General features: G+C 36.9%; 2 protein-coding genes across 5 annotated transcripts; one reads left to right on the plus strand and one right to left on the minus strand.

The window, feature by feature from the left end:
- Nucleotides 1-5,406: 5,406 nt before the first annotated feature.
- LIN28B (lin-28 homolog B) lies at nucleotides 5,407-128,822 on the minus strand. 2 transcript variants are annotated; one of them, XM_060115183.1, is made up of 4 exons: nucleotides 128,789-128,822; nucleotides 120,654-120,841; nucleotides 56,316-56,500; nucleotides 5,407-5,773 (listed from the first exon to the last, which is right to left on the minus strand). In XM_060115183.1, the coding sequence occupies exons 1-4, from the start codon at nucleotides 128,820-128,822 to the stop codon at nucleotides 5,407-5,409; spliced, it is 774 nt and encodes a 257-aa protein (XP_059971166.1). The 2 variants fall into 2 exon arrangements, with proteins under 2 accessions (XP_059971166.1, XP_059971167.1); XM_060115184.1 differs by lacking the exon at nucleotides 128,789-128,822 and adding an exon at nucleotides 121,676-121,685.
- Nucleotides 128,823-184,206: 55,384 nt separating this feature from the next.
- HACE1 (HECT domain and ankyrin repeat containing E3 ubiquitin protein ligase 1) lies at nucleotides 184,207-277,508 on the plus strand. Of its 3 annotated transcripts, XM_060115001.1 has the most exons (24): nucleotides 184,207-184,537; nucleotides 189,811-189,865; nucleotides 190,872-190,961; nucleotides 191,745-191,849; nucleotides 198,160-198,235; nucleotides 203,430-203,561; nucleotides 213,196-213,278; nucleotides 220,900-220,996; nucleotides 221,955-222,056; nucleotides 223,056-223,162; nucleotides 229,123-229,273; nucleotides 235,378-235,712; nucleotides 240,858-240,926; nucleotides 241,173-241,260; nucleotides 247,583-247,694; nucleotides 247,786-247,883; nucleotides 248,063-248,150; nucleotides 252,158-252,307; nucleotides 252,817-253,013; nucleotides 261,823-261,954; nucleotides 268,581-268,679; nucleotides 268,958-269,028; nucleotides 276,098-276,211; nucleotides 276,797-277,508. In XM_060115001.1, exons 1-24 carry the CDS (start codon nucleotides 184,462-184,464, stop codon nucleotides 276,897-276,899), a joined length of 2,730 nt encoding a protein of 909 aa, XP_059970984.1. In that variant the 5' UTR covers nucleotides 184,207-184,461; the 3' UTR covers nucleotides 276,900-277,508. The 3 variants fall into 3 exon arrangements, with proteins under 3 accessions (XP_059970984.1, XP_059970985.1, XP_059970986.1); XM_060115002.1 differs by lacking the exon at nucleotides 191,745-191,849; XM_060115003.1 differs by lacking the exons at nucleotides 184,207-184,537; nucleotides 189,811-189,865; nucleotides 190,872-190,961; ... (1 more) ...; nucleotides 198,160-198,235; nucleotides 213,196-213,278 and having other exon boundaries at nucleotides 203,449-203,561.
- The last annotated feature ends 10,850 nt before the right edge of the window (nucleotides 277,509-288,358 follow it).

Here is a 288,358-nt window from a genome sequence, read left to right on the forward strand (position 1 = left end):
AATTTTCTTTCAAGGGTCTCCATATTCTCTACAGTAAAGTACAGCACTACTTTTACAACAAAAAGCTACTCTTTTAAATAGTAATTATCAATTAAACATGGTTGAAATGTTTACGTAATAAGCTTCTCATGAGCATTCACGATCGAGCCCTTCACATCACCCACTCACTGTTGCACAAGAAAGTGAGTATACTTCACACTACTGTACACTTTAAAACTGGCTAACATGGTAAATGATGTTATATGTTTTTTTTTTTTTTTTCATAGTAGACCACAAGGAAAAAAAAAGTGAATCATCCAGGTATAGAGCAGAAATGAAAATCGGTGTAATTGTGGGACTGGCCAATTTATAGAACTCAGCAGTTTTATCAAGTTGGTTGTATAGTATACCAAGGCTGCATACAAAGTTTGGTAAATCTACATTCACAGTTTAGATATTTGGTACTGGTGCCGCCTGGCCTTGATTGTTCTTTTCAAATACTTGAAAATTCTTAGGGAAAAAATTGTAGGAAAATTCTAAAATGGTTTCTCCAAAAGGGTTTGAACACTTTTGTTTCGGGCTACTCTTCCTGACCCCAAGAAGTATGTGTCCTGATTCACAAGCTTGCACAGTCCACGCTGGCTGACGCAGAATGATTCCTAGTGATAACAGGACACACCTTTCCTTCTTCATTCAGACGGAACTTATTCACCATCTGTACTGTAATAAGTAAGTTTTATATTTATAATCACTGCTATCTGAGGATATGTTAAAACTATTTAATTTATGCTCATATTGGTAATAAATACTGCCCAAGTATTTTACCCATTCATTTAATTTAGCCATCACACAAATCACGAAAAATCTCCAAAACTCATCATAAATGCCAACGTTATATGTTTTATTTTTAATCAAGTAATTTCTTTAAACCTCAAAATATCCATAATTGACAGAATAAGACATTAGGCATGAGATGAGAATATAAAATCCACGGTCTGCAGAAAGGCAAACAGTACTTTCAGTCCATCAGGATGACTGTACATGAGTGAAATGCCATTCCGACCATCTAACTCCTTTTTTGTCCTTTAAAAACATACAGTTCAAGTGTTTTTTATTTTCACTTGTAAACAACATGAGCCAAAATGGACAATGAGGTCATCTAAATACTACACAGGATAATTTTAAAACACTAGATAAAACACCATATTAAAGACATATAGAAATCAGTGTTCACTTTGGTCTCTATTATGGTTAAAGTTGTTAATACCAAGAAGCAACACACACTAATTAAAGCCAGCTGGTGGTGGGTGCCAGTGGTTGGTAGCTGTAATTCAGGAGGTAGTCAACACCATCATTTTCAAGCTGGTAACTCTCACACACGTGAAGCCACAGATGTATTAAATGTCCTAATAGTTTCTCACAGTACAGCACTTTACCGTATCTTTGCAGCTTTGCTCCAAGTAGACAATTTAACAACGATTCAGAGGTCAACCTCTCACTCTAACTGAACAACTATGACACAGATCACACAACCACCACATCTGAAAGAGGCTGCTGACAGCAATGTAAGACAGAATTCGATGCTTTTAACAAGTTGTTCTTCCCTAAAACAAACAAACCTCATTAAGACAGCTGGAAAATTAAAGTCCGTGCAGCTGCACTTGTACATACTTCCCCAAATTTTATAACCAAAGGGGAAATACACATATATATTTTATGATAAACATTTCTTAGAGAAAACAGATAAATTAATTTAAATTAACTTTTTAAGACTTAATGAGATCTCCCATGTCCTGTATAATTCATCTTACAGTGAATGTTACAAAGTCTATTAACACTTATGGGCTTCTATTCACAAACTAAATACAACTAGCAGTAACTTGGGGCCACATTGGTGCAAAATAAAACTGGGCCAGAACATGAAAAAAATACCGGCAATAAAAACACCCTATATTTATTTGTAGATGGACCAATGCTAATAACATGATGTTTCTTGATCTTTCCCCCTACATTGCACGCCAAACTTCCAAGTTATAAGCAGGTAAAAATCTTTCTAAATCTTTCAGTTGTAAAAATACATCCAAAGGCTTCTAGTAAAGACTAGAAATGCAAGTATAAATCTGTTTCTACTATAATCTGCCATGTAGCAATGAATAGCTCACAGGGCTAAGAGACCGGTAGTGCATCTTTCTAAGGAATTACATTTGTGTTGACATGGGGGGTGAGGTCAAGGGGCAACTAATTCACTGACCTCCTGCCCAACCCATTAGCAACTCCTGTAAACTGATGCTTCACACAGACCCTACCCCTCAGTAGCTAGAAATGGCATTGCACATCCACTCTATGTTCACTCCTTGGCAGCCAGTGCTAGTTAATTATGTGCCTGGGCTATAATGCTGCAATACACTTGGCCTCAGGGCAGCACAGACACAAATGAAGGAGATTGGCATCTTTCTCTGATAGTCTTTGCCCAGCACAGAAACACTCGTACAACCAACCTCTCTTCCCAACCTCTTGCCGCTACCGACCGACCTCTGGGCAAAGTAGCTATTTCCAAGATTGCTTGTGTGTTCTGTTTTGCTTCAGTGGAAGAGTCCCTATAAGTCTTTAAACAAAATACATGATAACTTGAAGGAAATGCTCGGAGACTTTGCTAACTAGACGAGATGCTTCATTATTCACAAGTGTTTGTCAGAAACATGCAGCTGTGAACTGCTATCTATACTATAGATAACAAGGTCTGTACCAGAGCATTATCAGCCATTGTAAGGCTGGAGCAGCATAGAGGTGTGCTATGCATCAACTATGAGGTAGCCTTTTGCTGTAAACAGAATAATATTTCACCCATGTAAATGGACACTGTGCTTACGTCAGTGATATTCACATATGCAAGGAGTTGAGGGAGTCTCCTTTAGAGTACTTTTCACATGAGATAAAAATAGGAGAACCGATATCTGATATTCAGAAATTTTGATCTATGTCAAACTCAGAGGTAGTTATTACTAACATCAGTACATAATACTTACATAAAGGTCTAAGTTATTTGGTTTGTTTTGAGTAAGCAGGACTGTAGACTATTCTGTAAAGAAACAAAAATATTATATGGTATGTTCCCTGAGCAAAGTTCTTTGTCCTGAGTGTGTTATGTAATAGTGATAATATTCTTATATAAAAAATAAACCCCAACTTTTAATCATAAGATAGGTTTGGTATGTGCTTAGTTCAGTCTGGTGAGATGCTGAAAAATGATTTCAAGTTGCACCCATAAGGTCCATAGTTATAACAGGTTTCTTTCTGTGTGTCTTTTTTAAAACCATGAACTCAGCTCTGAACTTTTTATATGTAAACAGGGAATGTCCAATTCTCAAGTCCATAATTTCCTATTTCTAATAAGGTCAAGGAACTTTGGTTTGAATTTTCAAAGTGACTTGTTTTGCATTTTTACTGTTAACCTGCTTATTATACCTGCTAAAAATTAAGCAATGCCACTTTGATTTGTCTACATAATTTAAATAAGCTTACGATCCTCACATAAGGCAAGGAAGTACTTCTCTATAGCTATTTATCACATTCAATATCGTCAAAGGTAAGCTTTGCATCACAGCACACTGATATTTCAGTATGTCCCATGGAGATTCTCACAAACACTGTCAACTCAAGCTGAGTTGGGAAGGGCTGGCGGCCCAGCCCGAGGCTCACTCTCCTTCTGCGTGGCTTGCTTGCTGAAACGGCAGCAACTGTACAAGCCTCCCTCGGCAGGACAAGTCGGGGAGGGAGCAGTAACTGTTCAGCAGAATGTGTCTCATTTGAATCATGCTATTTTCTGGTTTTGATTATCTGAGCTTACACCAACAGGCTCTCACACAACTATATTTATTGCCAATGTTAAGCATTACCACTGATTGGTACCTTCTTGGAAATGTTTCCAAAATTGATCCGTAACATCTAGAACCAGGATGACACCAGAATGAATGTTCTTCATGACTGAAACCTGAAGGGACCAATACTATGACTGGCCCCCAGCCAGCTTACTACTGTAACTGAGGACCAAACTGAGAAGCACCTCTGTCCCCATCACTGAATGTTCGTTCTGAATCTCCCACATAGGTCCCTTCAGTAGCAGTCATGAGGGAATTCCCCTAAGATGAACTGTATTGTATAAAATACTCCTAGCTCTCTGGTAGGAGAGGTCTGGGAACCTCCTACCCCAGGCTCATCACTCTAGTTGCCCGCCATCAAACACGGTGCTTTTTAATATTATTCAAGGTCATACGTAATTGGGCAATTGTGAGCATCCACTTAAATGTTCATTCTCAACCCTGGCATTTTACTCACATCTGTGCTGTTTTGTTTGTTTGTTTCAGAAACAAGTTAGGTAACTCTCCAGGGGGAATAAAAACAGCCACCAAAAACATACACCAAACAACTGGAGTTTTCCTCCAAGGTCTTCAGTAGTAAACAAGGAGGCCTCCACTCGAAGCGATGGTTAGAAGGACTGACTTGGTCAAGGGAAGCTGCTGTTGCCACAGTCCCTCAAAAACCTCACAACAGGTAAAAGATTATAACGAGTATCAAAATACCATTGAAAACAATCAAGTCACTACCTTTATACATTGCCCTCCCCTTCATTTCTCTGAATAGGCATCTAATTTACAATCAAAACATATGAATTAAAAACACTGAAATATCGGCACAGAAATTACACATTCATTGTCTTTTCTGGAGTTATGTATCCCAGATTCAAAAAAGCTTATGGCAGTCAGAGGCATATGGAGTTAAGGTACTGCCTTCAAAGGGGGTGGGGTGGGGGACACACTCTACAGATATCAAGAAAAAGAGGCAATCCCAAATTCGGGAGAACTGATGTCTTAAAAACCTTTAGTACCATAGGATTGGCAGCGCTGAGATCTGAAGTATCCTTTGGTTCACATAAAAGGTAACAGTCATGTTTTGTTTTGTTTTCCTAATGTAGTATAAAGGGAATGGTATTTCAAGAAAAACTCCAAGGGTTATTTTCAAAACCATCTAAAATGCTTTACCTGGGTTTTCAATTCTTGGGGATGTCCAATTCTGCGAGGGAGGCTGTGTGCTTACATCTCTATACACACATATATAAAGACAAACCCTCTTTATATATATATGTCTACATTCTATAGAAAACCCTCCTACACACACACACAGGCTCAGGCTCTCTCCCTCTCACACATGCACATACAGATACACAGAGCATCTCATCCTCTGAGTCCCATGACACCCTGCTCAAAGGTAATTTGCTTAGCGTGATTTGTCTGTTTAAAAAAATTCACAGTTCCTCAACAGTAGTTAAAAATCCCAGGTCCGCTGCTGTTTGTGAAACACTGTTCCCCTGTACTGGCATGAGGTAGACTTCCCAACCGGGGAGAGAAAACGATACGTTAAGAAAAAGGGTTATGTCTTTTTCCGTTTTTGAACGGAAGGCCCCTTTTTGCTTTGATCTTCTGGTGCTGCAGGTGACTTTGTGGAGGACGCTTCTGCAGGTGACGTGCCTGGCCGCTCTGAGACCTCGGACCTCGCCTCCTGAGGCAGCGGTGGTGACGGATAGCCGCGGCCACCCCCCACCTCTCGAGGGAACGCGGTGCACGGCTGGGGCCCTGCCTCCTGTCTTCCCTGAGGACCGGCGGGCGGCTGCACCACCGTTTTGTGAGGGCAGTTCGCCACCATGTGCGTGATGCTCTGACAGCAATGGCACTTCTTTGGCTGAGGAGGTAGACTACATTCCTTCGCGTGATGGTCAAGGCCACCACAGTTGTAGCATCTGCAACGAGAGAGACGGAGAGACCGTAAGAAGGAGCGTGTCTCACAAGATAGGTCAGAAGTCGAAAAGACCCTAAAATACGCAGACCCTCAAAGGGATCAGCTGAGTTTAATACGCCTTCTTAACAACAAACGTGTTGTATTAAACACACAAGTCAATGAAAAACGGGAGTCCGAAAGCATGGAAGACTCATCAATTCCCTAGGTAAACGACTGCTTTCGATTGGACAGTTAGGTTATTGTAAAGGAAACTTAGTCCACTAGAGGGCAGCCACACTCAACAAAAAACAACCAGCTGGCTGGGAAGAGGCAGTTAAAAAACACAGCGGTGGACTGAAATGCAACTCCAACTCAACCAGCAACTGGGAAGATGATAGACCAAATTACGTGTTATGAGTTTACCATTTCTTTGGGTGTTCATTATTTGGCTCTGGAAACCTGTTGAACGGGAAGAATTCTTTCCCATCGCACAAATTAGTGCAGTGAAATTTGATAAATAAGTCAGACATCTATTCTGAATGGTATTTGGGGAATTACCAAGGAATATTAGAACAAGATAGAAAGTGTCTGAATCAGAAGAATGCTGTAAAAGAAAGCTTCTTGATACCTAGATCAGATTAATAAAGGTTGATGCTAGTTCAGGGGTGGGAAAAATTTTCTTTTCTTTCTGTAAGAAGTTAGTTTCCCTTCAGGGTAAATTCTTCTAAATTGAAATAAATATAAATCCATCTTTAATTAATACCTGAATGCACACTGGGGGCACAGCTTGTACTATATGTTTGAAATTCTGACAGCTTCTAAAAGCTGAGAAATTATTAGGAAGCTACATTGCTCAATTTCAGTCACATTTTCTTTCTTCTAAAATTTTATATTAAAAACAATAAAACACCATCAACTGGAGAGAATAAAATTTTCTACTTATGAAGGTTTTTAACCTACTTGTTGAGTACAAAATTTGCTTACTGATTTGTCTCCAAATGAAATGTTTTATGGGCTTTCTATTTTAAATTTATTTTCCAAATACATTTATGACTCCATAATTCTCACTATGAAATTTACACAATAGGTCACATTTTTAAAAAATGAGAGCAAAATAGGTGGTAACTGTGAGAATCAGCTTAAGATCATAATGACAAAATAGTTAATTATAATTAATTAGATTTGTGTGTGTGTGAGAGACTAGCAAGCTTAATAACTCATATTACCATATACTTCTAAGACAAACTATTATTAACCTACTGGGAAGTATATGTAGGATACTTATGGTTATGTATTTTATCTTCTGAGATAAGTTATAGAGTGAATTTTTTTTTACTTGGCAAAAACCAGGATAACTAACAGCCTGCTTCTCCAGTTATCAATATTACCTTGCAAATTTTAGAATAATGGATTCACAAGATGGGCCTTTATTCTTTGCAGTAATTAACAAGTATTTATGTCAGGAAAAAAGAAAGCATCATATTTTCAAGTTAACGGGAAAAACTAAGAAATCACTTTTTATGATTAAATTATTTATTGTGTAATTACATACCTTAGTAAGTTAATGAAACTATTACAATGCAGATTCAATGCTTTTTTAGCCACGTGTTCTGAGATAATTCAAAATTAAAGAATAAAAATTACTAATGCTTGAAATTCAGGTCCCCAAAATACACTCAAAAATGGCATCTTTGAGAAGTATAAGCATATTACTTATAATAATGTTTTTCCACATAGTTCTATAATGGAAAAGTGAATTCTTAAACTAAGTTTGCCCATCTATAAAACAGCTTCTTTTGAATTAAATTCACTTCCTTGAGGATAACATCCACTCAGGAGCTCATTTTTGAAGAGAGAGAAAATAGGTTAAAGGACTGAGTAATAGAGCCAGCCGCTCTCCCACGGACACATCAATTTCATCAGTCACTGTGGTATGTGCACTGCTACCCAATTCAGGGAACCATTTGCCCACTCATTCACCAAGGGGCTGATGTCAGAATTCCATTTTTTCAAATGGGGTCTTCCATCATATTCTGTATGTGTATTTACCATTACATCTGGGTTTTAGAAGTTACTTTTAAGGATACTACAGAATTTTGGCTTCTTTGCAGTTTGATCTGCATTGTTAATTCACTCCCTTAGCTTTTCAGATTCATGCTATCATTAGGCCAGACTGCCTTCCACACTGAAAAGATTTGCATTCAGTGTATTTGTGCTTTGCCTTAAAGGGGAGAAATGATATGTATTCTCCTCTTCTATTTAAACATTCAATGCCAATCACGCTTACTAGAAGTGCAGGTCACACCCCATTATGAAACTCCTTCCTTCCCAAGGGACCGACAGGAAAATGGAACAGCTCACAAATAATATCACACCACATTCTCCATACAAAGCTCTGAACGATACTAGACTCCTTTGTTCACTCTCCACACCTCTCCAAATCAGCTTGCTTTTGTTAATTTGCATGAATTTTATGTTGTGACACGAGCATTAAAACAGGTCCCAGAAGTGATCAAATAAAATGAGAGGTGACACTACATAAAGAGAGAAATTCAGCTTTGCTTGTCGAAAAGTGTAACAGAAAAAAATATAACGTAGGCACTTCTAAGTCTTTTAAAGTGTTAACTTAATAAGAATATATATGGAGGGCCTCCCTGGTGGCGCAAGTGGTTGAGAGTCCGCCTGCCGATGCAGGGGATACGGGTTCGTGCCCCGGTCTGGGAGGATCCCATATGCCGCGGAGCGGCTGGGCCCGTGAGCCATGGCCGCTGAGCCTGCGCGTCCGGAGCCTGCGCGTCCGGAGCCTGTGCTCCGCAACGGGGGAGGCCACAACAGTGAGAGGCCCGCATACCACAAAAAAAAAAAAAAAAAAAAAGAATATATATGGAAACTCAGATCCATATTCTGGGGGGTTAGAGGGAGGCATTAAGGATAAGGATACAGTGATGTATAAACTTCTAAAGAGGAAGGGAATGCTGAAAGAACAGTAAGTAAAGCAGTATCAGTGAGCGAGAACAGAGTGGGAAAAGTGCAAGCGATGGGGCAGGAAGGAGGGATGAATATAGAAAGGAGTATAATAAAATCCCTGGAAAAGAGAGATGAGAGAAAGGATCAGTAAAGTTTCAAACGGGAGGCCAGAGGGGTAAAGAAAAGTCACAGATCAGAAAGAGTTTCAGAAACTAATCTGGAGAAATGATAACCAACTCTTTGAAGAGATTATCGTTGTTAACTCCGATACAGTCCAACTAAAATCCAGAAATGATACTAATGACATTCATCAAGGCTACAGTTTTCGATTTTACTCTGTCTGAACACTTGTTATCTAATTCAACTGTGTGTCATTCAGCCCAAGACCTGGGAGTGCTGGATCCCAGTCTGAACGTGGGAGGGAGGGGGATGGGCAGAAATGCCATCACAGACCCCAAGAGAGCAGGAGAGCAAAGGATCCAGAGTGGCGGAAGCAATATGCCCACCCTGTACCTCCTCAGGGTAAGAGAGACAGATTCTTAGGCCAACCTTCCAGAAGGCCTCATTTTATTCTGAAAGCTTCCAATCTAAATTCACAACTGGGTATATAGCTTATTCACTCCATAGGATCTGCCCCAAAATACCAAGAGGAGAGTTGGAAAATGCTGATGAACCACAGAGCTAGAAACAGTTAACAGTGCACACATTTTCTGACCTCTATCAAAGCAACCTATTCTTTATGCAGATTTGTTTCTTTTATTATTCTTATATCCAAATTCCTAAGACTGTAAGCCAATTAAACAATAAAAACATTTTAATAATGTTAACTTTTATATATTTTTCCTAAGTACAATGGAAAAAATATTGAGTTTTCAAAAATATTGGTTAATAGTGATTTATGTTTATTAAAAAGGGTTCTTATGGAACAAATACATATTTAACACCAGAAAAAATTTTTTAACACCAGAAAATCTTTCATGTGTATCTTCTGAAATACAAAAGCCAGTATCCCTCCTCGATTACCTTAACTCATGCTAAAAATAAAATAATCTATCCACAGCAGGGCTGAACACACTGTTAACAGAATTAAAATGATAATAATAGGAATAATACTGAGGTTCAATTTATTAAGAGTTTACCATATTCCAGACATTGTGCAAAAGGTTTTTTTTAAATTTTATTTTAATTTATTTATTTTTATTTTTTGGCTGCGTTGGGTCTTTGTTGTGGCACGTGGGATCTTCGTTGAGGTATGTGGGTTTTCTCTCTCTTGTTGAGGCACGCGAGCTCTGTAGTTGTGGTATGCGGGCTTAGTTGCCCCACGGCATGTGGGATCTTAGTTCCCTGACCCAGGGATCGTCCGCTGCATTGGAAGGAGGGTTCTTTAGCACTGGACCACCAGGGAAGTCCCTAAAGGTTTCTAATATGTAATATAAAATTGACTCCTCCCCCAAATCCTATGAAGTAGGTACTAAATATCAATGTTGTGTTGATGAGAAAATTAAGACTCAAGAGAGTATACAGAGAAGGAAATTTGAATTGAAAGTAATAAATTTCACTTGCATTTTCATTATATAAAAACATTATACCCAATGATACTGATGTAAATTTTATTATGTAGAAGTCTAAAAACATATAAGGGTCCTGAATTTAAAACACCAACAAACACACAGATTTGAAGTAGATTTTTCTTGAGACTTGGGTTACTATTCTGTCATTATGGTGTGGGGAAGTGAGCTTCTCTCTTTGAGCTGTTCCATCTAAAGGCTGTAACTAGTCCAGGTCAGACTTTTCACTGCCAAAGCCCAGTTTTTTTCCCCTACCCTTCTTGTACTTTCTATGTTGAAAGTTTTTGTCTAAAAAAAAAAACAAAAAAAAATCAGTAAATAATTTTTCCATTTTCCTTAATCATATGTTTAAGACCATAAATTGGAACTTCAGGTTGATATGCTATAAAACTATCAAACTGACTCAATGAAATTCCAGCCAAAATAAAGAAAATAAATTCCAGTCATTGTGATTATTAGCCCATGAAGCCACACTGTGATGTGAACAATTTATTGAGGCCTCGAAATAAATACTGCAGTGAGATTCTATTGGCTGGAGCAAATGTAAATTGCTCTTGGAGGGAAATTTGACAGCACATTTCAAAATATTAATATGCATACTCTCTGAGCCAGCAACTCTAACGCTAGGAATTTGCCTTACAGGAATATTCATTGATAAGCACAATGATTTGGGTACTAAAATATTAACTAGAGTATTGTCCACATTGGTAAAAAATAGAAAAACTAAATGGTAATAATACCACCAACAATAATAAATACTTATAGTCAAAACCAGGTAGTCTGGCTACAGAGTTTTTGCTCTTTACCATTGAGCTACAAATATGTGAAAATGAAAAAGGAAATCAAAGCCCACATATACTGAGAAACACTCTACAGATATTGAAAGGAATGAAGTAAAAGAATATTTTTTAAAATGAGGTAGATCTATATGTATTGACATGGAAAGATCTCCAAGCCAAATTAAGTGAAAAAAGCAAACCACAGAATAATAAACAAAAGATGGTGTAATCTCATTTATGTTTCAAAAACCCTATATAAGTAAATATGCATTTTTAAATGCATGGAAAACCACTGGAAGGATAAACAGTACATTAACTAACAGTGGTTACATATGGAGAGAATACAGGTAAAGGTGAAGGTGAACTTTCATTTTTACTCCATAAATTCTTGCATAGTTTCTTTTTTAAATAACCAGAAAATTTATAGATTATTTATGTAATTGAAAAAGGAAAAAGAGCAATTATAAAGCTGCATTTCCATTTTATAATTTGACCTTCATTATTATTGTCAGTCATCTAACAGTTAACCTGTACATCAGCAATTCTAGAATCATCTTGGAAGCTTTTCAAAAAATACTTATGCCTGGGCCCTACTCCAGACCATTAAATCAGAATCTTTGAAGGCAGACCCCCAGGTATCAGTACTTCTTAAAAAGCTTCCCAGATGATAGTGAGCAGCTACTTGAGGACCACAGCTGTCTGCAGACCTGAGTTTACTGCCGACAACCTTGACCAAGAGAGAGCGCTCTGTAATCCCAACCACAAGGAATGTGGTTCAAAACAGAACACTGAATACTCCCCAAACACTGTTTCAACAGTTCACCGATGCCTTGAAAGGAAGGAGGAAGGAAAGAAGAAGGAAGGAAGGAAGGAAGGGAGGGAGGGAGGAAAAAGGTGTGTATAGATCTTGTTTCTTTACTGCAAACTAAAATGATTCCCTGAAACTTATAGCTGTAAGCACAAAAGCTCACAACTTTTTACCATCACTGATTCCTGCTTATTTTGGAAGGAAAACACTGGAAAAATCTACTGAGTTTAGCTTCACAAGTAGTTTCTCTGTTTCTGAGGTTATTACTCAGTTCTTAGTTCATCAAGCAAGGATGGGTTCAATGGGGAGGCACCCATGTCATCAAAACGGGTGATAATTTACAGCTCTTGAATCAATTGCTCCATTCTCTAAACTTCACCATCATTACCAATTAACATTTATTGATTTCTCATAATAACTCTTTTAATTCTCCATCTTCTGTTGCCTCCATCTACAGTAATTCTCAAAACCATATAAACTTATTTCCTATAGAGATACTCCTGCAAACATTTCTAATGGCCAAATTCTTCTGGCTATTACATACAAATGAATATAAACATAATAAAAAGATCTCTGCTTTTTATAAAATCTGTTAGCCATGGAATTTTTAAAACCTCTAATATTTAAACTACATTTCAGCTAAAACAGCACCATTGATAAAGTTACTACTGCCCACTCTTCTTTAAACTAAGAGAAAAATAAAGTGCATAATGGATGGTTTAAAATCTGCTTATTAGTTAGACCACCCTAAGGATTGGTTTTCAATATTATTTTTAAAAAGCAAAATTTAGTCAGTATAACTGCCATTCAGTTCTTTCTGGTGAACAACTGCTAGATGTTTGGATGGCTCTCTATGGCCTAGTGTTAGTCATAGTAAGCAAGGGTCAGTCTGGTGTGGATGGAACTAATGTGAACTCAGAACTCTAAGCTGCTGGCAGAGGAGATGAATACTCTGCCTCCTCCAAACCTCAGTGCTCAGACCATTTACTAAACTGATACGGGGTTTGCACTGAGTTCAAAGGGTATTTTTTACTTACCAACTACTAACCTCTTTTACCATCCGGTTCTATGATGTGCAATTACCTAGATACCTTGCCTATCAGTGGGGATTCAACTGCTTATAATACCCATGCAATCATTTTCATAAACTCAAATGAAAAACAAAAAAACACTTAAGAATATCTACAGTGAGTACAACTTTGTACTAGATACTAATAAAATGTATGTGCATAGTTGGCTGGACGGTAATATATACATACATATGTGTATATATATGTATATAAAATCTTGTTTGATGTCTTTGCCTGACTGCTTTTTGGATTGTCTTATGTTTATTAGTTTTTGGACACTCTCTCTGATTAATGCCACGGTCTGTCGTCTGTATCATAACACCAGCTAAAAATGCCCCACAGTATCTTGACAACCAGCTAAAATATAGTAATAGTTCTATTCACAAACCTTTCATCATCTTATAAAAACAAGAAGATAAGATGGAAAAATGTGGGGGACAGATGTGATGAATGGTGGTGCAGGGTCAAAAGAAGCAGGGATGGAACATATAATAGTTTTTAAAGAGTAGAGGACATGAAAGGGAGAGAAATCACTGGAGGAACTGGGGAAAAGGGAGCCTTTTTCATGTAAGGGCCCTTCCACCACACGGAAGGCATCAGGCATTTTTGTATTTCATTCCATTATGTTTAAAAATAGAGTCAGAAAGTAAATTGGGAGATGCCAGGGACCTGGGAGTTGGGGGTGGGGAGGGGAACGGGGAGTTAGTGTTTAAAAGGGATAGAGTTTCAGTTTAGGAAGGTGAAACATTTGGGAGATGGATGATGGTGAGAGTTGCACAACAATGTGAATGTACTTAGTGCCACTGAACTGTATAGTTAAATATGGTTAGAAAAATATGTTTCATATTATGTGACTTTTACCACAATAAAAAAACATAAAAAAAATTACTTGTAGGTTATTCGGCAATTCCACAGAACAATAATCGTTTGTTGAGAATTTGCTACTTTGCACCACAACTTGAGAAGGAGTATAATAATGAATTCTAGGTCATAAATTAAATCTGTATTTGAAATAGAAATGTTATCTCTCTTTTAGGTGACAAAGGACATCCCACCACACAGGTAATCCCTTCTGGCTAATGGAAAAGTTGAAAAAACAAGGAGAAAAACGGACTCAAATACAGATAACTTAATGCTTTCCAATTTCTTGGGAGTAAAAGCAGTCTGTTATAAAATAGGACCCAATCTTACATGCAGTGGGCACTCTGCCAGCACGGCTTGCATGATCCCAACACAGCTAGGGAGGAGTGTCCAGGTCAGGACAACACACACACACACACACACACACACACACACACACACACACACACACACAAAAGCCACATGTATTTTTGAAATGGCAGTGTTACAACTATCCAAACTGCTGGTTTCTTGCTGGAACCAAGGTCAATGTATCTACCATATTTGATCACATTGACCTTTAAGGTATAGTGTTTTTAGAAGGTTAGTGCAGGTATTAAATAGGAAGGAAAGACATTCAAAATTTAACTTATCTTGAGATGGTTGAAATTAGGTATTTACTTAGATGGAAGAATCAGATTATAATAATCTGATTACAGCAATCTGGAAACGTTGGTTCATTTATCTGTCACAGCAGCCTTGCGTGAAAACATAAAACCCCAGGGCTGCTTGGTTTCTACTACACCATTTCACATTCACCAGTGTCACAGGTGTAACATCTGCTGTAAATAAGCACTGGTTTGGCCTGAAGAAGGACAATTCCACTACTGCTTTTGTGTCAACTTTTATAAATGTTTTTTCCTGCTCATCACATGATTTCTTTTAGGCTCTGGCTCAGGAAACCAGCCTTATTTTTATGGTTGACATTATTTCACAAATCATTCTAAAGTGATCTTTATATTGTACATTGACTATTTTCATTATTAAACATTTGGTCAGAGGCACAAGAAATTTTAAAAGACAAATTTCATTATGATTACTTGATAGGTGAAACAGTAATTTGTAATCTAGAGAAGTAGATGTAAACATCAAAACAATATATGAGAAAATTTAAACACATAGTAAAAATACTTAAGGGTTAAAAAACCTTAGGTATTCAGATGAGGACTGCAAAATTAAAAAGTGACTCGCTCATATTTTGTTACACACACCTCCTCCATTAAAGCATAGAAGGAAGAGACAGCATGAGAAATTTCAAAGGGAAGAATGATGTATAGAGGTCAAGAATCAATTTTAGTGCCATGACTGATGAACTGCACAGAGGAAGGTTAGATAACAGTTCCAGATTTATGCTGGTTATTTGCAAGCTGGAAGCAAAAAGAGGGCTGGATTAAAAGATGCAATCCTGGAGCTTCCCTGGTGGTGCAGTGGTTAAGAATCTGCCTCCCAATGCAGGGGACATGGGTTAGAGCCCTGGTCCGGGAAGATCCTACGTGCTGCAGAGCAACTAAGCCCATGCACCACAACTACTGAGCCTATGCTCTAGAGCCCGCGAGCCACAACTACTGAGCCCTCGTGCCACAACTACTGAAGCTCACACTCCTAGAGCCCGTGCTCTGCAACAAGAGAAGCCACCGCAATGAGAAGCCCACGCACAACAATGAAGAGAAGCCCCCACTCGCTGCAACTAGAGAAAGCCAGTGCGTGGCAACGAAGACCCAATGCAGCCAAAAAAAAAAAAAAAAAAAGATACAATCCTAGTTTTAGCCAAATGAGTTATTGTTGTTGTTGTTATTTAGCCAAATTGGTTATTTAAAGCTTTGACATTACCATGGCTTAATTACCTCTGATGCCAGTAATAATGATGGTAGCATTTGAGTTTCTATGAAGATAGTGTTAAAACAACACCCTATTGTTGTATTAGTGAATTAATATTTTTACTATTAACACTGAATTGTTGCTATATTCCTGAATTAAGAAGAACTATGTGTAAACTTTCCACTTTGACAATGTTTATATGAGTAGCATTAAAATATATTTATAGAGGACCTGTCGTCCTAGAGCACGTTGCTTGGTGTGATCTACCCAAAACGTACCCTCAGGATTAATTCACGTGCAAGATGCAAAAGAAGACTGTGCCAAACCATCTCTATCTCTACAGCTACTCAGGAATCAGAAGGAGTTAAAACTATTCTGCTGAAATCACCAAGGAAAGGCTTCGAACAATCGATAAATTTGATCTCCCATTCCAGCACCAGCTACTGCTGAGGAAAATGATGAAGTACAGATGAGATGTAAATGACCTCTGTTCACTTCCCCCTCTAGCCCAATGGGTGTTCCTGTGACTGGCTATATATTGCTCTTTGCCAAGAATCAGCAGTTCTTAAATTGTTTACCATGTACATACATAGGTAGGTAGGTGAAAGCTGAACAAGGAAAATTGCTACTATGTTCAGATAACCTCTATAAACTGTGATATTATCTCCTCTCTGTAGAGGTCTCATCTTGAAAATTAAAGCCATGTCAGGGATTCTTGGCCTCATGGCTACTTCTTTTTTTCCCTCCTTACTGGTTGCAGTTGCCCTCCACATCATCCCAGCTTTTCATATGACTAAAGATTGATGGTCAAGCTGCTAAGGCATCCTTGCAGATCTTTCCTCTCATCACTGATTCCTTAAGGAATTTTGTTTCCCTACGTGAACATTTTAAAGCTGTGACTCTGTGAACACACAGCCACTAGTATCAAAACAGACAGCTGTGGAGCCAAGGATGGAGGTAAAAACTGAAGGTAGGTATGAGAAGAGCAGGTAGGTCCTTGGACGGAGCCAAGCCATGCCCAAATACTCTTAATAAGTGCAAACCATTAGGACTAGATTCTACACAGTAACAAATTTATGTGTGCATATTCTATAAGCCAAACTATGGCTTGTCTTGAATACAATTCCTTTAGCACTTGAACAATGGAGTTTTCATCTCCTTTGGTCATCCTTTCAATTTGGCTGGTAAAGTTTACATGAAGAATTTGGTTTTCTCTCAGTGGGACAAAAGAAACAAAGCCACTAAAGAATTTTTCTGTGTTTCTCTAACAAAAAAAAAAAAAAATTTTTTTTTTTTTGGCTGTGCTGCACAGCCTTGCAGGCTCTCAGTTCCCCAGCCAGGGATTGAACCCAGGCCACAGCAGTGAAAGCCCAGAATCCTAACCACTAGGCCACCAGGGAACTCCCTAACAAAAAAATTCTTGACAAATATACTGGTAGGTGTGCTGAAAGGAGGTAAGCTTCTTTGGATGATACTTGATCTTGAAACTCTAAAAATGTATGTATTTCAGAAAACAAAGAAACATTTAAAATTATGAGACCTACAAGTGGCAAAGTGTTATTTATCACACTGAGTGTGAAGTTCTCTTTATGTTTTATGTTTATCATTTAATTGAACACAACATATGTGTAAGGAAAAAGTTGTGCTTCCCTGGAAAACTGTGCATTGCCTAGACCTAGCATTCACAATTATGGATTATCTGATTCTGACTGTATGGGAGTTATCTTACAGCTCTTTAAATCGCCGATAATTGCAAAGTTATTCTTGCCCGTGGAGTAGCAAATTCTGCCCTGTCAGGTTCAATTTACTTCCCTTTCCCATGTGGAAAAAGCTAGTGTTGCTTCCATTTGCATAATTTCAATATTCCTCAACTACAAATGTGTCTGTTCTTTGGATTCTCCTTTGAAAAGGTTATAACATCTGCCTGTTTCCCTCATTTGAGTTAAATATAATCTTTAACACTTGCTCATTTTGTATCTGTATGAGAGTCATGATGTTACCTTTTTTGAAAACTGTCCTATAATTTTTATACAATAAATCTATCCCAGATAAGCCACTGCATGAGATGCAAAGATCATTATGACATAATGATGACCTTGTTCTCTAAGCACATAAAATCTAGAAAAGAGATCAGATAAATGCACAACTAACTTTAAGTCTCAGGGTTATTGGACCCAATTTACGTTTTTGTGTTTCTTCTCAGTGATCTTATTTTTCCTATACCTTGAAACACTTTGCTCTTTCATAATCCTGGGAATTACATCCAACTATGTATGATAAGGAGCTGAAAATAGTATGAAAATTTAATTTTTTCCACAGAAGACATACAAATGGCCAACAGATACATGAAAAGGTGCTAATCACTAATCATCAGGGAAATGTAAATCAAAACCACAATGAGATATCACCTTACACCTATTAGAATGGCTGTCATCAAAAAGACAAGGGATAACAAGTATTGATGAGGACGTGAAGAAAAGAGAACCCTCGTGCACTACTGGTGGGAATGTACATTGGTGCAGCCACAGTGGAAAACAGTACGAAGAGTCTTCAAAAAATTAAAAATAGAACTACCATAGGATCCAGCAATTCCACTTTTGGGTATAGACCCAAGGGAAATGAAATCCTTATCTTGAAAAGATATCTGCACCCCCATGTTCACTGTAACATTATTTAAAATAGCCAAGACATAGAAACAACCTAAGTGTTCATCGATGGATGAATGGATAAAGAAAATGTGGCATTTTTGTATATACAATGGAATATTATTCAACCATAAGAAAGAATGGAATCCTGCCATTTGCAACAACATGGGTGAACCTCAGAGGCATTATGCTGAGTGTAATAAGTCAGACACTGAAAGACAAATACTTATATGTTGAATCTAAAAAAAAAGTCGACCTCATAGAAAGAGAGAATAGAAAAGTGGTTGCCAGGGGTTGGAGGGTGGGAGAAATAGGGAGAGGTTGGAAAAAGTATACAAACTCTCAAGCTGTAAGATGCATAAGGTCTGAGGATCTAATGTATAACATGGTGACTACAGATGATAATATTGTACTGTATAATTGAAATTTGCCAAGAGAGTAGAACTTAAATATTCTTACAAAAGAAAAGATAAAGATGTGAGGTGGGCTTCCCTGGTGGCGCAGTGGTTGAGAGTCCGCCTGTTGATGCAGGGGACACGGGTTCGTGCCCCGGTCCGGGAGGATCCCACATGCCACAGAGCGGCTGGGCCCGTGAGCCATGGCTGCTGAGCCTGCGCGTCCGGGGCCTGTGCTCCGCAACGGGAGAGGCCGCAACGGTGAGAAGTCCACATACCGCAAAAAAAAAAAAAAAAAAAAAAGAGACGTGAGGTGATGGACGTGTTAATTAACTAGATGGGAGGAACTCTTTTGCTGTGTATACATATATCAAATCATCACAATGTACACTTTAAAAATCTTACAATTTTACCTGTTGACTATACTTCAATAAAGCTGGGGTGGGGAGGGGGCTTAGAATATGTCTCTTACAGAACTTCAGGCCACCTTAATGGTTTTTCTCTTCTCTCATATTTTATGTAACTTTCCTACTTCCCAATTCACTATGATGGAAACTCGTTGAAACAAAGGTCAGGAAACTTCAGCACTTGTTTTTAGCTCTACTGCTAACTAACTCTCCATCTCACTTGCAAGATGGTGCTAAGATTTGAATTCTCTTGATTGTCTCCCAATTTAAACTGTCTATGATCTTGGTATCTCTCTACACTCACAACTCACAACTCAGCCTGATTTTATGACTTTATCTGAGAAATATTTGCCAGCCCCATAGTGGGCAATGGGAGGTAGAAGAGACCCAAATTTATCTAGAGTTGGGGTTGGAAAGGTGGATGGTGGGGAGGGACAAAAGGATGAGGAGGACAAGTTTTCTCATAAAAGCTTTATTGAAATGAGTTGGTCCAAGCTGGGAGGAGAGGCACCTGAGACCAGAAGCAACTCAGAAAAAGAAAAAACAAGGGGGGGTGATTTAAAATACCTAGATGCAATAGTCTAGATCTTCTCTAATTTTATAACCCTAAGTATCAGTTATGCTACATGTTCATTTGGAATTGAGATTATATAAGTCATTACTCAATTGCCCCATGCAATCCTGGTGTTCAAAAACTGTTTGCAGAGAACCTAACCTGCTTAACATTATTTTGATCTGCCTCCAGAGAAATCTTTTAATTATACAATTAAATAATTTTCTGACAACTGGCAAATATAACCATATTGAATTTAAGGCTTTCACAGAAAAAAAAGAGAAAATTTAAAAATGATGTGATCATCTAGAGGGATGATAAAATAGTGAAATAAATCATCGCTATTTCAACATCCTTGTTATTGCATTGCCCAAAGTTTCATCTGATCTTTCCAGAAGGTATAAAAGACATCAGGAGACAGGACTTCTGTTGTCTTTTTCTTTTTAACTCTTTATTGAACACAGTTGAGAATTCAGAAATTTTCATTTTCTGTCCATAACAGCAAAGAGAAGAAAATGATAGAAGATATTTCACAATTGTTATTGTTAGATGAAAAAGAACACAAATACAAAAAGACAGACAGTAATACTCCAGACTCTAATGATGATGATGAAATTAATCATATAAGCTGAATCTCCGATTATGAGTCTTCACATAATATATCCTAGAAATATATTTTATCAAACTCAAGAATCAATGAGTGAACAATATATTTTTATGGACAAAAAGGAAAACTGTTATTCAGTTAGTCCTTCAAGGAGAATGTCATCATGCAGTATTTTTTTTGACAAGATATGTTTACTAAAAAGGACATGTAACAGGACGCTTTCACCTTTTATCAAGCTTGTGCTAGGGAATTTACTTGATATGATTCATAAGTAGATAAATGCTGAAGGCACTGACTGAAAGGAGATAAACAGCACAGAAATGAAAAAGCTCATTGAATTGATCATTCTAATCAATATCTAAAATGAAAATATTTTGTTGATACTGATGAGGAAAATGACCACCCTCTCTTCAACAAAATTACGAGCCATAAAAGTTTTCAAAGCACTGTATTTTGATGATAGAAGTGCAAGAAAAACCAGAGGTAATAAAAAGCTGGACTCTTAGAAATATATTTGAAATCTAGATCATTATTTATAAGATAGCTATGTTCCTGGCTCAGCTATGAGCAATTACTTTCGTTCAAAGGATACTGCCAATTTTGGATGTGTATATCTTTTTTTTTTTTAACAAGGATTTTTATTTTTGCCAGTCTGACAGGTAAAAAAGAATACTTTTTTTTGGATGTGTATATCTTCACACCAGAAAAATATGGAATAAAATTTGGGTCTGTTACATTTAAATTCTTATTAATTTCGAATCCAGTTGTTTTTCACAACATCCTTTTATTTTTATATCTGTAAACTACCTGTAAAATGATTTTTAAAATATGTTTTACAAGAGTCCACTAAACTCAGATAGTAACTGGTGATGACTATTCTTCCTGGTATATTGGCAGCTAATAAAACATAGAGTTTGACAAATGGTGTAAGAGAAAGAAAGTGTTAACATCTTTTCAAGAGGAGACATGGTCACAATTATTGGGAGCAATAGGAATGGCTTTGTAAAGGAGTTGACCTGGCTACAACAAGCTAGTTAAAGGCTATTTAAAATGAGTAAGGTTTGTTTAGATAGAAGAGAAAACATGCCATTTGAATATATGGCATGAATAAGAAAACAGAAGTGGAAACCTGGAGGATATGTCTAGGAAGGCAATTAATTGGCTAGCTTGCAGAAGCAAATGGAGGGTATCCCTGGTGGCACAGTGGTAGTGGTTAAGAGTCCGCCTGCCAGTGTAGGGGACACAGGTTCGAGCCCTGGTCCAGGAGGATCCCACATGCCACAGAGCAACTGAGCCAGTGCGTCAGAGCCCGTGAGCCACAACTACTGAGCCCATGTGCTACAACTACTGAGGCCCGCATGCCTAGAGCCCGTGCTCCGCAACAACAGAAGCCACCGCAATGAGAAGCCCATGAACTGCAGCGAAGAATAGCCCCTGCTCGCTGCAACTAGAGAAAGCCCACGCGCAGCAATGAAGACCCAATGCAGCCAAAAATAAATAAATAAAATAAATAAACTTATTTAAAAAAAGCAAATGGAAACCAAGATTATGAAGCAGAATATTAAATATATTTTATAGTTTAATATTTTTTTAATCTTTCATCTTAGAGATGAAAAAATTGAGTTTCAAAGCTGACACATGCATTGCTCATGACCACAAACCTAATAATGGATAGCCCAGGATTTCACCTTATAACTCCAGTGATGCACGATAAATCACTTAATCTCTCTGGGTTTCCTCATCCATAAATAAGTTTCATCATTCAGGAATCCTTTTTAAAGATGATAATGATTCTCACTTACTTCACAGGGTTGCCGTCGGTCTCAAGTGAAATAAATATTTTAAAATGCTTTACAAACTACAAAGCTCTTTATAAATGGTAGGTACAATTTCTTTCCCTACCCCAATCTTAGATATTATATTCCTGAAGCACTTCCACTCCACTGGTGGTGAGATAAGTAATGGTAGAAGAACTGAAGTTCTCATGAATTACAGTGGGAGAAAACAAAAACAAATAACAGGAAAAGCTTAAAATATCTTTCCATTTTCAAGAATAGTAAAGAGAACAAACTAAATAGCCTAATAATGATATATTGCTTATCTTATGAATGCTCTATAATTAATTTGCATTTACCATTCCTTGTCCACTGGGATTTTCTTTACCATCTCCTACTCTGCATTTTGATGAGTAAACTAATTTGATTTGTTGCAGATGCCAAGCATTTTTTCTTATATGTAGGTAACTGTTGAAATGTTCAGTATTTTTCTGATTTATAACTTGGAGTCCCTAAAAATCAAATCTAGAGTAACTTTGTTTTAATAAATTCTATCAGAAAATTTTGTAGATGAAGAAAATTATAAAGACACTAATCTGTATATAATACAGCTTTATGTATGGGAAATTTGCTCACTATTCCTATATTCTATAAACTACTCTTTCATCTAGCTCTTAGGACACTCTTTATATTGCTTTTCTTTCTACCTTTCTGACATTATTTTCCTATCTTATTCTCAGTATCTTCCTGGATTCACCAAAATCTAAACATAAGCTTATCTATCATCTCTCCTTTGAAAAACTCATCCATTTCCTTAAACAAACTATTTTATTTATGCTGATCACTCACAAATTATTCCCACTTTGATATTTTTCTGTAATCTCAAACTCAATTCATCTCTTCAAGGCCATTTTGACCCCTTGTTTCCAGATGTCTTCCAATACCGATTAATTTTCCTGTAAGTTCCATCATTCATCATTGCGTTCATAGCGTCTACTGTTATATTACTTGGATGCCTCAAAGAAAAGGAAAAGTACTATGAAAATCTTCACTATTTTTTTGTCTTTTTTTTTTTTTTTTTTTGTGGTACGCAGGCCTCTCACTGTTGTGGCCTCTCCCGCTGCGGAGCACAGGCTCCGGACGCGCAGGCTCAGCGGCCATGGCTCACGGGCCCAGCCGCTCCGCGGCATGTGGGATCTTCCTGGACCGGGGCACGAACCCGTGTCCCCTGCATCGGCAGGCGGACTCTCAACCACTGTGCCACCAGGGAAGCCCTATTTGTTTTGTCTTTTAAAAGCAAAATGGAAACATAAAGCTTACTCTTGGGTCAACTTTCTTAAACCTATAAACAGTTTTCTCAGTATCTTGTCCACTTGGGGATAGTTTCCTGGTCTCTGTCTTGATGCCATGCCAAAGATAGGTCATTCTTATACTCCAGGTACATCTAACAACCCACTTGGTCCACTCAATTACCAACCAGTGATGACCATGTTAGGATTATCTTAGATAATATAAATGAAACAAAAATTTATTAAATTAGTCACCATGTATTACTTTTTAATAGTGTAATAAAAAATAAAAACAGTGAAAAGGAAAATTACTATGAGCTGCTGGAACCTGAAGGTGGAAAAGAGAGAATTCAGTACCAAAAGGGCATCATCATGAAAGTGGGTGAGGTACAGAGTAACTAATGCCAAAAAGAAATAAAGGCATGCCTTCCCACCTACCATACTTTTTGTACTGACATTACTGTCCTCTATTCTAGACAATATTGCAGATTAACAGGCACCCACTAGGCCATCATACAACCCTATGGCAACAGCCTCATCTCCTGGGCAAAAACTACCAAATTCAGCTCAATTTCCCTTTATCTAGTCACCTTTTGACAAGTCTTTCGGACTTTTGACTAAGCTTCAGTATTCACTATATAAGGAGTTTTCAAAGATGTAATGGGAGAACTAAAAGTTAACTGTATGTTGATGTGCATCCTTGGAGATACTGCTAGTTTGAAAGTTGAGGAGATGCTAAGGTTGAAGTCACAGATTTGGGAGATATTGAAAGGACAGATAGTAGTTAAAGCCATGGGACAAAGGTCAACCAGCAAAATGTGAAGAGTGAGAAGAGACCTGCAAAGTTTTCAGAAATACTTCTCTTTAATAATTTTCAGGTGGAAGAACCAGTGAGGTGTCTAAGAAGGAACAGTCAGAGGGGTAGTAGTGTCGACTGAAACAACATTCATCGCACAACCTAAAAGTTGAGAGTTATGTGCAATTTTTTTCAGTCGACAGTAGGAAGGCAAAAAAGAGGGGCTTCCCCAGTTTCCTCAGATATTGGGTTGATTAGATTCAAATTGTAAAAGAATATACAGTTTTGTAGTGGAGAAAGTGGCTAATAAGATGAAGTATTAAAATAGGTTGATGGATTTAGCAAGCAAGCAGTAGTAAGAAGCCTCAGATAGAACATACAATGAATACAAAAGGATTAAGGAGCTAAAATTGAACTGCAGTGCCAGTATCAGACTTAACTTCCTCAGAGTTTAACACGCATATCTTAGGAAAAAGGAGTCCCTCAGAGAGCAGAGAATAAGCCCCTTCCAAAGCTGTATAATATACATTTTTTTGAAATCACCAGAGACAAATAGAAAAACAAAGAAGATACGAACAGGAAATTCACAAAAAGAGAAAGAAAAATGACACAAATACTTTTTAAATACTCACACTAGCAAAAAATAAAAAAAAATTTGAGTCAACCATACAAAAAAAAAAAAATTATATTGCCTTCAAAGTAGCATATAAAAATACTCTGACCATACCACTGAAAATGACTAAAAATACTGGACAAAATATTTTTAAAACATCTTTTGAAATGCATTACTGATCAGGCAAGAAAGTAAGGAATGCTTAGAAGTCAAAAAGGAAGTGAAAGCAGGAAACCAGGGCAGTAAGTGGAGCATTGAAACAGACTCTCACCCTGGAGGCATCCATATAACACTGCCAACCTTAAGCTTTGACCTTGTAACGGGGATGATGAAGCAGAAGGGGCAGGAAACAAAGTCTAGGATCTGCCCAGAAGTTGGGGGTGTCATAGGAGATCCTGTCCCATAGAGCCGAAACCCCCCCAAAACTGCACCCACAATGTAAAGATAAATGAAAAACAAATTTGCCCTGAAGAAGAGTATGGCATGGAAACTTTCCCACCCCCAGAATGGTGCTGGGAGAAGAGAAAACAAGTCTCCCCTGAGAAGTGATAACCACAACCCAGGCTGCAGCTCACGTGGACATGTGGCATAAGCTGAGCATTTCTCATAAAATGGTTCCCACTTGGTACAAATGTCTCCAGGCAAATACAAAAATATCCCTGGAAAAAAATGTATTTTTCAAGCCAGGAGTCAAAGAATTTCTACAGGTAAAAGTCCAAGAAATATGACTGGTTAAAAAAAATCATAGGGCTTCCCTGGTGGCACAGTGGTTAAGAGTCTGCCTGCCGATGCAGGGGACATGGGTTCGTGCCCCGGTCCGGGAAGATCCCACATGCCGCAGAGCGGCTGGGCCCGTGAGCCATGGCCGCTGAGCCTGTGCGTCCGGAGCCTGTGCTCCGCAACAGGAGAGGCCACGACAGTGAGAGGCCCACGTACCGAAAAAAAAAAAAAAAAAAATCATAAAAAAGAAAAGAAAAATAGGGTAGCATGAACTACAGAGAGTAGAATCAGAACCAAAGACCTCCGATATTGGGTTGATTAGATTCAAATTGTAAAATAAATACATTTTGATATGTTTAAGGCAATGGTTCTTAACATTATCAGGCCCATGTCTACTTTGTAAAAAATAGTTTTGTAATACCCCTATTCTTATCGTGACAGAAATTTAAAATAATCTAGTCTGCATAAACACATTATATATGCATATATTTATATATATATCCCTTAAGTATAAAATATAGGAGAAAAGGGCCTCCCTGGTGGCGCAGTGGTTGAGAGTCCGCCTGCCGATGCAGGGGATACGGGTTCGTGCCCCGGTCTGGGAGGATCCCATATGCCGCGGAGCGGCTGGGCCTGTGAGCCATGGCCGCTGGGCCTGCGCATCCGGAGCCTGTGCTCCGCAACGGGAGAGGCCACAACAGTGAGAGGCCCGCATACCGCAAAAAGAAAAAAAAAAAAAAAAAAAAGGAGAAAAAGTAATAGTAAAATAATGCATATTTCAATAAAAAATGCAGTAACAAAACCACACTAGAAGACATAATGAAGTTGTCCGTGCTTGGTACTTGTCTATGATAAATAAATCTGGACTTAAGAGAAGCCATTCCATACAAGCACAGGAAAATAAAAAAGAAGAGGTACAGGGGAATACTAGAATAAAAATTAGTGCGAATGTATATATAAAACGAGAAAGGGAATGACCTTAATTGAAGTAGCATAATATGTCAAGGCAAATGTAACAACAATCAATATATAAAATATGAGAAAATACAACACTCTTCAAGTGAGCTAGACCTTATTTATAAGTGCAGTACCCAATTTCCCATGTTGTAACATAGTGGACAATAGTGATGAAGTACAGCAGAAAACTTACCATGTATCTTTTAACTGTACCTCATGTTGAGACATAAATTCAGTGTCAAGTATATAAAAAGACCTTGGAAACCATACCCTTTAATAGGTGACAAGGAATAGATGATGGATTGGAAAACAAAACAATAATACAAGAGCTTATAGAAAAATTGTTTCTGGAGACAGTATTTCAGTAGGTCTGAAAAGCAAACTGCAAACCTAAAATACTTTCTACATGCAATTTTTAAATCTTAATTTGTTGCAGACAAATTAAGAATACATAGGTTCAGTAGGCTTCTGACCATGACAGACTCACTGTTACTAGACTTCTTCTTCAGTAAGCAACTAAACAACTGGAAAAGATATGTGAGGTAACTGTTTACAGGCACTGGATGGGACAACGGGCAGTGAAAAACTGAGGCTTTATGGAAGGAAAACATTCAAAATAAGCAGCATGTGTGATCTGGCTTCCTGAGTAGACTTTGGGACTAAGGGTCAAAGAGAAAGAACCCAGGCACAGCACAGTGATGTTAATAAGCAGAATGAAAGATGTGAGCTAAAGGTTTATGAAGCAGTTGAAATTATGGAACAGACTACTGCATAGAAGAAATGTGTGCAAAAGAGAACCCTCTACCCCCATATACAGAATGAGACTTGCTAAGCACAGCAGAAAGAGGGTGCTGTTGTTTGGTGCAGAGATAACCAGATACCAGATACCCAAGGTCACAAAGTGCTGTCAGATACAGGAGTTCTAGCCAGACAGGGTGGTAAGACCACACTGGATTCTTAATCCAGCACCTTGGGTATTCAGTTGAGATCCCAGTAACTCATACCTTAGGAATAAGGACCGTACCCCAGAGGAAAGGCTGCATCCTAGGACTAAACACAAAACCAAAATAGATCTACACTAACTTAGAATAAAAACAGGGCTGGCAGAATAAAAAACTAACAGTAATTCAATTGCCTACCAGAATAAAACTCAACACCTGTAAAAAAGATGAAAGCCTAGATTCCCTACAACTACTAGCAGCAACATTCTGCACACACACACAAAATTACTAGACATATGAAGAAGCAGGAAAAAACAAACAAGAGAAAAGACCTTGAAAAGACCCAAAAGTTGGAAATAAAAGACCTCAGAACAGCTATGATAAATACATTCAACAATGAAAAGGAAAAGAAGGACTTGCTTAATTTAAAAAAAAAAGGGGGAATTGTGGCAGGGAAAAAAAGAAAACAAACAAAATAAACCAACTGGAAATTCTAGAACTGAAAGCTATATCTAAAATGAAAAGTTCACTAACTGGAAATTGCAGAAAAAAGTCAGTGAACTTAAAGATGGACTACAAAAGAAATAATATGAACTAATTTCAGATACAATAAAGGACTGAAAAATACGAACAGAGTGTCTGTGACATGTGGGTTAATACAAAATAGTGTGTTATATGTGTAATTAGTCCCAGAAAAAAAGGAGAGAATGGAGCAGAAAGAGAAAAAAAACGTGAAGAAATAATGGCTAAAAATTTCCTAAATTTTATGAAAAACATCTTGGATCAACAGATCAAAAATGCTCAGAGAATACCAAACATGATAAATGCAAAGAAAACACACCTTGGCACATGAATGATACTTACTACTGAAAACCCAAATAAAGGAGCAAGGGGAGAAAAGGGATACATTTCACACCATGGAACAAAGAAATGAATGACATTTAATGTCTTCTCAGAACTAATGGAGGCCAGATAACAAACATCATCAAAACAGTAAAAGAAAAAATACTTTTAATTGACTATTCTGAATCTATTAAAATATCCTTCATAAATGAGGATATAATAAAGATACCTGAGAGAACTTGTGGCCAGCAGACTTCCACAAGAAGAAATGCTAAAAAAAAAAAAGGAAAAAAAATTTTTTCAGGCTCATGGGAAATGCTACCACATGAAAACTTCAATCTATACAAAGAAATGAAAAGAACTGGAAATTGGCAACGTGTACATAAACATAAAATGCTATTTATTTTCTACTCTTATTTACTTCTAAGATAAATATTAATCTAAAGCAAAAGCAATTACACTGAATTGTGGAATTTACAAGTTATGTCAAAGTAAATAAATATGACACAATAAATAGCACAAAGGATGACACAGGGGTGAATGAAATTATCCGTTTGTAAGTGCTTTACATTTTACAGCACATGAAACAATATTAATCAGAAAGAAAACTGGGAATGAATAGAAAGAAAAGTGAGAAAAATAGCAAACAAATAGCAAAGTTGTAGACTTATATCTAACTATGTTAATAATTAAATACAAATAGTCTCAATTCTCCAATTAAAAAGCAGAGATTGTCGGGTTTGATAAAAACCAGGTTTTTAAAATTAGTTTTTGATTTAAAAAATCTGGTCTGTTTCCCTGGAGATCTCTGACTATTTATTTACACCTTCTATCTATTAAAGAAATTGAATTTGTAATAAAAAAAATTTCCACAAAGAAAGCTCCAAGTCCAGATGGTTTTACTAGTGAATTCTATGTTAAATAAACTATACAATATTACAAAATAGTTTTCATTATAAGGAGGGAAATTGTTTATAAGATCTAAATAACCCTAATACCAAAACCTGACAAATACATTATAAGAAAATAAAACTATATACCCATATCCTTCATGAACACACAAATCATTAGCTAAATATTAGCAAAAAGAGTCCAGCAATATATAAAAAAGATTATGTATCATGAGCAACTGGAGTTTATCCCAGAAATACATATCTATTGGTACTATCATTGAAAAGTCAATTAACTGACTTAAAAGTCGTATTAATAAAGGAGATAAAAACACCTGATCAGTACATTCACAGAAAAGCATTTGAGAAAATCCAACATTCATTCATGAATAAAATTTTTCAGAAATTAGAAACAGGAGAAAACTTCCTCAACCTGACAAAGTACTATCACAAAATAATTAATACTGACATACTGAACACTTTCCTCCAACGAAAGAGGATGTCCATCACTTCTAATTAAAATTTTACTCAAGTACCTAGCCAGTGCATAAGGAGAAAAAAAAAAACACAAAAACAAAACAAAAAAAGGAAAGAAATAAAAGTCATAAAGATGGAAAAGGAGTTATCTTCATTTGCAGACAACATGATTATTAACACATAAAATCCTAAGGAGTCTACAAAAGATAACAGAATTAATAGATAAATGCAGTACTCAAGAAATCAACTGTATTATTATATACTAGCAGCAAACAGTAAACAAAATTTAAGGAAATTATATATAAGAGCATCCAAACACATAAAATACTCAAGAGTAAGTTCAACAAAAGATATGCAAGGCTTTTAATACTAAAAACTGCAAAACGTTACTGAGAGAAATAAAAGAAAACTTAAATACATGGTTATATATCAGGTTAATGAATCCAAAGACTCAAAACAGTTAAGATGTAAATTCTCGCCAAACTAATCTATAGATTAAATGCAATCCCAATCAAATTTCCAGTTTACAAACTCATTTGTAATTTCTATAAAAATGCAAAGGACCCTGAATATCCAAGGCAATTTTGAAAAAGATTAACAAGGTTGGAGGACTGATACTACCTTATTTCAAGAGTTACTGTAAAGATACAGTAGGGTTCTTCAATCTCGGCACAATGACATCAGGCCAGATAATTCTTGTGGGGGCTGTCCTATGTACCGAAAGATTTTTTATCAGTATCCCTAGCATCTAACAACTAGATGCCAGCAGCAACCCCGCTCCTTAATTGTAACAACCGAAGATGTCTCCAGGCATTGCCAAATGTCCCCTCAGGGAAAAATCAACCCCAACTATCATACAATAAACTAGATGGGGTGGTACTGGCATGAGGATGGACAGATAGGTTAATATAAGAGAATCCATAAACATGCTACTTTTGTGCAGCCAGTTGATTTTCAACAAAAATTAAAGTTGAAATTAAATCAATGAAACAACGAAAGTCTTTATCAAAAAGGTAAGGTATGGGGCTTCCCTGGTGGCGCAGTGGTTGGGAGTCCGCCTGCCGACGCAGGGGACACGGGTTCGTGCCCTGGTCCGGGAAGATCCCACATGCCACAGAGCGGCTGGGCCCGTGAGCCATGGCCGCTGAGCCTGCGCGTCCGGAGCCTGTGCTCCGCAACGGGAGAGGCCACAACAGTGAGAGGCCCGCGTACCGCAAAAAAAAAAAAAAGGTAAGGCACTAGTAAGCCACATAGCACATGGAGATCAGCTTGGTGCTCTGTGACCGCCTAGAGGGCCGGGATAGGGAGGGTGGGAGGGAGATGCAAGAGGGAGGGGATATGGGGATATATGTATACATATAGCTGATTCACTTTGTTATACAGCAGAAACTAACACAACAATGTAAAGCAATTATACTCCAATAAAGATGTTAAAAAAAAAGACATTAGTAAAATGTAGAGAGGCCAATGTGTGTGTCCTTTGAGACTGTCTCATACACTGAAATCATCTAACATTCCTACACAACCGTTCCCGTTATTGACTGAAGTGGAGGAAATGATCAAAATACCCTTTCCCATCACTGACTACCATTTGTAGGGAAAATAACCAAAATCTCCTCCACAAATTTCCAAACACCTTCTGTGTGATAGGACCATGCTCACTGAGAACCATTAATCTAAAGAAATAACCAGGGATTGAGACTATGGTCAGGAGCAAAAGACAAGCAGATTTGAAAAAAATAAACAGAACACTCAGAAATTTTTTAAAAAAGTGTAATTGGAACTAAAAACTCAATGGATGTCTTAAAAAGTAGATCAGAAATAGCTGAAGAGAACATTAAGAACTTCTGCTTCCAGCATTGTGACCAACCAATTCTCAAAAAAATGCATGGAAAAAACACACATTTGCATGCATTGCTGGGCTTGCAGAAAGCTGGGCTTGCAGAAAATAAAGGTAAGAGCCTCCCCAAATAACCCTAAAGGTAAAGTTAGAGCAAGGAGCAGTAAGCTATAAGCAAACAGGAAAGGCAGGGCTTCCCTGAGGATGGATAATAATATTAGTGCTGTAACAGGTGACTAGACTGAGTCACAGGGCCAGCAGCATCTTAACTCTCTTCCACACCAAGGGATTTTTGAAATTAGTTATAATGATGAGGGCTATGGAAACCCATAGTTCCAGGCAGAAGCAAACACAGTTACTTCCAGAGGAAAGTTTTCTCAATTTAAGCCTGTACTATTTCCATAGATATAATCAAACATGTATGACCTCATAATCAAAGATAATGAGACACCAAGAAATAAACCAACATGAGGTAAGGGTCAGCAGAAACAACAAACTACCAAGTTAGACTTCTAAGAACTTTATCGGCATTGTCAAAAACAACCTATAGGGCCTCCCTGGTGGCGCAAGTGGTTGAGAGTCCGCCTGCCGATGCAGGGGATACGGGTTCGTGCCCCGGTCTGGGAGGATCCCATATGCCGCGGAGCGGCTGGGCCCGTGAGCCATGGCCGCTGAGCCTGCGCGTCCGGAGCCTGTGCTCCGCAACGGGGGAGGCCACAACAGTGAGAGGCCCGCATACCGCAAAAAAAAAAAAAAAAACAACCTATAAAATAGTTAGAGACAGAGTTTTTAAAGAAATAGAAAGAAAAAGACGAAGTTACAAAAATGAACAACCAACAAGAGACTAGCAAAAATAACCAGGCATATTTGAAGGACTATTAGGTATCGAATCAATACTGCTGACCTCTCAAACTCAGTGGAATTATTAAACAGCACTTAGACACAGATAAAGGTTAGACTAATAAACTAGAAAGTAAATATCAAGAAATTACATAGAACACAGCATAGAAAGATAAGATAAAAATGTAAAAGAGGGACTTTCCTGGTGGTGCAGTGGTTTAGAATCCGCCTGCCAATGCAGGGGACATGGGTTCAATCCCTGGTCCAGGAAGATCCCATGTGCCACGGAGCAACTAAGCCTGTGCGCCACAACTACTGCGCTCTAGAGCCTGCAATCCACAACTACTGAAGCCTGCACGCTCTAGGGCCTGTGTGCCGCAACTATTGAGCCCACAAGCTGCAACAACTAAAGCCCGCGCACCTAGAGCCCGCGCTCCGCAACAAGAAAAGCCACCGCAATGGGAAGCCTGCGCACTGCAATGAAGAGTAGCCCCCATTCACCACAATTAGAGAAAGCCCGCGCGTAGCCATGAAGACCCAACACAGACAAAAATAACAAAAATTTTTAAAAATTAAAAAGAAAAGAAAGAAGGAGAAAGGAGAACAATAACAGAAAGAAAGGAAAAAAGTAGGAAAAAATCCAGTCTGAATAGATAGCACAAAACCTGTAATAGGGCTTCCCTGGTGGCGCAGTGGTTGAGAGTCCGCCTGCTGATGCAGGGGACACGGGTTTGTGCCCCGGTCTGGGAAGATCCCACATGCTGCGGAGCAGCTGGGCCTGTGAGCCATGGCCGCTAAGCCTACACGTCCGGAGCCTGTGCTCCGCAACGGGAGAGGCCACAACAGTGAGAGGCCCGCGTACCGCCAAAAAAAAAAAAAAAAAAAAAAAATACCTGTAATAAAAATATATCAATAATGGCATTAAATGTGTACAGACTAAATGTACCAGTTTAAATACAGACTGTCAGATTAGATTTAAAAATATAAAAATCAGATATATGTTGTCTATAAAGGACATATAAAACAAAATAATATGAATAGCTTGAAAAAAAAAGAGAGGAAAGAAACTATATTAGATCTTATGTAGCCCCCCACACAAATTCATATGCTGAAGCCCTAATCATCAATGTACTTGGGGAGAGAGCCTTTAAAGAGGTAATCAAGGTTAAATGAAGACTTCAGGGTGAGGCCTTAACCCAAAATGACTAGTGTACCCTTATAAGAAGAGGAAGAGACACCAGGGGTGTGTGTGCATCCAGGTGAGGACAAAGTGGGAAGGCACCATCTGCAAACCAAGGAGAGAGGCCTCGGGAGAAACCAAACTTGCCAACACCTTGATCTTGGACTTTTAGCCTCTAGAACTGTGAGATATAAATTATTGTTTAAGCCACCTAGTCTGTGGTATTTGGTTACGGCAACCTTAGCAGACTAGAACGTCAGACAAATATTAACCAAAAGAAAGCTGGTTTTATTTATACATATATATATATATATATATATATATATATACACACACATATAGTGTGTGTGTGGGGGGTACACGGGCCTCTCACTGTTGTGGCCTCGTGTGTGTGTGTGTGTGTGTGTGGTACACGGGCCTCTCACTGTTGTGGCCTCTCCCGTTGCGGAGCACAGGCTCCGGACGCGCAGGCTCAGCGGCCATGGCTCACGGGTCCAGCCGCTCCGCGGCACGTGGGATCTTCCCGGACCGGGGCACGAACCCGCGTCCCCTGCATCGGCAGGTGGACTCTCAACCACTGCGCCACCAGGGAAGCCCTGGTTTTATTAATATTAACAGAAAAAATATACTTTGAGGCAAAAATATATTCCTAGGAATAGAAAAGGATGCTACATGATGAAAAATAATTGAATTTATAATTTAAATATTTATATACATACATACAAAAATGGACAGATCTAGAAGGAGAAACTGACAAATTCACCACTTTAGATACTGATTATGAGCCAGCTGAAGAGGACATTTTACAATTATTTGGAGGAAATTTGAATATGTTATGGGTTTTAGATAAGATGAAACTGTATAACAGTAGAAAAGAGATTACTGGCTAAAAACTTACCAGGTTATGAAAGAGCCATATATTTAGGCAAATATTGATACATACATATGTAGACAAACACACAAACACACATACACACACAGAGACATTGGGAATATTTACCAACAACTAATTCTATACCACACAGGTGCTTGAAGCTAGATATACAATGATAAATAAGGAAGATCAGATCCTATCCTCATGGATTTTATATGTCAAAGCAACTCAGATTGTAGGTCTCATGGACTTCCGCTCTTTCTATGACACACACTTCTTTGAAACTTTAAAAAAGTCCTTTGAGACAACTAAACACAAAGCTAGAACTCGACATTCCTTAGTAATTCAATTACAACTAGGTGTTCCCTGGTTGTCTATTTCTTTTATTCATTAAAAATGGCATTTTTTCTTCTTTTAAAAATTGTTATTATTGACATACAACATTACAATAGTTTCAGGTGTGTAGCATGATGATTCAATATTTTACATATTGTGAAATGATCACCCCAATAAGTCTAGTTAACATCCATCACACAGTTAAAAACATTTGTTGTCTTGTGATGAGAACTTTTTTAAACATTTACCCTCTTAGCAACTTCCCAATATAAGTGCATTTTTTTTTCTTTTAGGTATAGCTACTTAACCTAGAGAGTCCTATACACCTTTTACATCATTTGTAAAACAGTCTTACATTTTATACCATGTACTGAATCTCCTAAGGAAACAAAAGTGGCTAAATCAACATTTCTCCAATATTTTGGTGATCTATGTCTGACTTAAGAAAAAAATTTTAAGAAAGTTAATGAGGCCTATAATTGACCTGATAATATAAAAACAGTGATTTTAAAACATTACAAAGCCATTTAGTATTAATTAAAATTACTAACTATAAAAAATGCCATTTCAGAAAATAGACAGAAAACAGTACATGAAAGAAAGAATATCTAAGCTTCAGATTTTTTTTTTTTTTTTGCGGTACACGGGCCTCTCACTGTTGGCCTCTCCCATTGTGGAGCACAGGCTCCGGACGTGCAGGCTCAGCGGCCATGGCTCACGGGCCTAGCCGCTCTGCAGCATGTGGGATCTTCCCGGATCGGGGTGTGAACCCGTGTCCCCTGCACCGGCAGGCGGATTCTCAACCACTGCGCCACCAGGGAAGCCCCGAAGCTTCAGATTTTTTAAAAAGTAGTATTAGATAGCAAGCACATCGTATATTGATCATTTGGAGAGGCATGTGGTCAAGTTTACAGATCTGAGTTCTGGCCAGGTATTGCTCAGCATCCCACCAACTGGACTTTGAAAAGCAGCCTGGTCATGCATTACGAGACATCAGACTTCCTTCCTGAGCCAAAAAAGGAGTGATTTTTTTTTTTTTTTTAGCATGGCTCAAGTGTTTGCAGACATGATAGCTTTTTAATTTTTTAAGAAAATATAATTTAAAATGAGTAGATAAAGGGTCACCCAGAATTTAATTAAACAGGCATACCTACATAAAATATACCTAGAAGAGACAACGCCTTCAAGTACTTCTATAATTTTCAGTCTGTGATGGGATTATTTATCTGCTTTTTCTATTTCTACTTTTAACAGTTTAACTGCTAGACTATTCATAATACATATATCTATAGCATTATTTTCCCTTCTATCTTTAACAATACCTTTCTAATATATCATAGATCCAAATTTCACTTATTATACAATTGTAGATATTAAACATCAGAGGTAAATTATTTTTAATAAATATGAAGATATTAAACTATTGCTATTAAAGTAATATCCAATGACTGTATTAATTCAATTCTTAGAGCATGAAAAAAATAGACCAAAGTATATGAAGTGATAGTTTACAGTTATGATTAGATTTATGGCTTTACTATAGAAATTTAAATTTCTATTTATATCAATAATATTGTTCCTCAGATTTATCAACTGTAAGGATTCCTGTACCTCAGGAATTTCATGAATAAAATAACTTGAATTCCTATCAAAATACCAGTGGGATTCTCTTGGTAGTGACAAAGACTTGACAAAGTGATATTAAAGTTTATCCAGGGTTGACATGTACACACTGCTATATTTAAAAAGGATAACCAACATGGACCTATTTTATAGCACAGGGAACTCTGCTCAATGTTATGTGGCAGCCTGGATGGGAGGGGAGTCTGGGGGAGAATGGATACATGTATATGTATGGCTGAGTCACTTTGTTGTGCACCTGAAACTATCACAACATTGTTAATCGGCTATGCTCCAATATAAAATAAAAAGTTTAAAAAAAAATAAAGTTCATCCAGGAGCCACAAGAATATTTTAGAACAGTAATAAAGGGAGATTTGCTTTCTAGGTACTAAAAGGTATTACAAATACAGAGAAATAAAGACACTTGGTGGAAGAAAAATCAAGACAAACAATACAAAATTAGAGTCCTGAAACACACATCTTAGAAATAACATATAGAAGAAATCATTATGTAACAGAAGAGGCTTCAAGTTAATGGAAAGAGTTCAAACATGAGATACGGAGTATGGGGAAATTTAGAATAAAGCTTTATTTTATGTAAAGGTATAAATTAAATTTTAGATGGATTTAAGAGTTAAAAGAAATAAACCATAAACCAGAAAAAATATAGATCACTATTTATCTGATCTATAAGAAACAAAGGCAGAAACAAAATGCAAGAACTCACCAAATGAAAGAGCAATGAAATTGGATGTGCGAAAGATGATCTCAGATGAGGCAAAATTATTATTTGTAGGTGAAAATATTTCATACCTTGCAAACCATAAATACATTGAAAAATTATTAAAATCAATAAAAAGAAGTTAATAAGGTGGCTGGTTACAAAAATGTTATACAAGATCAATTCCATTTAGAAAAAAAGATTATAAAAATAAAAGAAGGAAAAAAATGTCAATTTTAATAGTACAGAAACACATACACACACAATGATAATATACCCCAGGACAGATTGTAGACATCTGTTTAGATTACTTAACTCTTCTTTTATGTTAACAAAGTATAGTTTTCATTTTCACTATTTAGGTCCTGCATATCTCTTATTAAACTTTATTCCTAAGTGTTTTCAGTTTTTGTTCCTTTGGTAAATTAAATATATTCTTCAGTGAGCAGAGGAAGATAACAGAGCTTCTCTCCACTGTCCTCCATCCTCCTATCTCCCTTAGCAAAAGGGTCATGGTTTGCTAATTTGTTTACTGACGGCTCAGAAGAGCAGAAACTATACCTTCAACAGCTCAGAGATTTGCCTCTGCTCAAAAAATGCTAAAGGCCAGCTCTATACTCTTGTTTAGGGAAGAAAAACCATGACTGGAGAAATAAACAGCAGGAAAAAAAAACACAGGGACAATGTAATCTGATGAAGATGCACCTTTAGAAAATGCTCCCACTGAAATTCTCTGAAGAAAATTTTAACCTAAACCAGTTAGTTTAGAACAGAGAAAAAAAAGGCTGTCTGGAATTGAAAACATGATTTGAAATTTTAAAATTAAATAGGAAGAACAGTGAAAGGAGAGAGTCACACCTGAGAACTCAATATGCTGGAAGTTCAAGAGGAACAATCTTACAACAAAAAGTAAGACAGATGGAAATACTAAGAAAAAAAATAATAAGAAACTTTAAAGACCAATTTTGGCACTAACAGTTGAATAAGAGGGGTTCTAAAAGGAGAAAAGGAGACAAGTAAAGGAATATGTAAACAAATTACAGAAGAAAATTTCTGAACACATGAAAAAATGAATATTTAGTACAGGTGACCCTGTTTTTGTACTAAGACTTTCTCAAGTGAAGGAAGTAGCATGTTTTACATTATGGCACAAGTTCCTAGTGTTGTTGAAGAACGGAAACAGTTTGCAGAATGGCTACTTTGAATAGCACTGTTTTATGGATAATAGTTGTTTTTGCCTAACTCATCCAACATCTCTTTTCATAACAGCACCTTGGTTTGCTTTTGGAGAGTCCTCCTTTCCCTAATTTAAACCCTTGTGGTTTAGATGGGGCTCACCTCACTCCTCAGCTCAAGGGGTGGGCAAATGACTGCTGTCTAGCAAACCAGAGCGCCGCATTACAGGTTAGAGCAATCCTGGGCTTTTGCTAGAAATGCTGGTAATTCTATCCCTCTTGGCATGTGGATTGAGCACTCAAATCCAGATATCTCTGAAACTACTCTAGTTCCTGGAATTATAAATTATGCAAGTCAATACATTTCCTTTTTTCCTCCTTAAGCCAGTGGTTCTCAAATTTCAGAGCACATCAAAATTACCTAGAGGGTTTGTTTTTTTAAAAAGAAATAATAACAGAACAAAACAAAAGACAGATTGCTGAGGTCCATATCCTGGTGGGTAAGTCTCGATGAGGCCTGAGAATCTGCATTTCTAACAAGAGTCCTTGTGATGCTGATGCTGGTCCAGGGACCACAACTGTGAATGATTGTCTTAAGCCATTATGAGTTGGTTCATATTACTTACACCTGAAAGATTAGTGACCGATGTATCTCCAAACAGATGAAAAAAAATGAAATAACCCTTGAAGCAAAGTGAAAATTAAAATTTTTAATTATCCAGAAAATAATGAAAATAATAAATTCATACCAAAACCTATGCAACACAATGAAGCTTTTCTTAAAGGAATACTTATCGTCTGGAATCCTTATTGTTAATAAAAATAAAGACTAAAACTAAGTATTCAACTTCAGAAAGTAGAAAAAATAAACAAAATTAATAAAACAAAATTAACAAAAGTTGAAGACTTTTTAACTGTAAGATCTGAAAGTAAAGAAACAGAGAAAACCAACAAAAGCAGCAGAAAATATAGATAAGACAAAAACTAATTATTTAGAAACATAAATCCACAAGAAGCCTAAATAGGAAGAAACAGACAAAATAAAAATGTAAAGTGCTAGAGATATTAAAATCCAATTGCACATGGGAGAGACTAAAAGAATAAGAGAATCTTACTGCCACTTTATGGCAATGTATCAGAAAATATAAAGGAAGTAAATAATTCCCCAGCAAAATATACCAAATTTGACCAATCAGAAGTAGAAAAACCTAATAGATAAGACTGTGAGAACATAATTTTTTAAACTACAAAAGGCAAAGAAAGGGCTTAGATGTTTTGTAGCTCAGTTCTATCACCTTTTAAGCTGTGCGTTCCAAATCATTTTGATCACACACTTATCAGTAAAATATTTTTGAATATCCATCCCAATATATGTATATTTGTTTGTATTTATAAAGTAGATGCATACTTTATAAAGTAAATGTATACATTATTAAACAAAATAAATAAATAAATAAATATAAACACAAGTCATGATATTTTTTTCCATGTATGAATAAAATGAATCTATTATCTTGTCTATCTATTGGAGATAGATTTTCCACTTTGGAGACTAGTACTTTAATTCTTATGTATATTAAATTACCCCACAACATAGAAATAGACAGAAAACTACCTAAACATGAAATAAAATAGCCTTAGTAATAAAACATGATGAGGAAAACACATTAAAAAGTCCAAGTTCATGAAGACCAATAAATATTATGAAACGGAATATATCAGCATATCATGACTAAGAAGGGTTTTTTCCCACAGGAAATTAAGAATTATTCAACTTCATAGAATCTATAGATGTAATTCATTTTATCAATAACTTGAAGTCAAAAATTACATAATTATGTCAATAGATGCTGAAAAGTTTTTTGAGATAATCTGACAGGTATTCATAATAAAAAGAGAAGGGAAGCAATTAAACATGATGATTATTAACTGAAAATAACATTTAAATTTGAAATATTAAAGCCATTTTCATTAAATCAGAAGATAGGATGCCTGCTGTCAGCAGCATTTTCAACACTGTTTAGGAAATTCTAGTCTATTCCATAAAAAAAGAAAATTAAATAATAGGTATGACTATTGGAGAAGACAAAACTATTGCCCAAACTCATAGTTTTTCTCTACAATAGCAATGGCCAGTTAAAAGGAAAAAAAATTATTCACAATAGCATCAAAAATACCTAAGAATAATCATCACAAGAAATCTATATAAGTAACTTATTAAAGGTCACAGGGACTTCCCTGGTGGTCCAGTGGTTAAGAATCCGCCTGCCAATGCAGGGGACATGGGTTCGATCCCTGATCCGAGAAGATCCTGCATGCCGTTGGTCAACTAAGACCATGTGCCACAGCTACTGAGCCCACACTCCAGAGCCAGCGAGCCACAACTACTGAAGCCTGTGCACTCTAGAGCCTGCATGCTGCAACTACTGAAGCCTGCGCACCCTGGGGCCCGTGTACTGCAACTATTGAGCCTGCGTGCTGCAACTACTGAAGCCCACACACCTAGAGCCCATGCTCCGCAACAAGAGAAGCCACTGCAATGAGAAGCCCATGCACAGCAACAGAGTAGCCCCCGCTCGCCCCAACTAGAGAAAAAAGCCCATGCACAGCAATGGAAGACCCAGCACAGCCAAAAAATAAATAAGTAAAAATAAAGGACACAAAAATAACTTGAAAAAAATGGGTCAACATAACCTATATGCTCCTCCAATCCTATTCTCTTCTTGGGCATCAGAGTAGCATTATCATGAACTCAGTGTTCATCATGTTTCATATTTTTACCACAAATGTAAGTATTCACAGACATGCATAATATTACTTGATGGTTTTAAAAAATTAATAAAGATGAATAATATTGCATCGATCATTCTGCTGCTTGCTTTATTAATTAACATTATAGCGGGATTTTTAAAAAAGTAATCCAGACTGATAACGGTAGCTGTAATCTGTTCATTTTAACTCAATTTCATTTTGAGAATATATTATAATTTAATCATCCTCTTGGTAACAGACATTTAGGTTGTTTCTAAGGTTTTTTTTTTCTATTACAAGCAATGCTGCAATAAACATTTTTTTTGCACAATTCTTTGTGTACTTGACCATAACCCACAGAGAAAACATTTTGTGTCACGATTCAGTACTCACACACACACAAACACCCAGCATAACCCAAAAGTATATGAAACAATAGTTACTCTTACTACATGCACTGCACTCTGATGATTTTTATTCTGTTCTATTTCATTAAAAAATAGCACTAATACTTTCCATAATCTACCAAATTAATATCAAAAGGCACTAGTGGGTCCCAGCCCACTTTTTGAAAAATGTGGTAAATTTTTCTGGTAAATCCACCTAGAAGTGGAATCAAAATATATGAAAAATTTTGATTCCACCAGATATTGCCACATTGCTCTCTCAAGTGGATTCATCGATTATGAGTCCCATCAGGACTGTGTGACATTCTTCACACTTAGTATGGTCAGACCTTAAAATTTCTGCTACTTCTATGGGAGTGAACTTGTATCTCATTTAAATCAGTATCTTTTTATTTGTTTATTGAATATTTATTTTTTTCTTTTATAAATTACTGTTTATTTGCTCATTTTTCTGTTGGGCTTTTACTTCCTTTTGATTTGTAGTCCTTTATATATTATGGATATTAATTCTTTATCAACTACATGCAATGCAAATATCTTTTCCCACTCTATATTGTATTTTCTAACTTTGTTTATACTGTTGGTGCTGGACTATTTTATGTCAGTTAGGTTATGCCTGGTAACTATGTTTCCCAGAGTCTTTTTTCTGGATGGTTCTGGGTTACAGTCAGCCAAAAGAGAAACTCATATACTACAAGACATGGAAAGCAAAAACAAAGCAGAAGCCATTATCATGGTCAGCCACGGTAGCACACACAGATCTGCCCAGCACGTCCTGGCTTGTCCTCTCTGGTGCTCTGTGCCCACCTTGTCTTCCCAATGTTGGTCCCACTGACCAGCAGCCTGACACCATCCCTTGTCTGCAAATCCAGAGAGGTTGTCACAACACAGAGGCAGCAGTTTCCATAGCTCTCCCCAGGGGCTCCCTCTCCCCAGTTCCTCTGCAATACCAGATATGCTTGGCTTTCTGGATTTCCCTGCATGCTCTTATTTGTCTATCTAGTCCAGGGCTTCTGAAGACTGGTTAGTGAATATTTCTCTAATGTATTGTATGTACTGACTCTTCCCTTGTCCAGCAACCCTGTTTGTGTAAGTTCTTTTTTTAAAAAAATTAATTATTTTTAAATTTATTTTTATTTTTGGCTACGTTGGGTCTTCGTTGCTGCACATGGGCTTTCTCTAGCTGTGGTGAGTGGGGACTACTCTACGTTGCGGTGCATGGGCTTCTCATTACGGTGGCTTCTCTTGTTGCGGAGCACGGGCTCTAGGCGCGCAGGCTTCAGTAATTGTGGCACATGGGCTCAGTAGTTGTGGCTCGCGGGCTCTAGAGCACACACAGGCTTCAGTAATTGTGGCACACGAGCTTACTTGCTCTGCGGCATGTGGGATCTTCCCTGACCAGGGCTCAAACCCATGTCCCCTGCATTGGCAGGCAGATTCTTAACCACTGCGCCACCAGGGGAAGTCCCTTGTGTAAGTTCTGAATCTTCAATTTTCATAACACTTAAAGTGGTTCTATCTTCCTGACTGAAACCTTTGCCAGGTAGAAATTATAAATTCTGAAGTAGTCAATTTAATCTAACTGCTTATAGTTTGTGTTTTTTGTGTCTTGTTTAAAAAAAAAAAATCCTTCCCAAACTTAACAGCTGTAAAGACTTGCTTTACACCTTTAGATCTTTAGATATGTTATGAGGTCGGGGTCCAATTTTACTCTTTCTCTATAGTCAGATATACTCCCAGGACCATTTATAATCTTTGCATTATTTTCCAAGATCTGAAAGGCACCTCTGCCATATATTAAGAGTTGTATATATTCTCATTGCCAATGGTCTATTCATCTTTCACTGGGCCATCACCTCACTTATTTACATATACTTACATAGTTGTATAATAAATATAGATATCTGGTAGGGAGAGCCTTCAAACTTCGATTTTCATCTACAAAATTGTGAAGTTATTATTGGTCTTATTAACTTCCAAGTCAATTTAAAATCAACCTTATTGGAATTCTGAATGAAATTACATTGAATCTGTAGATTAATTTATAGGAAATTATGCTCTTTAAAATATTGAGTCTTGCCATTTATTAACAAAATACCTTTCTCCATTTATTTAGGTTTGCTTTTATATATCTCAATATAAGTTTATCATTTCTCCATAAAAGTCTTTCATAGTTTTGTTAGATTTATTCCTAGGTATAGTATATTACAGTTTATGTTCCAATTGTGAAACAAACCCTTTTTATTTTATTTTTAATTTTTTAGATGTTTTTAAGAATTTAATTGTGCCATGACACCTAATGATTGCACTTTTTTCTTTTTTTTGGCTGTGTCAGGTCTTCTTTGCTGCATGGGCTTTCTCTAGTTGTGGCGAGTGGGGGTTACTCTTCATTGCAGTGCACGGGCTTCTCACTGCTGTGGTTTCTCTTGTTGCAGAGCATAGGCTCCAGGCATGTGGGCTTCAGTACTTGTAGCATGCGGGCTCAGTAGTTGTGGCTCATGGGCTCTAGAGCGCAGGCTCAGTAGTCGTGGCGCACAGGCTTAGTTGCTCCACGGCATGTGGGATCTTCCCAGAACAGGGCCTGAACCCATGTCTCCTGCATTGGCAGGTGGATTCTTAACCACTGTGCCACCAGGGAAGTCTCAGCAAACCCTTTTTAAAATACCAGTTTCTTTTTTTTTTTTTTTTTTTTTTTCTTTTTGTGGTATGCGGGCCTTTCACTGTTGTGGCCTCTCCCGTTGCGGAGCACAGACTCCGGACGCGCAGGCCCAGCGGCCATGGCTCACGGGCCCAGCCGCTCCGCGGCATATGGGATCCTCCCAGACCGGGGCACGAACCCGTATCCCCTGCATCGGCAGGCGGACTCCCAACCACTGCGCCACCAGGGAGGCCCTAAAATACCAGTTTCTAATTGTGAATTCCTAGGATGTAGAACTGTCCTTACATTCCAGATATTCATTTGTTCTTAGTTTGACTTTTGTGTATTGAATTTATAACTAGCAATCTTGTTAAATTTTTAAATTTCTTCTAATTATTCCAATAATTTATCTATGGATAACCATGGACATAAAATCATACTGATGTGAATAACAAAGCATTTGCTTTCTTCTTTTCCAATCCTTCGATCTTTTATTTAGTTTTCTTCTCTTATTGCATTGGTAGCACCTCCAGTAGTATCAATAACAAACCCAAGAGGGGACTCTAGATGGGCTATTAAAACTGAGAGGACTAAAAGCAACTGCTTAAATCAGAGAACAGAATCTCAAGTCAGCCAAGTAGGAAAAAGAAAGAATTGACTTAATAGCAGTTCCATACAATGATCCTATATAAAAAAAAAAATCACTGTCCCCAGAGGCTTTTATTTGTGACAGTATAGAAGTGAGGAAGCAGGCTAAGTATAAAGAGCTCTGGTTCAAATTTAGCACAGGCAACTGAGCTCCTCTAACCATGATCATATACTGCTTTCCCAGTTAATGAGGATATCTATGAAATTCAGTTGTCCTTAGTAGAAGAGTCTTGAAAAACTGAGTTTTAAAAATAATTTCAGGGCTTCCCTGGTGGCACAGTTGTTGAGAGTCCGCCTGCCGATGCAGGGGACACGAGTTCGTGCCCTGGTCCAGGAAGATCCCACATGCCGCGGAGCGGCTGGGCCCGTGAGCCACGGTAGCTGAGCCTGCGCGTCCAGGGCCTGTGCTCCGCAGCGGGAGAGGCCACAACAGTGAGAGGCCCGCGTAACACACACACACACACACACACACAAAAAAAAACTATAGATAATATTAACTCTCTATCCCAAAAGGAAAGGAAACATTTGACTTTGATCCTTATTAGCCCATATATTTAAAATAATTATGCAACAGACAAGACTTAAAGAAAAATTTTAAACTTAAAGAAAAGTTTTAGAGGTAAAAATTCTTGACTTCTTGCTTGACTTGTTCTAGATTTTCTTTTAAGAGAACATTTTCCCCTTTACAAAAACATTTTCTAAATTTAATATTTGTTCTCTGCTTATATCCAAAGTATCTATACTTTACAGGTAGTTCTTCATTATATGAAAATGCATATGTTAAAATTTTTACTTTATATGGTAATTTATTATGAATCCGATTTTACAGAAGTGGAAACTGTCTTACTAAATTACTACTTCTTATTGATAAGTGCAAGCATATTAAAATCTATTTATTAAAATTTGGTGATCCTATCTACACCAACAAAAAGAACCATCTCTTTATCATATGAGAATAATTCAAGTAGTAGCTCTTAATATGTTTATTTTAACCAAATTTCAAAATACAAAAATTCCAGTGTAAATTTACAAGGAGCTTTGCAAAAGGCTCTTCAAGTTCATAAGAACTGAATTTGACTTGTACTTCCCTATTAATGGAGAATAAAGAAAGGCTAGCTGAAGGCTGCTAACAACTTTGTAATTCTCTGAAAGTGGCACTTGGGCTTGGGACACAGGACTAGTATTTCAGTGGAGGGATTTGGCAGTATAAAGTATAGACATTTTCTGTTGATAAGTCTTCATCTTAATCAGCCCTTATTGTTCAAACAGGAACAGACTGGATCTCCTAGCAGATATAAGCATGAGGATTTATGTTTTTTAAAGTTTAAAAGTAACAACAATGTTGCATGTTCATTAAAAATACACATACTTAGTATTAAAGGCTAAATTAATTTCCTTTTTTGAAAGGATCTCCAAGTTTAAAAGTATTAGCCATTTTTCATAATCCCTTGTATTAAAACCATACAATAAATAATCTTATTTTCACCAAGACCAGTCTAAAGTAAGGAAGCTATGTAAAGTTACTTCTTAAACCCACAATTTCTACTTGTTATAAGTTTCTTCTGGACCATTTCTTTTCTATAGGCATGATTTTACTATTTATTTTGCTTAGAATAAAACGGCAATCAGAGAATCAACCTAAAATTATGATTATTTGCCACTTGGCTTCTGACCATTCTCATCAGGCAACTTGGGAGACCTATGCAGCGCCAAATGAAGCTCTGCCCACACAATATCTTGTGGTGGGTGATGAGAATGGCACATTGTCTGCCCAGTCTGAACAGAGGTCACAGCAGGGAGAGCATCTGCTAAGATAATGTGAATGAAGGAAACAACCATAATTGCCTCATTAAGAGATCTCTGGCCAAATAATCACAAGAAGAAAGGAAACCACCCTAAAATTAGGTATCTAATAAGGAAAATTTGGGGTAGAATTAAAAAATGCAGAATTAAGGAGACTTGGGTACTCCACTGGTTTTGCTAATTTTCTTAGTCACTGTATGAATGAATGGAAACGTGGATGCAACAGTTCAGTTATTCAACTCCAGCCCTTGCCAGTCATTAGTAAGAGGCAGAAGATGCAGATTCACAGCTGTCCAGGATACAAACAAATGTAAAATATAGGGTGGTGGGGAATTGCTTACAAGGGACCAAAACTTAGGAACTAAGATTTAAAGTCTATTTTGAAATTACAATGAAGAGCATACAATTAAAGACATAAGAGGGAAAGAGGTAAAATATAAAAGAGCAAAGTCTAAGAAGGGGAGGGAAAAAAGGAAAGGGAAAAAAGGAAATGGTCTCTGCTTAACCAATTTACTTTCTTCTGTTTTCTATCTCTGTTTTAAAAACAGATTTTTCTTATGTCAATGGTATATAATTACAACTAAATCCTCAGTCACTTTAAATTATATATAATTGAATATATATTTCATTCAACTGCTGATAAAATTATTTCATAGTAAAAGCTAAGGTAAATATTTTCCCAATTTCGATTTAAATTAAGCATGTAAACTGAATGAAAAACTAAAATGTATTGAAACTGTGACAAATTATTTTTGCATTTCCTGATATTTTGAGATCAAGCTTTATTAACTTAATTTGTATTATACAGTTAACATTGTATAAATAGAATCTTGTAGTGAATTATGATTAATAAATTTTTCTGATTCCAACAAACACAGTAAAATTAGCTTGTTACAACCACAAGCCAGGTTTAAAATAAGCAAACTATTTGATGACTTTGATGTTTTGCACCCAAAATGTGCTGGCTAATTTTTCCATTCCATTTACCATTCCGGTCTTTAAACTGCCTTAATCTCCTGCCCTCAGATGTTGACCTTGTAAGAATAGGGGTCATAGGTCAGAATAGACAGACCTCAAAGGATCTGGACTATCAATTCATGCCTGAGAGATTTCTCTTCCACAATAGGAACCTACTAAACAGCAAATTCCTAAATCTAATCACACAAGTATCAGGGTGAAACAGTTATTTATTGGAATTCGTTGATTTACATTTTCAAACATCTCCCGCACCTAAAGAGCACTTTTCTTTTTCTTTTGGGAGCAGGTTCTGGGACATAATAAATATGAAAATAAAATCATTGAAAGAACTTTTAATATAAAACAGATATCCTTAATAAAATGGCACCATAAACCTGAGTACAGCTTTATTGTTTCCAGGAATGCTATGTGGATTTCAAAAATATAGAACTAGAATTCCTAACTATAAAGTACCTGGGAAACTTCAAACTATACCACAGAGATAATGAGTGGAAGAGATTATATTGCCATAGAGGTGGATGGGGAGGGGGTGGAGGAGGGTTACCACTAGTTAGTTTTGAGCTCACTTGCTCTAAAGGTGAATGAGGGCATTAAATAAGTATTTTTTCTTTTTAATAAATAGGTGAAAATATACAGTCCTTCAGTGAGGACAGACAAAAGCAAAATTCTTATGGCTTCCAAATTTTCTTGCAAATTAAAAATCACAAAACTATGACCCTGTAAAAATAACTCTTCTATCATAAATCTTTAATTTTTTTAAAAAAGGCAAGTTAGCTCTTCTGAGCTGAGAATAATTTAGACATATATAATGAGTTTCTATTTACATTCACTTTGGTCTTTCTGGCCATAAATGGTAAATATAACATAATGTACCATTCTAACACCATTTTAATACTGGACTATAAGGAATGTCAAATTTCATAATCAGTTTTTAAGTCTAAATGAAGAGCATCTTAAAAATGATAAATTAACAAGTCTTTCTAACATGAACAAATGAATTTCCTACACTTCCATGCCAAAAGCAGTAACACTGAACATCGTAACAATTAACCTTCTTTCTAAACAAAATACATTAAAAGTTCAACTCATGTAGAAAATCAAGAAGCTTACTCATGTGCTAATGCAGTGATGCAAACGTATTATCGCCTGAAATGGAATGAAAGCAATAGAACGTTGGTATTATTTTCTAAGTTATTTAAAAAATCTCAAGTCAACATTGTTGAAAGGGAACTTGCATTATTATGAATAGCACTTCTTGCACTGTGCGGTTGGGTCAAAAGATGTGGAAGGTTGAGAACAAAGAAGACAGTCACTATGCTAGAAAAAAATTACAATAAAAAAGGAGGTTAAAAAAACCATAAATAAAAACCCACAAAATTATATGTATATACCCAATATATTTATACCTATCATGCATATATGCATTTCAAATATTTTTTTAAATTACACATATTTTTATTGTTTAATTATTAAGGATTAAAATAATTTAATCTACATAGAAACATTTCCAGACCATTTGTTTCAGTCCACATCATTTTTACTAATATAACACATAAGTTAATACGAACTGAAATGTTATTATATAAAATATTTAATTCTATATTACAAGTTGACATAATTATTTCATATAAATAAGATAGTGACAAATAAATAAAATCCTCATTCTACTATCTTCCCCCACAATTTCATTCTGTTAGAAGTTACTTCTTTTTCCTCATAGTAAATTGTAGCTCTTTAAAGAATAAAAAGATACCAAAATCTACGCCAGTTTTTCAGAATAAGAATTAAGTTTTTTAAATCTTTTATTAACAACAACTTTCATGTTAGTATAATTTATAAGGTCATTAAATCTCTTTACTCTTCTGATAATGAACATAAGAAAAAGTAAACAGCAAATATAAAGAAAAAATAATTTCATTTAAAATTTTAAGAAAATATTTTAAACATAAGACAATTTAAAAGTTAACATTTACTGCTATTATGTAGCTGGATGCTAGTAACAGCATACTAAATTCAGCAGAATTAAGACAATAAAAAAATAAACCCACTTTCTTTTGCAAATAGTTTACTTAAAATTAAGATAGAATCTTTAAAATTATTTTTTATTTCTTGCCACAGAAACATAAATCTTCTCAAAAATATGATTCTATATATAGATGTATATATAGAGAGAACAAATAAGTTCTCTTGAATGACGAAACCAAATTTGAATTTGTTAAACACTTTAGAGCTTTAATTTTTTAACCTGAAATGACAGAAATTAAACTTTCTAACTTAACATTTCAAGAGAAAAGACAGTTTTCAACAGATGGTGTTTGAACAATTCATATTATTCACAGGCGGAAAATGAGCCTAGACCTCAACCTCACACCTCACACAGGGGAAAAAAACTCTGTGATTAATCAAATTTGGAGTTAATCAAAGATTTTTTAAACATGACAAAAAACAAAAGATTGATAAATGTCTTTATCAAAATTTAAAACTTTTGCTCTGTGGGAGATACTTAAGAGACTGGAACAATAAACCACAAATTCAGAAAAAATATTTGCAAATCACAAATCTAAGGACTTGTATCCACAATTTATATAAAGAGCTCTCAAAATGCAACAATAAGAAAACAATCCAGTTTTCTGGATTTTACAATAATAACTAATAGTAAGATAGAAACATTATAATATGCTATAATAAAAGTTATATGAATATCTCTTTCTCAAAACATCTTACTATATAAATTTAATGCCTTTCCCATTTTAACTATGCACTTATCATGCACTGTGGCCATAACTTTTGCAGCTTGGGATGCAACAGCAAAAATATCACAAATTTCTTTTTCCTTCTTCACAATTTCACAGGTAGAAGATTCCTTCATATCATATCTTAGCAACCTTAGCACATGATTTTTTTTCCCCTGATTAAGTCAAGACCTTTCTCCTTTTCACTTAGAAGAAGCAATTTGTGGCTGCTCTTTGGCATATCCAAATTGCCAGCATCACTACTCCTGTGCTTTGGAGCCATTATTAAGTAAAAAAAGGGTTATTTGAACACACACACTGCGACATCATGATAGTCAAATTGATATCCAAGATGGCTGCTAACTGACTAATGGACAGTGTATGCTGGACAAAGGGATGATCCAGGTCTGGATGGAACAAAGCAAATGTGCAAGATTTCATCACACTACTCAGAATGCTGCACAGTTTAAAACTTACCAATTGTTTATTTCTAGAATTTTCCATTTAATATTTTTGACAGCTGATGACCATGGATAACTGAAACCTCAGAAAGCAAAATTGTGGATAAGGGGGGAATACTATATTGATACACTCAAAAGTTGGGATGAATTTCAAAGCCATTATGTTGAGTAAAAAAAGCTAATTTCAAAAGGTTACAAATGAACTAAGCCCAAATTAGGAGAAGGAAGAAAACAAAGACCACAGTGGAAATAAATGAAATAGAGACTAAAAAGACAATAGAAAAGATATATGAAACTAAGAACTGATATTTTGGAAAGATACACAAAATAGACAAAGCTTGAGCTAAACTTCAGAGACAGAGATAGAGGAAAAGAGAGAGAACCCAAATAAATAAAATTGGAAATGAAAGAGAAGACATTACACCTGATACAACAGAAATACAAAGGATTATAAAAGACTACCATGAGCAATTATAAACCAACAAATTGAATAAACTAAAAGAAATGGATAAATTTCAAGAAACGTGCAATCTACCAAGCCTAGAACATGAAGAAATAGAAAATCTGAGCATATGAATTACTAGTAAGGAGACTGAATTAGTAATCAAAAACATCTAAAAATCAAAAAAGTCCACGACCACATGGCTGCATTGGTGAATTCTACTAAACATTTAAAGAAGAATTAATATCAATCCTTAAACTTTTCCCAAAAATAGTAGAGGAGGGAATACTTCCAAACTCATCTTATGAGACCAGCATTACCCTGTTACCAAAACCAGACATGAGTACTATGAGAAAAGAAAATGACAGGTCAATATCCTGGATGAACATAGACTCAAAATCCTCAACAAACTCTTAGAAAACCAAAATTCAACAATAGATTAAAAGGGTCCTACATCACTATCAAGTGGGATTTATTCCAGAAATACAAGGATGATTCAACATCTGCAAATCAATCGATGTGATATATACCATGTTAACAAAATGAAGGATAAAAACCATGATTATCTCAGTAGATGCAGAAAAAGCATTTGACAAAATTCAACATCTATTCATGGTAAGAACTTTCAATAAAGTAGGTATAGAGAATGTACCTCAACATAATAAGGGCCATATATGACACAGCTAACATCATACTATGGTGAGAAGCCAAAAGCTTTCCTCTAAGATCAGAAACAACACAAAAACACCCATTCTTGCCACTTGATTCACATAGTACCAGAAGTCCTAGAGAGAGCAGTTACATAAGAAAAAGAAAGAAAAGCATTCCAAATTGGAAAGAAAAAATAAAATTGTCTCTACTTGCAGATAACATGGTATTGTACATAGAAACGTCCAAAGACTACACCAAAACACTGCTAGAACTAAAAAATGAATTAAATAAATTTGCAGGAAAAAAACTCAATATACAAAAATCAGTTAATTTTTATATACTAACAACTAGCTATCAGAAAGGAAAATTAAGAAAACAACCCCATTTACAATTGCATGAAAAAGAATGAAAATCCCTAGGAATAAATGTAACCAAAGAGGTGAAATATCTATACACTAAAAACTACATGACACTGATGAAAGAAAATGAATAATTTAAAAAAATTGAATAAAACACAAATAAATGGAAAGACTTCTGTGCTCACGGATTAGAAGAATTAATACTATTAAAAAGTCCATATCATCCAAAGTGATCTACAGATTCAATGCAATCCTTACTAAAGTTACAATGGAATTTTGCACAGAAATAGTACAAACAACCCTAAAATTTGTATGGAACCACAAAAGACCCAGAATAGTCAAAACAATCTTGAGAAAGTACAAAAATCTGGAGGTGTCACACTCCCTGATTTCAAACTGCAGTACAAAGCAATAGTACTCAAGCATTTGGCATAAAAACAGAAACATATATTATGGAACAAAACAGAGAGCTAAGAAATAAACTCAATTAATTTACAACAAAGGAACCACAAATATACAGTGCAGAAAGGATAGTCTCTTCAATAAATGGTGTTGGGAAAACTGGAGAGCCAAATGCAAAGGACTGAAACTGCACTAATACCTTACACCATACAGGAAAACCAATTCAAAACATTGAAAACTTGAACATAAGACCTGAAATATAAAACTCCTAGTAGGAAATATAAGCCTTAAGCTCTTTGACAATGGTCTTGGCAATGATTTCTTACATTTGACACCAAAAGCAAAGGCAACAAAAGCAAAAACAAAAGCATAAAACAAATGGAACTGTATCAAACTAAAAAGCTTCTGCACAGCAAAGTAAACAATTAACAAAAAAGGCAACCTATAGAATGGGAGAAAATATTTGCAAATCATCTATCTGATAAGGGGTTAATATCCAAAGAATATAAAGGATTCATACCAGTCAAAAGCAAACAAGCAATCCAATTTAAAAATGGGCAGAGGCCATTTACAATCACATCAAAAAGAATAAAGTATCTAAGCATAAATCTAACTAAGGAGGTAAAAGATCTATAATCAGAAAACTATAAGACACTGATGAAAGAAACTGAAGAGGACACAAACAGATAGAAAGATATACCACGTTCATAGATTGGAAGGATTAATATTATTAAAATGACCATAGTACCCAAGACAATCTACAGATTCAATGCAATCTCTATCAAAATGCCAATGGCATTTTTCACAGAACTAGAACACATAATTTTAAAATCTGTATGGAAACACAAAAGACCCTGAATAACCAAAACAATCTTGAGAAAGAAGAATTGAACTAGAGGAATCATGCTCCCTGACTTCAGACTATACTACAAACCTACCATCAAAAGAGCATGGTACTGGCACAATAACAGACACCTAGATCAATGGTACAGGATAGAAAGCCCAGAAATAAACCCACACACGGTCCATTAATCTATGACAAAGGAGGCAAAAATACACAATGGGGGCAAGACAGTCTCTTCAGTAAGAGGTGCTGGGAAAACTGGACAGCAACATGTAAAACAATGAAATCAGAACATTTTCTCACATCATATACAAAAATAAACTCAAAATGCATTAAAGACCTAAATGTAAGACTGGAAGCCATAAAAATCCTAGAAGAAAACATAGGGAGAACACCCTTTGACATTAACTCTAGCAATATTTTTTTGGATCTGTCTCCTAAGGCAAAGGAAACAAAAGCAAAAATAAACAAATGGGATCTAATTAAACTTAAAAGCTTAAGTTTAAACTTAAAAGCACAACAAAGGATACCATTGACAAATGAAAAGACAACCTACTGAATGGGAGAAAATATTTGCAAATGATATGACTGAGAAGGTGTCAATATCCAAAATATATAAATAGCTCATACAACTCAATATCAAAACAAACAAACAACCAAACAATCCCATTAAAAATGAGCAAAATACCTGACTAGACATTTTTCCAAAGAAAACATACAGACTCACCACTGCTAATCATCAGAGATATGCAAATCAAAACCACCATGAGATGTTACCTCACACCTTTGTGGAAACTGTTTAAAGTTTTAAAATATATTACAGATGTATAGCATCTGTATATAGTATTTTACTTAGAGTAATGCCATCAAGGTCCATCCCTGTTGCCACAAATGGCAAGATTCCATTCTTTTTTATGGCTGAGTAATAGTCCATTGTGTGTGTGTGTGTGTGTGTGCGCGCGCACATATATTTCACGAGCTGAAAAACATACTTCCTATATATTTGAGACAAAAGATTACCATGATAAATATACAAAGAGAATGTGAGATAACAGGAAATATATATTGGTCTTTGCCCCTGGTTCCTGGCACAGTGCTCCTAAAACGCTTGTAATTTCCTAAGTGATAAGAACACTAGAAGCAGCTCTTTTTCTAATATCAGTCTTTGACCTCTGTTCCTGTCACAGGGCTCCTGAAACCCTTGTAATTTCCTGGGTGATAGGAGGGCCTTCTGTTCTAATGAGGTGACACTGGGTGGGCTCCTGGATGGCTCCTGAGTGAGGTCTGATCACTGCAAAGACCAAGCTCTGATTAGAAGCTTGGAATTTTCAGCCCCACTCCCAGTTTTCTTGAGAAGGGAAAGGGGTTGAAAATCAAGCCTATGTGGTGAAGCCTCTGTAAAATCCCCAAAGTACAAAATGCAGAGGGCTTCCAGGTTGGCAAACATCCACACTGGGAGGGTGAAGCAGTCCAACCCGCTGGGAACAGAAGCTCCTATGCTCAGGACCCTCAAAAGACCTCACTCTATGTATCTATTTATCTGGCTGTTATCTGTATCCTTTATCTGCTGTTACCATAACCTTGATAAACTGGTAAATGTAAGCATTTCCCTGAGTTCTGCGAGCTGCTCTAGCAAATTAAACAGACCTGAGGAGAGGGTCGTGGAAACCTCTGATTTGTAGCCAACACAGACAGAAGTTGTGGGTAACCTGGGTTACTTGCAACTGGCATCTGAAATGTGGTGGGACAGTCTTTTGGGACTGAGCCCTTAACCTATGGGACCCGACATTATCTCCAGGTAGACAGTGCCAGAATTGAGTTAAATTGTAGGACACCCAGCTGGCATTGTGGAGAATTGCTTGGTGTGGGGAAAAACCTCCACAAATTTGGTGACCATAAGTGAAGTAGTCTGTGTAAAAGTAATGGAGACACACAGGAGAGAAACATGATATGGAAGAATTGAGTTTTTCCCAGCATAGGAAAGAGGAAAACTGAGATTTTTTTCTAAAGAGAGAAGTTAGAAATCAACAATAGCAAATGAACATCTCAGTGGAAAAATAAGCAAAAGACAAGAAACATGCAATTCACAGAAGAAAAAAATAAAAATGAAAATTAACATATAAAAATATATTTAACCTTAGTCAAAGGATGCAAAGAAAAAAAGTAAGCTGCATTTCTTAACCTATGTAATTGGAAAAGATTTAAAAGATGACATTATTCAATGAGCAGTCTCAATTTTAAAGGGGTTGTACATTGGCCCTAACCATTTCTGAAGAGCAGTTTGGAAACAGATATCAAAATATTTAAAGTGCATAGTTTTTGATCCAGATTTTTTCAGTACTAGGTATTTATCCCTTATGATATAATCAGACAATTAAAAAAAAGGTACATATAAGGATTCTTACTATGATGCTATTGATAAATTTAAAATATTAGAAATAGCCTAAATTTAACAATTAAATTAATTTAACATAGCCTTGTTTTAAATTTTGGTACATTCACACAGTGGGAATTTATGCAGGTGCTGAAGACTAACATGGAATGTTCCACCATACACTTCTAAGTGAAAAAAAATGCAAGTTTCAAAAATACTGCATATATATTATGATTCCCACCTGTAGTTAACATTTCCAGTGATTTTTTTATATTTGAATTTTCTGTAGTGATGTATCTTTTCAAAACAGACAAAATAATAAACGTATTTTCATTTGAAAAAACAGGTGAGGTGTTAAGATGTACAGAGGAGCACCTCTGTCTGTTGGGAACTTCAACTTCCCATTTGTGGTCTCTGAACAGTCTGGTGGAAATAATGGTTGGGAGACTGTCTAGTGCGCAATGCTGAAGGCTCAGTTAAGTATATTCTGCAGAGAGTTCAAGTTGCAAGATAGCCTATATTTCTGATAAATTCGATTCAAATGCTCAGTGGTTGCATTTTATTTTATTGTGGCTAGATTTTATAACATAATAAAAATATAAATAAAAATTTTAGAAATCTTTTCCAAATACAATAAACTCACAGGCTAACAAGGTAAAATGATTACCTGTCTCCCTTTGGTTTTCTTTTTTGTAGTGTCTTCCCTTTGGGTCTTCTTTCACTTCCTAAGCAGGGGCTCCCACCAGGTCCTGTTACCCGTATTGATTCAAGGCCTTTGGAAGATTTTTTAAATGTGAACTCCACTGGTTCTCCTTCTTTTAGGCTTCTAAATCCTTCCATGAATAATTTGCTCTGAGAAGAGCAGGGGAGGGAGGGAGAGAGAAAGAGAGATCATGATTATTAATGCTTTATAAATTATCTCTGTGATTTTAAGATTAACACAGCAAGATATCCCCAGTTATTCATTGCTAAGTATAAAATCTTTTTTTTTAAAGTTCAGTGAAAGGCATACCATTTAAAAGTTTCCTGTTGTAATGCTGGTGGCAGTGGAAGAATAAACTAATACCGTTTTTAAAGGAATTTGGCAATACTTACAAAAATTTTAATGTGTATATTTTTTGACCCAGCAATTCCACTTCAAGGACTCTCCTACAGACACACTCACACAAAGGTCCCTCCACCCTCATCACACACAAAACCTATATCAAAATTCACTACAGCACTGCTGCCTGGTAGAAAAATTACAGCTACCCTAAGGTCCATCAATGGGAAACTGATGAAATAAATGATAGTAGAGGTATATAATGTAACAGTATTGAGCCATTAAAAGATCTATATGTATTAATGTGGGGAAGATAAACATGTAATACTGATGAGTAAAAAAAGTAAGGGTAAAGAACAGTGTGTCTACCATAACGCCATCTATGTAAAGAAGTGTTTAAAAGATACATGTTTACTTATGTAGCAATGGGGTCTGGAACAATCGACAGCAAATCATGAACAGTCATTTTTCTCTAGTCCTTTTTTGGGAAAGTGGGGAAGCTTCTGGATACACACATTATTGTGTTGTTTGAGTTTTTTTGTAATTTGAAAGATACTTGGTTTTTACCAAAAAAAAAAAAAAGTTTCCTGATTGGAAAAGTGTAACTTTGGTTACAAATAACTGGCTCTTTCAATCTAACTCTTCATCAAAGTCAATGTGCCAATTCAAACTATATTAAAATGAGTAAATCATTCTAATTTTATTTATTTCTTCAAATCCCTTTGTGTACGTCTTACAGATCTAATTTTGAGTACCATGTAGTTCTTCAAGACTTCTCTGAATTTGGGGGCAAAAGGAAGCAAATCTGAATATAGTAGGTAGGAGACCCTGGTTCAAGTCCAGTTCTTTAAGAAAACAGGCAGCATGCAACTTTGAATGAGTCATTTCTCTCTTTTCTGTTTACTCTGTAAAATTAAGGAATTTGAGTTTCCCCTCATGTGTTCAGAGAAACAATGGTCCTAAAAAAGATTCCATGAAAAAGGATCTGGTGGTCAAATAAGTTTGTGAATTGCTACACCTGGTCTCTTCTTAGTTGGATCATATTAGCATATTAAAGTCTCTGAGATTTCATACCCTCCCCAACCTCCACTGAAATAAAAATCTTGTTTAACTGTGTTTAACTCAGGAATTTCCCGACCTAATTGATCCCAGAGACCTTTCTTTATAACTACAGATGACTAACATACTTAGGGAAATGCTGGACCAGAAAAATCTCCACCCTTCCCAAGTCCATGACTCTAAAGGCAGGTAAATAATTACATATAACCAAATAATTACATGGAAAAGATAAAAACAACACTTCAAATTTCAATGCAAAAGGAGACTTTTCACTATGAAAGTAATACGACACATGAAAACAGGGGTTTTAACCAGTTTCTAGTGCAGGTCGTCTGACGCTGAGAAAGCCTGCAAGTGGAAGTGTAATTTGGCAGCACCTTTTCTGCTCTCTGATGCTGTGTAGGAATTAGAGGGAAAAAAAATCACAACTGCCTACAGGCTGTAAAATTTTTTTAAAATTATTGTTTTTAAAGCTTTGTATAATATTTCCAAATCTTCAATTTTTTCCTCCTAAGCTCTCTCCTCACTAATTATAAACAGTCCTTTGCTTTCATTTCCTTTCTTACTCCCCACTCTAAAAAGCACAGATTATCAAATCAGATGAAGTGGCGCATAGGGTCAACTACTGCAATTAAGAGAAGGGAGGGATAGCAGTTTTAATTAGAGCTATCATATGTTCATGCTTTGTTTCTATAATCAAAATTCTGTCACTTATTTCCTCATAGTTCCTAGTGTATTGGCACACTTAATTTGATTTCATTTTCCATTATTACAATTTTTGATAGGTATCATTTGTAAGTGAACGGCATTTCCGAATCTAAAGTAAAATCCTGCTCTTAACTAACTTCTGGCTATTCTTCACGATATTCTGAAAGAATACTTTTTCCCCCCATTCTGTCATATACTCCCCTCCTTCCCCAAATGAGTACATAAGGCAATTTAGATTCACAATAATTGACAATAATAATAATATCCGTAAGAAACTATAATGGCTTTGCAAGAAAAGGACAAGAATTCACAGAGAATATTCTATCTTTGCTATTACACCAAAATTGCTGCTACGTAAGTGGGAAAGATTTATTAAAGGTGGGGAATTAGGTTATTTTATTTCTTCACAAAAATCAACTTCTCCCCTTGCCTTGGCAATTTTTATTAAAGATGCCTCCATTTTTCCAGTCATACTGGTTTCAATCCTTAGTTTTACCCAACCATTTATTGAATCATGTGCATTCTTACTTTCATCTGCCCCAACCATTTCATTGGATTGCCACTGCCCTACTTCTGGTCCTAACTATCTCCTACCTGGATGAGTGTAATAGTTTCTTCATTGCTATTTCAGCATCAAGTCTCCTCCCTACTCCTTAGCATCTTCCACACCTGCATATCTTCCCTGAATAAATCTTAGCCTGTTGGTCTCCTGTCTCAAAAATCTACAATACTTCCCTTAAATTGTAGGTAAGACCACTCATAATGTTACCTCTAGGTATATCTTCCACTTCCTTTCCCATTACTCTAATAAAGCTGGCTGACTTGTACTTCCCTAAGCACATTTCACGTTTTCTCATCTCTGTACTCCAACTTAGGCTGGTGGGGATGCATTATTCTCTTAGTCATTAGCTGTCTGTCAAAATCTTACTCAAGATTCAAGGCGTAATTCATATGATCCTTTTTGCAATCATCCTCAATTGCCCAAGTTGGAAATTCCCTCCTCTTTCACTTAATTGATTATTCTATATAGTTTTTATAATACACTGCTGTGTAATGCAGATATTTGTGTATGCCTTACTTTTATTTGCTCTCTTGGATTTCTCTTCTCCTGAAGGTCAGGGACTGTGATATATATCTTAGTATTTCCCAAAGGACTTAGCCTAATGCCTGCAAACAACTATCATTCAATAAGTACTTAAAAGAATCATAGATTTAGCATCAGTAAGATCATTAATCATTATTTAGTCCAACTCTCACTTGAAAAAAATTAGGTGGACTGAACTCTAAGGGGTTAAGTGAATTGCGCATGCCAAGTCAAATTCCCCAGCTCCTACTTCTGCTACATAAAATAACTTCTACTTTTAGTGTCAAGGTGACACTGTGCATGATACCTTTGGAATAAAATGCTGATAGGATTATAATGGTTCATGGTAATAATGTTCTTCTCTGACTCCATTCAGAAGTTAATATGGATCTATTTTTCTTGTTCTTCCTTCTTCCAATATTCTCTAATCACTCTCATTGATATGCCTCACAATTCATGATGCTCTGCCTATGAGAACCAAGAACGTAGATTTATGTAGATTTTTGCTCAATCTACGTGTAAGACTTTCATAAGGAGAGACATTTGGTGTTTGGGCTTACATTGTCATCTTCAACATTTGTTTGGACAAAATAGACGTTTATCTTCTACAGGAAAGAATCGCAGTTACTGAATGAATAAATGAACAAAGGAATGACCAAATGATTGTAGAAGCATTTAGAAGCTGCTGACATGCCTGCTAAGATATCAGGCACTTACAAAGGGGACAGGCCAATTTTGAATGTGCACATATTAACTCATCTAACACCTTTAATTTGTGTTCCTCTTCCTCCAACCAATAAGGTTCCCCTTTCTCCCACTTCCTTTTACTCCAAAATTTAAAATTCATTTTGGAAAATATTTATTTCAGAATTATAAAAATACTGACTCTCAATTTCCTTGCTATATTCCTTTTCCTCCTCCCAATCTTCTTCTTTTTTTTTTTTTTTTGCGGTACGCAGGCCTCTCACTGCTGTGGCCTCTCCCGTTGCGGAGCGCAGGCTCTGGACGCGCAGGCCCAGCGGCCATGGCTCACTGGGCCCAGCCGCTCCGGGGCATGTGGGATCCTCCCGGACCGGGGCACCACGAACCTGCGTCCCCTGCATCGGCAGGAGGACTCTCAGCACTGCGCCACCAGGGAAGCCCCCCCAGTCATTTTTTTAAAGAGGAGAACCTTGTTCTCATAAATCCTCCATCATTCATTCATTCATCATTCATTCATTCATTCATTCATTCATTTATTTATTTATTTATTTATTTATTTATTATTTTGGCTGCACCATGCAGAATGTGGGATCTTAGTTCCCCGTCCAGGGATCGAACCTGCGCTCCCTGCAGTGGGAACTCAGAGTCTTATCCACTGGAATGCCAGGGAAGTCCCACCTCCCAATCATTTTTAAATGACTTTCAAAGAATGACGTGAACATGGAGTCAAACGACAGTGGTCCAAATACTAAACTTTATTTGCCAAGTATTCTACCCAAGGTTCCAATTAGTAATGAGATTACTTATCTCTTTTGGCACATGTGTTTTTCTCTACAACTAGATTAGGAAAGCAATAAAGTGTTGCTACAGTTTTATACTTGATTCTCCTTAGAAGTAAGAGTATATTTTCTTCTCTAGGAAACATAAGCTGACTTCCAATTTAAGATGGCAGGCTGAATAAACATGTCTCATGTTACTCTTTCAAAGGCATCAAAACTACAATAAAATAATAAAAAGAAATAAATTCACAATAAGGAAGAGAATAAGGGGGGGTGCCATCAAGAGAAAGCAGACTTGAAGAAATTTCTGGAAGTTAGAAAGACTGATGACTGGTCAATTGAGTTGAAGGAGCCATACCCTAGGAAAACTAAAAAAGAGGAGCTGCAGAAGTAGGAACCAGCATTCCTAACAGAACTCAGAGAGACTGTGCTGAGACACTACATGTACAACGAAAACAGAAGGACTAATGGAAAGTTTGTATATGGACTAGATGCCCGTGTCATTTTCCCACCCCTATTACCACCTACACATGTGAAAACAGGCAAACAATACCCCAATGCAAATAATGTGAGGCCCTTCTCTTAAGAGACTGAAGGAAGTATCTAGACAACTTGTGAAAAACTGGATCCTACACACAAACCTCTATTCATTCTGACAATTAGGAAGCCACAGGTGCAAGAGCTGTCTCCCTACCCACTCAACCTTAAGTCATTCCTATCCCTCATTCTTATACCTGAAGGGTCAACCAAGAATCACAAAACAAGTAGCATAATGAAAAAAAGCCAAGATAAATGAGGGAACAAAAGAAATTTTATCCACCCCCTAATTAATATCTCTACAGATACTTGAGACAATATAATATCAATAAAACAAGAACAGAAACAATCAGAGAATTTTAACAATACTCTCAGACAATTTAAAAAAAATTGAGTTGGAAATAAAAGTTCAGAAGATCTCTTGGCACATAGGAGAAACGGATCCCCTCAAATGAAATATACCCAAACCTTGGATTAGAGGTCCTGGGAAAGAAAATACAGAAGATGGAGGAGATAAATTATTAAATGAATAGTGTGAGAAAATTTCCCAGAGCTAAAGGGAATGCCAAGGAGAGGCCTATCCTGGGTGAAGCATACTTTATGGAATACATATTACGGAAGCTTTTACACATGAGGTACATTTCTCCTTGCATGAAGAGAGAGTGAGATTTCAATGGAGAGTGAAAACAGTAATCCAAACTGAGCTAATGGTTTAACCTTATGCTTGTACAGCAGGATACTTAGCAGATATTTGGGGAAGGGAAGAAGCTTACTTTAAGTATATTAGTGTGAAAAGGGTGACCATAAATGAGGCTGGAAAATGCAAGTTAGAGCCAGAAAATGGAAATTATTTATTGACATCCTAAGCATTTTATTCTGTATGAAATAAACACCTACTGATACGTTTTGCTTTCATAAGTTGTAAGATCAAATCTGTGTTTTCAAAAAATATCACTTTTTTGGCAATACCATGGATGTGAGGAGACATGAGGATTGTATGTCTGTTACAGGGGATGCCTGTTACAAGGTAACTGTCATAGTCTTAGCAAGAGATGGTTACAAATAAACTAAAAATGAAAGGAGGAACTGGTTTTGCAAAATACATTCTGAGCCATACATATCACCTGCTGTAAATTATTACTTGCCCCATGGAAAAATTTATTGGTAAATGGATAGTGATGTTGTACAAACATCTTTGCAAGACTGCTCCAAGTGCTTCATCACAGAAAAGATTATCTAACACTGTCGGCTGGAAGACAACAACTCTAAAAATCAAAAGCTGGCACTTTTTTTAACCACCACTCCTTGAACAGGCCAATTGATACCTTTTTTTTTTTTTAACATCTTTATAGGAGTATAATTACTTTACAACGGTGTGTTAGTTTCTGCTTTATAACAAAGTGAATCAGCTATACATATACATATATCCCCATATCTCCTCCCTCTTGCGTCTCCCTCCCACCCTCCCTATCCCATCCCTCTAGGTGGTCACAAAGCACCAAGCTGATCTCCCTGTGCTATGCAGCTGCTTCCCACTAGCTATCTATTTTACATTTGGTAGTGTATATATGTCTATGCCACTCTCTCACTTCGTCCCAGCTGACCCTTCCCCCTCCCCATGTCCTCAAGTCCATTCTCTACGTCTGCATCTTTATTCCTGTCCTACCCCTAGGTTCTTCAGAACCTTTTTCTTTTTTAGATTCCATATGTATGTGTTAGCATACGGTATTTGTTTTTTTCTTTCTGACTTACTTCACTCTGTATGACATTCTCTAGGTCCATCCACCTCACTACAAATAACTCAATTTTGTTTCTTTTTATGGCTGAGTAACATTTCATTGTATACATGTGCCACATCTTCTTTATCCATTCATCTGTCGATGGACACTTAGGTTGCTTCCATGTCCTGGCTATTGTAAACACTGCTGCAGTGAACACTGTGGTACATGTCTCTTTTTGAATTATGGTTTTCTCAGGGTATATGCCCAGTATTGGGTCGTATGGTAGTTCTATTTTTAGTTTTTTAAGGGAGCTCCATATTGTTCTCCATAGTGGCTGTATCAATTTACATTCCCACCAATGGTGCAAGAGGGTTCCCTTTTCTCCACATTGTTTGTAGATTTTTTGATGATGGCCATTCTGACTGGTGTGAGGTGATACCTCATTGTAGTTTTGATTTGCATTTCTCTAATGATTAGTGATGTTGAGCATCCTTTAATGTGTTTGTTGGCAATCTGTATATCTTCTTTGGAGAAATGTTTTTTTAGGTCTTCTGCCCATTTTTGGATTGGGTTGTTTGTTTTTTTGATATTGAGCTGCATGAGCTGCTTGTATATTTTGGAGATTAATCCTTTGTCAGTTGCTTCGTTTGCAAATATTTTCTCCCATTCTGAGTGTTGTCATTTTGTCTTGTTTATGGTTTCCTTTGCTATGCAAAAGCTTTTAAGTTTCATTAGGTCCCATTTGTTTATTTTTGTTTGATACCTTCTTGATAGTTGACTTACTCTAACGATAAGAAAAGCCTTAAGTGATTCACTTCACTGTTGGGCAGAATAATAAGAATATAATTAAAATTAAGTTGTAGGAGAATTTCAGTCCAATAAAGCTGGGTGATACAGATATGTTAGAAAAAAAAATTCTGGAATATCAGATAACATTAGGAGGCTAAAGAGCTGAAAATTCAAGTATATTCTGCTTCTTTTCAATATTTTAATATATTTTTCTGAAGCAAAGACTATTTTTTTCTAAGGTATCAGTGGAAAAATATACAATGAGTGAAGGGCAGTTAATTATTACACAATTTGCAGCAGAGATATTACATAATATGCATGAATATTGGTTAAGACTCTTAAGGACTATATGCTTTTTTAAAAAAAATAAATTTGTTTGTTTGTTTATTTATTTATGGCTGTGTTGGGTCTTCGTTGCTGCACACGGGCTTTCTCTAGTTGTAGCGAGCAGGGGCTACTCTGCGTTGAGGCTCGCGGGCTTCTCATTGCGGTGGCTTCTCTTGTTGCGGAGCACGGGCTCTAGGCACGCACGCTTTAGTAGTTGTGGCACGCAGGCTCAGTAGTTGTGGCTCGTGGGCTCTAGAGCACAGGCTCAGTAATTGTGGCACACAGGCTTAGTTGCTCCACAGCATGTGGGATCTTCCCGGACCAGGGCTCGAACCCGTGTCCCCTGCATTGACAGGTGGATTCTTAACCAATGCGCCACCAGGGAAGTCCCCAAGGACTATATGCTTTTGATCTACATGTCAAGATACCCCAGGAACCATTAAGCCTGAGGTACGTACAAGAACACAACAAAAATATCACTGGACTAAGTATTAGGAGGTCTGGGACTCAGTCTTGGCTCCAACAACTAATGTGTTACACAATGATAGACAAATTGCTTACAGTTGGGGGGGGTCTCCTTCTTTTCTTTCTGTTATAGAACACAAGTCTCTATCCTTTCTTAAAATATGTATTTTTAATTCTATGACTTCACTCTGTCTATGTAGACAGAGATTGAAATGAACAAGTAACTATTTTTTAGTCAATGCTGAAATTTCCCTTTACGGGTTCTCGAGATTTTAGTTCTTACTTAACTCAAATCCCTTAAGAAAATAGAAGCTAAAAGAAATATGGTGGCCTGGTAGAAGTCAATGTTTACTGAGCTTTATGTAAATAGATAAAATCCAGTTTAGCCCCAGTCAAATTACTAAATTTCACATAAATAGGATTAAAAATAATGAGATTTTTATACTTTTCTTGATATTGAAGTAAATCCTAACTAAGTCCCTTCATCTGGACTGTACTTCAAAACTGAGAAGGGTACACTAAAACTGGCAAAACTGCTGGAATGGTATTTAAAGTGACATAATGGAAAGCAGGCAGGGATTAAAGTTGGATTTGAATACTGGTTTGAATCCTAACCCTACTACTTACAACCTCAAACTGCATGACCATAGACATGTTAAAAAACCCTGTGCTCCAGTTTCCTTATCTATCTACTGGGGATAATAATATCTTCAAGGAATAAAAAATGTCTACTACAGTTATTGCTAGATTCTAAATAATTAATATAAAATGCCTAGAACAGTGCTTAGCAGACTGAATAGCAGCTCAATAAATGGTTTATACTATATTTGTAAGTATCCAGGTCTGCGTATGGGAGAGAGGTAAGAGAAAACAAACAGGTTCAAGAACCTATTAAAAACAGGCACTGTCTGCACTACAGTAAAACAGCATGGTACTGGCACAAAAACAGACATATGGATCAATGGAACAGAATAGAGAACCCAGAAATAAACCCACATACCTATGGTCAATTAATCTTCAACAAAGGAGGCAAGAATATACAATGGAGAAAAGACAGTCTCTCCAGCAACTGGTGTTGGGAGAGCTGGACAGCCAACGTAAATCAATGAAGTTAGAACGCCCCCTCACACCATACACAAAAATAAACTCAAAATGGCTTAAAGGCTTAAATATAAGACACGACACCATAAAACTCCTAGAAGAGGACGTGGGCAAAACATTCTCTGACATAAATCATACCAATGTTTTCTTAGGTCAGTCTCCCAAGGCAATAAAAATAAAAGCAAAAATAAACAAATGGGATCTAATCAAACTTATTAGCTTTTGCACAGCAAAGGAAACCATAAACAAAATGAAAAGACAACCTACAGACTGGGAAAAAATATGTGCAAACAATGCAACCAACAAGGGCTTAAATTTCCAAAATATACGAATAGCTCATACAATTCTATAACAAAAAAACAAACAACCCAATCAAAAAATGGGCAAAAGACCTAAAGAGACATTTCTCCAAAGAAGACATACAGATGGCCAATAGGCACATGAAAAGATACTCAACATTACTAATTATTAGAGAAGTGCAAATCAAAACTACAATGAGGTACCACCTCACAGCAGTCAGAATGGCCATCATTAAAAAGTCTACAAATAATAAACACTGGAGAGGGTGTGGAGAAAAGAGAACCCTCCTACACTGTTGGTGGGAATGTAAATTGGTGTAGCCACTATGGAAAACAGTATGGAGGTTCCTTAAAAAACTAAAAATAGGGGCTTCCCTGGTGGCGCAATTGTTGAGAGTCCGCCTGCCGATGCAGGGGACACGGGTTCGTGCCCCAGTCCGGGAAGATCCCACATGCTGCGGAGTGGCTGGGCCCGTGAGCCATGGCCACTGAGCCTGCGCGTCCGGAGCCTGTGCTCCTCAATGGGAGAGGCCACAACAGTGAGAGGCCCGCGTACCACAAAAAAACCACTAAAAATAGAGTTGCCATATGACCCAGCAATCCCACTCTTGGTTGTATATCTGGAGAAAACTTTAATTCGAAAAGATACATGCACCTGCTATGTTCATAGCAGCACTATTTATAATAGCCAAGACATGGAAGCAACCTAAATGAATGGATAAATAAGATGTGGTATATATATGGAATACTACTCAACTATAAAAAAGAATGAAATAATGCCATTTGCAGCAACATGGATGGACCTATAGATGAAGAGATTATCATACTAAGTGAAGTATATCAGACAAAGATAAATACCATATATCACTTATACGTGCAATCTAAAATATGACACAAATGAACCTATCTACAAAACAGAAACAGACTCACAGACATAGAAAACAAACTGACGGTTACCAAAGGGGAAAGGGGTTCAGGGAGGGATAAGTTAGGAGTCTGGGATTAGCAGATACAAATATCTATATATAAAATAGATAAACAACAAGGTCTTACTGTACAGCACAGGGAACTATATTCAATATCCTATAATAAACCATAATGGGAAAAAAAAACCACAGGCACTGTCTGCATGCTTTCATTTGATCCAACCTACCCTTACCCCTGACACCCACTTGGCAAATGTCTGCACATTACTGAGTTTCAGTTTAAACACGATCTCATCTTCAAACTCTTTCATGACATTCTTGAGCAAATATAGGTACTTCTTTTTAATTATATATGGCATACTTCACCATTATAACACCTACCATACTGCATTATCATGTGTCTGTTTCCCTATAAGGCTACAAACTTCCTAAAAAGGAATACTGTAATTTTTCATTTACATCCCCACACCTAAAACCATCCCTGAAACACAGCGGGTGCTCAGTATATATTCAAGGCAGAGGAAGAGAATCAGGGTGGTGGGGAGCAGAGGAAGGAGGGCGGGAGGAAGGACAAAGTAGTGTGACTTTGTCTCTTTTAGATGAGGACACTGAGAGGTCAAATCTGATGAATGGTAGAGCCAGGACTCAAAGCCAGGTCATTTGACACCAAAAGCCCTTGTATACCATGATGCCTAGTGTAACATTCTCCAGAGTATTTCAATTGTCCCTCAACACCAAGGTCTCAACATTAGGTTTAGAATCTTGAAGTTATAGGCCTCTGGCAGACCTCCCTACCCAACTCATGCTCATCTTTTACCCCTTGTTTTGCTTAACTCTTATTAAAAATTTTCTGTAAAACTTCTTAGCTGATACATTGAATTGTAAGTATTCGACCCTTTTATTGTTGGACATCTTATTTTTATTGTGTCCCTTTGAAAATTAGAGGTACTTAATACATGATGGCTAAATTAAAAAATTTTTAAATATCCCGATTGAATCTAACCTTCAATGATATTCATATTTCATCAAACTGAAATAATTCTACATTTCTTTTATATATTAATAATTATTATATTATATATTATAGTACATATTTAGATTAAATATATATTATATATTTAGATATAATTATATATACATATAAAAAAACACTTCCTAACAAATGGTGCCGGAGCAACTGGACATTCACATGCCAAAAAAAAAAAAAAAAAAATTCTACACAGTCCTATACCTTTCACAAAAATTAATTCAACGTGAATCATAGACTTAAATTTAAAACACAAAACTATAAAACTCCCAGAAGATACCACAGAAGAAAACCTAATGACCTTAGGAATGATGACTTTTCAAATACAACACCAAAGGCATGACCCATGAAAAGATAACTGATAACCCAGACTTCATTAAAATTAAATACTTCTGCTCTGCAGAAGACAATGTCAATAATATGAGAAGATAAGTCATTGACTGAGAAAAATATGTGCAAAAGGCACATCTGATAAAGGACTGTTATTCAAATATATAAAGAACTCTTAAAACTCAACAATAAGAAAATGAACAACCTGATTAAAAAATGGGCCAACAGGGCTTCCCTGGTGGCGCAGTGGTTGAGGGTCCGCCTGCTGATGCAGGGGACACGGGTTCGTGCCCCGGTCTGGGAGGATCCCACATGCCGCGGAGCGGCTGGTCCCGTGGGCTATGGCGGCTGGGCCTGCGCGTGCGGAGCCTGTGCTCTGCAACGGGAGGGGCCACAGCAGTGAGAGGCCCGCGTATAGCAAAAAAAAAAAATGGGCCAACGATCTAAACAAACATCTCACTAAAAGAAGATACAACGATGGCAAATAAACATATGAAAAGATGCTCCATATCATATGTCATCAGGAAAATGTAAATTAAAATGAAATATGATTATACACCTATTAAAATGGTCAAAATCTGGAACACTGATAACACCAAATGCTGCCAAGGATATTTAGCAACAGGAACTCATTCATTGCTGGTGGGAATGCAAAACTGTGTAATCACTTTGGAAGACAGTTTTGGCAATTACTTAACAATACTAAACATACTCCTACCATACAATCCAGCAATTGCATGTCACTCCTTGGTATTTACTCAGAGAAGTTGAAAACTTATGTCCACACAAAAACCTGCATACAGATGTTTAGAGCGGCTTTACTCATAACTGTCAAAACTTGGAAGCAACCAAGATGTCCTTCAGCAGGTGAATGGATAAATAAACTGAGTTACATCCGGACAACGGAATGTTATTCATCACTGGAAAGAAATGGGCTATCAAGCCATGAAAAGACACGGAGGAACCTTAAATGCATATTATTAAGTGAAAGAAACCAATCTGAAGAGGCTACATACTGTCTGATTCCAATTACATAACACTGTGGAAAAGGTAAAACTATGGAAACAGTAAAAAGATCAGTGTTTTCCAGGGGTCTGGGGAAGGGCGGCCGATGAACAGGTAGAACACAGAGGACTTTTAGAGCAGTGAAAATACTCTGTATGATACTATGTAACAATGATACATATCCTTATTCATTTGACCAAACCCACAGAACATGTAACACCAAGAGTGAATCCTAAGGTAAATTATGGACTTCGGGTGATTATGATGTATCACTGTAGGTTCAACAACTGTAACAAACGTACCACCCTGGCAGAAAACGTTGATAATGGGTGAGGCTATGCATGTGTAGGAGCACCGGGTATATGGAAAATTTCTGTACTTTTATCTCAGTTTTGCTGTGAACCTAAAACTGCTTTAAAAAAATAAAGCAGTCTTAAAGGGCATAACTTAAGATGTCATGGAAATAAAAATGATTTTTTAAAAAACATATCTCTGATTTTACTCACAGTGTGGTAGGATATTAAGTCTATGTATATTATTGAAAGTTTAAGGATGTACACTGTAAACTGAGACAAGTATGTCTCAACCTGTTTTTCATCATCCCCTCATAAGGAGACTTTTTTCTTACTTGCCTCCCCCATGGAACTTTAATAACACTGATATACTGAATATTTACTTATGTACTGTGGCTCTTTACAGGGCCACAAATTACTATAACATCTAGGATGGTTTTTGCCCTTACCTCTAAAACCAATTTTCACATTCTTATGATATCCTCTTTGAGAATGCAAACCTTAGGGCAAGCCCTAAAAATAATACAAAAAGGTATAATTAAAAAGCCAACGGGGGGCCTCCCTGGTGGCGCAAGTGGTTGAGAGTCCGCCTGCCGATGCAGGGGATACGGGTTCGTGCCCCGGTCTGGGAGGATCCCATATGCTGCGGAGCGGCTGGGCCCGTGAGCCATGGCCGCTGAGCCTGCGCGTCCGGAGCCTGCGCGTCCGGAGCCTGTGCTCTGCAACGGGGGAGGCCACAACAGTGAGAGGCCCGCATACCGCAAAAAAAAAAAAAAAAAAAGCCAACGGGGCTTCCCTGGTAGCTCAGTGGTTGAGAGTCCACCTGCCGATGCAGGGGACACGGGTTTGTGCCCGGTCCAGGAAGATCCCACATGCCAAGGAGCGGCTGGGCCCGTGAGCCATGGCCGCTGAGCCTGCACATCCGGAGCCTGCGCGTCCGGATCCTGTGCTCTGCAACGGGAGAGGCCACAACAGTGAGAGGCCCGCGTACCACAAAAAAAAAAAAAAAGAAAAGAAAAAAAAGCCAATGGATGATTTAAAATGGAACTTTAAAAATATCATACTAAGACAGAAGAAGGCAGAAATGGAAGAAAATAGGTACCAAAAAAAAACAAAACCAGCAGGATAAACAAAAAACAGCAAGGTGGTAGATCTAAATCAAAGCATATAAATAAATACATTTTAGTTCTCCAACTAAAACACAAAGATTGATAGAATGGATACAAAGGCAAGATCTGACTATGTGCTGTTTACAAAAGAACCACCTTAATATAAAGACACTTAAAAAAAACTACAGGATGGAAAAGACATAACATGAAAACAATAGGGCCTCCCTGGTGGCGCAGTGGTTGAGAGTCCGCCTGCCGATGCAGGGGATACGGGTTCGTGCCCCGGTCTGGGGGGATCCCATATGCCGCGGAGCGGCTGGGCCCGTGAGCCATGGCCGCTGAGCCTGCGCGTCCGGAGCCTGCGCGTCCGGAGCCTGTGCTCCGCAACGGGAGAGGGCACAACAGTGAGAGGCCCGCATACCGGAAAAAAAAAAAAAAAAAAAAAAAAAAAAAGAAAACAATAAGCAATAAGAAGGCTACAGCTTTGTTAATAATAGTAAAAGTGACTTTAAGACAGAGTACTACCAGAAATAAAGAAGGACATTTCAAAATGAAATAAAATACAACAATCATAAATATCTATGTACCTGGTAACAGAGCTCTGAAATGCATAAATCGAACACTGACAGAATTAGAAAGAGAAACAGACAAAATCTAATCATAGTTGGAGGTTTTTTAATATGCTACTCCCAGCAGTTGATAAAACTAGAAAAAAAAATCACTCAGGACAAAAAGAAAATCTTAAAACACACAATTAACCACTTTGCCCTAATAGACATAGATATAGGTATGGATATACAGCTATAAATAGATATAGATCTCACGCACACATATATAAACTACACCCATCAACTGCAAGATACAATTCTTTGCAATTCCACATGGCCCACTCACCAAAATAGACCATAAGGAGGGCCATAAAAAAACAGTCTCAATACATTTTAGATGATCTTACAGAGTACAGTCTCAGGTCAAAACAGAATTAAAATAGAAAACAATACTGATTAAGAAATAGAAAGGTAGGGGCTTCCCTGGTGGCACAGTGGTTGAGAGTCCGCCTGCCGATGCAGGGGACGCAGGTTCGTGCCCCGGTCCGGGAAGATCCCACATGCTGCAGAGCAACTAAGCCCGTGTGCCATGGCCACTGAGCCTGCGCGTCCGGAGCCTGTGCTCCGCAACGGGAGAGGCCACAACAGTGAGAGGCCCGCATACCGCAAAAGAAAAAAAAAAAAAAAGAGAGTGAAGGCAAACCACACAGTGGGAAAAGAAATATGCAGTACATACATTCAACAAAGGACTCGTATTCAGAATATATATAAAGAATCCCACAAATCAATAAGAAAAATGAAAAAAAAAGAAATAGAAAGGTAAATAAATGTAAATATTTGCAAGTAAACAAGACCCTTTTGATTAACTTGATAAATTAAAGAAATCACAAAAAATTTGAAAAATGTTTTATATGCATGATAATGAAAAATACAACATATCAAAATTTGTGGAATGTGGTTAAAACCAACCATAAAGAAAAACCTACGGATGTAAATGCTTATATTATAAATAAAAGAGAGGTCGCAAATCAGTGTCATAGGGTTTCACCTTAATAAGTGAGAAAAAAGAAAATCCAAAGTTAGTAAATGGAAAAAATAATAAGAGCATAATTCAATAAAATAGGGAAAAACAGAAAAAACTAAGAAACTCAAAAGTCAGGGCTTTCAACAAAACTGATAAGCCCCTAGGTAGACTAATAAGAAAAATAAGAACACAAATTACCCAGGAACCAAAGCAGGAACCAAAGAGGGTCTAGCAATCTTACGTGGAAAGGCTAATAAGGGAATATTATGAACAAATATTGCCAATAAAATTGATGACCTAGGAGAAATGGACAATTCTTTGAAAAACAGGACTTAACAATCAAAAGAGAAAATAATAACTGAAAATAAAATTCAGCAAAAACTCTCAACAAACTAGGAACAGAAGGAAACATCCCAATCTACTAAATGACATGTATGGAAAAGCTAAAGCCAGGGACTTCCCTGGCAGTCCAGTAGTTAAGACTCTGTGCTGCCAGTGCCAGGGGTGTGGGTTTGATCCCTGTTTGGGGAACTAAGATCCCACATGCCACATGGCACAGCCAAAAAATAAAAATAAGTAAAGTGACTGTTAGTTTAAAAGAAAAAACAAAACAAACAAAAAAATCCTAAAGCTAAATCAAACTCAATAATGAAGTATTAAACACTTTCCTCCTCAGATTGGGAATAAGCAAGGATGCTCATTCTCATCATCTCTGTTCAACATTGTGCTGGAGGTTCTAGCCATTGCAGTTAGGGGGTGGGGGATGGGAGGCAGAAATATATTTGGTCTTCATCCCAGTTTCTGACACAGAGCTCCTAAAACCCTTGGAATTTCCTTAAGGTGTCTTTTGTTATATTGATAAGGTGGACTTTGGTATAGCATCCCTAGAGGGAGGCTGGTTGCCAGGGAAACCAACCTTGTGATTAGAGGGTTGGAACTTTCACTCCCCACCCCTCTCATCAACCTCTGGGGATGGCAGAAGGGCTAGAGGTTGAGTTCAATTGCCAATGGCCAATGGTTTAATCAGTCATGCCTTTGTACTGAGCCTCCAAAAAACCAAAAGGTTGGGTTCTGATAGTTTCTGGTTTGGTGAACATGTGGAGGTGCTAGAAGAGTGGTGTGCCTAAAGAAGGCAGGGAAGATCTGTCCCTCTTCCCACATACCTTGCCCTATGAGTCTCTTCCATCTACTTGTTCCTTAGTGATATCCTTTTATATTAAAACAGTAATTTAGTAAGTAAAATACTTCTCTGAGCTCTGTGAGCTGCTCTAGCAAATCAAGCAAAACCGGGTGGGGGGGTCATAGGAGCATCTAATCTTTTTTTTTTTTTTTAATTTATTTTTGTTTGCGTTGGGTCTTCGTTGCCGTGTGCAGGCTTTCTCTAGTTGCGGCGAGTGGGGGCTCCTCTTTGTTGCAGTACACAGGCTTCTCATTGCGGTGGCTTCTCACTGCAGTGGCTTCTCTTGTTGCAGAGCACATGATCTTGGCATGCAGGCTTCAGTAGTTGCAGGTCGTGGGCTCTAGAGTGCAGACTCAGTAGTTGTGGCGCATAGGCTTAGTTGCTCCGCAGCATGTGGGCTCTTCCTGGACCAGGGCTCGAACCTGTGTCCCCTGCACTGGCAGGTGGATTCTTAACCACTGTGCCACCAGGGAAGTCCAGGAGCCTCTAATCTAACAGCCATTCAGTCAGAAGCACAGGTGACAAGGTGGAACTGGCATCTGAAGGAGGGGTGCAGTCTTGTGGGGCTGAGCCTTTAACCTGCCTTTTACCTGGGATATGACGCTACCTCCAGGTAGACAGTGTCAAAATTGAGTTGAATGTAGTACACCTAGCTGGTGTCACAGAACTGCTTGGTGGTATGGTCAAAAAAATCCACAGATTTGAACTGGAGTCAAAATCTTATGGAAGAGTTAGAACTCTCATAAATTGTTGGTAGGAGTATAAAATGGCAGATCTACTTTGGAAAAAGTTCTGCAATTTCTAATAGACTTAAATGTATACCTGTCGTATGGCCCAGTATTTCACTCTTAGGTATTTACCCAAGAGAAATGAAAACAGATGTCTACCCAAAGACTTGTATGCAAATCTTTACAAGACTTTGGATAACAGGTTTATCCATTAACAGCTAAAACCCAGGAACAGGGTAGATATCCTTCAATAAAAGAACAAGTAAATAAATAGTGCTATGTACATATAACAGACAATACTGAAAAATAAAAAGGAATGAATTGCTGGTATATATATCACAATACCTGTCAAGAACTGTAAAGGGTCTTTTATCTTACCTCAAATGCAAGCTAAAAAATGAGCCTGCTAAAATTTCAAAGATGCTGGTAGAAGGCACAGTACTACAGATTCTGAGACAAAGGACAGTTTACCATTCAGAGCAATAGTAGTGACCAGAGTATCAGCTTCTTTATGCTGGTTCTACAAGCCCCAATTCCCACAGGGTGATGTGAAGAAGGTCAAATAAAACTTACACACAGTAGGTTGCATTATAAGAGAGGAACACTGACCTTAGGGAACCTGCATTTTTATAATGGGCAGTAAGCATTGCCCTTTACACTGGAAGGAAACACTGTCTCTATGTTCCAAAGCTGTTTGCTATATAAATATCCTTGAAAATATAGCCTAGAACAAAGGAGAGTCAATGCCTCATGCATAAAACACGCAGCAGGGCTTCCCTGGTGGCGCAGTGGTTGGGAGTCTGCCTGCCGATGCAGGGGACGCAGGTTCGTGCCCCAGTCCGGGAGGATCCCGTGTGCCGTGGAGCGGTTGGGCCGGAGAGCCATGGCCGCTGGGCCTGCGCGTCCGGAGCGGGAGAGGCCACAGCAGTGAGAGGCCCGCGTAACGCAAAAACAAACAAACAAACAAACAAAAAAAACACGCAGCAATCTGGGAGACCCAGGGAAAATTGTCTCCCAACAGTACTGAGTGAAAGCAGCTCTATACAAAAAGAGTACAAAATTGACTAGGAAGGACATAAGGTATCCTTCTGGAGTAATGATAATGTTCAGTGTTTTAAGAGTGGCTAAGGCAGGTTACAAAAGTGTAGCCATTTGTCAAAGTCATTGAACGGTGCACTTACAGTTCATGCATTTCACTGTATATCAATTTTACCTCAAAAAAGATACTGAACTCTAGTTAATGATATGCATGCTGAAGGATTTAGGGGGGAGTGCACTGATGTCTGCAACTTCTTTTGAAATGCATTAAAAAGACAGATTAATGGATCTACATTAAAAGATATAGAGTTAGGTGAAAAACAAGTACAGGAAAATGTTAACTATACAATCTAGATGTTGCATATAATAATGGTTTACTGTTAAAATTATTTCAACTTCTTTATGTTTCACATTTTTCACTTAAAAATATTATTAAAAATACACCTTTGATAAAGAGATACTTTGAGTGAGAGATATATTGCCATACTTAAAAAAAATTTAAGTATTAAGTTGAAATTAAAGTTATCATTATTAGGGCTTCCCTGGTGGTGCAGTGGCTGAGAGTCCACCTGCCGATGCAGGGAACACGGGTTTGTGCCCCGGTCCGGAAAGATCCCACATGCCGCGGAGCGGCTGGGCCCGTGAGCCATGGCCGCTGAGCCTGTGCTCCGCAACGAGAGAGGCCACAACAGTGAGAGGCCCGCGTACCGCAAAAAAAACCCCAAAAAACTCCAAACTTACGTTTTTGGGTTTATCCAATGCAGAAAAAAATCAGTAACTCAGCTTTCTACAACTCCCTCGCTCACACCCATCTGAGGCCCTTTGAAAGAATGACTCTTATACCTTGCTACTTAAAAAACTCTGGAGTTCTGAGAAATGCTTCAGTGATTCTACAATAACTGATCTGAATTCCTATTTTTAAATATGCTTTTAAGTCCCTTAAGATCTATAACATACAACGATCATATTAGACACAAAATTAAGTCAGTAGAATGCCTAACATGTTACTCAGTACCACCAGGTTTACACATTTTTTTGGGGGGGGTTCACATTTCGGAAGTTTCAACTGGTATCTTTCAGTGCATATATTAAAACTTGTGCTTTTAATTTAAAATAGTACAGCCCTCCATTGCTCTTTCATTAAAGCTTCTGGCTTGTTCAAGGCCACTCAAAAAAATCAAACAAGTGCAGTCACTACTAGAGCACATGTGATATACACAAATGTGGCAAGACCCAGGCATACAATACAACTGTCAGCTGTTTATTAACAAGTGAACACATAAAATGCTTTGTTATGATATCTTAAGAGTTCCTCTTCAGCTGAATGTGTGTGTAATGTGAAAATAACTACTTTTAAAGCTAAAAAGAATTCTCTACTTCTTGCCTAAAAGTAGGATATTTAAAAATAAATGTGTTGAAAAAGAATATATATGTAATATATCTAAATCACTCTGCTGTACACCTGAAACTAACTTAACACTGTAAATCAACTATACTTGAATAAAAAATAATAATTAAAAAAATGTGTAGAGTCTTTAGACTTAAGGCAAAACAAGTTCCATTATGCTAATAACAAATTGTTCTACTGTTTCCACTATGTGAAGAGTGCCCAAAACTTTCATATAAAATCATCATTCAAAGGCAAGCAAATATTATAACATTACTTGGTGCTGGGGTACTCCTTTTTGAAAATAAAACTTGTTTATACATGTATTTCAAATAATGAAATTGAGCAAAGTGTTTGTATGGTCACTGTCAAGATACAATGTCATTTTCAAATACAGAATGAAAATAAAGCTATTAATTTATTTTTAGAGTAAAATGAACAACTTAGTGGTTTGGAAAACAAAATTATATTATTTAAAAAAACTACTAAATTGAATATTTGGGGAAAACAGTCATGGACAGAGAAAAAGCTTACTGATTTAGCAATGTGGTGTTACAATGTCACTGGGCTTACAAACATCAGCAAAAAAATTTAAAACAAAGTTTGAAATAAAGCGTAAAATAAAATAAATGCGAGTGAAATTTTATCTGGCTGAAGGGTATTAAGATACTTGAGGTATTTTTTTATATGACAACATACAGTAACTTATAATTTTTAAGAAGATATATTTTAAAATATACATGTTTATTTTCAACCAAGAAAGACCATTTAAGTTAACTGAGGAATCGTGGTTGTTTAAAAATTTAAAACCTCCCCATTGGACATTTATAATTCAAGAATCAAAGCAGTTACTAAATATCGCCAGTGATTCAAGACAGAAACAAAAATGTCCTACAATTCTGTCAAGCTTCTGAATCTGTTTCTTTTTTGAAAGAAATAAACTGCTACTGAGGAAAATAGCTCCCATCTTTGACAGAATATTAGTGGTTTTATTTTTACTACATTTATTGAACACAGTAATTTTTAAGAAGTTGTCAGGGGTGAATGGCAGTTCTTAACTCATATACCCATAGACTTTGAAGCTGGAAAAGAACTTAGACATCTATCTCACTCTTTGAAAGATACATCTGTTGCAAAATCCATTAAAATAGCAAGAGCATAAAGAAATTACAGAATATGCATAAGTGGAGTACGATTGTGGTAGCTATTACAGCTGTTACAAACATTCTGGTTGTTCACTCCCTCAGGGCAAATGGTAGGCTCGCACTTCACCACTTTTTAAATTAGGCATGGCCATATGACCTGCTTTGGTCAGTGAAATGTGAGTAGAAGTGGCTTACATACCTCTGGATTGAAGTTATAAGAGCTAGTGCCCAATCTGCTGTTATTACCTATAACTGCTTCAGCAATCAGAGAAGGAGGTTTCATGATAGAGTCTCCATTAGCCTGAGTCCTAAAGTGAGGACCGTGAGTACAGGGTCCTGTAGATCACATTGTACATGTGAGAGAGATAAAACTTTAATCGTGTATACCACTGAAAATTTGAGGTTGTTTGTTACCAAAACACAATTTAGACTCTCCTGCATGGTACAGAAAAAGGAATCTAGAAGTGAGTTGTGGCCATACCCAAAACCTAAAATATCTGCCATTATCTTATGGGCTGGCAAGCGGGAGACTAAATTATACTAGGAAGGCAATCCATGCTATGTGGTGTCAAAGCATTTAGTAAAATTGTCCCATAACAAAACATCTTGGTCACTCTTAAGAATGGAGAGCCAAGAATCACCTTTCTTTCAACATGGGAAAAGGAGCCAACATAAGCAAATAGAAAAAAAAAAGTCTGGAGTAAATAGGACAAGTAGGGAGAATAAAGCTTAAAAAATTGCAATTAACATCCTCAGATAGATAAAAGATTATATATTATAAATGGAACAAGTCAGGGTTCTCCTGAAAACAAGAAAGAGCTCTTGGAAATTGAATATACGATTAGAGATGCTGAAAATTCAACAGAAGTGTCAGAAAATTGATTGAATACTCCAAAAGGGCACAAAGACAAAAATGAACAATAAGAGTGACAAGTTTAAAATACAGCATCCTCCCATAGGAGTTACAAAAAGAAAAAACAAGGAGGCAAGGACTTTGAGAATAGTTCCAATAACAGAAAGACATGAGTTTTCATACTGAAAGGATCAAGTCATGTAAAAAATTAATTAAAAAACCTGGCACATCACTGTGAAACCTCAGAACAACCCAGGTTGGTGGGAGGGGAGTGACTTAAAAGCTTCTAGGGAGAAAGAAAAGCAAGGTGGAGTCTTATAAAAAGGAGTGAGAATCAGAATGGCATCTGACTTTTCAATAGCAACAACAGACACTAGAAGATGAGAGAAAAATATTTTCAAATGTGAGGGGAAAATATTTCCATATAAATTCTATACCTAGCCAAACTAACAGACACATGGAGTCTTGAAAACGTACTTCCTTAGTACTTTTCTTAGGAAGAAGTTTATGGATGTGTTCCATCCAAACATGGAATAAAAACCAAGAAATATGAAGACATGAGATCCAGAAATAGCAAAGAGGCAAAAAAGTTCCCAGAATGAGAGTTAAAAAAAAGCATGGGACAAGAGCTATTCAGCAGGCCTGAACAGAACAACAGGGTTTAGACTGGAGCAAGAGTGTGGTAAACTCCAGGAGGGATGCTCCAAGAAAGAAGAAATGAAATTGGCAGACGATCTGAGATATTTGAAGCTATGGAGTAGCTTTCCAGTTCCGTTGAATACTTTGGAGACATAGTAATGATACATATATAATAAATTAAGAAAAAGCAAAAAGCAATTATTAACTCTAAAAATTGTTTTTAAAACAGGAAAAATCACAGTACACTGTGATTCCTCTGTTAACAACTTTTATGTTGCTACAATAAAGTAATACTAAATATTTCTTTAATCAAAAATGGTGCTATACCAAATGTAAAATAGCTAGCTAATGGGAAGCTGCTGCATAGCACAGGGAGATCAGCTCGATGCTTTGTGACAACCTAGAGGGGTGGGATAGGGACGGTGGGAGGGAGGCTCAAGAGGGAGGGGAGAAAAAAAAATTGTCCTAAACTTTTTTTTTTTTTTTAAGAATGGGGGAGGTAAAGGTAATCATATTCTGCAGTAGGAAGTCTATAGATAATATCTAAGGAGCAAAAGAAACAGCAGTATGAAACAGGGCAGTAAATTCCAGAAGAAACAGCTGGACAATTTTATTTTGGTTTCCTCTATAAAAAAGGAAGTGGGGTGGGGAGGAATGGAGCACAGGATTGCTTTTCCTTTTTTCCTTCTAAGCCTTATAGAACTATTTGATTTTTTTAAACTATTACTTTGATAAAATTAATTTTTAAAAAAATCAGTGAAAGAAAGGGGGAGAAAGAGAGATTGAAACTCAACATCTCCATTGCCTCCTCATCCATTCATTCCTCAGGCCTTGGTAAAGTGACCTCTGCCCTAAACTCCACAAAAACGCTCTCACCGTGGGGCTTCCCTGGTGTCACAGTGGTTAAGAATCCGCCTGTCAATGCAGAGGACACGGGCTGGAACCCTGGTCCAGGAAGATCCCACATGCCGCGGAGCAACTAAGCCCGTACGCCACAACTACTGAGCCTGCACTCTAGAGCCCACAAGCCACAACTACTGAGCCCATGTACCACAACTACTGAAGCCCACACACCTAGAGCCTGTGCTCTGCAACAAGAGAAGGCACCTTAATGAGAGGCCTGCGCACTGCAACAAAGAGTAGCCCCCGCTTGCTGCAACTAAAAAGAAAGCCTGCACGCAGCAACGAAGACCCAACACAGCCAAAAATAAATAAATAAATAAACAGATTTATTAAAAAAAAAAAAAGGCTCTCACTGCGAATCCAGTGGACTCTTCAATCTTTAATCTTTATCTTGTCAGCTTTACAGCATTTGACATTAATCACTCCCTCACTGCCCTTAGTATCCAGGATCCTAAGGACTAATTTTCTTCCTATGCCTCTTGTCACCCCCCCTCATTGACACCCATAAGCCCGTCTTCCTTGACTTCTAAATTATCGTTGTTCCCTGGAACTCCACCTTGGCCTTCTACTCACTGTATCTGCTTCCCCTGGGATAGTTTCTATATTCCCTTAATTTCAACTACTACTTACATAATAACTCCCATTATAGTATTCCCAGCACAGACTGTTCTACTGAGCTCTATCCAGCCTCATATATCCAACTGCTTACTACATATAGGTACATGACTCTCCTTTATTATGTCTAAAACTTAACTAAGGCATATCCTCCAGGAATAATAACAGCAAACACATATAATGCTTACTTGTCAGGAACTATTCTAAGCATTTTAACACATTAATGTATGTGTAAGTGAATCTGATGAAGGAAATTAAGGCAGGGCCACAAAGCTAATAAATGGCAAAGCTAGGATTTCAGATGTAAAATCCAAGGTCTGGCTCTGAGGTATAGCCTCTGAGACACACACTACGTTAACTCACCAGTCACGTCACTGTTTTCCTTACCCAGTGAAAAGTGACCATCATCCATCTAGTTGCTTGACACAGAGACCTCCATCTCCCTTAACCCCACACATCAACCAGTCACCACGTTCAACTCATAATGATTTTACTTAGCACCTGTAGCATCTGCTCGCTTTCTCCCATCTTCCTAATACAAGTCTTCATCATATCTCACTTTAACTGGATTAACAGCTTCCTACTGGTCTCTTTGCTTTTAACCCATTCTCCACGTTGCTTCTAGAGTGAATATCCTGAGGCACAGGTATGCGCCTTCTCTACCCAGACCTTCACGCTACCCTGCTCATATACCCAGGCTTAAAACTTTCAGTTATCCCCACAGTGTTCGGCATGAAGTTCAAACTTCTTAGTCCTTTAATTTCTAGCCTCTGCTTAAATTCCTAGGCTTAACTCTTATCATACTCTTCTATTCCTTCTCAGTGTTCTACCTGTTTACCTCTCATACCGGTGTCCATGCTCATGCCACTCTGCCTGGAATACCTTCTACTGCTCTCTTCTCTACCTTGGCCTGGTCTCAGGTAGACAACCTTCCTTTCTGTTTTTATAAATACCTGGTACACATCTATAACAGACTTTTCCATCTATTATTGTAGTAATGTGTCCTTCCCTCTGAATTGACCGTAAGCCCCAAGAGATATCACTTCATTTCATTCATCCAACAGGAAATGAAGACAGGTAGGTTACGTAACTTGCTCAGTCATCAGGGGAAATGCTGTCTAAATCCAAACCCATGCTGCGTGAGTCCAAAGCTAAAGAAGGTTTTTAGGCAGAAGGAGTGAACACAATGAAAACAACAGTATTTTCGGATAAGCTGCTATAATCTAAGACCAACAGTCCTTCTCATATTCCTGAGCAGCGGTTTAGTGGTTTCTATAGCTAACTACGCTATCTTAAAATGATAGTGAATAAGGGCAGGGTTCTCTTGGCAGTTTTCATCAACACCTCCTCTTTCTCTTTGTATTACTTCTCCTATTCAAAACAGTAGGTCTTTGATAAAAGTTATATCTGAGGGAACAAAGGGCCCAGAATTAAATATTGTAACAAAAGAGATGTTAAAAAATATTGTACTTAAACCTACAATTTAGAGATAAAGAAATTAAATCCCAAATTAACTTTGGAAAATGAAATGACCAAAGTCTTATAACTAGTGGCAAAGCTGGGACAAGATCACATTTACTTTCTTCGAAGTTAGTGTTCTTTTTCACTAACTACATAATGCTGTTTCCCACAAGCCTAACTTTATAGTATTTTACAGCTTAACACAGTAATCTCCATTACTGATTAACTTGAATGAAACTCCCCTCATAGTAAAGTTAGCTAACTCACAAATCTACTGTGTCATTGTAATATACCATCAAGGTACAAGAACGTCTGCCCAACTTGAAAAAACACCATGGTTTCTCATCAATAAACCTATGCTTTAAAAGCTATGGATAAGGCAAAATCAATGACTGCCTCAAAAGATATATCCTCTAGAGGAGTGCTGACCAATAGAATTTTATGCAATGACAGAAATGCTCTGTATTTGAGCTGTCCAAGATGGTAGCTGCCAACTAGCCACATGTGGGTAGTGAGCACTTGAAATACTGCTAGTGCAACCGGGGAACCAAATATTTTATATTTTTTATTAATTTAAATTTAAATAGCCACTCGGGCTAGTGACTGCCATCTTGAACAGTGTGGTTTTAGAGTTATGTCAGAGATCTGAGAGGTATTTTGCAAAGGAGGTTTGAAAATAGATCACTATACAGTTTGGGGTTTTTTTTGTTTGTTTTTGTTTGTTTTGTTTTTGTTTTTGGCTGTACCGCGAGACTTGTGGGATCTTAGTTCCTTGACCAGGGATTGAACCCTGGCCCTCAGCAGTGAGAGCACTGAGTAATAACCACTGGACTGCCAGAGAATTCTCTAGATCACTATACTGTTCAGTCCTATTAATGTAAAAGAGTTAACATAGGTAATGACCATGAGATCCATGATTTTGAATTTTTTTTATTAACTGCATGACCACCTTCATTTTCCGATCTATGTATCAGAGAGCAGGATATTATGTGTCATGGGAGAAAATCTTTATGGCTGGTGCAAGGTTGGGCAAAAAAAGTGAACAAACCCTCCTCCTCTAAAAAAATCAGAGGATCTCTTCAAGTGCCCAGCCTGCTCCAATGATCACAGAAGGGTCACAAAGCCCCAGGGGATCTTCCCAGGCATGAAACAAGTTCCACAACTCTGCTCTAATTCTTTCACTGGATAAATCACTGGATACATGTAAGGCAATGTCCCAGCTATGCCACATTACAATTTCTACATTACTACAAATTACTCCAAATAATCAGACAGAAGAGAAAAAGATGTAATTTTAAGCAAGGGCTTCATTAATTTATGACTGTGCTATGTATTTTATCCTTCCTCCCTTATCTCTATCGTTTAAATACCTGCTAGAAAAAATTAACTTCCAGCTAGTAATATGTTTTTTTTTTAATATCCAGAAAATCTTGGAGCAGGGCTTGTATATCCCTTATACTCATAGGAATATAATATTGCTTTAATTAGCTTATCATCTTTCAGTAATATTGTTTCAATTTCCATGATAGTTTCACTAGCATGTTTATCCAATACTTATATTCTCCTGTCTTCTCTATCCAACTGTTCTGAATACTTCATTGCCCTAGTTAATAATTCTTCCTTTCTCTTATACATGTCCCATTTTCCCTTAGAATCCTGACAATTTTTTTTTCTGACACTTATCAAACCTAAACAACATTTTGGAAATGAACTATCTCCTCTTGGAAAAAAGCATATTAATAGAAATGATTGGTGTCTAAATGCACTCAGACCTCTCCCAGATTTTTTACCTAGCTCTGTGAAGGCCCACAGGATCACAGATAAGAGAGTACGTGGATGGCTCAAGACAATCAGTTACTACCATAAATAAGTCAAGCATAAATCATGCTGACAGTGCGAAGTCTGGACCAGGAAATAATACCAAAAGAAATGCCATCTTCAAGTATAAAAAACTGTGATTTGTGTACGTTCCGAGGGCAAATGATTTATATATGTTCCAGAGGCAAAGCATGTAAAAACTGTACATTTCCATATAAGTGTGGTGCTCAGCTTACATTAAAGCAAACATAGTTACTCAGGGCCAAAGCTACCAAAGATAGGCTTCTAAAGTGTTTTCATAAGAATGAGTATCTGTGGGTTTCCCTGGTGGTGCAGTGGTTAAGAATCCGCCTGCCAATGCAGGGGACACAGCTTTGAGCTCTGGTCTGGGAAGATCCCACATGTCACGGAGCAACTAAGCCCGTGCGCCACAGCTACTGAGCCTGCACTCTAGAGCACACGAGCCACAACTACTGAGCCTGCATACAACTACCGAAGCCCACGCACCTAGAGCCCATGCTCCGCCGCAAGAGAAGCCACCACAAAGAGAAAGCCCACACACCACAACGAAGAGTAGCCCCCACTCGCTGCAACTAGAGATAGCCCGCATGCAGCAATGAAGTTCCAACGTGGCCAAAAATAAATAAATAAATTTATTTTTTTTAAAAAAAGGGCATTGCATCGACTTAGAAGATCCTCTTGTTTCCTTTCTGCATAAGATGGTGGCAATAAGTGAAGCAAGAGCAGCAGCAGGTCAAAGGCTTCTAACAGGATGAGATAAAAAACTGAAAATCTATGGGCCTCCCTGGTGGCGCAAGTGGTTGAGAGTCCGCCTGCCGATGCAGGGGATGCGGGTTCGTGCCCCGGTCTGGGAGGATCCCATATGCCGCGGAGCGGCTGGGCCCGTGAGCCATGGCCGCTGGGCCTGCGCGTCCGGAGCCTGCGCGTCCGGAGCCTGTGCTCCGCAACGGGGGAGGCCACAACAGTGAGAGGCCCGCATAACGCAAAAAAAAAAAAAAAAAAAAAAAAAAAAAAAACTGAAAATCTAAATGAAATGTAAAATATATACAAACATGTCAACATATTTATATGTTTCACATCTACCATCTGCGAACTATTCCTGAAATTTAAGGCAATTAGTAATATGAACTGGGATTCAAGGAATTGGAATTCTTTGAAAACAAGAGGAGATATATCCAGGTAGTCTGAATGTGACCTTGGTCATATTACTTAAGCTCTCTGTATATAATAACAGTACCTAAATTGGGTTGTTATAAGAATTAGATGAGTTAATATACATCAACCACTTAGAACAGTACCTGGCATGTAGTAAATTCTATGGTTAATTGTTATTGTTTCTAGGATAAAGAAGCATTTTCTATTTTTTTTAATTTAATAAATATTTTTAATCCAAGTTCTGCTTATTTTCTTTACATATTCTTTAAACTTAAGCCATTTTACCCATTAAAAATAGTAGTACAAGAGAAACTCAGTTACAACATACCTTCTATTATATAAATAAAGGTCTTGTGAATAGTTAGCCAATAAGGCCAAAACTAGTTCTGACCACATATGCATTAAAAGGGAACTTTGTATGTACATTTGATAACATTTTTAAAGTATTTGTAAGTTATCACTATTGCCTTTTTTTTCTTATCACAATTAGTACCTGTTAATTTTATAGTTATAAAACATTTAATTAAATATAAAATTAATTTTATAAAATTATAAAACATAAAACCTACAGATAAGAAAAAGAGTAAAAATCACATGAAATTCCATCATACCACTGTTACCATTTTTTTCAATCACTTTAGTACCATTATTACCATTAAACTTCCATTTTTTCATATGCATAGGCAGATGGAGATCTGACTTTTTTCAAACATTGAGATCGTAGTATAACCCAATGTCTTATACTCTACTATCTTTCATTTAGCACAGTAACATGAGCAACTTTCCACTGCACTGAACCTCTTAAAGCTGCAAGTATACTTTCCTACCCTTTCTCCAGGCAGACTCTTATTTGAAACTTCTGTATAAAAAACAAAGAGACTACCATATGATCCAGCGATTCCACTTTTGGGTATGTCTAAAGAAAACAAAAACACTAATTCATAAAGATATATGCACTCCTATATACACTGCAGCATTATTTGTAATAGCCAAGATTTGGAAGCAACCTAAGTGTCCTTCATCAGATGAATAAAGAAAATGTGGTACACACACACACACACACACACACACACACACACACACACACTGGAATATTACTCAACCCTAATAAAGTGTGATATCTTTCCATCTGTGACAACATAGATGGACCCAGAGAGTATTATGCTAAGTGAAGTAAGTCAGGCACTTGAAAGACAGATACAGTACCATCTCACTTACATGTGGAATCTAAAAAACAAAACAAACAAAGATAACAAAACAGAAACAGACTCACAGATACAGAGAACAAACTGATGGTTGCCAGAGAGGAGAGAGGAGAGGTGATGAGTGAAATAGGTGAGGGAGATTAAGAGGTATATACTTCCAGTTATAAAGTAAACAAGCCATGGGGATATAATGTACAGCAAAGGGGATATAGTGAGCAATATTGTAGTAACTCTGGGGAGATGGTTACTAGACTTGTGGTGATCATTTTGTAGTGTATAAAAATATCGAATCACTATGTTGTACATCTGAAACAAATATAATATTGTAAGTCAATTACACTTTAATAAAAACAAAACCAAAAACAAATAGAGACAAAGCTGCTGTGGCTGAAGCAGAATTAAGTTGTGTTCAGCCTCCCCCATTCCCAGGGTCCTCAAACTTCCTCCAAAGAAATCAAGGGCACTTCTGAATACAGGTTAACAATCTAAGTTTGAAAACATCATTTTAAAAAACTGGCTACACAATATTACATTTTGTAGATGTTCGTAATTTAACTAATTACCTAATGATGAAAATTTAGTTGCTTCCCTTTATAAAAAGTGCTATGAGGGACTTCCCTGAAGGTCCAGTAGTTAAGACTCCGCGCTTCCAGTGCAGGGGGCGCGGGTTGGATCACTGGTCGGGGAACTAAGATCCTGCATGCCACACAGACAAAAAAGAAAAAAAAAGTGCTATGATAAAAACGTTTGTGTACATCCATCCTTACTTACAGGCTTTTGACATGTATTGTCAAATTATACTCTAGAAATTTGTATCAGTATATATCTGCCAGAGGTATATGAGACTGACCATTTCTCTGCAACTTTACTAACATCAGGTATGATCATTAAAATAAATAACTTTGCCAAACTTTAATCCATTAAATGCTGTCTTAAACTTACATTTCTTTCATTTCTATTTATACTTCTACGAATTTCTATGTTCCTGTCCTTTGCCCATTTTCTATGAGGATGCTTGTATTTTCTTACTGTCACAAGACTTCTTTATACTGCAAGGATAGCAACTTTTTGCCTCTGCACTGCAAATAATTTTCTTATTTTGCAATCTGCGTTTTAATTTCCTAACAATTTTCTACAAGCTTTTAAAACCTAATTAAAAATTTAAATAGAGTTAACATGAAAAAGATCCATGGTCAAGCACAATATAAAAAAAACCTGGTTTACCTTATCCTTCAGATATATACATATTAATTTATACATAATTTACTCACTTTACTTGAATGTATGACTCCAATGTGTAACTAAACTGTAGTTTATGAAATTAAACTATATTGGGAATAAAAGATTTCACTCATTAAACAGCCGTCATTACTTTTATAAACAATAGGTCATCTAAATATAAAATTGACTTTAAGTGTCAATGTCAGTGAATGATTAGTGATATTGGATCCTAAGAGGAAATGAAAGAGCAAGAAGAAATTAAATTTTTATACATGCAGCTGTAACATGACACAGCTGGCACATCTGGAGAGAAAAAAAGCAGCTAAATATCAATGGCAAAGGTCCAAAAAGTTTTAAGTCACAAATAACTACTTGGTTATTATTGACTATATTTTAACAATAAATTAAAACTATTATACTAAGAGTAAGATTAGATGAAGTAAATCATCTAATCCTAAACTATTTTAGGGTATATACTTTGTTAAGTATGATCCCTGCTAAAGTTTAACATTGAAAAATCTAAATAAAATGATAAATAATTTTACATCCTTCTTTTTTGAACTTTATGTTTTATGAATGAAATAAATGTAGTCTCAGGACTTGAATTATACAATAAATTGTACTGCAATGAACTTCAACCATTTATAAATTTTTTCCTTATGAATTTTTACAACAGGAAATACTTCTTAAGATTATGAGCCAGGAATTAGGCATGTTAACTTTAATATTCTGTTATAATATGGTTTTATTTGTATTACATTTTTGTATCTAAACCTATTCTATATATGATTAGAACAAATTGGTGGATAACGAAAGTACTTACGTTTTACAGTATAAAAACATTTAAAACAAGCTGAACAATCAGGTTCCAATAATGGAACCTTTCTCTCCTCAGTTTATTACTGTGTATAGATAAGGCAGTTTTTTCGAAGGCATCTAAAGAAGACAACCTTATCAAAAAGGCACCAGGGAATAAATTAAGGATGAAATGCTAGTGCTCCTTCCGATGAATACCAGCAACGCTAATGGGGACGCTAGGCATCGAAACCCGGAAGTGTGAGCCTTCACTAATGCTCTTAGACTAATTTTTATGGGATGTGAATCCAGCCACACGCAGATTACAAATTCTGAGTTCGGTATAAGTATGAACTTCCTACCACTAGCAAACTCTACCACCGTCATTATTTTGTACCACTGTCACCAAATGTCAAATCTTTCAGCCTAAAAACACATTATTATTTTAATAATCAGGCATAACTTGCAACTTTCAGGATATCTTACAGAAACAGCATTGGTGGGTATTACATACTTTTGTTGATACTCTATTATCCAACAAAGAAACTATGTATATAGGTGTAGTTCAATTTTGTCACTGTCAAGGGTTCAGAGTTTTTTATTCTTCTGTTCCTTTACTCTATTTATCAGTAACAGAGGCTCGTTAATTCCTCCTCCAAAATGTTTACCATTTCCTTTATATCACTGCTTTTACTGTCTTTCCCTTTCTGAGAAAACTGATAGCCTCACATACAACTATTGGAATGATCTTCTTCAAACAAGGTAAAGACACAGAATAAAGTGTACAATGGTACACTGAGCAAAAACGTTTTAAAGCTCAGAATATAAAATTATAACTATAACAACGTAAGGAAGTATATGGACAAGTATTTTTAAGAAAAATCGTTATTTTAAGTTATAGGCAAGGTGAAATGTTCATTAAAATCATTTTTAGGTAGTTAATAATTTTAAAAACAGTTGTATCATTCACAAACATTCATTTCATCATACCGTAATCTGGTTTAGGAATCTACCTGAACTATATTCTAAGTTGATCATTTAAAACCATTCACCAATGGTCTTTCCTTACCGTTCCACTCTTCCTAACTGCCCTTACTTACTATCCTCATTGTACTCCAACTATAAACTTAACTAGAGTAATTCCTAACGACACCCAACATTTATCTTTGCCACCACGCCCTTGCTAAATTCTCCTCTTCCCTTATCACTGTTATAGACTGAGAAAGAAAAAAGCAGCCCCTGACAGCTGGGGGCTGGCCTGTCACTCTTGAGTCAGGCGCTGTGATGCTGGCTTGGCACTCACAGCTACACCAGGGTGTGCATAGCAAAACATTTTATTCTCAACACAAACGATTTCAGACAAGGCCACTCTGTGATTCTACCTGAACAGAAACAAAAACAAGAAACAAAAATATTGTCCAAACCCAAAAATGGTCAAACACTTCCCTTTTCTGGATAATCTGTCTGCCTCCTTACCAATTCCAGTCATAGCCCTGCTGTGTTCTTCCTGCCTTCTAGAGAAGTATTATTAAGATACCCAACCACAGAATGATTGCTTTCTTCTCACAGCATCCATTCCAGAGCAAACCCCAGTTTCCTTGACCCTTTCCCCAAATCACCTAACATAAACCCAAATCCTATAAGTCTTTTCTAACACCCCCCTTAACTGAGATGCTCCAAGGTTCCACATGATGTGCCGTGTCCCTTGCTGCCTCAAGTTCATATATACAATTTTTTGTTGTTGTTGTTCAAATGTGTTCCTGATGGCATTTACATATATATAATTATATAATGCTTCTTTGAATCTTTTTTTTTTTTTTTTTTTTTTTTTTTTTTTTTTTTTTTTGCGGTACGCGGGCCTCTCACTGTTGTGGCCTCCCCCGTTGCGGGGCACAGGCTCCGGACGCGCAGGCTCAGCGGCCATGGCTCACGGGCCCAGCCGCTCCGCGGCATATGGGATCCTCCCAGACCGGGGCACGAACCCGTATCCCCTGCATCGGCAGGCGGACTCTCAACCACTTGCGCCACCAGGGAGGCCCTGCTTCTTTGAATCTTGTTCAAATCACCTATTAACTAAAAGTGCCTATTATCTGAAACCAAACTATTTTTAGTTTCAGTATATACTTTTACAGTTCATATTACATATACATTAAGTAAATGTGCTTCCACCACAAGCAAATATACATTTGTTCCTTAATTCCATAAAAAACAGATAAGCTCCTTGTGGATCCAAACATTTATATCTTTATTTCACTACAAAGAAGGAACACACAGATATGTCATTAATCCCTTTTATTTATTGGTACATCCCTCAATTCTGTTCCTGGATCCTTTTCTTGCCAGTCACATTTTCTTCTTGTGTGATGCTATCCACCTCATGTTCACTACCACCTAAATCTGATGACTTCTAAAGTGATAACTACAATCCAGCCTTCTAAGATCCACATGGATCTATCCAACTGGATGGTTACAAGGCTCTTACACTCACATATCTAAAACAAAACTCAGTATCTGGGCCCCAAAAACCTGTGTCTGTCCCATTCACTCACCCAAGTGAGAAATCTAGACTTTCCTCTACAACTAACAGTTTACCAAATCTTGAGTATTTTTAATGTTTTTCATAACATCTCTCATCTTCCTGTTTATACCCAGTATTACTACTTACCACCCTCCCCCTTAAACTATAGTTCTCTTACCTCCCTCACATCCATCTTCAATATAATATGGTACAAAACCATCCAGGCTGAAAACCTGCTCAAATTAGTTCCTTGCTTAAAATCCTTCAATGGCTCCCCAGTGTCATTAAGTTGAAGGCCAAACCTCCCACCTCTTCAACTGACTCTCTTGTACTGTCCCCTCAACCTTCAGCCATATTCAACTATATGAAATGCCCTAAAAATGCTAGGCTTTGGGTATAATGCTCCCACTCTGAGAATCACTTCCCTAGATGTCTGACTGACAAATGCTCTCCTCTTACAAGACTCAGCTTAACAATCACCACAGATAAAATATTTTTAACACCCTGACAAAAATCAAGAATATATTCCCCTTTTGAATTCCAATGTAATTCCTGACAGCATCTACATCACTTTAATGCACTTCTGTATATATAGCTTTTTCTCCTATTCTGAACTGCAAGCTCCTTGAAGACAAAGCCATGACCTGACTTAATTCAGCTTTGTATCCTGAGCATTTAACACCATGCCTGACACAAAACAGAACTTCATAAATAAGTTAAATAATTGATTTGCTAATTCACAGCAAAAGAAATAATTTTTCCATGAATCTTAAGAGTAAGGCTGGGCTTCCCTGGTGGCGCAGTGGTTGAGAGTCCGCCTGCCGATTCAGGGGACACGGGTTCTTGCCCCGGTCTGGGAGGATCCCACATGCCGCGGAGCGGCTGGGCCCATGAGCCATGGCCGCTGAGCCTGTGCGTCCGGAGCCTGTGCTCCGCAACGGGAGAGGCCACAACAGTGAGAGGCCTGCGTACTGCAAAACAAAACAAAACGAAAACAAAAACAAAAACAAAAAGAGTAAGGCTATCACCACAAAGAATGTTCCTGGTGCTACACTGTTTCACATAGTTCTGTATCCTGATTGTGATGGTGGTTACACGAAGCCACACGTGATAAGATTTCATAGAGCTTTACACACATTGTACCAATGCCAATATTTTGATATTGTTTTAATGTTTTGATATTGTACTATAGTTATGTAAGATGTAACCACTTGGGGAGACTGGGTGAAGAGTACACAGGACCTCTCTATACTATTAAAAATTTTTAATTCATAGGAAAAAAAAAAGTAAGGCTAAAAGTTAAAGGATGTTCTATCAAGCACTGGTGTACCTTAATGACATCTTTAGAGATAAATAACTTCTTTGCAAAATGCTAAAAGAAAAAGAAACTTTACAAGATGATCAGTTTAGGACTTTCCGAATTGCTGCTTATACTGATGCTCATAAGAAATAAACAAGATTTAAGATCCTACCTTTTAAATCCTGAAATGAACAAATTAAACACTGGCTACTTATTCAACAATAAAAGTAATCTTAATAATGCTAATCAATATAAACACACAGGGACTTCCCTGGTGGTCCAGTGGTAAAGAATCTACCTTGCAATGCAGGGGACATGGGTTTGATCCCTGGAGTCAGGGAACTAAGATCCCACATGCTGCGGAGCAACTAAGTCCGCGTGCCACAATTATTGAGCTCACACACCTCAACTAGAGAACCCATGTGCCGCAAACTACAGAGCCCACGCACTCTGGAACCCGCACGCCACAACTACAGAGCCCACGTGCCCTGAAGCCTGCACACCACAACTAGAGAGAGCCCGCACGCCACAACTAGAGAGAAGTCCACGTCACAACAAAAGATCCACATGCCTCAACAAAGATCCAGCGTGCTGCAACTGAGATCCGACGCAGCCAACAACAAAATAAATATTAAATAATAAATAAATCTTTAAAAAAATTAAAAAATAAACACATAAAATCAGGGACATAAATGTGAAAGAAAATACTTTCAAGGTTTAAAAACAAAATGAAGGAAAACAACTTTATAATCTCAGAGTAGAAATTGATATAACCACAATTTAGCATTTGAAAACAAGTTAGCTTTTCTTAATCAAGTTGAAAATACACATACCTTATGACTCAAATCTTTTTTTCTAGATATAGTCTAGAAAAATTCTTGCATATGTGTACCTGAAGACTTGTAAGAGAATGTTCAGTATGGTATTGTTTATAATGGCAAAAAATTTAAAAATCAATTGATTAATAATAATGATAATAGAATATGGTATATTCATATAAGAGAATACTATACAATATAATTATGGATATATGAATATCCTTATATGAATATGGATGAACTACAGCTATATATAATAAGTCTTCAAATATTAAGCATAAAAATCAATTCTAAAAGTTTTTTAAAAGCCATTAATAAATGCCTTAATCAATTTCTAATTTTCTTCCAATCCCAAAGAAATATAAATGGGAAAACTATGGTATGACTACCTTTATTAGACAGGTAAAATTTTTTTCAATTGGAAGTTAACCTGACAACTAGAAAACAATTATTTTCAATAAAATAAAAATGAAGAATCTAAGTCAGCACTGTCCAACAGAACTTTCTGTGATGATGGAAAGGTCCTATATTTGTACTGTGCAACACAATAACTACTAGTCATATGCAGCTACTGAGCACTTGAAATGTGGCTATTGCAACAGAGAAACTAAATTTCAAATTTTAATTGAAGTTAAATTTAAAGAGCTGTATTTTATAAGTGATTATCATATTGAACAGCATAGCCCTAAATATTTCCTTCATAGAAACATAACTTAGAAGAATAATTATGCAATGCAAAATCTAAAATACCTAGTTTGGGACTTCCCTGGTGGCGCAGTGGTTAAGAATCCTCCTGCCAATGCAGGGAACACAGGTTTGAGCCCTGGTCCAGAAAGATCCCACATGCCATGGAACAATTAAGCCCGTGCACCACAACTACTGAGCCTGCGCTCTACAGCCCGCGAGCCACAACTACTGAGCCCTTGTGCCACAACTACTGAAGCCTGCGCGCCTACAGCCATGCTCTGCAACAAGAGAAGCCACCACAATGAGAAGCTTGCATGCCGCAACTAGAGAGAGCCCGAGTGCAGCAATGAAGACCCAATGCAGCCAAAAATAAATAAAATTAATTAATTAATTAATTAATTAAACAAATAAAATAAAATACCTAGTTTTAGCGACTTCCCTGGTGGTCCAGTGGGTAAGACTCCATGCTCCCAAGGCAGGGGGCCCAGGTTCAATCCCTGGTTGGGGAACTAGATCCCACATGCCACAACTAAGAAGTCCACATGCCACAACGAAGATCCCAAAGATCCTACATGCCACAACTAAGACCCGGCACAGCCAAAATAAATAAATATTTAAAGAAATAATAATAAAAAAATAAAATACCTAATTTCGGCATCTTAAGTTGATTTTCTTTAATAGTAAGTCTATATGTATATATATATATATATATATATTTTTTTTTTTTTGCGGTACACGGGCCTCTCACTATTGCGGAGCACGGGCTCCGGACGCGCAGGCTCAGCTGTCATGGCTCACGGGCCCAGCCGCTCCGCGGCATGTGGGATCTTCCCAGACCGGGGCACGAACCCATGTCCCCTGCATTGGCAGGCGGACTCTCAACCACTGTGCCACCAGGGAAGCCCAGCAGGCGGATTCTTAACCACTGCGCCACCAGGGAAGCCTGTAAGTCTGTATTAATTTATAACGTTCTTTGCTTTACAACTCTCACCACTAAATCAAACCTCAGGTGTTGGATGGAAAGATGCTTTCGTTATAAAAAAGACATTTTACGTATTTCTCTAGGTCCTTTCACATCTAAAATCTCCACTGAAACGATATAACCACTGAAAGCATACAATTAAATTAAATTTCCATTCTCGTGGGCTTTCCTGGTGGCGCAGTGGTTGAGAGTCCGCCTGCCGATGCAAGGGGCACGGGTTCGTGCCCCGCTCCGGGAATATCCCACATGCCGCGGAGCGGCTGGGCCCGTGAGCCATGGCTGCTGAGCCTGCGCATCCGGAGCCTGTGCTCCGCAACGAGAGAGGCCACAACAGTGAGAGGCCCGCGTACCGCAAAAAAAAAAAAAAAAAAAAAAAAATTTCCATTTTCCCACCGAAAATATAATAGTAAAGGCTCTGTTGTCACAGATGAGAATACTAGCTCTGGCACTTACTAATTCTATGACATCAGTTAAGTTTATTTAACCTGAGCCTCAATCTTCTCAGTTTAAAATGAAATAATATCTAACCCAGATGAATACCAAGATTAAATAAAATGAAACAAATTTGCATTACACAGTGTCTGACCCTTATTAGAAACTTCCTAATTGTAATTTGCCTTTCCCACTTCCTCCCCTTCTCCTTCCCCTTGAATAGAGGGCTTTTGCTCTCTCCAAAATAATCAAACCATGCTATTTTCCTCTCCCTTTTGAGTAAAAAGGCATTTTCCTCTTTTCTTCATTTTTTTCTATTGAGACATTTGTTTTCTGAATAACTTAGAAAAAACATAATATTAAACTCTATGGCATCAGAAAAGTATTCCATGCTATAGATTACACTAAGTTTTAATACACAGCAGCTTACAATACTAAAAAAAAATTGTCAAAATAAATTTATATGTCAAAAGTCACAACAGACATGTAACACAGCTGTTACATGAACTCAGCAATGTTTTATAGATCACCAGAGTGTAAATGCTGGGAGTAGCTAAGAAAGAAAGGTGTACAACCTCTTCCTAATCATGATTAAGAAAAAATAAGGAACAATCAAAATTTATCTTTTTAAAATGCATTTATTTTCTTCAATTTTTTTCTGTGCATATCAGGTAATAGACCTAGAATTGTATTTAATAAATTTAGTTTTATAGCACTTAACACCTCATAATGAACATATTCTAAGTCATTAGTTATTCTTCAAATTATTTTTTGATGGCTAATATATTACTTTATTCAGAACTGAGCAAAGTGTTTGGCACATAGTAGGTATTCAATAAATACTGGATGAATGAATAGGTCCAAGTTTTTCCACTCTATGGACATATCATAATTCAACCATAGGCTGATTTTTGTACATTTTTCTTCATGTCGATATTTGCATTATCAATAATGCAATAAATTTTGCCATAAGCCTTTGGTTAACTATTTCCTTATAAGCCAGGTTTTTCGATAAACAATAATCTTTATTTACTATGAGTTTCAACGTTTTTTCCTCTACCTTAGTGAAACTCCCTCTTCTTGAGTAAGCATATTAGTTGGACTACCTGTTCAGGCACAAGACTCTATATTTTATACAACTGTATTAGGTACTTCATTTTTACATAATGTTTAAATATCTTTGAACTGATTTTCTAAACCAACATTTAGATAACGTTCAAAATAAGTTGTCTCTTCTATTAATGTATTTTAAGTAAATAATTACTACTTAGACTTAAGAATTAAATATAATACAATCTTGTCTTCACTATTTTACTTCACTATTTTTAAATGTTAACTTCGCTTCATTATTTTAAGACACTAAATCAAGAGATTAAATTTTATGTATACTAAAAATTAATTTCTATTCTGAAGGAAATAGCTATGCAGTTCAGATATAATTTTTAGTTTTATCACTATATGGAAAGTTTTAACATAGCCTTCATTATGTTTAAATGAGATATGATGTATTTAGTAGTATTTGTGGTAGACAGAATTCTGTCACTCCCAATTTTCCCTAACCCTCCAATAATTCTCTCCTTTGTGAAGATGATGGGATATCACTCTTGTGATTATGTTACACAGATATAATTACAGTTACTAACCAGTTGACTTTGAGTTAATCAAAAGAGAGATTATGGGGTGTGTTTGGGGCTCTATATAATCACATGAGTTTTTAAAAAGCAGAAAATTTTCTCTGGCTGGTGACAAAAGGGGAAGTCAGAGAGACTGGAAGCAGGCAAGACCCACCACTGCTGACATGAAGATGTTGGGTCCACCAGGCAAGGATGTAAATATGGCCTATAGGAGCTGACAGTGGTGCCTGGCTCATAGCCAGTGAGAAAATGGACACTTCAGTTCTATAATCACAAAGAACTAATTTGTACCAGCAATACAAACAGAAAGAGAGCCCTGAACTAGAGATGAGAACAAGTTGGCTGACACCTTGGTTTCAGCCTTCTGATATTCTGAGCACCCAGCAACAGAGAACCCAGCCACACTGCACCAGACTTCCGACCTATAGACTGTGAACTGATAAATGGGTATTGTTTTAAAGCCACTAAGTTCGTGGTAATAGAAAGCTAATTCAGAATTGAAGTGGGAGGAAGGAAAAGAGGGGGAAGAGAAGTGTAAAAAAATGTATACCTCATAAACTGCAGGAAGTAGTGCACAAAGTAGTGCTCAAGGACTATCCTACAACTCAAAAATAACAACCCTAGCATAATAATAGCTCTTAACAGAGCATCTACCTACCAATGCAATGGGCAAGGTTAAAAAAAATAAAAGCCTATGCAAAATTTTAAGTCTTTGGTGTTTGTTTTCTACATTCTTTCTTATCTGTGAGTGCCTCTCCTCATCCATTCAGATTATGAAATTCTTAAGACTAACAGTAACTCCTATCCCTACCAAAACAGAAAAGTATCTGAGTGATCCCTGGTATGTATTCACTACACTTAAATAAAAATTAGCTTCATTTGAATGCTACTACACTATCCAGGATAGTGGTTCCCATATAGCTGTGTGGGAACTCAGATGATATTTTAAATACTTCATTGCATTAATGTAAAACATAAGAACAATGTCGATGCTTGCAAGTTGTCTTTCTTAGGGCTTTTCCTTTATTCAGAGATGGTATCCACGAACTTACAGTAATTACAAATGTCCTTACATGGCAAAATAAGCAACAGCAATGCAGCAGTGTGCTGGAGCTGGCTTGTACCAGCTGAAGACACCTCATTGTTAAATTTGTATGAATCCCATGAGATGGTTGTTAAATACAGCCACTATTAAATATTAAAGTATAAAGATAAAATTAAATAAATTGTATGGAAAAGTGGTAAAAAAAATACTAAAAAGTTGTTACTCCCTAATTATTTTACTAATTTTACTATTACCTACATTGTGAGGTTATTTACATCTTTTGAATCTGTACAGTGGAACTACTACATAATGGTGTGTCACTGTGCCTTTCTTCCAACTCCACATCACTGACATTACATTGATAGCTTGAAATTGGCCATGATTTTCATACCATGGAAACTGGCAAGTACTACAAATCATGGCATGATATATTGTTTTGCTGATTGTCTAGACACTTAGGAAAGCGATGAAGAAAATGTTAACAATACAGATTAAATATAACAGTGATTCATGTCTATAGCTGTTACATTGTGAACAGCACAAAAGCTGAGGAAATATTTTACAATATTCAAAAACTGTTATCCAAGTCATCAAAAAAAATCACAATAAAGTTCTGACATACATCATTTTTGTCTTACTTTTGTGCTAACTCATTAGTATAAAAATCACTTAATATTCGTGTAAGAACTACACTTGTTCATTAATTGCAAGCAGAGTTTGGCTATAGATACAAGAGTTCAAGAAAAAAAATCAAAGAAGGTATTCTGTGAGGATCAACTGGCCACATGGAATTTATAATAAAGAGTATTATACATGTATTATTTGTAAATTGTATTCTACATCCTTTATATCAGTAAAACTTATAAGACACACTCAATTTTTTTTGGAAAGCCGGTTATTAAACATTTACCAAATCACCCTATTTTTTTTTTTTTAAATGTTTACTGGTCCAGGGACTTCCCTTGTGGTATAGTGGTTAAGAACCCGCCTTCCAATGCAGGGTATGCGGGTTCGATCCCTGGTTGGGGAATTAAGATCCCACATGCCACAGGGCAACTAAACCCACATGCCACAGGGCAACTAATCCACACACCGAAACTAGAGAGAAGCCTGCAATGAAGAGCCCGAATGCAGCAATGAAGACCCAGCACAGCCAAAAAAAAAAAAGTTTACTGGTCCACAAATTGCCAAAATTACAATCTCTGATACAGAAACAACATTTATATTTTTAAATCACCTTTTTCTCTAGTTGTAGAATAAAAGGCTTAGTCCTCAGTAGGAAGAATTTTTGGCAGTTGTAAGTGGTGAGACATTTTCAAGTTGAGAGCAGGGTAGAAGTGGTGATAATCTAGTAACAGTGCTGGTGCAGTCTGAGGATCAGCGCTGGTAAGTAAGCTGTTCATTACTGGACCATGACAAGTGTACAAACTAAGAAAAGCATTTGTACAATGGTATTTGGTCTGCAAGAGATCAGAAGTTAAAAAAAAAAAAAAAGTGTGGTATCACTACTCTAGGATACCAAAGTTTGCCAGGAGAGTACACCTGATATAGTCCTGTTGAATAACTGGGGTAGCTGCCTTCAAGCAAACTCTGCTGCTACTCAAAAAAAAGGAGCCAGCCATAAAAAAGAATGAAATTTTGCCATTTGCAACAACGTGGATGGACTTGGAGGGCACTATGCTAAGTGAAATAAGTCAAATCAGAGAAAGACACATACCGCGTGATATCACATATATGTGGATTTGAAAAAAATAACACAAACTAGTGAATATAACAAAAAGGAAACAGACTCACAGATAGAACAAACCAGTGGTTACCAATGGGGAGAGGGAAGCAGGGAGGGCCAAGATAGGGAAGGAGATTAAGAGGTACAAACTAATATGTCTAAAATAAATAAGCTACAAGGATATTTTATATAACACAAGGAATACAGCCAATATTAATAACTATAAATGGACTACAACCTTTAAAAATTATGAATCACTATGTTGTACACTTGTAACATATAATAATGTACATCAACTATAGCTCAATTTTTAAAAAGTAAAAAAAAAAAAAAATGGGGGAAGCCAGGTGCCCCAGGCCAGAGGCCATTCCCAGAAGCTGCTAGTGAAAGACAAATGTGTACCACTTGTTTCTTTTTATTCCACTTTCCCCGGCCAAATTTCAGCTTTCTTATACCATCACTACCAATAACATTTACCAATCTTGAGCTATCTTCACTCTCCTTTAAATGCCCAGATGCATGGCTAATGTTTTATAAATACTTACGTGATTTTAGTTCATCTATTAGGCTATTTTTATATGATGTACCACCCCCTTCTCCCAGCTTTTCTGGATGTCTTGAATATTATTTATATCTCCGGTTTTGTAAAATAAAAATATATCATTAAAAATGTTTAGAAGATGTTTAGAAGACCTTTAACTTCTTTCAACTTAAGGATAAATTTTGAGCTAAAGAGTAAAGATATTAATATTTATTGATACACAGTATTATTACACAATAATATATGATAATTAACTAATATTAATTAATTCTTGACCATAACCCAAGAATTTCTCAGAGCTTGTTCCCATGGAACTAGGTCCCATGAGATGATTCTTAAAAAAAAAAAAAAAAAAAAAAAGAAGTACCAATGTGCCAGTGTTCAACAAGCATGTAAAAATACCATATTCTACATCTTTAACTTGGAGGCTGATAGCATACTTTAGCATAATAAGGCATTGAAAAGTCATATATTAACTTTGTGTAACCAAGAATTTCCCAAACTTACTGAATAAGTGTTCCCTTCCAGGGAACACTTCCTAAAACACCATAAAACTACTTGTTTGCAAAACACACTTTAGAGCATTAGCCATAGTTCAATCTCACCACTGAGCCTGAGGCCATTCAAATTAACTCCTTCCTATGACAGTCCTATCTATAGCTAATATCACTATGTGCAAACACCTTTATATAGTGCTTCAGGAATAGTCCAAATACATTTTGGTCATTCTGTAAAATTTTTTCATCAGATCTTATAACCTTATTATCAGCCTAACTAGCTGCTCAAACTTGTCCATGACCTAAAGACAAATTCTTGTAACTCTGTATGTAAGTATAATACTACTTGACATGTTTAAAGAAATATCCCTATAAAAAAAAATATAGTAACTCTCCCTGGTTTTTCTAGATCTTATTGCTTTAGCTTCTATGACAGCATGATTCCCTTTTAAGTGCTTTGGAATTGTTTTGCCTTGGTTTTCGTAGGAAAGTCAACAAGAGTTAGGAAAGAAATAACACTCATTTTGATTTGCAGTCATCCCCTTTTGAATAGGAAGCAGCATTATAAATTAAATTGTGCAAGTACTAGAATTAGCTGTAATCGTGGAGGATATACAAATTAAACAAAATTGGCTCTTCACCCTCCAGTTTAAATGAGGTAACTGAAAGCCAAGAATTAAAAGTTTATAATAAAAAGGTAAAGTGACAGATAGGAACAGAAGAAGAGCAGATGCAAGCTAGGCAGCAATGACTGAAATTTCAAGCTAGTTTCCTTTTGTTAAAAGCAACTCCTCCAGTAAAGAAAAATTGATTAATCAGAGAAACTGACAAGGATCACAGGAACCTGGTCAATTTCTCTTAGCAGCCAGCTCCATGTGTTAAAGACTTTGAAGCAGAAAGACACTGATTATCAATTTCCTACAGAAGCTCTTTACACCAGGAAGAGGGAGTGGGGGTGGAAGTTGACCAAGAGGAGAAACACACACAGACACACACAAAGTGGTGAGAGGAGCAAAATGAGTGAAAGGTTTTAAAATAGAAGTGTTTTAGAACAGATGGGAAAATAATAGCACAAAGAAAGCAAAGGCTAAGGTGAATTTATAATGTGGAAGAATATGTCCTGCATCCTTTGTGATGCTTTATTTTTGCTAGCTAAAATACGATGTTCCAGAACCTACTGGGGCATCCAACCTCAATTCTGATAAACATTAGCTTAAGAATGGGCCAAACATCCAGGAGACAAGAGAAAATTTATAGCATGAAATACACAGCAGAAACTGATAGCAGTTTAAATATATGGTAAGAATAAAATTAATAACACAGGATTAGGGTGGGCTGTTCCTTGTGGTTGTGTTGAGAAAATGAGTAGGGTGGCCAAGAATTTAAGTGGGCATGATATGAAAAGGTTAATTCAGTTTGAGTATAGAGGGGGAATCTCAGTGTTTAAAGAAGACTCAGGGGTGACAACTAGTAAATATGTGGATAAGCAGATAATGAATGAACCACTGTTGAGAAAGGAACATTTAAAGAAGGTATAATAAAGCCTGTTTCCTTTCATATTAAATGAAAATTGTTCCTTTAATATAGGTTTTTAATGCCTATAATGCCAGACAGACCTGCAGTATATTTGCCACTTAAAATTAGGTAAGCATATAATCTTCTGAAAGTAAAAAAGGAATATATATCTTTGTGTATCTCTGAAACCAATTTGGGGATTTCAAGTCGAGAAGGGCACCTGGGAACTCCATACGTCATACAAAATTTTCAAACTCAAAAAAAAAAAGACTGCTTTTACCTTTTAATATCTGCATTATTTTCCCTGCCCAGAATGCTTTTTTTACTCCTTGCTCTGTAGCCAAACATCTTCCTTTCTAAAAGAAATAAAAACTCACCTTCTCTCAACTGCAAATAACACTGACAGGTACTAAATACGCTTTGGTTATATATACAGATTCATCAGAACTTGTACAAACTGATAAATTTTAATAACAATTATTTCATGGCATTTTATTAAATTTAAGAAACTAAATTACAGAATTTTAAATAATATATTTTAGAAGTTAAGGTCATCTCTAAATATAGTTAGCAGAACTGAATTCCATTATCAGCTAGGAGAAAAAAATATTAACTTGCCTATAAAACTGAAAACTAGCCAAAGATTAAATAATGACCTTCTAAATTTTTATACAAAATAAATACAACATACCAATCCTTTCTATATTTAGCATGTGAAAATAAAGACATAGTAAGATTCTGTTGTTTTTTCCCTGAATTTTTCCAGATGATAAAATTTTCCAAGTTATAATTTATTTTCCTATTATAATTTGATTAGTATTAAACTTCTCTAATTTATAATTGGCAGTGATTTGAGAAAGAGAATTGAGAGTTATTTTCCCCATTTGCAAAAACAAATGTTAGGCAAACAGCATAAAAAACAAATGATTCAAAAATAGCATTTGGGGACTTCCCTGGTGGCGCAGTAGTTAGGAATCCGCCTGCCAATGCAGGGGACATGGGTTCAATCCCTGGTCCGGGAAGATCCCACACGCCGCGGAACAACCTAGCCCGTGCGCCACAACTACTGAGCCTGCACCCTAGAGCCCGCGAGCCAGAACCACTGAAGCCCACGTGCCACAACTACTGAGCCCACGTGCCACAACTACTGAAGCCCACGCACCTAGAGCCCATGCCCCGCAACAAGAGAAGCCACCATAATGAGAAGCCCTTGGACCACAACGAAAAGAAGCCCCCGCTCACCGCTCACCGTAGAGAAAGCCCACGTACAGCAACAAAGACCCAACGCAGCCAAAATTAAATTAATTAATTAATTTTTAAAAACATACTGTATTTTATATTGAGTATTGTTAGTCTATGTTCCTATTTTTTCACAGAGAAGATAGAATATAAAAAAAGAGGTAGAGGAATGCGAATGCATGAAAAAGGAATTTTCATTTGTCTTCTTCTGCTCATTGCTATATCTCACATATTAGGTGTTCAATAATTATTTGTTGAATGAATTAATGGAGCTAAGTCCTGATGGAGACTGCCTACCACCATGATCCCCTCTGGAAAGTGATCTACCTGCAGAAGCTCACTCCTGGAAGAAAGACTACGGCATCAAATCATATCATATACCTGTCTTTAATTCCAAAGCTGCTTTATCTGATTTGCCTAACTTTCAGGTCTGTGTTCTTTTAGGTAAGGACGCTAGGCAGCTAATCAAGACTGGGCTCTCATCATTAAGATCTCAAGTACAGATGATAGGAAGTTGTGCGACATTTTGAGATGATAAAAACGGCAAGAGCAACAATTGCTGGTTGGACGTGAGGGCTAAAGAAGAGTCATGAGTCAGAAATGACACTAACTTTTCATATCCAAGTAAACCAATTTGATGAAAAGTTTGAGATGGGGATGGGTGAGAGAGGCACATCCTCCAGACTGGAAATCAGTATATATGAAAGGAATTGTCACTGGTGGAAGTTCTACCCAAGGAAAGAAAATAAAGTTCAAGCCTTCTGGACTTAAATAGAGAATTAGACACAAAGGTCCTTCCCCTCCAATAAGCTGCAGACATTTTAGACTTAGCAAACTGTGGTAATAAATACAGCACAGAAGCCACCATCTTTTCTGCTAAGAAAAAAGGGAGGGGAAGAAGCCCCAAAGCACCCTGGGCCCACAAAAGCAGAATGTGTAACTTGAGGCATAATGAACATGTAACAGTGATATTCAAAGGGAACTGAATATAAGTTGAACACTAGGTTTTCTTAAAGAAGAGTTTACATACACTCTCTTGGATAACATTCATATCTTTTTATCCAATGGAAGATAGGAGAAAACGTTCCTAATGTATTATACTTTTTTGAATGTTCAAGAAATGGTTTTGAGTATGAATTATGAAAAGCATGCTCCCATATAGTGCATGAAATACAAAATTTGGTAAGACAATTCAAGAGTTTACAATTTAGTCAGAGACACAAGACAACAAAATGTAACAGAAGACAATCTATGACAAACGGAGGTTTGGAGTTTATAAGTAAGCAAGCAATTCTAGCTAGAAGGATAAGGAAAGGCATCAGGGAAAGAAGGATCTAAATTTGGGGCTGGATTCTGAAAGATGGCAGTGATTTTCAAAAGTGAATGTAGGAAGGAAATTAAGGGAAAGACAGTATTATCTATGCAAAGGGGAAGAGGCAAAGAAGTGTAGGGTACATTGTGACTTGACAAAGCAAACAAATAAGTATGAGAGGAAAGACTGGAAAAGTAGATTCAATCAGGTCATGAAGAGGTAGGATGCTTGGCTAAAAAGTCTAAATTCTATTTGAAAACAAATAGCCAATGAAGCTTTTGGGAGAGGGAGTACTTTAAAGGAGTTCATAAATAGCAATGTTTAGGGTGAGGACCAAAGGATAAACCTGCCTGATCTCAAGCTGGCCCAGCCCTGGCTTGAGTTTCTTCTCCCAGCACTGGTCTACCATGCCCCTTACCTGCTGCTTCCACCCAGCAAGCACCTGGCACCCTACCTACACACTGGCCTTTGGAGGCTCTTTCACCTCTCCTCATCTCCACACAAGGATAACATGAAATGCCCTCTCGGGCTGCCAAGCTCCTAGGTATTTCCAAGGCCAATCTCAAAGGGTCTCTTCTTTTATAAAGCCTTCCTCACTACTAAAAACATGGGCAATTCCTGCCTTATTGCTCTTATGCTAGCACGTATCACTCTGTGGTAACGGCTGGTCACATACACAACACACACAACACACCCACACACGCACACACACACATACACTCTAACTGCAAGCTTCTTAAAGACAGGGCCTGGACATTACTGATCTTTGTAATCCTAACACAGTGTAAAGCTAATGTTCACTTCCCCTCCTGCCTCTGTACATTCCCCCTTTCTCTGCTGGAACATTCTTTTCCTTGTTCTTTGCCTACTCATTTTTCAATACCCATCACAAATTTACTGCCCCAAAGAAGCCTTCCTGATCCTGAAACTAGGTCAGAACCCTCTCGGTTATATACTTACAGCACCATGTACCTTTTCTTCATGGCACTCATCATGGTTTTTATTTTACTTGCATTTACGGGATCTGATTGTCTGTCTCCCCTACTGTTCTTTAAACTCCGTGAAGTCAGAATCAGAATCCCTGTCTGCTTTTGGCTCCTAATTGAATCTCAATCACTTAGCATAAGTTGCGCATATTAATATAAAACTAAAACAGGTAAAACTGTGGCTGGAAACCAGAGATTCAACAGCACTGCTCTGGAGCCACACTGCTGGCTCAACTGTGTGAGGGTAGGCAAGTCACCATATTCTGAGATCATTTTTTCCATCTTAAAAATGAGACAACAGTAACTACCTTTCAGAGGTGTGAAACTTTAATGGATGTAAAACGCTTAGCACAGCACTTGGCACACGCCAACACTCTATCAAACTTACATGATACGATTATCATCACTCTGTTATTGATGTCCTGATCACTATCACTGCTACAGTATTGATTGGCTATGGCTGAAGAGTTCTCTTGTGTTGGCAGAACAGAAGCCTTGTTACAGGGGAGTCATACCAGTGTCTTTGGATGATCCGGAGTTAGGATCAATGACGGCAAACTGGGGTCTATCCCCCGGGGAATGGTAGTAGTGGGAACTTAGCATTAGCAAGAGGCTAAAACAAAACAAATACAAATGTTTGTTGATCTGGAAAGGGGGTAGACTAATAGAAAGGAATATATGATTACATTCTGTCTTTTTCAAGTATTCTATCAAAAGATTGCTTATACTTATCATTTTTATATTACTTTAAATATGTCTGAATTATGTCATATTTTTGTGTTTGTCCTTTTAGTAAATAACATTCAAACATTTCAAAATATCTTTGGTTTATTCCATAAAACATAAGTATTACACAATATTCATTTTTATTATCTTTCAGACATAAATTATAACTTCTAAAATCCTCTTTAAGCTAATTGTGAGATTCCATGACCATTCTGCTTAAGTTTTTCAAACTAGGGTCAGTAAGTATGAGAAACTTAAACCAACACATGTGGAGCTAAGTAAAGGGATTGCCCTTTAAGATGAAGAAATGCTAGCGCATATATCTACAGCACAAAGAAACTTGGGCCCTTCAGCAATCTTACACTACAGTTTATAGTGTTTACCACACTGAATCTGCATTTCCTTACTCATCCTGAAACAAACAAAAGAAGGAATTTATGAACAATCTAAGGAAGTAAATAATTAAAACATTTCTAGATCTATCAGTATCAATTTATTTTCATTGTTAGCCTATTTTATGAGTTAGTTTGTGGTTTAAAAAGACTTCTAGGCAAAAATATGCTAGACACACAAACATTAGATGACAAATGATATTGAGTAAAACATTTCATATAAACTTTCTTTGGAAATTTAGGAAAATATTTCAAATAATCAGTAAGTGTTTAGAAATGTTAAAATTACCTAACCATCCATGGCTTTTTTTTTTTTCAGAACTCACGCTCCTCTTCAAAGTTAGGAAAATTACTGGCAACAGCCTTTAGAAACAGTATAAAAGATTTAGCCAAAGCTAAGTAAAGAGAGAAAAGTGGTGAAGGACTGAATTTGACTTTGTTAATGCCTGAAACAGACAAAGTAGACTTCTTTTTTCTTAACACCACAATATCCAGCTGTACCAAAAATGAATTCTAAATTAAAGCTTGATAAACTCTAATATCTGTTATTAACCTCTTCTCAACTACACTCTTCTCCAAGGGATGATACTTCTGCTAAAGACAGACACTTTCTGCTGAGTGACTGCTTTTTTCTGGTATCTCTAGAGCTAGGGCCCCAGGCTTCCTTCCCGAAGGGGAGTGGGGGAGGGGAAAAGGGGAGGCGGACACTAAAGAGAGAGACCACTTAAGGCCGTAATAATTCCTGGTGGCAGATCAAATGATAATGTTAGGGCAGGAATCATTTGGGGATAACATAATGCTTTAATAATTGGGGTAATTTATTTTTTCAATTTACAGCTAAAAATGGGAACATATACATATGTATCAAAATAATGAATTCTATTCCATAAACTCTTACACTGAAAACATTATCCCATGTCTTATGAGATTTTCCAAAAATCATTTGAATTTTGTAAATTCGAGTAATTGAATACATGTTGAACACTGAATCTCATAGGAAATTCTGGATTACCTCTAGGAATAGTAATGATTTAACAGTGACCAGATACTTTTAAAAGTAAAGGCAGAGAGTAAGGAAAAGTGGTCAATAACTAACTACTTCCCAAACATTACTTATTAAGATTTTTTATATTAGAATATCTTTAAAAAAAATACCCAACCCTAAACTAAAGAGCATGTACTGAAACAAATGTCCATATTTACTTGGCCCTTCAGATATTTCAACAATTTGAAAAATTATTCCCCATTTTTTTATAAAGTTTATTTTAGGGGAAAGAAAATTTAGAAATCAAATCATTCACCTATCATTTATTTACAGTAACCCTCATGAAAACAAGTAGCAATATCCCAAGTGGTATTACTCCCCACAAATGAACCTTGTACTTCTGACTAAACATGAAGACACTTAAAGCCATATAAATTCATTTAACTACTCTTCTCCACACAAGTTAAAGAAAACTTTGCAGGAGAAAAGGAGAGTTATAAAGGGAAAAGCACCCAACTTTTCACTTTCTAATATCATATTTTGTTAGAAAAAAAAAAAGCATGCGGTACACAAAAAATCTGGTAGTAATTTTTAAAAATTAGACTTTGTTTCTTAATCTTTTTATTTTAAACTCAGAGTGACACTAAGATACTAAATGGATTATTTCAACAAAAAATGTCGGTACTAATTCAAATACTTAATAATAGATTGCTGGTGTTTTATGAATACCTTGCTATCCAAATGGTAAGTGAAGAAGTATCACATATTTGAAAGATTTAGTATCCTAAACCTTTCCTCAAAGCAAAATTTTAGTGGCAATTTAAACATTAAATAAAATATCAATAAATATTTAAGTTAATTAATGAAATATACTGAAGTTCAAATAATTGTAAAGCACATGCAAAATAAATTACTTACTATACACTTTAATGTCAATGAAAACATGAAAACATGACAAGCATACTGCAGACTTCACACCAGATCCTGGTTATTGAAAAACTGATAACCCAGTGTTATTAAACTTAAGTAGCTTTTCTGTATATCTCAACAGATTTTTCATATTAAAAAATCTTAACTAACCAAGTTATCTTGGATAACGGCAAAATCATAGGATTAAATATCATTGACTTTCAAGATGTATAAGACTATTGAAAATGTAAGAAACAATGCTTTTTATGTAAGAATTTATTTTATTGAAACACAACATTCTAAATAAAAATGCATAAAGGATTTTAAAACAGTAGGATTTCTCCTTAGAAGTCTTTTAAAAGTACTGACTTGCAGGGAAATATCATGTGTCAAAGAACATTGTATTTTAAAAATCATTGACAGGATTCTTCTTTTAGAACTACTGTTTTTCAAAATATTTTATTTATTATTTGGGGACAGCTATACCGTTACTAAAACAGAATTTAAAGGTTTGGGAAAACAGCTTAAGAACAAATTTAAATAATTTTAAAGATTAAATATTTAATAGTAAATTATAACATCATGACTAAATCCCCAAATTGGGACTAAGCATCAACGTAAATATTCTAGGAGCTGGATAGCATTTTCTCCTAAACAGCGAGCTACACCACTTACTATTATAGAGAGGTGAGAGAGGAGAGGAGCAAAAAGAAATACATCCAGTTAGTTCCTTCTTATATGTACATGCAGTTCTGCAACACATTTTGTTTCCTATCAGCAAATTTTCATGACTAAAATCATCCCAAACACCACTGCCACTTTCTTTACACTGTGAGTTCTGAGAAATAAGCTACAGTTAAAAAACCTCAAGTGATACTACAAGATAACTGAGAGAAAAACAAATACACTAAGAAACTACCATGACATAGATCAGTTTTATTTTTAAAATCTATTTGGTAACCTTTTTTTTGGCTTCCTAAGAAGCTGCATGGATGTAATATAAGGTATAGTTGTTCAAAACAAATATTTTAATGCATAAAACACATGAATTAAATAAGAGGCACATTTCAATAAATATTTCATATAAAGATAACATTTGCTATGTTATGCATTTTGAGATTCACTTCAACCCTATCTGTAACTAACTAAAAAGGAAGTCACATGACTTACACAATGAAAAAGAAAGAACAGTTTTCTTTCCTTTCCTTTCTACAGGAAGAAACAAAAGCTTGGTATTAGCTATCCAAGGCCAACGGGTGGGGCCTGCAAGCCAAAAGGCTGTAATGGATTGAGGTTAATCTTAATGGACGCCCACTTTAACCTTATGGAAGCATCAAAAATATGAAAACTGCAACCAGTGCTTGCATAAAATAACAAACATTTAATGTAAATTAGGTTTTACAACTAGAAAATTCTACAGGGACATAATTCAGCTTATAAACAACGGTGCTGTTTTTGTTGGGGTAAAATCACCTAACTGTGATTCCCTACACAGATACACACACCATCCCCCCACTGGCACACAGATACTTCACAAGCTTCTTGAATAAATAGGAGTATCCAATGTCCAGGGTGATGGGTGGTCCTGAGGTCCTGAACCAGAGCTGTATACTTTTAAGGGATGCTGAGATAAGAACAAAGTGTTTTGTGTTTGTTTAAACCTGGGTCTATATTTAAAGTCTTTACACCATTATTGATACAGTTCATAAACTTGTGCTATAGTTGATTCAGGAAAATTTTAAGTGTCAGCATAAATGCTAGAAAATTAAGCACATCAAAACAAAATACTTTGGGGCTTTTATAGATTGAATTCAAATTAATAAATTCAGTTTACTTAAAAGTAATCACTACATTTCAAAGGTGTAAGTCTCAACCTGAGACAGAATATCATCTCACCAAACTTTCACTACCAACAGGATGCTTTTCTAGTATCGAATGAAATAGCATTATTTAAACAAAATTACATACATCAAGTAAGCTGCAGTGGCATGAAAAACTTCAAAAATAGTGAAATTAACCCATGTGAAGTCACAATCAAGCATCAACTATTATGCCCATTTTTATTCTCCAGGCTTTATTATAAGTCTAATATAAAGAGATTTTTTTGCAGAGCAGAAAGGCAGGATTTACAAGTGGCCCAAGGAAAAGATAAGCAATGAATAGTTCTGACCCCGGCTGCTCTGGCTTGATCAAGTGGGTCTGCAACCTGAGCCAAAGGGCGCAAATTCCTCCCCATTCAAAATTCTTCAATGGCAAGGGGGAGGAAACAGTGAAAGGGGCAAACATGCAAATCCAACTGTCCTTAGATTTAGTATTCAACTAAAAATTTTAATTAGAGAGCTAAAAAAAAAAATGAGGTCAAGACTGTGATTAAATTTCTGACTCATAGTTTAACCAATCCTGAAAAGAGAAGTTTTTTTGTTTTTTCTTGTTAAAACTGAAGAAAATTCATTCATTTATCCTTTTAAATGTATGGCTTACACTGAACTGTGTTAGGTGCGTGTCTCTCGTATCATTTAATCTATTTAAAGGAGTTGCTGAAAAGTGGAATTAGTTTCCAAGCACCAGTGTTTCCATATTGTAAGCAAAATGATGTATTATTAAAATCCTAGCTGGGAAAAAACTTGATAGAATTCATTCATTCCAAGCTTTACAACACATCAATGATCTATTAAGTATTTAAAGTGATAGATATAACCTGTGTTGTCAGACTTCTGTTACAGACTGAACTAAGGAAAAGATAATTCATTTGAATGAAAACACGTTAAGATAAAAGAATTTAGGAACTACTGCATCTAGGAACTTTGTAGCTACTAACAGTAAAGACCTAGGAATTGCTTACAAAGCTTAACAAATGGTCGTGAACAAATCATGGCCAAATTAAAATTAATTTCAAATTTACATAGAGTATTTATATAACATAGAACAATAAAACTGAAAAGAAAAATTTAGAATTATTAGTAAATTAAACTTACAAGATTTTGAAATAGAAGCTAACTTTAAGGTGAACAAAAATAATAAATTTCAGTGAGGTTTGATTTTAAAGAGTGTTTTATAACAAAAAGAGCAGCTGGTAAAAAATAAGCATATTACTAATAGCACAATAAAATAATATGATTCTCAGCAATTGGTAAAGACAGTTTAGTTTCTATGCATGAAATCTGAAGACTATATAAGACTGATGAGAAATCACTGTATTTAGTTCAAAAGTTTAAAAACTAACATTTTTTCATCATAATTATCCCCAAATTATGGGTAGAGAGAGGAGCATAATTAAACTTTGTAAAAAGAAAGTGAGTAGTACATGGGAAAAATGAGCCTTTGCTTCATACCTTGTATGAAAAGAATGAGAATTGGAAAAATCTTATTAAAAAGTTTGCCAAAAGGAAGTAAACAGGAAGAATATATAGCAATCTGGAGAGTAGAATTCTTAAATCTATCACCGAACAATGCTTTATACTTAGTATGTGATCAATTAAAAAAAATAGTTGAATAGATAAATTATTGAACCAGAAGTTTTTCTAGTGTTACCACTTTCTTAAAAGTTAATACTTTTATACAGCAATAAGCCTTCTTGCTGATTTAAACCTCTAAGAATGTTTACACAAAAACTCAGTTGAGACAGAAATTCATTAAATTTCTGACAAGAAATAAGAATAACAATAAGCCTAATTATGCCCTTTAGGTAAGCAGTGAGTTTATGTTGTATGAAAAAGTACCATAAGGGTAAATGAAATTAAGTTTGAAGATTAGTGAAATGTATGCTAAGTAATCTCACTTCCACAAGCACAGAAACTACTGGTGAAAAGGTCATTGTTGAGCAGAAATAACTAAAGAGAAACAAACAAAAAACATGAAAATAAGTGGATTGTATTTCATAAAGGATAATGGGTTGTAGCGTATATCTAAATAGACAAAGTTAAAAGAAACAGGTCAGTTAACCAGTTAATATGACATATCAATATCATATAGGACAACTGTGCCTCTCTTCTTCAAGGGTGACTACTACAAATGGGCATAAGGGAATCTTTGGGGGCTGATGAAATGTTCTGTATGATGACTGTGGTGGTAGTTACACAATTTGTGAAAACTCATCTCACTGTATACTTAAATTTGGTGAACTTTATTCTATATAAATTATACCTCAATTAAGCTGACAAGGCAAAAAAAATAAATGACATGAGCTTACTATCTTTTGAAAAATCTGACAAAGATTTATATGATGAAGGTATTGATAAAAAATATAGTGCTTGAAATGAAGATTAAAACTAAACCTGGATCATTACAATTCTTAAATTATTTTCATGTATGATACCTCAGTTGACCCTTACCCCACCCCTCAAAAATAGGGACGGCAAGATATTATTGCCACATTTTACGCATGAGAATACTGAAGCTCCTTGGAAGCAACTAGCCAAAAGTAAGAAACCCACCCAAGTGGCACAGCCAAACCCAAACTTTCATTTCTGATATTTTCTCCCTCACTCTACCACATGCTATCTCCTTTGGAATAATAATTATGTACAAACATCGCTGAGTCCTTACTATCTGCCAAGCTCTGTGTTAAATGCTTTACATGTGTAATAACATTTAATTCTCAAAATAACCCTATCCAAAGTGGGTTCTTTTTTGTCCCTTCCCTTGTAAGATGCTGAAACACTGACAAGGTAACTTACTTCCCCTACAGACATATAATAAACTGGGATTTGAACACTGATCTATTTGACCAGATTCTATACCACTGTATCATATCTCACAAGTATTAAGTAATTATTAATAGAGCAATAGGTATTAAATTATCACAGCAGGTCTATTTAAGACAATATTTCATATTTTTCCCTTAGCCTATACTGAAGAATACAAACTGAATATGTATACCTGAATACACAGGTAAAAATCTCATGATGAAACAAACTGTTAAAACAAAATCATCTGCATCACAAAATTATGACCAAGTCTCAGTTTATATCCTGATGTGTTAAACAATATTAAACAATACTCTATACTATAAAATTATAATAAAAAGCCTTTTATATAGTTCACTGTAATTAAAATTAAGCTATTAATATTACACAATACATTTTGCCTAATTTTAAAGAGAGCACATAAAAGATACCAATTTCATTTTCAACCACAAATATATACCACTGATAATAACTTATCCCTGATTTTGTTGTGGCAAAAAGACTAGTTTACATTTTAGTTTATTTATTCAACACATACCTGCTAGGCAGTTTATATAATAGTATCTCTACTCTTCACAACCCCTGAAAAGTTAGGTATTATTCCAACTTGCAGCTGATTACAGAAAGAAACATAAGACTAAAGCTATCAATTATCTATAAATCTTATTTGAGACAGCATTTCTAAACTATCACATATTTAGATATGGGAAGGGGGGCAATCATCAGATAATCTTCTAATTTGTTGCTAGACAGAAGATAAAATTAATCCTGATGTATCAAAATGCAGCATAACAAACATTTTTATTATTCAATTAATAGAGTACTCTTTTAAAAGATAATTTCTCAATGTACCCCACTTACCTACAATGTATTTTTTGATATATTACTGTTATCAATTTTTTTTGATATTAGAAAATGTTACCACATTATTTTAGATAAGAATATAAATCATTTAAGTTCCTTATGGGCTGTATATGTTACAAAGCCATAACCTCAGTAACTACATATTGAACAAGCTGAAGTTCCAGTGAGAAATTCAGTGAGAAATATCTCAATATTTAGTTCCAAATCAAGTCTACAAAATATCATATTTAAAGTAATAAATTTCCAGTTGAATCAGAAATATCCTTACTTTACTTGTTTAGGTTATACTTGGTTTAGAAATAAAAATACAGTACACCATATTTTTAACTAGTAACTTTTAAACCCAATACCAATAAAACTTTTCAGTTAAGGTATACAAAACTATCTGCAATAGTTAGGCAATTTCTGAACAGGACGATGAATTCAACCAAATTCAAACCCTTATTAGGGTTCCTTGCTGTCCAAAAGCAACAAAATTTACCTCGAAGGACTTCCATGTTGAGTCCAGGTAACAAAACAAGTTTTTAACTTCTTATGAAACCCAAGAACTCTGAGATGAGTCAAAGACAGGTTAAAGATATTATGCTAAATACTCATAAGTGGCTTGTCACATATTTGTTTAAAAAACAGTTCTTGAATTTATCACCTTCATTTGCTGTGAATGGTCTTTTTAAAAAAGGAGAATCAAAAATAAGTAAGAGGAAAATATTTAAGAGTTACATCAATACTCTTTAAAATGAGGAGTGAAGACGATGTCTTAATTATGTACCCAATTCACATTTCATGTTTGAACTGAACGAGGATATCTTTTTAGAAGTATACAGAAAAGTTCCTGAAAATGGATCAGTATTTGAAAACCAGAAGGAACGTATCCAATATCTTTTAAGACAATTAAAGTCTTATACAGTTTTTATTTAAATGCCTTTAAATGTGATTTTATGATTAAATAGCTTCAAAGCATTTCATTTGGGATTCTTCCAAACTGGTCATGTGGGCAATTCATCTCGAAAATTTGGTAGCTTTAGGAACCATTTTCAAAATATTAAAATGCGTAACTCACTAACAAATGAGGTATAACTGTTTATTATCACATTTTTAAACTTCCAAGATTTCTCTATCTAAATATGTTTTTTTTGATATTGACATTTTCAACAGCCCCAAGAAAAAAAAATAACCATATCTATTCTGAATGTGAAAAATGTTTTCACTCTAAACTATGACAAAAGTAATATGGCTAATAAATTGGTAATTAAATATTATGAAAAGCCCTTAAACATGAGCATATTGGAGTAAATCAGTTTTCATAATTGTGTAGCTAATTAATGTTAAAAACACTGAGACATGAACTCCATGCGACATCAACTGAACGGCGTATAACACTTCAATTTTCATGTATTTAAATATTAGTCATCTCCAAATGTTTTCATAGCCTATACTATTAATAAAAATGTTTTAAACTTATCTCTTATTTCTTCTATTTCCATTACTCTTTGAAATGTTTTCTGAGCAAAGTAATAAAAGGAACATAAAATATATAAAATCTTTGTAATATAGGCATTTGTATTCTCATAAAGATCAAACTATAAATCAGAAATAAGGAGCAAAAGAAGAAAACATCAATACCTGAAAGGTAATTGAAGCCTTAAAAACCAAATTAAATATTTAAGCCAACTGAGTAATAATAGCTAAATTGCAGTCATTTTGAAATTACTCTTTCTCTTTGAAAAAGAATTCTTACATAAACTGTGAAACAAATGAAATACATTTATGTTAAAAATTCTTTGTGGAACTTCCCTGGTGGTGCAGGGGTTAAGAATCCGCCTGCCAATGCAGAGGACACGGGTTCGAGCCCTGGTCCAGGGAGATCCCACATGCCGCGGAGCAACTAAGCCCGTGCTCCAAAACTACTGAGCCTGCGCTCTAGCGCCCGCGAGCCACAACTACTGAGCCCACATGCCACAACTAATGAAGCCCGCGGGCCTAGAGCCCGTGCTCCGCAACAAGAGAAGCCACCGCAATGAGAAGCCTGTGCACCACAATGAAGAACAGCCCCCGCTCGCGGCAACTAGAGAAAGCCCACGTGAAGCAACGAAGACCCAACGCAGACAAAAATAAAAATAAAAAAATTTATTTTAAAAAAATTCTTTGTATCCTATTTGATGGCAAACAATCCCAAATATATAACCCAACAAAAAATATTATTATGCAAATGAGCTGTAGAGAGGGTAATAAGGAGAATGGATTCCAACCCTCCTCCGGACAAAATAAAGTTCCAATGATCATTTTTATCTTATTAGTTGAGATAATGACTTTAAAAATAAATGTCAAAATCTATGTAAAGAAAAACGTACATAACATCAACAGGTAGTTATTGAGTAATACTGACCTTCTCCATAAAAGATCTAGTATTTAATTACCATGTGATTCATTTAAAGTATCATCACATATATAAGTACTATTAAAAGATTATAATATTTCAGGAAGTTGCCAAAGACCTTTCCAGGTAATTTAGATATGTTACCCCACAATCTAACTGTGGAGGCAATTTTTTAAAAACTTAATAACAATAAACTGATAGGAGTATTAATTATTAGCACTTACAAAATAATTGTATTCTAATTGATGAAATCAATTGAGTAAGAACCTAGACTTAAAATCTGTATTAATTGTCTATACTCTTACTACTCAAGTGTTTTGCACTGGATGCTTAAGTAAGAAATTCCTACAAATTTATCCTACTTACAAACTAAATCATCACCAAATATTTTAAATACTAAAAATTTTAAGGAACACCTTAAAAACAGTGGGCTGTGACAAAATTCACAACTGTAACATTTATACATTTTTGTTGTTTTTAAAAATACTGAATGCTATCAAGGTTTCAGTATTAACGTGTCAGAATACATCTACTCATTACAAATCCATAAAAATACGATCATTTAAATCACCAGTTAACATTAGAAAATCCAATGAAGACAGTCATTTTAAACCAATGGTCACATACCATCCTCAAATGGCAGAGTCTCACTACATTTATCAACAAGTCTGAAGATAGAGAAAGGACAGCACCTAAGTATTGGGCATGTTTTTGAGGAGTTGGTGGCATTACAGAAACTAGAAGAAAGTTTGATTGTATTTTTGCCAACAAATTATAAATAGAATTACCTAACCATAAATGTATAGCTCTATTTTAAGAACACACTCATATATTCTCTTCAATTCATAGCAACTGATTGTTTTTGATGTGCAGTTCTTTGCAGTCAGTATTTTTAAAGGAGAAAAAATATCTGGGTGCCTTGGCACGATTTTTTAAATATTATTTTAAAGAAACTAAAATCATTTCTTTTTTATTTCCCCAAACATATACTATTAAAAACATGTTTTAGAATATTTTTTTAAAAATCCAATGACACATGTACTTCCAAAAAGTAAAAAAAAACCGCCACTACTTCATATATTTAAAATAATAATTAGATGTCACTCTAGTTGAACATTTAAAATTCCTAATTATCTATGATGCCTATTCTTTCATAACAAAATAGTATACAGATGTAATGGGGAAAATCTAATTTATAATTATACATAAAATCTAGTATGCTTTCAAAAATGCTCATACAGTAAAAATGGCAGCTAAAAAAATAATTTTTAAAATGTCTTAAAAACTTCTATAAAATGGTCCTCAATTGCAACCTGATTGTGTAAGTGATGCTGCACACATTATTTATGGCCATCAAATTGTTACTTGTAGCTGCTTGGCTAAAATCAGTGGGATTCTGCCTTCTTCAAAACAATTATTCATATGATTTATATGCAATTTATATAAGTTTCAATATAAGACAGAAATCCCTTTACCTAGGCATCAAAGTTAAGAAGCAAAAAAAAAAAAAAAAAAAAAAAACACAAAGAAAAACAAAACAAAAAACCCAGCAACAATAACAACAAAGCAACTGATTCTAAATAGTTTTCCCTAGGAAAAAACTGAGATATATTTCAAACAGCAAATACTTTAACCATCAAAAACTGCCCTAAAATGTCACTTTCTAATTTTAAATTTAAAGATTATTACTGCCCTGTTTTTTTACACCACAAAAATGCTAATACGTGAGTTTTACTGACTTTTTACATACTTCTTCCTAAGAATGTATCCAAATATATTCTTATGAAAAATACAAATATATATTTTTTGAGAGAATTTTTTATCACATACATCATTTTAATACTGTTCTATTAGTAAATACATGATGTGTAACAGAAGATTTAAAGTAAGTCTAATATAAGTAATCAATGTTTGTACTCTAGAAACTATTCACTATGTATATAAAAAAAACTTTTCCAGCAATATAGCATTTCTTAATTCAGTGGATATAGGAATGTTTATCAACATACAACCATTAAATAGTTTAAAATTGGATGTCTCATTGTTCTAAACATTAATATCAGTTAATAAAATGTCTACTATTTGAATACATTAAAAGGTAAACATAGAAAACCAAATTATAACAAGGCGTGATCAGACAAAGAAGAAAAGGGCTATTTTTTTTCATTCATCTATAAAACAAATTTATGAGATTGTAAAGAACAATTTAACAACCTAAAGAAGGTTCAAAGCAGGGAAAGCAGGGGCCTGAGAGAAAATGGATTTGTCAATGATTTCAGTCATTCAGTCTAGGGAGGAGAAAAGCAGAAAATGTGGCTTCATTTTGCCATATAAAGTAGGAGGCATAAAATCCAGTAGCCTGTCTGTGGAGTTCTATTTATGTATTTAAACCCTGTTTCAATTCACAGATTATGCTGATCCTTCCACATGTAAACAGCCAATAATGATAGCCAGGCCTTTAGGAAAGGAAAACACACACCACACAGCAAGGTCAGGAAGCTACCAAGCACACAGGACAACAGATCAAAACAGAATGGTTTCATATGTTTCTATTGTTTATATACTTAATTTGAAGATGATATTCCTTAGGGGGGAAAGGAGGTTGTAAATTATTACTAAGAACATGCAACATAGTATCAAACAAAACAGAAAATTTTTATGCAAATATACTAAATATTTAATTTCTGCATGTATCTATGTCAGTCAACCTGTAGGACTGATATGCATTCATTCGATTATTTTTAACTTAGATGTCAAGCTAAAATAAACTTTAGTCCTAAATCCCTTTACTCCTAAGAATTCATTACAGATAATTTGTATTTCTCTAACTTCTTTCGATGAAATAATCAAGCTTGCAAACTGTAAATACCTTTTTTTTTTTTTTTACTATTAAGAGATTAAGCACAACAGAGGAGTGAAAGGGGGAAAGGTATTAATTTCCTTGTTTCTGCGTAAAATTTCGAAAATAAGAAGCAATGACATTCTATTTGGTATTTAAGCATCTTAAAAAATTACAACACAATATAAGCAACAGTGGAAATTTACCCCAAGTAGCCCACTAGCACATTTTAAACATACAAGCTAGAGCCGCCTCTGGCCACATGTTTTTTTGAGTTCAGTCTCTTAAAGAGACAGTATCCTTGGACCTATGCCCTACACGGAGCACATTTCTAAAATGTTTGATTACCAACAATCCTCCCTTGCATTTCTTCAAATCTATACTAGGCCAACAATGTTCTACTCTATTTTACTGTGAAATCAAATTATTTTAATTTGAATCTACAAAAGACTACTGGACAGACAGATATAAAATAATTGGGGAAGCTACTGTGATTAGAGGTGTCTAAAATAAAGGGACCTACAGATTTCTTATAACAGCAAATTGGCTTAAAAAAACCCAAAACTTAATAAGATCACTGTTTCCTCATTCATTTCCCACTCATTCCCCAGGCACAGGCCACATAACGTATCGTAACCGATAACACCGGAAGCTACACTACGGCAATTTCGCTGTCGAAAGAAGAGGGGAACTTGCTTAATCAAGTCAACCACCACCCAGAAGTGAAATTTCAGAGATTTCATTTTCTGTTCAGGAAAAGACACCCAGGAGGGTGCCCATGCACACACCCTAATAACTGTATTCACTCGTGACTGTAAGGAAGATTTTGAAGGGCACATTATTGTAAGCCCACTGACAAAACTACCGGTCAGCTCCTCCACATGAAAAAGGTGAAGACGAAGAGAAAAAACCAAAACCAAAACCAAACCAAAACAAAACAAAAAAAGTTTGTCTTACTTGGTGTACAAATACATCGACTGGAATATCCAAGGGGCTTCCCTCTCGGCTTATCATGGAGATGAATCCAAATCCCATTCGCACGTTGAACCACTTACAGTGGCCAGTTCCGTGCAAAACCTGGGATTCCTCCTCTGCCTGCTCCGGCAGCTTCCCGGGCTCTTCTCCACCACCTTTGCTTGCCCCGCCTGAGTAGAACAGGACAAAAAAGTCAGTTAGTCAGTATTCCCATACAGTTCAGTGAAAGGAAAAAAAAAAAAAACTGCTTGGGAGTGGGGGTGGAGGGGAGAGGAAATGAAAAAAAAAAGCTATTAAATGGTTGATTCTTTCTTTTATTCGGCAGAAAATATTTTAAATTAAAGGCTTAAAAGGGAAAGCGGGGGAGGGAGGAAGCCACACTGTTCTATCGATCACAACTTCCACGTTTCTGTACATACGTGTACGTTTTCTTTTAACTCTGTTTCTCGGCCACATATTACAGTACAGCATGCGATTATTTTACTTGCATGTTGCTGATTTAACACTGATCCCATTTACAAAGAGAAATTTTCAGCGAAACTAATTCTCTCCGGCGTGCCCGAGGAGGAAAGAGAAATCGTGAAGATGGTTAGAACTAGTTAATGCACATGCGGCAGCAGTGATCCAGGGTTATTTGCAATGTGCATTCCCCTCCCCCCCAATAACTTTCAATTAAAGTTGGGGTGGAATGGGGGAGGGGGCAGGTGTATAAAAGTTTTCTTGGGCTCACTAACTGAAACTGCGCTTAATCACACTCAAACAATTCAAACAATAGCCCCCTGAAAGCTTTTCAAGTTGTGAATCAGTGTGGGCGGTACAAAACATTTTTGGAGATCTATAACAATAGGTTGCAGAAAGCCCCACTGCGCGATGGGGGGTGGGGGGTACTGCTCAGTATTGGGGTAAAAGGGGAAGGGGGGACGGGCAAAGAAGGGTGGGAGAGGGAGAGGGCGGGAGAAAGGAAGAGAGAAAATCACAGTAAAACAATAGAAAAGAAAATTAACCTTCGGCCATGTTGCCCCACGGGCCCTCTGCTCCAAACTCGTGAGATGAAAACTTTCCCTTTGCAACGGAGTGATCTTCTGCATCAATCTAACATCTTGATTTTGTGCGATCACAAATTTAGCTCGCATGGTCTAATGTGCTTTCCCTCTTTTGATTTTTTTCTCTCCTCTCTCCAGTTTCTGGCCCCCTGAGCACACGTGACTTTGTCAATTACATGCTTTCTTGCTACTAATTTCACCTCGGATCCTTAAGGGGCTGGCAAGAGGAAGAGATAACCAATCGCCATTTCATCTATGCTGACATCAAAATAATTTATGAATGAACACGAAAAACTCAAACATGTTATCTTAAAGACAATTTGGGACGCTTCTTTACGATAAATCAGAATGCCGATTTCGTGCTTTTACTTAAACACAATGGAGGGTCCTTGTGAATCGTCGATTTAGAAAAACGGCACAGTCATATATGTGCACACGCGTGCCTTACACACAAGCCTGTCTAAATAATCTCATTTAAGGGGGAAAAAGCCATTTAAATAAAGCAACCGACGTTACGCTTTTTTCCCCCTAAGAATTCAGCTGCTCCGTTAACAGTAAACCTGCTTGGGATGCAAATTTCATATTTAATTCCATTCTTAGAGGAAATATGTAATTTACGAAAGATCTAATTGAACCTAATTACACACCCATGAAACTTTAGATAATGGTAACCTACACCTACAATAAGAGAAATGCACACAATTACCTGACTGTGACCTGAAATTTGTTTCAAATTTAAAATAAAATGCTACCGGAAAAATCGTTATCACCTTCTTGTAGTCAAATTGTGTTTAGGTTTACCATTTCGGAACATTTTGGAGGGGGCTGGTAAGGAATTGTACTTCACAGGTTTCTCCGCCATCTCTTTCCGGGGGAGGAGATGTGATTAATGACTTCCTAAATAACAGCCCAGTTTTCCAGCCTAACATAGAGTGAACCTCAATCAGTGGCGATTGTTCCCCAAGAGCAAGGCGACGTAGGGCAGGGAGGGGGAGGGGAGCGCCAGGCAGGGGAGGTGAAGAGGAGCCGCCAGCACAGGCGGCTGCGGAGCCAGAGAAAGAGGTGGGAGAGAAACAGCGGGCGCGGGCGGGGGGAGGGGGTGAAAAAGGGAGGCAAGTGGGAGAAAAAAGGTAAATTTATATCTTATTGACTGGACCCTGACATTTTAAAAGTCCACTACCAGGGGACAGAAGAGTTGAATAAACGAAAACTTAATAACGGGTTAGGCTCCTACCGTCCCTTCCCCGGCCAGCCCCCGGTTTCAAACTGCTTACCCTTTACCTTTAAAATTGGTTCAAACGATTGTTGATTACTAGATGCTGACACCAATACTGCCTCCCTCATCGACCACTACAGTAAATGTTATAGATCAACTAGAAATGCTGGATTTCCTTTAGAATATAAAATAAAACCCGTCTTTGAAACATTAAAACGCACCACTACTCTTCCCCCACCCCACCCCCATTTTCTTAAACAAGCAGTTTACCGAGAAACTGTACAGATACCACTTCCCTTCGGCAAAGCTACGGAGCTTACCCTCCCCCACTATACCCGCAACCCCCCTCCCCGTCTCTCCAAACACACTCCTAACTCTAACACTGTTTCACACAAACTAAAACGTAGGGATTCTGACCGAATCTAAAAGCTTTTGAAAATCCACATAATGCACCTATTTACACCTCCTCCCCATACTAAACAATGAAATATAAATTTATACTAATTAGTTCAGATCTGAAGTAAATTGATGTATATAAATAAATGTTATTTTCAGCTGTTTGTGGTAAAAGGCTTCAATCGAGACTGATTAACTTGAAAAGATTTTTCGTCTGTTTATTTCTTTTGTTGTTTCTCAAGAAAGGAGGCAAAGCTTTCTCATCTTATTTACTTTGTGTGTATGGGGGGGCGGGATAACCATGTGCCAGCTGGTAGGGAGGAAAGAAAAAGTGTGAAAATGTAAATGATTTTGCAAGAGTCCCAAAAGCTGAAGCTCTCAAAAAAATTATTTACTAACAAAACACTCACTAGGCATTAATAGTAGAAATCAACTGATTACACTGACCTATAATGAAATAACTTTAACGATGGTATTCCAGGTTAAATATTTTGAATAACAGGAAATAGAAAAACTAATTTGAATAAGTTGTGTTTTTAAAAATATTTTAAATGAAAGAACTACTTTTAAAAATCAACATCTGGTAACAGGAATAATGTGAAAAGTATTCATGCAAATTGAGGAAATGCCACTATTTATGTAAAATTATCATAAAATTCAGAGGCAGTATAATTTAGTTTTGTCACTGACACACATTCATGATAAACAATGTTTTATCTGTAAGCTTGTTTTCAATTAAAAAATAGTCTAATCATCATAAAATCAGAAATATGTAGGTGGGTTCTGAATCCCTGTTTGTTAAATTTGATGAAATTCAAACCTATAAATACATAGATGAAAAGGGTGAAATGCCATAAGTGAACCACACTGGATGGTATGGTTATGAGATTCAGTTTTGCCTGATTGGGGGCCTCCAGTATTAGTGGAATTAAGGTAGGGTTCACTGGACTGGTCACTGGTGTCAGAGGTTATCGACTCATTCATTTCCTGAGAGGGACATCGGCCTTTCAAGTCGTGTAGAAAGCTTTTTCCAACTGGGGACTTTGAGAAATCCTCTAACATTCATTCACAAAGAATTTAAGGCAAATGCATTTTACATACCTGGTTGGGGGGGGGGATTGGAGTGGGGTCGGTAAAAGAAAGGGGGAGAGAAGGGAAGAGGAAGGGTAGAGGGAGGAAAAGCAGGGAAGGGAATTGGGAGGGAGGGAAGAGAAGGAAGGAGACAGTGACAGAAAATATCAGTCCCCATTTCAGGGATATGGCACTGTCTTTTAAATAGGCTCATCTTTTCTTGCTCCCCCCTCAGTCTTTTGAGCCTAAGATCCTTTTATGAAACTAACCATCATCTTTTTAAGCTCATAGAGTTCTTCTTTCACCTAAAATGGTCCCATGAATCTCCTAGAACGCTTTCCAATTTGTCACCTTCCTGAAGTCTTCTGGTTTTAATTTTTTTCTCATTTCCTACTTGTTTTTAGTGCCAGAAAGACCTGTGCTTGACTCAAAACGCATGTTTTATACTTGTGGAAGCCAAATGTTTCAGTGGCTTGATTTATCATACTTCTTGCAAAATGTCTTTAAAATGAGTTCAAGTAGCTACAAAGAATCCTCAATGCACTGGGGGTAAAAAAAAAAAATCAAGGAAATAACCTATCATACGCCCGTTGGTTATCACAATCTAAGATTTCTACATTTAAAAAACGTACATATTTTCTTTTTCTTTCTTTCTTTTTTTTTTTTTTTTTAAGAATTCCGACAGTACAATGCAAGGAGCCGAAAGAGGTGCCAGAGCCCACCGTCGTTGTTTTCAACTATAAGCAATGAGTGACTTCTATTACAGCTGAAACAATGCTTCGGTTCTTCTTAAAACTAGGAGGAGGGGCTGCGGCACTGCGACGAGCGGCTCCACCCGTGCTCTGCGTCCCGGCCGACAAGGCCGGGGTCTGCAGCCCCGCGCTGCCCTCGCAGCCGCGGATCTTCACGCGCAGCTCGCGCCCCCAGGGTCGCCGAGACCCCCAGGTCAGCGTATCTGCCCCTTCCCTCCACCGCCCGCCCATACCACTTCCTCTCCCCGTTCTCTCTCCAGTCACCTTTCCCTTTAGTCACCACATCACCACCTCCTCTCGAGAAGTCAAGCCGTTCCAAAGAAGGCTGAGGATTTCTCACTAATTAGGGGACATTCACATTTGTCATTTCGTCCCGACAAGAGGAACACCAAACAAAAGAAACCTTTGCCTTCACCAGGATGGAGGCAACGCTTGACGCACTCTACTACCTTCCCTGCGTTTCCAGACATGTATCATGTATAATCTGATTCCTTCATCTGGGAGATGTCAGTCTCCGCAAACCAAAAAGTGAAGTCAAGGGGGGGAGGGGCCATGGGGACCCGAGAGAATGACCACTCCACCCCCTACTCCCCCACCAGGCCATGCCTAAAATGGAGCTGTCTTCACACAGACCCCTGGCGCCGTCCTTTCGGGAAGCCACGAAAACGTCGCCGTGCGCCTCTGGAGGATCAGGAAAAGCTGTCGGCGGGGAAGGGGGTGGGGGGCGGCCAGGGGCGATTTTAGGGAACCCGCTGTCTGGCCGCGGCTTGAGGTTTCCCGCCCAAAGGCTGCGGACCCGCACGTCGGGCAAACTGTTGCCGATCCCTCCCACTGCGTTTCAGTAAACTACTTTACCCGCAAATAACTTCCTTGAAATTCTTGCAACACGGAGTCAGCTGAAAGGAGTACTGGACTGGGTGCGTTGGTCTTATAGCACAGGCACTTTAGAATATGGGGGCTATTTGTTTTTGTTTCCGAAGAGCAAAATTCCGTTCTCATTTAATTTCCTTATCTGAGAGCAAAATGCTCTGGCTTAACACAATTGTTCCAATTTGGTGATTTTTACACAGCTTGTAAAAATCTATTAAATATTTTCCTTAAATAGGTTAACATATTTCCCCAGGTATAATTAAATAAAATTATGGAAATACGGGAAACGATTAGAATAAATTTTAAGTGTGCCAGATAAAATTGCCTTTATATTTCAAAAAACAAGCATTTGAAAATGTTTCCTTCTTTTTGGTCCCTTACCTTTCAGCCAAGTATTTAGAGCAACAAAATTAATTCAGAAAAGGGGCATTATTTTAACACCATCATTTTGTAGAAAGTTTATTTTTTTTAACTGGAATAGCAAAAAATCATATTCTATTAACATACTTCTTCATTTAAAAGGAAAAATAAAAATTTTATTATTACTCCTCCCAAATATTTTCTGAATTGTGCACAGCAAATACTCTCCTAAATGATTTTAATTAAGACAGCAATAGGTTAGAGAAATCATTTAGTAATAAGCATTACATTACTTTGCCCAGAATAGCACAAAATGAAGGTTCTTCATGTTTTATTTGAAAAATGAGTCCAGATTTTTCACCTCTACTACTTGAACAGGTATGCCTCATAATTTACAGATCTTTTTGCAATAAATATTCTGAGTCTGCAGAAATGACACTAAATAATGTAAACATACAATTTTCCCCTCTCTCTCAAAGCAATGAATGAAAATGTACCCTTTAAAACTTAATCTCATCAAAACAAATAACTGGAATAAGAGTGGACTGTGGCGCAGTGGTTGAAAGTCCGCCTGTCGATGCAGGGGACATGGGTTCGTGTCCCAGTCCGGGAAGATCCCACATGCAGCGGAGCGGCTAGGCACGTGAGCCATGGCCGCTGAGCCTGTGCGTCCGGAGCCTGTGCTCCGCAACGGGAGAGGCCACAACAGTGAGAGGCCCGCGTACCGCAAAAAAACCCCAAAAACAAACCAAAAAAAGAGTGTGGACTGCTTCCTAGGTATTTCTTTTAATATTTCCACTTTAGGTTAATTTGGGGGAAGAGGACAGGTAGGTGGAAATTGGGAAGGGAAAAAATAGTACAAGAGTAAAAGATGAGGCAAATGAGAAGAAATCTTCAGGCTTTAAAGATGCCTGTGCAGGAGGCAAATCTGTGGAGAAAAAGCACCCAGCTAGAAACCGGAGGCCAGAGTTCTGGTCCCATTTAATGACCTTGTGTGTGTCCTTGGATCATTAAGCTTCTCTGGGCCTCAGTTTCCTCACCTGCAAAGTGAGGACACTGGAGCAGTTGATGTTCAAATCTTTGGCTTAAATGCAATCTCTGGCAATAACCTTTCTTTTGGTGAAAGTGCAACCTCTCCCCGGCCAACCCTTTTTAATCACAAGGAAACAGAGACATGAAACTTTATTGCAGTCACTTAACACACTGGTGTTAACATTACTTCCCAGCAGAAGAGAAAAGGGCCTCTGGACTGCCTCCAATTTGCCCCCAGAGGAAAACCACAATCAATAGTAAGGGGGAAAGAGTTGGTAAATTAAAATATTGTAGCAACTTTTCAGCATCTTCTTTTTCATTGTACTCTTTAGAGCATCATCTCTATGTCAAAGGATTCACTCCAGAAAAAAGTAAAGTGCTTGTCAAAAGGCAATGCCTATCAGTGGTTTCCTCATTAAACCTTTTGATCCCTACTGCTTTCCTCTTGCTACCTACAATCCTGTATTTGATAAGCTTAATAATAGAATAACAGCTTTTCACTTGTACTTATAAATGCTCATAAACTCTGTCATCTCATAGCTCTTAAGAGTTTTGAAAGCAGTATTAGTCAGGAGTAGAGCCAAGGCATTAACTGCATGAGAGCGGAAGCCAGAGTAATACATTAAGACAGTAATACAAATAAAACTGTTACTGAAAACAGTATTGTCAGTTTTCAGTTAGTTTCAGTAATGTAAGAGAGTACTTCTCCATTAAAAGCCTAAGTTTACAGTACATCTAAATAAATGAAAAGATATATATATATATATATATATATATATATTTAAGTGTAGGTTTAAGATGTTAGAAGTTCACATGACTCATTTTTGTAGTATAATGAGGAACAAATTTGATACATGCTCATGAAAAGCAAAATAAATGGAGCTTTCCTAGATTAGGAAAATTCTCTAATTCCCTGAAAAACATGGCTAATAGACTGTGCTATTTATGTTATGGTAAATTTTTTGAAAACAGGAGCAAGTCTCTAGCTTTAAATTAATTCAACATATACTTGTGAGTGCCTATTTTGCTACGGGCTTTACAAAAATGAACAAGCCACAAATACTTTTCATTCAGCTCCATTAACATTTAAATATTATCTGTTTTGCCTGAGATACAGAAAAGGGAATCACAAAATCTAATATTGCTAAAATCAGGAGGAAAAGGAGCTAATTAGAAGATTTCATCCATGCAATTCTGGTGGGAGTATCAGTTTATAGATGAAGTGATCTGGAGTACAGTAGGTACAATATGGGTACCATATCCATCTTGCCAAAGTGGAGAATGCCTGAGGGCTGTCATGTTTTCTCATATGCCTCCAATGATCTTTTAAAATAAATATTAGTTAAGTAAAAATTTAATTAAAAAAAAAAGACTAACCTGGGGCTGATGAAACCTGGTTGAATGACCTCATTGTCTTCTGAAGAACCTAAAATCAGAGAGCTCAAGTCAGTACTACATTAATTGCTCATTTAATTGCCTCTTCTTCAGCTTAATGGCTCATTAGAAAGCAATAAAATGCTTAGGTTTTGACTCTGTGAAGTGACTTGTAAACTTTTTGTTTTACAATTTAAGACTCACCTAGCAAAATTAGATAACCAATTGGCATAAACTTGCCTTTCATTCCAATTAAAGGATGGTAGTTTAAAAAACATTCTAAACAAGACCACTAAGATGTAGTCAAAGATTCAGATTTCAGGAACAATGCAGTTTTAAATTTTTTTAATATTTAATTTTACACTGTAATTGAAGAATCCCATTCTTTTTTTTAACCACAGTTAAAAATTAACTTAACCTATAATACTGTGTTCCTTGATGGACTAATTTGACTATTCAGATATCTTTTAGAAGATAAATCATGAGACTCTAATTGTGATACTATACCCCTGATACTGGGTCTATTACATTCAAATACTTTTTGAGAAAAATATTACTTTAAGAGGTAATACATTTAATCATTGAGTATATTTAATTAAAGGTATCTAATATGCATTAACCCAGATTTTATAAGCAAAATCAGTTCTCCTTAAAAAAATATGAGCAAGTACTAATGTTTCTAATATATCCACTGGCAGATGTCACAACACAATAAAACTTGCAATAAAGAGGTCACCCAGTAATGAAGTATAGCGGTTGGAAGAAAAATTCCTGACGACCACTGAATTATCATTTTTATCCTCGAGTCCGAGTTATTAAAGCTTGGAAAACAGATTGGTTTGAACATGCATACACTCACCTGCTACCACCCAGGGCTGTCTTTCCTCCCTTAACTAAGTTTTACACACTGTATCTACTATATCAACTCACAAAAAATAAATCATTATGTGTAAATTCTCTAAGTTGTGATCTAATTTTCTTCTCAAAACGAAATGGAGGCTTTTCCAAATGCAGAGTTCTACTGAATGTTGACCCAAGATTCTTCTTACAAAGGATGACAATCTCACTGAGTAAGATTTGAAAAGAATAGAGGAAGAATGTGAACAAAAGGCACGTGAACCTCTGTGCATTAAGTCCTTTAGTTATCCTGTGTTTACAACCAAAAGACAAACGATAATGACAGCCCCTCATTTGTAGAGACGTGGATGGACCTAGAGACTGTCATACAGAGTGAAGTAAGTCAGAAAGAGAAAAACAAATATCATATATTAACACATACATGTGGAATCTAGAAAAATGGTACAGATGAACCGGTTTGCAAGGCAGAAATAGAGGCACAGACATAGAGAACAAACATATGGACAGCAAGGGGGGATAGCCGGGGTGGGGGTGGTGGTGGTGGTAGTGGTGGGATGAACTGGGCGACTGGGATTGACATGTATACACTAATATGTATAAAATAGATAACTAACTAACAAGAACCTCCTGTATAAAAATAAATAAATTTAAAAAAAGATGAGTCCCTAATGTTAACAAAATTCATTATTAAAACTTACTAGTTTTCCTTTACATTGAGCCTATATTAAATTTTATTTTGCACATTTGGTTTAGTGAGGGGGTATTTAAATACTATAAATAAATTTCAGCAAAACCTAGCTCATGTTTTTCTAATAGCCCACAGCCCAGACTTGATCTTCTCTGCTTATATATTTGCAAAAAAGTTCAAAATAACATATTCTAAAGATGTGAAAGAAACACAGAAAGTGTTTGCAAACATTTTTTTCAAATAAGTCAGATGATAAATTATTATAAATGATAGAATTAGCTAAATAACACTATTTAATTTTAAGAGCTCAAACTATGAGCTTTCTGGGTTTAAAGAAAGCCGGACAATTTGAATGATAAAGATGTTCAGAGTTTTCATCCAAACTTACACATGATGGTTTTGGTTATTGGTAGTTTTAATATTATCAACCTTTTCAAAGGAAAAGGTGGAATTATTTCACAGATATCAATATATTTCACTGATGTTAAATAATGATTTAAAATTTTTCACAAACAAAAGAGTTGGAAGAGAAAATAGAATTAAGTTTAAATATGGATATTAATATCCATCCATATGAACTATGATAGGAATTAGGTTAATGTTATATAAAATATTCACAATATTAAATGTTCATATTCTGACTATAGGTGACTTTTTTGAAAAGAAATAACAATAAAGAATGACAATAATTCTTTAAATGCACGAAATACTCCCAAAACAGCTATTTATAATTTTATACACAGGTATCTCTATTTAACATTATAATGCACTTCTCTGCCCCTTCACTAGGATAATCCCTAATCATCATTTAAACCTCCACTTAGATCTCTTTTTTTTAATTGTTTCATACTGAGTACAATGCCTCTACCATTTAGCACTGTACTGTAATTGACTGTAATAGCCCATGATGTTCTCTCTCCCAACTTGACTCTATGTTCTATGGTGGGAGGAATAGAGTACATTTAGCTCATCATTGTAATCCTAGCATTCTTTAGTGTTCAATACATATTTTTTAATGAATCAAAGACTTAATGGATTTCTGAACCTGGGCTGACTATCTCTAGAATGCCTTTTATGAATTAAATAGACTTATAAACAAATTTTTTCTTTAAAATCTTTTCACCAAGAGAATGTGATAGGGAATTATTCATTTGACTACTGCAAACATAAAATATGTACAAATAAAGTGACTTCAATGATTTTATTTTAAATATACTATAGACTTAATATTATAAAATTGCCTAACTTAACACCATTCATTACAAACACTCCAAGATTTCATATTTCCTCCTAGTAAAATATGTAACAATATTCTTCTCAAGTACATTGCATATTGTTGTTAATCCACTATTGTAACTATTCAATGTAAAGGAAAATGCTTACTACTATGCATTATACACTATAATTTATTTTAAAATTGCCAAGATGCTAAGCCCAGAGAACTGAGTAGTAATAAAATAAAATACTGCTATATAACATATTACTGAGAACTTTATTTAAATTCAATTGACATCATATTAGCTTTTACTTCTAATATTAATAAAAAGCAAAAGTTACTTTAGGTTGGCAAAAAATGATTTAGCAATCAAGAATATTCACCATAATAAAGTAAAAGTATTTCATTATTTATTCTCATCACTACAACTTCTCAACATTTAAAAAAAAGGTTAAATTTTTGTTTCTTACTATATTTTCTAAAATAATGTAAGGGTAAAGCACATTATAGTTTATTAAATATTCACTTCATGGTTTATAACAAAAATTATAGCCTATTTACAATGTGTCTCAGCCATCCCTGAACTAAATACATTCTTTGGAAAGCAAAGTAGGCAATAATGTGACTTTTCTTTCTTAGAAGAATAGTTGGGGGGGAAAAGTTTTTAAATGATTACTTAAAATCATACAGCAAACATACTATAAACACCAGAGTAAAACCTAAAGCACAGTACTTATTTATGTTTACTATAACTTAAATATAACATATATACATACGAAATAAAACATTAGATGTGGAGGTTCAACATTGCAGTGAATGTGTGTGCTTTATGAAAATGTTTTTACACTGTCCTCTAAAGGAATGTTTAATATGCAGTAAAATGTTTCACTGTAATTATTTTTTTGCTGATCAGTCAATAAACTAAATTCAAATGCTATCTAAGCAAAATCAGGGTAAATTATTGTGTAATTTAACTCATCATCCTACTGTAACTCTGGATAAAACTAAAAATGCTGTACCTTCAATTATATACAGATACAGAAAATTTAAAGAAAATACTTAAAACTAAAGTTAAGACAAATATTTACATGTGACTTTATGCAATTGAAAAATCATAGGTATAGATAGGAGTGCTAAAACAAGAAACCTCACATTTACTAAACTATTTTGAACATTATCTTTAGAGAATGGAAAAAATTTATACTACTTTATGAAAAACATTTCAAAATTACTTTTATATTTATGAATGAAAAATTATTTGTAACATATTAAAAACCAGTTAACCTTAAATTAAAGGCTAGTATTTGTCATACTGCTATTGAATCATAGAGATTAATTTAACTTTAACCATTTTACAAATGGAAATTTTATTGATTTCACCTAAGATATGGGCAGCTCTAGCATTCTCTTCAACTGCTGTAGCAAAACATAATTTATTCTAGAAAATAAAAAATTTCAAAGTAATAATTTAAGTCAACTAGCATATTGTCAAAATTGTTTAAAGGTACCAACTATGACACAAATATTAATTGGTAAACACAATTCTTTAGTTTAAATGTGAATGTTGTAAAACAACTGAGCCATGGCACAGTTGGTTTTGCTAATGCAAATAGTCTGTATTTTCTACCATATCAAACAACAGTTTCATATAATAAAGCTCATAACTGAGTCACTGTTGAGGTCATATTGAATAGAAGAAAAAAATAGTGGTTTTAGATTAAAAAGAGTCAAAATAATGGCAAAAGTCGTGTCGTAAAGAAGTTAATCACATATATTTTGAAGGCCCACCATAACTTTAAGATAAAAACTTTAAGGTAGCTTCTTGATATGATAAACAAAAATGATTTTAAGTAAACCTGAACAGTTCTATATAAGTACAATGTTAACAAGGAAATTTTATTTGATAGACATTTTAAGTTTTGATGTACAACATTAATGGTTAAAAATTTATATCACAAGAGATTAACAAATAAATGAGAACTTTTCATGCATTTGAAATAGCTTCAATAAACATTTTAGAAAGATCAAGAGATGTTTTAGAGGCTGCTCACTTTTACATCACTGCCAGTGATCTAATGGTGTAATAAATGTAATATTTTTTTAAAAATCAAGATATTAACTAGCAAAGGAGATTACACCAAGAACCTAACGCAAAAAAGACAAAACATAATTTACACATTTTCTAAAATTTTAAATCTACAAAAAAGTAAAGCCTGTTTTTAACCTATACAGTATAGAATATTTTAGTTGAAATGTTTTTGTAGTGTCTGAAAGAAATGTTACATAAAAGAATTGTTTGCAAAATATAAAAGTAGCATTTTGGCTCTTGCATTCCCAAATAAGAAATACTGATTTGAAAATATCTAAAAAATTTAAAATATGTTTTTCCACCAATAGAACTGGTCATTCAATACTAAGTTCTTTTTCCTATATAATTAAGCTTTTGTTCAGCCATGAAAAAACTAGGAACTGATTGCTTGAAAATGAGCTGCATGCCCTTTGTCCTGGTTTGTCACCTTTGACCCTTAATTTGATGATCCTGCATGTCAACCCATTCTATTTTTAGGAAAATCATGTCATAGTTCTATGCCTAAAATAGTACTTTTTACTGAAATATTAAATATGTTACAACATTCCTTTTCAGGTAATTTCTACAATGGTTTCATACCAGTGTTCATTTCACACAATGTAGAACACAATAACATTGTTAGGAGTGACAGCCTGGTGTTTATCCTGGTTCAAACAATAGAAAATTTCCCCAAAGTGCTAAGTCAAGATTATTATAATTTCAAAATTTATATTTTTCTCCTTATTTAAAAAGTGCTTGTATTATTGTTTCTCAGTATAACTTGCTTCATGAGTGATGTAATTTTATTACTTTTGATAACCACGTTTTGATGTTGGTTTTGATAGTGCCACTTAGACAGTGATATAAACCTGAATCAAAAATTGCAAATATCAAGTTCATACTCAAGCTTACAGTGGTGTCCCCTAAAATTGTACAGTTTTTGAGAGAACTCATTGGTCACTTAACTTGTTTTAAAATCTTGTCTTCATCTGCAAGTGGCAGCTTTCCAAGAAAGAGAAAACCTCTAGCATTGATCCCATTGATTTTACTGACACTACTTAAAATCAATGTTATATTAATATACTTCAGAGATAAAATTTCTCTATCACAATTTTTGGTTGATTTCAATACATCTGGGTACAAAGAAGATATAAAAAAGTACATATGAAATATATGTATATATTTCCTACAATGATGATGCTACTTGAACATCTACACAATTTCTGTGTACAGTTTTCAGTCAGATTTAGCAGTGGCCAACATGGCTGTCTTGGTTCAGCACTATGGTCAGCGACTTCATAGAGAGTCATTGTGTCAGAGAAATCCAGCACAGTGTACATGTACATACTGGGCAAGTTTCTCAAACCAATGTGATTCTATACTTCATATATTCCTAGATATGTTCATATAAATCAGTCTTAAGTTTTGTAATGTAAAGAATTTTCATTGTTATGCTTGGCAAACTAGAAATTCTTTACCATGTGGTTCATCAAAAACCGTACTTATTTATAATGCAAACACAGTCCTTTTAAAAAGCAAGAGAATCAAGTACAGGCTCTAAAGCATTTAAACACCAAAACTTATGGGTATTTATGGGCTACAGAATTTTAAAAGACAATAATATTCTACTAAAAGTTACCAAATAAGAAAACTCTTTAGTTGACCAAAATTTTGTATAGTCCCTTTCATAATCAATAGCTTTAATTACTTCTGAACTGATATATCTCTGAATCTCCATTTTCCTTTTTTTTCAGTCAATTCCACTATGCATTAACATAAATGTTAATGATCATTTCCTGACCTGAGCTTTCTAATACGATCCCCAAATTTGGTAGTTTTGAATAGCACTTCAATTATTTTAAAGAAGCATCAATTCTATACGTGAAGATTGTTATGAAGACTGTTACCTGAAAACATGCATATGTTTTATTTAACAGCTTATTTTTCTCTTAATTGTGGTTTGTAAATTATGATAGCAGTGTGTTACAAATACAAAAAAAAATTATTGTACATGATCAGATACCAAACATTATCAAACTATTAGACAGGTAAGATCTATTTAATCTTCTCTTTGTTCAGAGTAAACAGGAAAAAACCCCTTAAATCCACTATATTTATTAAAATTCTAGTGTTTTCTTTTTTAATTTACATGTATAACACACTTTAAAATAAGTCATTCTGAAGATTAACTTTGAGTACTACCAGATTAAAACTTAATCTGCTTCACTTACAAAGAGGTATAGTTAACTGCATTTTCCCCCATAATACAGTCAATTTTTAATTTAAATCGTGATTAATTTCACAACAAATTTTTCATTGTTTCTGAAAGAAATTTGGCACAGACATGTAATACGACACTATACAATTTGACAAGGATTAATGAGGCTTGCTCGTTGAATCATTTGCTTCCAGATCTATTGAGGATCACCTATAAACAGTTCTAATAACCAATATGCGCCACAAATTGATTCATATCCTTAAATTCTTTTTGACATTTTATTATCAAGCAACGATTAGCTGATCCTATTTGTAAAATGGAAAAGTCAAATAAAGCATTTTATTCATTTGTAGTACCTTCCCCTCCCCAGCAAGCACTAGAAAGAGGCCTATGTCAGTTTAATTCCTAGAGCTCTTTAGGAAATTTGGGCACCTGGATTGTCCTATTTCATACATTCAGAGATAAAGAATATGAGAAGCAAGAATTGTCCCCTAAATGAACACGGGTCTGTTAATTATTAGTCTAAATGGTGTACTATTACAGATTGTGTTAATTTATAATATGACCCCTCTATTACATCTGTGCAAACTCATAACAAAAAAAAAATCCATGGCATAAATTTCATAACAATTAAATTTATATTTTGTAAACCACATAAACTGCCATAAATTCCCAATAATTCAATTTAAAATTTTGTAGTTTTCCCGCAGTCCTTATAAAATTAAATTGCTTCGCAACTTACTGTTGGACTTAAAATTTTGCTTTACGAACAGATGCATTTTAAAAAGCGTTACTGCATTATCACCTAACTAAATATGGTAATAATCTGCACAAAAAATGAAACATGAGGATTTTTTTGATCCGACTAAAAATAATTTTAAGTCATACTTTTCTAAGGATGTTGCTAAATGTTTTAAAATTCATTCTAATACCAGTTGTCATGTGTAATTTTAACTTCCACAATATTTTGACCAAGAAATTCAAAACTACAATAAAACACGAGCATATTTTCCCCCGCATTAACAACTGTAGGTGTAAAAATCCTCAGTGAAGAATTTAGTTCTATGATCAGTAATAATACCTGATAACCTTAATATCTTGTGGATGAAAACAAATCCACAGAGGGAACAGAAAGGAACTCAAGGAAACACAGGAACCTAAGATTTCAGTCTGTTACATGAAACAATTCAAAATGGCGGACTATTACTTACATTTAAGAAATTTCCGCAATGAAGACACTAAATACATACTGTAAGATGTTACTCGAAAACACTCAGTATTTATCAACGTGTAGTTTAAAAAAAAAAAGTTTTTGGAGTACAAATCCTCGTAAGGCGCCCGCATCCAGTGTTCCAGTCAATAGTGAGTTACTGCTCCTGCTAATGTATTGATTCTTCTTTGGTTGTTTTCTTTTCAAAAGCAACCTAAGTCCAAGTGCGTTTTTCTCTCTCTGTTCTCCTCAAATCCTTAATTCTAATTCATGAATTTACATTACCAATCCCGAAGCAAAAAGGATCCCCGACGCCTGCGGCTACAAAGCAGCTCCGCTGCGGAGTGCGCGAAGGGCAGGAGAGGACGCCCCCTGGCGGCGCAGACCCTCGGGCCCGAGGCGCCCACCCCGGCCACGCGGACCGGCTGCCGGGACCCCAGCCCGCGCCTCACCATTGCCCCCGAGTCGCCCGCGCCCCTCCCCACCCGGCCCGCCAGTTCCTGCTGCCGGGCGGCGACGGCCGCGGCGAGACCCGTCGGCCGTGCAGACTACGCCGCGCCGGCACAGAGCGCCGACCCAGCGGCGCGGAGCGAGGAGAGAAAGGTGTGAACCCGGAAGTACATCGCCCGCCCGCATCTCGGTGGGAACACTGGGGCAATAAATCAGGGCCGGCAAAGGCAGGACACCACTCTGGCTCCCAAACGGCAACTTGCTGCGAGACCTGTCACTTTCCCACCTGGCCCCGTCCTTCCCCCCTCCCTGGCGCTCACGCCTCCTTTCTTCCTGCTCCGCCGCACAGAGCTCCACTCGACGTTGCTCACGTGCCAGACCCGGGGCCGCGAGCGGCGTCCGCACCCGCGCGCACACCCGGCCGCACTCGCACTCGCCCGGCCACGGGGCGCGCTGCTTACCTCCGGGGCCTCATGGTCGCGTCGCTCGCCCGGGTAGGGCGGGGAAGAGGGTGTGAGTACGTGTGTGGCGTTTAGTCCGGGGGGACGGGGCGGAGGAAGGGGCCTGGAGTCTGTCACTTCCTGAGGGAGCGCGGCGGCCGGAGACCCGGGATGCGCGCGGCGGGGCCGGGAGGGTCAGCACATTGTGAGCCGGCGAAGGGACGCTGCGCGGAGGGGCCGGAGAGCGAGGGCGGTGCTCGGCTGCCGGAGTGGAAGCCGCTGTTGCCGCCGCTCCGCCGCCACAGCCCGGCGGGGAGGAGGGGGCTGGACTGGGGCGGGTGGGGGGGCGCGGAGCGCGGCGGCGGCGGCGGCGGCGGCGACACTAGGCTGTTCGACTCGAGCCCTGCGTCAGGCGGCGGCACGCGCACACCTGCCCGTCGCCGCTCCCGGCCTCACCATTGGCTGCCCGCTCCGAGCGCGCGAGATTGAACTTTCCATTCATTCTTGGGCCGGGCGGGCGCGGGCGGCGGCGGCGGAGCTTTCCCCGCGGGCTCGCGGGGACGCGCGCCGCCCGCCCCGACCCGAAGGCGCGTCCCCGCGCGGGCTGTGGGCGCGCACGGTCGCCGCCGCCGCCGCCGCCGCAGGCTCTTCTCTTGGCGGCTGCGAGCTTAGGGGCCTGTCACTCGGTCCCGCCGCTCGCTGCACTGGTTCCTGGAGGAGCCTCAGATGGCGATCCCTGGGCCGCGCCTGGAGAGAGGCAGAAGCGAAACTGTAAGAAGGTACCAAATCGTATCCTCAGCCCCGCTGTCTGCTCCTTAAGCAACAAACGCTGTGAAGGTACTAGGAGATAGTGAACTCCTAACTGTGCAGTTCAAAGCAGTAATGAGTAACGTATCTCAGAATCCAGTGAGCATCGTAGATAATGTCAGAAGTTTGAGGAACCTATTATCAGCTCAGTTCTACACTGTATTTCCTAAACAGTAAAATACTCAACCTCGAATTGAATACAGACGTTATCTCACAAAGTGCCAAAAGATCTGTGGCCAAACATACTGTACTATGTGTTTACCTAACTGTGGTATTTTGGTATATCTTCCCAAAATATCACTGCCTTCTCCCGTATTATTTTCGACGTAATGACTTAATAGTTCTTTCTTATCAAAGTTTCTCTTTATTTTCTCAGAACCAAATGCGTGGTCCTGATCAGTCATTGTCTGACCAGCTGCAAAACTGAACACAGCCTTGTGATCTGTGAATGGGTCTGATCAAATATAGACTATTTGGTGGAACTGATTCAAAGGATTAAATATTACAGCAAACTAAAAACCAGATGTATGTATATAATTTCCGTAAATTAAAAGTGGAAAAGTTTGAACATGACTAATAAAGGCCAGTTAGCTGGATAACCTGTGACTAAAAGGCAAGCCTCCAAACCATTCCTGTGTAATGATGATCATTTTTTTCCCTTCCAATTCCTGGATTAGGATTAGGAAACCAGTTCATCTGTCAGGGATAACCACTGTCTAGAGAAAACACTTCTGGCCTGGGGATGAGATAAGTGCAGACAAAGTGATCAAAAGCAAAATCCCATTTGACTCCCCAAGAATTTTCCAGGTCGGCCACCTTTGATACATTTCCTAAAAGGCTGCCCAATTTTCCACTGAACGTGTAGAACAGAACATGACTGACTTTAATTTTTTTTTTTTTTTTTTTTTTTTTTTTGCGGTATGCGGGCCCCTCACTGCTGTGGCCTCCCCCGTTGCGGAGCACAGGCTCCGGACGCGCAGGCTCCGGACGCGCAGGCTCCGGACGCGCAGGCCCAGCGGCCATGGCTCACGGGCCCAGCCGCTCCGCGGCACATGGGATCCTCCCAGACCGGGGCACGAACCCGCATCCCCTGCATCGGCAGGCGGACTCCCAACCACCCGCGCCACCAGGGAGGCCCATGACTGACTTTAAAGTTGCCTTTACACTGGCAAATTCATAAAGTAAATACTTCACATTACTCATTGAGTAGTAGTGAGGATTCTTTTGGATACAATTCTTAGTTTTAACCATTGTATCAATCTATTGCAATAGATTTGATACAATACTACATACTTTATGATTTCAAATATAATTTAGTGGAAAAGGATGCAGACATTGATCAGTAGAAATAAAAACAGCAATTAATTATGTATCACCATCTGAAATATGATATGATTGACTTAAAAGCATTATAGTAATTTTTTTATTTATGAGTAGAGCTTACAAATGATACACTTATAGAATGAACTGGGTTGTTCTTGTTGTCTTTTTTTTTTTTTTGCAATACTCTGTCTTTTAGGTGCTTTGTAAGACTTTAAGTATATTTATGTAATACCTGTTTAAAGTCCTGAGAAGAATTGTAATCAGAAAACAAAATTTAAAACATTAAAACATAACCTAGACTTAGTATTCCAAATAATCACGAGGTCATCTTTCTTTTTGATTTCAAAAAGAAACTAATTATCACCATAGCATCATGGTGCTGGTACAAAAATGAAAAATGGGACATTGTAATATTTAATGTTTTATTTCATATCAGGTTCCAGGAAGGGGAGATAATGAACTTTGATAGACTAAGCACTTACTAAAGAATATCTTAGCGTGATTAGAAGTGGGTGAAAAGCCGCAAGAGAACATTAAAGGCAAATGAATTTATCATTTGGGTGTGGCTCTTGGCAATTACTTACTAAAAATGTATCTTTCTACCTGGGGCCATGGCGCTAATTTGCTTTACTTTAAAAATTATATCTGATAATTACTCCCTGAGAGCACAGGCTTTATCTTACTCTTCTTAATATCCTCAGTGCCTACAACAGTGCCTGACACATAGTGGATATAAAAGAAATGTCATTTTTTAGTTAGTGTATGAGAATGCACCCTGAATACATTTTCGAGCAACTAATTAAGACATTTAGAAAATATAGAATGTGATGTATTATATCTCACCCTCCCCTTTTTTTGATGGCTATAGTATATGAAAGTAAATCCCAGAGATCATGTCATTTTACTTATGAATTACAAGTATTGAGTGTTATGATATTGAAAAACTAGGCTCCTTCTATCTTTATTTTCCTGCTCTAAGACAATTTTTAAACTAGAGTTTAAGAAAAAGGAAAGATTAGATTTTTAAAAAATGAATAAAGAAAGGTTAGTATTGTATTTGCTGGAGCCCACCCAAATAACTTCATCTTAACCTGATCATCTGCAAAGACCCTATTTCCAAATAAAGTCACATTCACCAGTACTGGGGGTTAGGACTTCAACATTTTTTGGAAGGGGCACAATTCATCCCATAACATTATCATTGTTAGAACTAGATGATTTTGCTTCTTCACTGAAAAATGAATATCTTTCTGCAGGGAACTGACTAGATCCACATAGGGTTTTTTCCCCCCATTTATTATGGTAAAAGAAATAACTCCAGTCACAGACGCTTATTTTAGACTTCTATATGCCTATCACAAACATAATTTGTCGTCTTTTCAAAATTAAAGTTTATAAAGCAAGCGCTATCACCCAAATTATAAGGTATCTATTGAACTGTCTCTCACATATAGAGGAGAAAAATGAAAATGGGCAGAAAGTTTAACATTCGTAAAAGTTATGACAAACTTGCACTTGCCTATAGAACTGGCAAAAATCCTAGTTTGACAGCACTGTTGGCAATATTGTGGGTAAACCACTACCTTCATACACTGCTGTGGGAGTGCAGGAGAGGCACGACATTTAGAGAGGGCATTTTGGTGATATCTATTAAAATTATAAATATACTCTGTGACCTAGCAGTCCCTCTTCTGGAAAATTATCCTACAGATATAAGTGCACGCATAACAAATTATGTGTGTACCCGGGTTGAACATTTTTATCATAGCAAAAGAATGGAAATAACCTGTATCCATTGACAGAGGCTGAGTAAATAAAAAGCAATGGTACATTGATACAATGGATGGAAAATCCCTCTGTGTACTTATATGGAAAGGACTCTAGGATACATAGTTAAATATAAAAAGCTGCATGCCAGACACTACATATGCTGCCTTTTGTGTGAGAAAGGGAGGAGATAATATGAGTATACTGCTTATATTTGTCGTTATTTACATATAGAAATGCTAGAAAGATACTTGGAAAATGAAACGTTTGCCTATGGGGGACAGATAGATCAGAATGGATGGAATAGGGGTGGGAGCAAGACTTAAATATATGCCTGTTATATAGTTTTGATATTTGAACCATGTAAGTGTATTACTTATTTGAAAAAGTTTTAGTAAAAGCAATAAAGTATGACGAGGTACTAATGCTAATTCTATGAAAAACACTCTTTAAAACCTTTCTGGGCCTTCCCTGGTGGCGCAGTAGTTGAGAGTCCGCCTGCCGATGCAGGGGACACGGGTTCGTGCCCCGGTCTGGGCAGATCCCACATGCCGCGGAGCGGCTGAGCCTGCGCGTCCGGAGCCTGTGCTCCGCAGCAGGAGAGGCCACAATAGTGAGAGGCCCTCGTACCGAAAACAAACAAACAAAAACAACAACAAAAAAAAAACCTTTCTGTTTTTTGAAAACTCAATTGTTTAAAAAAAAAAGTCTCCAAAAAATGAGAGAGAGTGGATCAATGAAGCAAATATGACAAAACCTTAATTGTTGAATCTTGGTATAGGTATGTGGTAGTTCATCGTACTAGTCTCTCTAATTTTATGTGTTTGAACATCTTCATATTTCCAGTGTTCTCTCAAACATTAGAATTTATAGGGGCCTCCCTGGTGGCGCAAGTGGTTGGGAGTCCGCCTGCCGATGCAGGGGATACGGGTTCGTGCCCCGTTCTGGGAGGATCCCATATGCCGCGGAGCGGCTGGGCCCGTGAGCCATGGCCGCTGGGCCTGCGCATCCAGAGCCTGTGCTCCGCAACGGGAGAGGCCACAACAGTGAGAGGCCCACATACCGCAAAAAGAAAAAAAAAAAAAAAAAGAATTTATAAAACCTCATGAATTGGTAAATTGGATAAATTTTTTAAAAGTTAGAGAAATCAGATATCACTTAAAAATTGTTAATGCCTTAAATGCTTGGCTTTAGAGGAGTCTACCTAATTCAGGGCTTTAAGGCAGTTGGCTAGAAATAACCAGTAAAGCCTCCTTTGAATGGGTAGTCTGGTCATGTAAGCCAACCAGGAGAAAAGGAATGCTTGGCAGAAAGATTATTTATTACTATTGGCCACAGCCTTGCCAATAGTTTGTATCATAGTCATAGAAAGAATTATAGCCCCCAACTTTTTAAAATCAAACTTCCTTATCTAACTCCAACTTCTAAAAAAATCATTATTGTTCATTTAAAAATTTTTATTTTAATTGTATTTTAAATTATTAGAGCCATGGTGTAAAAATGTGTATGTTTTACCTCATCAGTGAACACACATCTCCTCCAATATATGTATATTTATTTATTTATTTATAGATTGTATGCATATACTTGTGTATTAAGACCGTTACACCTTCCCTTCCTGCTCCCCTTTCCCCAGCATATGTAATTAAGTGTTTACATTATTGACTATGGTTAAGAATGTTTACATGATTAAGATTATGCAACATAATCTTATATAAGTGATGTGTTATTCTTACCCCATACTGCATTTTTATTTCCTTGAGTTAATAATTGACTTTGTTTGCATGGGTTTTTATGTACTTATTACTAATTAAACCCAAAACTCTATATTCAGACCAAAAAAATACATTATGTGCACTGTAAAACATGTACAAAGTAGAAATTTAAGATAATGAGATAAAAATAAAATTGTAATTATGTATTTCCCATTTCTCATTGGATTATCTTCTGTGCTCATTCCACTTGGAAACCACTGGATTGGAGCATCCAGGGTGGATGCCAGTGCACAGTCCTCATCCTGCCCTGCTATTGCTTAAGGGCACAATGAAAACAGAAAAGTACAGATTAATAAGAAATTTATCACGATTTCCTTACTTCTGGAAAACTAAGATCCAAGATTTAATGATGGTGCGTCAGTAGCATCATTTTCGTATGTTACAATGTAATAATAATTTAGCCCCACGAGGACAGGTGTGTTTGCTTGCTTTTATTCTTTGGAGTAGGTACACAATAAACAGTTGTAGAATATATTCAATAGGTGAATACTTGCACTAGTTTCATCCAATTCTCCTAAGCCTTTGAGACAGGAAAGGATTTATTACCACTAGCCAAAAGAGGGTCAAAAATTCAGGGTTGTGCAATATTTAAAAAGGCAACTACATTTTTACCTCATACAGTAAAACGCAAGAGTTTGAAAAGCTTTGGCTCATTAAAAATTGATCTTGAAGCAGAAGCCAGAGTAAACAAAAACCTCTAGAAGGATTAAGAATCTAAGTACAAAGATCAAATCAAGGATGTGGCACCCATAAATCTTTTCATTGGGATGAGGTGTTTCACGAAAAAGGGGCTAAAGTGTGGGTCTTTCAAACCATCTATTATTGGAGAAAGAGAGAGAGATGGGAGAACTAATTCAAATCAGAATAAACTATGGATATTGTTCATGGCACATTGAGCCAGTAACTGGCTTGTTATCATATAGAAAAGAAGCCTATATTTTGCTAGAGTTATGCTGTCAAAGGCATTACCAACCTTGTCTAAAATTGTGTGAAACCGTTCTAGACTTTCAACTACTACTTTTTTTTTTTAAGGATTAAATAAATGAGGTGTTCTTTTTTCTAAACTTATGTCTTTACTTCTTAACTTATTATTTAATTTAGAAGTCTCTACTAAAGAGGAAAAGGATACTGGAGATATAAAAGATGGATCCCTCTTGAAGGCAAAAAGAAAGCATAAGAAAAAACATAAAGAGAGGCGTAAAATGGGAGAAGAGGTGGTACCATTACGATTACTATCAAAGTAAGTCAACGGTACAAATTATATTGTTGGTATTTGACACACTCCATCAACTACTCTTAAGCTTCTGAGAATCTGGGCAGGCATAGGGTTGAGAAACATGTACAGCCCCCAACAAAGGGATAGTCTTCAACAACCACTTCAAATGTAGCCAAAGAGGTAGTAGAAAAGGAAGAATCTTCTGGGCATGTTGGGACTGGTAGGGAAGGGGAGCCGAGGCCATGGAGAGCAACAAACAAGCAAGTTCCTTTTAAGGAACAAAATCAGTACCTAATCAAGGAAGGTTTCCCTACAGCTGGGCTGGGCGCCTCACAACATCCACCCAGCAGGATTCCCAGATTGCTTTAGATCAGTGACTACTGTGTGTCTTTCATTCTTCTTCCTTTCAGAATAAGAGTGTTGACTGCAGAACCAGTTCTGCCATTGTGTATTGGGTGTGTTCCAGAAATGGAAGGCTGATATCTTATCTCTTCAGTTCATATATTCTGAAATAAAGGGGAGTCCCACATGGACCCAATGAGGAACCATTGTGAATCACTCAAAGATCTAGTATTTTGAGCTCCATGCCATAACTGAATGTCACTTTTGGATTGTCTCCCTTGGGAAAGAGGTTACTGATTCTGTGTCTGTGAAGAAGAGACATAAGGCTTTGTGGTGGTAAGAAGGGTGGCCTGTAGAAAATACTTCTGATGCTCCCCCACATCCATAGTTTCTCTTCTGGTCACTTTCAGCAGGGCAGAGCCATGTGACTAGTTCTAGCCCATGGGTAAGAGATGGAAATGACACATCTCTATGTGGTTTTCTTTCTTTTTTTTAACTAGAAATGCCCCTCAGGTACTAATAGCCATGAAGATGTCTCTACTGACTTTTAGGTCAAGTTTTAGATTCTAGATTCTCCTCCAACAAAAATTCACAGAGGGGTCAAGGATTAACCATAAGAATAGATCTATTGAGAAAATAAACACATTGGATTTATTTCGTTGCAACATATTTTGAAATGTCAAAGAAGGAAAAGGAAGGATGCATCAAAACTTTGCAGATTTGGGACTTCACTGGTGGAGCAGCGGTTAAGAATCTTCCTGCCGGGGCCTCCCTGGTGGCACAAGTGGTTGAGAGTCCGCCTGCCGATGCAGGGGATACGGGTTCGTGCCCCGGTCTGGGAGGATCCCATATGCCGCGGAGCGGCTGGGCCCGTGAGCCATGGCCGCTGAGCCTGCGCGTCCGGAGCCTGTGCTCCGCAACGGGAGAGGCCACAACAGTGAGAGGCCCGCATACCGCAAAAAAAAAAAAAAAAAAAAAAGAATCTTCCTGCCAACACGGGGGACACGGGTTCGAGCGCTGGGCCGGGAAGATCCCACATGCTGCGGAGCAACTAAGCCCGTGTGCCACAACTACTGAGCCCACGTGCCACAACTACTGAAGCCCACGTGCCTAGAGCCCGTGCTCCGCAACAAGAGAAGCCACCACAATGAGAAGCCCTTGCACTGCAACAAAGAATAGCCCCCGCTCGCGGTAACTAGAGAAAACCCGCGTGCAGCAACAAAGACCCAACACAGCCAAAACAAATTTTTTTTTTTTTTTTTTGCGGTACGCAGGCCTCTCACTGTTGTGGCCTCTCCCGTTGCGGAGCACAGGCTCCGGACGCGCAGGCTCAGCGGCCATGGCTCACGGGCCCAGGCGCTCCACGGCATGTGGGATCTTCCCGGACTGGGGCACGAACCCGTGTCCCCTGCATCGGCAGGCGGACTCTCAACCACTGCGCCACCAGGGAAGCCCCCCCAAAATTTTTTTAATTAAATAAATTAATTAATTTAAAAAAACGTTGTAGATTTGCATACAGTTTGTCTTGTTATTTAGCTTTAGCGTAGATTATATTAAACACTTGACTTTGTAAATCTCTATAGAGCTGATGCACAAAGGGTTCGCAGTTGATCCGCCCGGGTCATTCCATCCAGTAGTCTTCCCATAGTAGCTGAAATTGCTGTGCTTTCAGCCCTACAGATCAAGCTAGAAAGACGGTGCTAAAGTACAAATTGTATTTGCTATTTAAGATAAGCATGAACAAGTTAGCTCAAATTATGGGACAGAATTAAAATATTGTGATAGCCATCTTGATTTCCATTTATTAGAAACACAGTATAATGGAGGTTAACCTGGGGCAGGTGGTAGACTAATGTTAAGCAGTCAGTAAATCTATTCAGAAGTAAATCTAGCTGAAAACCAGAATGTATTTATTGTGATCTGATTGAGTAGGGAGAAATTATATTGTAATTCACCACATTTCCTTTTTTGTATAGTGGAAAATAATCTCTAAAGTTGAAAAGAAGGGGTGCAGTTGAAGAATTAACATGTGTTGAATCCTAAGTGCCAGGCCCTGTTCTAAGCATTTATGTACATTATCTTATTTATATCTCATAAGAAACCTATGAAATAGGCATAGTTGTTTCCCTTTACAGAGGAAGATTCTAAGGCTACTCACTTCATGTTTTCAAAGGATGTTCCACAGATCACCTACACCAAAATCACCTAGCGCTTAACAGAAGTTTGAATTCCTGGACCTCAAATCAATTCCCCTGAATCATAATTTCTGGGACACTTTCAAGAGAACAAAAGAACTAAATTATACAGAAGGCATAAAAATTATGAAGGCTTTTTTGGTGGGTGGGTATTAAAGTCATCAGTTAATCTATCTCTGTTCATGATGAAGTTCCTTAGTGACCAGTATCTGTATCTGTAATTTCATTTCTGTATTATAAATGGTCAATTACTAATTTTTTAATCTGCAAATAAAGTGCCTAATAAAGAGGTAAGAGATCAGCATTCTAGATTTCAGTGTCTACCTAGTCTCTTCCTCAATTGACTCTCAGGAATAGCATCAAAAGCAACTGTTAGTGCCATTCTTATCACTGGTAGTTATTTAAAATATATATCCTTCTTGCCTTTCTGTTTTGCTTTCCTTATTTCAGTCTCTCTTTAATACTTCCTTATTGTACAGGAATTTTTCTTCTTCCTTTACTGTGCCTTGGTTTTGTCACTAGTTTCTGCTGACTTGATGAGGCATTAAATAATACTCCATTCTCCTTTCCCAGTTCTGAACCAACTAAGATATATACAGAGAAGCAAGACAGATGGAGATTAAAACAAAAAAGCTAGATTGAAAACTAGCCAATCAAGCTTCCTAATACTTCTCACCGTCTAGACCTTGGAATGACCCACTTACCTGGAATCACTGCTTCAAATGTCAAGCCCAGAGAGTGGGAACAGAGACAAGTAGTAGCCACCCAGCCATGTTTCTAGAAGACAGTTTTAAGTTGGGTATGGTTATTAGTACATTTGTATTGAGACATATTTAGAATATATATGAGTATATATGGTCACCATGTAGCAGAGACTTCTGCTTTTTTTTTTTGCTGCCATGTAGCAGAGGGTTCTGGTTGGAAGAGTGTGACACAGTCTGTGGCAATGGTGACATTAGGGGTGGCAACAGCAACCATGAAATGGTCAATCAGCTTCAAGTGAAGCCTTCTAAAATGGTATACAGAGAGGAATAAGACTGTCCTGCACTCACAGAATTTATAATTTAGTAAATAAAGGATATGGGAACAACTTATTTTAGTAACAGAAATCAGAAGAGTGACAATAGCCAACATTTATCACATGCTTACTATATTCCAGGTGATCATAACACTCACTTGATCCTTAACAGAGAATCAACTTTTGTAGGTACTAAAATAATTCTTTCTTTATAAACAGATAAACTGAGACTTGGGGTTGGGGGAGGAGTGGGTATTAAATAGTTTGCTCATGGACACAGGAATAGTAGGTCCTTAAGCTAAGATTTAAACTCAGGAAAAATAATGCAAAGTATTATGAATACAAAAACCAGTAGATCAGATCGGAAGAGAGACTTAACTGGGAAGATGCGTGTGTGGTTACTTTTCTCAACAGACCAGCCCCTTGCCTAGAACAGTGTAGCTCCTGTTGAAATTTTTGTGTGAATAACCATGATGAGCTTACCATGAGTTTGGGGGAAGGAAGTGGCAGGAGTCTTATTTTGTGATTTGTGATTTGAGTCCGTGTTTTCCTCTCTTAGGCTCTTGGTTTGAAGAGAGAGACAGGAAGGAGAAGGGTTTAGCAGGCAAGCTTCAGAACAGACGGAAGCTAAATCTGACAGTGAGAGAAGTGCCAAGAAATCAGGTCCCAGAGATTATGGTGGATTCAGACAGATAGGCAGGGCAATTAGAATATGCAAGTAATTAGCCAGAGCTAATTAGTTAACAAGGGACTTCCAGCCTAAGCATTGACAACACAAAGTTGCAAAGCAGTTGAAACAGCTAAAGTAAGGCTTTAGATGTTGAAACTGTTCCCAAAATAAAACATACCAACTGAAGCAGCGAACACAATTGTGAACAGGTCCAAAATACCAGAAGTGGGATATTTCTATTTTTCTTAAAGGTAGCAGAGAAAACTAAAGATCAAGGAGTCATAGATATAAGTTAACATTTACTCTGAAAGGAATGTGACTTGTATCTAAAAAGAGGTATTTCTTTAATATCACTTTCTGTATATTTTTTACTTTGTATAATGAGTAGCTAACTAATTTATAGTATTTGCTTAATAAAAGTTTATATATTGTTTATATATTTACATTAAACATTTACTTCTCCATTTTGCAGAGCTAACTTCTGGAGCTTAAAGGATTGTCATAGATTCCAGCTAGGAGACTGTGCTTCTGAATCCTGGTAGGGCAGCCCAACACTATCTTATATGAGGAAGCATAAGAAATGTCTGATGGATGGGAGATGGAAGGATGCAGAAGGTGACATTGGTTATTAATCTATCCAGTGTGAACCTCAAAGCAGGTTACAGAATTTCCTTTTTTGCTTAGAGGCCCCAGAGCCCTGGGAGAAAGCTTTGCATCTAAGAGCTAGGTCCTTGTGAAAATAAAATTAAGACAAAGGGCAGATGAAACCCCCCCCAACCTCTGTAGAGGATGGGGGTTGGGATTAATGTGTCAGACAGGGAAACAATTCACCACATAGCAAAAGAGAGGTTCTTCTGGATCTCATCAGGAAGAGGATATTCTTTTCAGTCTATTTTTTTTTTTTTCTGTCATTCAGGTCCGGTGAATTTTATTTATCTGTCCTCAAGTTCACTGCTTCTATCCTGTCATCACTCTACAAGTGAGCCCATCCAGTGATTCGTTTATTTTGCTTATTGTGCTTTTCAGTTTTCTATTTTCCATTTGGTTCTTTTTCTTAACTTACATTTCTTTATTGCAATTTTCTGTCTTCTCATTTGTTTCAAGAGAAATCATAAATTACTTGTTGAGGCATTTTTATGGTGCCTCTTTACAATCCATGTCAGATAATTCCAACATCTGATGCATCTTCGTGTTGGTGTTGTTTCATTTTGTCTTTTCTCATTTAGTTGTGATTTTTCCTGTCTCTTAGTATTAGAGGCGATTTTCTGTTGTATCCTGGATATTTGGGCTGTTGTGTTAGGAAATTCGAGGTCCTGTTTAAATCTTTTATTTTAACAGGCAGTCACTCTGCTCAGGTTTAGCATGCAGGACCTGGTGTATTTGTAGCCTGTGGTTTCAATGACAATTTAATATTCAGAGCCTTTGCTGTACTATTTTGGTCTGCTTCTCTCCTCTGGTGCCACTAGGGTTTCCACTGATCCCCGCTGTTGCCACCTGTGGGGCTGAGAGACACTTCCCCAGTGCAAGCCACCTGGCTTCTAGGTGGGAAAAGGAAGTCTTCAGCCCACAGGGATGACAAGTTGTACCCCCGGGCCACTTGTTTTTAGAGGAGCTTCCACTCTGTCCCCCTTGCCAGTGTCACTTGGCCTGTCTGGTGTTGTTGGCAGGACTCTTGTTTGATACAGGGGAGGAATGAGTCTACCTGGGCCATCTCCTGCCACACTAGGTTGGGATTTGGAAGACATGGAGTATGAGTTACCTCTTAGTGCTGGGTGGGGAGGATCATAAGATACCCAGCCACTGTGTTGTTTCTCCAGTCTTGGGTCCCTAGTCTATGGTTGCCTCTTTTGTCATTTCCAGGGTTTATAGTTGTTCTTGGTTAGAAAAGTCTATACCATTTTGTCTGGACCAAAAGCCCACCGGAAAGTCTATTTTAAAAGTCAGTGTTGGGCTTCCCAGGTGGCGCAGTGGTTGAGAGTACGCCTGCCGATGCAGGGGACACGGGTTTGTGCCCCGGTCTGGGAAGATCCCACATGCCGCGGAGCGACTGGGCCCGTGAGCCATGGCCGCTGAGCCTGCGAGTCCGGAGCCTGTGCTCCGCAACAGGAGAGGCCACAACAGTGAGAGGCCCGCGTACCGCAAAAAAAAAAAAAAAAAAAAAAAAAATTCTCTAGCCAATCCTTGAGGGACTTAGAACATTCATTGAACAAATAGTATTGAGTACTTACTATGTGCCAGGAAATGCCCTGGAGATATGGAAATGAACAAGATAGATTTGGTACCTTCCCTCATAGAGGGGACTGTTCAGTAGAGTGAGGAATTATTTCATAGTAAAAGTTATAATTGGAGGCCAAAAGGGTATCATTTATTTATTTTTTAAATAAATTTATTTATTTTATTTTTTGGCTGTGTTGGGTCTTTGTTGCTGTGCACGGGCTTTCTCTAGTTGTGGCAGGCGGGGGCTACTCTTCGTTGTGGTGCGTGGGCTTATTGCAGTGGCTTCTCTTGTTGCGGAGCACCGGCTCTAGACGCATGGGCTTCAGTAGTTGTGGCATGCGGGCTTAGTTGCTCTGCGGCATGTAGGATTTTCCCAGACCAGGGCTCAAACCCGTGTCCCCTGCATTGGCAGGAGGATTCTTAACCACTGTGCCACCAGGGAAGTCCAAAAGGGTATCATTTAGAAAGAACATTTATCACCTCTCTGTGTTCCACTGTGGGGTCAATACAACAAAGACCACATTATGGCTGGAGATGCAAAGAAGTGTGCCAACTTCTGGATGATAGTGAAAATGGTAGCCCAGAAAGCATTGCCAAGGACTAGAATCCTGCAATGTTTGCCAAAGAAGAACATGAGCTACATGGACTAGTCAAAGGAATGGACTTGGGAATCCCAGTCCTGATAGTAGGTAGAGGCTCAAGCCAATTCTCATCACCTCCCAGAACCACATTGGGCAGAGATGTAGAGGATGGTATGGTTATTCCAAGGGTTGTTTGGACAGTAATAGGAAACATGAACAGGAGGGCTGTGTTTCAACTAATAAGACTAATAAGAAGCAGAATTGGGACTCAAATATTATCTATGATATTGATTCATAAAACAGTGTTTTTATCTAACAACTCGCTTTGCTATGGTGATGCTCCTATCTTCACAATAAAGCTGTGGGGCAGTTAGCCATAAAATAAACAGTTGATTCAGAGTGGTGTGGAGATGATCAAATTCTTTAGACTCTCAAATTTCTGCAAGGTTCCCTAAGGGCTTGAAACACAGGCATCCCTACTTAGCTGAACAGGTGACTTGGAAGGGGTTTTAATAATAATTAGTGTATTATGAGGGAATTGTCTGGTTCAAGTTATAATATCTGTGTGTGTGAGAGAGCGTGTAATGTAATCACCATCTCATAGAAACACCTGGGAGGTTGTTTCAAGGGCTTGTGATTGATGCCTGTGGTCTACTAAACTGGAATAGTTTTCATGATAATTGGGAAAATCTGTTAGAGCACATCTATAAATGCGAAAGCAGTTCCAGCATCCTCAAATATTTGAACGTTTCTAAACTCAGTTAATTCAAAAGAGGCTCTAGACCCCGTTTTCTTCAATATTTTCTTCAGATTGATATTTAGATTATATTGAATACAATTTTCGTTGCATTTCAATAAGATTTGTGCCCTTTCTCAGCCTATGTACTTGTTCTAATGTATTTATCTTCATTTGGAAAAATTTTTATTATTGCTGCTTCTTTAATCATTATTCTATCCATGTTTCTACAAAGTATTTTCTTATTATTTACATATAACCATTCTACATGTAAATTTCTAGTACTAAAATTTTATCTGCAATATTAAAGCTGATTAATTTTCTAAACTCTAATCTTAAAGTTACTGAAATGAAACAAGTTTATTGAAAAATTAGAACAGGATAGAGTACATAATGTACCAAGTAGAATCCTCAGAGTAACATTTTGTTATGTACTTTTCCATGGCATCAACAAAGTATTCCTTTACTTGAGATTATTTGTAGTATTATCAGAAGTAAGTCAAGATAAGGTGCCCACTGTACCTCCATTTAAAAAAATTTTTGGCCATGCTGCGTGGCTTGTAGGATCTTAGTTCCCTGACCAGGGATCGAACCTGCACCCTCAGCAGTGAAAACATGGGAGTCCTAACAACTGGACCATCAGGGCATTCCCTGTACCCCCATTTTGAAGATGCAAGACTAAAAGCATGGGAGGCAGTAAGAAAAGCAGAGACTAAGCCGCCTGGAGCCCCCTGCAGATGGTCGGTTGTAATAGACCCTGTGGCCCCTAGCTACCACTTTAAAAATTCTCTAACCTGGCTTCTTAATCAGGGCGAGAGGGCTCTGAAGGGTAAGAGAGAGGGGAGTCGATATTAGAAACCAGATTTGCTCAGAGGAACGAAAATGATTAGATGGAAAAGAATAAGTTGACTTGCTCAAAAAAACAAAAAAAGAAAGAAAGAAAGAAAAAATCATGGAGTATCACACTAACCTGATTTTTAAATCAAATTCTTTGGGGTTATTGTTTTTTGTTTGTTTGTTTTATTGAAGTATAGTTGATTTACAATGTCCTGTTAATTTCAGATGTACAGCACAGTGATTCAGTTATACATATTTATGTACATATATATATGTATGTATTCTTTTTCAGATTCTTTTCCCTTATAGGTTATTACAAAATATTGAGTTTAGTTCCCTGTGCTGTACAGTAGGTCCTTGTTGGCTATCTATTTTATATATAGTAGTGTGCATATTTAATCAAATTCTTTGACCAACACCCAAGGACATTCCACTGAGTAAGAATGATAAAATACTTTTCATACTTTGGCATAACTGGGCAGTGGTAGAGGTTTTTTTTTTTTTTTTTTTTTTTTTGCTGTACGCGGGCCTCTCACTGCTGTGGCCTCTCCCGTTGCGGAGCACAGGCTCCGGACACACAGGCTCCGCGGCCATGGCTCGCGGGCCCAGCCGCTCCGCGGCATGTGGGATCTTCCAGGATCGGGGCACGAACCCGTGTCCCCTGCATCGGCAGGCGGACTCTCAACCACTGCGCCACCAGGGAAGCCCAGTGGTAGAGTTTTTAACATAAAGCCCTAACACTGTGGCTTCCTTCAGCCCATGGGCTTTTAACCACCCACCCACCCACTCTTAGGCAACCAGGGGACTGATTATAGGATAAAAAGCATCAAAATGAAACCTCCACCTCATATTCTAAAATAATGATTCAAAGGGTCCCCAACTGAATAAGGAAAGGCATTAAGATGATTCCACCACACTATTTTTTGGCACACAGCAAGAGACACTCCCATGAAACCTGTACAGAAATGCTAGAAGAAAAACAGAATGGACTAGAGGATGTAAATGATAAAGAGTACACTTCAGAAGAACAAAATTTTACATAATTTCTTTGAGTCTCAAGGAGATTAAAGAAAATAAGGACTCTACAAAACAAGAAAAGAATGTCAACCCTAATTCTATCTCTAAACCTCCATATAATCTTTAATAAAACAAGTAAACAAAAGCAGTTTAAGGGGCTTCGCTGGTGGCGCAGTGGTTGAGAGTCCGTCTGCCGATGCAGGGCACATGGGTTCGTGCCCCGGTCCGGGAGGATCCCACACACCGCGGAGCGGCTGGGCCCGTGGGCTATGGCCGCTGGGCCTGTGCATCCGGAGCCTGTGCTCCGCAACGGGAGAGGCCACAACAGTGAGTGACCCGCATGCCGCAAAAAAAATTAAATTTAAAAAAAAGCAGTTTAAGAATTTTTTTCTTCATCTTTAAAATGTAAATGAAAATATATATTCAAGTTATGTAGGAAAGAACTGTCGATACACATTGAACCCACTTAAACACAATTAAATTCAAATAACTCTGGTAATTATAGTTAGAAAGTGGAATATAAATCTTATAATCACTGAAAGAAAATTTTAGTGTATTATAATAATTTAACTAATAGTCTGGGACAGAATTCTCAGAGCATGCAAACAAAAATGTGAGGCTGGGGAAAATGGAAAGCAATATTAGAGCTTTATTTTACTTCTCTGTCATAAGGCACGCTCAATAGAAATGTTAATTCTGTGGTGTGATTTTTACCTTGTTTTTATTTTTAAATAAGAAAAAAACATTTTCATATTCTTAAAACTAAGTTCAGGTGGTGGAAGAGACAGGGGCTATTTAATTAGCCTCACGTGTTATGGAACCTTACTTATGGAAGAGATCTCTGAGACTACCTATGAAAATATATCTAATGACCTAACAAATTCTATTGTTTCACTGCAGACTCTGAGCAAAATGATGCCAGTCAGCTGAGCCAACTGTGTACATTCCTCACTCAACCCCAGACAGCTTAATAATAGTTCATTAAGCAGCTAATTAGACTTGCAGTACTTCCAGCCACAGACTCACAGACCCCGCCCAGTCGGCACACCTTTGCCATGCTCCTTTCTCCTGACGCATCTCACTTTGTTTTGCTGCTCAGAAGTGGCCCAAGAGGGATTTTTATGTTCTAGGAAAAACAAGCAAACAATTTTTGTATTTTAAGCAGCCTGTCAGTGCACTGACCTTGATTTGTTCTGTTGACTATGCTTCAAAAGAGGTGCACAAGGGAACTTAGTGATTCTATGGCCTAAATCTGAAAGGAGAGGCTGAAAATAGTTGTTGGGCAGGTGCCAAGAAGCAACACAGGCAGCACGTGTGCAGGACCATAGCTAGCGAGGTTCTTTTGTGAAGAACATCTTGCTCTCATGACCTGAAGGAACTCCCAAATACTTAGATTCAAAGTCCAGTTATTTGGTTCTTGAGATGATAGGGTACTGCTTGTAGAGAATCCTTGCACATGGAATTTTGTCCTGGTCCTGTTTTGGCAAAGTGCCAGTTGGTGAACCTCCAGGGCTTGCAAAATGGTCATTTAAAGTTAGATTTTTATTCTTGTTTTAAGAATTGTCACCATAATTGAGTTTATTATTTTCTAAATATGTTATTTTATATATTTCAAGCAAACATTTCATATGTTTTCCAATTATCTTTTCTCATAAATCATAACCTTAAAGAAAAAAATGAAACTGACATCAGAACCATTGGCAGGATTTCAGTTCATAAGTGCTGACATCTAGTGGTTATTGCTATTCTTTGATAAAGTATTATCCAGGGAGTCTTTTCTGCAGCTTCTATCAGAATAAGTGATTTTAAAAGTACTTACTTCAAAATGTAGTTAATTTTATTTATCCTTATAAAACTCTATGCATTTCAAATAGTTTGGTTAAGAAAAATCAGTCTGAAACCTTGAAATTAAACAAACTTTCTTCCCCCTGCAAGTATGCCCTTCACAGGTGCGGTGCTTTCCCATCATAACATCCTGCTCTATGCAGTGATTTTCAGGAGGGGCATGGAGGAGAGGTGGAAAGTCCTAGGGTACAGGTAAGGAGTTTCCTACACCTCTTGAAACTTACTAGTTTTAACTTTGTTTTTAATATCTGCTTATAAATGTGGATAACATTGATGGATGGTCATGATGCTTAAATTCATTGGAATTTCCTGGAAGCTTAGATCTGGTATTATTTTGGTGATCAAAAATACCACTTAGAATGAAGACACACTTATTAGGCATGTGCCCAGACTAGCCCTAGGAATGCAACATGAATTATTGTGAAACTTAACGTTGAGAAATCCTAAGATCAGGAAAAAAAATGTGTCATGAAGTAACTGCAGTTTAGTATGAGAGGCAGAACTTTTGACTGTGGTAAAGATTGAAAAGCACAAAGGAGGAAATTGGAGAGGTGAAGAAAAAACTTCACATAGAAGTGACCTCTAAACCAGGTTTTGAAGATTGTTTGTGAATTATCTAGGTGACAAAAAAGAGGAATTCTAAACAGCCACTTATTCATTAGCCATTCCATAAATATTTGTTGAGTACCTACCATATGGTAGGTGCTGCATGGGGTACAACATGTGCAAAGGCTGGAGATATAAATGGTATTTTAGAGTATGTTATTGCCAAAGCAGAAAATAGCAGAAATTAGGGGAGCAGTAGGAAATGAAGTTGTGTAGTGGAGAAAAACAAATCTGAGTTCAAATCCCATATCCACCACACTTACTTAGTCTATAGACTTAAGCAAGTAACATTAGCTCACTGAATATCAGTTCTCCCATCTGTACAGTGCAAGAAAGACTGTTTCATAGGTTATTGGGAAAGTTAAATGAGCTAATAGATGTGAAAGTTCCTGGCATTGAATAAGGACTAAAATGTTAGTCATTGTATCTATCATCTTTAGCTGTGTAATAAACAACCATGAACATATTTTTGGCCTGCAATAATTAGCATTTATTTTCATGCTCATAGATCTGCAGTTCAACTGCTAATCAGCTGATCTAAGCAGGGGTTGGCTGGGAAGCTCTGCTTCAGGTTGTGGGTCCAGCCCACATATCTCATTCTGGACTCAGGCTGCAGGGACCAAGGGTCTTAGAGTGATGGCAGAAGCACAAGCCCAACCATGCAAGCTCCTTTTAAGCCCCTGTTCATGTCACATTCCTAACATACCATTGGTCAAAGCAATCACATGGGCAAGTTGAAAGTCAAAGGGTGGGAAATCACCCTGTGCCTCCATGGAGCCACGACAAGGATGTGGATGTATATTACTAAGGGGAATAAGATTTGGCAGTGATTTATTTTGTTATATTTCTTTTATTGCAAAGGCCTTGTATATCATCCTAAGGAGTTTGGACTTCATCCTGTAGGCAATGGGAAAACACCTGATCAAACCTGTGACTTTAGAACAGGTTCTCCTGATGCCATGGAGAGTAGAATTGAAGAGAAACACGACTAAAAGCAGAAATACCAGTTGCAATAATTTTTATTCTTTTTAAAAATTTTTTATTTTATTTATTTATTTTTATACAGCAGGTTCTTATTAGTTACCCATATTTATACATATACATGACAATCCCAATCTCCCAATTCATCCCCCCCCCCACTTTCCCCCCTTGGTGTCCATACGTTTGTTCTCTACATCTGCGTCTCAATTTCTGCCTTGCAAACCGGTTCATCTGTACCATTTTTCTAGAGTCCACATTATATGTGTTAATAAACGATATTTGTTTTTCTCTTTCTGACTTATTTCACTCTGTATGACAGTCTCTAGGTCCATCCACATCTCTACAAATGACCCAATTTCATTCCTTTTTATGGCTGAGTAATATTTCATTGTATATATGTACCACATCTTCTTTATCCATTTGTCTGTCAATGGGCATTTAGGTTGCTTTCATGACTTGGCTATTGCAAATAGTGCTGCAGTGAACATTGGAGTGCATGTGTCTTTTTGAATTATGGTTTTCTCTGGGTATATGCCCAAGAGTGGGATTGCTGGGTCATGTGGTAGCTCTATTTTTAGTTTTTTAAGGAACCTCCATACAGTTCTCCATAGTGGCTGTATCAATTTACATTCCCACCAACAGTGCAAGAGGGTTCCCTTTTCTCTGCACCCTCTCCAGCATTTGTTGTTTGTAGATTTTGTGATGATGGCCATTCTGACCACTGTGAGGTGATACCTCACTGAAGTTTTGATTTGCATTTCTCTAATGATTAGTGATGTTGAGCATTTTTTCATGTGTTTGTTGGCCATCTGTATGTCTTTGGAGAAATGTCTATTTAGGTCTACTGACCATGTTTTAATTGGGTTGTTTGGTTTTTTGATATTGAGCTACATGAGCTGTTTGTGTATTTTGGAGATTAATCCTTTGTCCATTGCTTCATTTGCAAATATTTTCTCCCATTCTGAGGGTTGTCTTTTCATCCTGTTTATGGTTTCCTTTGCTGTGCAAAAGCTTGTAAGTTTCATTAGGTCCCATTTGTTTATTTTTGTTTTTATTCTCATTACTCTAGGAGGTGGGTCAAAAAAGATCTTGATGTGATTTATGTCAAAGAGTGTTCTGCCTGTGTTTTCCTCTAAGAGTTTTATAGTGTCTGGCCTTACATTTCGGTCTTTAATCCATTTTGAGTTTATTTTTGTGTATGGTGATAGGGAGTGTTCTAATTTCATTCTTTCACATGTAGCTGTCCAGTTTTCCCAGCACCACTTATTGAAGAGGCTGTCTTTGGTCCATTGTATATTCTGACCTCTTTTGACATTGATTCGGTGACCATAGGTGTGTGGGCTTATCTCTGGGCTTTCTATCCTGTTCCATTGATCTATATTTCTATTTTTGTGCCAGTACCATACAGTCTTTAATTTTTTTTTTTTTTTGCGGTACGCGAACCTCTCACTGTTGTGGCCTCTCCCGTTGCGGAGCACGGGTTCCGGACACACAGGCTCAGTGGCCATGGCTCACAGGCCCAGCCGCTCCACGGCATGTGGGATCTTCCTGGACCAGGGATCAAACCCATGTCCCCTGCATCGGCAGGCAGACTCTCAACCACTGCGCCACCAGGGAAGCCCACCATATGGTCTTGATTACTGTAGCCCTGTAGTATAATCTGAAGCCAGGGAGTCTGATTCCTCCAGCTCTGTTTTTTTTTTTTTTTTCTCAAGATTGCTTTCGCTATTCAAGGTCTTTTGTGTTTCCATACAAACTGTAAAATTTTTTGTTCTAGTTCTGTGAAAAATGCCATTGGTAGTTTGATAGGGATTGCATTGAATCTGTAGATTGCTTTGGGTAGTATAGTCATTTTCACAATATTGATTTTTCTAATCCAAGAACATAGTATATCTCTCCATCTGTTTGTGTCCTCTTTGATTTCTTTCATCAGTATCTTATAGTTTTCTGTGTACAGGCCTTTTGCCTCCTTAGGTAGGTTTATTCCTAGGTATTTTATTCTTTTTGTTGCAGTGGTAAATGGGAGTGTTTCCTTAATTTCTTTCTGATCTTTCCTTGTTAGTGTATAGGAATGCAAGAGATTTCTGTGTATTAATTTTGTATCCTGCAACTTTGCTAAATTCATTGATAAGCTCTAGTAGTTTTCTGGTGGCCTCTGTAGGAATTTCTATATATAGTATCATGACATCTGCAAACAGTGACAGTTTTACTTCTTTTCCAATTTGTATTCCTTTTATTTCTTTTGCTTCTCTGATTCACATGGCTAGAACTTCCAAAACTATGTTGAATAATAGTGGCTAGAGTGGGCATCCTTCTCTTATTCCTGATTTTAGAGGAAATGCTTTCAGTTTTTCTCCATTGAGAGTAAAGTTTGCTGTGCGTCCGTCATATATGGCCTTTATTATGTTGAGGTAGGTTCCCTTTATGCCCACTTTCTGGAGAGTTTTTATCATAAATGGGTGTTGAATTTTGTCAAAAGTTTTTTCTGCATCTATTGAGATGATCATATGGTTTTTATTCTTCAATTTGTTAATATGGTGTATCACGTTGATTGATTTGCATATATTGAAGAATCCTCGCATTCCTGGAATAAACCCCACTTGATCATGGTGTATGATCCTTTTAATGTACTGTTGGATTCTGTTTGCTAGTATTTTGTTGAGGATCAATATTGATCTGTAATTTTCTTTTTTTGTAGTATCTGGTTTCTTTTTGTCTGGTTTTGGTTTCAGGGTGATGGTGGCCTCGTAGAATGAGTTTGAGAGTGTTCCTTCTTCTGCAATTTTTTGGAAGAGTTTGAGAAAGATGGGTGTTAGCTCTTCTCTAATGAAGCCATCTGGTCCTGGACTTTAGTTTGTTGGAAGATTTTTAATCACAGTTTCAATTTCAGTGCTTGTGATTGGTCTGTTCATATTTTCTATTTCTTCCTGGTTCAGTCTTGGTCTTGGAAGGTTGTACTTTTCTAAGAATTTGTCCATTTCTTCCAGGTTGTCCATTTTATTGGCATAGAGTTGCTTGTAGTAGTCTCTTATGATGCTTTATATTTCTGCGGAGTCCGTTGTAACTTCTCCTTTTTCATTTCTAATTTTATTGATTTGAACACTCTCCTTCTTTTTCTTCATTGCGGTGCATCGGCTTCTCATTGCGGTGGCTTCTCTTGTTGTGGAGCATGGGCTGTAGGTGCGTGGGCTTCAGTAGTTGTGGCACGCAGGCTCAGTAGTTGTGGCTTGCAGGTTTAGTTGCTCCGGAGCATGTGGGATCTTCCTGGACCAGGGATCGAACCCATGTCCCCTGCATTGGCAGGCGGATTCTTAACCACTGCACCACCAGGGAAGCCCTGCAATAATTTCTTAATCTAGAGATGACAAAGGCCTGAGCTAGAAATGTGCCTTGGCCTGCATAGAGGCAAGAGACTCCACTGAATAAAGAGAAGAGAGTAATACGGTAAGTTAAATCCTGAGGCTGAATCCTAAAGAATTTATTAATTTTATTTTATTTACTTCATTTTTTAATTAGAATTTTTAAAATTATTGAATAAATCTCACCAGAACAGTTCTTTAGGCCATGGAATTTTAGACTTGATAACTAGAAGTAATCTTAAATTGAATAAGATAATCTCTTTGTCAGATGGATGTAGAAAGTGAGGCTCAGTGGTGTTCTGGCGGCAGCTTATACTGATTTGTGAAAGCCAATTGCTAAATTTTCAGGAACTTTGTGAGCCAGTTGATTTACACAGTCCTTATTAAAAATTAAATTGTATAAACTTATAATGAAATAAATTATACTAAAAATAAAGGTAATTACGCTGCCTCCAGCCAAGATGGAGTAACAGGAAATGACCTGACTTGTCCACCTGAAAAAGATTTTTAACTTAGACAAAATATATGAAACAACAATTTTCTAGACACTGGACATCTGGTAACAAAAGACAGCAATCCCTGAGAGATGAGAAACAAACAAAAAGAAGCCTGCAAGTGGCCCCAGCTTACTGCCTTGAGAAAGGTTCCAGGCAATGGAGCAAAGAGGGAGCACACAGCCAGAGCCTGGACTCGCTGAGTTGAGATAGAGCTGAGGGTCTAGTGAGACCAAGGCAGCTACAGTTCTCAGGACAACTTAGCAGAGGAGAGAGCTGCAGGGAGAGAGCATCTTAGAGCTCTGGACAGGGTCCCTCTGGAATATTCTGCAGAGTACTAACCAGTACCTGCATGTAACGAAATTACTTGATCCTGGCAAAACAACTATCTGAAAGGATTACCAAAAATAGTATTCTATGCTCACACACGATCTGAAATAGTACCTGTTCCAGCCAGCTGGAAAAACTCATAATTTGGATAAAATACTCAGAAAGGTCTTGCCTCAGTAGTGGGGAACATCTAACTCTAGACTAACTACTGCTCTGTCCTCACCTTAAAAACCCTAAAAATTGAGGCTCAAAAGGAACAAACTGTTTTTAAGTAACTTAACTACATCTCAGAAAAACTCAAGAAAATTTAGAGGAGTACAAAAACATGCAGCGCTCAACAAAGTAAAATTCACAATATCTAATGCAAGATTACCAGGATTGCAAAGAAGCAGGAAAAAAGGAGTCATAAAAAGAAAAAGTAATCAATTAAAACCAACTCAGAACAGATGCAGAGGTCACAATTAACAGAAAGACTGTAAAACAATTATTTATTTTAGCTATATCCCATGTGGTCAACATTTAAGTAGAAACACTGAAGATAGAAAAAAAGACCCACATATAATTTCTAGAGATGAAACTACAAGGTTGGAGATGAAAAGATATACTAGAGTGGATTAACAGCTGATTAGACATTGCAGAAAATGGATGAACTTGAATACATAGCTATAGAAGCCATTACAATGAAACTCAAAGAGTAAAAGGAATTTTTTTTTTTTTTGGTTGCGCCACATGGCATGCTGGTGTGGGATCTTAGTTCCCTGAGCAAGGATTGAACCTGTGCCCCCTGCAGTGGAAGCATAGAGTCTTAACCACTGGACCACCAAGGAAATCCCAAGAATTTTTTTAAAAAATGAGTGTCACTAAACTTTGAGATAGAAACAACCCAAACATCCATCAGTAGGTAGATGGATAAACAAATTATCATATATTCATCAATGGAATATGCTCAGCAACTAAAAGGATACATTATTGATATATACAACATGGGTGAATCTCAAAATAATTAGTCTGTGAGAGAAGCAAGATAACAGTAGGGTACACACTGTATGATTCTACTCTTATAGAGTCCTAGAAGATCCAAATTATAGTGACAGAAAGCAGATCAGTGGTTGCCTGGGGAATAGAGTGAGGATGGGAGGGGCAAAAGGGAGGGATTAAAAAAGGGCACAAGGGAAATTTTGGGGGTGGTGGATATTTTATTGATGGTTTCATGGGTGCATACATATACCAAAAATTATCAAATTGTACACTTTAAGTAAGTGCTATTTATTTTATGCCAGTTAGACCTTAATTTTAAAAAAAAGTCTGACCCACAGTAGTAATTCAGTAAAATTCAGCTATTTTGAACACACACACACAGGTAAGAATTACTTAGAACTCATCATTTCCTAATTATTTTTCTACATTCTATTGCCATCTATGTTCTTGCGGTTACTGTTTACATCTATTATGTCTGTATGGTAGCAGTACTATGTGATGTGCCACTTTGCATCTCTTCACAACTCCACGTTCAGTGACATCATGCTGGTAGCTTGAAATAGGTCATGGTGGGAACATAGACGTCACAGAAATTGGCAAATACTACAAATCATGGCCACTCATCTCCCACCATCCCCCATTCCAAGAACCTGTAGTTAGCTAGTTAGAGATACAGGTCTAAAACCAGGTGTCCTATTCCTAAGTCCAGTGATCCTTTCACCCAGCCATGCCACCCATCTTACCAGCATAACTAGAAACTGCTCAGAGACACACTGGGGAGCGGGGAGACTGAAGCAGAGACTGAAAGGACCCTTTCCTTCTGCCTTCCAGCCAGAGGAAGTCTTCAAGGCACAAGACATTTTCTTCATTGTTTCCTCTCATTTTCACTTCTTTGCTACCCCCGTTACTCCTTTTCCACCTTTTTTTCGTCTGATAAAGGAACAGATCTGCTCTCAGAGATCAGTGCTTAAAAAAAGGAATATATTCTTTATGGTGGAATTTCAGCAGTCAATGGAAATGATTTTTTTTTCTAGCAAGGGTTCTTCCCAACACCTCTCTGATTATAACATATGAATATGCCAACTATATTTCTGCCCCCAAATGGGCCATATAACTTGAAGATGAAATTTATGCATTTCCATGGTTTATTTGAAATCTGGATTTTTTACCAGAAAATCCACAAATGCTGAATTCCTCAGTCTTTACCAGCCTGTGGGTACAAATGGCGTTAAATAAGTGATCAATCAAATTTCACATTACCGCCCCCACCTACTATCACTGGACTTCCAGGATCCCTCTGAATCTTAAGGAATGATTCACATCAGCTTAGGAAGCCCTCTCATATGCTCTGGGATTCTGGTCACCCGGTTAATGTGAAGGGAAGCCCCTGAAAGTGGTACCTGGCATTGTTGCCCACTTCCAATATAATATTGAATCTATTGAAGGTGCCATCTTTCATTGCTTTCAGAGCTGCCAAATCTGGAGGTGCTGAAGCCGCCCTGCATTTTCTGAAGCTATTGTTGGTGATGCCAAGTCATGTTGTGCTGTGAGAAGACAGGTGGATAATACCCCTGTTCCTCACTATGTCCAGCTGTGTTCCCTTAGCTCCTAGAGTGCCGTGTAATGTGTTCCTTGGAATTTTTTTTTTTTTGTAACTTCTCTTTCTGGAGGGCTCCAATAGGAATAAATGGAACAGAGCCAGGGGACAAGTATCCAAGACACAGAACATACTGTTTTCTCCATCTGTGGCCTCAGGTATGTGGTTGGCGGGAGTGTGCAGGTGTGGGAGACAGCAGAGGAGAAAAGTAGAAAAACAAAACAAAAGTCTGGTCCAGACATGGCTAAATGCTGATTTTGACTCAGTACAGCCCCGTTACATCCCATAATGTGAATAACCTTCAATTTTTCCTATGGTGGTAAAAACTGGTCTCTTTTAAACTCTCTGACCCAATTCTCGCCATAGAGGTGAGATGTCTGGGCAGCACATACAGAGATGGTCTTTGGTTAACTAAGGAAATTGACGTGTTACATCAGATCATATTGCCCAGTAGCTTAGCTTTTGTTTTTTTTTGTTTTTTTTTGTTTTTTTTTTTTTTTTTGCGGTATGCGGGCCTCTCACTGCTGTGGCCTCCCCCGTTGCGGAGCACAGGCTCCGGACGCGCAGGCTCCGGACGCGCAGGCTCAGCGGCCATGGCTCACGGGCCCAGCCGCTCCGCGGCATATGGGATCCTCCCAGACCGGGGCACGAACCCGCATCCCCTGCATCGGCAGGCGGACTCTCAACCACTTGCGCCACCAGGGAGGCCCAGCTTTTGTTTTTTTAACCAATGATCCTTCTCGTCCTATCACTTAATCTGGTCTGTTTATTTTTGTGGGATAAAAATTGAGAAGGGTACATTTGAAAGGCAGGGAGAAATGCACAATAAAGAACCCTCTCCTGTTCCTTCTTTCAGATAATGTTAGCATTAACTAGGGTATAGATCCTGGTACGTGAAGTCAATTTTATAGAGAAAAATGAGGGACTGAGGTGTTAGATGTCTTAAATTTACAAAGGCCCTTAAGGCAGAAATGAACTGAGAGCCTGTGTCCCTCAACTCCTAGATCAGCTGCCAACCCAATGTGTCGGCAGCTTATCACCATATATTATCTATTCAAATCATAAAGTCCCATCTACTGATAAATGTTATGGAGGAACATCTTTTTGTTATATTTTGATATTTGTTCATGACTGCAGCCCATGCAGTTGCTGAGGATTTTCATGTACAGAGCCTTTATATGATGGGTATTTGGGAAATCATGGAAGCCTTACAGAATGGTAGAGAATCTTTTGACAAATCATAAACCTCTAGGAATGCAGTTTTGTTAGATAGTGTGTTTTTACATCTCCTGTAATTCTCCAGAGGCAGATGACCTGCAAATACATGAAAATCAAAAACTCTGAAGGTTTAAAATCATACTTTAAGTTCTAAAGCTGCAGAAGCAATTGAATGATTTAGTTCAGGCAGGGGGTTTGTAGGGCTTGGTTCTAATATTAGACAAATCAGTTCCCTCATCTCTAGCTGACCTATTTGTTCATCCATCCAAGTCATTACGCTAATCTCTATAGCTCCTGTGTTCTGTACCGTAATTAGCACATATGGGATCCATTTGTAGCAGACAGTGCCACCTCCTTGACAGTAAGTTTAATCTAAATTCATACATTTATGAAAAACTTCCTCCCCTAAGAGGAGTGGCAGATTGATTAATTGAAACAGGTAAGGTGTACCTTGGCAATAGCTGTCAGGCAAATGCAGAACTCTCTTCACTCCAGACGTGAGTACTGCTCTATAATGTGACACTGGAGACCTCTTCGCTACATGAGTGGGTATGTCCAGTACCTTATGGAGGTGGGAGGCAATGATTGCACAAAACTAGTTAACTGAATGGCTGTGCAGTGACCATTCCTACTCATCTGATCATATTCTATTAGCTCCTTTATATATCTTTTGAAATTATATATGAAAGCTGTGTTCTGCAAAAGTAGGAACTGTGAACTAGAGAAAATATGTAAATATGTTTATATAATTATATATACACATTTTATATATTCAGTATCATATATGTATATATATATATAACATATATTTCATCTATTTCCTATATCTAAATACACACACCTATCCACATACAGGTTTTCTCCATATAATATAGAAGGAAAGTTTTCTTCTCTCAAGTTATTGCTTAAACAGTTCTGTCATGAAGAAGAAAATCAAGGAGGGTAGTGATATTCCACTTGAGTTTGTCAGCAGTCTTTCTTATTAATTTACTCCTATAAACATTGCTGCTCATAGGGAATGGACACATCATATCCTTTTCCAAAGGACAAATTAATTTTAGCTGTCAGAAAAACCAAAACATAAATAGCATGGCCGTATCATTCCTTTGAAAAAAAGAATGGCACATCTTCTTTAGAAAGTTATTTATATTTCTCTGGTTTTCATTGATAGACCCTCATCCTACTACTTTCTTTAGACCAATTAACTCTAATCTTCTAACTTTTTTCCTGGCAGGAGTTGGTAAATTATGTCCTATGGATCAAATCTGGCTTGTGGTCTAAGAATTTTTTTTTAACATTTTTGAATTGTTGCTTAAAATTTTTTTAAATGAAGGAGAATATGTGATGGAGAAGAATATGAGGTCTACAAAGGCCTAAAAATATTTACTATCTGGCCCTTTATAGAAACAGTTAGTTGACACCTATTCTAGGAGTTGGCTCTAAGGCCCTAACCATAGCATGTGCAGAATAAAAATCATTATGGTCCAGGCTTGACCCTTGATATTCCCAGTTATTAGACAAGACCTGAATGTCTTAGGCAGTGGTATAGTTTCCTGTATATCTCTGACAAGAAAATGCCTCTCATCTAGAAATTTATCCTGTAACCAACAAAGCACAAATTTGGAAAAAGTACACATGAAGCATTGAAGAATTTTGAGGACATCCATGTAGTCAGTCACATTATACCAAATCCATTGAGGAGGTCAATGAACTTATGTTAATACCACATTACATTTGCATCCATGATAATTATGCTGGTGATGTAGCAAAATAAAGTGGGTATATGGTCTTCTACTACTTCTGCTTGCTTATTTGCCAAACTCTTGAACTTCTAGTTAGAGTTTCTTCCCACTTAGTTGGCCAACACTGTCAGTCTCTGAGAAAAGAGCCTCTGATGTTAACCATCTTACCTCCTGTACTCTTGGTTTGTTTCTTTTAATAAGATTGTCCTTTATTTAAAATATGTAAAAAGAGATTATAAGAATTCTGTTCTTCCATTATGTAAGAGGTGATTTTCTTCTTGAATGGAAAAAACTTTTCTCTATATACTCTGCTTACTTGTCTATTTTTCCCAATTGTGTTGGCACCCCTTTATCTATTTTGGATAAAATCAAGACAAAATGTCTTCTCAACTAATATGCACATATATACACACACACATTTGTGGTTTTCTTCCTAAAGCAGATTCATATAAAGTCATTTTTTGTCTTGACAGAAAAAGTTAAAATGAAATTCCTAAAATAAAGATGAGAATAATCAGTACTCATCATTTTTCCCCCTTCCCCAATTACCTCATTCTTCTTTTCATTCTGTTTTTTTTTTCTTTAATCTTCTCTGGGTTAGAGCAAAATAATTGGTAGTGAGTTAAGGTATTTGCTTCTAAAATGTCAAGACCATGAGGGCTCCAGAGGACCTACGTCACAGTTGTAATCAATCGCCTCCATTTAATGCTGTTCTCGCCTGTGAGCAGCGCGAATCTGTTAGCTGTTATCTGTCCACACAGGATTATTGCTTAAAACCATTGTCTCACTATTATTGGCATGCATTGAGTACTTGTGGACTTGAATCAAATTGAATTGAATTGAATCAGATCAAAGGGCAGGAAGACCTTATTCTCTGTGCACTGTTGTTGGCAGCTGCTTGCCTGCTGCTTCACTTGAAAGTGCTGTTTCTAGTTCTCAAGTCTGAATTCCTTCCCTTTCTATTTTATACAGCTTTAGCTTGTACCCCAATCCTTATTTTTGTTCTCAGATTTGACTTTTCCTTTCCCTGAGTGTGACTCCTGGATAACTGATTTTAAGACCTTTACCATGCCTCTGCCTGGGCTCTGTGGATGCCAGATTGGCCTCTGCAGTTGGCCTCTGAACTGTGCCTGTGCTTTCACTCCAGCCACTACTGCATGATACACAATAAAATATGCTTTTCTATAAAAACAAACTATCCAAAATAGAGGTGGTGCAGTACTATTTACAATAGCCAGGACATGGAAGCAACCTAAGTGACCATCAACAGATGAATGGATAAAGATGTGGCATATATATACAATGGAATATTACTCAGCCATAAAAAGGAACGAAATTGAGTATTTGTAGTGAGGTGGATGGACCTAGAGTCTGTCATACAGAGTGAAGTAAGTCAGAAAGAGAAAAACAAATACTGTATGCTAACACATATACATGGAATCTAAAAGAAATGGTTCTGATGAACCTAGGGGCAGGACAGGAATAAAGACGCAGACGTAGAGAATGGACTTGAGGACACGGGGAGGGGGAAGGGTAAGCTGGGGTGAAGTGAGAGGGTAGCATTGACATATATATACTACCAAATGTAAAATAGATAGCTAGTGGGAAGCAGCCGCATAGCACAGGGAGATCAGTGCTTTGTGACCACTTAGAGGGGTGGGATAGGGAGGGTGGGAGGGAGACGCAAGAGGGAGGGGATATGGTGATATATGTATACATATAGCTGATTCACTTTGTTATACAGCAGAAACTAACACAACATTGTAAAGCAATTATACTCCAATAAAGATGTTAAAAAAATATACTTTTATGATACAGAAAACACAAAACAAAACAGAGGTGGTAAGGGCACGTGCATCACTGTCCATGGTCCTGAATTACCACTGTGCTAAAACACCCCGGTGTTGTCTTCTCTGATCTACCTACACTCCATTTATCTTGCTCTCCAGTCTGGTTCACGGTCTTGGCCTCTGAATTCTGTTCTGCCAAGCATTGGACGTGAACACTATTTTAAGTTGCAAAGCACCTCCAGGAAGATGCCATGTGGAGGCCCTGAAATAGTGAACTTGGCCTGCATCTGCCACCTGAGTTTATTTTCATTTGATCAAAAGATGTTTAAAGCCAAAGACCATGGCTTGAAAGAAAATGTTAAGTGTAGGTACAAATCTTAGAACTTTTTTTCCAAGTTATTTTATTTTCTGATCCCTCTATTTTACTCAACTCTTTAAATATCTGTCAGTGCACACTGATAGGTTTATATACATAATTATCATTGTAGTTCTTTGCACAGGATTTTTATATTTTTTGATATTTCATTTTTGTCACAGGGATAGAGAAAAATCTTAGAGGATCTAGATTTTAAATAAGCTTGCCCAGGTAGTTGTGAAACTCTGATAAATGACCTTGTCATTAATGAAAGATGATTTCAAAGCCTAATTAAAACTGTTGAGAATAGTGAGTAGATCAGAATCCAGATATTTATAAAAATCTCTTCTTGGACTTTCCTGGTGGCACAGTGGTTAAGGATCCACCTGCCAATGCAGGGGACATAGGTTCAAGCCCTGGCCCAGGAAGATCCCACATGCCACGGAGCAACTAAGCCCATGCGCCACAACTACTGAGCCTGCACTCTAGAGCTCACATGCCACAACTACTTAGGCTGTGTGCCACAACTACTGAAGCCTGTGCACCTAGAGCCTGTGCTCCGCAACAAGAGAAGCCACTGCAGTGAGAAGCCCATGCACTGCAAGGAAGATTAGCCCCTGCTCACTGCAACCAGAGAAAGCCCGTGCACAGCAATGAAGACCCAACAGCCAAAAATTTAAAAATAAGATAAAAAATAAATAAATTTATTTAAAAATCTCTTCTTTAGAGAAAGATGATTACAAAGAGGAAGAAGTTATATGAGTAGAGAAAGTAAAGGTTTCATTTTACTTTACATAGTAGCTACTTTAGGCAAACATATTTGGCCTTAAATTGATAATCACTGAAGCTGGATTATGGATACTTGGGGGTTACTTGTGAATATTCCCTCTACTTTTGTTTGTGTTTGGCAAACATAACAAAAAGTTTTAAAAGTTGTTTTAGATAGTTGGGAACAAAATAAGAGACCTATGAATAAAATTATACTACATCTATATAATAAAATACCAAATACATATTAAAATTATTTCTGAATGTTTTATGTAAGTATGCTTATAATATAACTGTGTCATAGTAACAGAGCTATTAGGGGCATGGGAAATTCTATCAAGTCCTTGTCAAATCCTGCTCTACCAGTTCATGTGTTTTTTCTGTTTTGTTTTTTTCAACTGGCAAGATTAATATTTAATACAACTTGGGATTTTTTTGATAAAAACATAAAAAATATAGACATTAAAATAAATGCATAAATTTCTGCACGTGGCCTTAGCTTTACTTCTCTCAATATAATGTCCCTCCTCAGAAGTAACACCTTTATCAGGTTCATGGGTATTACCCTTGAAGATTTTTTTAAAAAATGAATTAATATCAATGTGTAAATTTATAAATATATAGTTCTATTATACATATATGTGTTAACAAATTGTGTAACGTTTTTCTGTCAGTTGAATTTTAAACTTAATTGCATTTGAGAGATAATAATAGTCATTAAAAAGGAATTTAGGGACTTCCCTGGTGGTCCAGTGGTAAAGGATCCACCTTACAATGCAGGGGATGCGTGTTGGATCCCTGGTCAGGGAACTAAGATCCCATATGCCGCGGGGAAACTAAGCCCACGTGCCTCAACTAGAGAGCCCATGCGCCATGGAGCTCACGTGCCACGACTAGAGAGAGAAAATACTCATGCCACAACTAGAGAGAAGCCTGCGTGCCACAACGAAGAGCCCACACCACAATGAAAGATCCCGCATGCCGCAACTAAGACCTGATGTAGCCCAAAAAAGTTTTTTTTTAATAGATTTTTAAAAAAGAATAAAAAATAAAATGAAAAGGAATTTACTCATCTATTTAAAATACCTATTTCATCTTAGAACCGGGTCTGTTGTCTCATTATTCTAACGACAAGCTTCTGAGCCCTCCTGGTATAGAAGAAAAAAAAAAGGATGCAGTTTTAAAGATAAAAGAAAATATTTATCACCTATTATTACCACAGTCCATGTAAGTATGGCTAATTGTTAGCCTGAGCTTATAAAATACCTGGCAGTAATGATTTGGAAATACTTCTCTGGTTTTCCCAGTCATGGTACTGAGCCAAAATTAGACTTCCAATCATGGTGGATTCTGCTCTGGTCCATAACTACAGCCTAACATGCAGAGTCCGACAGCTTTGTTTTGGGTCATCCATGTGCTCATGACTGCCTGTCAGTTGTTCTCCATTACTTTTATTGAGCATACAATTACTGCAATTACAGCATCAAAGTACTGGCAGGGATGTAAACAATTATCTGATTTGCTTAACGGGGGTGATAGCACAAAGCCACCCCTATTTTTGACATGTTAATGTCTTAAAACATTACCTGCTTCCTTAAATCCCAGATATTTTTCCCTCTTGCATTAGCTGTTTTCTGTGTGTGTGTGTGTGTGTGTGTGTGTGTGTTTTCGCAGCTCTATTGAGATGTGATTTTGTAAGTTTAAGGTGCACAGTGTATTGATTTGATACATTTATAAATTGCAAAATGATGACAATCTCCATCCTATCACATTGTTACCATTTATTTTTTTGTGGTGAGAACATTTAAGATCTACTCTCAGCAACATTCAAGTATATGATACAATATTATTACCTATAATCACCATGCTGTATATTACATCCCCAAACTTGTTAATCTTATAACTGGAAGTTTGTACCCTTTAACCAATATCTCCCCTTTTCCCCCACCCCCATCCCCTGATAACCACCACTCTACACTCTGTTTCTCTGAAGTTTGTCTTTTCTAGATTCCACATATAAGTGATATTATACATTATTTGTCTTTCTCAAAATCCAGATTTTTGCTTTCACGTAAGTAACATTACCTCAAACATCACTGAGGCATATCAGCCAAGGGTGTTATAAGACATTGACTTTTAAATACTTTATGATAGAATTTCTGTGTATATGAAATTGATAAAACCTGGGTAACTTTTCCTGAGGCTATGTAGCCTCTTACCAATGAGACTTGCTGCTGGGGTGATATCTTTTAATATTTTCTACTGAAAATCATGTGTCCCTTCCATATGCAGGAGCATATTTCCAGAATCAAATCTGTAGTGAGATTTTCATAAGAGGCAGTATGTCTTGTAGAAGAGTAGCTATTGTAGGGAGGAACAAGGAGAATATAGAGATAGAAAGACCTCAATGAAATCACTCAGTGAGTGAGCCAGACAGTAAAACAACCTAACACATGGTGATTAAAGTGTAATATATGTGTGTAGAATAAACAATGGGATCCTAGAGGGCAGACCCCTAACTCATCTAGGGAGTGTCATGAGCTGAGTCTTGAAGAAAAAGTAGGAATTAAGTAAAGGAGGCTGGAGGAACATTCCAAGGAAAGGTAACAGCACATCATCGATGTGATATGTGAGAAAGCACTATACATTTGGAGAACAAATATTTTGTCATGGTTGGAGTGAGGGGTTCATATAGCAGAATATCAAAAGAAGATGAAGCTGAAAATGGAGATTTAGAAGGGCCTTGCATGCCATTCCACTAGTCTGAACTGTGTTCTAAACGTGATAAAGACCACTTTACAGGGAATTCCAGGGTGGTCCAGTGGTTAAGACTCCCCACTTTCATTGCTGAGGGCCTGGGTTCAATCCCTGGTCAGGGAACTAAGATCCCACAAGCCATGCAGCACGGCCAAAAGAAAAAAGGAAAAAAAAACAAACAAAACACCACTTTACAGACTTTAAGAAGGGGGATGATATGATCAAATATTTGAAAGACATATGTATAATAGAAGTATGGAAGATTGATTGCAGAGGGTGAGGCCTGACTCAAGTGAACCAAGTAGGATACTAGAGCAAAAAATAGTCTGCTGTGCATCAGACTCTTTCTGCAGAGTGATCCTGATTGTAACCTGGCTGCTGTCCAGATTCCCTTGGATTTGCCTGGTTCCTAAGCCTGGCTGTTTTTTTCCTAGTAACTCCTCTTCAGCTTAAATCAGTCATAAGTTTCTGATGCTTGCGATTAAGTTCTTTGATGGATACTAGCAAATTTGGAGGGTAGAATGGTGTAGGGCTGTAGAGAAAATGTATTTATGTGTCTACCTAGCTAGGGCTTTCTGAAAAAATGTTACTGGAACTTGGTTCTACCAAGCCCTTAAAGGTGACTTACGATTAATTAGATAATGAGAGTTCTGTAGAGATTTACCTCAGAGAGGCATGTGTTTAGAGTTGCGGAGGGAGGGGGGAAAGCCAGGACCTTGAAGGCATCCCTGGGTTGTAAAGCTGAAGACAATGGTCTTTTCCACGAGAGGTTTATTTACATGAGAATCCAGGATCCTTTCCATCCTACCTCCAAGGAGACTTTCTGTGGGGAAGGGGACAGCTGCTTGATTCTTTTATATAAATGTCCTGATTCCTTTTTGTTGGTGGTGGGGAACGCTTTCCTGCAATACAACCCCTGTATTTGTAGAGTAATATCTGGCTTTTGTTGTATCAAGCCAGGGGAAAGAATAGGGACTTGGGGAACCACAGGGTGTTTACTTGGTTTAAAGTGAATAATAACGATCTGTCTCTAGTCCAGAATTCTCGTGTGTGTGTGTGTGTGTGTGTGTGTGTGTGTGTGTGTGTGTGTGTGTGTTTGTTCAGTATAATATTAACAAACAAGGAAAGAGAGAGGAAGAAATAGTAATATGTTCATGTATCTTGGAGACATCAGTGGACTGAAGGTAGCAGTTTTCAGGAGGTCACAGAGGAAGGACAAGGGGACTAAATTTGAAATGGTGGCAAAAGATAAGAAATGGATCAAAGTTGCATTAAGAAAAAAGTTGTGATTGTAGAGAACTGATGGAGAGAAACAGGAGGAAAGAACTAAGGACTAAACACCTGGAGAACTCACATCCTCAGGGACAGGGTCTAATCCATTAGCCAGGGAGTTAGAATAGGAATGCTTACCTTCCAGAACCTCATTCATGCCAACAAGTATTTGTGCTCCTACACTTGCCAAGTACTGTGCTAGGTTCTGAGGATATAGCAATGAACAAAAATTATCAAAGGTCCTACCCTCAAGGAGCATAAAGTCCAGTGCAGGGAGACAAACAACTCTATGTGTTGGGTAGAAATAAATATACTGTAATGAGAAAAAATAAAACAAGATGAAGGAGCTAGAAGATGACAGGAGGGGTCAGATGGATATGTTTAAAGATAAGCTGAGGTATATTAAAATTTTTAAGAGTTTATCTGAGCAAAAATCCATTCAGATTGGGCAGCATCCAACCAGAAGTGGTTAGAAGTGCTCCACTAACAGGAGCTGGGGCAAGACTTTTATAGAGGAGACATAGAAGCGAAGCAAGGAAATTAGATGATTGGCTATAGCTTAAGTGGTGGCCTTATTTGGGAAAGCCTAGTTGGCTCTTTGTGATTGGCTGTCCTTAGGCTTGTTTTTTGTTTGTTTGTTTTTGTTTTTTGCGGTACACGGGCCTCTCACTGTTGTGGCCTCTCCCGTTGCGGAGCACAGGCTCCGGACGCGCAGGCTCAGCGACCATGGCTCACGGGCCCAGCCGCTCCGCGGCATGTGGGATCTTCCCAGAATGGGGCACGAACCCGTGTCCCCTGCATTGGCAGGTGGACTCAACCACTGCGCCACCAGGGGAGCCCTTGTCCTTAGGTTTTGAGTTCTTAGAACTGCGGCATTTAAAGGCTTAGTATCTGGTTAGCTTACATAGACTGCCTCAGTCTAATGGCCTCGTTTAATTAATTTAACAGTATTAATTTATATAAGACAGTGGTCAAAAATACCTCTCTGTCATAGAGACAGAAAGTAAAACAGTGGTTGCCAGGTGTAGAGAAAGAGGGGAAGGGGGAATTATTGTTTCATGGGTACAGAGTTTCAGTTTTGTGAGATGAAAAATGTTCTGGAGATGAATGGATGGTGGTGATGGTTGCAAAACAACGTGAATGTACTTAATTCCACTGAATCATTTAAAAATGGTTGTAATGGTAAATTTTATGTACATTTTACTACAATTTAAAAAAATTACCTTGGCATATGTTATTTTGCACATATTCCAGTATATCTACAAGATAAACTCCAAGTTGAATTGCTAGGTCAAAGATACGTGCAAAGGTTTGTATTTTGATAGATATTACCAAACTGTCCTCCAGATGAGTTATACTAATTAACATTACCTCAACGATACAGGAAAGATGTTCAATTTCCCATCAAACCCATTCCAAGCAGGTTATTCCACTGAAACCACACTTGTCAAGGACACAGATGACCTCAAACTGCCAAATTCAATAGTCGATTTTCAGTCTTATTACTCTAACTCTCAAGAGTGCTTTAAACACTTTTTTCACTTGGTTTCTGGTCTACCAAATACCACTGATTGCTCCTTCTTAGCCTGCTGTGCCAGATCTATCTACACTTCCCTATCTGTAAATGTTGGATGGCTTATTACCTCAAATTTCCCTATCTATGGTCATTCCCTAAAGGGTCTCATTCAGTTCCGTTGTTTTATTTTTTTACTTATTTATTTTTAAAATTTATTTATTTTGCTGTGCCGGGTCTTAGTTGCGGCATGTGGGATCTTCGCTGCTGCATGTGGGATCTTCATTGAGGCATGTGGGATCTTTTTAGTTGCAGCATGCAGGCCCTAGTTTCCTGACAAGGGATCAAACCCAGGCCCCCTGCATTGGGAGCGCAGAGTCTTAACCACTGGACCACCAGGTAAGTCCCAGTTCTGTTGTTATACTACAATCTAATGCTGATGAGATATGTAATATGAGAAATGTATTATATCTAATCCTGACCTCTTTCCTCAATGCCAGACTCATAATCCAGCCTTCAACTTGACATTTCCTCTTAGATGTCTCGTAAGCATAAAAGGACTCTTGATTTCTCCCTTCTCCAACCACCTCCTCCTCCAGTGTCCTCCATATCAATACATGGCCCAATAAGGACTTACAGTATAGCACAGAGAACTATACTCAATATTTCGTAGTAATGTATAAGGGAAAAGAATCTGAAATATATATATATATGTATGTATAACTGAATCACTTTGCTGTACACCTGAGACTAACACAACATTGTAAATCAACTACACTTCAATTTTAAAAATTGAGAATGAAAAAAAAATACATGGCAACTCCAGTCACCCAGGAACTCGGGACAAAATCCTGAGGCTCTAAATCTTAGACTCTTGTCTTCCCTCTTTCTCTCAAACTCCTCATTCTATCTACCAGCAAATTCTTGAAAACTATCATATCTCACCACCTTCAGTGAAGTAGTTATCTTAGTTCAAGCCACCACCATCCCTGTACTGAATTGTTCCAATAGCTTCCTAACTGACCGCCTAGTTTGCAATTTTATACTCCTACAGCTTGCTTTCTACTCAGGAGCTAGGGAAATATTTAAAAAATATACATTAGATTACATCACTCCATAGGTTCAGACCATTTGGTGATTCTTCAAACTGTGGTCTCTTACCTCATTTCCTTGCACTTTCTCCCAAGCTCCCTGTATTTTAATTACCCTGGGCTTTGTGCTATTCCTTAAACACCCCAAGCTCTTTCCCATTTCATGACCTTTGTACTTCTGGTTCCTTCTGCTTTTTTCCCCTAGCACTTTTAGATAGCTAATATTATATTATTTATTTTTATTTTCATATATTAAGTTTTCTCTACTTGAATGTTAACCCATGAGGACAGGGATATTGTCTGTTTTACTTACAGCTATGTCCCCAGTACCTAGAACAGTGCCTGGAATGGAATAGATACACAATAAATATGTGTTCAGTGAATTAAAATGTGTGTCTTGGACGTCCCTTGTGGTCCAGTGGATAAGACTCCGTGCTTCCACTGTGGGGGACACGGGTTTGATCCCTGGTCGGGAAATTAAGATCCCACATGCCACACAATGCAGCACGGCCAAAACAAAACAAAAAAACCCGCGTGTCTTAACCTGTTTTCTGCCAAGTATTTTCACCTCTCCCCCATCTCCACCACCAGCTCTCACTTGCTATTTTCTTAAAGACAAGGACAACACCTTATATTTAATCAGTGTATCCTTCAGCATGAAGCACAAGGCTCTGCCCTCTTTCCACCTGTTGAACACAGGATGAAATAGTGATTTGGAGAAATAAAGAGGTGTCAGAAGGATGAAAGGCTTTCTTTTAGCCTTACAGTCTGATGCTATCTTCCAAAAATGTTTAAAGTTATAATCAACTCAATTATAAAAAGCTGTTCAGAAAAGAATAGCTAGTATAGTAGCTATTCTATAACTGTAATAGAATAGCTATAATAGAATAGTGCCAGCCTAGTGGCACTTCTGTGAGCATCATTGTAAGCGGTTCATAGCCATGTGGGTCCCTCAGTGAGAGTCAGACTCCTTCCCACCCTCAGTGCTCCTGAGAACAGCCCCTTCCAGAAATGAGGTGGTCAGAGCCATCTAATTCTCTAACAGGAAGCTGGGTCTGAGCACAGGAGTACAGATGATCCCCCCAACCCCTGGACAGTTTCTTAGACATCAAGTCTAGAGCACCCACTTCCCCTTTCATCTGCCCCAATCCCCACCAAACCTCTCTCCACATGACCCAGGAAGTATAACTGGATCCATTGTGTTGAAATTCAGAGAAAGAAAGAGAAACTAAAGATTCTGTGGAGATTAATCAGGAAGATGAAAAAAAATCATTCCTCACCAACTTAGTGCTCAGCTAAGAAAGTACCATTAAGCATCAAAGATTTGCTACACTCTACTTCTACATCTACATACCTCCATTCCCAGGTATGCACATTTTAGGTAATTGTGAAGAAAAGATAGATCCATCATTTTTATTGTTTTTTGGCATGAATTTCCATATGAAGTGAAGCCCTGCCTTTGTGAATGCTATAGGCATACTAAGTCATAAATGTAATTTGAAGAACCAGTGCCCAAAATGTTGAGATGTAGGGGTTAAACTGGAGCTGTGGGGTTAGGTAGGAAGCAGGTGGGGACACAAAAATCAATGGTTAATAAGGGAGATTTAAGGTTAAATAAGGACTTTGGAGCTGTGGTATGTGTCCAGGTGAGATAAAGCTGTAAGAAAACTGCTCTCTCTCGACAGCATGAAATCCACCACCTCCAAGGCTCAGAGTAAGGAGGCTGACCAAACATTCTCGACCCTGTCCCGAATGGCCAATTTGGGTCAAGAGAGTGGTGAGGAGGCACAGTCTTCCACATGGCTCTTACAGAGGGTAGAGGGGACAGCAAATTCTGCTAGATCAGCTCAGCTTACTTAAAAAAAAAAAGTGATAAGATATTCAATTAATCAAGAATTCCTGGGGTGTGGTAGTGCTAAAACTGAAGAAGGATTCAGGAGACAAATGCAAGGCTGGAAGTACGAACAAAAGAAGCAAAAACTTTACAAGAACATTCTGGAAGAATTGATGTCAAGGATGTGCCAAATAAGGATGCTATTTCCCAGACACAGACTTGTAGGATTGAATAAATAAGTCCACATCCTCTGTATTGGCCAAATTATTTTGCATCTCTCAGCTTCTATCTTTTGGGGAACTACATCTCCCATGTACATGGTTTTTAAGAGAGCAGCCTATTTAAATAGCCTGACCCTGCACCTTGATCCAAGAATGAGCCATCAAGAAAAGCTGTAAGATATGATATCATGTGTCCCTCCATGAAATGAACAATGAAATAAGTGAAATAAGACAGATACTGTAATTACCCCCATTTTGCAAATGATGAAAATGGAGGTTTCCAGAGGCTAAGGAAGTTTTTTCAAGGCACATGGTTAGTACAGATAGAGCCAGGAATTCTAATCGTAGCCTGTTTCCCTCTAAGACAAATCCTGGTTGCAGTAAGCACTCAACAAGTGCAGACAATTATTAAAACAGGACTGGAAAGGTTGTTTGAGAACAGATTGTGTCAGGCTTTGAATAGCATGCTTAGGAGGTTAGACTCTAAATTATGGAGAATGGGGACAGCTGCATAGATTCTGAGGGAGGAAGTGAAATGTTTCCAGTTGTTCTTTAAGAAGATAACTCTGACAAAGAACAGAGAGTTCTAATGGTGCCTCCATCCCTTGGGGGTCCTTCAGCCATCCTCTTGTATTAATAAATTTTTTATTTGACATATGCTAGCTGAAGTCACATTCCTGTCACTTGCAACTGGAAAAGTCCTGATTAATAAATTTCATTTTGCTGATGAGGAAACTTGAAACCAGACAGTTGAAATGAATCACAGTTTTCTGGTTTCAGTGTCAGTACTAGGTCTCCAATCTGTAGCCCTAAACCACCCTACCCTGAGAAATTAGACCTTTTACTTTTTTTACTGCACTATTTGTCTTGAAGAAAAGGTGAACAAAATAGTTCTTCTTCAGGGGCAATTGAAAGTGATTTTTAAATATAATTGAAACCCACACCAATACGGATGTGGAAAACCAGCACTCAGAAAACAGGCATTTATTAAATATATCTAGCATAGGATTATCCCATACTCCAGACTCAGCCTTGATAAGGCTCTTCAGATTCTACAATCTAATGATTTGGAGTTATGCAACAGAATATGCAACTTTTTTTTTTTTGAAGATGTTGGGGATAGGAGTTTATTAATTTATTTTTGCTGTGTTGGGTCAGTTTCTGTGCGAGGGCTTTCTCTAGGTGTGGCAAGCGGGGGCCACTCTTCATCACGGTGCGCAGGCCTCTCACTATCGCGGCCTCTCTTGTTGCGGAGCACAGGCTCCAGACGCGCAGGCTCAGTAGTTGTGGCTCACGGGCCTAGTTGCTCCACGGCATGTGGGATCCTCCCAGATCAGGGCTCGAACCCGTGTCCCCTGCATTAGCACGCAGATTCTCAACCACTGCGCCACCAGGGAAGCCCCCAGGATATGCAACTCTTTTTTTTTTTTTTTTTTGGCGGTACGCGGGCCTCTCACTGTTGTGGCCTCTCCAGTTGCGGAGCACAGGCTCCGGATGCGCAGGCCCAGCGGCCATGGCTCACGGGCCCAGCCGCTCCGCGGCATGTGGGATCTTCCCGGACCGGGGCACGAACCCGTGTCCCCTGCATCGGCAGGTGGACTCTCAACCACTGCGCCACCGGGGAAGCCCAAAAGTCTTTTTCTTTATTGTACTTCCACCTTGCATATAAATACTGGTTTGCTTTGAATTTGGGACCAAGTTACTGATGATGGAGTAAACTCACCAACATTTTTTATTTAATCCAAATTGAATGCTTTAAAAAGGCAGTTATTGAAATGGGGAAAAAACTCAATACAAATAAAAATGGTTTCAAATATACACAAGTTCAGTGATACTGGTTTTCTTAGCACTATTATGTTTTTGGTAGGAGACATTATCTTTCATGTTCTCTCCAGTGATCACTAAGATTGTTAAACTTACTACAAAATTAGGAAAATCCTTTCATAGTAATTTCATGAAATTACTGATTTCATTTCATTTATTACAAAACTCAGATTTCTACAAATGCATTATTAATGGTTTAAAATTTTTAAATTCTCAGTATGTCTCATTTTGGATGTTGTCTATCTCTATGTATATCCTAATACCTCACTTTGGAAGACATAGCACTGCTCTTAATAGTAGCATGAACCATGAAATTTTTGCAACAGGTATATGAAAATTTGAAACATCAAAATTATTTTAGTCATAGCTAAAAGCCCTTCCCTTACACAATCCCAATTTAAATGATTTATGGAAATCCCATACTTTACATCTCTCCCATGAGCTAATACATTTTTAATCCTAAACTTCATGTAGGCTTGCAATAATCTACTCCCGATAAAGTTCTGGTGGCTTGCAATTCATATCCACGAGGAACAGCGGCTGTTGGCATATACTTCCTTCCCATGGTTGATATGCAGGGAGAACTGGTTTCTATAGTGCTTTGAATACATAGAGTTAGATATGGATTTTTAATATATATCCTCAATATTTGTAGTGTGTTATCTCAGGACACAAGAAAATAGAAAAACTGTATTTTACTGCAGTTAGATTTTTCCCGGACTAATTCTTTCTCATTTATTAAGCATATATGTTGTCTGGAAAGGAGAACATTTTCCACCCTATCCACAGTTGACTCTGTTTCTATTTTCTGTGATTATGGCCATGAATATATTTGGATTTATTTCTACCATATTATTTTTGTGTTTTGTTTTTAGAATGGTTGTTCTTTGTTCTTTTCTTTTGTCCCCCCCTGCTCTCTTCGTGCCTTTTATTGTTTTATTTATTTATTTATTTATTTATTGGTCTTTTTTTTTTTTGTGCCTTTTATTGAATTGATTGTTTTCTTCTTTTAAATGGAGAAACTTAAGCTTGGGTATCTCCAATAAAACCAATTTTCAGGGAGAAGAAAATGCAGAAATAGAAAAAAGAAAGTTAAAACTGGGTCACGAGAAATCTGGATTCTTATAAGTGAAAAGCACTATATTTTTGATAATGGAATTTATGATACAAAATGCCCTTTTAAAGCTTTCATTTGATATTCTTGGTGTTGACTTCCACAGGGCAAGTGAGAATTTTCAGTTCTTCAACTATAACCTATGAGGAGCTATTTCACTTTTTTGTTGTTCTCATGGGCAGCTTCCTTCTTGGTGTGATAAACTGCCCTGTCCAATACGGTGGCCACTAGGCACATGTGACTACTTAAATTAATTAATTAGACTAATTACATTTAAATAAATATTAAAAATCTAGTTACACTAGCCACATTTCAAGCACTCAGTAACCCCTTTTGCTTAGTGGCTACTATTCTGGACAGTGCAGACTATAGAACATTTCTGTCATTGTAGAAAGTTCTATTGGACAGGGAGTGATAAGCCTATAGTGGTACCACAGCTTCATACACCTTGGAGCAGAGCTATTTGAGAGAGTGCATCGCATTGCAGGATTAGAACTGACAACCCACAGCAGCATTCTGTAACATTCTTCCAGCTTCTTTTACTCCTTTGGTGAACAGTGACCAGCAATGGGGAGAGATGCCCACCACAGAGGTTATTGGGGACTCCTGCTCTGCACGTAAACTCCAGGCTTGGTGCCCAGAGGACATCGGAAATGATTGATATGGAGCAACAGCTTAAGGGGTGGCAGTGATAGCAGAGGCTGAGATGCTAACTTCTGTATAGCAGTGGGGATCTTGACTTTCTGAATGGTATGGGGAAGCCAAGAAAGGCAGGACCATTTCCAGTTGAAGCTAGGTTGCAAAGGGTTGGACATGGCCTGGCCCATAGAGTTTGGCATTCCTTCAAAGCTCTGATGTCTCCACCTTGTTGTTGGACTGGTTTAGGTCTCATCTGAACCAACTGGTTAGAACGTCTACCCTGAGCCTGTTGCATCACTGGCACAAATAACCGATAGCAGCAGGTTGGAACTGATTCAGGATGGCATTGGCAGGGAACACCCATGCCAGCCACCATCTGCCCCTGCACATCCTGGAAGGGCAGGTGAGATTCTCTTTCTCCTTCTGGGCTAGCTAATATATATCACCAACATACATGTGCCCATTCATTGCAGGAACAGCTTTGCCTCTTTGAGGAAGGAGAAGCTGGGAAAGACCAAGCTCTTTGGTTCTCTCTTAACTCCAACATCATCTTGGCACTGGTTATGTCCAAGAAGACAAAATTCCTCTTTTCATTGTCAGTGGTGTTAGGTAGGCTCATATTCACCTGGATTGGATTAATTCTTTCATGTTTCAGCTGCTTCAAATTTGTTTTTATCCTGGCTTGTGCTCTACTTCTGTGTAGAGCTGACAAATATGATTTTTCCCCACTGATTTCCTTTTAATTAATTTCATCCACACTTGTTGGTATTGTCAACTTTTTTTGCAACTCACGAAATCAGTCTTTGGATTTCCCACTGGGATCTGTCATCATCTTGACACTTCAGCATTGTTCCCAAATAAACTAAAATTTTCTTTTAGGATGTCATCATCCATATCTTTCCCAAAGTTTCAACTTTGTGTCAGGTGCCGTGGTGAGTACGGGAATACAAGGCACAAGATAAAGGGACGGCTTTGCCCTCACGAAATCGCCCAGCAGGGGAGACAAATAATTAAGCTACGGTTACGTTACTTGCAACGAAGGAAAAAGTGTATTCTGCGTTTGCATTTGTTTGACTTTATCATTCTTTAACATATGAAAATGTAATATTTCAACAGTTCATGTATCTGGAAAACAAATGTACCAAAACTGGGATGATTGACGATGGATTTAACGTGCAAATCCCCAATCGGCTATATAGGGGGGAGTGATAGAATTGAAGGGAGCTGCTCTCGTACAGCTTTGCGGTGCAGGAGAAGGGGCTCGTGGGAACACCCAATAAGTCCCTCCGCAAGCTTGCACACAGCTTCCCGCACACACCGCCCTACCCAGGCGTCTGCGTGGCAGGGGCGCGGAGCCAACACGGTCGCACCCAGCGTGGCTCCGCCCCGGGCGCGAGGCTCGGAACTACCGCTCCCAGAAGGCTGTGCGAGGCCGGGAGGGAAGAGGCGGTGGCGGCGGCAGGAAGGGCCCGAGCGCCGTCTCCGGCGACGGGTGTCCACTCGGTGGTCTGTCTGACGGCCCCCGGACGGAGGACGCGGTCCTAAACGGCCCCCGTAGCCCCGGGCGCTAGGCCGGGCGAACCGCCGCCTCCGCCCGCGGGACGGGCGCGGGGCGGGATGTAGGGCGCGGGGCGGGATGTAGGGCGCTGGGCGCGGAGGCCGCGGGCGCGGCAGGGTTAGCGCCTAGGGCGCGCCGAGGATGGAGAGAGCGATGGAGCAGCTCAATCGCCTGACGCGCTCGCTGCGCCGCGCGCGCACCGTAGAGCTGCCGGACGGTGAGCTGGCCGCGGTCTAGGGGCGCCGGGGGCGGGGCTCGGGGCGCGGGGAGGCCCGGCGGGGAAAACTAACCAAAAGCTGAACAAACGCCCACATTTACTTTCCTTGGCAGGGGCCGGGCTGGGACCCGCTGTTACCCCTCGCCCGCCGCTCCCGCCCGGGGCAGGTGGGAGTTTGGGGGAGGGGTCCGGGCTGTGAGGGTCCTGCTGCTAGAAGAAGTAGGACAGACCCAAGTCTCTCCAGACTATCAATTAGGGGTTTTGGCGAAGGAGCAGACATATCACCCGGAGGGAGGAGATCCGGATTCAGAAAACATCACAGTTGTGGGCCATTTTACAGTCGCTGCCTGCTGGGGCTAGAGAGATGCTCCCCAAGTAGTATTGTTTACTTTAAGCTGCTGAGGGGAATTAAACAGTCTTTTCTTTTTCTAAATGTAGAGCACTGTTGTATTTTGACAATAAATAAAAAGGATGTCAAATATCAAATATGTACTTGACGTACTGTGTGTGTTTACATATATACACTTTCCTTTAATATGCATGTCTGCCTTCATTTATTCATCAGACGGAGGGAGCTGGGGCGCTTCTGCAGAGAGGAGTGAGGCATGAGCCCTGTCGTTTAGGAATCTTAGTTCAGTGGGCCAGGATTTCTTCAGAATAGGTAAAACACTAGTAATAAAAGAGATGAGAAAGAAAGCCGTTTTGTTTGCAGCCTCATGAATTCGGATGGTTTAGTGGTAGTGGGAGAGGGCAGTGCTGTCTCTAAGAGGATCGATTCTGTATGTGCCCAACTGAGAGAAAGGGTAGGAGTTAAGTCTGGTGATTTTTTTTTTTAAATGCATTGCATTAGTTTATCTTTTATCTTTTTTTAAAATTTCTTTGAATTGCTGCTGGAGAGGTGATCTGTAAGGTTAGTGAAGGGGAACTTGGGTGAGAGCCATAAAAGAAATGGGGGACTGGAGACCTGGGGATAATTTTTCTGAAAAAAATTTTCCCTAGTCTCTACTTATGATTCAGAACAGGATGATTTGTGGCGACCGTTTCTCAAAAGATAATTTTGTACTTGGTACCTTGCTAGTGTAAAGTAATAGACTGAAAATGATCCTGATTTTAGGAACAAGACTTCTGGCTTCAACGTTTTCTTTCTCTGTTTTCTTTCCACCTTCCACCTTTGAGTCCATTTCTTAAGTGCTGCTCTCACTCATATTCCGCAAATTATTGGTATCCGTTGCTGCGTGTGTAGTAGTTTCATTTACATGGTATTTGTATTGCTCAGTTTAAATCCCATTTTTTTTAACGTAAATGTGACTTAGAAGACTTTGATAATGTTTCCTGTTTTAAAAGTAATGTGTTTTCATTGTGGAAAATTTTGAAAAGAAAGAAAAACAAAATAATCGTCATTTCACACCCAGTGATCAACAATGTTAGTATTTTCTTTATTTCCTTCTATTATTATTTTTTCTTTCTCTACTGAAACTAAGATCATACTGCATATAGTCTTTTATTTTGCTTTTAGAAAACATAGAACATTTTTTATATCTTTAAATATGCTTAATTATTTTGTAGGATTTAATGTAGGTTTATTTGGTAGGTTAATATGTAACAAATATTGAATCTAATTTTTGTTTTTATAATAGATTTTATGAGGAACAGCTTTGTACATTTTTAAATCTCAGTCTGCCTTTATAAATATTTCCTTAGGATTATTACATAGAAGAATATAGATCTAATTATATCAGCATTTTTAAGACTGAGTATCAACCTCTCAACTCTTTGGAAAGGAAAGTTCCACCGACAGTCTGAGAGTCCCTGGAAACTAGAGTTATTAAAAATAAAACTTTTTCCCATGTTGCTTACATTTGTTTTTCTTTGATTATAGTGAGTTTGCTCATCCTGTCCTTTTAATTTATCTTTGTCCCAAAGTTCTGATGAACCTTTTTGAATTCTCTGAGATTGGCCCTTTCAAATGTGTGTGTGTGTATGTGTTACATTCTAATTATAAAAATCTAGATTGTTGTGCTTTCATTTTAAGGGCTGAACAGAAGTTCTGATATCTGTCTAAATTTAGGAAATAATCAGATGTTTATCTTGCCTTGTTAGACTTCAGTGATTAATAAGCACTTGATTGGAGCTAATTATTAAGGTTGGAAAGTTTTTAATCAGCCCTCACTCTAAAATTAACTTTGTTGCATAGGATTAACCTGCAGATATTTTATTTATTGAATTGAATTCTGGGAAGACATATTCATGTTTCCTTGGGATGATGAAAACCTGAGTATTCCCACTAAGTAATGGAGTGCAGGTTGTTGAGTTATCTTAGGCAGGGCTAACAGGAATATTCTTGTGAGAGAGGAAGTGAAGGGAAAACAATTATTTTAGGGTTATAGATTCTCTGTGGACTTTAAAAAGTTGGCTTATATTATTCACTTATGTGGAGAAAGGAATCTTTACTGCATTTACAGTGAATGTAATTTGTTTAATAAAATAATAGAACTGGAGCCCATTTGAGCGTATATTTGAATGATGATTAGGATAATTATCAATTTTTAAAAAAATCTCTCCCATTTTATGGTTTGATGAGACATTGAATATAGCATAGTGAATCTGAGCTTCCTGTTCTTTGAGGTTTTCCTTTTAGTTGCTGAGTTCTTAAATGTCATTAATAAAAATGGCCAACATATCTGATAAAGTGAGAGACTGATTAAACTTTTCTTATCACTCTGAAAACTTTTGTTATATACCTAGTTCTCAAGGTTTCTTCATGAGTGTGGAGAAGGAAGCACCTGACAGCAAATTTTATTCAGTACTTTCTTAGTATGGTATTTCCTGGATAGTTTCCTTCTAGCATCATAGTTGTGGTTATATTTGTGTCTTCATACCTTTTAGCGTATGTGAGCTATTTTTTTTAATAAGATTAGATACTACTTAAAAAACAAGATCTACCTCTAAATTTTATCCAAATGAACACCCTATAAGTAAAACCCATGCGAACCTCATGGTGCTCACTTAAAAGTATGTACTATCTTGATTTATAAGTTTAAATTTACAAATAAGGGTATTTCCTGTTTATGACTTTGTTTATTATGGAGTGACTTAATTGAAGTTGTCATGGTTTGGAAGTTCAGATTTTTATTGGGGCGTGTATTATATGAGAGAGAAAGAATGTTGCCATGCTGAGGGAGGCTTAGTGCAGTGCTTTTCAACTCCTTTTGGTGACTCACTGTTAGATAATGAGAATAATTTAGTGGTTGCAGTCAGCATTTTGAAAAAATTGAGATGGACAAGAATAAAACAAGTTAGACTGTATTGTACATGTTAAGAATAGTATTGTAGACCTTTTGGCTATTTATATAGTGTATACTGGGGGCAGTGGAAGATTTTTCTTGTGGGGGCTTTGGAATCAGCCAGCTTTGAATTCCAGTTTAGCCACTTAATGCCACCATCACATGGCTTATTACTTTACTTAGTGCTTCAGCTTCCTCATTTGTAAAATAGGGATAATACTAGTACCTACTTCATAAAGTGGCTGTGAAGATAAAAGAGATGATGCATATGCACGTGAAGTGTTTAGAACAGTGCCTTTAAGGTAATGGTTTAAAACATGTTGGCTGTGATTAGTAGGATTCTTTGGTTATTATTATTATAGTGAAAGAGTTGTTGCATCTGCATACTGTACTTGTGAATGTTGACTAGGACTAAATTGCTCTTCGTGTATACATTCAAAAATAGTAAAATAATGGGGCTTCCCTGGTGGTGCAGTGGTTGAGAGTCCGCCTGCCGATGCAGGGGACGCGGGTTCGTGCCCCGGTCCGCGAAGATCCCACATGCCGCAGAGCGGCTGGGCCTGTGAGCCATGGCCGCTGAGCCTGCGCATCCGGAGCCTGTGCTCCGCAATGGGAGAGGCCACAACAGTGAGAGGCCCGCGTACCGCAAAAAAAAAAACCCCAAAAAACAAAAAAAAAAACCCCAAAACTAAGGAATTAATATTGGTGTAATACTGTTAGCCACATTCCAGACTTTGATTAGAACTTCATGAGTTTTCCCACTAATGTCTTTTTTCTATTTTAGGATCCAATTTAGGATACCACGTTGTATTTAGTTGTCATGTTTCCTTAACCTCCCCTGAACTGTGATATTTCTTCAATTTTTCCTTGACTTTAATGTTCTTGATTAAGAGGACTGATCAGGTATTTTGTGAAATTCCCCTTAATTTGGGTTTGTCTGATGTTTTCCCATGAGTAGATTAAAGTTACAGATTTTTGGCAAGAATGCTACAAAAGTGATGTGCCCTTCTCAGTGGAAACTCAAGGGCTACAAGATATTGATATGTATTATTTCTGGTGATGTTACCCTTTATTAGATGATTAAGGTGATAATCTGCTGGGTTCTCCACTGTAAATTCACTGTGGGGGAAATACTTTGATACTATGCAAATATCCTTTTTCTCAAACTTTAACTCATAAATTTTAGTATTGCTATTAACTTTTTAAGGGCTAAATGGGACTTGTCAGGGTTACTTCTCTGTAAGTAACTTATTAAAAAACATAAAGCTCTAATATGCATTGATTTGAGGAATGACCATTAGTAATACATAAAAGTAAAGTCAGGGACTTCCCTGGCGGTCCGGTGGTTAAGACCTCGCCTTCCAAAGCAGCGGGTGCGGGTTTGATCCCTGGTGAGGATCCCACATGCCTTGTAGCCAGAAAAACCAAAACATAAAACAGAAGCAATATTGTAACAAATTCAATAAAGACTTTAAAAATGGTCCACATCAAAAAAAAAAAAATTCAAACACTATCTGAAATTTATATAAGTATCACATGAGATCATAGATGTTATTGACTTTTAACTTCTTTTGGATCATATTTCTGTGAATTTATTCTATAAAAGATAATAAATGAAAATGTGAGGTAAGTAATAAGTAAAAATAAGACTTTAATGCTGTTTCATAAAAGCTTCTAAAAATTTCTTGTGTTATTGACAAGGAGCAAATACTATGTATATGTAATGTTTTAAAATAATTTTAGCATATTTATCTTTGATATTCATATATACTTAACATTCCTCCAAAGTACTTGTAATTACGATGAAACATTGTGCATTATTGCAAATCTTGCAATACCTCTGGTGTTTTTCACTATCCGTAATCTTCTTCCACCTCTTCTCCTAGCTTTTTATTTAGAGTTAAGAAAACTCTAAAGTAGTCATAAGTATCGCCCTTTGGAAAAAGTAGGAGATAAATTAATTCCTTTTCTTTTTTTTTTAACACTTAGATAATGAAACTGCTGTTTATACATTAATGCCAATGGTTATGGCTGATCAACACAGGTGAGTGCCTATTTACAAATTTATATATTTTTTTCCACAAATTTATATTTTTTAAGAATATAAATTTACTTAAATGTTGTGTACACACACAAACACACCATAGAGTTTGGACATAGGTTTTGTCCTGCGGCAAGTTATTTAACCTCTATTATAATTTTCTGTCTGTGAAATAAGAAACAAGATTTTCTAAGATGTGTATCAACTGTAAAATTCTATGATAAGAGATTTTCTAAATGCGTAGTCAGAACTTAAAACAAGTATTTGCTTGGTCACTGACAGTGAAAAAAACATTATGATGGTTTCTGTTAGAGGTCACTACTGATCTTTATAGCAAAAAGTTAGGACTGATGGACAAGTTATTCCCTAATATTCTACTACTTTGATGTTCTTTCTGTTGATGTAGTGTTGACACTTTTTTTTGCAGGGCGCACGTGAGGTGTGGTTGTCTGGCTGTGTGATGAGATGTTTATACTTATAATAGACAGCTCTGCTGTGGTTAGCCATTGGGTAGTTTGGTATTATCAGGAGAAAGTAAAGAGACACTGTATTTTCAAACACGTTTAAAATATAAATGATTTTTTTGCTTTGAACTCCTGTCTGATATAATTAAAACATGTTTTTGTCTGATTTTTCTTATTTGACCAAAATTAATATAGATAGGCTCAACTTTCTGCAGGGGGAGCAGCCAGTCCTACTCTCTTTGCTTCTCAAGAATCTAGTGGGAGCTGAAGCCAACTTAGGTGTCCTCAGAGCAGGTGACATAGTCAGAGCGGCAGACGAGGAACCCTTCAGCACCAGTTTATAGGTGAGGGCAGTTGGTTTCTGGATGATGCTGCACTGGCTGCTGCTGTGCTACGCTTAGAGAGTAGTGCCTTGTTTTTTGGCTGATGTGGGACAAAACCTTTTGAATAATTGGTAAGAGTAACACTAAACAGCTATTAACTTGAGTTATTATGTTTCTAAAAACTTTTTTTTTAAACCTTGACTCAATTTTCTTTTGGCATAGGTCTGTTTCTGAACTACTATCAAATTCAAAGTTTGATGTCAATTATGCATTTGGACGTGTGAAAAGAAGCTTGCTTCACATTGCAGCAAAGTAAGACTAAGACATTTTGGATTAAATTTTGGTCTAGAGTAATGATCAGTAAGCTTTGAATCAGTGTGTTCCATAGTAGTTATGGAGAGAGATGAGAACAGACAGCTGAGTGGTTCTTTGTTTTGTCGAGGGCATAGTGTGCTATGCTTACATTCTTTCACTAGATAGATTGTTAATCTTGGGATTGGACTCAAGTCTTATATCTGATGTTTTAGCTTGCTCTAGATCAGATTAGAGGAGGTTAGGCACGGGGATTATCTTTCCTGGATATACTTAAGAGGGTACATTCACCAAAATTTTACTTTTATCCCACCAATATAAGATTTTATATGCTAATTTCATGTGAAGTTGTTGGCTTTATATTTTTTATTTAGCTGTGGGAATGATTTTTATTCATAATTTTCCAGTGTGTAACTAATCAATTTGTTGATATCTCATCACCCTTTAGGATTTAGGTAGAGATTACTCTACCTAAATAAAATTGATTTTTCAATATAAATTTGGATTCTGGAAAGCCAAAAGTTAAGAGTACTATATGGTTTCTTTTATGTGCTAATACTTTATTTTGCTTTATATGAACTTCTCAAATACTTCATAGCTTTTGCAGTAGAATGTACCATCTTGAAAGTAGAGGATATTTACTATTTGTGACAGGAGTTAAATTGTAGGTCAATATGGACCCCCAAAATAATGTGTTTAATAGGGCTTTTTGTTTTTTAATTAAGCTATGTCAACTATGGCTGTTTGTTAAATGTGTCTGAACTGTTTTTAATATTGTTTTAGTTGTGGATCGGTGGAATGCTTGGTTCTGCTTTTAAAGAAAGGAGCAAATCCTAACTATCAAGATATTTCAGGCTGTACACCCCTTCATTTGGCAGCTAGAAATGGGTAAATATTTTTTCTTAAGTAGCTTAAGTGGTATTATCAGTTATGACTAAGAGTAGTCAAGGTACTCTACCTTCATTTGGGAATTTTTTTTTTCTTTTCCCCAATATTTGCCTTGGGAAGAGGGCCTTGGATTATTTTGTTACACTTTTAAATAACTATAATTTTAATAATTTATTAAGTTTACTAATATTTTTCTTCTTGAAGATATATTTGTCAAAGTTTATTTTTACTAGTATTATAATGACATTTTCTGAAAAGCATAATTTTCACCTCTTTGTTTTAGTGTGCTTTTTCCTGGTAGTCTTTTGCCTTGTCGAACTCCATGGCTTATTTTCCACATTGTTTAGTTAATTTCATTAATGCAATTAAAGGCAAAGTAAATACATTATACTTAGTTTTTTTTTTAAAAATAAATTTATTTATTTTTGGCTGTGTTGGGTCTTTGTTGCTGCATGCGGGCTTTCTCTAGTTGTGGCAAGTGGGGGCTACTCTTCGTTGCGGTGCACGGGCTTCTCATTGCGGTGGCTTCTCTTGTTGAAGATCACGGGCTCTAGGCGTGCGGGCTTCAGTAGTTGTGGCTTGCGGGCTCTAGAGCACAGGCTCAGTAGTTGTGGTGCACGGGCTTAGCTGCTCCGTGGCATGTGGGATCTTCCCGGACCAGGGCTGAAACCCATGTCCCCTGCATTGGCAGGCGGATTCTTAACCACCGCGCCACCAGGGAAGTCCCTATACCTAGTTTTTTTGTCAAGAATTTCAGATAGTCACATCTCTGTGTCTGCCTCCACAATATTTTTCTGTTGGACTGAGAAACCAGACTAAAATAGTTGGAATTATGTTTAAAATGAAAATAAGTAGTTTTTGATTCAGGGCTTGAGGAACTTTACATTTATAAATATTTTTTGAATGCTGGAAAACTTTTCTTTGAAAGACTATTCCTATGTGTCGCTTCTTTTGGTTACTCTTGGAAGTATTTTTGTTGACTGTTTGGAACAGGAATTCTAGGTAGTTGAGGTGGCTGCCTAAGTGAGATGGATATGGGGCTAAAATTGTCCACTGCCTCAGTCTGAGGCCAAATTTTTGTAGACAAGGATTAAAGTGGAACCAGAAAGACAAGAACCATAGTGGTGTCTCAGTTGGACAGAGGAGAAGCATAGCCCTTTGACCCTGTCTGGTCTGTCCCATTTCCTGACTTAGCACGTGAACCAGTTTAGTTGTCCACTGTTGCAAGAGGTAACGTGCTGATTAAACAATTGTTTTTCTAATAATTGGCCACATTAGGTATGCTGTAGGGTGTCACGCCCAAGGTCATAGACTAAATCATTCATTCCCTTGTTGAACTGATCTCAGGTCTAGATACATTATCCCAAATGTTGGTAGGATAGTGACAAAGCTCTCTGAAAAAGTTACACATAGAAAAATATCTTAGTACAGTGTCTCAACAACTGTAAATGAAAGGACAGATTGGAGCACAGCAGGGATAAAATGTCTGCTGCTGTTGTATTAGGAGACTTAGTCATTTAGGAGACCATTGCTTTTTTTTTTTTTTCCCAACTTTGTTGAGGTATAATTGGTAAATAAAATTATAATATATTTAAAGTGTGCATCATGATGATTTGATCCATACATTGTGAAAGGATTTCTGTCATCTAGTTAATTAACATATCCATCACCTCACATATTTATCTTCTTTTTTTTTTTGGTGAGACATTGAATTTGGAGACCATTACATTTTAAAGATGAAGAAATATAACAGATATTATTACATAATTCATATGGTAAATCAGTGAAGAGAAAAGGAGTAAGAAGAGTCCATGACCCTAACATAACATCTAACTTGCTGCCTTTCTATTTCTATAAAGATTACTTTTGATATTCCATACTTAACTATTTTGGTTTTTATATATTGAATGAATGCCTTGTACAACTTAGAGGTGCTCAGTAAATGTTTAAGTGACTTGATTACTTGTTGCTTCCTGTAGCTTTTGATGGCTTCAGAAATAGTCTTTGTCTCTAATTTCTCTATAAGTTCAAATTTGTCTAGACTGAAGCAGAAGTCATAGGTGAATTCTACCCCTTTTGCTGGTCTATCTGGTTTATGGGGGTTTTTGTTTTGTCCCCTCATCTATAGTTGTCAGAAGGGTAGCGTATTTCTCTTGGCCTGCTTTAGTGTTTCTGTCTTCAGCCATCAGTGCATTAATACTAAAATGCCCTCCTTTCCAGTGGAAAACCCAGTAAGCTGCCTCCGAGCACGTGGATGACTGGTCCCTGTGTCATTTGGGTTACCATAAACTTCTTATAATTGTTGCAGTATCTGGGCAGGAAAATAGTTGTTTCCTGTACAGTAGGATCCAGCATTGCTCATGCTTGTATGAGAATACAAAAAGGGAAGACTTAAAAATTATTGTATATCCTTACATTGCATATTGGTCAGATTTGAAACATTTTTTCTTTTTTCTTTTTTGAAAATTTTTTTGCCGCACCGCACCAGGATGTGGGATCTTAGTTCTTCAACCAGGGATTGAACCCGCGCCCCCTGCAGTGGAAGTGTGGAGTCTTAACTACTGGACTGCCGGGGAAGTCCCAGGAACATTTTTTCTTTATTTTTTGGGCTAGATTGTGAGCTCATAAAGGGCAGAACTCATGTATGTGTTAGTTAACATTTTAGCTCCATTCTAAGTAAAATTGGTGTGCACTTAGTTGGTCTTTTTGATTTACTCAGGGTTCTGGAAAATAGCAATAATGATTATTAAGTAAGAAAAAGGATATAGTTCTCTCATATTGCCCTGTACCTTTTGCAGTTCATTTTTGGGAGGGAGATAATGGATTGCTGCTTTTCTTCAACAACCTCTACCCTAAACACTTCTTTGGAGCTTTTTCCCTGGTACAGTCCCACCTAAGTGTTTATTTTGACAATATGCCAGTGGTCCACGACAGGCTTCTGAATAGATTTTAGAAATCCAGCAATATGGGTGCAGACACACACACACACAGACACACACAGACACACACATAATTTAAACAATGCAATATTAATTTTAATAAGACTTTCTGGTCTGTTGCCTCACGTTATTGAAGATTTATTTTCTAAGGTTTTCATAACAGTGTGTTCGATGAAGGAACTTTGTAAACTTTTGAACTTAAAAGTTTACTCAGAGCTTTATTTTCTTCCATTTCTTTGATTATAAAGCTAATTTTAAATGACATTTAACCTCATTTTAGATATAAAAAATCAAAGTAAGGAAAGTAATTCATTCTCTTTTAAAAGGTTTATTCAGTTAATAAAAATTTTAGCTATTGATTATAAGATTTAATAATTAGTAATCAGTTAGCTATGCTTAGTACTGAGTTGATTAAAGAAATATGATATAATCCATGGCACGAAGATATTTATTATCTGAGTAAATAGTTATATATACTACATGTATTATGTATATTCTCTGTATGTCATATATATATGTGTGTGTGTGTGTGTGTGTGTGTATAGCATACTTGCAAAGGGTTCCTGGACCCAGTTCCACTGTGTGTGTGTGTGTGTGTGTGTGTGTGTGTGTGTGTGTGTGTGTGTGTACACGCTTCCCCATACCAACAAGCAATTCTCAGGTGCCAGCAGAGTGTCCTAGAAGTCAGCTCAATTCTGACACTATGTACCTTCAGGTAGAAGCAGATTCTGTAGGTAAAGGGCTCAGTCCTATAAGACCACTCTCTACTTCAGATGCCATTTGCAAGCTCAGTCACAAGTGGTGCTTCTGACTGACTACAAATTGGAGGTTCCGACAACCCCCTCCAACTCAGGATTCCAGTCGAAAGTCCAGGTTGTTACCAGTACTTTTGACTGACTGGCTATAAATCAGAGGTTCCCATGATCCCTTTCTTGGGTTCAATTAATTTGCTAGAATGGCTCACAGAACTCAGGAAAATCTGTTTGTTTACTCACTAGATTACTGATTTATTATAAAAGGGTATTAAAGGATACAAATCAATAGCCAAATGAAGAGACAGATACACAGGGTGAGGTCCTGAACAAAGAAGGTCCCGGCATGGTCACATGGAGAAACATTTTGATTCCCATCCGGGAAGCTCTCCCTGAAAGGGACAAAAAGCTCTCCTTTTGGGTCTTTTGCAGGCTTCATTAGTCATGATTGACTTAAATCATTGGCCACTAGCAGTTGATTCAACCTCCAGGTGCTCTCCCCTCCCTGGAAATCGGGGTGGGACTGAAAGTACCCTGTAGTCATGTGGTTGGTTCTCCTGGCAACCAACCCCCACCCTTGGGTGGGACCCAAAATTCACCTTCCCTGAAACGTTTTCAGGAAGTGAGGGCCATTGCCCTTAACTGCTTAGAAAATTCCAAGGGTTTGGGAGCTGTGACCCAAAAAGTGTGGATTAAGACCAAATATATGTTTTTCCTATAAATCACAGTATCTCAATACTCATATTAATGTTATATATACTATATTGTGTAACATACATAATATGTTATTACACATACCCTGTTTTATATTTTTTATGTATATATATGTGTGTGTGTGTGTGTGTATATATATATATATATATATATATATATATATATATAATTAACTAGATCATATACTGTTTCATGCCATGGACTAAATCATATTTCCTTAATTCAATACTGAGCATAGTTAAGCATATACATAAAAAGCATATTTTATTTATATATATATGGTGTGTGTATCACTTTGTTTCCAAAGCATGAATTTTCATTTAATTATTTAATGAAGGGGAAATTGAGATAAATACTGAAGAGTGACTAGGAATGGCTCAGGCTAGGAGGAAATATTGTGAGCAAAATGAAGTGGTACGCAGTTCAAAAGGCGGCAAAGGACTTTTGTAGACATGTCTCCAAATAAGATACGTAGGCCAATAAGAACATGAAAAGATGCTCAATACCCCTAATCAGGGAAATGCAAATTAAAACTACATTGAGATACCAACTCACATTCATTAGTATGGCTATCAGAAAAACAGTGTTGACAGAATGACAAGTGTTGATGAGGATGTGGAGAAATTGGAACCCTTGTGCTCTGTTGGTGGGAAAGGAAAATGGTACAGATGCTCTGAAAACTAGTTTGGTGCTTCCTCAAAAAATAAAAAATAGGATTATCATATGGGAAATTCCTTGGCTGTACGGTGGTTGGGATTCCTCGCTTTCACTGCTGAAGGCCCAGGTTCAATCCCTTGGTCAGGGAGCTAGAATCACACAAGCTGCATGGCATGGCCAAAAAAAAAAAAAAAAAGAATTACCATATGACCCAACAGTCCCACTTCTGGGTATATAACACCCCCAAATTTGTCACAGGGTCTTGCAGAAATATTTGTATACTTGAGCTCATAGCAGTATGATTCATAGTAGCTAAAACAAAAGGAACCTATGTGTCCATTGACAGATGAATGGATAAGCAAAATGTGGTATATACATACAATGGAATATTATTCAGCCTTAAAAAGGAAAGAAATTCTGACATATGCTACAACATGGATGAGCCTTGAGGACATTATACTAAGTGAAATAAGCCAATCACAGAAAGACAAACTGTATGATTCCACTTTTATGAAGTACTTAGATAAGCCCAAATCATAGATACAGAAAGTAGAATAGTGGTTGCCAGGGGCTAGCGGGAGAGGGAATGGGGAGTTATTGTTTAATGGATATAGAATTTCAGCTTTGCAAGCTGAAAAGAGTTCTTGAGATGGATGGTGGTGATGGTTGCACAACAATATGAATATACTTAATATCACTGAACTGTACACTTAAAAATGGTTAAGATGATAAATTTATGTTATGTGTATTTTACCACAGTAAAGTAAATTGAAAAAGAAGTGAAGTAGGTAGGGGGATGAATAGATAGGCATTTTATTAATTTTGTGGTTTTTATAACTCACCTTAGTATTTTAAATATTTTGCAATTGAGAATGTAGGATACAACATTGAGACATCATTTTACGCTGTCCATTCCCCTTCCATTAGACTGATATTGTCTGACATTTCTAATGAAGATTACTATTCCAAATATTCTGTCAACTCTAGGAGTTTCTGAGCATTTTGAATGATGAATTTGTCCCAATGGCATGAAAACCTCATTGTGCCTTTTCTTTATCCTATTATCTTTGAGTCATAGAAAAAATTTTGTGTTTTGTTTCCGATGTTACAGTACTTATTTAAATATTGCAGATGGAAGTTGATATTTGCCATTAATTAATGTTGAGTATAGTTACTGTTTCAGTAAAATACTTGTCATTTGTTTATTTTTCTAGTACCAGTTATCTGTGACTGTCTCTTTCTTTTCAGGCAGAAGAAATGCATGAGTAAATTATTAGAATACAATGCTGATGTCAACATTTGTAATAATGAAGGCCTTACAGCAGTAAGTACTAAGAATTTTTATCTGCGATTTAAAAAATACTTTTTAGAAAATAATATTGAAGGTGATAGTAATGCAAAGTGTAGTACAGGTATTTGTGCAGTTACCTCTTTGTGGTAATTGGGAAGATACAGAATGATTGAGACACAGTTCTCAGCTATGTTTATTTATTTATTTATTTATTTATTTTTTTTCTCTTTTTTTAGCTATGTTTATTAAGAGAAGTTATGGTTCACCATGTTTCCCCTTTCCCCTTATTTTTTACCTTTATGACCTTTCATTTATTTTGAAGTCTTGATCCCCTAGCTTTTGTCACTGACTTTCAAGGGAGTTTGTAGGAGCATCTCCACTAAGGTGTGTTATGAGTTCATTATAGGACAGCTGTTTTTCATTATGTCCTTTTAAATTCTTTTAATATGTACATGGTAGGAAAATTTGGATGGCTATGTTTTTATAACTTATCTTAGTTTTAAAAAGGAAAGGAAAAAAAAAAAAGGAAAGGAAATAAAAGGTAACTAAGGGAATGATCACTCACCTGTACTCCCTGCACTCAGAGATAATCACTGTTAATATTTTAGCCTGTATCCTTTCAGACTTGTTATATCTTACTTAAACTAGTATTTTTATCCTTTTTGCCATGTCACTTTCTTTTCAAAAATATGATATTTTTTTGATCCACATAGATATTATAGGGAGGGTGGTGTGGGATATTTCTGAAGAGATTGTTGAAATCCAAAAATTTTAATCATACTGTCATTTAATGGAGCATATTTGATTTAGAAGTAGAGATAAAATAGAATTATGTGATTACTGAGAAATTGTTTTAATTAACTGGATAGTGGAAATCCTTTCACAATGTATATCAAATCATTGTGATGTATACTTTAAATGTCTTACAGTTTTGTCAATTATACCTCAATAAAGCTGAACTTTTTTTTTTTTTTTAACCTTCCTTTGGTAGTTTTTGTAAATTTTGAATCCTTTAATATGTGAATAAAGAAGAATATTGAGTATTTACATACCATGCTAGTTTTCAAAGCCTTTCTGATTAAATTTTTTTTTTCCAGTGGGCAGGGAGGGAGCTGGGGCATAAAAAAACCAGCTTTCCTAAGATGTGAGTTATTCTGAGAATGACTTGTTAAAGATTAAGTTCAATCATGATTATTATATGGAATTCACAATTCTTGTGATAATCTACATTTTTGTTACATAGTAACAATATAACACCATTTACTCTGTAAAGAAAAACTGTATTCCAAATATCTACAGGATACTATAGTGATATGGTAGGTACCACAGAGGGTTATGGAACTGACATAGCTCTATCCTTAGGACACTCTCTAGTATAGGCAAGATAAGATGCTCAGTACTAACATAGTCTGTTTAATCGCATAAGTTTTTATCTGCTAATTTTCCCCCTTCACTCCTGAACTTTAAGGGAAGTGGAATATAAAATTTTTTAAAATAAAATTTTTATTAAAAAGTTATTCATGCATGTATTTAAAGAGTCAAATGATTCTACAAGGCTTATTATATAAAAATAGTCTCAGCTCTTTTTCTGCCTGGGACCAATCTCAGTGTTCTGTCCTGTGGCCCTGATTGGTGTCATGTGCCTCCTTCTCTTAGAAACAATTCTGGCCACCAAGCATGTTCCTGCCTAGTCCCAGATCACATGATGGAATTAGTTCAACAGCCAGGCACATTGACCCCATCAGCTGAAGGAAGCTAGCTAGGATGGTGGAAATGTGGTGCTGCAGAATTGAATAGTGGCCACCAAGCATGTGGGGCAGTAAAGTCAAGGGCTCCTGAGATGGAAGAACCTTCAGTGGGGAGTCAAGGTCCCCAGGATTTTTCATACAAAAGGAGAGAACTGTTCACGGCATACTCTGTAGGCTGATCACCCTCACAAAGGACTCCTCATGTTTCTTCATTCATTTGTTCTTTGAACAGGATTTTCTTGGATACCTATTATGTGCTAGGCACTTTACTGGTATGGGGTTAGAGCAGTAATTTGACTGATGCAGTCCTTGTCTTCCCCAAACTTCCAAGGAAGTCAGGATAGGCAACAGGCAATGGTGACACACTGTAATGAATGTTAACATAGGTGATGGAGATGCTTTAGAAGTCAGAGCAGGGGACCCATCCTCACCAATGGCATTGGAGGAGGCATCCCAGGGAAGTATCACAAGAGCTGAGGCCAAAGGGACAAACAGAAGTTAGACTGGTGTAAGTGGTGATTGTGAGGTTGGGAGTGGTAGTGGGGTTCTAGCTCTGTGGAATAGGTTGGCAAAGCCTTGGAGATGCAAGAGAGCATGCTACATTGGAGCAGTGACCTTTACTGGTGTTCAGATACCCCTGGGGGTTTATGAAGACTTCCAAAGGTCTGTAGCATGGATAGTTAAGGGAATCACTTTCCAGGTCTTCAGCCTTTATATATGTGCTTCTTTCTTAAGCTGAGCTACTCAAGAACACCTTGCCCTTCCCTCCTTCACCTTCAAAATCACTCTTCTATCACTTTTATGTTTTTATTTATTTTTATTATTTATTTATTTATTTATTTATTGAAGCATAGATGATTTACAGTACTCTTAACTGAGCCTTTTGTAGTACGGAAGTTTTAAATTTTGATGTTCAGTATATCAGTTTTTCCATTTATGGATTGTGTTTTTGGTATCAAGTTTAGGAACTCTTTGCCTAGCTGTACATCCTGAAGATTTTCTCTTATCTGTTTCAAAAAGTTTTATACTTTTACATTTTACATCTAAGCCTGTGATCTATTTTGAGCTAATATTTGTCTGTGATGCTTAAGTCAAGGCTTGTTTTTTTAACCTATGGAGTCTAGTTACTCTAGCACTGTTTGTTGAAAAGGCTTTATACTTCCTGCGTGAAATTGGTTTTGTCTCTCTCTCAAGAATCTTTTGGGCATATTTGTATGGGGTTATTTCTGGGTCCTCAGTTCTGTTCCAGTGATCTGTCTGTCCCTTTGCCAATACCACGCTGTCTTGGTTACTCTAGCTATATAGTAAGTCTTAATATCAGGTAGAGTAATTCCTCTCACTTTATTTTTCTTTGTCAAGATTGTGTTAGCTACTCTGGTTCTTTGCCTATACATGTACATTTTAGAATAAACTTGTCTTTGAGAAAAAACCTTGCTGAGATTTTTTATTGGAATTGCATTAAGCCTGTAGATCATTTTGGGGAGAATTGACATCTTTACTATGTTGAGTCTTCCAATCTATAAACACAGTATGTCTCTCCGTTTATTTAGGTCTTTGATTTCTTTCATCAGAATTTTGTATTATTCAGCTTACAGATCTTGTGCATGTTTTAATTGTATAGCTAGGTATTTTATTTTCTTTGGAGCAATTGTAAGTGACATTGTTTTTATTTTTTAATTTAAAAAAATTATTTATTTATTTATTTTTGGCTGCGTTGGGTCTTCGTTGCTGCGCACAGGCTTTCTCTTGTTGCGGTGAGCGGGTGCTACTCTTTGTTGCAGTGCACGGGCTTCTCATTGCAGTGGCTTCTCGTTGTGGAGCACGGGCTCTAGGCATGCGGGCTTCAGTAGTTGTGACATGCAGGCTCATTAGTTGTGGCACACGGGCTTAGTTGCTCCGTGGCATGTGGGATCTTCCAGCACCAGGGCTCAAACCTGTGTCCCCTGCATTGGCAGGTGGATTCTTAACCACTGCACCACCAGGGAAGTCCCACGACATTGTTTTTAATTTTTATTTCTGCATGTTCATTGATAGTACATGGAAATGCAGTTGCCTTTTATGTGTTGATCATGTAGCCTGTGACCTTGCTGAACTCACTTATTAGTTCTAGGAGTTTTTGGTAGATTCCTTGGGATTTTCTACATAGACAGTCATGTCATCTGCAAATAGAGATAGTTTTATATTTTCCTTTCCAATCTGTATATCTTTTATTTCTGTTTCTTCCTTTATTGAACCTTAACATTTTTTTTGTTTTCTAAATACGTGTTGTTAATTCATTACTAGACTTCCCTGAGCCTTGTAAATATCCTCATAACATGTGTGCAGTACCTTTCAGCTTCTTGAATAGTTTTGAAGGAGTCTGTTATGGAGACTGCTGTTCTCTAAGTGAGATTGGTTGAGTTCTAGGCCTGCTTTACAGCGTTATTTGGAGTATCTCTTCACCATCATCCCGGAGATTCCTTTGCCTTTCTCTTGTTTTATAGGCACACCTCAGAGATACTGCAGGTTCTGTTCCTGACCATGTCAATAAAATGAATACTGAGATAAAGCAAGTCATACAAATATTTTGGTTTCCTAGTGCATATAGAAGTTATATGTAACTTCAAGAAGTGCAGCAGAGTGTTACTACGTATTCTTGAGCCTTTGGGGAGTTCTGTGATTTGAATCTACCTTCTTGGTGCTCTATTACTGGTTTAGGATTCAGCTCTTTGTTCTGACAATTCAGACAAAAGCTTCCAGCTTCCAAAATGTGTTACTTTTGTATTCTCTCCTTTTCTTTTTCTTAATAGGTCTGTCCTTTAAGAAAAAGTACTCTTTACTGTCATTTCAGTGATGTTCGGGGAAGAAGTAGGAGCTGATGCATGGGTTCAGAGTTACCATTTTAAAACAAAAGTTTCATGATATATTTTTTTAATGGAAAAGAAGTCAGATGAAAAATGCATGGACAGCGTAGTCCAAAGTTTTAACATTGATTATCTTTGTGTGGTAGACTTACAGGTGTTTTATATTTTTTTAATCCTCCCCATATATGTTATTTATATATGTTACATGCATTATGTGTAAAATATAGGAAGTAAAGAATATGACACCTACTGTCATATTAATTACTTTTTTAACTTACGTTTGTTTCTGGGGGAGGAAAAATATCCAGTACCTCTTCTCTAGAGATAAGCTACACATACAGTCCATGGTCATCTAAGAAGCAGAGTATTTATTTGGTGATCCTAAGTTTAGGATTTTCAACTACTTTGAAACCATGAAATGCTTGATTTTGAAGTACATGGTGGTGTAACCTACATCCTGATACATATTTTTTCCCCATATAAAAATATAGGAAAAAAGTATATTGGCTTAAAATTTAATTTTAATCTTTAGTGTACACGTCATGCTCACAGTTGAGAAATAATTGCATTATTTATCTGCTGCTTTTATATGAAACACTCTTGCATAAATGTTAAGTAACCTAAATGGCTGCACAGATACACTGGCTGGCTGTGAATGGGCGGACAGAACTACTCCATGACCTTGTACAGCACGTCAGTGACGTTGATGTTGAGGACGCGATGGGGCAGACAGCGCTGCATGTGGCCTGCCAGAACGGTCACAAGACGGTAAATAAAGCCTCGAGGACTTTAAGTTGCATGTGTTTAAACTTTGAATTCATGAAAAGTTTTCCACTGTGTATAATTGGAAACATGAAGCAAAATCTTACAACATTTTCTGTGTCATGTGGTCTTCTGATTAATATATTCTATGTGGATAAAAGGAACAGAAAATAGTGTTTTTAAATATGTTTAATGTATTTGTAATTTGGATTTCAATTTTATTTCTGATTCATAGATTCTAATAGCTGAATATTTTAAATTTTAAATGTATGTTCACATATAATAATTTTAACAGTTTATAATGTTTATTCTGTCCTCAGTTTTATCAAATAACTTTTTCATATTTTTTACCATTTTCATGTTTTTACCCTTAAGCCTCAAGTTTTGGAATTAGTGAAGAAAGTGAGCTCTGACATTGCTTAAATAGTTCAACTTGCATTATCATAGTTTTCTACTCTCTTGGAATATGATTTAAGTGCTAGAGTCACAGCTGTTTCCTTCCTTACTTTTGATTTCTAAAATCATGCATTTGTTTTAGGCAGTACTTTCCTGTTATCCCTATGTATAAACATTTGGCTTTTAAAATTGCCAATAGTTTTCTCTCTCATTAGAAGACTGCTGCCTTATTTAAAGATTGTTAGCTTAAGATTTTAGATTGAACTTCTGCTTTTTGTAATTTCCTATCCTGGTTACTTTCATTTTTCCCCCACATTTAACATTACTGATAATAGAATATTATTTATTTACTAACTAAAAAATGAAAAAAAAATGAAAACCAATTGAAAACGAAAAAACACCACCAGCATCTACAAAGTTTGCTTGTTTATATTTATTTTTTTGTATACACTCTGTGTCTTATCTTTTTGTTGGGAGAATTCCTAGTGGAATCTGGATTTCTGTCTCTGCAAACACTTTTTTCCTAACCTAGGTTCAGGATGTCAGATCCTACGTATTTAGATGCTTTATGTATGACCTCAATTCATAGAATATTGCACTTCTTTTAAGATAGTGAGCTCAAGGTTGACATTGTCTTATGTTTAATAAGCGTTGGATAAAAGGAAGGATATATGCTTTTTTTTTCTTTCCTGGCATTTCTTCTGAACACCAATGTTCGTTTTTATTCTTTTGTCTTTTATCATCTGAAAACTAACCCATTTGTATTGAAGGAGTATTCCTTTTCATTACCTTTTACTTTCTCCATGTCAGTACTACTAAATTTAAGAAGTATTCTGTGTGGAAAAAAAAAATCATCTGAAATGTTCTAATCTTGACTGGCCCCAGTAAGCAACTGCTGCCTGTTAGAGAAGGAGTCCTGCTGGTAGCTCTTACAGGACAGAAAAGCACCCGCTTTAATATAAATACTCTCTGCCGTTATCGAATGAGTGGCGTGTCATTTACTAAGATTGTAAACCTACCTGTTGCCCGAGAACTTGTGTAGTAAAAAACTGGAATTCAGATTAGGAATTACCTACAAAGGCTAATTTTAGCTGCCTTAAGCCAGTGAAAAAACAAGAATTACGCAAAAAACCTTGGTTCAAAACATGTGCATTACAGGGTGCATTAAAAATTTAGAATTGCCTTCTGAAGTTATTGAAGAGTAGTTAGTTTAAGTATAATACACTCCATATGGTTTACCACCTAAAGCAGGCATGGTAAAGTAAGGGAGAATTCCTCATAGTCAAATGCCTTTGAAGAATTGTATTTTCAGAAGATTTATAGGGGGCCTGACTTCACTTGGTGATGGGCTTCACAGGGTGAGATTTTGCAGGTATGGTACAGGAGGAAGAGTACAAAAAGTCATGCTGACTTGTGATTGATTGTATTAGTGAGTGAGAGTCCTTTCTGTCTAGTTGGTCCATTATAGTTATCTGTGAGGATCGTATACAAAGGGAATGTTTAGCACTGTTTTCCAATTCATTGTATGCACCTTTAATCCTTCAATAGGGCAAAAAGGAATCTTGAAAAATTAGGCCATCTCCTAGCCTCCAGGCTGAATTATACCTCTAAAAATCTGTGTTGACAGACCTACTAGATAATGGACTTGAGGATATGGGGAGGGGGAAGGGTAAGCTGTGACAAAGCGAAAGAGTGGCATGGACATATATACACTACCAAACGTAAGGTAGATAGCTAGTGGGAAGCAGCCACATAGCACAGGGAGATCAGCTGGGTGCTTTGTGACCGCCTGGAGAGGTGGGATAGGGAGGGTGGGAGGGAGACGCAAAAGGGAGGGGATATGGGAACATATGTATATGTATAACTGATTAAATTTGTTAATAAAAAAAATCTGTGTTGATAGTTGTGCTATTATTACCTATGTGTCATAATTACTCATGTATTTCTGGGACATGTTCGGATCTCAGTGGATGAGAATATTCTTTTATCTTGAGTTGGATATGATTTAAGAACTCTGAGATATGTTATTACAGGGTAGATATTATTGATTTTGTTTTTAACCGTTTGTATATCTTTCCATAAGTTGAACACTGAGTCTAAAATGCTTTGTCAGATATCAGCAAATGAAAATGGCCTTTTCATTGTCTCAAAGTAGTCAGTTTTTTTTTTTTTTTTTTTTTTTTTTTTTTTTTTTCTGTACGCGGGCCTCTCACTGCTGTGGCCTCTCCCGTTGCGGAGCACAGGCTCTGGACACACAGGCCCCGCGGCCATGGCTCGCGGGCCCAGCCGCTCCGCGGCATGTGGGATCCTCCGGGATCGGGGCACGAACCCGTGTCCCCTGCATCGGCAGGCGGACTCTCAACCACTGCGCCACCAGGGAGGCCCCAAAGTAGTCAGTTTTTGCATAAATTCATTAAAAGGTCTTCAAAACTTGTGTCCGTGTAGACATATACCAGTGCACATAGGTTTCAAGATTTATATATATTGGTTATATATATATTTTATAGAATAAAATGTAAAACTTTAAAGGGAGAAAGAAACTCCCTTAAAAATATTCTCAAAAGCACATCAGCTCATTTCAAATTAAAGAGGATGATATGATAAAGAAATCCTCTGAAATTTACTTTCTAATCTCATTTTAAGGTAAATCTCAAGAATGCCTGGGAGGATTTGGAACAACTGGCTAAGAGCTCTAAAGCTTTGTAGAATTTATAATTGAATACTGTATTCTTGCTTTGATGACAAATAATTTTTAGATTTACATGACTTTTTTACAGATAAAAGATTTGGAAGAAAGATTGATTTTGTCATAACTAAGAAATCAAGTAATTTTTGCCATGATTTCCTATAGATGCATCTGTTTAATTAGAGGTAAACCAAGATAAGGGTCTCTTCATCATCTTGTTGGAAGGAAGTGATTTGGGCAGTTGAAGAGTGCAGCGTGACCATTTTTGTCCTTGTAACATGATAGCACTATGATTTTAAATGACTTCTATTCCTATTTTAAAATGATCAGATGAAAGAAATGATCATAACAACTCCTTAATAATTCAATTTTTTATAAATTTTCTTAGGTCAGCTGTTACTAACTATAAATACCAGAATTATGGTTTGTCTTTGGATATTGATTTAAAATAAAAAATAATTAGAGAATTTGGTTATTTATCTGGCTTATTATATAGTCTTTGGCAACTTTTTCTTCCCCTGCCTTTATCTACCTCTTAAGATATAATCTGCTGATTACACAATTAAGGAAAGTGTGAATATTTTGGAAGATACTTAAGAGTAATGATAGTATTGGTACTGTTACTACCATTACTAATATTGATGATGTGATTCTGTAAGAACAGTACAAAGAGCACTACCTGGACTCTTCATTCATTTGCTCTTATGCAGTAAGCTAGGCCCAATGTGTTGTTTGATTTTTAATCTCATTTTTAGAAAGTGTAGTAAAACCTAATATTATTCTACATAGGTATAATTGACTCCATTTTTTTTTTTTTGGCCATAAATTGAACTTACTTTTTGGTAATTTTTTTCTTTGCCATTAGGTCTTTAAGATTTATTGATGTGTTGAATTGCCACAAATGGTTGATTACTGTTTTCCTGGAATAACTTGGACTTAGAAACTCTAGAGAACTGTCGAACGGTTCAATCTCAGTTTCTATTAAAGTACACAGCAGGATTAGTTTTTGGACTAAGGAAATTTTATTTTTATCACAATAGACTTTATATTGCTAAATTTAGATAACTGAATATAATGGTTCACAAACAATATGAAATGATAGTTGAACCCTGCTTAGAGTTGATAGAACTGACTGCATTTTTTTTTTTTTTTTTTTTTTTTTTTTACTGAAATTGTAGGCTTGTTAAGGAACAGTGCTCATCTACGTTCAGTCAGCTCTCTTGATATCTTTAGCCAGCTTCCAAGCTTTTCATCCAGAGAATTACAGGGCAGCCATGCAAACTTAATTGAAAGCTTTTGCAAAAACATTAACTGGATTCAGCCTTGAAGCACGAAGGTAGATGTACTTAACATTTCAGGATATGTTTTTAGGTTCAGAGTAATTTTATTTATTCTAATGTTAGAATCCTCCTTTCACCACTTCTGAGAAATGTGAACAAATAATAGGAAGTTCTATTACTGTGATTTTTTTTCTAACACAACTGGGTAATATTGATTTTTTGCTAGGTATTATGTAAGGGTTCAAAGTCTTGATAGGCTTAGGTGGACAGGTTTCTAGAGAAAACCTATAAACACCAGTCACTGACTAGTGAGTTGGCCATTTTTCTTAGCACATAAGTTGTTTGTGCATTGCTGTCCTGTCATCAGAATTACTTTTAATAAGAGATGAAAGATGCTTTTTTTGTTGTTTGGCTATCATTGTTTTAGTAAATGAGAATACAACTTATGTTGTATGGTTTAATATTGGTTTTTACTTATGGTTTAATATTGAATATCTATTCCTTTCTACTTCGGTCAGTGTCGTTCAGAGAGTTGACATTGATAAAGTAGAGCTGCCTTGGATTTCTTGCTTTGTAACTTATCAGTGTATTGGGTACAGGTGGTCTTGGTTAGTCACTGCCTTCAATTAAATGACTTTTGAGATTGACCCAAACATTAGCTTTGCACATTAGTTTTCCACTCAGGGTGTTGTTTTATCATTTGAAAGGTCATGACGTCTGTTGAAAGTGTGTGGTTTCTTGAGGGTTTCTTGAAGGCCATGTGAAAATCGCCTTTCAATGCTTTTCTTTCAGTATTCCTTCCCAGCTCTTCCTTACTCTGTAAGGAGGAAGACCCCAATTGTAGATTATCTAGGAATAGGATAATAGTGGGGTTTTTTGTTTTTGTTTCTTAAGGGGGAGTTAGGGTTGGATAGGGAATTTGAAGGTCTGAATTATTTTAAAAACATATTTTGGTGATCTATATTACACACATAAAATGATTTTAGTTCAGTGTACTTCTTTTTTTTTTTTTTGCGGTACGCGGGCCTCTCACTGCTGTGGCCTCTCCCGCCGCGGAGCACAGGCTCCGGACGCGCAGGCCCAGCGGCCATGGCCCACGGGCCCAGCCGCTCCGTGGCATGCGGGATCCTCCCGGACTGGGGCACGAACCCGTGTCCCCTGCGTCGGCAGGCGGACTCTCAACCACTGTGCCACCAGGGAAGCCCCAGTGTACTTCTTAAAATTATGTTATATTAACTTGAAAGATATAGGTAATCAGCTCTCAGTCACAGATATTTGTTTGTATACTTTTACATGTTTACATTTACTAAATTGTAAGCTGCTGAGCTTAATTTTTGCAAGTAAATGAGAAGCCATAAAAGTTTGAAAACGGGAACTTATGACTGTTGTAAATTACAGTGATTTATTTTGGACTTCATGGCTTATAGTCTGTTAAACAGACACAATGCAGTTTTCACAGAAGTACTTGTGTGTAGGGGTTTAGGGGTGAGAAATTTGCTGAAACAAATTGAATCCAAATCTGTCATAAAGAATCCTATCAGTTTTTCTGGACAGCACTAGTCACCATCTAGCAGACTACATATTTTATTTCTCATGTCCCTTTGTTTTCCTTTTCCACTAGAATGTAAGCTTCATGAAGGCAGATGTTTGTCCATTTTGTTCATTGCTATGACTCTAGCATCTAGCACATACTACTAGCACATACCAACATTGAAATTTTTGTTAAAAAATGGAATGGGCTAGTCAAATGCAGTATCATTCCAAGCAGTTTTTTCTACCATTTTCTTTCTGTTTGTAAATGTTTGTAATTTTTTTCTTTTGTACCTTTAAGTGAAGCGTATATTGATAGTGCTGATTCTTATAAAAGATTGTGTCTGGTTTGTTTATTGCTGAAAATTTCTGCTTTTGAGACTCCTTAGGGATTGTAGTGGTTGAATCCAGAATTTATTCTCATTGATTTTGTTTTGCCTTATGCTTCCGTATAATTTAAAATCTTCAAGTAGTAGTGTTTCTTCAAGGGCTTTTGTGTTTTTAATTTAATAAATAGTTTCCTCCACCTGAATTCTCCTAGTTTCAAAGTTATTTTGCCCTTCGTTTACATAGACTGGAAATTTTTTAAAAAATGAAACTTTTAAGTTATGTGACTTTCTTGCTTCTTTTATTATGCTGTTTAATCAATAATTGAATTCTGTGTTATCCTTACTCCTCCTGTTTCAGAGATTTTACAAAAAGAAATCTGCATACATTTTTTTTAAATCACAAAGATTGATGACTTTTCACTCATGTCAGTGCTGCAAGGCAGTTATTTTTACTCTTTACATTCAAATCCCTTTACGTATTTTTTTTCTTCTTACTCTGAGGGAAATGGGTTTTTCTCCCTCTTTGACTTCAGGCAACATTTTATCTACAAGTGAGCTATTGAAAGCTTTTTAAAAATATGTGTTTCTTTTAATAGTTGTATATTTTGAGGATCTTAATTGAGATAATTTTGTTAAAACAGAAAAACAGATTTATGAATGTAAAAGAAAATGCTGGAATGAGCTTTTCTACTTTATTAATCAAGTGTTTTTCTCTGTTAAGAACAGAATTTTTAATGTATTCATAGGATATTTCCAATTCTACATTGGAGGTCATTCACCTTACAATTTTGAGGGCATTTCACCTTTTAAATTTCAGTGTTGCTGTTGAAAAGTTTAATGTCAGTCTGAATTCTGTTTATCTCTGGAATCTTATATCCCCAGTATTATGAAATTTCACTTTGATGTGCCTTGTTGAAGGTCTTTTAATTTATTAGACTGGGCACTGGTGAGCTTTTCAATCTGGCAACTTGTGTCCTTCAGTTCTGGGAAATTTTTTGGTATTATTTCTTGATTACTTCCTTTTGGTCTCCCACCTCCTTCATTTTCTTTATTCTCAATTTCTACAATGACTCCCTGGATTGATCTACTAGTTTTCTCATTTTTCCTGTTTTCTTTGTCTTTTTGTTTCTTGTAGAGTTTTTCACCATTGTATTTCTAACTTCTATTGAATTTTTATTTCTTCCATCACATTTTTGATGTCTCATTCTCTGAATATTTTTCCCCCAGCATCTTGTTATTGTCCCATGGATAGTATTTTTTCTTTTCTCTCTGAGGGTATCAGTTAATTTTTCTAATTTTTGATGCTGTATTTTGGTTCCCTTTATTGTCTTTATTTTTCTTACTTCCTTTTTCTGTTTGTTTTTCAGGTTAGAGGCCTGCTTCAGTTGTGTCTTAAACATTGTCTGTCAATTCATGTATAGTGGTGAGGCACTGAAATGGGGCTGAAAGCATTGTGTATATGAGCTGGGTTTGTTGACTGGTCTCACTGTACATCAAGGTTTTTTAATCTTGGCACTATTGATATTTGGGGCCTGAACATTCTTTGTTGTGGGGTCTGTATGTAGATTGTTGGATGTTTAAACATACCCTGGCCTCTACCCACTAGCTGCCAACTGGACCCTCCCTTCTCCAGTAATGAAAATCAAAAAAGTCTCCCAGCATTGCTGAATGTCCCCTTGTGGCCAACTGGGCTATTTCACTGGTGTCTGTAATGCCAGTATCAGTCAGACTCTTCTCTGTTGCCACTTTCCAGATAGGAAAGCTTCAGTCTCCTTCTGCTTAAGCTTTTAAGCCTGGCTGCTGGATTTCTGGGAGCCTAGTGGAGCATGGGGGCTGGAGGTTTTCACTTAATTAGTTGTTTTCAGCATGGCTGCTCATCCCTGCTCTTCCCTGTATTTCTTGTCTGCCAGTCCAGAGCCTCACTATTCACTTTGTCCAGATAATAAACCTCCCTACTTCCAAGACAGATAGGGAGGGATAGTGGCTAACTGTATGGGATGGGGAGGAAGGGTCCTGGGGGAAGGCCCAGCTATTAGGTTTTCAACTACTTCTCCTGTCTTAACTCAATATAACTATCCCTGTCTTCCAAGATACCTGTTACTTCCAATTCCTGTGTTGTGTGTGTGTGTTCGGTAGTGAGAATTTGGTGGTTTCTTGTTGGAATCTGCATTTTCAGACACTTAGACTTCAGCTTTCTTTGATCTGCTAAGTCAGTTACTCTTCTTTCACTTGCTTGCCATTTCCCTAAAACTTCTGACTTATCTAGTATGTGTTGTATTCTTTGCTGTTCTTCCTTTGAGTTTGTAGTCTTAATATTTTGCTGACATTGTACTAGGTTTTAGAGCAGCAATAAAGATGAACATGGGTGTTCAATCCAGAAGTAATTATTAAACAGTCTAATTCCAAAAACATTTAAGTTTTTACATCTTGTCTTCCTTTTTGCAGGAGAAACTCAAATGAAGATCATAGGACTTAAAACCAGAAAAGATTCTCTTTTTTAAGGTTTTTCAGGCAAGCCTTGCCGTATTCCTAATCATCAGATATTTATTTTTATTTTAATTTTATTTTATTTTATTTTTATTTTTATTTTCTTTTTTTGCGGTACACGGGCCTCTCACTGTTGTGGCCTCTCCCGTTGCGGAGCACAGGCCCCGGACGCACAAGCCCAGCGGCCATGGCTCACGGGCCCAGCCGCTCCACGGCATGTGGGATCTTCCCAGACCGGGGCACGAACCCGTGTCCCCTGCATCGGCAGGCGGACTCCCAACCACTGCGCCACCAGAGATATTTATTTTTAAAATTTTATATTAGCTTATTTTCCCTTAGTACACATCAAATGATTGCAGAAGTAGAGCTTAGCCGACAATCAGAGAAACTGAGTCAGTATTGGCGACTGTCAGTAGCAAAAGGACTTCTTAGCTTTTTAATATTTTGTACTTTAATAATTATGCTCTTTGAATTTTGAGAAAGTTAGAGCTCTGGTACCAACTTTTTGTTTTTAGAGGCAAAAAACTCTGGTTTTTAAATTCAGAAATCTAGAGCAGCACTGTCCAGTGCTGCCACATGTGGCTATTTAAACTTAATTATAATAATATAAAATTTAAAATTCTGTTCCTCAGTTGTACTAGCCACATTTCAAGTCCTTTGGTAACTACTACACATGTCAGTGATTTTCTAGAACCTTCCCAGGTTAACACAATTTACATTACATTGATAATTCCACATATACTGTGTAGTGCCTGAGACTCAGAGCTTACCAAAAAATGGAATTTGTTCAGCCGTCATAATTGGCATGTTCCTACTCTTTCTTCTTTAAAGCTTCAGGTTGTGGTAAGAACTTTCCTTATATGGACTAAAATTGTGATAACTGTGTCTTTGTTTAACTTCTCTGGCTTTACTTTTGTTTCTTTTTCCCCCAGACAGTGCAGTGCTTGCTAGACAGTGGTGCTGATATTAACAGGCCGAATGTATCAGGAGCCACTCCATTGTACTTCGCTTGCAGGTATGATCATTTATATTGCCAGATGCTCTTATTAAAGAATGTTGAATCTGCTGTATTTCCAAACACAAACATTTGTGTGTATTTTCTAAAACTCTCCTCCTCTCCTGGAAATACTATGCTCCCTTTTAAGATGAAGTATATAGCATTATGGTTCTGTTACTTAACTGCATGATGAAAGGTGTTTTATATTGCCAGTGTTTTTATATATTGTAAGTGGGAGTTTTGATTTACTTGATTACTTAGATTTTAGAATTACTTAGTAATAAAAAAGACATACCAATAATCCAGTAACTTTCATAGTTTTCTTTATCAAGTATCAAGTTAGTTCCAGTGGGATAAGCTGTTAAAGTATGCCTTAGTTCAGAGCCATGTCTTTGCTTTCTCTGGATTTGTAACTTTAAAAAATTTCTTGAATCATTCTTGTTAAATATTGAGTTATGCGTTAAGTTGTTTTTACACTCTGTCCTGGTTCATTTTCTTTTTTCTTTTTTTCTGGTTCATTTTCCTGAAGCATATGTTTTGTTCATTGGTTCATTCATGTAATAAGCATTTAGTTAGCATTCACTGTGTGCCATGCATTATTATAGGCATTAGTGATACAGTAATAAATAAATCCCAGTCCTTAAGGAGCTAACAGTGTAATAATTATACACATACCTTCCCCCCCATAATATGTTATGTAAATTTAGTTGCAATTAGGAGCAGTTCACAATACACTTGATTTTTCTTTTTGGTTTAGATTACAGGAATTGTAGTATTTATTTAGGCTCTATTTTAGATATAAAGCTCTCCAGAAAGCTCCTCTTTTCTTATCCTTTTTCCTGTTTTATGTCATTTTACTGGAGGTTTGTTTTATGTTTTATTTTTTATTTTTATTATTTTTTTTAGCCATACCATGTGGCTTGCAGGATTTTAGTTCCCCGACCAGGGGTCAAACCTGGGCCCTGGCATTGAGAAGTGCTGAGTCCTAACCACTGGACCACTGCCAGGGAATTCCCTGGAGCTTTGTTTAAGATGAAAGATCTGCTTTTCTTCTCGTTTAGCTTTTTTTTAGGGTCTCTGATGTTGCTTTGGTCTGACTGATTCAAATCATCATTGAACAGCCTTGAATTAGAATACAAGGACTTATAAAAAGAAACGAAACTGAGCTATTTGTAATGAGGTGGATAGACCTAGAGTCTGTCATACAGAGTGAAGTAAGTCAGAAAGAGAAAGACAAATACCGTATGCTAACACATATATATGGAATATAAGAAAAAAAATGTCATGAAGAACCTAGGGGTAAAAGGGGAATAAAGACACAGACCTACTTGAGAATGGACTTGAGGATATGGGGAGGGGGAAGGGTAAGCTGTGACAAAGCGAAAGAGAGGCATGGACATATATACACTACCAAACGTAGGGTAGATAGATAGTGGGAAGCAGCCGCAGAGCACAGGGAGATCAGCTCGGTGCTTTGTGACTGCCTGGAGGGGAGGGATGGGGAGGGTGGGAGGGAGGGAGATGCATGAGGGAGGGGATGTGGGAACAGATGTATATGTATGACTGATTCACTTTGTTATAAAGCAGAAACTAATAAAAAAATAGGAAAAAAAAAAAGAATACAAGGACTTTTGGACCTCTAGACTTCTCCATCTTACCTGAATCCAGGCTTTTTCTTATGTTATACTTACAATTTGATTCCTTGGCTAGAACACAAATTCCTTCTTTAGTGTCCTGAATTTATGAATAATATTGTTTGATTCCCTGAAATCATATCCTGTCTTGAGGGGTTATCTTTAGATCAGACCTTTCTTTGAAGCTTCAGATTTGAATGTCCATCTACCTGATATACATCATCACTTGCAAGTCTCATAGAATCTCAGATATTAGCATGTCCAAAAGCTTCTGATTTCCTTTTCAAACCTTTCCTCCAGTTTTTCTCATCTCAGTCATTGGAACCCTTATCTTCTCAGTTGTATAAACCAGAAACTAGGTCATTATTTTTTATTTCTGTCTCTCTCTCTGACCCTCAACTTGGAATATATTAGTAAGTTCTGTAAATTCCACTTTCAGAATACATTCTGAATCTCATTACTGCTCTCCACCTCGCTAAACCACCTTAAAGTTGTTACTTCTTGTCTAGAATGCTGCAGCAGTCTCTTAACTGGTCTTCCAGATTCCTCTGTTGTTTCCCTCCCTTCTGTTCTTTCCTCAGAAGCCAAAGTGACCTTCTAAAAAATGAATCGGTTGTTGTCACTTTGTGCTTAAACCTTGTATTTAAACTTTTCAGTGCCTCTTCGTTGCATTTCCAATAAAACTCTGCCTTCTTCCACGTGACCTGCATGGTCTGACCCTGCTTAGCTCACTGTGCTTCAGCCACATTGGTTCTCTTTGAGTTCCCCCAATACATCAGACTCTTCCAGCAGGCTTTTCTATGTGCTGTTTATTTTGCCTGAAACCTTCTTCCATAGGCTTTTTATGTGGCTGACTCCATGTCAGTGCTTCACTGTTACTTTTTAGGAAAGAATTCCTGATCAATCTAGGTAGGCCTCTCCCCATGTTTCCTATCACAGTATCATGATCATTTCTTTCGTAGCACTTTGTATTTTATAGTGTTTATGTACTTGTTTATAATGTGTCTCCCCTGCTAGACTGAAAGTCCAAAGAAAGCAAGAATTTTGTTTTATTCATCACTTTATATTCCATGTGTAGTACAGTGCTTTGTGCTTAGATGCTTAGTAAATGTTTTTGAATGAGTGAGTCACTATAGTTACGTTTTTGAAAAATATATAAAATAATGCCATGTATACTGGTAAAATATAGGTATATATTAGTGCTCACATAACTGTGATATTTGTATAGTTAGTCTGAGCATAGGGTTATGGTAAAAGAATTTTTTAGAAGTACTTTCTGCTAGTATTGTATACCCATCTTCAAGTTTTAATCTAGCAAACATTAGATCTCTTTGAACAAAGATGGCTAAGCAAATATGATTAAAATTGAAACTAGAATATAAATTCTTCATTGTTGCAGGATGATAAATATGGAACATAGAAAATGGTTCATTTTGTAGGCAGACTTCTAATTATATTCATGATATCTAGATATAGGTATACATTAAAAATTATAAATTATTCCCAATGTATTGTCTCTGATAAATGAAAGGGAAAGGAATGTGAGAAATAGAACAAGTTGTTCCTGCAGACAAGTTACAGGGCTCTAAGATAAAAAGCTGAACTTAATGTAAATTTTTATTGTTGAGGGATGTTACTAGATATGTCATATGTCTAATTCAGTGATTAACTGCTAAAACTGTTTTCTTTAAATAGAAAATCTATTGAAATATATAGGAGGCAGGGTTCAAATCCCATCCCCAAAGCTATGCAACTTTAGTCAAGTTTCTTGACCTCTGAAGCTTTGTTTCTTTGTAAAGTGGAAATGCTGATATCTGCCTCGTGGGACTACAGTGATAATTAAATGAGGTGGCTTATATAAAGCATCCTGCAGAGGATTTTATACTTAGTAGTTGGTAGGTGCTCACTAAGCTCTAGTGAACTTTTCCACACCCAGTGAGCACAAAGTTGTATTGTCCTCTTTCAATTTCATTGCAATGCATGGTTTTCTAAGAAATTTGACTCTTATCCCATCATACAGGCAGGCCTTTTCTTTTTTCCTTTGTATTCTATTCTAATTCTGAGCACTATTTAATAAAGTAATGCTTCTGCGAGTGAGGCATTTCAGATTGATTTTGACCTAAAATTATGACAGGAACTATTTCCCAGCCACTTTTCCTCTCTAGGTGTTTTGTACAAGACATTCTAATTCACTAGCTTTCTTTGATGTGGACTATAGGCACACATATATTGACCTACCCCCCCACACACTCTTCAGGTGCCTTTGTTTTCAGGACTTTTATGTGGTATCTGCAAATGCTTCAGGTCCTTAAATGATTAGATTGGTTTTATATTCGTCATAATACTTCCCATTCACTTAACTGGGTTCCTCAAATAAAGGTTTGGATGTATAATGATTTTCAAATATTTTCTGTATCTGCAGATAATTTTTATTCTGTAAAGGAAAGCAAGGTTTAGCTAGGGTTATATAGATACAGTAAATTAGTGAGATTTTTATGGAATTTTGGAGGTCTGTAATAAAGTGAGAAACAGGTAAGATTCTGAACATAGTTTGCAGCTACTGCTAAGCAACTCCTTTCAATTAGGAAACTCACAATCAAAGTAGCCACGTAAAACAGTCCATAGATTCAAAATTGCAAACTTTTAGAGTAGAAAAGGACCATTAGAAAATATGGCCTCTTTGTTTCATAAGCAGTTGCAAAAAATGTTGTTATATATATAGTACATATGCACTGTTAGCCAAGTTTTCAAATTGTATCACTGCAAGAGCCTGAAGTTAGGAGACTTGAAAGTGCTTGAGAAATCAGTTCTAAGTGCTTTAGAAGCACTACAGGTTTCTTATTAGTTACATCTTTGCCAACTTCTTAGTTTCCAGAAAATACACTGACATTTCCTTGAAGGGAGTATTGTCTCAATCAATATAAAAAATATAAGTTCAACTGTAAAGAATAGTTATTCATTGAGCAAATTTTTGCAGTTATTTGAACTGAAAAATCTTTCATGTGACACTTTGAGCAGTCTGTAACAGGATAATCTTTATCTTTTGCAGTATTACACATGGGGCACTTGAGCCCCTAATGAAGTATGCAGATTTTATATATTATTAGCAATCATTTCTTTTAAGTTACTTTTGAAATGAAATGCCACCTGTTCACAGATGAGATTTTAATGTAGTTTTAGAAATTACTCCAGCTTTCTAAAAATGTCATAGTGGTATTTTTTCTTGATATTAATTATTTTTATTGCTATATGTGGTATAAAATTAATCCTAAATAAATTATGATTCAGGTCTTTTTGTTATTTTTGTGTAGCTTAGTACCTTATTTAATGCTTACTTGTCAGATGAATGGTATCTAAAATTAAAGCCCATCATATAACTCAACAAGTATATTGAGTACATGTTATAAGCCATGCTTGGTGTTATAGAACAAGGGTATTGTCAAGAAGTTTATAGTTTAGTTGGAAAGATTAAACACATCTAACACAGATAATGAATAACTGTAAAAGAAATGTCATTAAAGTTGATCAGAATAGCTTTGCAAATCTGGGTTTCTCAGAACCTTGGGTCCTCGCAAAGAAATCACTGACTCCTTTAATAAATTAAGCTCAAGTTAGTTTCTTTTCACTTAGGTATTATACGGAATAGAACAGGGTTAATTATAAAGTAATTCCTATTAGCTGTAATATATAATGTGTTGGCCAGCATGCCCAGCTGACAAATGATAAATGATGCTTGATGAAGATTTTTCTTAATGTAGACAAGAAAAATTAGTTACTGTTGCTTTTGGAGGGATTGCTGACGTACTTGCTTTCTTGATTTTCTGCTTTTTCTGAAGTAAATTAGATATTGTTCTTAAGTTAGTTTTTGTCTATTGATATTTGTATTAAGGAAGGTAATCAGTATTACAGTAAAGTATCAAGAGAGTGATATACCTAATGTCTGCCACCAGCTTCCTAGTATGATCCTATTTTTTTAAATTAAGTCCAATTATACTTTATGCAGCGTCATTTTGTGGAAAAGAAAGAATAGGTTTTTATTTGTTTGTTTTAAGTTTCTGAGGAATCTGTGTAGTCTTTGTGAAATAACATACCTTTTTAGGTAATGGTACTGTGGGAAGAGTATTGGTCTAGAAGACCAGAGATCTGAGTTCTAGTTTCACTTGTGCTTGAATAGTAATTTTTTTCACTACAAAATAAAATTCTTTTTTATAAATTAATTTTTATTGGAGTATATTTGCTTTACAATGTTGTGTTAGTTTCTACTGTACAGCAAAATAAATCAGCTATACGTATACATATATCCCCTCTTTTTTGGATTTCCTTCCCATTTAGGTCACCACAGAGCACTGAGTAGAGTTCCCTGAGCTATACAGTAGGTTCTCATTAGTTATCTGTTTTATACACAGTATCAATAGTGTATTATGTCAGTCCCAATCTCCCAATTCATCCCACCTCCCTGCTTTCCCCCCTTGGTGTCCATACGTTTGTTCTCTATGTCTGTGTCTCTATTTCTGCTTTGCAAATAAGATTATCTATACCATTTTTCTAGATTCCACATACATGCGTTAATATACGATATTTGTTTTTCTTTCTGACTTACTTCACCCTGTATGTCAGTCTCTAGGTCCATCCACGTCTCTACAAATGACCCAATTTCATTCGTTTTTATGGCTGAGTAATATTCCATTGTATATATGTACCACATCTTCTTTATCCATTCTTCTGTTGATGGACATTTAGGTTGCTTCTATGTCCTGGCTATTGTAAATAGTGCTGCAATGAACATTGGGGTGCATGTGTCTTTTTGAATTATGGTTTTCTCTAGGTATATGCCCAGTAGTGGGATTGCTGTGGTAGTTCTATTTTTAGTTTTTTAAGGAACCTCCATACTGTTCTCCATAGTGGCTGTATCAATTTACAAAATAAAATTCTTTGATGAGATACTCTTCCAAACTGTATGACTTCCTTGGGCATTTTGTAAAATTAGCTTTAAACTTTAATGTCCATGCATTATAAATTTATTATTTATTGTCTGTGTCTAGGATCAGATTAGCTCATTTAATAATGAAATGTAGAGTCTAGTGATTATTACCCCCAAAGCAGCTTCCTCCTAGCTTAAAGAGTGGTTGTTACACCTACTTGAAAGAGCAATTAGAGAGAATGGGGCATGTGGATGAGAGTTGTTCATTCTAGGTCAGATTGAATAGCTGTCAGCAGAAGCCAAACTGAGTGGGTTGATAAAATGAAGGTTGGCAGTTAGTTAGTATTTTTGGCTAATGAATCCCCCCCATTTACTCATTTTGATATTTGTCTTTTCTCCTTCCTTTGTTTTTATTTTTTTTACCACATATTAAAGTGTCATAAAATGTACTTTTGTTTTGAGTATTGAGGTTCTTTTGGACTAAGAAGTCTGGAGACTTGGATGTATGTGGTAGGAAGGTGGTCAGGCTAGAGTTGAGAAGGAAAAGATGGGAAGAAAAAAATAAAGCATAAGCCGGAGTACCAGCAACTTATCCCAAGATATTATGATTTATTGTAGGTAATGTGTCCCAAGTTCAATTCTAAGATTCAGTAGGCCAGTTTCTTATCTACATTGTAGAAGTATGACTTAACGTTGGGAAGTTTTTCTAACGGTTGAGGTTGTAGTTCAGATCTTCCTCTCAGTTTTTTTTTTTTTTTTTTTTTTTTTTCTTTTTGCGGTATGTGGGCCTCTCACTGTTGTGGCCTCTTCCGTTGCGGAGCACAGGCTCCGGATGCGCAGGCCCAGCGGCCATGGCTCACGGGCCCAGCCGCTCCGCGGCATATGGGATCCTCCCAGACCGGGGCACGAACCCGTATCCCCTGCATCGGCAGGCGGACTCTCAACCACTGCGCCACCAGGGAGGCCCTTCCTCTCAGTTTTTTAAGATTATTAATCCTCTGTTGATTGATACTAACTGTCCATAATTTATAGAGAAAGACTTAAAATTAAAAAGATTATATGTTTAAACTTTGTTTCTGTACAGTCATGGTCAGAGAGACACAGCACAGATTCTTCTGTTGCGAGGAGCCAAATATCTGCCAGATAAAAATGGAGTAAGCCCTCTGGATTTATGTGTGCAGGTACGCTGTTCATGTATATTCTTAGTCCCTTACTTGGTAAGAGAAACTGACAGACAAGATCACTTTTTTTCCTCAAATGAGAGGATGGGTGCAAAGATTTTTATTCTGTTAAGAATATGATCTTTAAAAGGAACTGTGATAGTATAAGAAAGATATATTGGTCTTTATCCCAGTTCCTAACACAAGAGCTTCTAAGACCCTTGGAATCTCCAGAGTGATAAGTATGTCTTTTTGTATATTAATGAGATGAGCGGTGGCTGAAAGGCCCTAGGTAGCTTCAGGAACAGGGCTGGTTGACAGGTGAGCCAACCATGTAATTAGAAGGCAATTTCCTCCCCCACCCCCGAGGAGGAGTCAGGGGCTAGAGACTGAGTTTAGTCATTCAGGCCTGTGTAATGGAACTTTCATAAAAACCCTAAACATTGTGGTTCTCAGAGAGCTTCTGGGTTGGTGAACACATCAAAGTGCTGGGAGGGTGGCACGCCCAGTGAGGGCATGGAAGCTCTGTGCCCCTTCCCACATACTTTACCTTATGCATCTCTTCCATTTGCCTGTTCTGAGTTGTAGCCTTTATAATAAACAGGTAATGGTAAATAAAGTGTTTCCCTGAGTTCTGTGAGCTGTTCTAGCAAATTATCAAACCTGAGAAGGAGGTCGTGGGAGTTCCTTACTTACAGCTGGTTAGTCAGAAGTATGGGTGACCTGGACTTGTGATTGGCTTTTGAAGTGGGGGGCACTTTTATGGGACTGAACCCTACTGTGTGGTCTGCCCTAACTCTAGGCAGTTAGCATGATAATTGAATTAAATTGTAGGACACCCAGTCGGTATCCACAGAGAATTGGAGAATTGGTTGGTGTGGAAATCCCACATATTTGGTGTCAGACTTATATATAGAAGAAATGTTTTCCTTTAGGAGTTTTGTTTTTAAACCTAGATAATTTTAAATCTTGTTTTTAGGGTGGATATGGAGAGACTTGTGAAGTATTAATTCAGTATCACCCTAGGCTTTTCCAGACAATTATTCAAATGACACAGAATGAAGATCTCCGAGAAAACATGGTAATGTAATTGTGCTGGTAGCTGGTAAATGAATAAGCTTTTTTTTTTAAAATTAATTTATTTATTTTTGGCTGCATTGGGTCTTTGTTGCTGCATGTGGGCTTTCTCTAGTTGTGGCGAGCGGGGGCTACTCTTTGGTGCGGTGCGCAGCCTTCTCATTGCGGTGGCTTCTCTTGTTGCGGACCACAAGCTCTAGGCATGTGGGCTTCAGTAGTTGTGGCATGCGGGCTCAGTAATTGTGGCTCGCGGGCTCTAGAGCTCAGGTTCAGTAATTGCGGCACACAGACTTAGTTGCTCCGTGGCACGTGGGATCTTCACGGACCAGGGCTTGAACCAGTGCCCTTGGCAGGAGGATTCTTAACCACTGCACCACCAGGGAAGCCCCTGAACAAGCTTTGTTCCTGTTTGGTGTATATGGCATCTTACAAATGTGTTTATTGATTTTATTATTATAAATATTTAAGTAATTTGAATTGGCTTATCTGCATTATAGGTTAAGTATGAATTATATAAGAATTAATAAACTTTATGCTAATATTTGGCCCTATGAGTCTTCTGTCCTCTGTGCGTTTGATCGCTCCTTAGATAATTAGAATATTTCCCATAGGTAGAGGAAAAGAATCTAAGGAGGAATATCATGTTATGATTAGTAATCACTAGTTTACTGAGCTCTGTATTTGTTAATAGTTCTACTCTTTGAATAATTACAGAGTTTTTTTCTTGCATTTTTAGAAGTTTGAAATTAATTTTCCATAAATAAACTCGGTGATTTCTGTTCTCTCTATTTATACTTTTTCACTGGGTGATTTTGAACAAACATTGTATGTCGTCTTATCTCTCTATAAGCTTTTGATTTTATGCAAGACCAAATAACTGTAAAGGACTTGGTTTCAGCTAATTGAGCTTTGGGATACTTACTAAACTAATAGGTACTTAATTTCTTGACAAAGTTTAGTGGATTATTATGTAATCACATTTTTTTATTTGTAAAAAATTTAGTTACGGCAAGTTCTGGAGCATTTATCTCAGCAAAGTGAGAACCAGTATTTAAAGATTCTAACAAGCCTTGCTGAAGTTGCCACAACAAATGGTCATAAGTTGCTTAGGTAAGTGTTTCACAGTATAAGCAAATCAGTAGGCAGCAGTATCTGTCAGCTTTGTCACATTTGAGGCTTTTCTGGGAATAGTTTATTCTGTTGGTTATTTTGTTGATGTCTTTTGTCTATGTTAAGATGTTCTAAACATTTGTTGAGTTATCACTGTGTGTTTTGTTTTAAAGGATCAGGGCAATCAGCTATTCCTGAGGAGACTTTAGCTTGTCTAAAGAGACTAAACATAGAGACTTACTTAAGTGGATTTGGGCTTATGTGTCTAGAATTTTAGAAAATGATTGCTTAGACTAGTCATGTAAGTAAAATGTTCATAAAAAAGAATCAAGAACGTAGTTTAGGAATCTTGATCAGTAATTTACAAAACTGGGTATAGGCTACTGTTCAGCCTTGCACTATTACATCCTCATGCTTCTTTATAAAGTTTTCTCCCTGAACTGTCCCTCTCAGTTCAGTTCTTTATTTTTTCCAATTCTGTGGTTTTAATGGCTCATCACTAAGTCCATGAAGTTAATGCCTTTATATATTTTCCTGCACCTCCGCTTGTTTGTATGTGGTTAGTCACCCCAGTTAGGAGTAAACAGCCATTTAAAAATGGTTGATGTGTTATTTCTTAGCTTAAATTTGGCCCACTTCTGTTATGGATGCTTTCTTCCTTTGATTGGGTTTGCCACAAAGTTTGTTTGGATTTTTCTGTAAGCTGGAAAAACCCAAATGAACTTTTTGACTAACCCATTAGTTTTCTTTTCTTGTCAACTTTTAATACATTGACAGTATTAGAATAGGTCGTGGTCTTCTCTCACCTCTGTATGTGGAACTGGACTTTGTTCCTCCCAACTGTATGCTGCTTCTGTAAATCAGCTACATTGTCAAGTCCATTATGTTAGCCCTTTATTCCTGTCTTCCTTCATACTTTTCATATACTTCAGAGCAGAATCACACTCTGTACTGTTTGCTTAGAAGGCCCCTTACACTGCATGGTCCAAGATTACTTTCTTGTGTCTTTTTAGCTGTTAAGTCTTTCTTCAGCAGTCCTACTCAGTATGCCATTTGCTAATTTTTCTATTATTCTCTTTCTATTTTTGAGGCTACTTTAAACTTTGTCTATAAGATTCATTGAATTCCAGCTTTACATAATGCTGTCCTTTTATTAGTCATTTCTGTTAATCCATTTATATGATGAGGACTTTCTAAGACATACTGAGTAAAAGCATGGGCTCTGGAGTCAGCTAGACTCAGATTTAATCCAGACATCACCATTTACTGTGTGACCCCAGCAAGTAACTTTTTGGAGTTTCCTTTCATCATCCACCCATCTATCCAATACATATTTTTGAGTGCCTGCTCTCCACTAGGCCATCTGCTAGATAACAGTGAGTAAAACAGACAAGATCTCACCCTACATTTAATTTACAGTCTAGTCAGGATTTTATTTCCTTGTTGGAAAATGATAGTAAATATCTTAATGAATTGTTGTAAGAATGAAATGATAAGGTTCTGTAAGCATAGTGCCAACCATTGTGTCTGGCGTGTAAGTAGAGATGATGATGATGCTGGTGATCATCATGGTTCTTTTTTAAATTCCTCATAATACCTTTAACCTGTTTTCCTACATTAGAAAACTTGTTTTTTCTACTTAAATCTCTGCCCTATTTTCTGCTCTTCCTAATAATCAGAAAGCATTTATGTTTCTATGTTTTTATTTTAAGTTCACCTTTAATATGTACTTAAGCAGGTTCTAATAAGCTAAAGAACATTCAGATACATTATTTCCTTTAAACCTCACAGTGACTTTGTGATTTAGATATTATCTCCATTTTATATATAAGAAGATTGAAGTTCAGTGATTTGCTAGGCTAGAAGAACCAGGATTTCCATCCTTACTAATTGATAAAGAGCAGATCCTGGGCTCCAATTTAGCTCTTAAAAATGACAGGGATGTTGGTGGAACAGGAGAAACAGGGTAGGAAAGAGGGATCCATGCCAGAACAAGTTTTAAACTTACCTTGCTAGATTTACTGCCTCACCATTTACAATGATACCTGTCAAATGTCTTATAGAGTATGTTATTATGGCCAATTTGGTCTGTAAACATCTCTTTGTTGGGATTGGTAACGAGTATTGGTTATTAGTATTGTGTTAGAATTTACTGTATTGGTACCATCTTGGAAAAACCTAGTCTTCCCGCTGCGTTTCTCCTTTACTCTCACACGACTACCACACCCACAACACTTTGGAAACCAGAGGTGGGAGTTTTTATTCCCCACACCAAGCAATTCTTCGACACCAGCCGGGTGTCCTACAATTTACCTCAATTCTGCCTAGAGATGGCATCAGACCCCACAGGTTAAGGGCTCAGTCCTAGGAGACTGTCCCCCACCACAGATGCCACTTGGAATTAGTGGATCCCCAGATTACCCACAACTTTTGTTACTTGACTACAGATCAGAGGTTTTCATGACCTCCTTCCCTTTGGATTCAGTTATTTCCTAGAGCAGGTCACAGAATTCAGGGAAACACTTATTTTTGTTTACCAGTTTTTTAAAGAATATGATAAAGGATATTGATGAACAACCAGATGAATAGATACATAGGATGAGGTCTGGGAGGGTCCATAGTACAGGAGCTTCTGTCCCCATAGAGTTGGGGAATGTCATTCTCCCAGTTTGTGGATGTGTTCGTCAACTTGGAAGCTCCCTGAACCCCCCATATTTTTTTTTTTTTTTTTTTTTTTTTTTTTTTTTTTGCGGTATGCGGGCCTCTCACTGTTGTGGCCTCCCCCGTTGCGGAGCACAGGCTCCGGACGCGCAGGCTCCGGACGCGCAGGCTCAGCGGCCATGGCTCACGGGCCCAGCCGCTCCGCGGCATATGGGATCCTCCCAGACCGGGGCACGAACCCGTATCCCCTGCATCGGCAGGCGGACTCTCAACCACTTGCGCCACCAGGGAGGCCCCGATATTTTTGTTTTTTATATGGAGGTTTCATCACATGGGTGTGTTAATCATTAACTCCATTTCCAGCCCCTACCCTTCTCTGGATAATGGGGGATAAGGCTGAAAATTCCAAGCCTCTAGTCATTGCTTGGTCTTTCTGGTGACCAGCCCCCATCCAAAAGCCCCCTAAGAGTTGCCTCATTAGAATAAAAGCTACTGCTATCACCCAGGAAATTCCCAGGGATTTAGGAGCTCTGTGTCAGGAACCAAGGTCAAAGACCCAACATGAGAACAGAAGGTGCTCCTAGTGCACTTACCACTTCAGAAATTACAGGGGTTTTAGGAGCTCTGTGCCAGGAAAAGGGGTGGGGGCAGAAAACATATATTTTTTCTGTTATCTCACAGCTACCAAAGTAGATTGTTAAGAGGACCTCAAATACAAATCATTCCCCCCTGCCAATTTAGTTTAATGGTACTTTTGCAGGTTGTCTTTCTTTTGTTCATTTGTCAATCATTTTATGTTTCTTAACCCACAATGTGATGTAATTTTGGCCACTTATTTTAATAGATAATTTTAGTTAAGAAAATAATTCAAATACATATTAATTAGCGACGATTGAGGTGTTATTTAGCATAATTTGGGAAAAATGGATAGCCTTTTGTCTAAGTGATTCTAGGAATATTTGCTGAAGATAATAATATTTACTGAGGGCCCTGTTGCACATAGTGTTGTTTTTCACTAAATAAGTGAGTTATCTTGCTTCCTATATATTTATGATTGAAGGTAAAGATAGTTACCAATGTGCAAATGAAAAGAGAATTTACAGCTATTTGCTAAGTAAGACACTGAATGAAAGTATAATCTTATATTAACAAAGGTAAGTACACTGACAGGGCTTTGAATTAGGAAACTGATTTCTAAAGTTTTATTTTGGGACCTAGTGGCTTGGGAAGAAATTATCATTTTGTGATGAGCTGGAGCAGTTTGTGATGAAGTTTGGATTTTATGATCTTTTCGTATAATATGAAAGAGATATTTCACTGGTTGGAAAGTGAAAAATGACATTTTTTAGATCAGTGACTTAACTTGGAAGAAGTTTAAACTGGGTAAAGTAATATTAATATAGTCTAATAATCTTATATTAGACTATATTAATAATTGATGATGTTCGGACTCCACTGTATAAGAGAATACTTCTTACCTTAAGATAACTCATGAAGTTCCCTAAATCAGATACTTAAAACAAATATTTATATATATGGTAATTTCACAGAGGAAAATTAAATTCACATCTTTCTCATAGAAGAATTTGAGAGTCATTGGAGTTAACTTTTCCAATAGCTGCAACACAATAAAAGAAGGAAATAGTTTCAACCAAACTGCATTTCTCTTTTGTCAGTCTCAACAATCTTATTATATAGAATTAAAAACAACTTTGTAAAGGCAAATATGTAAAAATCAGTGCGAGTTAAACTAATGATTCTATACACATTTGATTCAAAGTTAGTAAAACAAAGAAAAAGTTTTGCTAATGTGTTGTAGCTATCCCAGTCAAATACAGTATGGATAGCAATAGCTATTGTATTTTACTAACACTTGTAACTGATAGCTAATTTTTATGTATTGTTTTTAACAATTTAATAGTTTTTAGAATGAGAAAATAACATGAATGTTGAAGTAAAAATGTCAGGAAATTTTGGTTCAGTTGTCACCAGAATAGAAAATACTCTGATTTTTCATTTATCAAATCCGAATACTTAGAATAGGCATTTGCTGTTTCCACATAACTAATCATTATTGTTTTTCATGTTAGAGGATACCTAAAAATACCATAGAGGAAGATTTTAATGAACTGAGGAAGACAGAGTAAGCTTTGATGATTAAACTTACGCAAAGGCAGTCATATCATTCTGCCCAAATGTCATGCAACTCTTTACTCTGCTTTTGTGTAACCATTGTAATACAAGATAACTGACGTTGGAGGTTTCAAAATAAAACCACCCCTGGAAAACAACAACAAGTTTTTTTTTAAGATCTATCATTAGATTTAATACACATTTACCCTAACTCCTACAGTTTCTCTGTGGAAGAGTAATGATTGATATTCATGATGATGATGAACAATCCCCAGGCACTGGGATTTTTTTTTTTTTTTTTTTTTTTTTTTTGTGGTACGCGGGCCTCTCACTGTTGTGGCCTCCCCCGTTGCGGAGCACAGGCTCCGGACGCGCAGGCTCAGCGGCCACGGCTCACGGGCCCAGCCGCTCCGCGGCATGTGGGATCTTCCCAGACCGGGGCACGAACCCGTTTCCCCTGCATCAGCAGGCGGACTCTCAACCACTGCGCCACCAGGGAAGCCCGGCACTGGGATTTTGAAGGGCTTTTTGATTAGAGAAAGTTTATATTATATTTAATACGGTTTAGTATTAATTGGATCAGTCTTTTTCATAGTAGGATGTATTTCCCTTATTTATATACAGTCATAAGACAACCCATTATATGGAGAACCACCCTGATACAGATAGTAACTTTAAGATTATTCAATTTGTACATGTTCTGTATGTGAACAATTGGTTACTGTTCTGGGATGGGTTAGGGAAAATGGGGTTATGGATAGAATAGTAGAGTTCAACCTCTACAATTCAGTTGTGGGTTGGCCTAAGATCATAATCAACATTCCTACTGTTGGTTCTCAAATGTTCTCAGAGTTCTAAAGAATTAGTTTAATTTATAAATATACTGTCTATACTGGTGATTTTCTTCATATTTTATGCTTTGATCATTGGCTATATTCTAGTTACTTAAAAGTAAATAAATCATTCACATGCAATCCAAATAATGTACATTTGCTAACTTCCTGGTAAACAAAACATTCCATCCCATATCATGACAGGAAAGAAATTTTATTTGTTAAATTATGAAACAGATGGTAAATGTAATGAAAATGTTTTAAAATAAGTATTTTAAGATGTAATTTGTTTTATTCCATCTAATCTGTTCATATTTTAATTTTTATTTTCAGCATATCTAGTAATTATGATGCTCAAATGAAGAGCTTTTTAAGGATTGTGAGGATATTTTGTCATGTCTTTCGAATTGGTCCATCCTCTCCCAGTAATGGAATCGATATGGGCTACAATGGGAATAAAACTCCAAGAAGCCAGGTGTTCAAGGTCAGAAAAATATATGATGTTGTTAGGAAGATAGATGTAAAAGAGATGAATTTGACCAAGCATATATTCATTAATTGGACACCTCATAAACAGGATGTAAATTTGGTTTATACCAGTGATTGACACTTTGTAAACTAAGACCTTTTTCCTTTCATCTCTGTCTAATCAGCAGCAAGTCCCCTTTGGGGAGCTTTCTATGTTTTTCTTACAAGTAAAATTTTAATTTCAGTAGTGTTTTATTCTAAGGGTAAAGGTATTTAATGTTTAAATATAATTAAGTCTACTTTTTAAAATTGGATAATAGGTCCTAAATGCAGCCATCACGATTTTTAAAAAATAGTTCTTCTTCAGAAAGAAAGAAGACATCCAGTTTTTATTTAGGATTTATTATCGTTTGCGTTATGTGTGTGTCTGTGTTTGTTTTTTTAAAAATAAGTTTACTTTCATTTATTGGGTTTATTAACAATTCCTTGGGTAACTTCAAGGAAGAAACATTGAGGTATTTTCTTAATGTATTTTGTATTGCTTCAGCTGCTGCTTCTTTACAAGCACATTTATGAATGGAATCCTTGGAAGAAAGATTTCCAAGGCAGTGTAACCATGTCAAATTACAATTTTGTGAAGTAAGCAAAATGTACATGACTGTAATTGCTATTGTTAATAAATGTACATGACTATAATTGCTGTTAATGCTTTTTTATGGCATTATATTTTCAAATAACTCAGATTTTGGACAAATGTGTAATTTAATAATTGTTTTCATTTTTTTTTAAAAAGGGTAATTTATCTGGAGAGCTTTTCATAGTATAAAATTAGCTTTTGGGTTCATGAAAAATTATAAACAGTCTTTTGGGTATAAATATAGGTTGTCTATCCAAAAGGTGACATAAATGTTTTTATGTGCCACATCCTCAAAAACGAGTTGTGATTGACAGCTTTACTTATCTATAAAATTTGAAGTTATATAAAGTTAAATTAATGATGTATGCTAAATGATTCTATTCTTACATGGAAAGCTTTTGGCAGACACAAATAAATGGTTTGCAAGCATTTTGACACTAGTCAATTCTTTAATACCTGGAATAGGTATGATAACCTTTTAGAATAGGTATGTATCAGTTTCTGTGCATCTGTTCGTCTGCTTCAGGCTCTTTTTTTTTTTTACATTGGTGCAGGAGTGTTCAGCCACACATGTGCATGCTTCTCCCTCCCCCCGCAGTCGTGCGCGCAAGTGTGTGTGTGTGTGTGTGTGTATATGTGTCTTTTTTTTCCTTCTTTTTTTCCCCTATTGTGCCATCTCCTGGAAGAAGGAAGTTATGCATCTTCTTGTAATTCAGATTTTAGCTTTTCAACGTACCACTTCCTTTAATACTAGTTAGAAGTGATAACTTCCTGTTTTTGTAAAATTTGAATTTGAATTATTGATCCTCTGTTTTGTTAGTGCTGTTTTAAGTGAGTTTAAGTGCTCAAACATTCATATTACAGGAAGTTGTTCTTAATGTGTTCTAATATGACTCATGCAGTTTGTTACTGAAACTTCCCCTGATTGATTTTTCTACTTGTCCTTCTACTCATCTGTAATGATGAATGAAAGTCAAATCAGGTATACATATGGTCACTATTGACAAATTGAGTATATATTATATTTATTATTGTCTTTTTTTGTTAAAATTTCAATTTGCCACTTGTTGCTAATGATATCAGAAAATACTTACGTGCTAAGTAACCTCTTTATAGGTGTTTAGTGCTTGATTTAAATGTTATTTTTCTATCTAGCCAGTCAGTACAGATAAAACAGAGTAGAAAACAATATTATTGCTTTTCTTTTAGCTTTTCTTTTATGGAATCCAGACTCTTTGTTTTCATTGTTATATATCAATGATATATATAATATATAAAGTTCTTTCCTTCTCTTTTATTTCATTTGTTAGTATCTTTATTTCTCTTTTTAAGGTTTTTTTTTTTTTCCTGTATCATTGACAACTGCCTTTGTCTCTGAGCACTTATTTTCTCTTAAATTTTGACCTTTCACTTTGGTAAAACATTTTTGTTGCAAACCCAGCCAGTTTTTTAAAACATTGTTGCTCTTAAGGAACTGATTAATCTCTTTCTAATTTTATGAATTAAATGTGGACTCTTTGGAGGATGGCAAAATGATCTGCCCTCCCACTTACAAGGATAAAAATAGAAACTACACTGTCATCCATGTATTTAAAGTCTTCTTTTCATTTTGGGATGATTGAAGTTGTAAAAATCTGAACCATCTGGTGAGTTGCTGCAATTTTAGATTGGAAATACCATTTTAATTTTTACCACATTTTGTCTATGGTAGCAATTGATCCCTACTTTCTATTTCATTAACTAGTTACTATGTCACTTTATTGTTGGGGTTAGCTAATGGGTTTTCCATTAAGAATGAGTGGGTTTATAGGCCATGTGTTTGTAGTAGGTTTGTTTAACATCCTGTTATTAGTTTCCTGATTTATCTTAGAAGCCCTTTAAGTTAATCTTAACACTTAGCCCTTCTTTCAGTGTTAAGAGATTTTTATCTAGAGCCTTGTGAACTTTGGAACATCTGAAGGAGAAAGTAGTTCTGGTTATAGAAGTAGGGTGAGCATGGGGAAGAGAGTTTAGGCTTCTTGAATCTTGATATGCTCTTTTTTTGTGAGTAGTAAGCTGTGACTATTAACAGTTTCATAGAATTATAGTTGGAAATTTGGAAGCCAAGAAAGATTGAGAAACTTTTAACTTTAAGATCTTATCTTTTGGATCGTGGCATTTGACATTATCGAGTTGAGAACAGTCCGATTAACAGAGAATTTCAAGTTGCTATTAATAAGTTTAAGTTAGTAATGCTGTCCTGTCAAATTTGTATCTCATTTGACACATGGATCTTGAAATTTTTTAAATTGTCCAACAAGTTTGGGATTATATATTATAGCTTTGACTTGTTAACTTGAAATGTTTTGAAAATCATGTATGCTTGTCAAATCGTTGTTATAGGTAGAATATAATTCTGTGGTGAAGATCACTCAATAATATGAAATGAAGTAATACTTTCATAGTGCCAAGAAGCCTAATATTTTCCATAGTCATTGACTCATTTTTCTGTAACAGTTAATATGTACGGTACTTTGTATTGATGTTTTTTAATCATTATTATGTATGAGTATAAAAAGTCTCATAGATATGGTTTGCAATGGTTAATTTTTTTGCTGTACGCGGGCCTCTCACTGCTGTGGCCTCTCCCGTTGCGGAGCACAGGCTCCGGACACACAGGCCCCGCGGCCATGGCTCGCGGGCCCAGCCGCTCCGCGGCTTGTGGGATCCTCCGGGATCGGGGCACGAACCCGTGTCCCCTGCATCGGCAGGCGGACCCTCAACCACTGCGCCACCAGGGAGGCCCTGCAATGGTTAATTTTTAAAATTTATTTTAACCCTTTCTGTCTGTGACTGCTACTACAGTTAGAAATTAAAGTTATTTTCACAGTATTCTTTTTGTTATTGAGGAATTAATTTTCGGAACAAGTCTTCAAAGGGACAACTCCCTAGGTAAAAATGCTTTAAGGTTGGGATTTAGTTTTAGTGCATGTGTGAATGAAGAAATAAACAGTGGGAAAAAGAGAAAACTAAAGAAAAGCCCAAGATGATTTACTACTTCTTTTTTTCCCTCATTCTCTTTTAATCTTTGCTGTGCTACTTTATTGAAAACTCTTTCTAGTTTTTCTCGGTATCTTTATTGTCACTAACATTTTTACACAGATCTGGCTTTTTTTGGATATTATTTCTGGAATTATTCAGAATTCACCTTTCATTTTTGCAGGTTGTCAGTATTTGAGAATAGGATGATCGTAGTTCAGGCTCAGTGCTCTCATCCACGTGAGGAGCAGGTATCACTTCCAGCCTTAGCCTTCATCTCTATCTAGTGTGGGGATTTTCTAGGCTTTAGTCCTTCTCACTTAGAGGCCAATCATTCCTTTTTTCCTTTTGTTTCAAGCAGTTTTTCATCACCGCCTGTTCTTTCTTTTTTGGAAGTTCATTTTTTGATGTGAAGCTAAATAGTTTTGCTGACATAAGAAGTTCTTTTCATCTTTTATAGCAGGGTTTAATGTTTTTCTCATGAAGAGAGACTGTAGACCCAAACTTGGATCATGATTAAAATTAAGACATTTGCAGTGAAGGTACCATGTCAGTGTTGATGGCAGCTGGTGCTTCTTGCCCTTCTTTTAAGCAGTTCAGGGACCCTTTAAGAAGTTAGGCATCCAACTGCTGTGACTAACCATGGAAAAGCCTTCTTTGTGCAGGAGAAGGGTGTTCATTTCAACCTCAGAAAGGGTTTCTCAGAAATTAGTTTCTCACTTTGCTTACCTGTTTACCTAGGCTGTACTAACTGAATATTTGTTGAATGAGTAAACTGGTTTTTTGTTGATGGTGGTAGGGTTTTTTCCTTCTTGCTTTTTGGTTTAATTTTTAAGTGAAGACTTAGGGGTGATTTAATTGTTTGCAAATTCAATAAGTAGATTATTCTCAAATAGAGAGTGTCTGGAAATCTGAAGAAAGGCTGACGATAACAGCAGGGGGATTTATTAGATAATAATTGTAAAGAATTGCTTGGCAGAACAGGTTATTTAAACATTTCCTAAAGTTCCAAATATGGTTGTATAATCTATTTACATAGTGGTCTTTAAAAGTAAGATTGTTTCTTTTAGTTGAAATATTTAGGGTGGGTTCAGAAGCACGTCTAGTTTGTAGTGTTCTGTGATCATATAAGAATCAAAAGGTAAGATTAACTTTTTATTCATTTGTAGAAAGACAATTTATCACTCTCAATAGGAATACTTAGAATAGTGTAGGAATGGAAGACCATTAAACCACTATCCCCCCTGCTCCCTTGTGCCTTCACTGTTCATCTTTATTTGGGATTAAAAAATGTTCTAGCAGGTCTTTCTTCCCCCCAGCTTTACTGAGCTGTAACTGTTACATAGGGTTGAGTAACTTTAAGGTATACAGTGTGATGATTTGATACAAGTATATTTTGCAAAATGTTTAGTACAGTAAGGTTAGGTAACACATCCTTCACCTCACATAATTACCACTTTGTTGCTGTTGCTGTGGTGAGAACATTAAAGCTTTACTCTCATAGCACCTTTCAAGTGTACAATACAGTATTGTTAACTATAGTGACAATGCTGTACATTAGATCCCCAGTAGCATGTCTTTTAATAGTAGTTGGGCATTTATATTTCTCCTTGTGTTAAAAACTGCTGTTTACTAGAGATGATATATATATTTCAATTTTCTCTAGTACTTAGTCCTGTTATAGCATTTGTGATCACATAATATTTTAAAGATAAAATTTCATTTGCTGTTAATTTACAAAAGACATTTCATTATTCTCAAAAGGAATATTTTAAATAGTATAGAAATAAGAAACTGTTTACTCCTATGTGTTCCTTTTTTATTAAGCTGTTAATCTTTACTTTGAATTATGGATTTGCTAGTCAATATTTGATAGTTTCTAGTTATTAGAGATGGATTGTGTGTGGTTGGGTATGCGTGTATATGTGTGTGTGTGTATGTGTGCATGTAAATATCACGTCATATTTTAAAGTTTCTCATCATAAATTTTCAAAATCTCAGAGATTCCATGTAAAGCAAAGAGTGCAGTAAACTAAGTTTATTAAGCTCTTTATGAATTCTCATTTTTTTAAATTGAAAAACAACATAATTAAAAATAGTTGACACATTAATACAGTAAAGTTTAGGGGGATTGTATTCATAAAAGTAATGTATGGTTTAAAACTAAATATTTGAAAATTTTTAAAAGAAGAAATATTATACATTTTTTTGTTAGAGTTTAATTTTCCTTTTTTATTCTAAGGAATAAATAAATGCAAATTAAGTTTTTGCTATAAATGAAGAAATTGTCATTTATATGAGGTTTATGTTTTTGTTATTTACCTTTAGGCATTGCTGACACATAAACTTGGGAAAATAAAAGTATCTAGAGTAAATATTCTCTTCTATAATATTTGTCTGAGTGGGTTTTTTATCCTGCAGTTTAAGAATGATGTTTTAAAAAAACACTTTTCTTTTTTTCTTAGCCTCTTGAATTGCTTTGGCACTCATTAGATGAATGGCTAGTTTTAATAGCTACAGAATTAATGAAAAACAAAAAGGACTCAACGGATATCACTTCTATTTTACTGAAACAAAAAGGCCAAGATCAAGATGGTACTTCCATTCCTGCATTTGAACCTCCAGGACCTGGGAGCTATGAAAATCTATCCACTGGCACAGGGGAATCTAAACCAGATGCTCTTGGAGGGAAACAGGAAGCCAGTGCAGACTGCCAGGATGTTATTTCTATGACAGCTAACCGGCTAAGTGCTGTCATTCAAGCTTTTTACATGTGCTGTTCTTGTCAGATGCCTCCAGGGTAAGAAGGTTTCTGCTTGTTTTGTGTGCTGATCTCTGCCTATCAATAACCAATGTTGTGGCTGGAGCAGCCCTTGTGGTTCTTATTATGATTGCAAGACACCCTTCAGCAATAACCATCAGGAAACTTTGGAAAAAAAAAAAGGTTTATTACTTACAGGACGTGGAAATTACATGACACACCTGGGGCCACACAGCAAGGTTGCCAGTAGAAAGAAAGCTCGAGGGCCTGGGGTTCTCTTTTTATTGGAGTTGAAGGTAGAGGCCTAGGGTTTTGAAAGCTTACTCTTTATTGGTGAATTTAAAACATGAGAGCGGGAATTTGAAGCATGAGAAGAGAAAACACAAGTGGCTCAAATGGTCAGTTATTGAAATCAACCAAGATCTCTAAAACAAAGGAGCTTGGAGATGGAGGGGTGGGTCTTTATCTAGTTGTGGGCCTGGCATTATGTTTATTCGAGATAGCCATCTTTGAAGCGGATGCCTCTTTGAAGTGGATAAAGTGGAGGCAATCTGCTAGATTTTCCTGGTTTGCAGTCTGAATGTATCTGGTGATTTTTCTGAGTGGCCCATATAGCAACAGGCACAAAGATTGTCCATATATGAGCTGTTGTTGTTGTTTCTCTGAATTTTACATCAAGTTGTCCTACTTTATATTGTATGGATTTGGAAAAGGAGCAGTTTTAGTTCTCAGTGATTCCAAGTGAGAAGGGTGGGAGAAAAATTGGAAACATTAATTTGGAGAATTGTAGCTAGATATTGGAGGAAGTGAAAATTCAGCATCCAGTCCAGTTTACAGGTAGAAAAAGAAAACCTCAAAGACAGTTAACAGGACTAGAATCTGATATCCACAAGAGTGCTTCCTTATAGTATAATTTTTCAGTGTGGTACAAGACATGTTTACTAAGAGAACCAAATTTATCATTAGTTCCTCTGTAATAGAAAGCCAAAAGTGTATAAACCTATATTTAGTAATTAATGTTTCAATATCTTACCTTATTTGTAAATGACCTAGATATTCAGTAAATTTTCCATCATTTAATTTAACTTAGCAAAACTCTGAAGTTTTTAAGTTACCAAAGAGATTTGGGAAACTCTTTTTAAGTAGACATACCATAAAACATATCTATTGCTGAAAAGTTCACCTAAACTCTTACTCCACTTACATCTGGTTAAATCACTTGTTCTTAACAATTATGTTTAGATTATTCATGAAAGTCTCATTAGGCATTAGACAAAATTGGCTGTCATCCCAAGCTATTTTTCTTGCTAACAAATTGTGTAACCTAGATAATATGAACTTACTTGAATTGTAAACCCAAGTAAAATAAAAGCTGCATGTCTGTATTATATCTAATGTTGATAAATCTGAGATATGCCTTTTTAAATTAAACCAACAAGTTTAAACTATCTTTTATTTACAGAAGATTATCCCAGATCACATGAACTTGAAAAATGTTAGGGTTAATTTCTTTATTACTGAGTTTTAGGAATACTTAATTCATAGTATTTATTTTTAAGCCAATTAAATACAGCTCTTTTATAAATTAATTTTGGCAATACCATCCAGAGGTAGAGAGAAAAAAAAATCACTTGCATATAACATACATCTGTATAGACATACATAAACATGCAGCCAGACACAGAGACCCTATAGCTTCCATTCTAAAATTTTAGCTGTGGATCAGGTACAACAATATACAACTTACTAGTTTACAGACTACCTCTGAGTCCAAATTGTGTCTGGCAGATGGAACAAGTTAAGGTTACCTGCTCCGGTGGTTAAAGCTTTTTACAAATATTTGTGGAGGAGACTTTTAAGATTTGTATTTGTCTTTGACAAGTTATCTTAAGGAGGGTGTGGACTAGATTTTGGGTAAGAGGTTTTACAACAGTTTATACTTTAAAAGGCCTCTTTCCCCTTTTCTTTTTCCTTCAGGCTCAGGTGATTGTGGGCAGAGTTTTAGTTACCTCCTAGGGTATTTGTATTTCAAAAACATGGTAAGACTTACATCTTAAGGGACAGAGAAAGAATGTAAGTTTCCTCCTAGGATTTTTAGTGCCTTTTGAATGGTTTTGGCAGTCCCAATAAAATGTAGTAGGGCCAACCTGTAATTAGGGGGAGTGTCCTGTAAAAATAATTCCCTGGACTCAGGGTCAAATGGGGCTTCTCCAGGGTTGGAAATGAAGAGGGGGTCACTTGGGTCACTATGGTCATGGAAATGATAAACCCATTGGACCATGCCAGTTTTGCACAGCAGGAGATGGGCCTCATCGTAATGTTTTCCATTCACACTGAGCCTTAGCAGTATGGAAGAGTCGGCATGGTGCCAGGCATTAAATATCCAAGTGAGGAGAGGAGGTGCCCTGGTATGAATATTGGTGGCTCTGGGTGCTTTTGCCTTCTCATATCCATTTTTTTCCCTCACTTAGAGGCCTTGCTAACCCTGTCACCTTTTGCCTTGGTGGCAGGGATGGATGCCTTGTGAGGCATTTTTCTTAGTTCTGCCCTGTTCAGGGGAAAGCAGAAAGGGGCTCAGCATCTGTGATCTCTTGGAGGAAACAAGCTTGTAGTCCAGATGGATCTTTAAGAAAGTTATGGATTTTAGGGTATTTAGAGACACTGACCAGTTGATGCATTTTGGTGATCGCAACAATTTAGAGCTCATTCTAAACAAACAAGAAAACCTGCAGTAGTCCGCTCCCTTCTCCTCTTCCTGTTGCATAAGATCTTTGAGAAGCGTTTGAATATCAGTTAAGGAGTGGTTTTTGAACTCAGTTTCTACTTCTTGTTTTTTTCCTGTTACCTTAATCTTATGTGTTGTTACTGGAAAATTTTAGATGACGTCATTGTGAGCCCCTTTGTAGGTGGCTGCTTTCCTTTCCAGGGGTCCCAAGAGAATACTCCAGGATTGTGGTCGGTCTCTATTAGCACCAGATACTCAGGCTCTTTGGGAAAAGCCCTCAGGCTTTTGGAATGTATTGGGTTGGCCAAAAAGTTCATTCGGTTTTAAGTAAAAATAAAAGACACATTTTTCATTTTCACCAAGAACGTTATTGAACAACGTATTCATTAACCAAACGAAGTTTTTGGCCAACCCAATAATATCAAATTTTTGGCATGTTAGTATGCATAGCATTGAATAATGCCCAGGAAGTGACCAAGGAGTTTTGCATTTATCAAAGAGCCGGTGTACCTCCTCAGCGTTCTTAGGAAGCACTGGCGCTTCATTTTTTAGTAGCGTTATACCAGGGATTGGACCCAATATCCCATTGGGTTAGTGGACGAAGAGTGACAGTAGTGAGTGAAGTGGTGACACAGACCATAGGCCTCTGGTGTATTTTCCCTCAGGTGGGGCCATTGGTTTCCATTGTGAGGCTATTTTACTCTGCTAGGTTAGGACACTTAGTCTAGGCACAACATACTGACACCGTGGTTACAGACCTACGGGAATCCTCTCGTGCCTTTAGCCCAGAGCCTTTCCTTGGTTGCTGTCCAATTCACTCTCCTTAGCTCTCCTTGGCCTTGAGGCGAAGAGGATCCTCACACACATTAATAGTCATTCAAGGCCTTTATAATTAGTGGTCTCATCGTCTCATTAGACCATATATGGCTTGATCATACTGCTCTGAGGAGATTGTTGGCAGCTGTGACCTTTCGGGTTGGATGTCTCAGGCAACACATGACAGGGGCAGTACGCAAAAGCACGTTGCTGCAAGGCAGATCCCCAGATGATGTTACTTACCTGAGTTAGGTGGTAGTAAGCAAGCTGCAGCTAAAGGGCATTCCTCTTGGTTTACTGCAGGACGGTCATGCAATCCTGCTGAGTACGCCAATTGTTTTGTGTGCCAGTCTCCGCCTATCAATAACCAATGTCGTGGCCGGACTGGCCCTTGTGGTTCTTCGTATGATTACAGGATGTCCTTCAGCAATAACCATTGAAAACTTTGGGGGGAAAAGTTTTTTTTACTTATAGGACCTGGAAATTACATGGCACACCTGGGGGCCACACAGTGCGGTCATCAAGGGGGAGTGGGGGGCGGAGAGAGAGAAAGAGGGAAAGAGCACACACAAGCCTGGGGTCGAGGGCAGGGGACTGGGGTTTCGAGGGCTCACTATTGGTGAATTTAAACGTAAGAGTGGGAGTATAAAGTATGAGAAGGGCCTCCCTGGTGGCGCAGTGGTTGAGAGTCCGCCTGCCGATGCAGGGGATACGGGTTCGTGCCCCGGTCTGGGAGGATCCCATATGCCGCGGAGCGGCTGGGCCCGTGAGCCATGGCCGCTGGGCCTGCGCATCCGGAGCCTGCGCATCCGGAGCCTGTGCTCCGCAACGGGGGAGGCCACAACAGTGAGAGGCCCGCATACCACAAAAAAAAAAAAAAAAAAAAAAAAGTATGAGAAGAGAAAAAAACAAGTAGCCCAAATGGTCACTTATCAAAATTAACCAAGATCTCTGAAACAAAGGAGCCTCCATGGGAGGCATCCTGGCTCTTTATCTAGTTGTGGGCCTGGCATTGTGTTTATTCGAGATAGCCATCTTTGAAGTGGATACTTCACCAATCAAACCTTAAGTCAGGCACTTGCATTACAGAGTAGAGAAAACCCAGTTATCTGGGCTTACGATAGGTGCTTATTATTTCCTTTTCTGATAGATGAAGAAAAGCTATAATTTTTTTATAATTGCAGAAATAACAAATAATACTTTGCTGTTTTTGGTTGTTTTCTGATCTTTAGGATACTCATTGAACTGATCTGGAATTAGTACAGAATATTTGAGTTTTAAGCATCATTTATGTTATTAGCATGTAGGATGGTGAATGTCACTTTCTATAGGATCATTTAACTATGTATTGGAAACATATAGACAGAGATGCTTAAAATTTCAGGGTTTTTAAAAAGTCACTTGTTTATATCATCTGTTAATGAAAAGTTATTTTATATATATATCTGCGTGTGTATATATATATTTATTTATTTGTTTATTTATTTCATATCATAAATTGACTAGGCATGCCTCAGATTCCATAAAGACAATCCAAACCCCATTTTGTGTGTGTGTAGAAACCAGTCCAATTCAACGCATAGTCACGTTTGCCATATCACCAACTTGGGTCTGTGTGTTCTGATTGTTTTTTACCCCCACAGAATGACTTCACCCCGTTTCATTGAATTTGTCTGCAAACATGATGAAGTTTTAAAATGCTTTGTTAACAGGTAAAGCTTTCTTGGTTTCATGGATTACCTTTGTAGCCTTTTCTTTCTTTTCTTACAGTTTTTATCTCAACAGAAAAAATGTTACTTCTGTTACTATTCAAAAAATGCTCAGTGACAAGTACAAGTATAGTAGGTGTGGATTAATATGTATTTTTATTCTGTTTCAATATCTTTATATCTAAATTTGCATGTCACTTAATGCTACTCATCCTTCCCATCCATGTAAACAATGTGTTTTTCTTTTAGGAATCCCAAGATTATATTTGACCACTTTCACTTCCTCCTTGAATGTCCTGAACTGATGTCAAGATTCATGCATATCATAAAAGCACAGGTAGTGCTTTTTTTAATCTTGTTTTTAGAATGTCTAATGAATACTGTTCAGCTAATTTGAATACTGTTCAGTAATTATTATACTTGAGTCCATCTGCTGTAAGTGGAGTGACATTACCTTATTCTTTTTTTTTTTTTTTTTTTTTGCCGTACGCGGGCCTCTCACTGTTGTGGCCTCTCCCGTTGCGGAGCACAGGCTCCGGATGCGCAGGCTCAGCGGCCATGGCTCACGGGCCCAGCCGCTCCGCGGCATATGGGATCCTCCCAGACCGGGGCACGAACCCGTATCCCCTGCATCGGCAGGCGGACTGTCAACCACTGCGCCACCAGGGAGGCCCTACCTTATTCTTTACTTTAGTATATGGAGTTACATTAGTATGTTACTTTTGTATGAGGAGTAACTTTAAGAAATGTGCATTGAGTGCCTACTATGTGCAAAGACAACATGTTGCCACATTGCTGAAATGGAACACTAGTCCTATAAGGCTGATGGTCCTTGGGGATTTTATCCCCAAATACATTTGGGAAATATAACACATGCCCTGTTGGAGATTAATAAAGCATATCAGCAGCTTGCTAAAGGCTTTGAGAAGCCCTTTGGTAAAAATAATGATTTAGCTTTATTAGTCTTCCAAACTTAATTGACCTGAGAGCTTTCCCCGATGAGGGTTCATTCCGTATATCTCATGTTTCATGAAACATGCTTGGGAAAAGCTTGTTTTGCTACTTAGCAGCTATGTGGCTTGGGGCATATTTCTAACATCCTTGAGCCTTGGGTTCTTCATCTATAAAACAGAGATAATGACACCAACCTCATAAAACCTCCATGGTGAAGACTAAGTTTTAAATAGTGACTTGTATATACGTTCAATAAATGGTAGTTGTTTTGGAGATAGAAAGGATATGTTCTGTCTCCAAGGGGATCTTAATTCAGTCTAGCAGGGGAGATAATAAATGTACCCGTAAAATACAGTAATTACAGTATGACCTGATTCTTCAGGAGTTTAAGGGAGGAAGAGCTTGCTTTTGGCTGCTGTAGTCAAGGGAGATTTCAAAGAGGAGGTGGATTTTAATCTAAAAAGCATGCAAAATTTTGAAAGGAGTAAATGGGGAAGATGAACATTCTAGCCAAGATATGGGTCAGGACATATAGATGGAAAAGTGTATTAAAATACAGTGGGTTAAAGCAGAAATTTTGTGTAGGTGAGGAATGAGATATAATTCTGGGAAGGTAGATTAGGGTTATACTGTATGGAACCTTGATTGCCAGATTGCAGACTCTCCATTTGCTAGGCTGTCAGAAGCCACTAATAATTTTAGGAGAATGACATGATCCTGCAAAGCTTTAGGAAATAATTTGTCTGAAATGTAGGCTAGACTGGAGGTAATGGTTTGTTTAGTAGTCATAAGATAAAGGCTATAGGTATTTTAAGTTGTCTTCAGGGACACTGATCCTTTTTAGAAATTAAAGAAAGCTAAGAACTGATCTTTATAAAATTAGACACATGTATATAGGTCTCCTTTGGCATCTGTTTAATAATGATGATGTAAAAGACAAGGTAGCAGTAATAACTTGCATTTATTGAATGCTAACTTTATGTCAGGTTCCATACATTTTTTCACATAGATTATTTTATTTTTGTAACAATCATGTGAGATAGGTACTCTTTTACTGAAGCTGGAGAGGTTAAGCAACTTGTTTAAGTCATTCAGCTACTAAGTGGGGGCACCAGAATTTAAAAGTCCATCTGGTTCTTAAGTTCATTTTCTTAATCTACACTAAATTACTCCATTCTAGGGTAAATGAGATTATAGGTGAAAGAAGCTTTTAGTTTTTGAAAGAGGTAGTTTGCTATATTTAATACTATCTCTGCTTTTCACTTCCTTTTCCCTCTTCCCTTCCTGTATTCACTCAAAAAGCATCTGCATTAACTATCCACCTTTTTGACCCACAGAGGGGGTTTTGTTGCCTGACCAGTGCGGGTGTCCACATGCATAGTGGTGGCCCAGTCAGGAGTTTGGACATGCTAAGGAGGGTGTTTGTGTAGAAGAGGAGCTCAGCATGGAGTATGTGAGTTGGCACGGTATATGGAGGATGTCCAGTGTCCAGGGTGGTGACAGTTGCTCAGAGTAATTTGACAAAGCTTGAGTGGGGTATAGGGTATCTATGCAGTGAATGGTCCATGTCAGTGACAGAAGATTGATTATATATGAGGTGGGGCAGTTGACTGAATAAGTCAGTATAGTAAAGATAATGTGCCTCGCTGTTGGAGAAAGTTAAAAAATGGAGGAAAATGATGAATCATGTACTATTGGATTGGAATTGGAGATATCATTGTGAACTTATAGTTTCCTATGTGGTTAGATAGATACAGCAAACCTGGCATCCATTTCTTGGTCATTGAATACCATTCTCAATGAACGAGGGCCTGTTGGAGAAATGGCTAATTCAGAGAAAGTACAAGATGAGCCTGGATCATCTTATTGTGCCAGAAAGTTGTGCAGAGAATTACGAGGTTATGTCAAAACGATTCAGAACCAACTTGAATGGATACTACTGGCCAAATCTGGAACAATTTGAACATCAAAATAAATAATGATGGCAAAATATTGCAAATAAAATCGGAACCCATAAGTCTATAGTGAAAGAATTAATGAATAAATGGAAAGTTTGATGAAGGGTGGGATATTTTTATAGTCTCAAAGTATCTCCTCTTAGAATACTAACTAATTACAAAGATTAAAAAGGAACTTTACAGTGGAGAAGCTTGGCAGTGATCACAGCAGACATACCAGTGTGCCAGCTGATAGGATGCACTGAGAATACGGTATCACTTCTTTGATATTCCTGTCAAAGATGCATACCCTGAATTTAATCATGGGAAATCATCAGACTAATTCTAACTGAGAGACATTCTACAATATAACTGACGTGCAATCTTTAAATGTAGGTCATGAAAATTAAGAAAACACTGAACAGCTGTGCTAGAATGAAAGAGACAGGACAACTGAACGCAGTTCATGAGTCATTATGCTACACAGGATACTATATGGATCCTGGCAAAACTTGAAATGGGATCTGAAGATCAGATACAGTAATATATCAGTGTGAATTTCCTGATTTTGATGATTGTGAACTGCTTGTGTAGGAGAATTCTCTTGTTTGTAGGAAATACACACTGAAGTATTTAGGGGTGACTGGACATCATATTAGCAATTTACTTTCACCTTAGGGGAAAAAAAACCCACCATTGTTCATGTTAGCAGTTTACTTTCACCTTAGGGGAAAAAAACCCTACCATTGTACTATACTAAGAAATTTTCTGTAACTTGGAGGCTATTAAAAAAAAAAGTAAAAACAAAAACAACTACCTCTGTTAAGGGATTGACTTCTTCTTCTGTTGGTGGTTTTCAGGTGGCCTGCTAGTTAAAGGGAGAGACATTTTGTATTGCTGTACAAATACTATTAAGAAGAGCCTCTGTAATCAGTCCTGTTTTGTGAATTATTTTATGGAAATGCAGGTACTCAGAAAGTTTACATACAGAAATGTGCTCTTTGGCTTTGTAGGTATATGGATGTGTGTGTGGATGTTTTGATCTTAACAGATAACTTACTAGCTTTTGAAGGTAGCATTTTGTACTTTTTAATGTTACATTTGAATTACTTAAAAAAAATTACCACTTGTATTTATTTTCAAATGGTCCACATTTTCTATATGAAGGATAGAATTTAATATTTAATATCTTATAACGGCAAATAAGTTTACTGTCATTTAAAACACTTATTTGCAGTAATTTTAACGTTGTTGTGAGTGATAAGAGCAACATCTATTAGCGTTCTGGGAGTTGAGTATTTGCACAAATTACTTAACCTCTTGGTGCTGAATTTTTCTCTTCTATGAAACGGAGATAACTTTTTCTCAGAGTGTTGTGAGGATTAAATGTGAAAATACATGTAAAGTGCTTAAAACAGTACCTGGTTTATAGATGCTTTAATAAACATTAGTTAATTTATGATTATAATTATTATTATTTTGATCTGTATTTGCATTATTTCATTTAATCGTCAGAATTAGCCCTTGAAGTGGTATTATTTTCCCCATTTTACAGGTAGGAAAACTAAAGTTCTGAGAGGATTTGTAATTCCCCTAAGATCACAAACCTAGTAGTGGCAGGTCCAGGATTTCAAACCATGTTTATCAAACTTCAAAGCCCATATTTAAATACATTAATTCTGTGTAATATTTTTTCTCTCCTCTTTTACCTAAGTTTTAGGAATAATCAGCATTAAAATTTCAAGCACTTAACATTCTAGCCTGTTTAAAATGAAATATTTTATTTATATGACCAGTAATGAATATAACAACAGCAGTGTTTTATTCAAAATGTGGAAAACTGCTAGAAGTATGGACAAAATTATACATTTAACTTTGGAAAAGGGAACATTTACTCTTTTCTTATTGAAAGAACAGATATTAAAAGGCAAAAATTAATCTTGTACCAGTTATTTTCATAAAAATATTTTTATTAAGAATTAATAAAAAGATGTTTAAGTCTTTTGAAGAAAACAGATGTTCAGTTTAGCTCAGATGAAGACATTTACTGGTATCCTAAAAATTGCATGAGAGAGAGAGAACCTCTTTGTGGTGTTGGACATGGATCGTATTTATCTCTTGAAACTCTTGGCTTTTGTGGTATTGCACCACCCTGGTTCTCCTTTGACTTTTCTAGCTGTGTGTATCATTTGCTAGTAAGCAAATTCTCAGTCCTGACCTGTGATCATAAACTACTCTGTTCTTGGTGTTTGTCCCTGTATCTTTAATCTCTTGAACAAGGGACATTACCTTGTCTCCAATTTCAGCTTTGTTCATGACTCTCTTTCTAATGTCTCAGCTGCAGCATGTTCTAGTATTTATTTCTAAGCTCTTCGTAGTTATATCCTAAGTAACCTTAAATTCAGAATATATAAAACCTCATTCGTTGTCTTCCACCAGTGCCTTCTAGGAGTGGGGTAGACGGTGGTGGTGCTGGGGTTCCCCCTCTAAGCTGTTTCTGATTTTAAGTTCTGCCCCTAGAGATCTTCTTTTACTTTTCTACTTTATTCAGAGGAGTAATGTCTTTCAGATTTACTTCATTGTTCTTCTTTCCTACCATGACCAGGACCGTATCAATCTATACGTATTATTTCAACTGCTGCCTAGATGGCCTCCCTTTATCCTGGTTCTACTCTCATTTTAATGAGTGCATTTACCATGCTATTCCTCTGACCAAGTATCTTCAGTGGCCACTGTGTCTTTTACTTGATTTGAAGGATCCATAATTATGTCCTTGATTTACTTACAAAAACTTCCTTCTTTCAATATGTGTAGGGTTATGCCGGTGCCTTCACTGCATCTTCCGCGGAGACACGGTTTCTCCTTCTGAGCCTTTTTCCTTGTCTCCCTTAGCCTGGTGTGCTTTCTTTTCCTCCTGCTTGAGCAAGACCTACCCATCTTTAAGTCCTGGTTCAGACCAGGACCTCATGAAGCCTTTGTACTCCACTTATCTGCACAATCTCTGAATTCTTAGTGCACTGTGGTCTGTATTTCACTGTTTAGAACTTGATATCATTATGTGTTATATTGTTCCAATGTTATTCTCATCTCTTTAAGTGTATTAAACAGTTTTCAGCAATGAAATTTTTACAGCTCTTATGTTACCTGAGTATTGGCACATCCTAGGTACTCAATAATACTTTCTGATGAATAAAATTACAAATCACTTACAGTTTGCATATCTGGCAAAAGAACAAAAGGTAGAGACTTCCTTTACTGTTCATGAGATTCGTATTCTTCAGTTTTTAGGGTGAAGGAAGGGAAGAAAAAGGATAACAAATTCCTTTCTAGTTGCTGCATATATTCAAAGGATAGAAATTAAAATAAGGCATAAAGATTATTTTCATAGAAAATTAGATGAACATGCAACATAATTTTTCTGGATGTGGAAATTCATTCTTACAAGCCTTCTTGGGTTTAAAAGAAATTGAGAGTGTGTTCAGTTGTATGTCTGATATTGAATTCTTTTAATTTATCAAGTCTTTTCTGTTGAAAATATAGGGAATTAAAAGAAATATGCTCTCTAGGTAGTCAAAGTGTTTCAGCTCAGATCTGCCTTTTTGTGAATAGTGGATGAAATGTCAGAACCTTATCTAGAACTACTTATTATAAATAAAGGTCTAAGAATGATTATTTGTAGAAAGAGCATTTAGCATGCTAGTTAAGTAAATCTGACAGTTAAGTGACTGAAATACTGCTAACATATTTCACTGTTATTTGTTGCGGTAGCCATTTAAAGATCGCTGTGAATGGTTCTATGAACATTTGCATTCAGGACAGCCAGATTCAGACATGGTGCACAGGCCAGTGAATGAAAATGATATCCTGCTAGTTCACAGAGGTATGTTTAACAAAGTGATGTGTGTGTGAGGCACAAAATACTAGTTATTGTAAATTTTAATATGTAAAATTAACCAATGCTACATATTTAGATTCTATTTTTAGGAGTAGCTGTGAAGTTGTGTCAAAAGCAAATTGTGCAAAGCTAAAGCAAGGAATCGCTGTACGGTTCCATGGGGAAGAAGGCATGGTGGGTATAAAAATAAGTGTTGTTAAGATCACTGTCTCTAAAAGATTGAAATGCCCTTCAATAAAGTTTAATATTTAATTAATAATGGAAGAAATTTAATATAATTTTAATATTATTATTTAGAAAAAAGTTTCACCATATATTTCTGTTGATACTTAATCTTATTTTCTTGAACTCAGGGTCAAGGTGTTGTGCGTGAGTGGTTTGATATTCTGTCTAATGAGATAGTCAATCCTGATTATGCATTGTTTACCCAGTCAGCTGATGGTAAGTTGTACAGTCTAGATGACTTTTTCTGTGACTTGTCACATTTTCAGACTACTTCAGTGCATTTTATCCTTTGATTCCTGTAGTAGCCCTGTGAGCTAGAGTGGTTGGATATTCCCTTTTCATAGAAGAGGAAATTGAAATTCAGGATTTTTGTTTATGTTAGCAGTTAATGAGTGGTAGGATTTTGAGTGGAACCTGACTCAGCCTAGCATTCTTTCCTCTGAACAGTTGGTTCTCAAATGCTTGTCTCAAGGACCAGTGCTGGCCTCAAGGAAGTTTTCATCAGTTCTTTTTATAAAATAAAACTAAATTTATTCAATTTAAGGATCGTCCTTTAGTCTACCTTTCTTGAGTTAAAATTTCCTTTTATAAAATCATGCTAGTAGGTGAACTTAAAAAAAATACAAGTCCGTGTTGGAAAAGTTAAATTTTGCTAACCCTATTTGAGTTTCCAACTCTTAAAAGTTATTGGTCATTAAAAACAAAGTCTAGAAATCATGGTGTGTTAAATCTTAACTTATAATCTGTTTGTTTATAGTAACTTTGTTTTCAGCCCTTTTAAAAGATCAAGACTTGGTAACTAAAAAGCTCTTATTTAACCATGTAATGCAAATAAAAAACTCTCTTTATTGAAATGATGTTTGCTACCTACTGAATTGTAATTTGATACTGTAGGCTAAATGGCAATGGTTACCACCTCATTTGTATAAGATATACCTGGGAGTTCTTTAACTTAATAAAGACTTACATCCAAGTGAAGGTGGGATTTCAGTTTTTAAATGCTTTGTTCAGTTGCTTTTATTTCCTGAAAAATTTTTCTTTCCCAGTGTTTAAATTCTTCTATAAGGAGAGAGTGTCTTATTAATTGTAATTTCCTATTGTATCCAACCAAACCAGCAGCAAATCTCCATTGAATAAGAAGGATTACTGTATGAGAGGCAAGTGGGGGTGGGCTGCAGTGATGCTAGAGAACTGCAGATATTCACCTATGTGATGGCTCCTCAGACACATTTGGTGTATTTGAAATTATTTAGGAATATGGGACTTCCTACTTTAATTCTGTAACCTTTGATTATTTGCTCTGAGATGAACTTAGTGTCTTTGTGATTTTACGACAAGTATGATGAGGCCCTAGTTTAGTTATTTAGGCCTAATCTTTGCAGCAAGATTTAGCATTAAAACATTGTATTTTAGATTTATTTCTTTTCTTTATAGTCCCTTATTCTGAGTTGTTTATTTAGTTTCATATCTGAAAAACAGATTTGGTGTGGAATCATTAGTTGAGGTGCTTATTCTACAAATTTATGGCAAGTAATATGATGAAGCACATAGACCATAGTTTCTGATTCGTCCTTTTTGTAAGCCATGTATGTCTTCTCTTTGGGGCTGTAATATTAATAAAATATAGATGAAATATTTTCATGTTCTTATGTTTAGTTGACAAGAAGAAAATTACATTTAGGGTTCCTAAATGTGGGGAGTGTTTGGATAGACCTAATGTATGTAGTAATTTCTTTAAAACTTGCTTTTTAATTAAATTAAGATGCTTACTGTAGAGCAATAGTAGTGTAGTAGACTGGCTAAGAGTTTGGCCTTTGGCACATTCCACTGAATGTGAATCCTAGCTCTGTCCCTTTTTCTGCTATGATCTTGTGCCAATAAATGTAGTATGTCTGGACCTTGATTTCCTTATTTGAATATGGTGATAACCTATGTTTTGTAATATAGTGGGAAATCAGCTGATGTGGAAAAATGCTTAGCCCAGTGCCTGGCACATAGAAATCAGAAATAAATATTAGATGCTATTATTATTATTTTTTAAAATATTTTTAAAAATTAATTTATTTTGTTTATTCTTTTTTTTTTTTTTTTTGGCTGTGTTGGGTCTTCATTGCTGCACGTGGGCTTTCTGTAGTTGAGGCGAGCAGGGGCTACTCTTCATTGTGGTGCACAGGCTTCACACTGCGGTGGCTTCTCTTGTTGCGGAGCATGGGCTCTAGGTGCGTGGGCTTCAGTAGTTGTGGCACATGGGCTCAGTAGTTGTGGTTCGTGGGCTCTAAAGCACAGGCTCAGTACTTTTGGTGCACGGGCTTAGTTGCTCCACGGCATGTGGGATCTTCCCGGACCAGGGCTCAAACCCGTGTCCCCTGCATTGGCAGGCGGATTCTTAACCATTGCACCACCAGGGAAGCCCGATGCTATTATTATTATTCTGTGAAAATGATATTTTCTTACTGAATAGGGTTTTTCTGAGATGATGAAATGTCATAGTTTTATTGGTTTTGAACTTAAAACATGACATAAACTTTATATTCTATCTTAATTCACTTTCGAGCTAAAAATTATTCATTTCGTGAAGACTTTTCCCCCCGTGTGTTTCCTTTTTTTCTTTTGATTTCTCTGTATCTATTCTTTGTAATAACCCAAATTTCCCAGAAAGTACTTAGAGAAGGAATTATACACAGACCTAGGGGAGGAAATAGGTAAAAGTATTTCTGATTATTCTCAGAATATTGTATTTTTGGAATAATAGTTACGTTTGTCTTTGAAGTCTTTCTTCATCTCACAAAACTTTGTTTCGACTTTTTTTTTTTTTTGGCTGTGCTGGGTCTTCGTTGTGGCATGCGGGCTCTCTAGTTGTGGTGCGTGGGCTCCAGAGCGCGCAGGCTCAGTAGTTGTGGTGGGCAGGCTCTCCAGTTGTGGCACGTGAGCTTAGTTACCCGCAGCATGTGGGATCTTAGTTACCCCACCAGGGATCGAACCCGTGTCCCCTGCATTGGAAGGCGGATTCTTAACCACTGGACCACCGGGAAGTCCCTGCTTTGACTTTTAATACCCAATCTTATATCATGACTGGGAATGATTCTCAAAAGGTACTTAACAGTGGGTGACTAGCTTCATGTGGCCCTTTTAAGTCATTCAGCCATAAGCTTCCAAATGTGTACCTTGTATCTAAGTAAACTTACTGGTCATGGCATAGTCCAGTGCCAGCACTGATAAATCAAAGACCAGCAAAGCACATAGAGTTAAAATATGTATGCTTAATGGCCAAACATTTCACTTTCCAATACTTTCACTTTTCCTTTGTTTATTTATTTTTGATGCTATTTCATTAGATTTATCAGTCTTTCTTTTTGCCCAGGTGCCTAGAAGAGAAGTAAATAGCATGAGCTCAGTAAATATTTGTTGAATGAATGAGAGGTAGTGATCACACAGAAAAAATAAGGAAGGTTATTTAAAGTTGAGATCTTGGTATTAGGTTTTTCCATTGCACTACATTTTTTTTCGAGACGTTTTGTGGTAAAATATACATAACATAAAATATACCATTTAACCATTTAAAAGTGTACGCTTCAGTGGCATTAAGTACATTCACCACTATCTTATTTCCAGACTTTTTTTCATGTAACTGGAATTAGCCTGCATTGCACTAGAGTTTGTCAATAGTCAATAACTATTGCTAATGCTGTTTTTACTTTTATACCTCAGTGGTACTTATTCAAACTTGATTATTTGTCATGAGGAAAACAGTTGTACATTTAAAAATTTTAGTTATTCTCTTGTAGTGCTCAGTTCCTTTAGAAGCAAAATGTAGCGAATACCTGCTACGCTGGGCATGTATAGGTGAATGAGACAATGTCTGCCCTAATTCATAGCCTAAGGTTATTTCCACACTGCCTGGGAAAACGTGTGTGTGTGTGTGTGTGTGTGTGTATGTATTTCTAGGATCTCTCTGACACCTCTTCCAACCACTTTCAGTGAAAAGTATTCTAAAATTTTCTCTCTGCACAAAGACTTATTCTGATAAGTATGTGTGAATTAATGATTAGTATTTCCAATTCCACTATTAAATATTCCACAAAGAACATTCTTTGCTGAAGAACGTTTATACATAATGTAACCTTAGCTTTGCTGAAGTTGTATGTGAACTGATTTACCTGCATTGAAATGATCTCTCTTATGCATGGTCTTAAAAATAAATTATTTTGTCTTTATTTTAATAGGAACAACTTTTCAACCTAATAGCAACTCCTATGTAAATCCTGATCACTTGAACTATTTCCGGTTTGCTGGACAGATCTTGGGATTAGCTCTGAACCATAGGCAGCTGGTGAACATTTACTTCACGAGATCGTTCTACAAGCACATTCTTGGTATGGCTCCATTGTTATTTCCTTAGGCATTTATTTAAAGTGTTTTTCTTATAGGCTTTAGCGAAAATTAGTAGATAAATGGTGGCATTTTGGGTGAATAATTTATATTTTGATTGGAGACAGTCTGTGTATGTAAGGCATTGGGGCCTGAGGGAGAGAAAAAATAACCTACATTTTTGATTAAAAAAAGTTTTTTTTTCCATTTTAGTGTGTGTATGTTTATGCTAAAAATGCATTTTAATATGAGTATACTTAAGAGAATTGGCACTTTTTAAAGTTTATAATAAGTTCCTGAATAGCTGTTTCAAAGAAAGTTTACATTGTAAAAATATAAGCTTAAATTTACAGACTTCCAAATTGAGGAATTAACATTCATTTAAATCATGCTGTGAATTGGATTATATTTTGCAGTTTTACAGAGTATCTGTAGAGGGCAGTATTTCACCATTAAACAGATAAGGAAAGGCAGAAACATTTAGAATATAACTGCTGTATGTTTGCATTTTTAGGTATTCCTGTGAATTACCAAGATGTGGCATCCATTGATCCAGAATATGCCAAAAATTTGCAGTGGATTTTAGATAATGATATTAGTGATTTGGGTCTAGAACTAACTTTTTCTGTTGAGACTGATGTGTTTGGAGCAATGGAAGAGGTGCCTTTGAAACCTGGGGGTGGAAGTATTCTTGTAACACAAAATAACAAAGTAAGTATTTGAATTTTTACCTTAGCCATTGTTTGTAACTTAGCCCTGATGGTTTGCTAATTACTGTAAAGTCTCCTGGCACTAGCCAGGAGAACTTTTACTGTTAGACTTTTGTAACATTTATAACAGATAAAATATTTAAATTAACTAAACCATCAAATACCAGACTTCGAATTATAAAGGACCATTTCATTGTTGTGTTAGATGTGCTGAGGCAGTTCCTGAAGCAGCCTAGAGCATGGTTCAGTTGGTTGTGTAAGTTGGGCATCTGCATATCAAAACATTTGATTAGAAATATAAACTTACATCAATATCATATTTGCACTAGATCACTATTTCATGTTTTAGAAGTACGATATTAAGAGTTCCAATAGAGAGAAGAAATCGCAGTTTAAACTTTGTACACACTTTTGGGATGCAGTAAATTCTGCAGGACCTCTGAACTTGATCTTTTTTTAACTTTATAAATTGATTATTTTTATTTATTATTATATCTCCTGTTTGTACATATTTTTTAAAAACTTGGTGCATGTTTTAAATTACACTGTTGAAAGTTATATTACTTTAATATATAATACAGCTTTATTTTATGTTTTGATAGATTATGTAGGAAATTGGGAGTCAGAAAGTCTGGTTTTGGAATTCCAGTTCTATCACTTACAGTAGCAACTTCTGGTAAAACAGGACTAAAACCTTTTTCCTTTCCTTTCATTGGATTATAATTCCAAGACAGCTTCAGAATCAGCTAACTTAAAAAATAATGTCCACTGAATGATTTCGTAGACTAGAGATATAGTAAAATATAGTTTTTGTGTTTTTTTTTAAAGCCAAAAGACTTGGCCCTGTTTTAACCTCTTTGAGCCTCAGTTTTCTATTCTGTATGCTTGGGATAATAATACCTCCCATACAGAATTGGTACCAGCATTTTTTAAACTGAAAAACACAACACAAAAGTTAGTTTTTATTGGATAGTTTTCTATAAAAATAGGTTCCTAGGTTTCACATATCTATAGGAATGAAGACCTAAATTAAGCTATGTAATTTTACCTTTTGAAACTTAGATACTGTACATATTAAAAAAATAACTTTAGTTTTTGAATATAAAATCAGGACCTGAGTTTTTGTACATCTATACTTAGTAAAGTTTTAGTCTACCCTCTCACTTTACACCTGAGGACACTGAAGCCTCAAGAGTTAATGGTAAAGCTGGGGCCAAAACCCAGGTCTCCTAGTTTCAAGTCTAAGGTTCTTCATCCTGTTAGTAAAAGTGATCACACTGAGGTAGATCTTACTTGATTTAATATAATGAGTCACATTAAACTCTAGAAGATTAAAATAGTAAAATGCTTAAAATAATTTTTTGAATCTATATGAACTTGCCAGTGAATGGAAATATTTAAAAAATCTTCTAATTATTAGATTGTCCACTTCATAGTGCATTTATTATTTTATTTTACAATGGATACCTCCTCTCAATTAGGGGTAATGAAGTCATAAAATCTTCATTATAAGCAAGTGATTGCTTTTCATGAGAGAATCTCATACATGATTCCTATCTGTGAATACACTCTCTGGTGATTGGATTTGTCAGTCCTCTCAGATATATGAAAAGTGGAAAGGGTCATTAACAATTGGCATCGTAGATAGCTATATTTATACTTGTATCTCCTAACAGCCTCTCTTCCATATGACATGATTTTTTGTTTAGATTTTTTAAATATGTATTTTATTCTTTTGCCTTTGTGTTTTTGTATTAAAATCTAGAAAGAAGGAAGATATTTAATAAATAATAACAAATAAGAATACACTTACATTGAGGCTTGATCATGAGTCTAGCCTGAGGCTGGAATATTGCTGTAACATTAAAGAGCTTGGAAGTTTTGTTTCTAAGTTTAGCACATTTTAATTTAACTATATTATAGACATTGTTTTGTTAATGACAGGCTAACTTTGATGATGAGGTTCAGTAATATAGAGGTAAAAGCAGGATCTCAATCACTAATATGTTAATTCTCAGCTTTTGTTTTTCGGATACAAACATTTCTCACAATAAAATGAGCCTCTCATTTTTCTAATATTACTAGTAAGGGTCAAGTGTGATTGTATATCAAATTGTTGATGCTTAAGCATTTAATGTTTGTGCAATAAGCAACCTGATTTTTTAAAATTAAAAATCTTTAAAAACATACTAATATCTTAAATTGATCACTTGATTTAGAATTGTTAAATTATTCAGTTTACAAATACAATTTTCAAACCGTGTTCTTCAGAGGTGTTATTGTTATATTTTAACATACATTTCTGTCATGAACTTTTTCTGTTACTCTAGGGTCAGCCTTTTACTTACTTAACTTTAGGTATAAAGTTATAATTGTCACATTTGGCGTCAACTTCAGAATTTCTAAGCATATTGAAGCTTAAGTGACTTGCCAAGCGTGTTAGTAGGAAAAAGTCGATGTAAGCTAATCTCCACATGGGGGAGTCATTTATTCCTAAGTTTTATTGAAAGGCTTTGGTAATTATAGACTGAAACCAAATAGATAAAATACCTTTGTTTAAAAAGAAGTATATTAATAAATACAAGTAATGTAGGCAGAAAAGTATATATTAGTTCCATATTTGAAATAAAATTCTCTTTTAAATTTAATTTTATATCTGTCAATGATTTGTTTTAAAATCTAGAGGAAAAAATAAGATCACTTGGTTTCACTTTAGAAAATGGCTGAATTACCAGGAGCTGAACATTTACATTTAAATAGTATTTTCAGCATTTTAAAAAGTTTTGCTTTAACTTTTCACTTTGACTTTTAAATTCTTGACCAAACGATAAAATTGTGGAACCATAAAACCTTAAGTTAGGAGTAACATATTTTTGCTAGACCTTCAGTTCTAGCTCTTGGTACTGAAGAGTAAGCTCAGTGGCTTTTAAGTGTTAACAGCACTTTTACCATACTAATCGTAAAGTTCATTAAGTCTGGGAGAGAACAAAATGGGGTGAGATGGGACAGGATATCAGGGAATGGAGGAGGTGGCATGGAAGTTGAGTTACAGAGGAGAAGCATTAAGTGGTCAGGTAGGAGTGAGGAAGGGGAGAAGGAAATGTTCTGGGCTTATAGAAGGGCACAGAGATGGCAGAGCATGGTATGTTTGGGGAACCACAGGTAGGTCAGAGTTGTAGATCTTAGCGTAGATTGCAAAGTAAATGAGTGGGAAAAGATGAGGTGGGAGAGGTAGACAGGGACCAAATTCTGAAAGATTTTGCCTCCACAATTAGAAATTTGAAAATTATTCTGAAGGCTTAGGGATGGTTGCAGATGCTGTAGAGGGCACTGACATGACTGAATTTATGTTTTTTAAGAAAAACAACACCAATCTGAGCTTGGAGTGTGAAGAATGGGTTGAAATGGGGCAATATTGGAGTCAGGGCAACTGATAGGTGATTGTGGCGTTGCTCTGGGGAGCATGCATGAGTGATTTTATAAGACAGTGGCAGTGAAGATGGAGAAAATGAGTCATCTTTTGAGGATGTAGAATTTATACAACATGGTAATTAGCTGTTTGGGAAGGTGAAAAAGAAGGACTCCAGGATGAGCCACTTTGGTGGATGGGCTCTAGAATGATGGGTGGTGTTATCATTCTCCTAGTCATCAACCTCATCACATCAGTTGTATTCTCTAGTGATGATAATAGCCACTGCCTATTGAGTACTTTGTGTATATTTCATTTATTCGAGTTGTGTTCTTTATGCATTTCTCATTTACTATAACAGCCTTTTGAGATAGTTATTTGTATTCATTCAGTGTGGGAACAGCTTTAATAATAAAACGTCTTACATTTATTAGGTATTTATAATGTGCTAGGCACTGTTAAAAGTGCTTTATGTGTATTAACTTACACTTAAACAATCCTATGAGGTATAGATACCCCTTTCTACAGGTGAGGAAACTGAAGCATAGAGAGGTTAAGTAGCTTTCCTCCAAATCACAAGACTAATAAGTGGTGGTTTTGAATTCAGACAGTCTATAAATTTCAAGCCTGAGCTTGTAACTATGACACTATATTTCTTTAGAATATAGACAGTTAAATAACTGTCTAAAGGCTCAAAATTGGTAACTGGTAGACCCTCGGTTTAAATCGAGGTCTGTATGGTTGTGTAACTGCTGGGCCTCTCATTTACTAAGGCAGTGAATATGAACAAGGTAGCAAATACAAATTTAGTGTGTTTTCCAAATTTATGGTTAGCAAAGGGCAAGGATGGGGAGGGAGGGATAAATGAGGAGTTTGGGATTAACAGATACATACTACTATATATAAAATAACAAGGACCTACTGTATAGCACAGGGAACTATACTCAATACTTGTAATACCCTATAATGGAAAAGAGTATGGAAAAGAATATATATATATATATACATATATATATATAACTGACTCACTTTGCTGTACATCTGAAACTAACAAAACATTGTAAATTAACTATACTTCAATTAAAAAATTTAGTATGTTTTCCTCCATTTCAGTTTTATTTGGTTAATACCTTATATTTTATTGCTAGTTTAATTTGATTTATTTCACATACAAGCACATTTGATACCCATCCAAGTACAAAATACAAGCTTGTCTATATAGATTATTGACTTAAAGTGGATTCCTATGTGTATCTTCAGGAAAGTATACTATGAGAGATCTTTTTTTGTGTGTGTGTGGTACGCGAGCCTCTCACTGTCGTGGCCTCTCCTGTTGCGGGGCACAGGCTACGGACGTGCAGGCCCAGCGGCCATGGCTCAAGGGCCTAGCCACTCCGCGGCATGTGGGATCTTCCCGGACCGGGGCACGAACCCATGTCCCCTCCATCGGCAGGTGGACTCTCTACCACTGCGCCACCAGGGAAGCCCCGAGAGATCTTTTTATTACTCTGAAAACTTTTAAAACAGTTTAGGTCTAATGTTCTCCATATTGAGTGTATGTATGTATTTTTAGATTGGGTTTTAAAGTATCTTTAGTATCTTTTTGTCATTGAAGGAGAACATACTTTTCTCTGCATTTTAGTCGGTATATTCTAAAAATTCACTTTAAAAATCACCAAATCCTTGTAATGGTAACCTGAAGAGTCACTGTTTTCAATGACTGAATTTGTTCTACGGGAACTGATGTAATAGGATTTTGATCAGGATTTTTATCAGATGTAATAGGATTTTTATCTTTATAACTAATTAGTGACCTTAAAAATAAGAATATATTGGTAAAGGATAAATTATTGGAAAATGTTACATTGTAAAAATGTGCCTCTCTTTTTTCTTATATCTACTTATTCCTGCAGAAGAAATCTGGTATCCTTTGAGTTTTCAGTGGAGAAATTTTCAATGAAAACTCTTACATACCAGAGCAATAATAATCAAGTGGATAAGCCCAGGAAAGAAGCTTTTATTACTAAAGGATTTATATTCAAACAGTGAATTAAATTATGCCAGTCATAATGCCATTTTAAACTGTTAATTTAAAAGTAAAAATAACTATTTCAAACAGTTTTACAAGTATGTCCAAGTTTATCAGCTTACTTGAGATAAGAACATTTTGCTTTCACTATTAAAAGTTAACTATTAGTTAAGTAAACATGGTTTATATATATATATATATCTTTCAAGAAATCGTGAAAAAATTTTCAAGAAGAAAAATAGCTTCCAAAAAAAGGTGTCAATTTTCAGCGTTACCACCACTCCTCCTAAGAAGACATAATTTAGATTCAAAGCCTGAAAGGAAGTTAAATTTTAAGGAAGATTTCCAAGGGGTGATATTATTCATTGCACACATTCAGAAGACTAGGAGATAATTAAAACAAAATGTTTCTATAACTAGGCATGCAATTTAACTGGAACGTAATATCTGAAAGTTGAATCTCAATCTTAGTGTTTTTATTTTTCCCTTGGCACTTATTCTTTGCTTACCTATCTTGTATCACTTATGAGGCTCAGAGGTTGAGCTAGGAAAAAGTTGCTAAGGCTCTTTTTTATTTTGTTATCTCTATGCTGAGGCTTTGTAAGTTGAAAGCTTTCTATAAACATAACTATTTCACCAGAACAGGTACTAACTCAGATTCTTTAGTATAGTTATTTCTCCAGTTTACTTCTGTGGCATGTGGTATTATCTTACGCCCTCAAAGAATTAACAGTACAACTCAGGTGGGAGCACATATGCATCTGTTGGGGATAAAAATACCCCCCACACCCAAGTTATATCATCTCTTTAAATACCTTAGAATGAAGTGGGATTTTAGGTTTCCTTTATATTTAATGTTTATTTGAGCAACTCTTTATGCCAGTGTTTTGTGGACTGATTGTCATCTACATGTTGACTGTTTCCTTAGAGCATTTAAGGTATTTGATGTAGTTACTCAAGGGCATGAAGTGTGTGGATCAGTCACTTCGATGCCTTAGTAGGTAGTGGGAATGCAACCAGTGTATTTCTGTACAGTATGAACCGTCAGAATCTTAGTGTATGATAATGGTGGATGTTCATAGTAATAATTGTGTCATCAAGAACATGTTAAGGTGTGTTATTCTCTCTGAGGATGTGTTCTTTAAGGAGGCAGGGAAACATTTTAGAAGCAGCTGGATTCAGATTTTTTTCCTCTTAAACACAGTTGTCTTTCAACTTTACCAAACAACTCAGGAGACTTTGTGATGGCTAGGGTTTATTTTACTGAGAAATAATTTAGACCAAGATTTGTCCATATTTAAATTAACTTAATGTGGAGACTGGTATCTGGAGGAGCTGATTTTTCACAAATTGATATCCAATAACTGTGGGACAGAGCTACAAAGATAAACGTGGGAAATAATATTAGAGGGGACATTAGTATATTTGTGAAATTAATTTTTAAAAATAGAATGTATGAGGAAATAATAGGAATTAATTGATAGAAAAGAGTGTGTACTATTCTGATAAATATGGAATACAATGGCAAATCAAAATAAAGTGTACTTGAGCAGTTCATGCTTCATAATTTGAGGTCTTGAATGATTATTAGTGAATAGTACCTTAAGATTATAAAAGCAAAACGTCTTGAGAGAAATATATAATTTTAATGAATGAATGGAGCAGAAAAATTTTAGTATGTTCATTAAGCAGTTTAGTTAGAACAGACATCAGTTAAAAGATAATCATGTGTTAATGCTGAAATCATTGCTGGTTATTACTTGGAAGTGTGTTATATATATTATTTTTTTAGACTGGATCCTGAAAATTTAGTTTGTGTTTCTGTTTGGTTGTTTGGCATACATTTCTATTTCCCTCTCTCTAGTAACTACCTGGATGTAACTTGTAGAAACGGATTAATTCCTATACAATGGAGAAAAACCTTTGGGCAGATGGGAGTGGGATTTGGGGTGGGAGTAGATTGAATAGCAGAGACAGTAGCTTTCCTCATGCCAGATTGCAGAAGGAGCCATGCAGGGTTTGGGGAGGGCTGTGAGTAATCCATTGTGACAATTCTGTGGGTCTGAGATGTATGGAGAGTTAATAGCCAGAATCATGTATAACTTGCTGGCTCAGTGCCTGACGTTTTTTTGGCGGGGGGAACAGAGCATCAGATTAGTGCCAAAAAAAAAAAAAAAATATATATATATATATATATATATATATATATATATATATATATTAAAGGAAGGGGCTTAAAATAGGTTTTCTTCCTCTGTGTTTAGAGCATTCGTTCCTGGGAGGTGAGAACTATATACAGCATATTGCTTTTAACTCTCAAAGTTTCACTTAGATGTAATTTAAAATATATGAATAATAACAGTGGTAGGGTTTATATACCGAGAGTGATGATAATTCATTTTGTTTGAGCCAAAATACATTTTTTATTGCTAGTTAAATTTTAAGAGACACTGTTCTTGATGATAAAGATGTGTATTTTAAAAGAAAATGTGTGAAAATAGGTTACCTTAACTCAGCATCAAATAGGCTACAGTTAAATGAATCTTTTTATCAGGTTCTAAGTGTGTTTTAAATGAATTTGTAGAATGTATGCATTCATCACATTATTTGTTGAACACTTACAAAGTGACAGCCTCTTTTCTAAGAGCTGAGGATATATACTGGTAAACAAAACAGAGCCCCTGCTTGCAGAGAGATTACAGTCTAATAAGAGATTTCAGTCAGAGAAACCAGGAAGTATACAGACATGGAGGCCTGAGCAAGCTTGTGTTTGGGGGATAGAGTGAGGGAGCAAAGGGGAAAGTGGAAGGAAATGAGATGAGAGAGCAAGGCAGAGGCTGGGTCATTTAGGTCCTTATGGACTAGGAAAGGAGTTTGGACTTCACTCCAAGTGTCCTAGGAAGTCATTGTAGGGTTTTGAGAAGGAGGGTTATGGGATCTGAATTATATATAAAAAATCTGTACGTATTTTTAAGAAGTCACTCTGGGGTGGTGAAGAAGCAGTAACAGAGGCAAACAGAGGCAGCAGTGGTATCAGATGTTGCAGTAATACAGGTGAGAGATGACGGCGGCTTGGACCAAGGTGCTAAAAGTGGACGTGGTGAGACAAGGTCTGACTGAGAATGTATTTTCAGGTAGATCTGATAGCACTTGCTGATAGAGGGTGTGAGAGAAACCTGGGTGATTGATTCTTAGCATGTTGGCCTCAACAGGTTAGTGAATGGTAGATTACTGGTTTGCTGAGATGTATGAATATTTCTGCCAAATTAATTCTAAACCTTTATCTCTTAAATGAGAAATGATTATACCAATCGTGTCTTAATTACGTGAAATTAAAAAGAAATCATCACAGAAACTTTTTTTTTTTAATAGGCGGAGTATGTCCAGCTTGTCACTGAACTTCGAATGACAAGAGCCATTCAGCCTCAGATTAATGCTTTTTTACAGGGCTTTCATATGTTCATTCCACCTTCCCTCATACAACTTTTTGATGAATATGAATTGGTAAGGAAAAACATCAGTTCTTTTTTTTAAAATTTTTATTTATTTATTTTTGGCTGTGTTGGGTCTCTGTTGCTGCACGCGGGCTCTCTCTAGTTGCGGCAAGTGGGGGCTACTCTTTGTTGTGGTGCTCGGGCTTCTTATTGCGGTGGCTTCTCTTTGTTACAGAGTGTGGACTCTAGGCGCGCAGGTTTCAGTAGTTGTGGCACACAGGCTCAATAGTTGTGGCTCGTGGGCTCTAGAGCGCAGGCTCAGTAGTTGTGGCGCACAGGCTTAGTTGCTCTGTGGCATGTGGGATCTTCCCGGACCAGGGCTTGAACCTGTGTCCCCTGCATTGGCAGGTGGATTCTTAACCACTGCACTACCAGGGAAGTCCCAAACATCAGTTCTTTTGTTGTTATGCAACACAACAACACAAAACTCCAATTGATGTAGTTTAGAAATAATTTTGGAGCACAATGATGAATGGAATAATGTAGAAGACATTATGGTTTAATGTTGATTTTTAGGGAGGTATAAGATTTGTGATTGTGCTTCTCTTAAGGTTAATAACCAGATTAGCAATTTCTTAATGTGGAATGGAGTGAGATTGTGATAAAGAAAAATGGAATGTATTTCCAAAGTATTCTACATGGGAGATGTTGAAGGCCAGTCTTCCCAAAAGCAATATTCACATTATTTCTAAATTTTTTGTTTGGCTGTATGAGGTAAAGGATACTGATAGTAACTTCTTGTACCTTTTATTTTTTTCCAAAAAGAAAAATTGATTGAGGGATTTTCTTGTTGTATTTCTGTTACCTTCTCCAGCTTCTTATTTCATCATGTATATAATTTTATAATTTTCCATTTTAACCATGTATGGAGTCCACTGTCTTTGCTGGCCCCTAGTCTCTAATGAATGTTTTGTTTTGCTTCTTTAATTTGCTTGCCCTTCACTGTGATCTAACAGGATTTCTGATTTTATATGATTTATGTCTGCATTTTCCCCCATTTCCTTTTTTCTCTTTTATTTTTGGTAATAAATTATTTGTAAGCTCTTTGAGTTGTCTAACTCCTTAATAAAACCACACAATATTTTAAATAGAGTACGGCTGCTTTCTTAGTTTGGAATAATAAATTTTAGATTTGGAATAAAAAATTTTAAAATTTGGAATAATAAATTTTAGATCAGTGGAAAAGTATCCTTTGGCTTTTATTCTGTCTCATAAAATTAGTTTCACCCTATGCCTTTCATTTTAATATATGAATAAGTACATTGGTGTGTACCAGTTAATTTTACATATACCAGTATTTTCAATTTATCACTCATAGTATGTCTTAGTATAGTAGTGGACAAAATTTGCTAAATAATGTTGAAGTCCATGGTGACTTAGTTTCACTAAATGTCAGTTTTGAGGTTTTTTTGTTGTGTTTTTACGGTTAAGATGAATGGTTTTATTTAGCATAGACTTGTCTAGTTTTTGTATAACCATAAAAGTTACTATTTTTAGTATTTAAAAATGGAGGAGTACTTATGAATTGTTAAGCAGAAAATTACATTATTTTCTGGACCTATGTATAAAAAACAAATAGCAACAACACAAATAACTGACAAAAACCTTGCCTCATAATTTACTGATACTGAGTTTAATGAAACTTTTTATTGAACTACAATATACATGAGAAAAGTACATGTATCGTAAATGTATAGCTTGATGAATTTTCACAAACTGTATACACCCATGAAACAGCGCCCAGATCAAGAAACTGAGAAATCCTAACACCCCAGATCCCTCTCATGTCCTCTTCCAGTCACTCTGACCCCTCATGGGTATCCACTCTCCTGGCTTCTAATAATATAGACTAGGTTACCTGTTTTTGAACTTAATGTAAATAGAATAATCACCTAGAATATATTGGACTTCTTTAGCGCAGCTTTTTGTTTGTGAGAATCATATGTATTATTGCAAGCAGTTGTAATGTGTTCATTTTCATTGCTCTGTAGTACTTCATTGTGTTAATATACTTTTTTTTTTTTTTGTCTTTTCTACTCTTGATGAACATTTGGTGGGTAGTTTTCAGTTTCAGGCTATTCTGTAGGTTATATATCTTGGAGTGGAATTGCTGGGATTTAGGGGGTGCATTTATTCCATTACGGTAGATACTAGCAAGTAGTTTTCCAAAGCAGTATGTCAGTTTACACTCCCACCAACAGGTTATGAGAGTTCTGGGTATTCTGCATCCTAAACAGCATTTAATATTTTTGTCTTTTTTATTTTTACCATTTGGGTGGAATAGTAGTGGTATTTCCTGGTGATTTTAATTTGTATTTCCCTGGTATTGAGTGTGGGATTGAGTGTGTTTTATATGTTTATTGGCCATTTGTATACTCTGTTTTTGAAGTGTTTATTCAAGTAATTTGTCCATTTTTCTGTTGTGTTTTCTGTTTTTTTTAAACACTGATTTGTAGGAATCTTTATATATTCTTTATAGGAGCCTTTGTTAGATATATGTATTATGAAGATCTCCTACTCTGGTGTCTCTTAACTAATAAAAGTTTTTAGTGTTAACGCAGTTCAGTTTATCACTTGTTTTTTTCTCTTCCCTTTTTTTTTTTAAATGAATGGAGCTTTTTGTGTCCTGTTTAAGAAATTGTTTCTTATTCCAAGGTCATGAAAGTGTTTTCCTGTATTTTCTTCTGAAAACTTTATTCCTTTGTCTTTTACATTTAGGTTTGCTACTGGTAAGTTTTTAATTGTGGTTCTTACATTAGAAGTTAGGTCAGGGTTCCTAGTCTGTCTTCTACCCTGGCTTTACTAAGTTGAGCTGATTCAGATGGTGGGATTGTTTTGGAATAGCAGTGTTGTTGGCATGATGCTTACTTATGCAGTGATGATAATTATTATTATTAAACACTTAGTATTTGCCAGGTACTTCATGTGTATTAACTTTTAAAACCTTCACATCAGACCCCTGAGGTAACTTATTATTCCCATTTTACAGATTAGGAAAACTAGGCCAAAGAAGGTATGGGACTTGCTCATGTTCACAGAGTATGTGTTACATCCAGACTGTGAACCCATGGTCTCTGACCACAGCCCAGTCTCTCTTCATCAGTATTGCCTCTCAGTGGCATGAACTATATAAGTAGGACTTGGTTTTAGAACCTTTGGTGTGACTTTGTGTCTTTCGTAGGAAAGGGCTCTGCTACACTGGGATAGAAAACTTTTTTAAAAAGTTGGTGCAAACATCTAAGTTAGATGTTCATCAGAGTTAAAGGATACTGGTTAGATTCTAGAGTTTTAGTGAAAAGAAGGTATCCAGTAGCATCAGTGTCCTTAACTGGATGTGTATTCATCCATTTGTGGACAGAACGCAGTCTCAAGTCAAGGGATGATCATCAGGTTGAAAAATGGTGACAACATTTTGTGATTACTATATCTATAACATTATTACAGTTGAGGGGTTCCTCAAATGTCTGAGGGACTGTCCTGCCATACTGTGCTGCTTATGAGTTTATCCATGGTGGTACCAGGATATTAAAACACTGAGTCATGTAAATTCTAGGTAAGCTAAGAGCTGTGAACACCTGCATGACTCAGTTTCTGACTATTAGTTTATGGGTTATATATGTTGTACCTAATTCCAACAGACCAATTCAGTTATTTTGTCATTTCCCTGGTGGTCCAGTGGTTAAGATTTTGCCTTCCAATGCAGGGGGTGCAGCTAAGATCCCACATGCCTCAGGGCCAAAAAACCAAAACATAAACAGAAACAGTATTGTAACAGATTGAACAAAGACTTTAAAGATGGTCCACATCAAAAAAATCTTAAAATAAATAGGGGCTTCCCTGGTGGCACAGTAGTTAAGAGTCTGCCTGCCAATACAGGGGACACGGGTTCGAGCCCTGGTCTGGGAAAATCCCACATGCCGCGGAGCAGCTAAGCCCGCGAGCCACAACTACTGAAGCCCACGCACCCAGAGCCCGTGTTCCGCAACAAGAGAAGCCACCGCAATGAGAAGCCCGTGCACTGCAATGAAGAATAGCCCCTGCTCGCCGCAACTAGAGGAAAGCTCGCACGTAGCAACAAAGCCCCAACACAGCCAAAAATAAATAAATATATAACTTTAAAAAATATATATATTAAAAAATAATAAATAAATTATTGATTGGGATTTAAAATCTTCTTGTTATATGCATATGGAGTTTGTATTGTGGACTTCCCATTTCAACTGTTTTCAGTCAGTTTAATAACTTTTTTTTTTTTTTTTTGCGGTACGCAGGCCCCTCACTGTTGTGGCCTCTCCCGTTGCGGAGCACAGGCTCCGGACGCGCAGGCTCAGCGGCCATGGCTCACGGGCCCAGCCGCTCCGCGGCATGTGGGATCTTCCCAGACTGGGGCACGAACCCGTGTCCCCTGCATCGGCAGGCAGACTCCCAACCACTGCGCCACCAGGGAAGCCCATAGTTTAATAACTTTTTTTGCCCAGGTGTTAAATGGGATAGTAAAGATCTTTTGTCCTCTTCACAAAGTTATAACATATGATGTTCATGAAATGCTTCAAATTTCTTGAGAGAATATTGTCTCACTCATTTTTATTCACAATTATTAACAATGAAAGCATACTTAATATTATTAAAAGCTTATCTTCAGCCTAGAAGGGAAGAGGATTAAACTCATGGGTTGTAAGAAACATGTAACAGTCGTCCATATTCCTTTTGGCAGATCTGTGTCAGGGTACTGCCAGGGAACAGACTTTCCCCAGATGGTTCAAATAAAGAAACTTTAATGAAGGAACTTAAAGAGGCATGGGCAGGTTAAGAAGAAACAAGATATGGTCGAGGCATCCAGAGAATAGCAACAGTGGAAAGCCTTATCACCCCTAGAATTGAAGACAAGCGGAGGAATTACTGTGAGGAGCCTGGTGAGAGCCTGAACCACCAGGGGCCACCAGGTGGCAGCTCTAGTTGAGGAGACATAGCTACTGCAAAGATGTACTGAAGCAGGGAGGGAGCAGAAAATACTCTTACCTGCAGACTCCTGCCTGTTTCCCAGTGATGGAGCCCAACCTGAAACCAACAGGCAAGAGAGCCAGTCTGCAGGGATCAGCCTCTTGGGGCACAGAATGTGCAAAGGAAGATGGACAATGTATTTGGGGGTGATAAAATGCACCCTACCAGAATGCCTTCATCTAGTTAAAGTATTTTATAATACTATGGCAAGGAGGACTGAAACACACCCTAGACAGGCAGTTCTCAAACTTTTTGGTCTTAGGACCCCTTAAAAGAAAAGAGTTTATGTGGTTTATAGTAATTGATACTTAACTGTATTTGAAATTCAAACAGAAATGTAAAATTTTTTATTAATTCACATAAAAATAACAATTCATTACATATTAACATAAATAAAACATTTAAGAAATTAAAACTGCATTTTCCAGAATAAAACAAAAATAGTGGGAGAAGTGGCATTGTTTTACATCTTTGCAAGTTTCTTTAACATCTGGCTTAATAGGAGAAACTGGGTTCTCATATCTGCTTCTGCTTATAATCTGTTGTGATATGTTGCTTGGTTGAACTATATGGAGAAAATCCAGCCTCAGATATGTTGGAAAAGGGAGAACCTTGCACACTCCTTAAATAGATCCCAGAAACACCCAAGAGTTCTGAGACACCACCTTACATTGGCCTTCATTAGTATTTTTCAGAGCATACTCTATACTAGGCAGGTATATATTATGAGGAGTTGCTGTAGGAGAAGTGATTTTGAACCACATGGTATCTATCTCTGCAGTAACAAAGTCTGCTGTTCTGGCTTGTTGGTGTTAAGCTTAGGCTAGTTATTACCTCACTTTACTGTGTAAACACATCCAACTGAAATACGGGCTGATTCAGAGATTTGGACAAGCCTTTCTCATGTTCTCTTTTCTCTTGGGGAACGTGATGGTAAATACTTTTGCCATTATTAATTTCATTCTTAGTTTTTGGATTGATATTTTGTTTGTTTGATGATCTTCCTGGAAAAAAGAAGGATACCAAAAGTCATTAGTAGGAAAATTGCATTTTTTTTTCACCTTGGAGAAATTTGACTTGAAAGTTGGATTGGAATTATTCCAGAATAGAGTTCTTCAAAGGATTAAATCTGTTTTGGTTTTTTAAAAATAATAACTATTTTTATTATAATAACTCCTTTTTTTTCTAGTGATTAGGGTTTCTTGATCTTTTCCTTTGCTTAACCCAGATTTATTTAGGTCTTTGTTTTCATTTTCATACTGAGAGTACAGTATTTTTATAGAATTTAACAAATTCATAAAATACATATAAACCAAAGATAATAATGTTCACAAAATTATTGCACATATAAACTGTTGTGGCATATGTGTTTCTATATAAAGGTGAACTCTTATCTCATGTTTTAATTAAATTGTATCAGTGTAGAGACATTTCCACATCTCACAATATTTGAGATTATTAGTATCAGGGGTTCTCTCTCAGGTAGTACTTGTTATTGATGATTTACAGACACTGTTACAAAAATAAATCAGTTTTACATGGGATTAGTTTCTAATTAAGGCAAATTTACTATTTAAATGTAATCACTTTTTTTTCCAGAGAAGATTAATGAAATATTTTTCTTCTTCCCCAAAGGAGCTACTGCTTTCTGGCATGCCAGAAATTGATGTGAGTGATTGGATAAAAAATACTGAATACACAAGTGGCTATGAAAGAGAAGATCCAGTTATTCAGGTAAAGTCTCTCTAGAGCTTAGAATGAAGTTAAGTTTTGGTATTTAATCTTGTAAGCTTTTCAGCACTATTTGATGAAAACCTACATTAATTAAGAAAGTAAAGTTTTTCCCTAAATCTTCTCATGGGAATTGCATATGAACGCTTTGTATGAAATCTTTTTTTGATAAATGAGTTTCATGGATTAAATATGCTTTATGAATATTGCATATTTCTCTGGTACTAAGAAGCCTGCAGTTGCTCTGAAATATGAGCTAAGTTTTTTATTGTTGTTTTTAGTGGTTCTGGGAAGTTGTGGAAGATATTACTCCAGAGGAGAGAGTTCTTCTGTTGCAGTTTGTTACTGGCAGGTAAGAAGTGTTTTTATGATAATGTGGAAATAATTTAATAGATTCCATTTCTAATGGCTTAGACATATACAACTCAAAATGAATTATTACTCTGAATTATCAATTTCTCACCTCCTTTTCCATTTTTTTAGATATTAAACAAAGGTTTATTTAGGCATTGAAGTTAAAACATACAGTAGTGCTCAATAAATGTTTATTTAAGGTATAAAAGATAAACTGTTCCAATCAGAACTATCAGCATGTACATTATATTTTATAACTTGGTAGTCTTTTCATTCTGCAGATAAGTCAGCGATAGTAGCCAACACTTGTTGCTGGGACAACACACACACACACGCACACAACACATAATAATACCCATACACAGCAGTTTTTCTTCAATTCTTATCAAACTTTAAAGTCTTAAGATTTGTGGCCTGAAAAATAATTTGTGATACCACACTTGGAAAAGTCTACTTTTGGAACCAATTAAATATCATAGATATTAGAAAACTAGATGATTTAAACATCTTTTAACTTACAGTTCTGAAAGATGTAAAAGAAAAGGTCTGATTTTCATTCTTTTTTTTAAATTAATTAATTTTTTATTTATTCATTTTTGGCTGCATTGGGTCTTCATTGCTGCGCATGGGCTTTCTCTAGTTGTGGTGAGCGGGGGCTACTCTTTGTTGCGGTGCGCGGGCTTCTCATCGCGGTGGCTTCTCTTATTACGGACCGCAGGCTCTAGGCATGTGGGCTCAGTAGTTGTGGCTCGCGGCCTCTAGAACACAGGCTCAGTACATGTGGCTCACGGGCCTAGTTGCTCCGCGGCATGTGAGATCTTCCTGGACCAGGGCTTGAACCCGTTTCCCCTGCATTGGCAGGTGGATTCTTAACCACTGCACCACCAGGGAATTCCTGATTTTCATTCTTGATAAGTTAGAATTTCATCTGTGTCCTATTTATGAAAATATAGTTCAGTCAATCCATTATAAATGTACATGGTTCTTCTAAGAAAGTTGGAACACAGAAAATTAGAAGAAATAGAAAAACCATCACCTGCCAGCAATAAGCACTGTAAATAATTTGATGTATTTATTTTTTTCCTACCTGTTTTAAAAACATAGTGTGAATATATATCTTATATATATGTAATTTAAAGTCAACTGTTTTATTTTTAAAGTAGTTTGTAACTATTATAGAAAATTTTGAAAATGGAGACTATAGATAGAAGAAAATGAAAATCCCATTAAGTAATTACACTATTTAGAGATAACACTATTAATATTTTGCTGTATTTTCTTAGTTTTAAGGTATATAATTAGAAAAATATATACTATATACCTAATTGCAAAGAATAAATAAAACATGAATTATTCACAGATTATACACTAAAGATGAAAGAAAATCTTGTCAGTTTTTTTTTTTTTTTTTTTGGCTACTTAGTGCCAGAAATACCTAGAGATTTGAGTAATTTAATAAAAAGCGTTAAGGGCTTTCCTGGTGGTGCAGTGGTTGAGAGTCCGCCTGCCGATGCAGGGAGCACGGGTTCGTGCCCTGGTCTGGGAAGATCCCACATGCCGCGGAGCAGCTGGGCCTGTGAGCCATGGCCGCTGAGCCTGCGTGTCTGGAGCCTGTGCTCCGCAACAGGAGAGGCCGCAGCAGTGAGAGGCCCGCGTACCGCAAAACAAAAACAAACAAAAAAAGCGTTTAACAAAAATTATTTTTTCTATGTAGGAAGGTTAGACAATTCAAATTTTTAAAAAATCACCTTTAATATTAGTCTCTGAATATAATCACTTAAAATTTTGGTTATTTTTCCAGAATTTTTCTCACATATATAAATTTTTATTTTTAAAAAACATTGTTCCTATTTTATAACTTTTGAATTTAGCAATATATCATTAAAAATTGTTTCATTTATAGATCTAGTTTTTTTTTTTTTTTTGCGGTATGCGGGCCTCTCACTGTTGTGGCCTCCCCCGTTGCGGAGCACAGGCTCCGGACGCGCAGGCTCCGGACACGCAGGCTCAGCGGCCATGGCTCACGGGCCCAGCCACTCCGCGGCATATGGGATCCTCCCAGACCGGGGCACGAACCCGTATCCCCTGCATCGGCAGGCGGACTCTCAACCACTTGCGCCACCAGGGAGGCCCTATAGATCTAGTTTTTTAAATGGCCGTCTATTCTTCAGTCTGTGGACCTCCCTTAATTGATATTGTCCTTTATTGCTCCATTTTCCTGCTTATGAATAATGCTGAACAAATAAGAAATTCTTATGCTTTATACACTTGCAGCCCAGTTTGATTATTTATAAATATAGGATAAATGTAATATATAGGATATATAGGATAAAAATACAGGATAAATTCTTAGAAGGGAAATTTTTAGATACAAACGTATATAAATTTTTATAACCCTGAGACATTGTTCATTTAACCTTCAGAAAAATATCAGGATTCACCTCAGCCTATTTCTTTTATTCTATCAATACAGGATATAATTATTTTTATTTTCATAGTTTCATATATGTATACTTTGTATGGTGTGGATTTCCTTTATTTTTTGCACATTATTCTACCATCATTTTCAAAAATTTGGTTTTAAATGTTCTGTATATATAGGGACATTAACTCTGCAAATATCTTTCCCAGTTTATCATTTGCCTTTTAATTATATTAAGTTAAACATACAGATTTCCCTGTAATTTAGATTATAAATTTAATTTATAAAATTATATAATGAAAGTGCTAAATTAGGTTGCAAGTTGATTATCAGTACTTTCCTTTTGTTTTTTTAAATAAATTCTTCCCTACTGAGATTTTGTATATATATGTTTATCTACCTTTTTTTCTGTAACTTTTTTGTAGTTTCTGTTTTTACATACCAATTTTTAAGCCATCTGGACTTTATTTTGGTTTATGTTATAAGGCAGGGCTCTTTGATTATTTTTCTAAGCAGTTTATATTTAAACACCATTTAATAAATTATTATATTTTCCTTCATGATTCAGTTGGTATGAGTCTTTAAGATGTAGGAAACAATTATTCAAGTTCTTTAGTACTAAAAATGTCTGTTAGATTGCTGCTCTTGTAGAATAAAAAACACTTCGATTAGTAATACACAGTACGTCTCCCGTGTCAATAGTGCAGTCATGGTTAGCAATGCTGAAAAGAACTGCACTGTTTACTATTTAATTGGTCGAGAAGTGTAGCTGCGAATCCATTTAAACTGATGAAGGATGTGGGTAAAGAGTAGAAGCCAAGAGGGAGGAGATATGGGGATATATGTATATGTATAGCTGATCCACTTTGTTATAAAGCAGAAGGTAACACACAATTGTAAAGCAGTTATAAAGAGGTTTAAAAAAAAGAGTAGAAGCCAAGGAAGCTGAGGGGAAACTACATGGAGCTAAGCTTTACCTTCAGGTTGAAGAATCCACTTTTCGGCACTTAGTCTACATGGAGTCCTTGTTTTGAATTCAAACTAAGTCTTAAGCTCTTTTATTGTTTTTTTTGTTTTGTTTTGTTTTGTTTGCGGTACACTGGCCTCTCACCACTGTGGCCTCTCCCGTTGAGGAGCACAGGCTCCAGACGCGCAGGCCCAGCGGCCATGGCTCACGGGCCCAGCTGCTCCGCGGCATGTGGGATCCTCCCGGACTGGGGCATGAACCCGTGTCCCCTGCATCGGCAGGCGGACTCTCAACCACTGCGCCACCAGGGAAGCCCTTAAGTTCTTTTAAACCTTAACTTTCCTTTTACACTAGACCCAGTTATCAATAGGTATAGCATTTGCCATTCTAGACTTAGAGTGTGGTTTTTTTTTTTTTCCACTTTTTGGAAAATTCTATCATTTATATTTAGATTGTAGAATGTCTTTCTCTGTGTCCATAGTATAATTTAAAAGAATCTTACTAAAGAGTCAAATGTGTTCCAGTTGTAGAAGCAAGAATCTGTATCAGCAGTAACTTTAAAATATTTTTATGGTGGTGACAATATTTTGTTTATCTACAAGGCTGTCTTAAATGTCTTACTCTTGTTTCATTATCTCTTAAGAATAATAAAAGTCAGACTTGATTATTTCTTTGTGTATAAAATAGAAATATTTCATTTTTATTAACTGTAATTTTACATTGTATATGTCAGGTGTCATAATACTCAACCAAAGACCATTTATTTTTCTCATACATGCTTAAGCTTGATGAGCCATAATCTTAGCTAAGATCCACTGGTTTTTCAAGTATGGGGCCCAGTCATTGTAGTTTAGAGGAAGAGGAGTAAGGTTTCAGAGATTGTTTGTGAATATCAGTTTACAGAATAATTGCAATTTAGATATGAAAATTGGGGGATCATCTGATTTTTTAAGCTTATTTTTCAAAATTTATTTATATGGAAGACATTAGATTGATCATTCTGTTATTGACATACTGTGCTATAATTTGTGTAAGAATCAGTCTCAAGGCTCATCTTCTCACCTTGTCCTGCTGAAGTGGAATACTTGTTTTTAAAGTCTGCCTCTGTAGGAAATTGAAAACAGCTTGCCTTTTATTCCTTTTCATTTTTGGTCACCTTTGCTAATTTTTTAGGCAAAGGGTAAATATACAGAAAGTAATGTTTCAGTTTACAGACATATTCAGGTCTTTAGATATTCTCTTTCCCTAAGTAGGAATTGCTCATGTGTTAGTGTTTTGTTAGCAAGATGCAGGCATCCTTTTAACATTCACTTGGATTTCTAAAGTAAGCTTAGGCATTTCATCAATAAAGTGTTTAATAGCAACCAAACTACTTCCCAGCTAGAAAAGAAAAATGCTGGGAAGAGATCTATTTATATTGGATTGTTTTTTTTTTCCCTGTGAATGTAAACATATCATCTGTGATTTCAGACAGAAAATCCTGGTGCATTATTCGACAGGTTTTTTTTTAGTGTGTGTGGTAAAACATACTTAATATTAAACATTTTAATCATTTTTAAGTGTACAGTTCTGTGTACAGTCACATATTTGTGCAGCCATCACCACCATTCATCTCCTGAGCTTTTTATCTTTCTCAGTTGAAATTGTACCTATTAAACACTAACTTTCTATTTCCCCTACCCCCAGCCTCTGGCAACCACCATTCTACTTTCTGTCTCTATGAATTTTATAATTTTTAAAATAGATTTATTTATTTTTATTTATTTATTTTTGGCTGTGTTGGGTCTTCATTGCTGCTCGCAAGCTTTCTCTAGTTGCGTTTAGCGGGGGCTACTCTTCGTTGTGGTGCGCGTGCTTCTCATTGTGGTGGTTTCTCTTGCTGTGGAGCACGGGCTCTAGGCACACGGGTTTTAGGCACACGGGCTTCAGTAGTTGTGGCATGTGGGCCCAGTAGTTGTGGCTCGCGGGCTCTAGAGCGCAGGCTCAGTAGCCTCAGTAGTTGTGGCGCACAGGCTTAGTTGCTCCGTGGCATGTGGGATCCTCCCAGACCAGGGCTCGAACCCGGGTCCCCTGCATTGGCAGGTGGATTCTTAACCACTGCACCACCAGGGAAGTCCCTCTATGAATTTGATTACTTTAGGTCCCTTTTGTAAGTGGAATCATACATTATTTGTCTTTTTGTGACTGGCTTATTTCACCTAGCATAATGTCCTCGAGATTCATCCATATTGTAGCATATGTCCTTTTAAAGGCTGAATGGTATTCCATTGTATGTGTTTACCACAGTTTGCTTATCCTTTCATCCATGGACAGTTATTTGGGTTGAGTCCACTATTTGGCTATTGTGAGTAATGCTGCTATGAACATGGATGTACAAATATCTGTTTGAGTCTCTACTTTCTGTTCTTTTGGATATTTACCGTAATTCTATGGTTAATTTTTTGAGAAACGGCAATCATGTTTTCCACAGTGGCTGCACAATTTTACATTTCCACCAGCAATTGCATAAGGGTTTCAATTTCTGCATGTCCTGTCCAATACTTGTTATTTTCTAGTGATCTTTTTTTTTAATAGTTATCTTAATGCCTATGAGGTGGTTATCTCAATGAGGTTTTGATTTGCATTTCCCTATTGACAAGTGATGTTGATTGAGCATCTTTTCGAATGCTTATAAGCCATCTGTGTATCTTCTTAGGAGAAATGTCTATGTGAGTCCTGTCCCTATTTTTTAAATTTTAAAAATTGTCCCTATTTTTTGTTGTTGTTAAGTTGGAGTTCTATATATTTTCTTGGTATTAATTCCTTGTCATATTTATGATTTCAAAATATTTTCTCCAGTGGCTCACATTTTCACTCAGTTCATGGTGTCCTTTGGCACGCAAGTGTTTCATTTTGATGACGTCTAATTGATTGTTCTTCTGTTGCCTGTGCCTTTGGTGTCATATCCAAGAAATCATTACCAAATCCAGTGTCATGAAGTTTTTCCCCTGTATTTTCTTCTAAGACTTTTATAGTTTTAGCTCTTCATTTAGGTCTTTTATTCATCTTGAGTTAACTTTTTGTATATGGTGTTAGGTACGGGTCCAGCTTCATTTTTTTGTAGTGGATATCCAGTTTTCTCAACACAAATTTGTTGAAAAGACTGTCCTTTTTCCATTGGAGGTTCTTAGCACTCTTGTCAAAAATCATTTGGCCATATATTTAAGGGTTTATTTTGAGTTTCTCTATTCCATTGGTCTGTGTATCTGTTTTTATGCCAGTGCCACAATGTTTTGATGACTGCAGTTTTGTAGTTTAAGTTTGGAAATTAGGAACTGTGAGACTTCTGAGTTTGTTCACCTTCCTGTGGTCTCACTATGTTAGGGGACATTTAAAAAGAATACAACCAATGTTCTAAATCTCTGGAAAGAGAAGTGTAAAGAATTTTCTAATTTTCCCACCGTGTAAAACAATACAAAACAAAAACCCTTTGACTCTAGATATTTTTCACAGACAGGGAAATCATTTGGATAACATGTAAGAGCCTCTGTTGCTTGAATTAATCAAGTAAGCCATTTATTTATTCAGCAAATATTTAATGAACATGTACTAGATACTAGTCATTTTGCTAATTTGAAATATACCTGTTACCAAGATTTTCCTTGCATGATTACAACTTACTAAGATATGAACTCTTAGTTCCAGGGTCCCACATGGTGGATTTGCTAATATCATGGGTGGAAGTGGATTGCAGAACTTTACAATTGCTGCTGTGCCATATACTCCAAATCTTCTACCGACTTCAAGCACATGGTATGTTAAGTTGGTTTATTTAAATGCATTGCAAATTGTTCTGATTAATTTTAATTAATTAATTTTAATTAATTTTAATTAATGATCAAAGGTCTAACTACTGTATTGCTGCATTGAGAGGAAAATCTCAACAGTGATCTCTATTCAACATTTTGTAATCACTGATAAATAAGTAGCTACATAGTTTCTTGCCTTCCCCTTCTTTGGTAGGGAAAATGTTTGAGGAAACTACCTACCTATACTCTAATTGAATATGTATAGTTCAAGTATCACTAAAGTTACACTGTCATAAGTATCACTGAGTTACACCATCATTTCAAACTAAATTGCCCTATTGCTTATTTATTTTAGGCTGAAGGGAACTTATTTTCTTCTACTACATTTGCATGCTAAAGGAAACTGCAATGCAGCAGGGTGTTTTTTTTTTTTTTTTCTTTTTAAATACTACTTCAGGGTTTTCCAATTTGATTGCAAATTTAAGAGGGTGGTTTTATGTTAATTTTGAGTAGTGTTTTCACTGCTAGACAAAACAATAAAAAATTTCAGAGATTTCTTAGTTAATAGTGGTATATTTTTCTTTTAAAGTATCAACATGCTCAAGTTACCTGAATACCCAAGTAAAGAAATACTCAAGGACAGGCTTCTTGTGGCACTACATTGTGGAAGCTATGGTTACACAATGGCATAATGAAGTCTGGAAAATTCATCTGACTGCTGATGCGCAATGCAGAGTCTCAGAAGTAATTTAGGAAACCGTCAACAGAAAAGCAGCCTAAATGCAGCCCATAGGCAGGGCTGATGTTTAAAATTCATAAAGGATCAGGTTTCCTTTCTTCCCCCTCTCTTTTCCCTTTTATGTTTTCTCAGTTTGTGATACAATTAGAAAGTATAAATCACAGTAGTCTTCATTTAAAAAATGCTAATTGAAAATAGTAGAAACTGTCCTTTTTCATATTTCTTTAATCTTATCCAAGAGTGTGTTAAGGCAGAATCTTATTCTACATTCCATGTCCGCTATGTAACTGTTCTGTTAAAAAGGTGTTGTCTCTTTTATTTTTCTATATAGTAAATTATATTAGGACATCCAGCTTGGTATGTCCTATTGCATGTAAAGTGCCATTTATATTTTGGAAAACTATTGTATAGAATGGATTAATTTACATTGTGTATAAAGCCACAAATATGTATTTTCCCATATTGAATCTATATTGCAGTGATGTTTTCTAGCCTTTCAGTATTTTAATATGTAAAGTTTAGACTGATGTGACTAATAAACAGCTGATGAAATGACGTCTAATTTATATATTAAAGCTTATGCTATATTGTATGAATTATTTGCATCTTTCAGTGGTCAGTTTTTCACATACATATATTGTCTCAAAGTTTTTCTTATGCCTTATTTTAATTTATATCTTAGATAAAATTAAAATACAATATTTTACTGGATTTCTTTTTGTTACTATTGTTTTATCTGTGAGCTCTAATGATACATTTGAAAACGTAATCTGATGTGCAGATTACAGTTTAAGTTTGTAATTTTTCTGTAAATTTTCTTTTTATTATTAGAATGTTGAGTTCAAGTGATGTATACGTAATACAAAGCAGTGGGTTTTTAAATTTTAGGGTGTCTTTGAAAAGACATAGTTGAGTAGTTACAGCATACCTTTTAGGGGAAGTAGGAACACTCAGACATTTAAAAATACTAATAGGGGAATTTGTAATGTTTAGGACCTTGCCTTTGGAAACTAAAAATAGATTATCCAGTGGCATCATTATTGGTAAAATGACTCTTATATACATATTTTCTCATATGAGCAGCCACTGTATTTGTCACTGACAAATGTAGACAATATATATGTCAATATAGGCAAATATGTATTGTATATACATGTATATAGGCATATATGTTGAAAGCTTTGCTAAGTCATAAAATTTCTTTAATACATGTTTTTTGGTCCTCTTTTGTTATTGTGGGTTTTTTTTAATATTAAGAAAACATCTCTCAACAGATTACATTAAAAACTAAGAAATCTTTTAAAATTACTATTAGCCCTAAAATTAGGATTCAGATGCATTATTTACAACAAATGAAGCTAATAATTTTTAAAATGTTGGTTTTTGAAATTTAATTGTACAAGAGGTCATTGCCTTCTAACTTCAGATAGGTAACTGATTTATTTAATATTACATTGCTTATAATTTTAGTATTTACAAGCATTTCTGTTTATAATCATACATTGGCTTTGTCATTATTGATCCTTTTGCAGGTATTTATGGAGAGGAGATAATAAAACATTAAAAATCTCATGGTTTATATACATGAATTTGAATATTTTTTATATAGAGCTAGCAATTTTAGGGTTTATTCTTTTATATTATCTTTAGTTTCTAAACTATAAGAATTTAGCTAATATAAAAAGATTTTATATGGATTAAAAATCCTATTTAAACTAGAGGCAGCAAGTCTTTTTAATTCTATTCCCACAATTTCTTCTGTAAGTAGATGGATATGTTGAATGCAAATATAAAAAATGATTCGAGATTTTCTTCTCCTTTGGGTAAAAGAAGATTACACTAATAGGAAAATAACTCTTACAACATGTGGTAGTTTCATATAAGGAAGAAAACAGAAATACAGCACTTTACAGGAATGAAACTAGAAGGCAAGGGAGCATATTGTAGCAAACTGATTAATGAAAACACCTGGGCAAGAGTAGATTAAGTTATTCAAATAGCTTGTGGGGATAGTGACCACGTAGTTAATAAAACCCATCTTCTAATTCATCCAAAAACAAAATGTAATCTAATGAAATCCTAGTTTTTCAACAAGATGCTAAACACAGCCGGTTGTGGTGACGTCTTTGTTGGCTTTGGTGGGGCAATGGTAGCTTTAAACATAGGTCACACGTTGGAGGCTCAACAGATGAGTCCCACTCACACATGTGTTTTGTTTGTTACACCAATTCTAAATTTTTCGTGAGTTGTCAACATTTTAAAAATCTGGAGATTTCATGCAGAAGTCCAGATTTTTGGCTTTTGAGAAATCAGTTTAACATTCGGCAGAGATTCCTAGAAGGCATTATTAGTAGACTGGAATTGAGTAGAAGCTGCTTCTTGCAATGACTGAACATGCTCTCCAGTTTGCCATTTTCTTACCCCAGCCTGCTTCACTAATTTATTTTCCTGGCCGTTGACAGCATCGGAGTTTGCTTTAAAAAAAAAAATCTGTGTTGATTAGAAATGTTCCCCCAGAGTGTAAAGTGCTACAAATTCTTTGGAAGGCGATTTGGCAATATCAGATTTTTAAAATGTACACCATAGTCTTTGAATCAACAATTCTACTTATAAGAATTTATCTATGGAGATACTTATTCCCGTACATAACATATTTGTACAAGAATGTTCACTAAAGACTTGTTATAGAGAAAAAATTTAAATATTGGTAAGGGGTTGCTAATTGTGTTATATAAATACAATAGAAAATTAGTATTTACAAAGAATGCAGTGGATATATACATACTGATTCGTAAATGTTTCTGAGGTACATTAAGTAAAATAAAGTGTATAGAAGTGTTATTAGTGTGTAAATACAGTATACATAGGGTTATATGCAAGAAAAGTTTGTGGCCCAGAGACTTGCAATATCTGGGAAAACGTAAGATGGGATTAAGGCTTTTTCACCTTTTTCACCTTTTTTTCCTGTTTGTCTAAATTACAACCCTGTGTTATTTTCTATATGATATATGTAAAATGTCCAGAATCCTAAATCAAGAGAAGACTCAGTAATAGGTTTTATTGAATCTATAAAATGCCATAGCAGTAGTGATAAGTAATGTTTTCATAATCACAAAGCTTATTTTATAATATGATTAATTCAAAATGAGTATCCTGATTAAACTCTTGGTAACATAGTCAAAGAAAGGAATGCTCCTTTGCCCACAAAGCTCTGTTTCCATATTGCCTGATAATTAACACTGTTTATAGCTCTCTCAAATTCTATTATTTATCTGAATTTACACTTCCCCCCAATTTTCCTTTTTTTTTTTTTTTTTTTTCCTGCAGTACGCGGGCCTCTCACTGTGTGGCCTCTCCCGTTGCGGAGCACAGGCTCCGGATGCGCAGGCTCAGTGGCCATGGCTCATGGGCCCAGCCGCTCCGCAGCATGTGGGATCTTCCCAGACCGGGGTACGAACCCATGTCCCCTGCATCGACAGGCGGACTCTCAATCACTGCGCCACCAGGGAAGCCCTTCCTTTTTTAAAAATAACAAAAAGTGGTACTTATTTAACATGGGAAAATCTGGAAATCATGGATTCATGTACTGACTTGAGAAAAGCAATAAATTATACTACCCAACAATTGTATTTCCTTCTAATCTTTCTCAATGCATTTTTTCAATAGTTGTGTTCATAAAGAACATAGCATTTAGTATCTTCTTTATTCAGCATTATATATTAAACATATCCTATGTTATTACAGCTTGTTTGTAAACTTTTTAAATGATGGCATGATATTCTGTTATACAGATGTTTCATAATTTACTTGATCATATCTCTAAAATTTTTAACACTTAGATTTCTAATATTTTTTGCTTTTATAAAAGGTGGCCTCTTTCAACACTAGTTATAGTCTCAGAGTAGTAACATTTTCTGGGTTATTTGTTGAAATGTTCATCAATTGCTCCATAGTTGTGGAATTACTGTTTGAAGGCTCAGGAAGGGGCTGTTGGAACAGAGAACCCTTAAGCAGGACTGATAGGATTGTTCCAACAGCATGATTAGGGCTACGTACCCTCCCAGAATGTAAAAGGGTTAGAAGGAGGTTGAAAGCTGTGACAAAGGTAGATTAGTTTTAATAATTGCTTACTTCCAGTCTTCTTCCCAAGAATAGGGAAGGAAGTTCATCTTCTATGTGACACAAGCCCCAGTCTCAGGACCCAGAACTCAAGCATTTAATGTTATGTTATATAGTTCAGCTACATCAAGGGTCACTTATGTGCTTATGGGTTAAACTAAAAACTTAGCCTCCATTTATAAAGTTTCCCCAAAATGGACTTACAGTATTTTGGAGTGCAACGTTTTTGTCAACTGGAGAAAGTGTAATAGCTGTCTTTATGAGTGGGCATTTAGCTAATATTAAAATTTTGGTTATTTTCACCACAATTTAGACATATCTATGTATATCTATAGTCACAGTTGTTCTTTTGTGTGAAACATGTTCCCCCGTTTCCTACATATTTCACAGTTGTTAGGCAACAAACTTACTTTTAAGGTTAACAATAGTAACAGGAATCCCAATTTTATAGTTTGGTTTAAGACATTTTAATGTGGACAAGATTTCTGTTAGAATGTCCTTTGTGAAATTCTTAGGTCTTGGATTATGGTTACTTGTCTATTGGTCCGGTGCAAATTGGCACAAATTAATTTAAAATCAGTCCTTTCATTTTAAAGATGAGAAAATTTGAGACCGAAGAGGTGATGACTTCCTTAACGTTTCATGACTACTTAACCAAGCTAGAATTTAGAACCTAGATTTTCTGATTTTTAGTCCACTAGGTTTTCTTTTACTCCATGCTGTCTCTTTATGACAACCACATTTATAAAAAGACTTTTAGAAAAACACCTGCAGCCTACTACATGTAAGACAAACCTGTTGGGAAACTATAACTTAATAAGCTGATAGTTAAGAGTGATTAATTGGACTATATTTCTTTTCTCCCACTATGCCACAATAAACTAGGGTGGGTATTTTACCATCTCAGGATGAAAAAGAACAGATGTCAGATTGTAGATCATGGGTAGTCATTAACTTTTATTATCTTTATAAAAATGTTCAATTTCAAGCATACTTGGTGCTTGGAAAGACATTGTGCCTCTAATGTTGCAAAACCATAAACAGAATATAATGACTATAATGGTATACTTTTGTGAGTGCATCGAGTCTAGCTGAGTGAAATGCAGGGGAAGTAGTCCTAGGTGGGTGCTGGTTATACAGTTAGTGTAGAAAACTTTTCAAAGCAATTCAACAAATTCCCTTTAATGCCTTCTATGTATTCAATACTGGTTTAGGGACTGTGACCAGGCCCTCCCCTCAAAGGAAATAAAATTCAGTTGGGCAGATGGAAGGCCTACTTGACCAGGTTTTAAAACTGCTGTGTAGCATATGATTAAGTGTAAAAACCAGCTACAGAAAAGTATTGGTGTGGGGGATGAAGGGTTTAATATAGACTGAGTGTCCAAGGCAGCTTTAAGCATCTGGCCTAATTGAATTATTAAATTGCCCTCTAGATTTGGAGACAAATAAATTGATTAGACTGTTGATTGAGCAACTAACTGAAAAGCTTAAACATGATAAACTTAGGAAAAAAACTAATGTGTGCTAGTCACTGAGTTGTTATAAAATTTTAATTAGTGTATTATTAGCTTGCTCAGTTCTATGTTCTGGTTATTCCTTGAGAATTCTGATCTGGTGGCTTTCATGATTTGGAGGCTGTTGTGTCCACAAGGCTCTACATTTTTCTGAGAAGAGTGGCAATATCTGATTCTTTTTGATAAACTTATTAAAAAAGTAGGGAAGAGTGCTTGAAGTGATGTCTATACAGTATTCAAGTAAAATTAATACTCTCAGTCAAATTCTAAAATAGTATGAAGGTTCCCCAGAAAATTAGAAATAGAACCACCATATGATCCAGCAGTTCCACTTCTGGATATTTATCTGAAGAAAATGAAAACACTCGAAAAGAAATCTGTACCCCCATGTTCATTGCAGCATTATTTACAATAGCCAAGATATGGAAGCAATCTAAGTGTCCATAGATGGATAAATGGATAAGGAAAATGTGGTACATATATACAGTGGAATATTCTTCAGCCATAAAAACAAATGAGGTCTTACCATTTGTGACAACATGGATGGACCTTGAGGGCATTATGCTAAGTGAAGTAAGTCAGAAAGATGAACACCATAGGATCTCAATTATATGTGGAGTCTTGAAAAGCAAAAAAACAAGTTCTCAGAACAGATTGGTGGTTGCAAGAGGCAGGAGGGTGGGGGGTGGGCAAAAGGGGTGAAGAGGGTCAAAAGGTATAAACTTCTAAAGTAAATAAGTCATGGGGATGTAAAGTACATCATGGTGACTATAGTTCATAATATTGCATTGCTTATTTGAAAGTTGCTAAAAGAATTGATCTTAAAAGTAATTGCAAGAAAAATATTTGTATGGTGACATGTTAACTAGACTTACTGTGGTGATCATTTTGCAATATGTACAAATATTGAATCAATGTTTTACATCTGAAACATAATGTTATATGTCAATCATATCTCAATTTTTAAAAAGATATCTCTGGATTGGAAAAATAAGAATTAAAAAACAAGATGAAACTTAAACACCTAAATGTAAAGTTTTATATCTTGATTCCAAAAAAAAAGTTGAAAAATATAGGGAGCATGTGGCTTGAGAGTAATTAATGAGGGGGAAACTACCCTGAGGATTTTCGGTGACCACTAAGTAGCTTCATAAAAGCCAACAATGTGACACGAATGAATGCTAAATAGTCAGCGAAGTATCTAGCTGCATTAATAACCATCTTTGTTTCTTGCCAAAGAGAGATAGTAGTCATACTGTTTTTTTCTTCTCAGGCTACATATGGAGTATACAGGGTTTCTCAACCTTGGTACTATTGACATTTTGGACTGGATACTTCTTTGTTATAGGGGCTGTCTTGGGCACCGTAGGATGTTTAGCAGCATCCCTGGCCTCTATCCACTAGATGTCAGTAGTATCTGCCCCCGAGTCATGACAATCAAAAATGCCTGCACACATTGCCACCTGTCCCCTGGGAGACAAATTTGCCTCTAGTTGAGAGCCACTGAGTTACAGGTGTCTCGGCAGACAGCTACTCTCACTTTCAAGGGACACTTCGATGTGGCATCTGACTCTAAGGTTGGCTCCTTTAAATTTTTTTTTTTTATTAACAGTCTTTGTTTTTTGTTTTTTTTTTTTTTTTTTTTTTTTTGCGTTACACGGGCCTCTCACTGCTGTGGCCTCTCCCGTTGCGGAGCACAGGCTCCGGATGAGCAGACTCAGCAGCCATGGCTCACGGACCCAGCTGCTCCGCGGCATGTGGGATCTTCCCGGACCGGGGCACGAACCCGCGTCCCCTGCGTCGGCAGGCGGACTCTCAACCACTGCGCCACCAGGGAAGCCCGGTTGGCTCCTTTAGAGTGGGGCTGCTTTTGATTCTGCCAGGCATCTGGGTGCACCACCAACCCAGAACCGTTCTAAACCCTATTCCTATCCTGATGTTTCTTTGGTACCACTCCAGTGATGTGCATTTGGGCTAGAAACCCAAATGAAGGTCTGTTTTGTGGTTATGAATTCTTAGGAGAGACTTTTATCCTCCTCTCCTAGCACTAGGGATTGAGAAATTAGTCTTTCTTATTATCTCTGACATAGGGGGCAGTGGATCTGCGGGTCACTGAGGTCTCCCACTCTCCACCTTGCTCAGGCCCTGCACTTTGACTTGTGTCTCCATCCCCACGACCCTATGAAATCAGAGAGCCAGGTCCTCAGGATCAGTGAATATTGTCAGACTTCACCATTCAGCTTGCCTCTCTAGGACCACATTTTCTTGTAATTGTAGGCACCTCAGTATTCCTTCCTTTTCTTTTTAAAATTAAAAAAATATATATTTTTTTGGCTGTGTTGGGTCTTCATTGCCGCGCGCGGGCTTTCTCTAGTTGTGGCAAGTGGGGGCTACTCTTCGTTGCGGTGCATGGGCTTCTCATTGCGGTGGCTTCTCTTGTCGCGGAGCACGGGCTCTAGGTGTGCGGGCTTCAGTAGTTGTGGCACGTGGGCTCAGTAGTTGTGGCTCGTGGGCTTAGTTGCTCCGCGGCATGTGGGATCTTCCCAGACCAGGGCTTGAACCCGTGTCCCCTGCATTGGCAGGCAGATTCTTAACCACTGAGCCACCAGGGAAGCCCCTCTTTACTTTCTTGCCAGCTTGTTAGCATGTTTTTAAAAGTTTTTTCCTTTTAGTTTTATGCATGAATTTTAGGTGTTTTTCAGTGAGAGGATCAGTTAGACTGACTATTTAGGCTGTACTATGGCCTGACGTGGAAATACTCATTATTGTTTTTAGTCAGAAAAATTAATGAAATTTCTCAGAATTCAGAATTCTTCCCAAATTCATCATTATTGCCACATAATAAGCAGAGCACAAGTTGGAGAATCAGTTTGCCTAGGCTGGAATCTTAATTTTAACATTTACTAGCTGTGTGGTCACAGGTAAGTTAATCAACCTCTCGTTGCTTCAGTTTTCTCCTCAGAAGAACAGTAGCTATTTCATAGGGTTATGATGAGAATTTAATAAATATACATAAAGCATTTAGAATAGTGGAAAACATTAAGTGCTTGATACATTATACATTAGTCTTTTTTTTTTTTTTTTTTTTTTTTTGGCCGTGCCACATGTCTTGCAGGATCTCAGTTCTCCGACCAGGGACTGAACCCAGGCCCACAGCAGTGAAAGCCCAGAATCCTAATCACTAGGCCACCAGGGAACTCCCTAGCTCTTACTATTCCCATTATTATCATTCTTTCATATACCTTCTAGCTAATCGACTTTTTCATTGCCCTTTGATTGCACTGACTACATGTCCATATTTTTCTTAAAGCTCTCCTCCAGCTGTTAATAAGTGGAAATCACTGTCAAAGAACACTTGTCCCATCCCTTAGGGAGAATTGGAGAATTTTCAGCGCTGCCCTCTGCCAGACCCCACACATTTAGTGCCGCCTCCACATCTGCTGTCTCCTTATCTGAAGTGTGAGAGAGTTCTCTGTAGGGACAGAGCTGACGGTGCTGCCCTACTCAGGAATAGGACCTCACCACTGCTATCCCTCCCTAACCCAGCTACCCTAGACTAACACTAGAACAAAAGCTCCAATAACAAGATTTCCAGCATTGGGAAGACCTCAAGACTCGAAGTCATCAGATCTAGGTTTGAGTCTCAGTCCTGTGAGTTACTAATGAAGTAAATGACGCTACCATCTCTACTGACCTCTCAGTATTGTTGTGATAACTAAACAAGATAAAGTACTTAAAGATCTTGGTAACAGTAAAGCCCTGAATTGCTACGGGCATTATTAAGAGGTTGGGAACCCTTGTTTAAAGGATAGGAGGTCATTAAAAACAACAAGGCAAAGGTTTATTTACATCTTGAGGAATGGAGCACACGGTTGGTAGGTGCTTGTGAGGATAGTGCGTTATACGACATGAAGCCTAGTGGATGTAATATCATTAAACATGAATTGACATCACCACACACAGGAGGGTACTCCTCCACCAGACCGAAAGCAGTGCTCATTAACCTACGCACAAGAGGCTAGCGTTTGTGTGTCAACACAGAGTTCGGCTGTATGTACTTATTCCTCTAAGTACTCGTGACATGCTATGTCAAGAGTTCAGCAGCTGAGTTTCACATAGGGCAGTGTGATTCATCAGGATTATTAGGATCCTCCAGGAATAACTTCCCTGAGTTGATTGCCTTTGACAGATCAGTTTGCTTAGATTAAAAAGCAATTGCTGCTGTCTAGTCAAATTTTAGCACTTTGGCTAGAAGAAGCCGAACTCTAACTCTGTCCAGTCTATAGAAACACCTTGATGTGAAAATTACATCGAATGTAGTGAAGAGAAAACGGAGTTAGCAATACTCCGGGGTATGGTTTTGTAATAACATGAAGGAGTGTAAGTGCCAAACAAAAGTGACCCTAGGCATATGTGAGGGGGGGAAGGGTATTTTGCTTTTAACAGCAACTATATCTGTGCCCAATGTACTGGGAAGGCGGTGATGGCTGTGTGAGGTACCACTCAGCTCCACATTCATTCAACACTGACCACCGTTAGAACTGGAGTAGGAAGGACTCATCTTCTGGCTGAACAATGGAAAGTATTTGGGGATACAGGCAGGTGTCTCACACTTCCCCCTTTCTGAATGGACCCAGGAATTTAACAGAAGAAACAATACTATCAAGGAGAATGAAATAGCAGTATGATAAGATTTAAATCATCTTTTAAAAAAATGAGTGGAATATCTCATTGAAGTGAAATTTAAGCCTCATGCCTGACATTACATTCCCAGCCTGCGTGAGCCGTAGATAAAAAAAAAAAGAGGCTGAGATGTCCTTAAGCTGACATCCAACCTATCTCTGGTGGATGGGCAAAATAGAGTGACACGAGTATGAGTAAGAGGAAAGTCTCATACCATCGCTTTTATCATAGCTTCCTTTTATATTTAGGCTCCTTGATCTCGTTGAATGTGGAGGCTGCCTGAGAGAAGGAAGAGATGAGAAGCCTCGCTTGATGGGCTCCTATCTACTTTCTTAGGAGTCTAAGTCCCCTGAGAGTATAATCCGCACACGGACCTAGGCTACAGAAAGCCTTGGTTATACAGTTTTAATTTTAGTGAATTTGTAGTGAATTTTTGTCAACAAAGAGCATCCTTACCATGTCCATCTCTTAGTATATGTGTCGAGCTGTGTGCCCATCATGATGACCGAGTTTAGACCATTTTCATCCCTCCAAAGGAACCCAGGCATCCATCAGCAGTGTGTTGAGCACAGCACTGAGTACCAGGAATGAATGCCAGAGGAGAACGCCATCTACACGGAGGAGAGCAAAGATCATCACAGTGCCAGCCTCCGGGAAGAGGAGTCCAAACACTTCTGCCCACTGCATCTTGGTATCAGAGTCACGAAGGAAAACACAACACTGTCAAGTGCTGCACGGAGCAAAGCTTTTACTCACACAGAATAGATGGAGCAGCGAGATGAGCTCGAACAGGAAACGCCGGGCACTTCTGGCTAGCGCTGCCCCCGCAGCAGCTGACACGCGGCAGTCGGCCTTCACACACCCATCTCGGCCCACAGAAGAACCTCAACCCCTCCTCTGTGGGTCTGAAATACTGAAAGCAGGGGGTGCACCTGAGGGCCACTGAGCAGAACAAAGGACCCCCCACTGAGTCTGAAACAGCCTGGCCCACAGGCAGACAGCGCGGGCAGCACCAGGGAGGCGGCGAGGCGGTGGCCACGTGGTGGAGGACAATGAACAAGTAAAAGAGCAGGTCTGAGAAGCGCGACACACACTG

Source organism: Mesoplodon densirostris, chromosome 12, assembly GCF_025265405.1.
Source record: "Mesoplodon densirostris isolate mMesDen1 chromosome 12, mMesDen1 primary haplotype, whole genome shotgun sequence".
Lineage (NCBI taxonomy): Eukaryota > Metazoa > Chordata > Mammalia > Artiodactyla > Ziphiidae > Mesoplodon > Mesoplodon densirostris.

What these genes read in the sequence shown, in the direction of transcription:
- LIN28B (XM_060115183.1), bottom strand. Translation starts at nt 128,822, where the DNA reads ATGAGGTCATTCAACCAGGTTTCATCAGCCCCAG. An exon ending in CCAGGTTTCATCAGCCCCAG is followed by an intron (nt 120,842 to 128,788) that starts GTTAGTCTTTTT and finishes TGTTCTACTCAG; the next exon opens with GCGGGGCAAGCAAAGGTGGT. An exon ending in TCGATGTATTTGTACACCAA is followed by an intron (nt 56,501 to 120,653) that starts GTAAGACAAACT and finishes TGCTCTTCTCAG; the next exon opens with AGCAAATTATTCATGGAAGG.
- HACE1 (XM_060115001.1), top strand. Translation starts at nt 184,462, where the DNA reads ATGGAGAGAGCGATGGAGCAGCTCAATCGCCTGACGCGCTCGCTGCGC. An exon ending in CATTTGGCAGCTAGAAATGG is followed by an intron (nt 191,850 to 198,159) that starts GTAAATATTTTT and finishes CTTTCTTTTCAG; the next exon opens with GCAGAAGAAATGCATGAGTA. An exon ending in CTACCGACTTCAAGCACATG is followed by an intron (nt 276,212 to 276,796) that starts GTATGTTAAGTT and finishes TTTCTTTTAAAG; the next exon opens with TATCAACATGCTCAAGTTAC.